This window comes from Pleurodeles waltl, chromosome 3_1 (assembly GCF_031143425.1).
Source record: "Pleurodeles waltl isolate 20211129_DDA chromosome 3_1, aPleWal1.hap1.20221129, whole genome shotgun sequence".
NCBI classification, from domain to species: domain Eukaryota; kingdom Metazoa; phylum Chordata; class Amphibia; order Caudata; family Salamandridae; genus Pleurodeles; species Pleurodeles waltl.
In genome coordinates this window covers 1,668,652,375-1,668,940,732 of record NC_090440.1, presented here as the reverse complement: position 1 = coordinate 1,668,940,732, position 288,358 = coordinate 1,668,652,375, and positions in this window count along the sequence as shown.

Below are 288,358 nucleotides of genomic sequence, written 5' to 3'. Positions count from 1 at the left end.
AAATAGCATAATAGAATCTCTAGTGCAAAATTAAGCACATAAAAGATCTGTTAGATACTTGTTGCAAAAATATATTTTTTAATGTGTTTTTATACAAGTCTTTAAAAAAACCATAAAGGAAAAATATACAGAAATATTCTAACATGGCTGTAGTCTACCTTAGGAGTGTCAAAAATGAACTAGAAAACAGAGCAGAAGAAAGAAATGCAACTGTTGCTGTTTAAACAGCTGATTTGACCTCAGCTGCTGGCTCTGGTGATTGCTTTAAAGTCACTGACTGAGTGTGTCACAAGTCACCGATTATAAAGAAATAAGAGACAGGCTTGTAAGACAGAGATTACAAAATACCTAGATTATCTTGCTATCACAAGTAGGCAGTTAACCTAAGTTCTGGTAGTATTGTCAAAGTAAGGAAACTCAAGAACAATATTTGGCTGCAAAAGCTAAGAAACAACTACTAATATTACTGGCCATAGCAAGTAAGTGTGAAATATGTAAAAAAAAAGGGCAGCATGAAATCTGTCCAATTAAATATGCCTGTTGATACAATAGCTGTGGCACTATTAATCCTTGCTGTGTCCACTACAGTATTTTTAAGCTACATATAACAGCATCCTAATAAAGATGGCTTCCTCGCCTACCCCCCTTACACCAGGTTTCTTGCTCACTGATATATAACAAGAACATGGATCCTGAGGTTTGAGGCCACATCTCATTTGCAATGCTTATGTGGATACCAAGGTCTTGGCAGTAGCAAAGGCATATCAATATGAAGAGGGATGCAAAACCTAAGTAGATATCTAGGCCGAAAATGCTGGACAGACATTTTCTTGAGCATAAGAGCAGTGAAGGATGAAAGAAGCCACTTGTGTATCTCTAGATACCTCTCAGAAAGATAATCCTCGAGCGAATCCCCTTTGAGAAAGGCTGTGATGAATCTTTGGAAAGTAGAACCAATCCATGCATTTAATGACTGAAAAGACTCTTTGCAAATTTAGGCTGTACAGTGTGTAGTGAAATGATGCGCTCCACACCGGTGAAATTCAGTAAGTAATTATTTATTCAGCTCCACAACAGGGTCATCGGAAACACAGCCACTCTCCAGAAGATCCATAGAAAACGGACTCTACTACTAACATGTTTAAACCCCGCATTAACTCGCACAACAGTTAAGATTACTTTCAAAATATAATACAACAAAGTTACAATGGTATATCTATATATATATATATATATATATATATATATAAACTCTTCAAATCCAGCAAACACAGGGGGCAACTGACATGGCGGTCCATACCAGGGTGCCGGCTACCCTATAAATCACAAGCAAAGGTCCTCTTATGGAAACAAGAAGAATGGTGCGAACACCAGAGTCCAGGAAATAGATGTGATTTAGTTTAGATTAGCTTCACCAATGCGTTTCGGCCGGTGCTTGGATATGAAGCACAGAGGATTTACATTGATAGACATAAGAAATATTGATGGACATGAGAGATATTGATGGACATGAGAGATATTCCATGATGGCACCTGTTATTCTATACATGTGTTGTGTTAGCCCTGTATTGATGTTCAGTGAGGTAACCTTTAAAATGTTTGTTCAGTGACCACTAATCGTGATCAAGGTTCCGGCCAAAACGTGTTGGTGAAGATAATGTAAATTAATTTGCATCTATTTTCTGGACTCTGGTGTTCGTACCATTCTTCTTGTTTCCATAAGAGGACTTTTGCTTGTGATACATGTGTATATACGTATATATATATATATATATATATATATATATTTATATGTTTATATATATATATATATGTGTATATATATATATATATATATATATATATATATATATATATATTTATATATATATACGTATATACACATGTATCACAAGCAAAAGTCCTCTTATGGAAACAAGAAGAATGGTATATATATATATATATATATATATATATATATAAATATATATATAATGTTCTTTTTAAAAGAAAATAACTTCAGAAAATTCGAATATTAATTAATTTCAATACTGAAATGATCATCCAAAACAATTAAATTAACAGATCAATGAATGATAAAACTGCCATATGGCTGCACAGCCTACTCCTGTGTTAATCAAATTTCTAAACTCATCATGCAGTGTCATTCATTGGTCAACAGTGTAACACCTCTTTATCAATAATTGAGATAACAATAAACAAAAAGAATAACCCAGTTTCTACTTAGCACTTCGCTCCACTTTGTTACACCTTTCGAATAATCATAAGGGTTTAACTATAATAGCTCTCCTGCTTTCACTTATTCGAACCTGACCAAATCTTCACCCTAAGATGAAAGACAAACATAAATGAAAATTAAAAAAATCAACATTGATGTCATATTTCTGCTCATAGTACGTACTTAAAGAAGCAAAGAAGTCTAATTTATTACAACTAATAAGTTTTTTTTCTTTATGTATATAAACACTGAGAAGGGCACAACAGGATACGCCTGTGAGCAAGGTCGGAATGACCGAAACGCGTCAGGCGTTTTCGTAATCTTTGTGAATTAAATTGAGCTCAGCATTAAAGCTTTGGGGAAATTTCCAGCTCTGGAGTGTGCTTTTCCTTCTTTGAAGCTAAGGAAATCGTTGAAAAAAAAAAAACAAATATATATATATATATATATATATATATATATAATTTTTATATTACATATAAAACAATCAATATTACCTTACACTCAAATAATAATATTAAATAAATAAATCAATATTATTTCACACACTAATAATTCTATATACTGTAGCCAATCCCCCTTTATAATAAATAAATAAATGAAAGGTACAAAATATTAATATATAATTAATGATGAAATACATTTCACGTTCATGTCATGTAATCATTCAGATATGCCGATTTCTTTATAATACATCCACTTTTGCTTCGTTCCACATTGTTTCTGATATACATCCTTTCTCCATTCTCCTGCTCATCTCTACCTCCATCGTCCTCTCACTCCTTCTAATTTCTTTCTTCCCCATTACTATCGAAACTGCAGTCTTCTTCATCCAATCATTCAAATTTCCTTTTCTTAATTTCTAGTTCATCTCCTGCTTTGTTGGTCCTTGCTATTCTACTCATGTGTCGCCCATGCCATATCACTCAGTCTGGCACTGTGAACCCTTGACACTTGATCACTATTATTGGGTGAGATTGACTGACATTGAACGTCTTATATTGTTTTTTAAGAACTCTGACAGCATCGTTATGGAAATGCAGACTTAACAGGCCAAACATCTCTAGTACCCAAAGCTTTACATTATATACGTATTGTTTAGAGGCAGCAACAGCTGGTCTTAGCACTACCAGATATATGTGTTGCAAACCTTCACAATAGCACCTCTATAACTGTTCTTAGCAGTACCTATAGAACCACTGTTAATTTGGAAAGAATTTTTAAAATATATAGACACAATAGAGGACAAGGAATTCACTCTAGAGAAGGGGGAAAAGCATTCTGCTGCATTTCCTAGGTCCACATGTATAACAGCACAGAAAAGAAACCTAGACTTCCTGATGAAGGAGACATTTTTGTAAATGCATTTTCTGGCTTTGATAGTTATTTTTCGCCAGTGGAATGTGTTGCCATAAAGAGGTTTACATTTGTTCAAATGAGACAAGCTAAATAAGAATCTGTTGAAGACTATGTACCAGCATTGAAGCAGTCAGCAATTAATTGTAGATTTGGTTCCTTACATGACAAACTCATAAGGAATCAGGTAATAATGTATGTTAATAACGAGCATGTTCAAGAAAGGTTGTGGGCATATGGGAGTTCTAAACTAGATGAAGTAATTACACTAGTGAAAAAAACAGCAGTGTCTAACAGATTTGTAAATGTTGTGTGAAAATTCAGCGCCTAAGAATTCTAGGGAGTTGGTAGTGCAAGTTAAACTAGGCAAAGGAAAAGTGTACAGGGAAAAGAAAATAAATTGTCAAACGAGGAAAGCATTGCTAAAGAAAAGACAGGACAATATCAATCTAAAAATTATAATCCAATTAAGAAGTGTTTTAAATATGGTAGTGTTGAACACCTAGCATATAGTAAACTGTGTCCAGCAGTTAATGAGAAATGTTTCATTTATGGGCTTAGAGAACACTTTGCTAAGGTGTGCAGAAGAAAGCCTAAGGATGGGAATTTGAGGATCGTTAATGATAGCCGTAGTTTAGAATGTGAATGCACTACAGCAGAGGAATTAGAAAGCTATTGAAAAGCTAGTGTGTTGAGTATAGACAGAAAAGGAAGGAATTCTTCTGGTGTTATAAGAAGCTTATTTAAGATATGTAGAAACAAACCCGTATGTGAGATCATGTTGGGGGGGTTCAAATCCTCATATCGCAAATTTAGGATCTTCCTACAACACATTGGTTAAGGAGCTGTGGAAGAATATATTTGAAAATGTATTGGGTTCACATCTTCTCAAAGCCGATATTACCCCTGAGAGTTTCAACCTATGGTTGGATATAGACTTGTACGTTTTGAATTTAAGAAGAGAAAGGTAATGGGAAAGTGGTACATAGCAGAAGATGGTCATAGGGTGGATAGATCAGTGAGCTGTGGACAGCATCTTAGATACTAATAGTCATGAGCAAATATTAGTGATGGATGAGGATAAGAGATGAGTAATAGCTTAGGGAAGGAGTTTCCAGAGGTGTTCCTGGGAAGGTGGGATTATTGAAGGGAGACTCCCATATGATAATACCGAAAAAAGATGCCAAACTGAAAGTACACAGGATGATCAACTTACCTTGTAGAGTAAGGGAAGGAGGGACTGCAGAACTGCAAAGGTTATTAAATGCTGGCATTATTGAAAGAGTAGGAGCATCAGAGTGAATTGCTCCCATTGTGGTAGTGAGGAAGTTCAATGGGAAAATGTGTTTATGTGTGGATCTGAAACACCTCAATGAGAATATTGTAGTAGAAAGGTTCCCCGTACCAAAAATTAACAAGGCGTTGTACATGACTATGGGATTGAGATGGTTTTCCGCAGTTGATTTATCATCCGCATATCATCAAATTATTTTACACCAGGATTGTAAGATTCTGACTGCGTTTATGACACCTTCTGGGTGCTCTAGGTTTATAAGGATGCAGCTGGTTTAGATTCGGAGGCAGCATTATTCCAACTTATGTATGAGCTATTCAAAGGTGATGTGGGGTTATTCTTATTCCAAGATGATATCCTTGTGATGGGGAAAGCCCAGCATAATAGCTGCTTGAAGAAAGTATTTTCTATGTTTCAAAAGAATGGGGTGTCTGCAGAGTTTAATAAATGCAAATTCAAGGTGCAAACACTGAATTATTTGGGTCAGGAGGTGAGCAAAGATGGTATAAAACCTAAGCAAGATCATTTGAAGGCAATTCAGAAAGCTCCTGTGCCGCCAGTGAACACAGAGGAACTGATAGCCTTCCTGGGCATAATAGAATTGTATGCAAAGTTTATGAGCTATTTGTGAAGAGAAACATATGGAATGAGACAACTTTTGAAAAATAGAGTCAAATTAGATTGGTTAGAAAGCTTATAGTAGGAATTTGAATCTATTAAGGAAAAGTTGTATAAAGCAAATCCTTTGCATGGATTGGACCAAAGTATCACTTGCATCATTTTTACGGATGCAAGCTCCAAAGGAATTGGAGTGGTGCTGTCTCAAAAAGATAAGGATGGCAAAGAAACAACTGTTGCCTTTGCATTGTGTGCACTTTCACCCACAGTAGAACGATATTAAGTGGTTGAAAGGGAAGCATTGGCTGTGGTGCAGGGGATGGAACATTTTAGGAATTTTATATGGGGCTTGAGGCAGCTTGTGAGGTGTGATCATATACCACTGACTACATTACTAAGTACAGAGGGGCTATTTACCACCACACCTTAGGATTTCCAGGGTGTCTATAACGTAGATGGATTATAGCTACAGAGTACCTTAGAACAAGGTGGCAGGCTGTCTAAGAAGACTTCCTTTGCCTTTGTGTGAAGTAAGTAAAAGTGGTTGGGAGGAGTTAAAAGTGGCTTTGGTAGATGAGGAGGAAAAATGCCCTAACTACAGAGAATTGGGAGGATGCGATGAATAACAATGTCACGCTGCAAAGACTAAAGAGTTATGTTATCAGAGGTTGGAAACTGAGGGAGTTTTTGGGGGAAGATTGTCGCAAATTTATCTGTATGGAATGACAAATTACTGAGAGGGACAAAATCATACCACCTCAAAATCTAAGGAACTAAATAGAATTGTGCCATGAAGGTCACTTGGGTATTGTTAAGAGCAGGAAAATATTGAAGGAAAAATATTGGTGACCTGGGATGAATGAAGAGGTAGAGCGTGTAGTGAGGGAATGTGTGGAATATGAGTGTGCAAACAAATCCAATGTAACATTGAGACCACCCCTGGTTCCTGTGGAGTGTCTCAATATAGCAGGGAGACCATTGAGGTAGACATTATGGGTCCTGTGGCGAATGAAAGGGACAACTGCAGTTATATATCTTGGCTGCTATAGACTACTTCTCTAAATGGCCTGAGGTGACCTTTATGGATACAGCCAGTGCAGAAAAGGTTCTTGCATTTGTAGATTAATTATTTCAGAGGGAAGGTTTACCCAGGAAAGTAATTACTGGTAATGATACACAGTACCAAGCTGCAGAAGTGGAGTCATTTTTCCAAAGTAATGGTGTGGAACAGAAGTGTATGTCAGTATATCATCCATAAGGCAATGGTGAAGTTGAGATATTCAGCCACGTACTTAACGGTGCCCTTCAGATGGCCGGTAACCAAAAGAAGAATTGGGTGTTGAAGGTAAAGAAAAGAATATGGATGTATCGCATCAACCCAGGAGTAACAGGGTGACTTAACTACAAATGTGTCTCTGAATATGAAAATGGGGAGAGGATGTTACCTAATGCCCAGAGCTACTGACTTTGCAACTGGGAAACCAGGTTTGAGTCTTGGTGTAGGTTCAACATCTTGTGATTCTCGGCACATTACGTAATCTTTCCTGTGTAGTGAAACTAGTGCTCAAGTAAAGCTCTCTAATCACTTTGGGTCATATTTGTGCTATATAAAACTGCAGAAACAATATGACAACCCAATATTATGTTATTAAATCAGTTACCCAGAATGGTGTCTTTGGCTGACCAGGTTAATGCCAAATCAAGGGCCAGATGTAGGAAACTGTTTGCGACTCGCAAACGGCAAAATTTGCCGTTTGCGAGTCGCAAAATGCAGTTTCCTATGCAGAAATGCATTTTGCGAGTCGGAACCGACTCGCAAAATGCATTTCCGACTCGCAAATAGGAAGGGGTGTTCCCTTCCTATTTGCGACTCGCAGTGAGATGCAATACCATTTGCGACCGCGTACGCGGTCGCAAATGGCATCGCAGTTACCATCCACTTCAAGTGGATGGTAACCCACTCGCAAATTGGAAGGGGTCCCCATGGGACCCCTTCCAGTTTGTGACTGGACCCACAAATATTTTTTCAGGGCAGGGAGTGGTCCAAGGGACCACTCCCTGCCCTGAAAAAATTCTGAAACTAAAGGTTTCGTTTTTTTTTTAAGTGCAGCTTGTTTTCCTGTATTGTTCAAGCAGTCACGAACATGGAGGTCTGCTGACGACAGCAGGCCTCCATGTTAGCGAGTGCCTATACTCGCTATGGGGCCGCAATTTGCAACCCACCTCATGAATATTCATGAGGTGGGTCATTGCGACCCCATAGCGAGTCGCAGTCGGTGTCTGAGACACCGTACTGCATAGCAATTTGCGACTTGCAAATTGCGAGTCGCAGGGACTCGCAATTTGCAAGTCGCAAATTGCCGTTTTGCTACATCTGGCCCCAAGTTCTATAAGCACAGGTTTACTAAATAACTGAGTTGTTAGCACTTTTCTAAACCAAAGGTGATTAGTGTTATCTTACTGGAATGGCCTTTCCTGCTCCCTAAATAACTAGGAAGCAGGAAAGGTTATTCCAGTGTTTAAAGGATTAAAAAGCAGGGAACATTATTCCAGTGTTTACCTGTAAGATACTGAAAAGCACAGCCATCCCTTATCGCTGTTCTGAGTTGTAACCAGATTGTTATGTATTGCCAGTTGAAGGGGTAAGTAAGAAGTGTAGTTTAGAAACGTGCCTTGTAGATTAGAAGCTTCCGATTTGAAAACCATGTGGTGAGTAAGACATAGAACCTGATTTAGAGTTTGGCGGAGCGGTTACTTCATCACAACAGTGACGGATATCCCATTTGCCGAAACATGAATCCCATTATTTCGTATGGGATTTATATTTCAGTGGACAGGCTATCTGTCACCGTTGTGACAGAGTAATTCGTCTGCCAAACTCTAATTCAGCCAATAAAGGTTTAAATTGAATCCTTTATTCTACAGGAAGCGAATGTGATCAGTGTCTGTGATCAGAGACAAGTGCCTGACTCCCTACCCCGAAAATCATGCGAACCGCAGTGTTTTCAATCAATTGAAGTTTCATAATCAATTTTCTTGGTGCTTCAATTTACAAACTACTTGAATATTCAAGTATCAAGCTCATAACTACATAAAGCATCAATTTACGCCATTCTAATAGAAGAAAATGGGAAATTTTCTTCAACGATTTTAGAACAAGAAAGCAGATAGAGGTTTTTGCATTGGTTTGAGGTAAACAAGTAAGAGATTCATTGATAAGGAAACTTAGGTTACTAATAGCAGTGCTTGCCATAGGAGACTCACCGGGATCCAGATACTACCAGTTGTCAGCTCAAACAGTCCTGCAATATCCCAAAACAGCACTTGAGTTTTGTTTTTATGAAGTTTAAAGGTGCTGACATTTTCTCACTTTCGAGGCACACTTTAAGATAACTTGTTTAATTGAGCTGGCCCGTGTAGGTGTATAATAAGTTGAGTGTCACCTGCATACATCACGAAAAAGTACAATGTTACTGATTAGCTTGGTGAGAGGATCTACATAGATGTTGAACAATGTTGTGCTCAAAGAAGAGCACTGTTGCACTCCACGTTTTGTAACAGACAAAAAAAACAAGACTGTTTGTGTCCCATTACTTAGGTAGCTGGTTATACTGTTTAAAGCTGAACCTCTTACACAAATCCCAGGAAGCTAATGAATGAACAATTCATGAGGAAAGAAATCAAAGGCAGAAGACAAGGCCAAACAAATCAATGCTGCATAAGAGCCATGGTCAAAAACCCATTGTAGTTTGTCAACTACTGCTACCACTGCAGTCTCAGTATGTTACAACGATCTGAATCCTCACTGAGTAATATCCAAAATGGGGTAGCATTAAAGAACTCAGATGTACAGAAGGATGGCTCACAAAACTATGAGGTACTTGTGACAATTATGTACAAGAGTAACATTAAAAATAAGATGACAAATGCATTCATTCATTGCATGTGTAACATTAGTTTCCCTGACAGGGGTAGACTTTCCACATAACAGGAAAAATACAACTTAGAACATGAATGACATTCCACTTTCCAAGACTATTCCATGTTCAGCTTTATTTATATAAATTAGTAAAACTACCACTGACAAAGAATTGCAAGAATTAGGCATTGCATGCCCCATAGTCATGGAGTAGAAGCAAGTATCACTCTCCTATAGTATATTTACTTTAAATACCGTAAAAACAATATTGTATGCTACCACTGAGATGAAGTGTTATACGAAAATGTATTTACTATAAACATAGAGAGTGAATGTGAAGGGGTCTCTGAGAAATAGGGGTGAGAAATGAGAAATAGTGTATGTGAATCAATAGCATCGCTGACGCGATATTAAATTAAATATTATGTTTTTCCATAAATTTTAAGTTTAAGCTCACTTTGCTTCACTTTACGTATTTTACTGTAAAGTTACATTTGAAAATTTGGAAAAAGTTTGGAGGGTTTGCAAGAGGTGTCCAAACAAAAAATTATTAGAAAATAGAACATCCCTTTATCTCCAGAATTTTTTGCATTCCTTTTTTTATTTCTGAGTATTTTAGTGAGCACTTTGAAGAAGGAAAACAAAAACAAAAATATGGCTTGTGCCAATGGTACATAGTGCACATTAGAAAATAAGTACAAGATTCTTGACTTTCTGTACAGTGATATATGATACAATAATGAAAAACAGGAAAGAAAGAGTAACATAAAGTAGAATTAAAAGAAGACTAAGTAGAGGAAGCATATGGTCTATGAAAACCTAAAGGTCTGTTGGAAGTCTAGTGTTATGAGGAAGTTAAAGTGCTATACCAGTATTGAGGGCAGACTCATTGCGAGAGAGGTAGAGTCACACCTGGTATATGGATAAAGTACACATTGAGTCACATGGATAACAAGGGGAGGAGTGGAACTTAGTACATTTAGTTGTCTGATGGGGAGGTTTAAGGTGGTTTGGTGGTGGCATAATAATTATCCAATGTTTTCCAGACCAACCTGGTTTGCGATCTAAATGGGTAATTATGAAGGGATATGTTATCAGTACTATGTAAGAAGGAGATCCAGTTCAGCCATGAGTTGAAGGAGGTGGCCTTTGTGTTTTTCCAATTATTGAGAACACATTTGTGGGCTGCTGTTAGTAAGATGTTCAGAAGAAGTCTGTCATTATGTGATTTAATCTGTGGATCTAGAAATCCATAAATGAGTGACAGGATATCTCTTTTCAAGTAAAGTCCAGATAAAGTATGAATGAAATAAAAAACACAATTCCAGAAATGGGAAACAGATTTACAGCAAAAAAGTAGATGTCAGAGGTCACCTGGCTCTCCATTGCAGTTTCAGCATCTTGGGTTTGATCTTAGGGACATTTCATGTAAACGAGATGGGGTCCAAAATTAACTATGTAGGAGCAAGAATTTCTTTGAGATAGGGAGGGGGATATTTTGTGAGACACTACCGATTTCCAGATCAGGTTCCAGTTACTAGGGAGATAGTTTTATGAGTGTCCCATTTCCTTATTAATTTATATGTTAGGCATGTTGATTTGGGTTTTAGAAGATGATCAAATTTGGAGGATTGGTTGCCATATTTGATAAAAGAGGAGATGATCATGAAGAGAGTAGGGTCTCTGTTACAGCAGTTCGATCTAGAGCTGTAGGCTTTAAGCTTGAGGAAATTGTAAAACTCTAAGGGCCTGATTACGACCTTGGTGGATGGGTTACACCATCACAAAAGTGATGGATATCCCACCCACCATTTCACAGGTTCCATAGGATATAATGGAACTTGCAATACGGCAGATGGGATATCTGTCACTTTTGTGATGCAGTAGCCCATCCACCAAGGTCATAATCAGGCCCTTAGTCTAACAGATTGTAATGATGTAATTCCCTGAAAGATAAGGGAATCTTTTCGGTGCCCTGTTGTCTAAGAAAGTGTACGCCTCTAGAAGCCCATGACTGCAAGTGTACTGGTTTGCCTTGGATTTTAACTTTAGGGTATAACCATATCTGGGATAGATTGGAGTGAAAGAGCAGGATTTCTAGGAGACTATCGATCTAAAGAAGAGCACTTTTAGTATCATTAATAATGTATTTGGCTGGAACAGACATTTTTGTTTTGGCCATTTAAAGTATAATACGATGTATATTTCCCAGAAATTCTTTCTCGACTGTTAGCCAAGTGGGGGTATATTTCATGGGAGTTGAGATCTATAAGAATTCTTGTCTGGCTAGGAATGCAATTTGGTGTTTTTTGAAGTTGACTAAGTCAACCTCTCCCGGCGAAGTAGGAAGGCGAGGTTTTTAATAGAAATTCTGGGATGTTAAATTTCGATATCAATTTGTCTAGTTTTCGATCAGCTAGTACAAGAGTCAACATGTAAATAAGGTAGTAAGCTATTGGGGTCACCATTATCTTGATGATTTCAATGCGGCCCCACCAGGTTTTACATTTTGGGTTCCAGCATTCCAGTAATTTTTTATTTTAAGTGCAGAGGTTATTTAGGCCCATAATTTCTGATTTATCTTTGTTTAGTTTATATCCTGGGAATGAGGCGTATTCATCTTTTGCCTGAAGTAGATGGGGGACTGATTTGCAGCTTTCTCAGTCATGATCAGAATCTCATCAGCATAGGCATCTACCTTCACTGAGGATTTGTTGAAGATGACACCAGAAATGGGGGGCTTGTTTTGGATGCTGTAGAGTAAAGGTTCTACCGACAAAATAAATAAACTGGGGGACAAAGGGCTGTCTGTTCTTGTCCCTCTTTCTAATTTGAAGGAGGAGAATAGGAGGCCTCCAGTTCACACCGTGGTGGAGGGACCACTGTAGAAGGCCATGATCATCTTGGTGAAAGTTTTGCCTAAGTTAAACTTAAGGAGGGATTCACAAAGACACATCCACAAGACTCTATCAAATGCTTTTAGAGCATCCAAGGTTAGTGCTACTGTATCTGAGTTTGTGGGTTTAGCTTTGGCAATAACGTGGCATAGTAGGCAAGTGTTATCATTAGTTAGTCAGTTCTTCATGAAGCCCACCTGGGTCTTACCTACCACACGAGGTAAGAAGGGTTCAGGTCTTTTAGAGCAGATTTTGGCATACATTTTTTGTGTCCAGATTTATTACTGAGAATGGCCTAAAGTTCTTAGTGAGCGTCACATCTTTGCCCTCTTTCGGGATAACTACAATGGTGGCCTCATTCGTCGTGCCAGTGATGGTACCACAGTCTGAGAAGTGATGGAAGAGGTTGACGAGAGTGGGAGTTAGGGAGGAGGCAAAAGTTTTGTAGAAGTTGGCCAAGAAGCCATCGGGACCAGGGGCTTTGTGTGACTGTAGAGATTTGATAGCCAAATTAATTTCTTCCAAGTTTACTGGAGAGCCTAAAGGCTGTTTTTTTTAGATTGTTATAGTAGGGAGCTGAAGTTTATTTAAATATGCTTTACAGTTCTCTTTAGTAGGGTTAGAATCGTCTTCATATAGGGTTTTATAGAAGTCCATAAAGAACTCAACGATTATCTGGGTTCATATGGATAACGTTCTGGTTATCTTTTAGTGTGTTAATAAATTTGACATATTGTTAATGTTTTAATTATGATGCCAACATTTTGCTGGCTTTATTAGTCTTGCAAAATTTTAAGCTTTTGTATTTATTGATCCATATCCCTGCTTCTTCGCTTAACCCCTTCTGTGCCCAGGACGTAATGGTTACGTCCTGAGGCACAGTGCTCATGTGCCCAGGACGTAACCATTACTTCCTGGGCACAGAGCCCAGAAGGAGCGCTAGCGCTCCCTCTGTGGGGCTACCCCCACCGCCCCCAAGGCAGGGATGGAAGGGGAAGGAGAGGCCTCCTCCCACCGCGCTAGAAGCTCAGCAAGCTTGGGCAAGGGTCGCTCCCAGGGGGGGGCATTTTTTTTAAGGCCTTTTCTGCCCCCCTGGGAACAGATCGGCCTATTATTAGGCCGATCTCTAGGCACCAGGGATCTGTTTTTTTTTTTTTTTTTTTTTAGAGGTGGGGAGCGACCCCTTAGGCAAGGGTCGCTCCCCTAGGGGGCAAATTATATTTAGGCCATTTCTGTCCCACTTGGGGGCAGATTGGCCATATTTTATGAGGCCAATCTGGCCCCAAGGGGGACAGAAACCACTAGACACCAGGGAGTTTTTTATTTTCGTGAATTTCACGCAAGGGGAGCGACCCCTTAGACAAGGGTCGTTCCCCTGGGGGGCAAATTTATTTTAGGGCATTTCTGCCCCCCCGGGGGCACATCGGCCTATTGTTATTAGGCCGATCTGCCCCCGGGGGGGGACAGAAACCTCTAGGTGACAGGGCAATTTTTTGGTGTTTTTTTTTGGTGTGTTTGTTTTTTTAGAGATGGGGTGCGACCCATTAGGCAAGGGTCACTCCCCTGGGGGGCAAATTGTATTTAGACCATTTCTGCCCCGGCTTTTTTTAGGTCAATCTGCCCCCAAGGGGGCAGAAACAACTAGGCACCGGGGATCTTTTTTTTTGCGCCAATGTCACGCAGGAGTAGCGACCACGTAGGCAAGGGTCGTTCCCCAGGGGTGTTGGGGGGGCAAGGGGCAAATTTATTTTAGGCCATTTCTGCCCCCGGGGGGGGCAGAAACCTCTAGCCCCGAGGGGTTTGGGGGGGCAAATTTATTTTAGGCCATTTCTGCCCCTCCCTGGGGCCGGCTGAGCTAGAGGCCAAAATCCACAGGTAGGCACTTTGTAAAAAACACCTCTGTTTTTTGTGAAAAAATGTGATGTGTCCACGTGTTTTGGGCCATTTCCTTTCGTGGGCGCTAGGCCTACCCACAATAGTGAGGTACCATTTTTATCGGGAGACTTGGGGGAATGCTGGGTGGAAGGGAATTTGTGGCACCTCTTAGATTCCAGAACTTTCTGTCACCGAAATGAGAGGAAAAACTGTTTTTTTGGTCACATTTTGAGGTTTGCAAAGGATTCTGGGTAACAGAACCTGCTCAGAGCCCCACAAGTTACCCCATCTTGGATTCCCCTAGGTGTCTAGTTTTAAAAAATGTGCTGGTTTGCTAGGTTTCCCACTTTGTAAAAAACACCTCTGTTTTCTGTGAAAAAATTTGATGTGTCCACGTTATGTTTTGAGCCATTTCCTTTCGTGGGCGCTAGGCCTACCCACACAAGTGAGGTACCATTTTTATCGGGAGACTTGGGGGAACACAGAATAGCAAAACAAGTGTTATTGCCCCTTGTCTTTCTCTACATTTTTTCCTTCCAAATGTAAGGCAGTGATTCAAAAAGACGTCTATTTGAGAAATGGCCTGTAATTCACATGCTAGTATGGTCACCCTGGAATTCAGAGATGTGCAAATAACCACTGCTCCTCAACACCTTATCTTGTGCCCATTTTGGAAATACAAAGGTTTTCTTGATAGCTATTTTTCACTTTTTATATTTCAGCAAATGAATTGCTGTATACCCGACATAGAATAAAAACCCATTGCAAGGTGCAGCTCATTTATTGGCTCTGGGTACCTAGAGTTCTTGATGAACCTACAAGCCCTATATATCCCTGCAACCAGAAGAGTCCAGCTGACGTAACGGTATATTGCTTTCAAAAATCTGACATCGCAGGAAAAAGTTACAGAGTAAAACGTGGAGAAAAATGGCTGTTTTTTTGCCTCAATTTCAATATTTTTTTTATTTCAGCTGTTATTTTCTGTAGGAAACACTTGTAGGATGTACACAAATGACCCCTTGCTGAATTCAGAATGTTGTCTACTTTTCAGAAATGTTTAGCTTTCTGGGATCCAGCATTGGTTTCTCACCCATTGTGGTCACTAACTGGAAGGAGGCTGAAAGCACAAAAAATAGTTAAAATGGGGTATGTCCCAGTAAAATGTCAAAACTGTATTGAAAAATTGGGTTTTCCAATTCAAGTCTGCCTGTTCCTGAACTCTGGGAGATGGTGATCTTGCCACCACAAACCCTTTGTTTATGCCATTTTCAGGGGAAAAACACAAGCTGCCTTGTGCAGCCCTTTTTCCCATTTAAAAAAAAAAAAAAAAAAAATTTCACTGTATTTTGGCTAATTTCTTGGTCTCCTTCAGGGGAACCCACAAAGTCTGGGTACCTCTAGAATCCCTAGGATGTTGGAAAAAAAGTATGCAAATTTGGCGTGGGTAGCTTATGTGAACATAAATTTATGAGGGCCTAAGCAAAAACTGCCCCAAACAGCCAAAGGAGGGGGAAAAGGCCTGGCAGCGAAGGGGTTATAGTTCTATCATATTCATAGTTTTTATTTTTGAGGGTGGAAAGAGTCTGTACATTGGGGCTGGAAAAATGAGAGGATTCTAAGGTTTGTATCTCAGATTCAAGATGCTAAGGGCATTTATTGTGTTTTTTGTTCAATTTGGTGTGGAATTCAATTAATGTGCTTCTTATTGTAGCTTTGAGTGCGTCCCATAAAAATACATTTGGAGAAATATCAGTGTATTAATTCTCTTTGATATAGTTCAGAATAGAATTTTCAATAATTTGTTTGTGGGCTACGTCTTTGATTGACTTGCTGTTGAATCCCCATATTTTGCAAGACGGTCTGGAATTGGTTCCCATGAGAGAAAGAGAAATGGCAGAATGATAATAAATTAGTCTTGGGAGGATGACTCTTTGGGCTACAAGATATGTGTCTGATTTAGAAAGAAGGATGTAGTCTATTCCTGAATATGTATGGTGTGGGCTGGAAAAAGGGTGTAATCTCTGGTATCAGGCTGCTGCAACCTCCAAGCGTCCTGGAGATTGAGACATGAGCACAGTTTGTGAAAAGCTTAGTGGGCTTTGGAGGGTTGCATTATCTTGATTGTCTGTCCATAGTGAGATCCATCAGAAGAATAAAGTCCCCACCTACGATTGTCATCTCGTCGGTGAGAATGTTACTTAGAGGTACAGACAGGGATTTCCAGAAATCCAAACCATCAGAGTTAGGACCGTAAATGTTTAGGACATGGAATGAATTATTTTTGGAGTGATTTGTTAGGATCCACCGTCCATTGTTGTCAGTTGAGTGTAGGTCAACTAACAGGCCTGATTTCCTATTGATCAGGGCCATCACTCCTCTCTTATTGATAGCCGGGGAACAAAGAGCTGCACTATTCCAGTTCTTTCCAAATGATGCTGACTCCTTGTTGGTAATTTTTCTTTCTTATAGTAAGATTACATCAGCTTTAAGTTTGTATACATAGGTTTCTATTTTTTTTTGTTTCACCGGATGGTATAGCCCCTTGATGTTTCGAGAATTTTTTTTTTTTCACACAGGAAGGAAGTGTATCAGAGACTCCAACTTCCTGTTCCTGTCCCAGCAGGCTCCTCCCAGTGCTCTGTCCATCCACCAATAACTTTTTAATTGGATTTCCAGGTGGAAGGATCACTCTCTTTGACTCCTGGATATACCTTTAGATTTAAGGACTTTGTTTTTGGGAAATCACACAAGTAAGTTCTAAAGCTATTGAATAAGGTTGTTGTTTATTTGCTTGGGCATACACCAGTATTTCTTTGTACTTTAATTTGATTTTGAAAATGTATAGTGGTACGTGGCCTGGAGTTTAAGTATGGGCCTAGTTAGTATTTATTTTGCATTTCATTTATTTTTCACCTTTTTTAAAGGAAAATTGTTGCACAGCTCTTTACCTTTTTTTTTAGGTTTGTAACATTTGCAATATTATTTTAGTATGTAGCATAGATTTCTAAAGTGTGATTTGGCTAGTCGGCCCAAGCCAGTACTAGTAGTCATCAGTGCAGGAAAGAAATGTTTAATTGGTATTTGTTTTTAAAACATCATTTAGGGCAGGAATAGCATTGGATTAAATTTAAAATGTTGGCTATTGTTTGCATTTATTTTTTTTGCAAAAAGTGTATATATTGTGGGGTGATAATATGTGATGGCATGGGAGGATGTTTTTTACCATAAGGCTGGCAGCTATTTTGTGCATGCAGCCAGTATCCCTTTGACATGGTCTTGCATGTGTTTGTCTTTGTTCTCGTTGATCCTTGTTGTTGTTGTTTGACCATGTGGCTGGTAGCCATTTTGTGCACGCAGCTAGTGTCCCTTGCCATAGGCTTTCATGTGTTCTTTGTTTGTCATGCCGCCTTGCTCCTTGTTGTTGTTGTTTGACCAAGTAGCTGGCTAGCAGCCATTTTGTCCATCCAGCCAGTGTCCCTTGCCATAAGCTTGCATGCGTTCTTTGTTCTTCATGCTTCCTCCTTGCTCCTTGTTGTTTGACCATGTGGCCGGCTGGCAGCCATTTTGTGCATACACGGTGTAGCCAGTGTGTCTTTGATATAAGCTTACATAAAAATATTGTTAATTATTGATCATTTGATTTTAAAAGTTTCTATTTTTATTTTTCTATTTAAATTTTCACACTTTTATTTTCAATTTTAATTTTCATACCATTATTTATTTCATTTTTTGCATTTCTTTTCTTTTTTCTTGTAATTTGTATATTTTATATTGAATTTTTATATTTATTTGTAATTTTTTTTATTTTATTTATTTATTTATTTTTTTATTTAAATTTTTATATTTATTTTTTTATTTTTCAATGTTTTAATTTTATTTTCATTTTGATTTTGATTTTGAATTTTATTTTTTTATTTTAATTTAATTTAAATTTTTATATTTTAATTAAATTCTTTTAATATTTTTTTAGTTTTACTTTTTTATTTTAATTTTGGAATTTTAGTTGTTTAATTTCTTTCAATGTTGATAAATAATTTTTTGGGATTTATTTTAATTTTCATTTTTATTTAATCCTGAATTTTGCCTTAATTCATCCATCCACATCAATCCGATCCATTCCATTCCTCCATCCATCTATACACCAAAGATGCAGAGCTGCACTACAGCATTAATTTTCTTAGGTGTAATAAAATTCAATTTCCTCCACAACACCCTGGCTGTGGAGGAGGGCAGACAAATCAACAACATAATTCAATTTGTTAATAATTATTCAATTTCCCCTGGACCACCCTGCCACCATAGGTTATTTAAAGGATTATTTAATTTACCCATGCAACTCTTTCTGACTACCCCAGCTGTCTCCTTTAAAAAAGATGGAAATAAAGCAAAGAGCTAGGCCTGCCTGTTCTGCTGTCTGATTAGAAATGTATTTTTTTTATGGTGTGGTGTTGTTGTTTGCCTTTACAATGTTTTATTAAATAAGCATATTACATAAGTAACCACCCTCACTAAGATTGCCTTTCTGCAACAGTGCCACATTTCACTAACTACATGTTTTTCTTGCTTGGTTGTTTTAGGTGCACAAAAGAAGAGCCCCACACATCACCCGCAGTACTGCCAAAGAGAAGGCCTTACAGTTACTTCAGTCCACAGACACCAAACTCTTTTGTTTGTGCATCTTAGTGCCACTGCCACCCTAGAGCTTAAGATGGCCCCAAAGAGAGTTGCTCACAAGACAGTGGCCAGTGAGAAGAAGAAGCTTTCCACCAGTGGCGTGCCAACTGCAACCTTTTTCTGGAGTTTCCCACAACAACAGCACCACTCCAACACAAGCCCAAGACCATGTCTGTCATTGAGGCAGCCATTGCAGTCATGGCGACGCCGCCGAGCAGTGATGTTGAATTGGATTTCTCACTTACACAATGTAGCACCCAATCGTTTCAGGAAACAGAGCAAAATGGACAGCAGCTGTAGCCAGATCTTCCCAAAGTTGGAGCAGAACAGGAGGTTGACCTTTCAGTCGAGCAAGAACCTGCTCTTTTAGAATCAAGGGCTCCCAGATCTCCAGCAAGAAAAAGGAAGGGTGCTATTCCACCATCTTCTCCAAGCACTACTTCTGATGATGATGATGATAAGGACATGAAGTGGATCGCGACAGAGTCTGGGAGATGCCAGGAAAGGCAAGGGAAAACAAAAGTTCCAGAAAGCCTTAAGGTCATGGAAGGGGATGATGAGGAGGATGACAATGAGACAATTATTGTGGATGCTGGCACAGAGGAGTCTTATATTACTATCCAACCTGCTCTGAGGGATGTGCCACAGGCAGCACCACCAGCTCCCATATTTGTAAGGCCCTAGCAGAGACCTGCACCAACCCGTACCTCAGTAGAAGTATGCACTGAAGAGAGGAAATCGACACACCAATGACCACCTACTTCTAGTTCGTCTTCAGGCATTGGCCCAATAAGAAAGCACTCCATGCTCCATTTGCCATGGGAGTGTTCGTCGAGGTAAGCCTGGTTCACATTATGGTACTGGAGGCCAGACAACCGATATGAAACAACATCATGCAATCCTGTGGGAGCAGCACTTTAAACAAACGGCTCAACATGGTTCATTGGTGAAGGTGAGGAGAGCCAGGGAACATCAGCTACAACTGGTCAAACCATGGTGGAAGGTAAGGAAGAAGAGGGTGACATCCTCAAGCATAGCAGCCCTATCCCCAACAGCGCACCAGAATCACCTGCCTCAGAGACCTCACAATGGCACAGGAAGACTCAGAGTCAGATGGAGACACCACAGCATACGGTGACTGCATCACAACACGCATTGAGTCTACCATGACCTACAATGCAAAAGTTCCCTGTGTCAGTGGCCCCACTAAAGAAGAAAATACAGGCTACAACAACGGGCATGTTTAGGCAGGAGGGGCCTTACGGCTGCAACCACCCAATAGTACATTTGTACAATGTGAAGCTGCCGAAAATGTTTTGTGGAAGGAGGGGGATTCTTAGTTTGTGGCAGCCCTCTGCTTGAATTGGAAGGTTTCAAGCTAGACCTATTTTGCCAGAGTTGCTATTCCAGCGCTGCATCACGATGTGCTGCAATTGGTTGGGCACATTTTGCACCAAAGTGTTGCCCACAGTATGCACCTGATGACAGACAAGTGGACCAGTTGTCAGGCAACTGATTACATGTGCATCACTGCACACTGGATCTCTTTTCTGGGGTTAAAGCAAAAGATTTCTACAGGTATTGGCTCTGAAGAAATGTTTAAGATTGTTCAGTGGCTTGTTCACCATGGAGAATTCACACATAGCTGCAAACATCTTGGAGGAATTTAATAGCAAGGTGTCTGAATGGCTGCGTCCCAGAGGTCTTCGAGGTGGATTTGTTGCTATGGACAATGGCAGTAACAGAGTCAAGGCCATGGCCTATGGTGGCTAATTTGTGGTCCTGTGTTTGGCACACTGCATCAACCTTGTTGTGCAAGAATATATTATAAAGGAAGTCATAGTCAGCAACATACTGACCACCTGCAGATGCATCTGCACTCATTTCAGCCATTCTTTTAAAGCCCAGAAACAGTTGTTGATTATTCAGTATGAAAACAGAGTACCAGTTAAATCCCTGCTACAGGAGGTGCCAACATGTTGGAACTCAACCTATTATATGGTGCAACGTCTGTTTGAGCAATACAAACAGATCAATGACTGTCATTCAAAGAGGAGCTGATGCAAGTGGGAAAGTTATGACCATGGATGCGGACAAATGGGGCCTAGTCAAATGCCTCACACAGATGCTGCTCCCTTTTGAGGTTTTCACATGGGAAGTTAGCAATGAGGACAGAATAATGGGTCAAGCTATGCCGTTATTGCATCTGCTACAGCAGCAGCTAAAGAAGCTGTCTGAAAGATTGACATTTTGGGGAGTGAATGAAAAGCCAGAAGTGCATGTCTTGGTTAATAGCCTAAGCTATTGCTTGACTTGTAAGGCATGGCTGCAAAATGCCATCATCTTGTCCAAAGAGTACATCTGTACAAGCCTACTTGATCCACGCTACAAAAAATTCCTTCTGCTATCATTCCTTTTTCTGAAGGGGATGTTTCACAATACAAGAGGTGAATTCTTGAGCAAGCAGGAAAACTGGATAAAGAAATGCTGGAACTTAGAGTCCCACTCTGCAGTTCTGGGGTGCCGCCTTCAAGTTCCAGAGAGGACAGTCTTGTCTAACATCTGCCAATCCAAAGAATACTGGTGAAAACAGCAACAGAAGAATCAGACCCAACCTCTGCATTGTCTTGGTTTCAAGTGGCAGGTTTTAAGTCCTGTACAGAGGCAAAGGAAAGGAAAAAGTGATAAAGCAGGTGGCAGCACCAATGACCATTCAGAGGATGTTCTAGGAGTGTTAGGGTGACCCAAAAGAGGTGTATGTGGATCAAAACCCATTGGTGTATTGGTATGGGAAGATGTACCAATGGCCAGAGCTCAGCAGGATGGCAGTAAAGTTTCTGACTTGTCCTGTAGCCAGTGTGTCTGCTGAACTTGTGTTCAGTGCAGCTGGTGCAGTTGTTACAGTGAGAAGGACTAGTCTCTTACCTCAAAACATGGAGAGATTGACCATAATTAAAATGAACCAGCATTTTACACCACCTGATTACACCGTTCCTAAAACACCACAGGAGAAGGAAGTGGATAATTGGTCAAAATCAAGAGTGTTAGCTGACCAGCTTCTGGGAGAACGACCAGAGTTTTAGGACAAACTCTACTTTACAGATTTAATATGCCAGTGACACCATAGAACATTTTCATTATTTCTCATTCAGCTTCTTTTTTATTTTATTTGTTTGCAAAAAGAAAATATATATATGCTAGTGCAACATTATGTTTGTGTTGGAATTATGCTGCCCTTCCACTGATTTTATAGTTACATACTATCCGGATTGGAGTTGAACCTGAGTGCAGTGAAGAAGCACCTGCGTACCCGTCAGGACATTGGAGATGATGTCTGCCTGCTTCATATACCATTGCCGATGCTATTTTTTATCACCTAGCAGAGCTGCCCTGGAAGATCATTCATCAAAATACTGCCAGTGCCAATGCCTAATTCCAATGTGTAGATACCACATCAAAGAGGAAGTATTTTTTTTCAACCACCATACTTGAATTGTAAGAGGTAATTAAGAAACTATTGCACCAATGAGTGGTGGTATATTGATTGATTGTGAATTTGTGAGTGATGATTGACGTATGTGGTGGCTGACAATAAGGGAGGGAGTTCAACAAATTTGTAAACTTGTTGTCAATAACTTGCAATGTTTGGGGACTGATGGGTGATCATTTTTTCTTGAAAGTGAATGGCCTTTCAAAAGTAGTAAAATTTCCCTGCAGGGCCTACTCCTTTTTTCTGGTTCATCATAACAAATCAGCCACTTTAGTTACCAAAAAACAAATCTACAGAAAAAATACTACAGTTTTGTTTCTCTATTTGTTCTTCAACAGCAGTGTATTTCACAGTTCTTCCTTGCTCGACTTGGGACTGAGATGGAGTTACTCTGAATCTGGAGGAGGAAGATGGAAGGACTCAGGGTGGTATTACCTCAAAAGCTAGAAAGGAGAAAGTTATTGACTTCAAGGAGAACCTATGATGATGGTGAAAACTCTGAGGCCTAATATTTACTCAGTGAACTGGAGAGAGGTGCGTTGATTTGAAAATGCTGCTTAGTATGTGTTTGCTGCATTGCTAGCTCAAACGTAAAACTCCTCTTATGTTCTTGCTCTGCCTCTGTGTCTTCTTGGTACACTCCTGACTCCTCATGAAGCTTACCTGCTTTCTTTTGTCCCTTTCCTTTACTCTATAATGTAGCTACCATTTTGTTCAATTTTCACTACGTAGGCCTTCTTCTAGTCCTCTCCTGCACTAAAAAAACCTTGGAAATCTCAAGACTCCAGCTTACCTGCTGGACAGCTTCAGAGTTAGACAGGCACCAGAGTGACAGACATTCAAAGAAGAATGGAGATGCATCACCCAATTTGGCAATACAGTACTATTTTCCTTTTATGTTTACAATGCACTTAACTGAACTGTGTCATATGTATCCCTTCCTCTCCTTCTACAACAGATTGATGATGGTGTGCTGCTCAGCTCCCAAATGAATATTGCTGCTGTTTCTTTTGTGTGGTGCTTGTCTTCGTCACACCTTTCCCCAAATCCCCTTTTCCATCCATTCATCGAGCCCCTAACTCTTTTTCCCCGGGCTGTGTGATTAAATGAAGTGTGACTTAATTTTACACCATGGATGAAACACACACTTGCCGGGGCAGATGTGATGAAAGCAACACCAACTCACTGCATGACCTTCTAACCTTCTACTACCTGAGCAGTATTCCACAACGGCCCAATCAAATCATCATTCATGTCTTGTGTGTGTGTTCAGTAAATTCTTAATCTGGTCCAACCACTCAAGTCTGAGCCCACTTCTCCTGACTCCATGATTTAATTTCTTAAGTTTAGTTTTATAGCTCCTCCCCATAGCTCAGAAGAAATCGATATTCCTAGATTTTATTATCATCATATTAGGTCTTCTTCGCTGTGTGTCAAATGCTGTCATTTTGGTAGCCCGGTCTCAGTCTTCCTAAAGTTATGATAATATGCTGACCCACTAACTCTGTTTTACTTTTCTTTCAATCGAGTTGACAGTGATAGATAACCTTTTGATTAATCCTGTAGTTGGAGTTCGCACAGGTGGGAGTGGTACCTTCTGTAAAGTTTTTCTTCCCTGTTAGCGTGCTAGCCTGCTGCTATTACTACTACGACCCCTAAAGATGCCATCTTAGGAAAAACCCTGCAGTAAGAAGAAGAAAAATCCCTGGCTTCATCTATTCTGGTAAGAGAAGAATTATGGATTGAAGTTAACTTGTTTAGTTAGTAAAATTAACTCCTACTAAAAAAGATGCTGGATTACTTGTCTGAGTATCTAGGTGTTTGTAGGCAAATTAGGCAATGGCAATCATCCACTAGTAGTCAATATAGTTCAGTGAGAGGGCAAGAGAGCAAGGGTAACATACACTTTTTTAGCAGCTTTGAAAAAACAGGCTACACTAAAGGACAGCAGTACAAACTAAAGCACCAAAATATACATTTAAGGCATGAATCAAGTAAAATAAATGACCCCCTTTTATTTTTGCAAATAGAAAAATCACCCTTTCTGCTTAAAACAGGCCTACCCCTCTCGCCAAACAAATAGCCCTGACCCCAAAATGTCCAACGAAAATTCCAAGCAGTGTTCAAACCACATCCCAACTCCTTCCCCACCCTCACTACCCACAGCAAGGGTCCCTCCCACCAAAACAAAAATGGAAAAAAGAGTTCAAAGAGGGTGCACCGTTCACAATCAGGTCCAGATATCATTGAGTGCCGACCTCAATACGTGCCACCCAGTGGTCCAGTCGCACAAGGTGTTGCAGGACGCAGCATTGAAATATGCGGTCCTGGCATGAAGGGGAGGCAGCTGTGTTGGAACTGGGACGGGGTGATGCCCACTGCTGGCTGCAATGGTGGTGCCACTGGGAGGTTGGATGCACTGGTGGTTGGCTAGAGGAGCTAGGGCCGGCAGCCATGAGGGCTGCCTCGGCCTCCTCCTCCTCCTAGAGGGCTACCAGCCACCAATATTCAGTTCAGATGCCCTCCAGCCTCTGCTCCGGGAGCTGGGCTGCTACCTCCTGGCGAGTTGGATGATGTCTAGCAGGAAAGAAACAGGAAAATGAGAAATTATAAACTGTGCTCTGTTCAAACAATCTTTTTAAAAATACAGTGGCACAGTAGCAGTAAATTGCTGGTGCTTTGTGGCCACTGGAATTTGATATGGCTGATTACAATGAATCACATGGCTTTTTGTGCCTCACTGTGGTTGACAAATGTCAAAAGGGCAAAATTTGAAATGGCATGAATCCATTTTGAAGCCATGAAAAACTAAATTATACATAAATTTTTTTTTGGGGTGGCTGGGACAAAGCTTTGGAAAGTATAAATGACTGAAGTAAAAAGAGGTGACAGAGTGGGCACTGTGGTGGAAGGGAAGTACCTTTTTAAATTTACAATGCATCACCAACTTTGTAAATGCTGCATTAACTGAAGCCGATGCACACATTGCACAGAAAACACTATTGTACACTGCCACACTGCAGTTATGTCATAGTAGCATTGGTGACTAATGGGGAGCGAGGTAAGGTGATGTGTGGGATTACACATATCTGCCTTGCTTCAGCTACAGGGAGTTAAGGAAGAAGACAGAACATACCCCCACCTTGAACCAAAAGCTTTGATAACCATGTAAACCAAGCTAATTAGGTGAACAGCAGACGCATCCCTCTCCACAACAACTCCCTTATTTCTTCTTGATCCAATCAATTATACATTCATCTTTTCCTTCATCTGTTCTATTCACCCTTTGATATCTACCATTTGGTTTAAGCTTACACTCTCTCATCCAGCCTTACACTATTCCAATCCAGCCGTCCATATTTATCCACCCGTCCATCCAAAGACTCACCTATCCAGTATCCCCCCTTTTCAAACACCCTCCTTTCAACTTTCCGTCCATTTACCCATGTATTGTTTGTTAACATCCACCCATTCCACCAAAGAACAATAGCTTTCACCCATCCATACTTCATCCACTGAGGCATCCTTTCACCCCTTTCATCTATCTTTTCACCCACCCATGCATCTCCTATCACTCACCTACACATTGTTTCCTTTCATCCACGCATCGTTTCACTCATATACCATTTCACCCATTAGCCATCATTCCTTTGTTTGCTTTTCCATCAAACCATCATTTGTAGTGTCCATTCAATCATTATGAGCTTTTGTCTGCTGATTTGCACAGAGTAGATGCAATTAAGATTAACAACTCAATTCCCACAGCAGCTGCTAAACCAGGGGCTTCACAAGCAAAGCCTTTGCAGTGAGTATATTAGTTAGTAATTGTCAATGAGCAAGAGCAATATGACTTACCAGCACCTGTCCCTGCTGCCTCCGGTTCTCCCTTATCGACATCTGCAGCGTCCAGCGCATTGGTGCTGCGACTGGTACGGTCATTGGTAGTCCGTGCAACTGGAAAAAACGTTACACAATTTAGTTTCAACAAAATAAATATAACCACAAGTGAGCATTACAGTTCTATCTTCTTCTATTATTCACTTTAGGAATTTTGTCAGTTGTTAGAAAAGCAAGGTAGACAAATCGGCCGCAAACATTTCCCAATGGAGGGTCAGAGCTCAGATAAATCACTGAAGCACAAAAGGGGTGGAATACTTTGGTCAATCCAGACGAACCTATGGTAAGGTCTTGGGGCATGAGCAAGGCAAATAAAACCTTCACAAACATGTAGAAAAGCTGACTTGGGCATGCAATCTTGTCTGTAGAGTACTTGTCCTAAAAATCTGTCCTCTTAGTATTAAGTACCAGTCCACAAGACATATAACGGGAGAAGGCAAAGCTAAGCTTACTAACAAAGCAGAAGAAAGCTAGCACAGACAGGAGGAAGTCAGGTATACAAAAAATATGTAAACAGATAACTGCAGGGATAACAAGAATTCAACAAAGCTTACAAAGTCCAAACAAGGGTAAATAGGCACAGTAAAACTAAAAGAAAAATCAATTGAAATGAGTAGAGGTGAAAAATAAAAATAATATAACAGGAAGATTTGCTGGGGTCAGCAGATCCACCAGCATCTGCACTGGTGGTGGCACTAGTACTGGCACCCTCTCCTCCGGGACTCACCGACGATGCTGCCCTATTCTTCCCCTTGGGTGATGAGGTAGGAAATAAAAAAGAAGATAAAAAAGAAGATTAGTGATACAGTTAATCTATGAAAAAAATGTTTTGACAAGTAGAGGCAAACACAGTAATGTTGTACTTTTCTAAATCAGATTGCCTAGTATGATGGTCTCAGCTCGAGTTGACCTATTACTTTTACTTTCCTAATTCCTACACTTAAGCCCTACTCCAAATTCCTTAAACTTTGGCCATATTTACAAACTTTTTTTGATGCAGGGCAGAGTCGCAACCCTTCTTGCAGCGCTGCTATGCATCAATAGGAGAGGGCAGGAAAGTGCTGTATCTCAAACAGACATGGTGCATTCCTGTCCTTTTCCCCTGTACTGGCGCACAATGGTCTGCAATGAGCCAATACAGGCACCCCTGCACCATGTTACAAGGCTGCTTGCATTGAGGAGATGATTATTTTTGCGCAGGAAGGGACACCTTCCTGAAAAAAAACAATCACAAGAGGAATTTTCCTTTCATATGTGTGCTGCAGAAAGATGAAAAAACAAGGAGAAATAGAGGTATTTCTCCTTGTTGTGTCACCCCTGCGCATTCAGGCAACACATTCCCAGGTTTAAAAAACCTTGCAAATCTGTGAATCTGTCAAATGCCAAGGGTGTTACGTGGGAGCACCCACCGTAACACCCATGGCACGCCTCCCGACACCGAGATGCCTAGCAGGTCAAGCAGGTCCTTTTCACGGTCGATGATATCTGCCCAACAGTGCATCAACTGCTACTGGGGGTGGTGGCTCCCAGTGTGCTGATGAACCAGCCGACGCACCCTCCTCCACAGCAGTTGACGCTCCCGAAAGGTGTAACCACTCCCAGACCTGCCACCTGCTGCCGGCATGGAGGGGAAGTGGTGGTGCACAAAAAAACTAGTGCTGCCACCTCCTCCTCTCTGAAGATGGGTCAAGACTGTACCCCTTGGTGGCGCCGCTGCCCACGAGGTACGGCAGCTGCTGCTTTCCTGATCTGCCATGGTACTGGATGGGGTGGGGTGAAGATGAAGAAGAGAAAATAAAGAGAATGAAGGAAGGACGAAATACAGGGAAAAAAGCAAAATTATAAAAAGTCACAAAAAAAGGAAAACATTTTTAAAAAATGTATAAATAAAGTTTCATTATTAGAGCTGCTGATAATAAAAAAATTGAAATGTAGATTCATTGGAGGGTGGAGGATTACAAGGATAAAAAGAGGATGGAAAAAACAGGCCAGGTACCATAAACAGAGTAGAGGTAGTGAGAGAATTAGTGTGAGTAGATTCTTAAGGTTCAATAGAATCTGTATCGACTCATTAGAGTGGTAAAAGTAGAAAGTGGGAAGTACAACACCTATGGGTGATTATCAATGTGTCAGTAGAAAAACCTGCCATTGTAGATCATATAACAAAAAGCAAGAATACATATATTCCAAAAGCACAAAGGAAATTCATCTTTAACAGAAATAAACCCTAACTGCAAAAACCCACACAACTCTCAAGGGCACCCACTCTCCCAATCCTCCCAAAATACTGAATGTGGGACAGACAACAGTGGGGAGAGAGCCTGTCCACTGAATGTATGCAGAGACCTGTAGAATAAAGAAAAGAAAATAATACTCTAGGTCTGCATGTTTGAGTAATGTCTAACATACTCTATAGGTGTAATTGATGAACTAGGTAGGCCCAGTAGAGGTTTGTACTTGGAATCAGAAAATGGGGAGTATAACAATCGTACTGTAGGTACTGGAAACAAATCAAGCAGGTGCAAAAAACTTATGGCAAAAAGATAGCTCGGTGAGGAAATCACATATTGTGCATATCACGCATTTAAGCAAGAAAACATTTAGGCCCTCATTACGAGTCTGGCGGTTGCAGGACTGCCAGATTCATGGTGGCGGTCCCACCACCAACAGGCTGGTGCTGGGACCGCTACATTATGACCATGGCAGAGCCGCCACGGTTGCGCTACTTACACTGCCAGGCTGCCACAAGCCGGCAGCCTGGCGGTCCCGGTGGTTTTCATCCTCCACGGCAGCGCCGCCCTGGGGCTTACGGGTCCCCGTACTACCAGCCTTTCCATGGCGGTTTACACCGCCATGGAAAGGCTGGCAGAATGGGGGCGTCGGGGGGCCCCATGCACAGACCAGGCGCACATTCCACTGCCTGAATTACGGGCAGTGGAATGCGCGACGGATGCTGTTGCACCCGCCACACTGCCACATTGGCTCCGGCTCCATTAGGAGACACCGTCAATATTAAGGCCCTGTTCACCGCAGGGCTGGTGTTTCCGCCCATCGGACCTGCGGTGAACTCCTAAAAGGGCCAGAGTGGTTCAGGCCATGGCGGTAGGCGGGGACATTGTACTGTGGGCCGCCTAGTGACGGCCGCCGGGCTGGAGACTGTAGTCTTCAGCCCGGCGGTCGTTACCACCCTGGCGGTCGGTGTATTACATTGTCCGTTTGGCTTTTGCCAAATTGCCAGTGACATAATATGGCAGTATGTACCGCCAACCTGTTGGTGGTACTACTGCCACTATTGCACCATCCACCAAGGTTGTAATGAGGGCCTAAGTTTTTTGAGGCTCATCTCCATGGTTCTGTTGAAGTCAGGTTTCTCTTTGATGGGGGAGTCAGCAAGTGGTGGTTCAGCCTTAGTGCATTTGTTGCTTGTCTTAGTTTCTTTTTGAGCCATGTTATTGGTTGAGTAGGAGTGAAGTGGAGGTAAAATCAAGATGTCACAGATGTTACTTATGTTTATTAGTCAGCAGTCAAACTCTGGTAAATGCGAGGACGATATGGGGAAGTCCAAATTTTTTATCAGTGATGATTTGGACACTAAATGGACACAGACACTCACAGTAGTTCTTATCAATGATGGATTTTATTTACTCCTTAGATGTGAGTCCTGTAGATGTATTACTCCTTCTTTGGAAATTCACTGGGGAACCTTGTGGCACTATGGCGTTCTGCCATGTTAGGGTCAGACAGTTCCTGGAATGTGCAGATCTCAAATTCAGTGAATTCACCACCTAAAATAGAAGAGAACTGCTGGTAAAATCATTCAACAGTGCCTTCATGAGTGATTTTCAGCAAAATTTAAAGGAAAAACATATGGAACTTGGTTTCACTGATTTTGATATAATCGGATCTTTCCTCGTGTCTGCCATTTTAAAGTCAGACAGGTCAAGAAAGGGGTAGAAAAATCAGCCAAGTTGCACCCATCAGGTTGGCATTAATTAAGGAATCAGTACAGAGGCACTGGAAGAGTTATTTAGGGACAGATTTGCGAAACAGTTGATCTTACTTGCAGGTAGGAGCGTGAGTGAGACTCAGATCTTTAGGTGCTCTCACAAGGAGCCATCAGCCATTTTCTATTCTTCTGTTTGGCTGTTGAGAGAGGCAGAATTTCAATTGGGAGAAGTAGATGAAAGTTGCATCAAAAACTTTGCAAAAGAGTTCAATAGAACCTTTCTGGGATCCCATCGTTGGACCAGCCCATCGATCTCAGCAAGGTGTCATACAGACCACAACCAGTCCACTTAGGCAGTGGGAGCAACAGCATCAAGCTGCCATTCCCCTCACGGTCCAAGCCACACCGCCAAAATGTTTTGCATTTCTGAACAATAAGTTATATGTAAGATGATTTATAAGGCAGTGGCTAAATTCCAATAGCTTAGAAACTCCCATCTGGGTACACATATAATCAAGCGATGTTGGCGGATTGCCTTTTACATTTTTTATTAACAAGATACATTGAAACTGAACTCTTGCCTGTTGGAATCAGTAAAAATTTTCAATTTTTGTCCTGAATCAGACAAGCCTAAAGTGGGACTGTCATTCTTATGTTATTGTGTTACTGAAATTTTAAGAGCTAAGGTTTGTTTTGGTTAACAGATAGTGGGATTTATATGATTAGTGAATCAATTCAATGTAATACATCTGGTGAATACTCAATTCATTTATCATCTACCTAAAGAAGAAACATGAAATTACCTGAAGATTTAGAAAATATTCTAGCATTTTCTGGAAGTGTTCATGGCCAACAACCACTAAGTAAAACAACTTTTGTTCCGTCTAACTGCTCCAGCACAAGGCATGTACTCTACACCTGGAATAAAAATTTTAAAAAACATAAAGTTAATAAAGTACTATGCTTTAGTAAAAGAAAAAAATACTTAGAGATAATTGACAAAATCTTGGAGAATCATGTCAAGAAAATGTAAGAAGTAAGCCCATCTCTGGAAACAGTGTCCACAATAATAGATAAGCTTTAGATGGTACTGCACTCCAATTATAATGTGTAAATAGAGATTTTCAGCAAGTTTTACATATCATAGATGTACTTCTGACAATGTGACTCTATCTCATAAGTTGATTGCCATTGAGTAGGAGTTCTGCAATTAGGTTTTCCTTAGCTGTTTCTGCATAGTAGAAATGGATCTTATAAAATTTCTTCTAATTATTGTCAGAGAGGTTTTGTCTCCAAAAGTGTTAAACTCTTTTGGAAAAGGTTTGGCTAGTAAAAGCTCTGATGATATCTACAGATTTCTCAGCTAACAAAAGATGCCCATGCCCATGCCTATGTCTTACATTGTTACTCCCTGATTTATTTATATTTGAATACTCCCCATTAGTTTGTGTAATTTTGGTGTTCTTTTTTGTGAAAAAGTCAGTTTTTGCTTTTTGTTTTCTGATCCTTTGCTGATGCTTTACTCTCCTATTGAGCAAAGGTTCAATTTGTAATTAAATTTAGATGAACCTGAAAAAAATGCCCGCTAAGTAAGGATAAACGGGCTCACTATTCAGTGGGTCCCTCCACCAAATAGCTTAGTCTTATTATTGTTTGTAACCCTCACAGCTGTTTTTTTTTTTAAAGGTCCCATGGACCAGTTGAAGAGAATAAAAATGGCCCAGGAATATTGTGCTTGGTAGCTGACTATCAAATACCAGCAATGGTCTACAGATGATCTTTGCAAACTCCAATGCCAAACCATCCTTTCAAATTTAGATTTGGTCTTTTTCCTGCACAATTACAATTTACAAATAATATTCAATTTATCATTACCTAGGCAAGGAATGTAACACAGTAGAACAGATATTGCACCAACTTCTACCAGCAAAGATGCCCTTGCTTTAGCAGTCACAAATTCGACCTGTTCAGGCTCTCATTACCAGTTTACCTTTAATTCCAGTTGGTAATACAAGAACTGATTTCACTGATACCAAGGTATCTTTTATGCTAGATCTAAGTAGCACTGGGCGATTATTACTTATTCCTCTATGCGTCCAATATGATAATGGAAACAACAAGAGGAAATTGGAATTATCTGACCAACTTCTGTTTGTTTCTAAATGTCTGGTCATTTTCTGACTATGTATACATCTGCTTTTAGCTGGTGGATATTTGGATGGGAATATCACAAAACATGTAAACTTGTGATAAAAGACTCAAAGGAGGTGAAATTTGTGATATGGAAAAAAGCACAGTATTTGAGAATAATATGTGGTAAATAATCAAGTAAAACATGTCCTTTGCAATATTGTCTATTCTTAGCCTTGTAGTAGTAATTGCTGATAAACAGAGGGAGAGTGTATTGTTCGAAATTCAGGCGATGGAAATGCGACTAGTAGAGAGGTCCTCTATGCAAAAACAACAAGGTGATATGAGAAATGCTTGAATTAACCTCAGCTACTGGCAATCACTTGGGCCACATCCAAATCCATTATTTTTCGACCACCATGACACCTCAGTTTGGGCCCAGACATATGCATTCAGTCTTGACCCTGCTCCTCCTGGGAACAGTCCAGCCCAAACTGCCAGGTCAGGTCCTCCCCGAACTGGAACACATGCAACCTAGGACTGAGTTATCCTAGTTAGGGCTCTTCAGCCAGGTATAGCTTGGTTCTAGTGGCACAGTAAGCACGGGACACATGACGAGGCATACAGAGTGCACTTAGGGTGTCAGATGCAGAAACAACAAGGTATTGGGTGGAATGCTTGAATTAATCTCAACTACTGCAAATCGCTCGAGGCTGCATCACAATCCATCTTTTTTCACCCATCATGCCACCTCAGCTTTTACCAGCCATATGCAAATCAGTCTTGATCCTGCTCCTCATGGGAACAGCCCAGCCTGAACTGCCAGGCTAGGTCTTCCCTTAGGAACCTAGGACCTTTTTCAAACTAGGTAAGGTTCTTCAGCCAGCTATAGGTTGGTTCCAGTGGCACAGTGAGCCTGTGACTCATGTCTGGGCATAACAGACACACTTAGGTCATCAAATGCAAAAACAACAAGATGATGCATGGAATGCTTGACTTAATGTCAATCACTGGCAATCACTCTGGGCTGCATCAATATCCATTGTTTTTCATCTGCCATGTACCTCACTTTGGACCCAGTCATATACAAATCAGTCTTGACACTGCTCCTCATGGGAACAGTACAGCCAGAACTGCCAGGCCAAGCCCTCCCTGAACCGAAACACAAGGAACCTAGGACTGGTTTTGCCCTTGGAATGGCTCTTCAGCCAGGTACAGTGTGGATCCAGTGGCACAGTGAGCTGGGGACCCATGTCTAGGCATACCTGTTGCACTTAGGGTATCAAATGCAATAACATCAAGGTGATGGATGGAATGCTTGAATGCATCTCAATGACTGGCAATCACTGGAGCCACATTACAATCCATTGCTTTTTAAGCACTATACCAGCCAACTCAGTCTGGACCCAGCCATAGGCACATCAGGTTTGATACTGCTCCTTATGGAAACAGTCCAGCCTGAACTGCCAGGCCAGGTCCTCTCTGAACCAGAACACAAGCAACATAGGATTGGTTTTGCCCTAGTTAAGACTCTTCAGCCAGGTATGGATTGGTTCCAGTGGCATGGAGATCCCAGGACTCATGTCTGGGCATACCAGGCACACTTAGTGTATCAAATGCAAAAACAACAAGATGTTGAATGGAATGCTTGAACTAATCTCAAACACTGGCAATCGCTCGAGCCGTATCACAATCCTTTGTTTTTCACCCACTGTGCAATCTCAGTTTAGACCCAGCCATAAGGAAAGCAGTCTTGACCCTGCTCCTAATGGGAACTGTCCAGCCGGAACCGCCCAGTACTCTATGCCATATTATGTGGGGCTGCCAAATCATCGCCACCTACTGGACTGAATTTTGAGGCACACAATCAATCTATAGCTACATACTTTTCTGACAACCATTAAAGTATTATTACATGACCTCATTCACATCCCAGAGATTCCTTCTCCATAGCACAGATGGATGGCCTCACCATTAGCAGTGGCAAAGGTCTGTATCCTTTACCATTGGATATCCAGACCTCTACCAATTTATGAGAAATGGTTGACAGATTCTTTTTTGGCTGGTCTCATCTAAGAGATTTATAGAAAGTACATGACTCTATGGAAATATTTGAAAGGATCTTGGCTCCTGTATTGGATAGCAGATCAACTATGATATATAGCATACTAATGACTTGGGATTTTAAGTTAGAAATGCTACCCATCAATACCATCATTCTGAAATAAACAGGCAAGCTAACCAGGGTTGTTTTCACTTATTTCACCCTCACAAATTATATACAAATGTAGCCATCCACCAGTAGGCTCCACCTCAACCCATTCCTCCCTGTTCCATGTACCTTACTGCAGTGGTTCCAAATATGTGGTCTGGGGCCCCTGAGTGTCAGCAAAACATCCTCAGGCAGGGGCTCAGTGACTGCTTAGAAAATTAAATAATATTAACAGATTAATAAAGTGCAAATAAATAAAGCAGCTAACTATAAAATTAAACAATTTAAAACATATTGTAAATGTCAAGGATTTTGAAATTGGAGGCTAAAAATTAAATTAGTATCCTTAGATTGATTCGTGGGAGCAGTGCAGGTGCATCAAACAAAACACAGTTTTGACAATGTGTGGCTTCAGTTCAATTTAGAAAAGCTCCAACTTTCCTATTAAGATTTTATTTGTAATTTATTTGATTTATGATTGTTTGCAAATTAAATAAAATGTGTTATCATTAGTGTATGTGGTTGATGGAATGCTTGTTTCTGTGATTCTTGTGCATTATTTTGAGGTTCAAATCATCAACAATGTTTAGGCGGAGGTCACTTGCTTCCAGTAATGGCTCAATAAGTGGACCCCAGATTCCAATATTGATTCAGTGGGGGCCCCTGGCATCCACAGAAGTCAAAAAGTTGAGAACCACTGCCTTACTCCATCGTACTCAAGGTCAGACTGTATCTGTTTCTCTTTTTTTATGGTATAATAATATTTAATGATGGCTGTGATTCGATAGGAATACAATTATAACACACTTGAATCACATATTACAATTGTTCAACCACGGTACTGTGTGAATACCATTGTGTGAGTATTGCCACATATAGTAGTGGTAAAAAAATCTTTGCATATTGAAAACCCACTAAAGAATTTATTACCACCCAAATTTACCAGCCAAAAAATAATGGGGCCCTGAACTATTATTTTGTTCAATCAAATCAAATCAAATCATTAATATTTATAAAGCGCGCTACTCACCCGTGCAGGTCTCAAGGCGCTAGGGGAAAAAAGGGGGGGGTTACTGCTGCTCGAAGAGCCAGGTTTTTAGGAGTCTCCGGAATGCGGAGTGGTCCTGGGTGGTCCTGAGGCTGGTGGGGAGGGAGTTCCAGGTCTTGGCTGCCAGGAAGGAGAAGGACCTCCCAGAAGCTGAGGCGACGGTTGAGGTAATCCGGTCCCTTGTTGTGGAGGGCTTTGTGTGCGTGGGTGAGAAGTCGGAAGGTGATCCTTTTGCTGACTGGGAGCCAATGCAGGTGTCTCAGGTGTGCGGAGATGTGGCTGTTGCGGGGTACGTCGAGGATGAGGCGGGCCGAGGCGTTTCGAATACGTTGCAGGTGTTTTTGGAGCTTGGCGGTGGTCCCAGCATAGAGGGTGTTGCCGTAGTCCAGGCGGCTCGTGACGAGGGCGTGGGTCACGGTTTTTCTAGTGTCGGAGGGGATCCAGCGGAAGATCTTGCGGAGCATGCAGAGGGTGAGGAAGCAGGCGGAGGACACTGCGTTGACTTGCTTGGTCATGGTGAGAAGAGGGTCCAAGATGAAGCCGAGGCTGCGGGCGTGGTTTGCGGGGGTCAGTGCGGTGCCGAGGGCCGTGGGCCACCAGGAGTCGTCCCAAGCGGACGGGGTGTTGCCGAGGATGAGGACTTCCGTTTTGTCAGAGTTTTGGGATCGGTTTGAGAGGAAGGAGGCAATCCAGTCCAGTTTGATGCAATGCTAAGATCCACCATGGGATCATTTTAGTGGCTTCACTTATTTTTTTCAAATGCAAACTTCTGATTGGGGAACATAGACTGTTTCGATGTGAATACTTACATATAACTATTGCGTAAGATGGTGTGCCCCTGAATATCGCATGAACAATATTGATGGGACAGCAGATCGAAAAAATATTGACAGGTAAGATAGTCTATAGTTCATTCATCTAACTCCACATCTATGTACCAACGTGGTGCATATATCTTAACCCCACGGGTGCCTGGGGCGAGCTGGTCTTGTCCAGGCACACGGTTCCCATGTGCCTTCGACAAGACCAGCTCGTCTTGCACCCGGCCCACACACCCCAATTGGGGATGGAAGGGCCGGGCGCTTCCCCTTCCACCCCGACCCCCCCCTCGGCAATCTGATGACATCAGCACAATCACAGTGCGCCAACATCATCAGAAGCTGCTGAGGACATGCTGGAAGCCATTTGCTTCCAGCGCGTCTGGAGAAAGGACGCATTTTTGGTAAGTCCTTCTCATTCTGGGGGTTTTGGGGAGAAAACAGACACAGGGGGAAAGGAAAGAGTTTTCCTTTCATCCTGAGCCTGTTTTCAATGGATTCCTGTTTCACAAGCACAGGTGGGGCCCGCAATCATGAAACAAGAATCCCCACTAGGCACCAGGGATTTACGCTGGCATTTATTTTGGGGAGCGACCCCTTGGGCAAGGGGTACTCCCCTTGCGGGCAATAATAAATCCTGTTTCGGCCCCCCGGGGGCAGATCGGCCGTTTTTTTGGCTGATCTGCCCCCGGGGGGGGGGGGGGGTCGAAATCCACTAGACACCAGGGAATATGTCTATCACAGAGCTTTGCGGCAGCGACCCCTTATGCAAGGGTCGCTGCCCTGTGGGAAATATTTTTTGGTATGTTTCAGCCCCCCCGGGACTAGATCGGCCATGTTTTTGGCCGATCTCGCCCCTGGGGGGTTTGAAACCCACTAGGCCCCAGGGATTGTGTGTTGTGTGTCTGTTTCATGTGTCTTGGGGGCACCCCTTGGGCAAGGGTCACCCCCCCAAAGGGGGGAAATTAGTGTTGGCCGTTTCTGCCCCACTTGGGGGCAGATGGGCTTATTTCTCTTCGGCCCATCTGCCCCCAAGAGGGCAGAAACCACCAATACGCCAGGGATTTTTTTTTTGGTTCCCCCCCCTTTTTTTTTTTTTCACCCCTATTAGCAAGGGACCTGTTGGCCATTTCTGCCTATTTTGTTATTCCCATCTGCCCCCAAGGGGGACAGAATCCACTTAGGCACCAGGGATCCTATGTGTATTGTGTTGGGGGGACGGCACCTTTGGCAAGGGTCAACCCCCCCAAAGGGGGCAGGTTAGTGATGGCCATTTCTGCCCCCCTTGGGGGCAGATCGGCCTATTTGTTTTAGGCCCATCTGTCCCCAAGGGGAGCAGAAGCCACCAAGATGTCAGAGATTATTATGTTTTTGTGTGCTTTGGCTCCTCCTTTGACAAAGGTCAACCCCCCTAAGGGGGCACAGAGCTGTTTGCCATTTCTGCCCCCCTTGGGGGCAGATCGGCCTATTTTTTTCAGGCCTATCTGCCCCCAAGGGGGCAGAAGCCACCAAGACGTGAGGGATTTTTTTTTATTCCCCTTAGTATTTTTGTGCTGGAGTGCCCCTTTTGCCCCTTTTGGCAAGGGTCGCCCCCCCCAAACTGGTTCCAGAGCATTTGGCCATTTCTGGGCCATTTGGGGGCAGATCGGCCTATTTTTTTTAGGCCCATCTGCCCCCAAGGGGGGGACCAGAATCTACTTAGGCACCAGGGATCTTGTGTGTGTGTGTGTTTTGTGGGGGGCGGCCCTTTTGGCAAGGCCCACATTACTGATGGCCATTTCTGCTTCCCTTGGGGGCAGATCGGCCTATTTTTTTTTAGGCCCATCTGCCCCGGCACCAGGGACAATTTATAAGTTCTTGGTGGCGGGGTGTTTGTCAACTGGTAAAGTATTTGTATTTGTGATTATAACAGTTTATTTCTTCTCTTTCTTCTAGTTCACAGCTTTTGCTTCCTTTGCTGTGGATCCTTGCTGTTTTGTCAGTGGTTGTCCTGCGGTTTGCATAGTTGCATGTTTTAGGTAAGTAAAAGCAATTTACTCCAAAGGAGTATTGCTGCCATGCATGAATGACATGTTTGTAGGTGGTGTACTAAATGCAGGATTGTGTGTGAAATTGTCCTTAGATTTGAGCACAATGATATTTGTGTTGTCATACGTCTAATTTGCTTTTTTCTTTTGTTCTTTTTAGTGGGATATCATTGGTGATTGCTGTGTCTGTGCAGAGTAGTTGCTGGTGAGTAGCTTTTTCAGGCAAGTGAGTGGTATAGTTTTTCAGCACAAAACTCTTTGTGATAAAGCTACACTTTGTTTATTACTTATTTTAGTGCTGGTTAATGTTGGCAATCCATTTGTTGTTAGAAAGAATCATGGCTAGGCGCAGAATGACCACTCAGCAGGATGCTGGCATGCTTTTTGAGTCATCTTCTGACCATGATTATGAGACTGACTCTGCATCGGAGGCAGAGGAGGAAGTGAGAGATTCTGGCAGTGAGTTTTCTGTCAGAGAGGATTCCCTTGATGAGGAAGCCACTCTCAGTGCAGATGAAGGGCCTGTTTTAGAGGGCGACATTGATGTGCCAAGAGTGCAGCAGCCTGGGGCTGAAGGGTTTCCCATTAGAAGACCTGACACCTGGATTGCCACAAACATGGAGCAGCCACAGTTACCTGCATTTACTAGTCTCCCAGGGTGTAGAGTCAATACAGAAAACTTTTTGCCTGTCAATTTCTTTCACTTGTTTATGGATGATGTATTTTTGGAAGAGATTGTTGAGCAGACTAATTTGTATGTGGATCAGTATTTGAGGGACAACGCTGCCAGACTTAGGCCTCAGTCTCGAGCTACTTAGTGAGTTCCCACATATCTGGAAGAGATTAAAAGGTTTTTAGGTCTGACTTTTTTGATGGGGTTGATAAGGAAGCCGTCACTGGCTTCTTATTGGTCTACTAGTCCCTTGATGGCAACAGCTATATTTCCTGCAACTATGACTCAAAATCGCTATTTGTTCTTCTTCGTATGCTGCATTTTGTAGACAATGCTTTAGCCTTGTGACCGTCTTTTTAAGATTAGGCCTGTCCTTGATCATTTTGTAAATCGGTTTTCAGAGGTCTATGTTTCAGACAAAGAGATAAGTGTGGAAGAGTCTTTGGTCCTGTTCAAGGGGCGTTTAGTTTTTAAGCAGTACGTTCCTAGTAAGAGGGCACGGTATGGAATTAAATTGTATATGCTGTCAGAAAGTAGTACAGGATCTGTGTATAATTTCCGGATCTACACTGGTAGGGATTCCTGTATTGACCCCCCGGTCGTCCGCCCACTTTTGGAGTTAGCGAGAAAATTGTGTGGGAACTTGGTAGATGACTGTTTAACAAAGGTCACCATTTGTACGTAGATAATTTCTACACTGGAGTACAGTTCTTCAAGGAGTTGTTTAGAGTGGACACTGTTGCTTGTGGCACAATCCGTTCTAACTGGAAAGGCTATCCAAGGGAGCTTGTCTGTAAAAAACTTGAGAGGGGACAGTGCAGTGCCTTGCAGAATAATGAGCTGCTAGCTCTGAAATTTTCAGACACGAGGGATGTGTACATGCTTTCTACCATCCATGATGAGAGTACTTCCCCTGTGACTGTTTGGGGCCAGGTTGCTGCAGTGCGCAAACCTGCGTGCATTTTGGACTACAATAGGCACATGGGTCGTGTTGATAGAGTAGATCAGAGGTTGGAACCATACACTGCTCTTCGTAAGTCTTATGTGTGGTATAAAAAGTTGGCCCTACATTTATTTAATTTGGCAACTTTTAATGCTTTTATTGTGCTCAAGGACTGTTCACCTGAGTCAAGGATGAAATTTGTTGAATTTCAGAAGTCAGTGATAGAGAGCCTTAATGTGGTGGAACAAGCAAGAGTTCCTAGAGTAGCAATGGTGGAGGATGTAACTAGATTGAAAGATCGCCACTTTCCAGACCTCATTCCTCCCACTCAGAAAAAAGACTTGCCCACAAAGAAATGTTGAGTATGTGCCCGAAGCGTTATCTGGAGGGAGAGACGGATGTACTGCCCCAATTTCCCTTCAAAGCCTAGGCTGTGTGTGGCGGGCTGTTTCAGGAGTTACCACACAAAAAAAGGTTTTTGGGAAATACCGTGAGCGTAAACTGCCTATTTTATATTTTCATATGTTCAGTTTCACGGTTGGCATTATTGTCATGTATTTAGTTAGAGCTTTTGTGTTTGTAGTTTTGTACTTATTTTTTAATTAGTTAGTGGTTTCTTTGTTGTTTATAAACAAAAAAAAACTGACGGCGGTGTGCGTGGGGTGGGGCTTGGCTGGCGGTGTGCGTGAGGTGGTGCTTGGCTGGCAGTGTGGGTGGGGTGATGCTTGGCTGGCAGTGTGCTTGGGGTGGCACTTGGCTGGCGGTGTGCGTGGGGTGGCGCTTGGCTGGCAGTGCCAACCAAACGTCAGTCCACACGCTCCCATCAGCTAGTGTGATTGCTGTATCAGACACGTGGGCATATGTAAGTGATAGGCCCTTGAGTGGCGCTGTCTGTCAATGCGAGTGGGCCCGTGGCTGGTGGCGTGAATGGTCTTGTGCATGTCATGTATGAAAGGTGTGTGAATGGACTGTAAAACGGTTGGTACCTTAACGCGGCTTTACAGCTCACGAGCTGAGTCATTGGTTCAGTTTTTTGGCCTTTCAGTTATTAACAGTGCATTTCACTTTTGTGACATCTCTTGTTAATAAAATTTGATCTACTGAACCATCACTCACCTTTGTGCCAAATCCAACCAGTACGTGTGGTAAAAAGGACAAAACCTGCTCCGCTGTAATGAGGCGTCGCAGCACACTTGTGACACGCTAGGTGTCTCAGGTGGGACCCCGATGATAAAGCATGCCACCAACTTGGTTGCTGGGTGAGGGGTCTTTTTCACATAACCTTAGTGTATTTCTTTTCACAATTTTAGTGTTTGGCACATCACAGCCTAAGTGGGCACATCAAAATGATATATTACAAAACTACCTGTGTTTGGGGGGCAGGGGGCACCTTTGTTTTTGGTCCTGGGTGCAGCCTTCATTTAGGGAAACCTACCAAACCCAGACATTTTTTTAAACTAGACACCCCAAGGAGTCCAAGGAGGTGTGGCTTGCATGGATCCCCCAAAATGTTCTTACCCAGACTCCTCAGAAAACCTCATAATTTGCTTAAAAAACATATTTTCCTGACTTTTCTTTGTAGGATCACCGCTCCAGCACAAAATTCCTACTCCCCAGCATTCTCCTCAGTCTCCCAAGTAAAATGACACCTCACTTGTGTGGGTCCCCAAAGCAGAGTCAGCCTAAAGATGTATAAAAGAAAAATATGTGCTTATCAACTCGCTGTGCTATCCCCTGAATCTCTACAGGTTTTTGGCCTTTTTCTGTTGCAGGCACCTGGCCCACCCACATGAGTGAGGCATCAATTTTATTGGGAGACTTGGGGAAACATTACGTGGAAGGAAATGTGTGGCTTCTCTCAGATTCCAGAACTTTCTGTCACCGAAATGTGAGGAAAAACTGTTTTTGTAGCCAAATTTTGAGGTTTGCAAAGGATTCTGGTTAACAGAACCTGGTGAGAGCCCCACAAGTCACCCCATCTTGGATTCCCCTAGGTCTCTAGTTTTCAAAAATGCACAGGTTTTGTAGGTTTCCCTAGGTGCTGGCTGAGCTGGAGGCCAAAATACACAGGTAGGCACTTTGCAAAAAACACCACTGTATTCTGTGGAACAAATGTGATGTGTCCATGTTGTGTTTTGGGGCATTTCCTGTCTCTGGCACTAGGCCTACCCACACAAGTGAGGTATCATGTTTATCTGGATACTTGGGGGAACGCTGGGTGGAAGGAACTTTTTGGTTCCTCTCAAATTCCAGAACTTTCTGTCACCGAAATGTGAGGAAAACATGTTTTTTTAAGCCAAATTGTGAGGTTTCCAAAGGATTCTGGGTAACAGAACCTAGTGAGAGCCCCACAAGTCACCCCATCTTGTCTCTAGTTTTAAAAAATGCACAGGTTTGGTAAGTTTCCATAGGTGTCAGCTGAGTTAGTGGCTAAAATCTACAGGTAGGCACTTTGCACAAAACATCTCTGTTTTCTTTGGGAAAATGTGATGTGTCCACATTGTGTTTTGGGGCATTTCCTGTTGAAGGCACTAGGCGTACCCACACAAGTGAGGTACCATTTTTATCGGGAGACTTGGGGGAACATAGAATAGCAAAACAAGTGTTATTGCCCCTTGTCTTTCTCTACATTTTTTCCTTCCAAATATAAGACAGTGTGCAAACAAGACGTCTATTTGAGAAATGCCCTGTTATTCACAAACTAGTATGGGCACCCCGGAATTCAGAGATGTGCAAATAACCACTGCTCCTCAACACCTTATTTTGTGCCCATTTTGGAAATACAAAGGTTTTCTTGATACCTATTTTTCACTCTATATTTCAGCAAATGAATTGCTGCATACCCGGTATCGAATGAAAACCCACTGCAAGGTGCAGCTCATTTATTGGCTCTGGGTACCTAGGCTTCTAGATGAACCTACAAGCCCTATATATCTCCGCAACCAGAGGAGTCCAGCAACCGTAATTGTAGATTGCTTTCAAAAGTTTGACATCGCAGGAAAAAGTTACAGAGTAAAACATAGAGAAAAATGGCTGTTTTTTTCACCTCAATTTCAATATTGTTTTATTTCAGTTGTTATTTTCTGTAGGAAAGCCTTGTAGGATCTACACAATATACCCATTGCTGAATTCAGAATTGTGTCTACTTTTCAGAAATGTTTAGGTTTCTGGGATCCAGCACTGGTTTCACATCCATTTCAGTCACTGACTGGAAGAAGGCTGAAAGCACAAAAAATAGTAAAAATGGGGTATGTCCCAGTAAAATGCCAAAATTGTGTTGAAAAATTGGGTTTTCTAATTCAAGTCTGACTGTTCCTGGAAGCAGGTGATTTTAGCACTGCAAACCCTTTGTTTATGCCATTTTCAAGGAAAAAACCACAAGCCTTCTTCTGCAGCCCTTTTTTCCCTTTTTTTAAAAAAAAACAACAACATTTTTGCTGTATTTTGGCTAATTTCTTGGTCTTCTTCAGGGGAACCCACAAATTCTGGGTACCTCTAGAATCCCTAGGATATTGAAAAAAAAGGATGCAAATTTGGTGTGGGTAACTTATGTGGGTACAAAGTTATGAGGGTCTAAGTGTGAACTGCTCCAAATAGCCAAAAAAGGCCTGACACCTGAGGGGGAAAAGGCCGGGCAGCGAAGGGGTTAATGGTACATAGATGTGGAGATAGTAATAGTAAAGTTATACTTCCCTGTATGCAATTACCTTTTGATATTTTGTCCTAGAATTTAGTATGCCATAATATTGTTGGGGAAAGTGTCCATATTCAGGGGTATAAACCATTAGGTCATATCAACACATGGAATTGTCAAGGTTTAGAAAAGGCAGAAGTATTGTTGAAAGCGTGGAATAGAAAACATTCTTTCATTATAAAAAACATGTAACCTACCTTTGTAGCATGCTCCTCTGGCATTCAGTTCTGATTCAACACAGTCACATCTTTTTGGAACATCTACATTTTTTACGAGCAGAAACACAGCTGTCTCGATAATCAATAAGTGTGAGTAAATAGCTGTATATCAGGCAATTATTTCATAGATAAACGAGCCCGCCAAATAATTTCTTCCTACATTTGACGGATTCGTATTCACTATTTCTATGGCCATTTTATCATAATGTGTATCCCTAATAACCTTTTATATCATGGGGTTCATTATTTATTTATCTGAATGGTTATGGCTATAATTTACAATGCATACTAGCTATATGAATCTATATACATAGCTTATTAAGGAAAGCGGATGCAATATTAGTGTTCACATTTGTTTTCAATGGCATAGAATTAGATGTACATTATGTATTTTTGTCTTGAAAATGTATATCAACAGAATACGTTTTGTATGGAAATATGAATTATTCATTAGGTCCATAAAAATCCAGCTAAACATTTACACGACTCGATAGCTATCAAATACATGTAAATATTTTTTAAATAGGAGAAGAAGCAATGTTTAACTCTGTTAACTCATGCTGAGACGCTTTGTAATACAGTACACTTAAAATAAAAAGTCATTCAATTATGTACAATCTTATTATCCAATAGTATTTAAATTTCACTTAAATGAAAAGTGACTCTATTAAATGAATGTTATTATAGCTCAGTGTGGGCTATGAATGGAATTTAAAATTACACATTACAATTTAGTACTGATCTCGTGGTCACATTGAGATATGTCATGGTGGCTGTGTGCACATTGTTTGGTACTTACATTTCTAGTACATCCCTTTCAGTGCTGCTCCTATATTCTCCAGTCACATCACTGTTCAAGCTCATTATGAACTGTGCAAAGTGGATCTCTGAACGTAGGGGTAGATTTATAGAAAGTGGCGATGCACGGAGTGCAGCACCACTTTATCTGCGCCTCTTAGCACCTCCCATGCCACCATGGGTGCTCCGTTTTTAAAATATTGAGCACCATGGCGCAGGGTAGGAGGCAACAGCATAATTTCTCAAGACACTATTGATGTACTCTGCAAGAGTAGCGTCAAAATATTTGAACTACTCATTCAGAATACATAGGGCCCCATTCTAAAGAATGGAAGCCCCCTTTTAACGCCTGCTCTCGGGCAGGTGTTAAAAGTGCCATAAAAAATGGCGCAAGGAAATCTCATAGATTTCCTTATGCCATTTTTCCGGCTCCCCAGACAGAGGAACGCCCCCTGTGCATACATTATGCCTGGTGCAGGCATAATGTAGCGCAAAGGGTTACAGGGTGGCGCAATGTATGCATTGCACCACCCTGTAAATACGGTGCGGGGATTTCGGCCTTGTTGGGCCACATTAACGTAAAAAATAATGACATTAATGTGGCGCAAGGTGGTGCAAGGGCATTATAAATATGCCCCATAGTGCTTAATTTGAGCTGGTGGTTACACGGGGAGCTCACTAGAACACATTTTTTAGGACTGCCATTGTTTTTTGGATTTTGCATTGGATTGGATTGCAACATTTATATAACACTTACCATTCCTATATTGGTCTTTGAAATGTTTGCCTATATGGCTAGCACGCTGCACTTTGTTGGTGGCGCATGTGGGGAAAACACCTATATTTGTATAATCACCCCAGTTTTTATGGACTGATGATGCTGTTTTTTTTAACTCTGCTAGCCAGGCCCTATTGCATGTGCTGTGACCCCTAAAACACTTCATAATTGGCCACACTCATAATTGGCAATTTAACTTACCTATAAGTCCTTAGAATAATGTACAAAGTGTACCCAGGACCTGTAAGTTAAATTTCAATAGAGGATTATAACACAGGGCAAACATCCCTGATGGCCTACCATTGTAGCCTGGCTGTGTAGGTTTAAAATTGCAAATTAGACCTGTCAGCAACCCTTTTGTCCAGCCTAAAACTTCCATTTAAATATTAATAGGTCACATCTAAATAGGCCTTACTGTCCATAAGGAAGAGTGCATGGTATTTAGGTTTGAATCTGTTTATTGGTACACAGTGAAGTGCCACCTACATCCAAAGGCCAGTGGACTCAGGAGATATGGAATTACACATACAAGAATAAAAAACACAAAGTATAGGAAGAAAACAGTTGCCCTTTTGCCATCTAAGGCCCATTCCTCCCCCTATCAATTAAACCACCCCTCCCACACCACCCTCCTTGGTTTTGATGCCCACAATTGTCCATGTCCACCTCAGTGTAGTTCATCGAGGAGTGTCATGTGTTTCACCTGCATCTGATATAACTCACTGGGGCGAAGGGTTTAGCTATGTAGTGGTACTCACAGTCGTGAGTCGGAGCACCCTTAGATACTTGATGCATTTGAATTCTCTATATTCCTGTTGGAGGAAGGCTATGCAGGATCCCTACGTTTTCGCAATAGCAGCTTCTGTTGCCTCAAGTGTCACTAACATCTTTTTCATCCCCAGCAGATAACAGAGGCCCATGCCCCCTTAGTCTGGAACTTTATCTTTGCCCCAAAGCACCACTGTGGCCTCCCTAGCTTCTGCCAAAGACAAAGCTATTTCTCTTCCCTGGTGTGCGCCTAGTGGGAATATGATTGCATTCGTCTGTCCTGCTAAGGTATAGGCTGGCAGTGGAGGGATGTCTTTATGAAATATAATATTAATGCAATGAGGATCTGCTGTCCAATATGTCCATAGCTTCTGGAAGTTCCACAAGAGGTGTGTGAGAGTGCCAGTTGAGTCACAACCTCTCCAACACCCATGAGGCTTAACCGGATGACATTGGTGGATCTGCTCAAGAGTGTATTACCAGTAATGCGTAACATTAATCATATCTCCCCGCCTGACAGCACAGGTCGCTTTTGTTTGAGTGCGGTGGAATATATTCTTCACCTCCCTAACTGTGCATTCCAGTTCATTTTCCCATCATTTCTGGGCAGCTGTTCCTTGCTGTGAGGTCACTCCTAGGAGTAGTTTATAGAGATCTGAGATCAGGTGTTTGCCTTCAGTTTTGTTGAGGAGCCATTTCTCAAAGTGGGCCAGTGGGTGGACCACGGGCCTTCTTATCTTGGGTCCTATTACCTCTTGGGGTATTTGGATGTAGTGTGTGTATTCACCCTGCCCTCCCACCACTCCCCCGGGATATCATAGCTTCCCTGTAACTCTTTGAAGGATTGAAAACCACCTCAATCACAAAAGTCCCCAATGTGTTTACTGTTTGCTGGTAGCCAAAACAGGAACACATTACCATCTCTGGCTGGTGGGAATTTGGAATTCTCTATTATAGGAATCATCGGGGAAGGCATAGACATCATGCCCAATTGGACAGCAGAGTCATCACAGTCCATGAGAAGCTATGTACTCCCCATGGTTTATGTGTTTTTGGCAACCAAGGGATTTTCCAGTGTGGGGGACTGATTGGCCCATAAAGCATCAGGGTTTCTCAGAGGTCCTATGTGCCATTTGACAATATAGCACAACTCACTGGCCATGTAGTAACACCTGAAGTTAGGCACTCCCAGTTCACCATCTGACGGTGGGCATATTGTTGTCTCCTTGGCTTTAGAGCTTTCTTCCCTTCCCAGATAAACCTCTATAGTAAGTGTTGCATTGCAAGCAACATGCCCCAGAGTGTTTGCAGAGGGAACCCTTGCATGCCATACAGTATTTTCAGCAGAAAGGTCATCCCAATCACTGCCAGGTGGCACGAAATATGAGGGGCCTTCAATATGCCAGCTTTATAGGTCTTTTCTAATCTTATGAAGACAATCACCATAATTCAGGTCCACTGTGCATTCAGCCATTGAACTCAATTTAGTGCCTAAGTAAGTGAGGTGGCTTTGCAACCAGGAGAATGGGCTCAGCCTGTGGAAGGTGGCGTGTTTCTCCTTAGAAGTGTTGAGCGCCAGCACCTGTGACTTTTGTGCATTTACCTTAAACCCAGAGACCCATCCAAAAGAGTACAGCTCTCGGTTGAGGGCCAGGAAAGTAGTTAGTGGATTGGTCAATGTCAGGAAGACATCATCTGCATAAAGTGCTATTTTGTGTTACATTTGTCCAAATCTGACCTCAGTGATGTGTAGGTTTCTATTGATTACCGCTGACTAGGGGTTCCATATAAAGGGTGAAGAGAAGTGGAGACAGGGGGCAACCCTGGCTGGTGACACTTTGTATCACAAGGGGGCCCAATGTTGTTCCATTGACCCTGACCCAGGCACTGGGTTGATTATAGCCACTAAACATGCATTCCTGAAATGTAGGACCCTTTCCACTTCTGATTAGGACCTCTTTAACCTTTCAGTGCCTTGGACGAGGTCACCTCGTCCAAGACACGGGAACTGGGGGGAGCGCTAGCGCTCCCCCCCTGTGCTCCCCACCCACCCTCCCAAGGCAGGGATGGAAGGGGAAGCCCTTCCCCTTCCACCCCTGACCCCCCAGACCGCGAGCGCGCGCTGATTTGTCACAGGGCCTCCCCCATCGCGCTGGAAGCTCAGCTTTCAGCGCGATCGAAAGAGAAATGCTCAGCATTTCTCTTTCGATCACGTGGGGGAGGCCCGGAGAGGCTTCAAAGGGAAGGAAATGTATTTCCTTCCCTTTGAAGTCTCTCCGAGCGTTTCAAAAGCCGGATTGCTTGCAATCCGGCTTTTGAAACGCCCAATAGACACCAAGGATTTTTTTTTTTTAAACTGGCCTAAGGGAGCGACTCATTGGGCAAGGGTCGCTCCCAATGGGGGGCATTTTTTTGGAAGGCCTTTTCTGCCCCCCCCTGGGGGCAGATCGGCCTATTATTACACCAGGGATCTTTTTTTTTTTTTTTTTTAGGTGGGGAGCGACCCCTTAGGCAAGGGTCGCTCCCCTAGGGGGCAAATTATATTTAGGCCATTTCTGCCCCCCTTGGGGGCAGATTGGCCTATTTTGATGAGGCCAATCTGCCCCCAAGGGGGGCAGAAACCACTAGACACCAGGGAGTTTTTTTTGTTTTCGTGAATTTCACGCAAGGGGAGCGACCCCTTAGGCAAGGGTCGCTCCCCTGGGGGGGGGGATTATTTTAGGCCATTTCTGCCCCCCTGGGGGGTAGATCAGCCTATTTTGATTAGGCCGATCTGCCCCCAAGGGGGGCAGAAACCACTACGCAAGGGTCGCTCCCGGGGGGGGGGTTGGGGGGGGCAAATTTATTTTAGGCCATTTCTGTATTTAGACCATTTCTGCCCCCCTTGGGGGCAGATTGGCCGATTTTAGGTCAATGTCACGCGGGGAAGCGATCCCGTAGGCAAAGGTCGCTCCCGGGGGTGGGGTTGGGGGGGTGGGGGGGCAAATTTATTGTAGGCCATGTCTGACCCCCCTGGGGGCAGATCGGCCTATTGTTATTAGGCCGATCTGCCCCCTGGGGGGGCAGAAACCTCTAGGCGCCAGGGCAAAAAAAAATGTGTGTTTTTTTTTTGTTTGTTTGTTTTTTTAGAGAAGGGGAGCGTCCCAATATGCAAGGGTCGCTCCCCTTGGGGGGCAAATTGTATTTAGACCATTTCTGCCCCCCGTGGGGCAGATTGGCCGATTTTAGGTCAATTTGCCCCCAAGGGGGCACAAACCACTAGGCACCGAGGATTTTTTTTTTGGTGCCAATGTCACGCAGGGGCAGCGATCCCGTATGCAAAGGTCGCTCCCGGTGGGGGGTTTGAGGGGGTGGGGGTGCAAATTTATTTTAGGCCATTTCTGCCGCCCCTGGAGGCAGATCGGCGTATTGTTATTAGGCCGATCTGCCCCCAGGGGGGGCAAAAACCTCTAGGCTGCAGGGCAATTTTTTCGTGTGTGTTTTTTTTTTGGTTTGTTTGTTTTTTTAGAGATGGGGAGCGACCCATTAGGCAAGGGTCGCTCCCCTGGGGGGCAAATTGTATTTAGACCATTTCTGCCCCCCTTGGGGGCAGATTGGCCGATTTGAGGTCAATCTGCCCCAAAGGGGGCAGAAACCACTGGCCACCCGGGATTTTTTTTTGGGCGCCAATGTCACGCAGGGGGAGCGACCCCGTAGGCAAGGGTCGCTCCCGGGGGGGTTGGGGGAGCAAATTTATTTTAGGCCATTTCTGCCCCCCCCCTGGGGCCGGCTGAGCTAGAGGCCAAAATCCACAGGTAGGCACTTAGCAAAAAACACCTCTGTTTTCTGTGAAAAAATGTGATGTGTCCACATTGTGTTTTGGACCATTTCCTTTCGTGGGCGCTAGGCCTACCCACACAAGTGAAGTACCATTTTTATCGAGAGACTTGTGGGAACTCTGGGTGGAAGGAAATTTGTGCCTCCTCTCAGATTCCAGAACTTTCTGTCACCTAAATGAGAGGAAAAAGTGTTTTTTTGGCCAAATTTTGATGTTTGCAAAGGATACTGGGTAACAGAACCTGGTCAGAGCCCCACAAGTCACCCCATCTTAGATTCCCCTGGGTTTCTAGTTTTCAAAAATGCGCTGGTTTGCTAGGTTTCCCCAGGTGCCGGCTGAGCTAGAGGGCAAAATCCACAGGTAGGCACTGTTTTCCATGAAAAAATGTGATGTGTCCACGTTGTGTTTTGGTCCATTTCCTTTCGTGGGCGCTAGGCCTACCCACACAAGTGAGGTACCATTTTTATCGGGAGACTTGGGGGAACGATGGGTGGAAGGAAATTTGAGGCTCCTCTCAGATTCCACAACTTTCTGTCACCGAAATGAGTGGAAAACGTGTTTTTTTAGACAAATTTTGAGGTTTGCAAAGGATTCTGGGTAACAGAACCTGGTCAGAGCCCTACAAGTCACCCCATCTTGGATTCCCCTAGGTCTCTAGTTTTCAAAAATGCACAAGTTTGGTAGGTTTCCCTAGGTGCCGTCTGAGCTAGAGGCCAAAATCTACAGGTAGGCACTTTGCAAAAAACACCTCTGTTTTCTGTCAAAAATTGTGATGTGTCCACGTTGCGCTTTGGGGCGTTTCCTGTCGCGGGCGCTGGGGGGAACATAGATTAGCAAAACAAGTGTTATTGTCCCTTGTCTTTCTCTACATTTTTTCCTTCCAAATATAAGAGAGTGTGTAAAAAAGACATCTATTTGAGAAATGGCCTGTAATTCACATGCTAGTATGGTCACCCCGGAATTCAGAGATGTGCAAATAACCACTGCTCCTCAACACCTTATCTTGTGCCCATTTTGGAAATACAAAGTTTTTCTTGATAGCTATTTTTCACTCTTTATATTTCAGCAAATTAATTGCTGTATACCCGGTATAGAAGGATAACGCACTGCAGGGTGCAGCTCATTTATTGGCTCTGGGTACCTAGGGTTCTGATGAACCTACAAGCCCTATATATCCCCGCAACCAGAGGAGTCCAGCAGATGTAACGGTATATTGCTTTTGAAAATCTGACATTGCAGTAAAAAGTTACAGAGAAAAATTTCTGTTTTTTTACCTCAATTTCAATATGTTTCTTTTTCAGTTGTTATTTTCTGTAGGAAACCCTTATAGGATCTACACAAATGACCCCTTTCTGAATTCAGAATTGTGTCTACTTTTCAGAAATGTTTAGGTTTCTGGGATCCAGCATTGGTTTTATGCCCATTTCTGTCACTGACTGGAAGGAGGCTGAAGGCACAAAAAATTGTAAAAATGGGGTATGTCCCAGTAAAATGACAAATTTGTGTTGAAAAATTGGGTTTTCTGATTCAAGTCTGCCTGTTCCTGAAAGCTGGGAAGCTGGTGATTTTAGCACCGCAAACCCTTTGTTGATGCCATTTTCAGGGAAAAAACCACAAGCCTTCTTCTGCAGCCACTTTTTCCCATTTCTTTGAAAAAAACGAAATTTTCTCTGTATTTTGGCTAATTTCTTGGCCTCCTTCAGGGGAACCCACAAAGTCTGGGTACCTCTAGAATCCCTGGGATGTTGGAAAAAAAGGATGCAAATTTGGCTTGGCTAGCTTATGTGGACAAAAAGTTATGAGGGCCTAAGCGCGAACTGCCCCAAATAGCCAAAAAAAGGCCTGGCACAGGAGGGGGAAAAAGGCCTGGCAGCGAAGGGGTTAAGGAAGGGCCACTGTCCTCTGTCAAACTCATTCTCTTTGTTGATAGATAAAAGAAAGGTTGCCAATTTTCCTCAATTGGTTTTGTCTATATTGTGCAGGATGTATTTTGTGTTATCCGAACATCCCCTTTCAATCCCATCTGATCTGGACTTGCATATAAGAGGCTAGCCGCTGAGCCAATATGCCCAAGAAGATCATTGGTGGGCAAGCTATGGTGGTATGATGAGCCTGGCTTGGGGATCACCATGATTATGACTGCCTGCATTGCTGGGGTGGGCATTGCCACGTCTGCAAAGGAGTTTTACAGCTTAGTCAGTATGGGCACCAATTGTGTGCTAAACATATTTGTAAAATGCTCCTGTGTGTGCTTCGGGTCCCGAGGCATTCCCGGTGCATAGTTTGGAAATGATAGTCATGACTTCTTCCAGCTTTCTGCCACCGTTCAGAGCCTCCTTTTGTGGTGTTTTGAGTGATGGCAGTGGAATCGTGCCTAGGTATGTCTGGGAGTCCCCTGTGGGAGAGGGATCTGTGGAGTAAAGAGTGGAATAGTATATGCAGAATGCCTATGCTATTCCCCCCGGGATAATATTTATGCTTGGTGCGCTTCAGTGTGCATTCTGTGATGTCCCAATCTAAGACCTTTAGCTTTTGCCTTGCTACTATAAGCTGATAAAGAGAACAATGGTCTCTAAGGGAGAGGTGTCATCCACAACCCCCTTGTTAACCATGTATAACCATTGTTTTAGCTAAAAGGGTCAGTTTCATTCAATTACTTTTCTCCAAAAATGAAAAAACAAATAAACTTGAAATTCTCAATAAAAAAAACAAATAGATAATGAGGTGCTCCCAACAATCCAAAGGTGGAGTGAGAGTGAGATAAGTGAGTTTTAACTGTGCAAGTGCGGTACAACAAATATATGTACAAGAATAGTGACTGATATATATACACCTATAGTTAAATGACACTCTGAAACAGAGTAACTTGTTCCAAATCAAATTAAAAACAGTCCACTGTTATCATTTCGATGTTTTGACCCCCATCAAATTACTTATAAAGGGTCATCATCAGGACGAAGAGAGATAATTGGAAGCACAAGAGAATGACAAAACCACATTTCAGTAGGATGAAGAAAGGAATCCATGTTTTTAGTAGAAAACCCATTAAACAAATATCAGAGATCATCTAATCTATAGTTAAAGAAAGGAGTAGGTATGTGACAATCTTAAAGGATCAATTAAGGATGCATTGCTGGCAAGCTGTGAACTGGGATGTAGAATGCAAGTGAACTTACCTAAAAAACAGTGAGAACCACGTCTGTATTAGACAACAATCAATGGAGTGAATGGCTTCTCTTTAAGAGGGTAAAAATCATCAAAGGATCAGTATTCTTGTGACAAAGGGCAAAAGAGTATTACAAAATGACTTCCTATATATTTGCAAACTGGCCCTCTCATGACATAAACAAAATTGGGCAGAAAACTCACCCATATCGCTCTGTAATTAGTGACTGGTGTGTCTCTAGAACTGGAATCAATGGTTTTTCAGAAATGAGAGAAGAAAAACTGTCTGTCGAAAAGGGTATAAAAGTTTCAACAAATTAACACCCCGTTATTGTGCAAAAGAGTTCACAAAATGGTATAAATAATATGGCGGAAAACTCACCCGAACTCCCTACAGATCACTGTCAGCAACCTGTGTATATACAGGGAAAATTGCCACATTATAATCAAACAATGCGTGTCAGTCCGCCATCATGAGAATGGCTGCAAAAGACTGATGGTGGGTCAACAAGAAGGTGTCTCCTTCGAGGATGCCAGCATGCATATATGCTTTTGCTGCTACTCCTAGGAAACACCATCATCGATTGGGGGCATTGTGATCAGGAATTAAAACAAACACAGTGGCAGTCCACCATCATGAGGAAAATGTCTGGAAAACACTTACGGAGCACCATGAGGGCGGTGTCTCCTTAGATGCTGCGAGCAGGCACACAGCGCTAAGCCACCTTTTGTATTATCAGAAGAAAAAATTATTTAAAAACCATGTTGTAGTCTTGGTTAGTAACAGTGCTACAAAAGACATGGAAAACATACTCCCACATTAGTTTCAGTGTCAAACTCAAAATAAAGTTTCAAAAAGAAAGAAAAAAGGAATGAATATGCAGGGGCTGCTCCTCCATTAGGGCGGAGGAGCATTGCCAGCAGCGACAGCTGCAAGACCTTTTGAAGAAAATGATAATAAACTGCGTTTATTATCGTTTTCTTTTCAAAAGGGCATTGGGGGTGATGAGCACTTGATGGGAGTGCACACAGCACTCCCCTCAGAGTGCATGTGTGTTTGGCCAGCCGTCTCGGGCCGGCCAAACACACATGAGTAGTAGGCTCTCTCCAGCCCAGCAACACAGTTGCTGGACTAGAGAGAGCCTGCACAGGCTCCCAGTCTGCCTGGGAGCACCCTAGCTGGGCGCTCCCAGCCAATCCTGACGCTGCCTTGAGCAGTGTCAGGATTGGCTGCAGGGCGGGCTGGGAGCCTGTGCCTGCAGCCAGGAGCTACATGGAACGGAGGAGTGGCACAGCAGAGGAGGTAAGTGTTTTTGTTTTTATTATTTATGTATTTAATTTTTATTTACTCCCCTTCGTGCCGCCCCACCCCTTCTGGTTGTTGCGAGCCACGACTGGAATCATGTCATGGACAAAGTTAATAAATGGACTACAAAGAACATGAAAAATATACTACTTTTGTAGTTTCAATAACAAACTCAAAATAAAGCATTATGGGTGAAATAGCCTTAGAAGGATTCCCCCACCCCAAAAAAAAGGGGCAAGCTAACTATGGTCTAGGGTGCTGACTACTCCATAGTGCAGACAAAAAACGCAATATGGAAATGGTAGGTTTCCCTGAACACTGGCCTGTAGGGGTCAAGGAAAGTATGATGTGATGAGAATGTGTATGATCCAGACTGTCTGCCTATGTTTTGAGACTGTGCACAAGACCAATATGTAGTAAATGGTGAGGCGTGAACAACAGGGAATGGTGATGGACTCAAAAAGAGCAAACTGCCACACATAGTAGTAATGTCCCTAATAAAACCTGTGTATAAGTCAAAGTCTAGGCTGGGAGTCTGGTATGGTCATATTTTGGATCATGTGTACATGAATAAATTGAAAAACAAAATAAAAAATGTATTACACAAAGGCCGCTTGTTTCCAGTCCTCTGCAGTGTTAAAGCCATATGCAATAAAGTACACTTTCTTCATCCAGTGCCATTCCTTGCGCAATGGTAAGTTTGACTTGTAGCAGCCGCATGGATCCAAAGTTACATGCTCAATCACTTGCCAGTGAATGTCTTCTTCTGTTTTCCTAAGAGCTGGAAATGTTCGACCAGGGGTGCTCCTGCTACTTCACATTTTGCCCAGCTGCGGTGTTGGAAGATCTGACATTTGGGTTTCTGTGTAGTCTGCCCAATATATATTAAGTCACATGGGCACATAACAGCATAAATTACATCTTGAGTATTACAGTTGGGAAAAGAGTTTGGCATAGGCCCTTGCTACCTTCATGGGTAGCCCGGCCAGACTGAAAGACTAAAGTTGGACTGGTGCAAGCTGCTGCACTTGTTTCCGTCACTGTACCATGCACTCGCGCGCACTCTCCTCCTTGGAAGTCTGCACATGGGTGCCCAAGGAACGGTTCCCCGCAATCCTCCATTGTGTGCGTGCCCCCAAACCCTCTCCTTACCTTGGGCAGTGCCCGGTGGGCCTTGCTTAGGGGGTGCTTGAGAAGCTGTGGCATCATGGGGTAAACCTCGACAGAGGCCCCGATCACCACAAGAACTCACTGCATTCAAAGAAACTCGGTGGATGGTTGACAGAGTTACCGTAAACCAACGAGTAGGCACGCATGTGCTCCTGTGGCCTACACTTTGATGATAATTATATTCCTTCCAGCAGGATGCTTAAAATCTTCCATATTTGATCTGTTAGGAGAGCATATGTCCTTGCGCCCTATAATTGTATATGGTGATTTGTGTGCTTTCACAGCCAAGATACATTGCGTACACCAATGTTGTGATTTATGTCACTTTTTTCCCATAACCTGATGCATTTCATGACCAAAGTTTTCCCCGATTTTATGATGCTTATTGTGTGTTGATTCTTGCATTATCAGAATACTGAGTCCTATTACAGTAATTGCTTCATATACATAGTACTTACGTCACTATTGTTTTGGTTATATATATATATATATATATATATATGTATATATATATATATATAGATATTATTCTCCACCGTTAATCCCAAGATACGTCAGCTCTACACAGCGGTCCCGGTCGGGCGCAGGGGACGCCCAAATATTAATCACACAATTCTTTGTTGCTTCCAAAGAGGGCCAGGACACCTCTATATACTGTTAGAATATTTATTCACAGCAAACAAATTAAATCCAAATCTATATATATGTATATCTTTACTGTGTGGAATTCCTTTTGTGGTGTAATCATTGTGTCACTGGTGTGAGTGTGTTGCACAATGCTTTACACATTCCCTGTGTGTAGGATGCTGGCCCTCTATGTGGTGTGGAAAGCAAATCACACTGTGCAAGGGGTCCAGACAACCACATGTTGGTTCACAGAGGTAAAAACTAGACCACCTAATTTAATTTTTATGGTAGCTTGGTCGAGCAGTTAGGCTAATCTTGGAGAACTGCAAAGCATTTGTTGTACTCACATTGTCAATGAATTGAGGCACACTCTCAAAAGATTAACTTTAGACCAAGTTACAAAAATACTTCAGGTTTTTGCACAATTTTTAAGACCAAGATCGTCGAAATTGGGTAAGTACTTTGTAAGCTATGAATCTTTAACGTTTTAATAAAGTTAGTCATTCTGTGCGTAATTACGCACTATAGGAATCAATCGAAGAATACTTTGAAAATTTACGGTAAATCAAGCAATGTGTTTTCCAATGTCTCCTTTTGCAGGTAGCTTGAGGTCATCGTTGGGTACCATTGACCAGCTGGAGAAGTTCGGACAAATCCCGGTTCAGGCAGGAGCAGCTGCAGAATGTCGATGGAGCTGGTGCCAGGCCACTGATGGGGACCACTTGGAAAAGCACTGCCCGGGTGGACTAAAAGGTAAGACCAGTGGGTCCCCTTGGTGTGACAAGGTAGCAAGGGATAGGGGACCCTTAGGGCATAGCTGGTTCTTCGGTGCAGGGCACAGGATAGCTGTGTGCAGAGCGAATCGGTGAGCTAGCAATTGTGTGCAAAGGTGCTCTTGGAAACAGGAGGTAGGTTACTTTAAGGGTCACTTGCAGGTCAGCAGTGGCACTTGGTGGGAGGTCCAGGTGGTTCCTAAGGTCCCTCAACTGGAGCTTCCTCCTGGTCCTTTTTTCAGTCTGGAATGGACTGTCCTTCTGTGTGTCTGATGTGAGATGACCAGTACCTGGGGCTATTGCATGGTCTGGCAACTGGAGGTCACAGTGCCACCAAACTTGGAACATGGTAGGTTTTCTCCTCACAGCCTGACGGGTGAAGTTTGGTCTGGCTGTGGTGCCCAGTTCATTGGTCAGTAGCCGGTCAGTGAAGTGGCATTCACTGGGCCTTTGGTTCCTTGGGGTTGCAGAGTGATACCTTCACTCTGGAGGGAGATCTTTGGCAATTTTTGAAGAGTGGAGGACCTCCGGGGATTTGTAGAGTCTGTCTAATATCCAAGCAAGCCCTCTGTAGTTGAATCCTAGGTACAGCAGGCAGGGTTTGGCACCTTATCTTAGTGCAGCAGGCCTTCAGTTCTCAAACCTTTGGTCTTCTTTGTAGCTGAGCTTCTTTTGTCTTTGGAATCTGATTTCTTGGTCTAGGCATGCCCACTAAATATTGTATTTAGTGGATGTTTTACGGGGGAACCTAGTAGTGACCAATGTGTCATCCACCTTAGGGTGGCTTCACCCACTAAGTGACCACTTCCTGTGGGTGGAGGTCACTTCCCTTCACCTGATTGTCTATTTTACTTCCATGCAAGATGGAGGAAAATGAAATGGAGGGGTCACCTCACGTACAACACTTTAGACAAGGAGAAAGCCATGACTGACCACTCCTCCTGTCCTTTGACTGGTTTCCCGCCGTTGCTCCCACCAAAAGTTTGGGTTTGCATGGGGGCTGACATCTGCTGCTAGCAGAAGACCTGGGGGTTGAGTTTCAAGGGTGGTAAGCACTTTGAAGCTCGCTAGTAGGGCAGTGCACATTCCTGAGGGAGAGTATGTTAGCACCTCCACCCAGGAAGGGCCTTGTTCTAAATGCCAGAGAGCAGGATCTCTCACCCCAGTGATTCAGACTCTTATCTGGTGGTGGCCGGCTGGTTGTGACCGCCCATCAACCATGCCAGGGAAGTTAGCTTTAGCAGGGGGCACCTCTAATGTGACCCCGGGTACATTTTGCAACCAATCCAATGCTGGTACCAGCTTGGATTTCTCATTCTGAGTTGTTTGACACCAAACAACCTAGGGTTCAGAGTGACCATCATGTAGCTGTGAAACTCATTTTGACCAGTGTCCAGCACATGTGCTTAAAATGGCTGTCTGTTCACTCACCATGTCCCAGGTTTTGCAGGGACACAGTGGGGGCATATTGCTCAGGCAACTATGCCCTCACATACAGTGTAGTGCACCGTGCCTTAGGGCTGGAAGGCCTGCCAGAGGGGTATCTACCCTATACTGCATGCAGTGTGTCATGTCGAGTTTGTCTTTTGGGATTGCATCAAGGCACTCAGCCTGTAATGGCAGTGCTGAGTGCATCTGAATGCATGGCTCTAGAGGGTGGCACAGTCAGTGTTGCTACCCTTAGGGGCCTTCTCCTTAGTACCCCATGCCCTGGGTACCTATGTACCATTTACTAGGGACTTATAGTGGCAGCTAAAGGTGTCTCTAATTGTGCCAATACATCACAACAGTTTTGGGGAAATACATCTGGCCCAGGGAACCTGGTTACCAGGGCCCCTAGGCACTAATAACTTTTAGGCTACATCAATAACCAGGCAAACCGTGGGGCGATAACCATGTCAAAATAGGCCTTTTCCCACACTCTGTTGATAAGCCTGTCTGCTCTGTGCCAAGCTGCCAGAGGGTGAACATAGGTTATCTTTCTTGTGTAACTGACTTGCCCTTACTAGTGTGGTGGGTTCTGACTGCCTTAGGTCTATACCCTAGCCAACCAGAAACCCCATTTCTAACATTGATGACAGTGGTGGGATAGGACTAGCTTTTGCGTGATACCATCGTGACTCACTGATGCACTACAAACACTGCACCTAGACCATTACGTTTGGTGTTCTGTGATTCTCCTGTTCTCTCACATTGGTCATTTTGATTGTCTACCCTTGCACTTGGGACTTTTGTTTTTATAACAGTGTTTTTACCTTGCCAAAATAGAATCTGCCTTTGCCATAGATGACCTGTTCTTGTACAGTGTGGAGGAGTTAAATGGATTCTGCAGGGAGAGGGAAATTAGCTATGGACAGGGAAACCTCTAAGCGGGACCTCCAGGAAATCCTGTATAACTTTAAAATGGCACAATGGGAAACAACTGTGACAGAGGACTAGGAGGGGGGTGGTTCTCAGGGTGACCCTCAGGAGGACCCTAAGGTTAGTATGGACTCTGAGGGGTTCCCAGTTCACACCCCAGGAGGGCAGTGACCCTGACGAGTTTGAAGTAGAGGGAGAAAATGACTGAGCATGGATGCCACAAACAGCTGAGTTTCATGCAAGGACCAGTGTTACCTCCCATACCCTGTACCCTAAGAAGCTCAGGGATAGACAGTCTTAGAGGGCCCTTAGGCTGCAGCTGGTGCAGGTAGATGTAGCAGAGAGAAGGGCAGAGGGTGAAATAGCTTTAGCTGAGGATAGGATGGTGGAGGCTGAGAGAGCCTTCGCCATAGAAAAATTAGCTTTTGAGTAAAAGAAAGTGACCCATCAGCATAGTTTCAAAGTTCTGGACTCATCAGTGCTGCAGGTGGCAGCAATTTTCAACCTAGTGTGTTTCTAACAACCCTATTTTTCCTTAGATAAACCAATCACTGATGGTGTTCCCTAGAAGGAGCAGCAGAGGCACATATGTGCACTGGTAGTCTCGAAGGAGACACTTTCCCTTCGGCACTTCATAAGTGTTTTGCAATCGTTCCTCACATAATGGCAAACTGCCACTGTACTCACTCAATTTTTTAATTGTGATGGGGTTCTTATCCCTGAAGATACACCAATCTGACAGTAATTTCTAGGTGGTTTGGGTGAGTTTTTTTATACCATTTAGTGGACCTTTTAGTACAATAATGGGGTATTAACTCCACTACGCTCGCAGAGTTTGCAGACTTTTCCCACTTCGCGCTCTGCGTAGAGTGCAGAGTTCCGAAAAACTAAGCGAAGCAGAGTTTTTTCCTCGCTTGTGCTCACCAATGTTATGTTTGCAAGTGCGAGAAAAATCTTACTTCAGACCACCTCCCGGTGACATTTCTCAATGTGGGCAGTCATGGATGATCGAATTTACTCACTTCGAGAAACCTTCCGTTTGCATTGAAGAAGGAAGCTGCTGCTGGAGTAGAAACTCTACTTGATCGGCAGAAAAGAAGCAGCACCCTTTTGCGCTGTGCATGGTGCCATTGGCACTGATTTTACAGCATGGGACAAACGGCGCAAAAAATCAGTGCAAACGGCGCCACCTAACAAACTCCGTTGCTTCACGGAACACCGTTCCGTGCGGCAGAGATTTTTGGACATTTTGTGAATTAACTGCGCCCAGGCCTATTTTTATGTCCTTTTCCACAGACAGTGTTTCTTCTCTCATTTCTGAAGAACCAGTGATTCCAGTTCCGGAGACACGCCAATCACTAACGGCGATTACAGAGCGATTTGGGTGAGCTTCCTGCCAAACTTTGTTTATACTATTAGAAAGCCAGTTTGCACATATATGGGGAGTCATTCTGCAGTACTCTTTTGCCCTTTGTCACAAGAACACTGATCCTTTGATGATGTTTTCCCTCCTAATGAGGAACTATTGACTCCATTGATTCTTACCTGAATACATAAGTGGTTCTCACAGCATTTTTTGTTGATTTCCTCGCATGGCACTTCCCAATTCACAGTTTGACAGCAATGCATCATGATCCTTTAATACTGTAACACACGTACTACTTTCTTTAACTATAGATTACATAATCTCTGAATTCATTCCACACCCCTGGCCTACCTTTACCAGTGGGCATGTCCCTCATTTGTTTAATGGGTTTTTTACTAAAAAACATGGGTTTGTTTCTTCAGCCTGCTGAAATGTGGTTTTATCATTCCCAGATGTTTCCAATTATCTCTCTCTGTCCTGATGATGACCCTTTATAAGAAATTTGATGGGTTCAAACCGTCAACATGATAACGTGACAAATTGATTTGGAATATGTTACTCTGTTTCAGAGTGTAATTTAACAATCATTGCATCCATATCAGTCACTGTTGTGTACATGTTTGTTGTATAGCACTTGCACATTATAACTCACTTCTCTCTCTCTCTCACTGTGCCGTTATGTTGTTGGGAGCACCTCATTATTAGAAAATGTTTTTTTAAATGACTTTAATTTTTTTTTCCTTTTTGAAGAAAGGTAATTGAATAAAACTGACCCTTTTTTGGTACAACCAATCTCTCCGATTGTTATATATGGTTATCAATGAAGTCAAGGCTGATACTTCCCCTCTAGTAACCATTGTTCTCTTTATCAATTGCATTCCCCAGGTCACCAGGGGTTACTGGGTTGCCCCATTTTTCTTTGCTACCATGACCTGGTACCAACTATTCCTGTAACATGATCTTTTGTGTTGGGTCTCAATGTCGCTCACCAACTTCTCCATCTCCTTGCATTTTGCTCTTGCATCCGAGTTGAGTTTGATCACAATGTCTACAGGTTCTTCCTCACGACTTTCTTAACGATGCCCCATAAGGTCGCTAATTGTGAGACTGACCCCTCATTTTCTGCCATATATGATGTAATATGGGTGTGGATAGATTCCATCTCTGCCCGCCCCAACAGGGTATTATTCAGACTCCAGTGCCACTGCTGGGGGGGGTTGATCCAGATTGCAAAGTATACAAAATACCCAAGAGTGATTAAAAAGGGAGATCACCCCATATCAGCTTGCTGAACTCTCAGCATGATTTATGTTATGCCCAGATAATAGTCCAGTTTAGTGTACATCTATGTGTCACACTGAGAAGAACGTATAGTCCCTGGTTGTGGGATGGTTTGTTTGCCAGATATCCACCAACCCATGGTCTTTGAGCAACTCACAGGTAGCCTCTGTAAAAGCTGCCTTTTGCCCTGTTCTGCCTGTCAAGCAACCAAAGTCTGTGTCCATTACCATGTTGAAATCTCCCTCTACAAGCATCTCTGCACCCGAGTTTGCTATAGTTTTAGACAGTGCCTTACAGAGAAAGCCTTCTTGATTATCTTTAAGGGCAAATACATTGCAACGTTTGAGTGTTTTGGTATGGTGCAAAATGTGTACCACTAGAAGTCTGCATGGAATCTCAGCCTTAGTTGCAGAACTGTTGCCTGTGAATGTGTTGGCTAGTTCCCATGTGTTAGCTGGTCCAGAAGACATGGCCTTTTGGCAAGCCAGTGTGAATACAGCCGGATCCAGTCCTTCTTTAGCAACAGACATATGTCACATCCTGAGTCTTTAAGTATACAGAGCACTGAGCCATGCTTCTCTGGGACATTAAGGCCTCTAGTATTTAGGAGTATGACCCAAAGCATTAGGTAAGAGTGGGAATGCCAGACCTCCCCATCTGTAAGTGGGGGTAATGTCACGTGTTGCTAGGGTTGTTGGTTTATAAGCAAATATGTTGCAGGAGTCTTGTTGTGGTATTGTGGTGTGGTTCCATGATCCCCTTGGTAGCATAAAAACAAACATTAAAAAACTTTCACTCCTCCCACTGGAGCAATCCATATGGATTGTAGGTCAGTAGCATAACCATATAGTCCATCTTACCAGCTGTTAGGTTGTCACCTGGCCTCCCTCCAGCTCAGCCCCATTAGGCTGGCTATAATGTAACATCTATGTTCAGTGCCCTGCCCCCCCCCCCCTGGCAAGGAGTGATGAAGCTCATGATTATATACTCATAGTTCAGCCTCCTAGTCGTTGGCCTGCAGCTTATTTAGGGAAGCTTGTTGTTCTCTCTGGATCTCGTCCTCTGCGGGTTTTGCCATTGCTGTCTTCCGTGGCTTTCTGCTCCCCCGCCCTGTTCACCACAGCATATACTCCATCCTTGGCGATGTGCCTGGTTGTGCCATTGGGTTGGTCAGTTCTTGTAGGTCGATAATTGAAGCTGCCTCTGTGAGGGAGCAGATGGCATGTGTCTCTCTATTCCAGGTGAAGAGCAGTCAGAAGGTATGTGCCTAGCATTTCTTTAAGGATTTACTCTGAAGGAAATTAGTGAGTGGTGTGAGTTGCTTTCAATGCAGTAGGGTCCCCAGAGCTAGGTCTTGGTGGAGATGCACTGTAGCATTGCTGAATGGGGCAGCAGCCATATGATGAGAACCTTCCATTATAGCTGACTTCTAATGGTAGAAGTGCAGGCAGGTCAAGCTGTTCATGGGGGCCCTGCCGGCAAAGAAGCTCTTTTGACCATGTGTGTCCTGTCAAGTTGGATGTCAGTGATTGCAAGATTGGGGAGGACTAGGTGAAATAGACATTTTACATACATTTCAGTATCAACTTTCTAACGCCCCTTGAGGACTCTTCAGATGTGGATGTTGGATCTTCTAAATGTGTTCTCCAAGTCCTTTAGGTGTGTCTGCAGCATAAGCTTTTGTTCTTGCAAGTCTACTAGTTCCCATCTATAGGCATCTAGTTCTTCCTCCCGTGAGTCACTTGTTTCCTCCAAGGTGAAAATCCTTTGTCCCAAGTCTCCCATATTATTCTGCCTATCCGTTGTGTCTTTGGAGACTTCTGCGTGGAGGAGGGTAATGTCTTGGTGAAGTTTATCAAAGAGTTCCTCTATGAAGGCTCTAGTTACTGGGGATCTCCATTCATGTCAGAGAGGTCCCACCAGGGGATGGTTCTCCGGTTCCCCCTTTTCAGAGCTCTGCTCACGTTGAGTGTCAACTTTCCCTTAGGGCTGCCTTTCAAGTAACTCTTCTATATTAGAGTCTTTGCCTGACCTGTTTGCCACCATGTCCTCAGGGAGTCAGACCCAGGATGAGTCAATGTGTATGTCCCTTGGAGCGATGGTGGCTTGTATCTTCCCCACACCTCAGACTTCAAGATTTGCATATGCTGCTTCAGAGGATCATTGATTACGGCAGCACTTTTGGTTGTGGGGCTGGCCCGGAGGTGGTAAGGCTGTAAACTCATCCGTAGGCAGGAAGTCATCTGCCTGGTGCCTGTGTCAGGCCCACTGCTTGGAGGAGGGGGCTCCAGTACCACCACAGAGATCACAACCTCCCAAAGTGTTAGGCAGCAACTGGTTCTTGACTTCCCCGTCTCTACGGGAGAGGGGGTTCCAATGTCAGCCCAATGCAATCTCCCTCTGGCATGGGCCCCAACAGATCCAGGTGGAATCCCAGGTGCTGCTGCATGATTCAGGTCGTGTTCCTATCTAGTGCCACACTCCGGGATTGGTGAAAGCCACAGGTTGATCTAGGGAAGCACAGGTGGGGAAAAGTGGTTGTAGTTTCACTTCCCCAGGACCAGCTCTTCAAGGTGGGGGCTCTGCAGACCAGCCGGTAATTAAAGCAGGCCTTGCCTTTTCACCTCCTGGTTGTATCACATCAAATCGGCCACCCAGTCACAGAATTGCTGCTTCGGGGCACCCCTGAGCCTCAGGTGAGGGGAGAGGTACTGTCCTGACTCAATGATGAGAGGATCTATCGCTCTGTGCTGTTCGCATCCCCCAGACAGGAACCAGGCCGCTCCAAGCAGGAGATGTACTGCAATGATGTGGGGATCACTCCGAGGCACCACTTCCACCTAGCAGCAGAATGATCCATCCTGCAGTGTTGTTTGCACTTCCCAGTCACAAACCAACCACGTGATCCAGCTGCTGCATCTCTGTGAGAGATGTGCTGTGGTGGTGTGTTGACCACTCCAGTGGCCAATTAAAGGATATCAGCCTTGCCAGGATGGCTCACTCTACTTCTGTGAGGGTTCCAACAGCCAGGCAGAGGCCCCTGAGGCTATAAACTGGGTGGCCAGGCAAAGAGCTGAGGAGAAATGTTCCTAATCAGTCTCCATCTTGGCCATGCCCTGCCATGTATAATATTTAAAAGTAGGACATGTACAGGTGTAATTTTAAACCTTTCCTTACAGTGAAAAGTCCCCAAAATGTATTTTCACTGTAGCAGAGTGGGCTGTTTCATAGGACAGCATTGGGATCCAATTTTTAAAATTACTACTGTTTTCTTCGGTTAGAAAACACCTACAAATTTCATTCTTGGACTTTTTAAAATATTTATTACAAGCCCCACTCACTGGTGAAATTTAATTTATTATGATTATTTTGAGGTAGATACTTTTAGAAAGTTACTTTTTACCTGCCTAAAGCATCTGGAGGCCCATTTGCAAGATCTTAAACTGTCACCAGGCAGCTGAATAGCGCCCTTGATGAGGCGTGAAAACTGCTCACAGTGTAAGCCAAAAGGTTTGGGTATGGGGAGGTGTTCCCCTGATTGAATGACCATCTGGGCTGTGCCCAGGAACTTGTTAAACTTTAAAGAATCCTACTCTGTGACAGGGAACTGTTAGCTGACATCTGGGCAGGGTCCTTGTTTGTTCCCCAAGTCAGACAGACATATATCCCAGAAGGAGAGGAGCTGCCTTTACATCTGGCTTGAAGTGACCACAAAGGAGGGGTTGCTGACTTCCCTGGCCACATCTCTAGGGTGGGCACACAGGCTTTGAACACCTTGGAATTGAGCAGGAAGGTAAACTGTGGCACTGCACCTGCGGCTTTGACATGCTCCCACTTGTTCCAAGCACACAGAAGTGGGTTTCAAGGGTCAGCTGGCTGACCTTCAGCTAAGATACAGGAATACAAGTAGCTGCGTAAAGCCCCTTTTCCTGAAGACCCCAGTTTACCAGTTCCAACTGCACCTATCCTGGACCTTGTAATTGGCTTCTGCTGTCGTAAGTCCTAACACGCAAGTGCTGTTCCTGAGGTCCCGGGACCCTTGTCTGCATCAAAGTGTACTCATCCTAACACCCTGAAAAACTCGGGACTTTTTTGTTCCACAGACCTCTTGACTACTAGGACTAACCTGCCAAATCAATGAAGGTGTGATGCTGCTGGGCCAAAGATTCTGGTTGCTCTTGCTCTTAGCTTTTCTACTGCAGCAATCTGTTACTACAGGACGTTGCAAGAGGCTATGCAGCCTTGCCCTGCTGGAGGAATCTGAATTCATAAAAGTGACTAAGGGCCTGATTTAGAATTTGACCGATGGGTTACTCTGTCACAAACGGGACAGATATCCCATCCACCGTAATAAGACCTCAACAAGCTATTATGGGATTGCAATGCAGCAAATGGAATATCTGTCATGTTTGTGACAGAGTAACCCCCACCATAAAACTCTAAATCAGGACCTAAGTCGAAATGTACGAATCTTCACCTGGTGAAGGTGTCAAAAGTATCCGGCCAGCAAGGGACCTTTCTTTGGTGTGATTCTTGAATTTCTCCTGCTGTGAACTTTCCCGTCAAAGGTCAATGGCTTCACCAGGACCCCATCCAATGGATATTTAGCATCGTGAAGTCCTTCTCTGCCATAGCCTGCTGCCTTGCCATGCTGAAGATTTTTTACTTCCACTTCAGAGACTTTGGACCAGGTCAAACCTCATTTCTGTATCTGACCAGTGCTCTATCTCAGCTAGCTTTAAACTGCACCTAGATACCAGTCAAGCAGAACCAGATGACCACAGTTGGAGCTTACATTTTTTTGGCCCTATCTATATTTAAAGCGTTAAAAATTCATATCTCTGGTTCCCCTTATTGACTTTTTGTCATTTTGGTGTCATTTTGTCCATTAAATTATTCCCTATTTTTATAAATTGGAGTGGGATTCTTATAGGGTTGTGTTGTCAGATTTTTACTGGTTTGGCACTTTTTAATGTATTACACATTTTCTTAAGTTAATCCTGCCTGCTCTGCGCATAACTACCAAGAGATGATCTCAGGTTTAAATTATTGAAACCTTTACTGGCTCTAACAAGAATTGAGCCCTGAAATAAACTACCATCCACCCCAAATTAAAATCCATTTTCTCACAATATGTGATTGGAAATGCACTGTCTTTGTTTTCATCATTTGTGAAAGTATTTCCATATCGTGCATTATGACCACTGAGGTGTTATTATCATGTTATGGGGCATGGGGCTTAGTAGTGTGATGAATAAAATAGTGTGAGAGAGGCAAGCAGTTTATGGTTTCAGTACGGTGGCAGTTTTGAATAGCTTTTCAAGTCTCTTTAAGGTATTTCTCATGATCATTGTCCAGTTATCTGGTTACTGCACTGGGATGCCCATTCTTGGATATTGTGTTTGAGGGGCAGAGTGAGCCTGGCAGTGAATTAAAGAGGCATGAGGTGGAATCCAGAATAACCAGCCATGATATTCGGCATAGCAACACTCAACAGTACTGGCTGTGAGCATCTGTGCAAAACTTTGCACCCAGCACTTATTGTTTTAAATATTAAGCACTGTCTGTATTGATATTACAACCTATAGGTAAACGTAGAAAGATAGAGTTGGGTTACCACTGGTAGTTCAACTCCTAAGGTGTTTATAATGGATTTCTTGAAAACCCTGGCTCGGCTAGTAACTGTTGTTACAGGCGATTTGAGATTACAACATGTGTTATGAAACCTCCTCCTTTGGGTTTCCTCCTGGGATATTTCACCTACTAAAAGTAGGAGCAATAAATCCAGGAAAATGCACAAAACATGGGGAACACCTTCAGAAATTGTTGAGCAAATACCAATTCTCACAGTTATTTGGCATTCCACGGGTCAAGCCTTGTAATGAAGCTGGGATACCGCAACTTGAAATTATCATACCCTTTGCTATCAGCAGTACCGTATGTATTATTACTGCACAAATTCACCATACACCCTTTGGTATGGGTAGTGCTAGGGAGAACGATAAGCCACTATTTGCACTGTGATTCTCGAAGTGAGTGCAAACATGTTCTCGAAATGATATTCTGCTACTTTAGAAGTAGGAGCGCAGATATGTATATTCACATTCCACTCCTGTTACCGTACAAAACAAGTGCTGATTGTATGCAAATTCCCCAGTCGCACAAGCCCTTCTTAGAGACAAAGTAGAACATAAGTTTCAAATGCATTCCATTTGATTACTAGCAAAAATCAACTGCAATTTAAGACATCCATCTACAAATCAGTAGCAAATCCTTACCGCTGAATTTCATTGTTTCCATTCTGTTGAAATTCGTCCATTTCAAATGTATTCAAATAAGTGAGTACATTATAATAAGGCCGATAAAAACTAATTCTGGGTATTACGTTTTCGGTTATGCGGTAAAATGACTGCAACATAGGAACACAGGTTTTAATGGCACAAGCAACAGATGTCCTTGCTTGTCGATTTGTTTTCTACACTGTGTTGACCAAGAACGGTACCTATGAGCCTGAAAGCTCTTTGCTGACGTTCTGATAAATTACCTATAAAACGGTTTCTTGCTGTGTTTTGGGAGCTTCTACCTAAGCTCAAATGAACAACCTGAAGAGAAATGCAGCTATGGCTGTTATAGGGAACAGAAATGACAGTTGTAGGATGCAACCAACTATCAGGAGGTTGTACTACTCTGCTTCGTCGAGAAGTATTCAGAGCCACAGCAGAGAATGGATTGCAAACTAGCAGTTCTTTGCCTGCTAGGACCTCCCACCAGTATAACCATCTAAGTTGGAAGTGTGGATCTGAGAACTAAGAAAACACATTTTGAGCGTTGGAAAATGGTGTGCAGAGAGAAAGGCTACCTGTGATGTTGCTCCGCTTCTCAACACACTCATGATCAGTCACTGCAGGTAGAGACAGCTCACGTCTATGACTGCGAAGACCTTTCTTGTTTTTCTGAAAATAACTGTTCTGATATTTCCAGCAACACCAATATGATTTCTTTAGACTGTAGTATGGAGATTGTTGGTGAAGAGACGTCCATTGCATTTAATGTACCAGCTACCTTTCAGCCTTTGCATCAGTGGCTGTCACTGTATGACGGAGGTTAGAGTACTGAAGAAAACTAGAAATCAGTGTTGGATAGCGTCATATTTGGAAAGTGATGATAGTGAACTCGCCTTTGCTGAAGCAGACGTATCCCATTACAGGTGTTTTCTAAATCCGTGGAATAAAGCTTAATTTACCACTTGGGTAATGTCACTGATATCTTCTTGACATGCTAGTCTTTCTTTACAGGATAACACATACAAATGTTGTATCAGTAGCACCGTCGGTCAAATAATTTTCTACAAAACATAAAACGATATAGATGAAAATGAGATTTCATCTTCTCATTGATCACCATGTCAAAATATTCCTGACAAAAAAGGAAGTGGTTGAAAATACACATGGAAGAAAATGCGATGTAAACGCCCTTTCTCCAAGGAGAGGCACGAAATATGTGGTGAAACGTTTTTTGAATTGGTAAAAACAAAAAAGACAGTATTGCAATTTGACATCACCTTTTAAAGTGCAGCTACATCCTTAACAGAGGCAGAACATTTGGACTGCCTACAGAATCAATGAACTTAAGAAGATGGCAAAGCTATCACAGTGTAAAGAGTGGTGTAAGCAATCATATTTCCAAAACCTTGCAGAAGATTGTGGGCAACATCACTGGCACACAGGCTAAAAAGATTAATTTTGGTAAGGCAGAAAACATCCTACTCGAAAGCCAAATGGCTGGAAGGTGACACCATGGCACCACAGTTAGCTTAAAATGTGCAGGTAAATACTGTCACATTGGGTCTTGTCTCTTTTAAACAAGCAGTGTACTGAGAGGCACAAGGAATCCATTTTACACAGCCCTATCTATGGACTTGTCAGGAGGCTTCAGACCTCAGCAGAGGAACCAAAAAAATATACCAGTGGAAAAGCGTGAGCAGTTGGCTTCTGTCAAGATCGAAGTCTAAAAGTGCTTTTGAAGACACATGGGGCCAGATTTACAAGGTACTGATGCAGGGCCGCCTTGCGCCAAAATTGGTAGCACCTCACTGCGTCAGTTCTGAAACACAGAGATAATCTGTATTTACAAAATACGACACACCCCTGTGTTTTCCCTCGTGCAGGCACTAAATTTAGCTGCCAGCATCAACGCAGGCATCCTTGCACCGCAGTGCATAGTGCATTGTGTCTGCATTGAAGGGAATGATTGTTTATGTGCAGTAAGGTGTCCCTTCCGGCATATAAACAATCTACAATGCCGATTTGGCACTTCTATGTGTGCTGCATAATCGTCATTATTGAATGATTGTTTATGTGCAGGAAGGGGCACCTTCCTGCACATTAACAATCATTCATGGTGTTTTGCTCTTCCTGTAGAATGCAGCACACATAGGAAAAGCAAAAACGAGGAGAAATAAATGTATTTATCCTCACTGCGCCATGCTAACACCACCACTGGGGTGGTGTTACTTTTTGGCTATGTTCAGATTTACAAATACTTGTAAATCTGTGGAGGCATCAAAAGCAATGGGTGTCGCAATGGAATGCCCACAGCAACACCCGTTGCAAGCCTCTCTGCCACAGAAAACTGCATCGGATGAGCCCATATTTACAAGACGGCGTTAAGCCACAAAAAGTGTCTTAGCTCGGCATAGTATATATGGCGCAGTGCACAGCGCCACTGGTGCATCAAAAAAATGGATGCTCCGGTGTCGCTAGGGGCTTGTAAATGTGCCCCGTGATCTCTTCTGGAAAGTGGAAAGTGGCAGATGCAGGTTAAGTGTGAAAAACGTCATCTTCCCATATCATCCACCCATTTAGAAGAGGGTAAACTGTAGGAGTATTGCCTGGAGAGTCTCAACTGGCGGTGCTGCCAAAAACCTTGACCTGGCAGTTTGTTCGTTAACGGATCATCAAGACCATCACCGGCCTGTCCAATTGAAGACGCTAGTCACTACTGGATTTCCATGCCTTGGAACACTATGCATGGCATGGTAAACTCGGACAGGTATGGTAAACAATGGTCCTGATGTGCAGGTAGAGAGCTCCCTGTACACCAGAACCATTGAATTTTTTTGCCTTACTTAAACTCCTGCTCCTGGAGTTTGTTCTAGTAAAAAGTGAATGCCAAGTAGGCCTGGGCAGAGCCTTTGGAGTTACACTCCAGGGAATTCTGTGCAGTTGATCTAAAACTAGGGGTAGGCGGTGAGCTCTGCTTCTCTGGTGGAGCTAGCAAAGTTTTTGGTACTCTGCGCTCCTCTTGGGGCATGGAGTTGAACCAAAAACTCTGCTAGGCCTGCAGGGGAGCGGAGCTCATCACATGCGCACTGCAGCCCAGTAATGGGCCACACAGCGCAAGTGCAGACAGTCTGCGCTTGCGCTGTGTGGCCCGTAATTGGGCTGCAGTGCATACTCAGCCCAGCATCATGGGGTTGCTCGCCGGCGCCAGCCCAGCTGCTCCGGATCTAGGCATCCCTCCAACTGCCCGGGCCGGGAGCAGGCTAGGGGGCAGAGGAAGGTTGAGAGCCAGGCCGCTGGCAACGGCGAGGACCCCTTGGGAGGACCACAATAAGTCCTTGTTTTTTTTCCTATGTGCACACTGGTGCACAAGAGGCCTGGAATGGCAGCTTTTGCTGCCTACGGCCCTAACCTGAATTCAGGACAGGGCAATAGGCAACGAAAGCTCGTGTTTCAGGTCTCTTGTATACTGGGCTGTCCACGCCTCTTGTGCACTGGCCTGCCCCGTGTGCAGTCCACTCGGGGCAGGCCGGTGCACAAGAGGGCTGAAACAGTAGCCTTCATTGCCTACGGCCCTCTCTGGAATGCACCCAATCTTGGAAGCGCTAAGCAGGGTCAGGCCTGGCTAACGAGGCCCGACCCTTCTTATCACTTCTCAGATTGGATACATTCAGGACAGGGTGCCAGTCCGTCACTCACGGAACTCTGCTTACGCAGAATTCCACAGAGTTTTAAATCAACTCTGTGGGATGAAATGGAGTGGAACTCTGTGAGCTCCAACCAGGCCTATTTAAAACTTCGTGAAATCATTTTAAATTGATTCTATACGTGTCTTTTTGTAGTTGGTAATACATAATAAGTAAAAATAAACACTTTAGCATTTAGATATGTTTTAATAAATCTTAAGAAATATTGTTCATTCAATTTATTATATTGCAATCAATTAAGTATTGAATTCCAAATGTTGTTACTAGTACTGTAGTGTTTCTTTATTTTTTTCTATGTAATATATATATATATATATATATATATATATATATATATATATATATATATATATATGTATATATATATATATATATAAATATATATATATAGATATATATATATCACACAAAACATTAATTTACTTGAACATTTAACATAAAAATGTTTTTACTATTATTTCCCATTTTAATAAACTTTGTTTACTTTTTCCTATAAGTTACTATAGGAGATCTCTGTGCTGATGGCATTTTGGGCCCTTTTTGGATGTAGTAACTTGTGCAGTTTGTGAATAGCAGTTTGTGAATAGCAATAGGCTTCCTCTTTTGTGGATTGGTACATGTCCCTTCATAACACTTCTTATATCCCTTCTATTTAGCAGTATGTTCCTTTTTCCAACCACTCCCCGTCCCACACAGGTTTACTATTAAGTAGTAAACTTTCATGTGTGAGAATCTCCTCATAAAAAAGATAGGAGACGTTGAGGTGGAGATTTATACTTGTATATTTGTGAATTGCACTTTGTAGTGAGTAAGCATTACGACTATAGTACTACTTTACCTACTACAAAATGGAATTTGTGAATCAGGCCTTTTGGCTCCTTAAGATAAATTCAGAAAACAAAATCAGAAATTGGGAAGATGAATATGTAAGAAGTAAACCCAAAGTACTCTTTAGCTTGTTCAAGATTTTTAAATGATTTGATATGTGGCAGAAATGTGATCCTACTGCTAGAGAGCTTTCTTCTGTAACCAAGTCACCGAAACAAAGCCATATTCCTAATATTGGAATCGTGGAATTTGGCCTGGCTAGTTTAAGGATCCCATTAAACATAGTATAGAGTATACCACACTCCCATTGTTTTTTTATGTGTCATTATACTATGAATGGGATTGCAGCATGTCATTTGGCCCCAGCCCTAATGTACTCCACTTCAAAAGACTAATGCCTACACACTACTATAGACACTCTAGTAACAAGCGTGGATATAGTAGACAGGCTTGGTATTCTGTAATTCTTGATGTCATTTTGTGAAATTTTGCTCCTTAGAAAGTGTTTTTGTTTTTGTAGGCAAATGTGTCTGCAGCCTACTATGTCACTTGTACATTCAACCTGGAAAAAATATTTCAGATTTCAACTTTGGTGGAGCCTTCAAATGTGTTTTTACTTAAATCAAAACAACTTGTGACCATAAAGTTCAATATTAAAGTTATATATATACCCTGTAAGGGTTTCGTTTTGACTTATACTGGTTGCTCCCTTGTGTTTGGGCAAAGCTAAACCTCTCTGAAGAGCTGTAATGACAGCAGAACACGTGTTGGCTTGGATGGTATTTTACCAATCCAAAGCTGCAATACTGTGCCTAGAGCGGTGAAAGGTTTTTGCCATTTTACAGCTCGGCAGGGATGGCATTCGGCCAATCCTATGCTTAAAGATTTTGCTGTATAAATCTCAGAAGACTTTGCCCATTTCTAGCTCAGTGCAGATGGCATTGTGCCAATCCTATGCTTAAAAACTTTACCAGAAAAACGGACATTGGATGTGAGCAAATATAGAGGGTCCCTGGTGTTGCAGGTAGCTCCTTTTTGGAGCTGCTCTCCACCTAAACTTGGGAACTACCCAGAGTTCTCTTTTCCATTTTGCATAATTCATGCAACACTCTAACCCTGAAAGTTTTTTTTTTTTTTTACTTATAAAGGTGCTCCCCTGTGTCTGAACAAAGTTAAACCTCTCTGAAGAGCTGTAATTACAGCAAATCATGTGTCTTGGGTAGCTTTTACTCATTCCAGGTTGGCTTATATGGTATGTTATTAATCCGAAGCTTAGGGTGTGGTTCTGGGTGCTGACAGCTGTCAGTAGCCTCTGCTGGGTGCTGGCCTTCATGGCAGCCCTGCAATTGGCCTAGGAGGCAGACCGCAGGGCCAAAAGTAAAGTAGGCCCCTTACCCTGTTGGTCATGGTGTGGTTAGTCAAGTGTTATGTGACCCCTCTGGGTAAGCTAGGTGTTGCCCTAGCAAAGTTAGAGATAGGAGAGGTGGGAACCTCACTACCCAAATTGTCAGAGAGAGAAGGGGAAGACCCCCCCCAGAGGGAAGTTTCAGTTTAAGATGGGCCCTTTCACTGTTGGGATGGGTTCACTACCCAGAGGGAGTGCCCGTGACAGGAGAATGTAAGGCAGAGTAGGCCCTGCAAAGGGACAGCCAGTTTTACTCACTGTCTTCCTCGCCTGACAAGCCAGGAAGACTCTCCCAGGGTTGGGGTGATTCTCCTAGACGTGTGGGAGGGGGGGGGGAGCTTGTATGAAAAAACTGGGCTGATTGCAGGGGCCCCTAACTTTTTTCCCACATTTTTCACTTTTTGTTGGTGTTTTCCTGACTCTAATGGTGTCCTGGGTACTGCTAACCACTCCCAGGTCATGTGCTCCGTTTAAAATGAGTATGCAAATTAGGCTAATTAGGCTAATTAAAATTGGCTATGCCAACCTACCTATAAGTCCCTAGTATATGGTAGTGCATGTAGGTTTAGGAACCCCACCATAGGTGGTGCATCCATGGGTGCACTGCTGAGGTGCCCAGGGTCATTTTAAAGGCAGGCCTAACTTGCTGGCTGCTTTTAAATCAAAGATACATGCAAATTCGACTTTGGGGTTAAAAGTACTATCAAAGTTTTAAAATACCTTATTGTGCTGTATGTGCCCCTAGGGTTGGGGTGGCATTTAACTATAAGCAGGAACCTTATAAGATATGTTTTATAAGCCCTGATGTGGTAAAATAGCCACATTTGTTTTTCCTGCACTGTAGTGAATGACCTCATAGGCTAAAATGGGGAAACTTTATTTTAATTAACAAAGTCCCCATAAGAGACAGATCCCTTGAGTTTGGTATCAAATCAATTGTTATAATAAATCCCACAACTTGCCATTGTTGGATTTGATATAACTAGTTCAGGTAAAGAGTTTTAAAACTCTACCTGAAAAGCTGCCAACTTCAGCTCTGCAGTGCCCTTCTCTGATTGGCCAGCCTCAGGCAGCCTGGCAAGTCTGCCTTAATGAGGTGTGAAGTGGCCTGGGCTGAACACAAAAGATGTGCCTCGGGGAGGAGATCTGCCTCAGCAGATGGTAAAATAGGATGGGGGGAGAGCAGCCAAATGTCTTTAAAGGTAGAGAAGGACATTTTGAGCAGTTCAAGACCTCCCTCACTTCCTGCAAACTCAGAAAATTAGGTGCTCTCTTTATTAGATTTGGAAAGGGCCGGAGAGGGGTGTGTTTAAGATTTTTAGCCACATCATTGGGTGGACTCAGCCAGATCTAACCTTCAAAAATCATCAGTTTCAACCATGTTGGATTTTTGAAGAATGTTGCTCCCTGGGATTGATTTTTGCCACACTTCCCAGAAAGTGGTCATCAAAGGGGGAGGGGCCTGCCTGTGATTGGACAGTCAGCCCCATCCGCTTTCCTCCCCAGGAGGAAGGATAAATATGTCAGAGCTGCACCCACACCTCAGATCCCTACAAGGAAGAAATCAAAGAAGAAGGACTGCACTGCTGGACGCCTGACCTGCATCTGGACACTGTACTCTGCAGGACTGCATCAGCTGCACACTTGAGCTTCACCACTAAAAGGACTTTACCTGTCTTCTACTACTTCAAGAATGGAGTCCTTGTTTGCTACAGGTACAAAGGAGCTACCCAGAGTCCCCTGCATGAAGTCCTGAAAGCAGAGCCCAGTTGACCAGCGTCCAGTGGCCATTTGAGGATTCTAACCAGGCATTCTGGGAATTGTAGTCCCAACTCCCAAGGAGCAACTCAGAGCTTCTGGAACCTTGGATCAAGTTGTGGACACTTCAAAGACACAAAAAGGACCTCTGGAAGAAGATCCAGAAGTCTGGAGAGGTTTGGAGCACCTCCATAAGTTAAAGAGGTGCATTGTGGGAGTTGTAGCCCCAGATCCCAAGAGGCAAACCAGAGCCTCTGAACCCTTGGCGGGTGCTGTGGAGCAGTTACCAGAATCAAGAAACACTTCTGAAAGTAAGTGTAACAGTGTTACCTCATGGGTGGCCTGAACTCTGGAGTTTGTCCCTGTCCAGTGTGACCTTTTTTTAACCCTTTGAGTGCTAGTTGCTTCCATGCGCTAGAATACATTATTTCTTTCAAAAATCATATCTCTGGTTCCCCTTATCTGATTTTAATCATTTTGGTGGGATTTGTAAAATAAAAATATAATATATATTTTTTAAATTGGTGTTGTATTTTTATTGTGTTTTGTGTTAACTTATTTACTGTTTTGTGATTTTTAAATGCTTTACACACTTGTCTCCTAAGTTAAGCCTTGTTGCTCATTCCCAAGCTACCAAGGGTTGAGTTGGGTTTAATTTATTGAGACCTAACTGGACCTAAGTGGGGGTTATTGACATATAGCTAGGTGTAGGTACTTACCTTTCCTTACCAATAATCCACTTTCCAACACACACACACACACACATATATATATATATATATATATATATATATATATATATATATATACAGATATATATATACATATATCCCTACTGCAGCTTGTTGGCGATGCTGTGTTGTGCCTAAACTCCGATGGTGCTGTCACACCAACTTGCCACTACTTCACTTATTTCCCCACTTTCTCCTTGTTATGTAGCAAAGAGGACAGAGCTCTCTGAATGCTAGAAAACCCTAATCCTTTATTGAGCATACTCCTCGGAATGTGTTTCAGCACCCTTGTGCCTTTCTCAACCTAGAGGCACCATATTGCCTCTCCCCTTTTAAACTCACATGTAATGTACCAGCATCAATCATGTCATAGGTTACAGCATCTTTGGTGATTAGAAATGTAACATGAATTCATCTATTACATTAAGCATATATAAACGAAAAATACTACGATCATATTGCTGGATATGCGAAGAGCACATTTCAAATTAAAACTTCCCTCCTTCGAAGGGTGTTTCCAATACCGAGCAGAAGCAACTCCGTAACAATACAATAACAGTTGTAAACATTATTGCTCCTATAAACCTTTCTAATTACATATTATGTTTCTCACATATGAAACAAAAATTATTTAATCTGTTTAGCCTCCATGGGCAAAATCTGTAGAAGAATACTGCCTTAGTCGGTGAATGCTACATGCTTCCAATTCTCTTTAATTCTGTAAAAAAACAAAGACAAAATTAAAACATGGAAGTGTTTAAAGATTACATTGAAAACTACTCTGGGTCACTCACCAAAATCTAACTTACCTAACTCCACACTAAAACACCCAAGTCTAGTCTAATCATAGCCAATTTACACATGGACATGCTTCTCTTCTCCTACATTCATATACCTCCCTAATAATGTATCTTGAGTCCATCATTCTCAGGTACTTCTTTCTGTTTCCACCTCTTATATCCTTTTTGATTTCATCAATTGCTAAATATTTTAGCTCTTCTAGTCCTCCATCATGTATTTCATTCATGTGTTTCGCCATCGGGTATGAAATATCCCTGTTTTTTATTGCACAAAGATGTTGTATCACTCGTTTATGGACCTGCAGGGTTGTGCTCCCCACATATAATTTGGGACAGGTGTATCTTAAAACACACACCACATGATCACTCTTGCAGTTAAAAGTCCTCTGTACCCTATGTACAATTTTGCCATTGATCACTACTTGTTTCACACTCTCCATTTTTGCAGGCTTTTCATTTGATAAACTTCTGAAACCCATTTCCTTGCGTCAAGCATATATCACTCGTAGTCATTCTCACATCACTTCTGACCAACTTGTCTCTGGTGGACACTCTTCTCCTTTACGTTATCATTGGTCTCCGAGGTATTTCAGTCCCTTTTATAGGATCATTAGTGAGGACCTGCCAATGTTTGTTTAGAATGGCTCGTATTCTTAGCTGCGCTGGATTATATGTGGTAATAAACCTGTGCTTTGTCGCCTCATTGGCCTTCTTCAGAGGTTTGCTGAAAATTAAATCCTCCCTCTTTATAGTCTTGCCTTTTTTACATGCTTTGTTATGTACCTCTTCTTTGTACCCTCTGTCTTTTAGTCTTTCTACAACCTTTGTCTCCTCAATGACATAATGTTTGTGTGTACTAAATATTCTTTCTGTCCTTAAAAGTTCCCCATAGGGAATACTGTTAATCAGAGGGGTGGGATGGTAACTAGATGCATATAAAATTATGTTCCCCACTGTATGTTTTCTAAATATACATGTCTACGATCACTGGTCCACCACTACCACCTTAACATCTAGGAACTCAATTCCATGATATCTCACAGTATTGGTAAATTCCAAATTCAATTCATTCTGATTCAAATTTGTTACAAATTCTTTCACACTGTTCTTATCACCCCTCCAGATTATAAAAACATGCCAAAGAATTATGTAACCAGTCACAGAATTATGCGTGGCTGCCATACATCCAGGGGATGGCTGTTGAGGACCTGCTCCTCCCATCAACTCATATGCAAATTTGTAAAACTAGGGGTAAAACAGGTCCCCATAGCTGTCCCTTGTATCTGTTCATAGATACGGTTGTCAAAAGGGAAAATGTTGTGCTCCAACCACCACTTCATCTTGGTCACTAACATCCCACTTTACTTGAACAATCTGATAGGTCTTGCTTTCAAGTAATGTTCAGAAGCCCTAAGTTCATCTTTGTGTCTGATGCTTTTGTACAAGGGCCACTTGGGTGGCATTTTTCTACAGATTTTGGACATGGAGGCTAAACAGATGATAACATTTTTGTTTTGTATGTGAGAAATATAATATGTAATTAGAAAGGTTTATAGAAGCAACAATGTTCACAACTGTTATTGTATTGTTTCAGACTTGGTTCCGCTCAGTATTGGAAACACCCGTCAAAGGAGGGAAGTTTTAGTTTGAAATGTGCTTTTTGCATAACCAGCAATATAATCACAGTATTTTTCATTTATATTTGTTTTGTGTAATTGATGAAGTCATGTTACATTTCTGGTAACCAAGTACGCTGTAACCTATGAGATGATTGGTGGGGGTACATCATGTGTGAATTTGCAAGGAGAGAGGCAATAAGGCGCTTCTGAGGTTGAGAAAGGCACAAGGGTGCCAAAACGTGTTCTGTGGAGTATGCTCAGTAAAGGATTAAGGTTTTTTTTGGCATTTGGAGTGCTGTTCACTTTGCTACATAACGAAGAGAATGTGTGGAATCTGCCCACCTGGGCCAGCTCAGAAAAAAAGGATTATAGTGATAGTTAGTCTAAGCAAGAGGTCTATTTTTCTGACCGGTTACAATACTGATTGCTTGCTCCAACGTCAGCACTGAAGAATGTGCCTGTGCTCTGATTGAGCAGAGATGACCTCTCCTCTGAAGTAGAAAGGAAGGGTCATAAAGAAATAAGAGAGGTATTACAAGGAAGATTATATAGATATATATTTATGTAGGAACTGGGCTACTCTAAAACACATCCATGAAGCCTCATTCTAACTACTGAACAATTAGAATTGGTGCCTTCTTGAAATGAAATCTGTAACAATTATAAAATGCCAAGCTGACTATGAGTCAGGATTAATTGTTTCCTGATTTAGAAAATCATTGTATCATACAATCCTATAAAGAGCATGGCTAACTTAATTTTCCCCATGTGCCATTTCCACTGGAGAATTCTTTCCCACCACTTCCCTGTCATTCATTTTCAGGAAATTTCTATCAATTCTATAATTGGAACGTCACACTTCCATGTTATACATTCTTAGTGATGACCTCCGTTGGGTGCTGTGTCATCATCAAACCTCGCCGTTGGGTCCTGCGTCGTCGAATCAGCTATGCGTCAGAGGTCACTGTGTTGGTTCCTAGCAGTGCAAAGGCCTTGATGCGTCACCTTTTGTAGAAAACAGCTGCAGAACCCACTTCTGAGACCCAGGACTGGATTTGACACCTCGGCAAGGGAGGACTCACAGAGTCCAGCAGCTGGAGCAAAGTTGAAGGAAGTATTTCATGGCCCTGAGACATCATGAACAGGGGGTAAGTCAGGAAGCCTTTGCAGAAACTTGGGTTCAAGGATGTAGAGAGCAGGTCCAGTCCTTCTCACTCCCAGGCAAGAATCAGCAGGCAGCAGGCCAACACAGTAAAGGAGGTAGCAAAGTGGCAGTTCCTCCTACAGCACAGAAATCAGCAGGCAGCAGGCCACAGGCCAACACAGCAAAGCATTTAGAAAGTAACAGACCCTCCTGCAGCCCAGCAGCTCTTCTTCCAGTCAGAATGTCCTTGGTTCCAGAAAAGCTCTAATTTGGTGGGGTTTGGGGTCCAGTACCTATACTAAGTTAAGCCTGGCACATGGTGTCTGCCCTTCCTTTCCTGGCGAAATACACTCTACATGGGGTTATTCAGCCCTTTGTGTTGGGAGAGGCACAGCCCTATTCTGGTGTGTCAGTTTCTCCCTCCCATCTAGCCCAGGGAGACTCATCAGCCTAGTTATGGGCCATCAAGATGCAAATGTCACACCCCAGCTCCTTTTGTGTGTGACTGTCTAGAGACAATGCACAAAGCCCAACTGTCACCCACCCAAGACATATATTTAGTGACAGGCAAAGGCACCAAATGGTTAAAGTAAGAAAATTCCAACTTTCTCAAAGTGGCATTTTCATATTTACAAATTAAAATCCAACTTCACCATAAATTGTGAGTCCAGGGACACCAAACTCCAAATGTGTATCTTTTCCCAGTTGGAAGTTTCACTAAAGTTTGCCTCAAGGTAAACTCAATGTTAACCTCTGGGACAGATAGGTCTTGCAGTAGTGAAAAACAAATGTAATCGTTTTTCACTGCCAGGACATGTTAAATTTAAAAGTATGTCCCTACATTTTAATTACACTGCACCCTGCCCTTGGGTCTAAGTAGGGCCTACCTTAGGGGTGACTTATTTGTACTAAAAAGGAAGGTTTCAGCCTGGCAAATGGAAATACTTGCCAGGTCAAAATGGCAAAACTGCACATACAGGCTCTGCAGTGGCAGTCCAGAGCAGGCCTGAGACATGTTTAGGGTGCTATTGAAGTGGGTGGCAGAATCTATGCGCAAGCCATCTAGTAGCATTCAATTTACAGGCCCTGATGAGATGTTCTTACCAAAGATTACTACTTCGGTCTTGTCGGTGTTGAGCTTCAGACAGCTGGCTTGTTTGAACTTTTTTCTTGTGGTAGGGGTCTTGTCTGCGAGGGAGAATATGAGTGCCATATCACTGGCATAGGAGAAAATATTGATTTTGTATGCCCAGATGAAGTTGCCATAGGGATCATAGTTGCATTGAACAGGGTGTGGCTGGGTGATGAACCTTGAATCACTCTTCAGATGAGTTTGCTGTCTTCCGAAGAGTTAGGTGCCATGCTGACAGCTTCCATTCTAGCTGTTGAGTAGGAGCAGATCCCGCAAAGAGGTTGTTGGATACCAATCTCATGCACGTGTCTGATAAGGATGGGTTATGAGACAGCGTCTAACACTGCAGAGGGGAACACAAGAATGAGGGCTGTTGTGTCTTCAAGGTCAAGGATCATGCTGATCTCGTCTGTGACAGTGATGAGTGTTGTTTTGTACTGTGGTAGGGCTTGAATCCAAACTGTGTCAGTGAGGAGCTGGTGGTTGTTGAGGTGGTCAGTGAGGCATTGGTTGATCAATTGTTTTTGAACATTCACCAGATACAACAGGAAGGAGATGGGTCTGTAGATGGAAAGCATGGCTGGACCAGCAGGTGGCTTTTTCAGCAGGGGCATGATGGTGGTGTGTTTCCAGGTGTCCAGGAATGTGGTTGAGTTAATGGAAGAATTGAGGATGGGTGTTAGTGATTCACAGATCAGTAGAATTCCTTTGGTGAAGAGTGATGGGTACAAGTGTCAGAGAGGACCCCTGAGTGGATGGTCTTCATGGTAGCAACAGTTCTGACTGTGCCCATGGTGGGTCATACAGTCAAGGTTCTCTCTTCGGGAACAGTGATGGGGTCTGTTGAAGGTTGAAATTGCCATATATGGTGGTGATTTTGTTACAGAAGGAATCTGATTTGCAAGGGGGTGAAGTTACTTGAGGCAGAAGGCCACATGGTGAAATCTTTGATAAAGTTGAAGATTTCCTTCCTGCCATCTGGTTTTGTTTCAGCATTAATGCTTTCTTCAAAAGCTATGTGTTTGGATTTTTGATTTGTTGGTGGTAAGGATTAGGGTGGATTTGAAGATGTCTTTATTCATAGTATCTAGACTTGTTCTCCATTTGCACTCCAGTGGCTTGCAGTGGCATTTCTCCAGAGTGAGTCTTCTGTGTACCAGCGGGAGTGTGGTGGGTATCTAACCTTTGGGTTGTCCATGAGGGTACTTTGGCGTGTGCTTGAGAGGACCCAAGGTGTTGATGCATACAGTGATCCAGCTGTTGAGGTTCTTAATGGCTTTCTGCAAGTTGTTGGTGTGCACAGGCTGGTGTGTGGAAAAGGCAGAAGCCTAGTATTCTTTTGTGGTACTTTACACTTTTCCACTTGTTGCAGGTGATTCCAGTGGTGTTAGGTGGTGCTGGATGGGTATGCTGAAACTGATGAGGGCATCAAAAATTCTGTCCAGCAACTGGACTAAATTTGAGACGTATCTAGGAAGAATACCTTTCTAGAGTTTTAGAACTAGTTTTTTCCCAGAGCCGCTCTTTCTGTAAACGTCTTCAGGCCCATAGTTATTTTGATAACAATAACTAACTTTAAAGGGTAAATACTAAATTCATGAGGTGAATAACCAACTTAGCTGTGGAATACATGCATCTCTTTTTTAGTCCAACTACTGATTGCATGTGCAAGCCTATGGCAGCTTCAAACCATATGGAAGAATTTGAGGGGCATGTGAATTGGAATGAACAGATTTTCAACTTGGGCCAAGAAACTGAAGGCATTGGCACCCTGATTCCCCAGTGTGCAGTAAATATGGCCAGAGGAGTTTCACCATAGTAGGCACTGGTGCCTTAATGGTGCTGTGTAGTCTGGGGGAGGGAATCCTGGCCCAGTTGCAAGATAAAAGAGAGGTTTCTTCTCCCAGTCTTCAAAATCTCAAGATACACAATGTGAAAAAGTACCACTAGGTTATCCATCTACATCCTGCAAAGAAAGTGCTCAATGGACGGTAGCAAGGTATCAAGGAAACCTCTCTTGGGAGGAGCCAAGATGGCGGCCGTGTCGGACGCCTAAGCCGTGAGCTCCGACTCGGGCCCACAATAACAATCCTGTAGGGCGTGACCGACGGGGAGATTGGAGCCCTGAACTCTACAACCGGCCCCAGGGTCAGTCGCAGAGCCGAGGAGCCGAGGAGCAGAGCGGAGCAACGGAGGAGCTGGGGACGTGCGGGCACCGAGGCGTGAGTGAGGCCGTGGTGTGGCGGCGCCTCGGAGGCCCGAGCTTCCGAAGACGTGGATCGGAGTGCCCCGGTGTCCGAGGGGTGGAGGTAAGAGGCGGGGGCTTTGGTGAAGGGGAGGCTCTGAGGAGTGGGGTCCGCGCATCGGAGCGGCTTCTCCCCTCGTCGTTGCGCCCCCCCCCTCCGGCAGCCGCTAGCAGAGCGCACTGACGGGCCCGGCTGGATCGGCTCTCCTCTGCTGCGCGGGTCGCTCCCGCGGAATGTGAGGGGGAGCGCAGCATGGAGGTGCCGCGGCTGAGCGCTGGGGACGGCCCAGCTGCGTTGTGCAAACAGAGCGGCATGAAAAAGGAAAAAAATTAGACAGCTGCAGGGGCCGCATTGACCCAGCGGCCCAGAAGCCGCATTGGACTTGCGGGCACTCATCCGACCCAGGGGTGCAGCGTCCAACCACTTGGGGGACAGCCCCCCACCGCTCTGTTAAGAAACTAACGCCTTCCCCCCCCCAGCAAACGAGGAGGCAGTAAAAAGGGGGCAGCAATAAGGGCAGTGAAAAATAGGCAAAGGGGCGGATTGGCCAGGAGGCTTCCCCCGCCCGCACCATCGCCTTTGACAAAGCCGACCTCCTCTTTAGGCCTCCCTGCATTACGTTGGCAGGTACCCACGGACACGCGCAGGAGCGGTGTCTGAGGCGGACCACGGTGGGTACCTGGGCCACCCAGAACCCTAATGGCTCTATGCAGGGCAGGCACCCCGTGGGAGCACCCATATGCACCCCTGGACTGGAGCATCCAACCACTAGCAGCAGGGCCCCCCCCAACTGATCCAGCTTAATGTGCCATAGACCGGCCTGACAGACAGGGTCCACAGGCAGGCTGAAGGGACCTCAGTAGGGCAATATACGCCGAAGGAAGAACCAGTGCTATTAGGGCGCCCGGCAGCTCAAGAAACACACAATAAAACTGCCCCTTTGCTGTGAGAGTTACCCAAAAGATATAAAAATGGCCGGGAAGTCCAAGTCCGCCAAAAACCAAGAACAAAATGCACGTGGCCCGGCGTCTAGCGACCAACAGCAAATCCCAACCTTGCAGTCACTGGAGAGCACACTCCAATCCCACTCTATACAATTCGAAAAAGTGCTACAGGCAATCATGGACACTAAATCCTCGTTAGAACTCAGAATAGACACAGATCGCAAGATCTGAACTTACTCAGAGTGGACCATCGGAGCTTAACAGAGAGAGTGAAAACGACGGAAGATGCTCTAAGCAAGACGAGTCCTATAGTTTCGGATAACCAGAAACAAATTCAGCATCTGGATGCAGAGGTGAAGATCCTATGGAGGCATGCCGAAGAAGCAGAAAGCAGATCCCGGCGTAACAATGTTCGCTTCGTAGGGTTTCCTGAGAATTCCCCAGAACAGAGCTCAGAATTATTCATAGAGCAATGGCTAATTAAAGAAGTGCTGAGTGGGTCCCCTTCGAAGTTCTTCTCTGTGGAAAGGGCGCACATAGTCCCAGGGAAACCGTCATCGCCGGGTCAACCACCCAGACCATTAATAGCGAGATTCTTAAATTATAGGGACCGAGACCTGATACTGCAGCAATTTCACAGCAAAGGCCTATTCTGACACGAGGGCTCAGTGGTCCATGCTTACCCAGACTTCACACAGGAGGTACAGAAACAACGGAACTCCTTTGTAAAAATTAAACAACGACTTTGGAAGCACAATATTAAATATGCTCTCCTTTTCCCTGCCAAACTGAGAGTAATTTCTGAAGAACGCACCCACATGTTCACCTCCCCCGAAGACGCCTGGACCTGGATGCACTCTAAAGGCATATTGCAAACTAACGAAGGTACGAATGAAGAGGAGGAATGGCTGACCTCCTCATCGAGGAAGCGCAACAGGAGACGCCCCAAGGGTCAACCCACGGAGAGACAGGCAGCAGAGGAAAGGGCAAAAGTGTTGAAAGAAACCCCGCTGCTCCTGCAGAACTCTTTTGAGGCATTCCGGATGGGCCCCATGGGGGGCTCGGACTCGGATTCGGCTAGCTCGGACTCCACGATTACAGAAGCGCTCAGGGGCCCGAATGTCACCCCTAGAACTGCAGATGAACTGTGAACGGTAATAACGAGACAGCCTCCACTGCCCAGTTGGGGTGACAAGCGGTCAGGGAACAGGGGTGACTGCAGCAGGAACCGAACTGCCAGCCATGGTGGCTACCCACGAGTATCTTTCGAACAATTAATTCCTCCCTGTTGTGAACGCTGGTTAACATTCAAGTGCACACGGAATGGGGGGAGCTAACATTTAGAGAGTGCCCACACTCACACATATACATACACGCAGACTAGGGCTGAGGAAGGATGTGAGCTCCGTATAAAAGACACATCTGGCAATCAGAATGGCTCCCCCACAGGTATTCGTACGGATGCAGGTTTCACCAAGTAGTAGTGTGTGGTGTGGTTCACTGCAAGATAGCAGTTGTTTAAGGGAAATAGATAGAACGGGGGGAGGGGAAGGGGGAGTTAAGTTGTATGTTATAGGTCAACTCAGAGGACAGGTATACTACTGCGGATATCAGTCTTAAGCACACACCCGGCGAGATCCAGAGTGGGTATTGCAGAGGTACACCACACAATAATACATGTCCTAACATGTAAATATACATACACACCAATATGAAATAGTCACGTGGAATGTGAGGGGCATGGGCACGTCAGGCAAAAGAGCGTGAGTGTACGCACGTCTCAGACGCCAGAGAGTTCACATAGCTATTCTACAAGAAACACACTTGCTGGAGCCTGAGCTACAGGAGATGCGTGGGAAATTGGGTGGGCAGATAATAGGCACAGCCTATTCAGCATTTGCTAGAGGAGTACTGATATGGATAACAGGTGACGTCCCATTTGTCCGAACCTCGTATAAGTTAGACCAAGGGGGCAGATACGTAATAGTAGAGGGACAACTAGATGGGAGACATTTATTGATTATAGGGATTTATGCCCCCAACAACGCCCTGGCGGGGTTCTTGGGTACACTCACCCCGGCACTACTAGTAAACCCCGCAGCCCGGCAATATGGGGGGGCGATTTCAACAGCTTACCAAATGCAGTGCTGGACAGATCAAACCCCCCCAATAAAGGAATAACAAATAGAAGTGCTAAGTGCCCTTTGCAGACATGGGCGGAAGATATGAGACTACATGACTTATGGCGTATGCAACACCCCCAACAGAGAGAATACTCATTCTACTCAATACCCCACAAAGTGCACACTAGAATAGATATAATCTGGGCACTGCGTACATATGCACATTGACTAACGGGACAGAAGACCTGGCTAAGACATTATCGGACCACTCACCGCTCAGAATGACATTAAATTGGGGGAGGAGACGCTCAGTGATCCCTACATGGCGATTACAGGCGGAAGCGCTCCAGGACCAGGCATACGCAGATGGACTGGACACGGCATTGAGGCAGTACTGCGAAATTAACACAGATTCCGCAGGCTCAAGAGCGGCAGAGTGGGAGGCGCATAAGGTGGTAGTCAGAGGGCACTGTATATCGTCCACTTGGGGGTGAGACGTACCCTACACGCAGAGATTAGTAATTTAAAAAAGGAATTGAGAGCACTTGAAACAGCGGTGGCAAGGAAGGAGACACCCTACACCACGCTAAAAGAGGCGCGCATAAAATACTATGAAGTAGACTCTCGCCTTCGCAGACACGACCACAAATATCATTTAATGCGCCTACAGTCGGAGGGAGACAGATCAGGCAGGCTGCTGGTGTGGCTCCTACAGGGGGACCGACAGCAGTCTCCAATAGGGACTATAAAACTAGATGACGGCAAGACAGCCACCACGCAAGAAGAGATAAATGGGGCGTTCAGGGAATACTATACGAACCTCTATGCCAAACGCTCGGCCTGTACTCCCGCACAGCTTGCATCCTTTTTTGCAGGATCTCAATTGGCACAACTATCTCAGGCAGATGGTGAGAAACTAGAGGCCCCTCTGAGCGCAGAGGAATTGGACGTAGCACTAGCACAGATGCCCAGGAATAAAGCGCCAGGAATAGACGGCCTCCCAATAGAATACTATGCGAAGTACTCAAAGCATTTAAAGCCTCATCTGTTGAAAGTATTTGAGGAGGCATGGAACCACAAGGCACTGCCCCCCACGCAGAGAGAGGCTATGATAGTGGTCCTACCCAAGCAGGGACGGGACCCTACAGATGTTAAATCCTATAGACCACTTTCACTTCTAAACACTGACTGCAAAATCCTGGGTAAAATATTGGCTAATAGGTTAGCACCCGTCATACACACTCTGATACACGACGACCAAAATGGCTTCATCCCCAAATGCAACACCTTTTTAAATATCCGCAGACTATTGGATGTGCTGGGGGGCACTCCACCGGAGGCGTATGAGGAAATGGTGCTTTCACTAGACATTGAGAAGGCATTCGACACACTAGGGTGGGACTTTTTATTTGCCACTATGCGGAAAATGGGAATCGGCCCTAATTATATACAATGGGTACAGACATTGTACACTAACCCACAAGCTCGTGTGAAAACGGGAGGAGTTGTATCTGATAGCATCCCGATTGCTAGAGGCACCAGACAGGGATGCCCCCTGGCCCCCTTGCTGTTCGCAATAGCAATGGAACCATTGGCGACCCGCCTGCAGATTATGGAGGACAGCTGGGGTATATTCAGGAATGGGGCGCACCATATAATATCTTTATATGCAGACGACGCCCTAATATACGTGCGGAAGGGAAGCAAGACGATTCCATTAGTAATTTCTCTCCTGATCGAATTCGGAGAGATATCAGGACTGGTGGTGAATTGGTAAAAATTGCGCGTGTTCCCATTGACCGTATGGCCCCTGTTAAGCAGAGAAACAACCCCGACTGGGCACCTGAAATGGTGCTTTGACTCGTTCAAATACCTGGGGGTGTAAATATATCACAGACCAGATGATCTCAGAGATGGAAATTTGGGGAGAGCATTGGCTTCCATAAAGGGGTCGTTACGATTTTGGAGTAAATTACCATTGTCACTGATGGGCAGAGTGGCAATAGCAAACATGCTGATATTACCCAGGCTTCTATATTACTTTGTGGCATTGCCGCTCTTGATCCCCAGGAGTTTCTTCCGATATTTGAACGGAACCTTGCTGCAGCTCATATGGGGAGGGGGTAGAGCGCGTGTCGCACTCACTACACTGCAGCGCCCAGTGAATGCGGGCGGCCTGGGTGCCTCCAATTTTGAACTCTACTACGCGGCTGCACAGTTACAGTGGATACTGAGTTGGATGCATAGACCCACACAGGCGGAGTCTGCCTGGGTACTGACGAGTTTGCCCGGTGAACCCTTGGTCACTTGGCTGGCAACCAGGTCTCCGAAGGGGGCATCTGATAAACCGCTTATGCTAGTGGCGCATACATGCTGGGAAAGATATATTCAAAATGGCCGCAGCGTGCTCCCCTACTCCCTGCTCATCCAGTTAGGACTAGTCCCTGGATGGGACAGAGGGGATAGAAAGCACTCGTTAATGGCCTGGACAGAGGCGGGCATAGTGACGGTAGGAGACTGCTTTGAGGAAGGAACATTTATGTCTTTTGAAACAATACGGGCCCTCACATCAGTAAATCCTGGGCAATTTATGGCATACTACGCCATATGCCATTCAATCAGGAAGACATGGTCGGCAGGAAACCAAGAACCAACGATCTCCCCCACACTGCACCACATGCTGCAATATGACAATCAGACAAAGGTTGTGTCGAATCTATATAAATACCCTGTACCCAACCTGGAGAATGTACGGGGAAGGTGGAACGCTGTTCTTCCAAACCCAATTTCACAAGAGGAGTGGCCGAACGCTTTACATCACACACAGGGGGTATCGAGAAACCCCAGATTCCGCTATATGCAATTCAACTACACACATCAAACGTACCTCTCACCAGCCAGGATCAAACACATGCTCCCCAGCTCGGACCCAACCTGCCCGAGGTGCAAGGCCCCACTGGCACACTTCTACCATATGGTTTGGGAATGCGCCCAGGTGTACAGGGAGTGGAGCGGAGTGGTGGAGAGGGTATCGGAATTGACGGGGCTGGCGCTCACAGTGGACCCTAAATCCTGCCTGCTGGGCCTGAGACAGAGAGATAAGAAACATAAGCACCTACACAGGTTCACAGACCTAGCATAAGTGATGTACAAAAGACTGATAGCGATGAACTGGAAAGCGGCCACAGCTCCAGATCTGAAAACCTGGCATAGCATGACACTGCGGTGGGCTAGTGCAGAATCACTGGTACTGCAAAAATCAGCAAGGGAGGGCCAACAACATACAGGAAGCGAGGTCTGGGAAACTTTAATAAGCAGATTAGAGGCCAAGAGCGATGAGAAACCGCCATGAATTGGAACATATGGTGGCCCGAGACAATCACACTTTTACCTAACTAATCTTAATACCCCAAGTAAGCTGGACGGGACAAATTATAAAATTAGAGAACGCTCACACGCCCACCTTTTCCACCTGATGCAACCCATAGTGATTAATAAGAGCGGATCTAGTGCCCAGTGCAGGAATATTAAGTCATGGGGAGCCATGCACCACAAACTGTCACTAGACTGGGCCTCTCCCACCAACATAAATAACTGCATAGCCCAGGGAAAGAGCATTACTAAGCCGGGGCACACAAGTCCACTAAAGCCGCATGGTTAATTTGATTATCCAGAAACCGCACCTGAACACCTTCTGAGTATAATGACAAGACCTAAGTTAAGTTTTATTGTTTATTTGTATGATAATTGCATAACAGATCTACCATCTCCTGAAACTGTAAATGTTAAATGTTGGAAACAGATCTAAACTGAAAATTCAATAAAAACATTTAAATAAAAAAATCAAGGAAACCTCTTGGTAGGGTGGGCACTGTGATTTCCCCAGTTTATGGTCATTATTATTATAGAGGCTGCAGGATGCTGGCAGGGCCTCTTTATTTGGAGGAACTTTACATTAAGTTATCCTCAGTATTGGATTCTGGTGGATACAGACTACAGATCTGTGTACATACTTTATATCACAAATGGAACAAAAATACAACGGTGTAAAAGCCAACCATGACTGTTTCATTCAAGAGGAGGAACCTGGAAAGGCTTGTATAGCATACAGAGAGGTACTGCTGGATGAGGACCACTCCCTTAAGCCACAGATTACTAAGGTGGTATCCCCCTAGGTTCACATTTTGCACATGTTGGGCAAAGTTCTTGCATTTATTTTAAAGACCTTTAATGCCAAAGTGGTAATATCATGCACTCTATCTCAGTAAGATTACTATTCCAGTCTTTCTTAAAGTCTTTTTATGTCTTCCAGACAGTCTTCATTTAAGTCAAAATGCATATACGACTCTACATTCATAAATGTGAATACTGAGAGAAGTTTCAGCTTGTGACAAAACCAAGACACACTTCACTGGCTAGTGAGGTAAAGGGTAAAGGGTCAACTTTACAGTAGTATGTTTTTTTACAATTCTTTATTGTTTTAACAAACAAAACAAAACAACAATCATAGGTCTCAAATACCCCACTTGGTCCATATTAGACCTGGCAGCCTTTTGGCGTGTCTGCCCTGTCTTTTTGCCCTCGGACCTCCTTTTTTCATGGTGTACTGGACTCTGTTTTTGCTGGTTTATTGCATCGACTCTGTTTTTGCTAGTTTATTGTCTCTTCACACTTTACCACTGCTAATTAGTGCTAAAGTGCAAGTGTTCCCCACCTAAATTGTACTGTGTATTGGTTTATCCATGAATGGCATATTTGATTTACTGGTAAGTCCCTAGTAAAGTGCACTAGGGCCTGTAGATCAAATGCTACTAGTGGGCCTGCAGCACTGATTGTGCCACCCACATAAGCTGCAGTATCTGGGTGTGCAGTTTTAAACTGCCAATTCAATTTGACAAGTGTACCCACTTGCCAGGCCTAAACCTTCCCTTTTACTACATGCAAGGCACCCCTAAGGTCGGCCCTAGGTAGTCCCATGGGCAGGGCGCAGTGTATGTTAAAGGTGGGACATGTACTGATGTGTATTACATGTCCTAACAGTGAAATACTGCAAAAGTCAGCCTTCACTGTGCAAGGCCTATTTATTTCATAGGTTAACATGGGGCCTGACTTTAAATATTATTATAGTGCAGATTTCCTTTGAGAGCAGATAAAACATTTGGAGTTTGGGGTCTCTGAACTTACAATTTAAAAATACATCTTTTAGTGAAGTTGGTTTTTCGATTGGTAGTTTGAAAATGCCACTTTTGCAAGTAGGCATGTTCTTGCTTAAACCGTTCTGTGACCCTGCCTGTTTGTGGACTGCCTGTCTGGGTCAGTTTGACAGTTGGGATGTTTACTCATCTCCTCTAGACAGTGAGACAAAGGGAGCTGGGGTGTAGCCTGCATATCCTGATGACCCATCTGAGCTAGAGTGGAGGGAGGAGTGGTCACTTACACCTGAAAGGACTGGGCCTGCCCTCGCACAATGCCGTCTTCAGCCCCCTGGTGTGTGTCTGGGGCCTGGCCTGGACAAGGAAGAATCTTACAAACACTTGAGACTTTGCCTTGAAGTTTGCATATAAGTATTGGACCTAAAATCTTTCTAGAATCTTTCTGGAATCAAGAGGAATCTCTGCCAAGGATAAGAGCTGAAGAGCTGGAGGAGGAGTACTGTCCTTTTGCTTTGTTGCTTTGCTGGATTGGCCTGTAGTTGCTGCTTCTACCTTAAAAGAGACCAAAGGGTGAACTTTGCTGCGTATCCGGCTTGAGAAAGTTCTCCAAGGGCTTCCTCTTGGCATTCTCAGGGATATCATCTTCCTACAGCACTGTTTCAGTTTCATCTTCCTACAGCATTAGAAGCTGTGTGTTTTGAGCTGTTCAAGGAGAAAAACCACTTCAGTGCCTTCAACGATGCCACTTGCCTGCACCGTGTCCTGCCAACGCCGCACGGAGCCGCACTGCTCTGCTTCGCACCGCGACCATGGTCCCACCAACGCTGTCATCAGACGACTTCAATGAGCTGCTGCTCGCACCACGACCTGTGGGCCCCGCACTCTGGCATCGCCTGCTCACACTACAGCTTGTGCATCCCCGACAATGCCTCTCCTGCTGACACCAGCGCTGCTGCCTGGACCATGGCCTGTAGACACCACTTGTGAGGAACACGAAGCACCATCCCGTCCTGCACCGCAGTCCTGGTCCACCAAATCAGTACCATTGACTCCAGTGTCATCAACAGACGTCCCTGTCTGCACTGTGACTAGTAGACGCTGCCCGGAGCTGTTCCACGCCGCACCACTGACTGGGCCTACTGAAGATGACGCTGCCTGCAAGTGACCTGGTGACACTGCACATCGCACCGCCCTGCCCCTCCTCACACTGCAGCCCTGGTCTCACCGATGCCACTGGACAACCATCACTGAGCCGCTGCCTGCACCGTGACCTGTGGCCACAGCACATCTCACCGTCCTGCTTAGCACCGCAGCCCTGACTCCATCCATGCCACCGCTCCTGATTTCATCAGCCCAGAGCTCGATCTGCAACACGTGTGACTTCAAGGGCCCGAAGAACCCTGCACCAACTCCGGAACCAACACCATGACACCAGCGACACCACTCTCTGGAGCTCACTGCGAGGATCACGATGCCCTGCAAATTCCAAGGTACTGTTTGCAGGTCTTTCCGTAGCTGGCCCACGATGCCACGGCCAGCCTGAACTGTTTTTTTTTATCATGACTCAGTGATAGCCCCAGATGGACCTATCGACTTCAAGGAACTGTGTTTTTAAGTTAAATCTTACAAAATTCATATTTTTAGCACTGTATGTTGGATTTTTCTCATTTTGGTCTTGTTTTACAGATATATACTGGCTTTTTTTCTAAAAGTGGTGTGGTGTCCTTTTGTAGTGTTTTCACAGTGTTATTGTGTGCTATGTGCAAATGCTTTACACATTGCTTCTGAGATAAGCCTGACTGCTCTTGCCAAGCTACCAGGGGGGTGAGCAGGGGTTATCTGAGTGGGTAACTCCTTTATCCTGACTAGAGTGACGGTCCTGACTTGGACAGGGTACAAACCGACTGCCAACTAGAGATCCCATTTCTAACATTTGTTGTCAGTGGTGAGGATAGGACTTGCACTTGGACTTGACCTACCGTGATTGGTGTACACTACTACCATATCGCAGACCACTACATGCCATATACCGATTTTTATTTTTTATTTTTCTCTTTGACCTATTCTTGAGTTCAAGTGAACCCAGACGATATCATGTGTCAGTTAAGAGAATCATCAGTTGAATCCCTGTATTGCTACATGCACTACGTGCATGTGGCAGCACTACGTGCAAGGTAAACAGTGGTGCAGAGTGTGGACCATTGGCCTCTGCTTTCATTGGCCTTCGCTTCCATTTTGGTTCACGACTCCATTTTGTCGAGTCTGGTTCGGTGCATAAGGCACTGTTCTGTGTTTTTCCACAAGCTTCGGCAAGCTGAAGGGTGGGGTGTTTTTCTGCTCAATTTCGCTCCATCTGCCTGGTACAAAGGGCGCTATTTACATTCCACGAGCTATCAGTTAGAACAACAGGGGAGATGCGCCTGTTCAAAAGGAGGAATGCAAGCTGCCTGTACACAAGGAGGAATGCAAGCTTCACCTTGGAGTCCTCTCCTGGGAACTTGGCCCGTTGTGAGGAGACGTCTCGAAGGGTGAACAAGGTACCGCCGATTGCACAATTTGTAAAGGAGGGGGTCTTTTTCTAGAAAAGACTCCTGGGCGTTAGCAAATACTATAAAAGTTGGGGGCCTGGATGGGCTGGTGTAGGAACTCTCTTCTGGGTTGGACGCAACGCCAGGAGGACTGATTGTCCCGAACAGAGGCTCCCTGTGCTAGCTGATTTGGGTTCCCCAGCTTTGTGTACGGCGGAGGGATGCAGACGCTCTTTTCGGTGAAGCTTTTCAATTTATTAAGTGTATTGTGTGTGCGCGCGTAATATGTACTTATTCTTGCAGTCATTTTCATGCTATTGAGCATTGAAGTATATTGTGTGTGCGCGCGTAATATGCACTTATTCTTGCAGTCATTTTCATGCTATTGAGCATTGAGGTATATTGTGTGCGCTTGTATTATATGCACTTACTCTTGCAATTATTCACAGAGTGCTTATATCTTTATCATTATTCTCATGTTATTCTCCTGATGTATATATATATATATATTAGTGTGGTTTAGTTTTGCTAGCTGAGAACTTGCCCCTTAAATAAACTTGATTATTCTACTTACGAAGGTGTTTGAGAGTGATTGCTTTACATTGTGCCTTAAAATATCCTGAAGTGCATAGTTTTGATATTCTGAAGAGTAAAGCAGCACAATCCCAGGATTAGGTTTTTGATGAGGATAGGGTAGAAACCTATACTGTGAAGGAACTAAAGGCAGTTTGCAAAAACCTCAAAGTCCAGGTCAGAGGCCTCACCAAGAAGGAGGAGCTACAAAAGGCACTGAAGGCCTGGGTAGCAAGCAGAGCTGCCAGTGGGCACTCCTGAGGAGCCAGTTGGGGAGGCTGTGGAGCCAAATCCTAGGGAGGATGTGCTGGGGGTGCAGGAGCTGCCGGGGGGGGAGGTACCCCTTGGATCAGGCGGCAGTGGTGGTTCTAAGGACCTGACTCCAGACGAGCTGGAGAACAGGAGAGAAGCCAGGAGGCTCCAGATTGAGTTGGAGAGGTTGAAAGTGGAGGAGTAGAAAATGCTCTTGGATCATGATCTGTGTGGACTACCGGGGGCTCAATGCCATCACCAAAACTGACGCCCTCCCCAGAGCAGATGAGCTCATTGATCGGTTGGGGGCAGCCATGTTCCTCAGCACATTTGATTTAATCTCTGGGAAATGGCAGATTGCATTAACTGATGAGGCCAAGGAGAGGTCAGCGTTCTCAACACCAGAGGGACATTTGCAGTTCTGGGTCATGCCCTGCGGGTTAAAGAATGCCCCTGCCACCTTCCAGGGGTTGGTCAATCAGGTCCTGGCTGGGCTTGAAAACTTCAGTGCCGCCTACCTTGATGACATTGCTGTGTTCAGCTCCAGTTGGAAGGATCACTTGCAATACCTCTGGGAAGTGTTGAAGGTGCTGCAAGCAGCAGGCCTCACTATGACTACGACATTGCTGCATTCAGCTCCAGTTGGAAGGACCACTTGCAATACCTCTGGGAAGTGCTGAAGGCACTGCAAGCTGCAGGCCTCACTATCAAAGCCAGTAATTGCCAGATAGGGCAGGTGTCAGTGGTGTACTTGGGACACCAGGTAGGAAGCAGCCAGGTGGCGCCCCTACAATCCAAGATTGATGCCATTTGGGCTTGTGCACCCAACAAGACCCAGACAGAGGTGAGAGCCTCCCTGGGCCTCACCGGGTACTGCAGGAGATTTGTCAAGGGGTATGGCACCATTGTTGCCCCCTTGACAGAGCTGACGTCTAAGAAGCAGCCTAGACAGGTGATCTGGACTGAGGTGTGCCAGACTGCGTTTGACACCCTGAAGGAGGCCATGTGCACGGCACCCATGCTGCTGGCCCCTGACTTCTCCAAGGAGTTTGTGGTACAGACAGATGCTTCAGAGAATTGTGTGGGAGAAGTACTTTCACAGCTGAATGTCGAGGGCCTAGACCAGCCTGTAGTCTTCCTTAACAGGAGACTACCCCCCTAGGAACAGAGGTGGAGTGCAATTGAAAGGGAAGCTTTTGCTGTGAAGCAAGACCCTACTTATTTGGGTCTCACTTCCGGGTTCAGATCGAACACAGACCCCTCAGATGATTAATACAGATGAGGGGTGAGATCCCACATCTGTTGAGGTGGTCCATTTCCCTACAGGGGATGGACTTTACGGTGGAGCACCTTCCTGGCACAGAACACGGCAATGCTGATGGTCTGTCCAGGTTCTTCTACCTTAGTGAGGAGGACTCCCCAGGGGTTGGGTAGTTCCCCCTACTCTCAGCTGGAGGGGACATATATTAGACCTGGCAGCTTTTTGCCGTGTCTCCCCTAGCTTTTTGCCCTCTGACCTCATGTTTTTATGGTGTACTGGACTCTTTTTTTGCTGGTTTATTGTCTCTGTGCACTTTACCACTGCTAATTAGTGCTAAAGTGCAAGTGCTCCCTACCTAAATTGTACTGTTGATTGGTTTATCCACGATTTGCATATTTGATTTACTTATAAGTCCCTAGTAAAGAGCACTAGAGGTGCCCAGGGCCTGTAAATCAAATTCTACTATTGGGCCTGTAGCTCTGATTGTGCCACCAACATGAGTGGGGAGGAGTGGTCCCTTACACCTGAAAGGACGGGGCCTGCTCTCACACAATGCTGTCTCCAACCCCCTGGTGTGTGTCTGGGGCCTGGCCTCGACAAGGAAGGATCTTACAAACACTTGAGACTTTACTTTGAAGTTTGCCAACTTCAAAGGCAGAAAGGGGTATAAGTATTGGACCTAAGCCCCCAGACTTTTAGAATCTGGAGTCAAGAGGAATCTCTGCCAGGAAGAAGAGCTGAAGAGCTGGGCGAGGAGTACTGTCCCTTTGCTGTGTTGTTTTGCTGGATTGGCCTGCAGTTGCTGCTTCCACCTTAAAAGAGACCAAAGGATGAACTTTGTATGTGTCCTGCTTGAGAAAGTTCACGAAGGGATTGAAGTAAAGCTTGCCTTCTGTTGGAAGTCTCAGGGATATCAAAGACTTCAGTTTAATATTCCTGCAGCACTGGGAACTGTGTGTTTTGTGCTGTTCAAGGAGAAAAAACACTGTAATGCCTTCAACGATGCCGCTGGCCTGCACCGTGACCTGCTGACCCCACACAGAGTCACACTGCCCTGCTTCGCACTGTGACCCTGGTCTCACTGACGCCGTTATCAGAAGACTTCACTGAGCTGCTGCTCGCACCACGACCTGTGGGCCCCACACTCTTGCATTGCCTGCTCACACTGCAGCCTGGGCATCCCTGACGACGACGCTCCTGCTGACACTGGTGCCGCTGTCCTGTGGACATCTCCTCTGAGGAACACGAAGCACCGTCCCGTCCCGCACTGCAGCCCCGATCCACCAACGCCAGCACCATTGACTCCATTGTCAACAATAGATATCCCTGTCTGCATCTCGAACCATAGACACCGCCCGGATGCGTCCCACGCAGCACCAATGACGTGGACCTGCCGATGACAGCGCTTCAGCAATGATGATGCCACTGCTTACACTGTGACCTGGTGACACCACACGTCGCACTGCCCTGCTTCACACCACAGCCATGGTCTCACCACGCCTCTGGATGACCGGCACAGAGTCGCTGCCTGCACCGTGACCTGTGGATACCTCAGGTCGCACTGTCCCGCTTCGCACCACAGCCCTGACGACATCCACACCAGCACCCCTGATTTCATCAGCCCAGAGCTTGATCTGCAGTGCGTGTGACTTCGAGGGCCCGACAACCCCCGCACTGACTCCGTAACCGACACCGCGTATTGATATTTAGTAATGCAGGATTCCGTTCCTAATAGCATCCAATTAACAATTATATACCGAGTAGTGTGCATCGTCAACTTAAGGTGAATATTGATAGCCTAGTATATATACGTGAGACATTAGGGAACACATTGCAATATAACATTTTAAAAGAGATAGCATAACCAATGGTATGAAGGGCAGCCAGGGGGGGCAAGGGGTGGGAGAACTGGCCAAGTCCCCACAACATACATGAATTCAAGCAGAGTGAGTGCCAGCGGCAATCCATGGGGGTGTAATGAGGTCACCAGAATCATATTCAGGGGTGCTTGGCATTGCATTCTCCGAAGAGGAGGTATATCAAGGATTATGTGAGTGCAACTGTTGGTCAGGGAGACCTAGTGGTGGTCTATGGTGGCCAGGTATTCGACTTGGCTTCCACCTTCTCCAATTATTGGTGCCAGCCTGGCAGTGTGGTTAGCATCGATTGGCCCAGTCCACCTTTACACAGTGCATGTTTTTCCATAAGAATGCCAGTGCGCAAGTCTCAGACTCACAATCAAAGAAGGGGACGTACAGGTGACTTCCAGCACATGGCTTTTCTTCTTTTTACCACCACTCAAGCAAGATCTTTACATTTGTTAACCATCTTGTGCATGGCTGTGCAAGAGGTGATGCCTAACAGGGAATGTATGCCTTCTCTCCGTAGGGGAGCTGAGGCTTCTGAAATTATTTCCACAGTAGGGAATAAAATCTGGGCAGTACCACATCATATGTGTAAAGTCCGCAGGAGCAGTGTGGCACCAAGGACAAGCATCAGTGATACCTGAGTACATTTGCATCAGTGTAAGCTATGAATGATGCAAATAATTGAACTGTGTATTCGGCAGAATTCGTAGAGTTAAATTTCGGTGCCTCTAGGCACTCAGGGGCATATTTATACTCCGTTTGCGCCGAATTTGCGTCGTTTTTTTCGACGCAAATTCGGCGCAAAACTAACGCCATATTTATACTTTGGCGTTAGACGCGTCTAGCGCCAAAGTATGAGGAATGAGCGTCATTTTTTTGCGTGAACGCCTTCCTTTCGTTAATGAGATGCAAGGTAGGCGTTCCCGTCTAAAAAAATGACTGCGACGCAAATGCGTCGTATTTATACTCCCGGGCAAAAATCACGCCCGGGAGTGGGCGGGGCAAAAAACCCCGCATTTGCGCCTCTTTTTAACGCCTGGGTCAGGGCAGGCGTTAAGGGACCTGTGGGCTCAAAATGAGCCCACAGCTGCCCTCCCATGCCCCCAGGGACCCCCCCCTGCCACCCTTGCCCACCCCAGGAGGACACCCAAGGATGGAGGGACCCATCCCAGGGACATTCAGGTAAGTTCAGGTAAGTATAATTTTTTTTTTTTATTAATTTTTTTTTGGCATAGGGGGGCCTGATTTGTGCCCCCCTACATGCCACAATGCCCAATGACCATGCCCAGGGGACATAAGTCCCCTGGGCATGGCCATTGGGCAAGGGGGCATGACTCCTGTCTTTACTAAGACAGGAGTCATGTAAATGGCGTCTGGGCGTCGTTAAAAATGGCGCAAATCGGGTGGAGGCGATTTTTTTGGCCTCAACCTGACTTGCCCCATTTTAAGACGCCCTAACGCCATTTTCCCCAACGCCGGCGCTGCCTGGTGTACGTGGTTTTTTTCCACGCACACCAGGCAGCACCGGTCTGCTAGCGCCGGTTAACGTCATTGAATAAATACGGCGCCCGCATGGTGCTTCAGAATGGCGTTAGCCGGCGCTAATCTTTTTGGCGCAAAACTGCGATAGCGCAGTTTTGCGTCAAAAAGTATAAATATGGCCCTCAGTCCTTTGTTTCTCTGTCAGCGTGACATTAAGAGCGGTGTCCCAATAAGCTCAGAGAGATTGAAGGGGAAATTTGCTAGCAATGCGTATAGGGCTATAGAGGTGTGAAGCGACTTTGCGTGCTCCTCCATGGGTCAGTAATGTTTGTAAGAGAAGGGAAGTGTCAGGTTCATCATATGTTTTCTGCCAGGACATCTGCAGGTAATGTGTGAGAGTGTCATAGGTGAGGAATGAGCCCTGTGGAATACCATAATCGTCTGCCAGATTCTCAAATATACAAAGGATCTGATCTGTGAACACGTTGCCCCAGTCTGTCAGCCCTGCTTCGAGCCAGACAGTTGCGTCCAGCCGCATTTGTTATACATTTCAGCCCGGCAGTGCCCACAGGGACAATCCAGGTGTGTATGGGAGCCAAGCATGCTTTTTTGTCACACATGTAGACCAGAAAGTCTGGGCTACATGCATGAGTGCATTGCCCTCTCTACCTGGTACCACTTCATAAGAGCACAGCAGCTAACATAATACTTAAAGTGGTGATGTTCCCTTGAACCAGTGTTCTAACTTTAACTTATTTATTCTTCCAAGCCAACACATGGGCCAATGCAATTGGGCTGCAGCATAATAGTGTTCACAGTTTGGGGCACCTAACCCACCCCAATCTAAGGGCATGTATAATTTGGTTAGTACCACTCGTTGAGTGCCTTTGCCCTAAACTGATGCTCCTAGGATTGCTAGCATGTCTGCAAATATCCTAGCGGCAGAAGAAGGGCGGGAAAAAAAAAGAACAATCTGGAGAGGATTAACACCTTGGAAATAGCCACCCTGTCTGTCAGTGACAGTGGTAGTTAGATCCAGAATGATAGAGAACACTTTGATCTTTTAAGGGTCCTGCCTATATTGCCCTCAATCAGATCACTGTCCAAGTGTAATATTCTGACTCCCGAGTACTTGATAGAATTGTAGGACCAGGTGAGCTGGCTGAGAACAATTGTGATTTGTCCCAGCTTCCTTTCAGACTAGAGGCCATGCCGAAATGTTTCAGTAATGCCATGAAGAGGGGGAGTATTGTGGCATCATCTCACAAATAAACTAATGCATCATCTGCGTACAATGAAATAATGTGCCAGCTTTTCCCAGTTAAGATCCCCCATTCAGAAGCACGTGTCTGGAGCACACAGGCAAGTGGCTCCATTGCTAGCGCAAAGATTATTGAGGAAAAGGGGCATCCTTGCCAGGTACCGCAACCTGTAGTGAATGGATCTGAGATAAAATGTCCAGTCTTCACTCAAGCTAGACGCATAATGTACAGCAGGACAATCCATTGAAGGAACTTGGGTCCCATTCCAAGTCTCAAAAGATCGTCCTTCAGGTATTCCTAACTCAGGGTGTCAAAACCCTTTTCTGTGTTCAGTGATGCAACCCAGGGGCTGATGCCCGATGACTAGGCCCGATCCATCAGAATGAATAGGCCGCACATGCTTAGGAATGTATTTCATCCTGGTATAAAGCTGTTTTAATCTGGTGTACTATGGATTGGGCTATGGAGACCAGTCGATTAGCTAATATCTTTCACAGGATCTTGTAATCCGTATTTAAGAATGAAAGGGGACGCTAAGACCCCATAAGTAGGATGTCTCTTTCTGGTTTTGGCAATATTATTGATACTGCCACGCGAAGGCAGGTTGGGAACACACCTGTGGTGAAGGCTGAATTATACACCTTTAGTATGTGCAGGGTGAGTTTGGACTGAAAGGTGGCGTACAAGTCCACCAGCCATCCATCTGCTACTTGGGTTCTGCCATGAGTCATTTGTTCAATTGCTTCTGTAATTTCTATTACTGGCAAGGGGCATTGGAGGTCAGCCTGCAGGGATGCCTGAAGCTGTGGTAAGTGTAGTGTGTCTAGAAATGTGGAGCTCTGAGCCTCACCACGTGGGAAGTGGGGATGTGTAAAGTTTGGCGTAATAGGAGAGAAATGCAGTATTAATAGCCTCTTGGGTGTTGAGTACCGAGCCTCCCTCATCGCAGATGACAATGATGTGTACCCTAGGGAGTCCAAGCTCAGCAACCAGGCTAATTGCCTTCCCACCTTATCACCCTCAATGTGTTTCCTGGCCTGATATTCCTGTAAATTAATTCCAGCCACTTATTCCAATGTATTTGTGCATGCGAGTCAGCTTGCACCGGGGGGGGGCAGCTACTGTCTGGTCACTCGAGACTAAGCATTCAAGTCTGTGGACCTCTAATTCCAAAGTGTGTACTTCCCTGTACAGTGTCATATGGGAGCTTTATACTGTTTTAATTGTGTGTCCTCTCAGTGCCATTTTAAACATGTCCCACTCAATACCTAGTCTGGATGCCGTACCCTCTTTGTCAGTGAAGTATGAGGTGATTAGGTTAGATTGGGTATTGCAAAAGGGTTCTTTATGCAAAGTGTCTGTAGAAAGGTACTAGGACGTCTTTGTAAGGGCTTCTGAGCTGCAGTAAACAAGATCGATCCTTGTTTGGCGATCGTGCAGTCCAGAGTAGAATGAATAATCTTGAAGTGAGGGGTTTGGGCTACACCATGCATATACCACTCAAGTATGGAAGGCCCAGTGTGTGAGATGTTGGGTAAGTGCCACTGAGTGTGCCCTCAGCACCGGCAGACAGGAATGGTCGCTGACAAGGTTTGGGACATAATTAAACCCCCGCAGTAGCAGAGTGTCAATACATTATGGATCAATGCTGGGATAAGAGATTGGATGAAAAATGCCAGATTGATGTTGGGGCACCTAAGGAAACAATGGTTACAGGGAGACCATCTAGGATCTCTTCCAGGACTGCATAGCGACCTTCTGGACCTACCCTGGTGTGTACTACCTCTAATGGTGTTCCCATTGCCACACAAATCAGTATGCCTTTAGCATAGCGGGAGTATGTGGTCCTCAAAAGAGTGCCGTGCCAACACCTATTCATGCCTCCCATGTCTGGAGCCATCAAATATGTCTCCTGCAGGAGCACAATATGAATCTTGTGTCTATGCAGGTACTGATGTACATGACACCGTTTCATATAACTGGCCAACCCCGTTACATTCCAGGTCAGTAACATACATTCTAATATGAGTGGGACCATGTAGCGTCATGTAAATGACATAACATTGTGACCAGCCACCCACCCCATCCCATGCCCCAAACCCCACCCTCCTCCCCATCCAATAGTCCTCATACCATTCCTGTAACATGTTACACACATAAACAGGGACAGAAAAGAGAATAACCCAGGCAATGAGCTCTTGTCCAACTTTGAACACCCCAGGCCAGCACACTGATGGAGGTTTGGCCAACAACAGTTAAATGCAACAATGTAGAACATTTAACCAGTGAAAACTGTGACACTAAGTCCTGTATTTATACTTTTTTAGTGCCGCATTTGCATCATTGTTTGACGCAAAAGCGGCGCAAAATTACAAAATACAATTATATTTTGTAAGTTTGCACCGCTTTTGCATCAAAAAATGACGCAAATGTGGTGCTGAAAAAGTAAAAATATGGGCCTAAGTTTGGGAGGGGCAGTGTCTACAGGGTAGGGTCAGCACTAGTAGCTGGTACTTTCGCAGCCGCAGGCCACATCAACAGCACTCCAGGCCCTGATCCTATCACACCCTGTGCCCCGACTGAAATCAAAGAAGAATAACAAGTGAAAAAGACCCATGTGATCATATCACCTCTTCCACCATCTTAGGGATGACCAGCGGGCCCCACTAAGTAGAGCATCCATCAAAGTCTGATGGATGTCTAGTGCCTCCTCGCCAGGACTACCTGCCTCTGATCCAGGAGGGGTAGGGGTAGACACACTTAGTTCCACCTCAGCAACCACCCGTGCTTTCTCCTTGGCTGCCTGTTCCTTTGAGGGGCCCATTGGAGGGCGCAGCCGGCAAGGGTGTCATCTATGCACCTTCCATTGGGAAGAGTCCTCTGATGTCTTCTGAACTGAAGTGGTGTTGCCTCTTTCTTTCAGCCAAGCCCATGCCACTTCTGGTGTCGCACAGAAGGTGGCAGTTTTATCCTGCATATTCCAAAATGTGTCCAGAAATCGTAGGGCATATTTGATGATATATTCACGAAGGCACCACATTACTTGAAGAAAAGAACAGCTCCTCCGCTGTACTTCCATGGTGTAGTCAGGGTAATTATTAACTTGGGCATTTTCCACTGTTCATGGGCTCCTCGCCTAAGTGACTTGTAGAATGTGATCTCTTTCTCCATAATTGAATAGGCGAATGACTACTAGTCACGGAGGGGCACCCGGGGATGTGGTCTGCCCAGAACTCTGTGTGCACGCTTCACAGCAAAGAAGGTGGAATGTTTGCGCTGCAAGATTGTCTTTGCGAACCACTCCTCGAGGTATAGTTCCATGCTGGGGCCCTCATTTCCCTCCAGGAGGTCCACTATTCAAAAATTATTGTGTTGCAATCTAACCTCTTGTTCGTCTGCACGTTTTCTGACATAATCCACCTCTTCTTGTAGGGCCCTGATGCCAACAGTGATATTGGAGACTGTCAGTCTGATGAAGGGCAAGCTGGATTCAGCATTCTCAACTTAATCTTTCAGCTTTTTGTGGTCTTCTCTTAGTAGACCCATGTCTAGCCTAAGGGCATCAATTTTCGGTTTCAGCATGGTTTCGATGTCCAGAATGACCGTCAGTTTTTCTTCAAACCTGTGCAAGTGTGCAGCTAATGTACTCTCAAGTGACCTTTCGTCTTAGTGTTGCAAATCCCTGCCAGCTAAACTGCATGAGGCGCCGGGCGCCATGGGCTGGGCACTGTCTTGTTTTGTGCGGACCATGAGAGCGACTGTTGTGCTTACACAGAGCGAGACAGGAGCACAATTACTAGATCACCAAATGTCTGCTGAGCGGGACCGTTGGAGAAATGAAGCACCCAGTCCTTTCTAGAGGCCGCGGTGCCATATGTGTAGAAGAGGAGCAGACAAAAGTATCAGTGTTAGTTGCACCAGGCATGATCATCACAACTAGAGCTCCTGCATACAATCAGTTCATAATAGACTCATTCTGTGCAAGTAGGGTGTGCTCCAGGCAAAGTGAGGAGCTGGTATTGTCAAGCACAGCAGTCTGGGAAAAGGCTTCCACCAATGAGAGTAGAGCTGGTGCTGTATGATGGGTAAGATGGTCCCAGGACCTCCCGTCCCAGTCTAAATGTTGGGGAAACCACACAACAATGTGCATCTGTGTCATGTGCCTACCATATTACATGCCTGCGCCTACCAGGCTTCACGTCTGTGAAGGGTCCACTATGAGGCATGGGTTAATGAGTCACTTTAGTCTGAGTGCCAAGAAGGAGGACCCCCACCTCATCGCAGTTGCTCCCTCAGGGTAATGTGCTGGACGGGTCCAGATCAAAGTTGGGGGGGAGGCCAGGCCCCACGGTCTTTCCACAGAATTCCAATGTTGCCAGAGGGAGGGGCGCGAGTTGCAGCCTTGCCACTGCGAGAAACTCCATGTCTCTCCAGTTGCGCTCCAATCACCCAGTTCAATCTGGCATATGCTGGAGTTAAGAGGGGGTGAAAGTCCTCCAAGGAGTGCAGTCCGCTGCAGCGCTCACAACCCTCAGGTCAGGCCTCTGCAGCAAGGTGAGCTCACTGCCGGGTGCGTTGGTGAGCCTGCCTCATCTTCACAGCTTATACCGCCAATATCTCTTGGTGCCACCACATGGATCCCCAATGTACCTTTGTGGGCTGAGGTGTCTCTGCCCTGTAGGCCACCCCCAGTGTGCTCCTGTCCAGTATGGTGAGTTGAAGCAGCCGCCGTGCACGTGTACAAATTAGCAGGACCGCACCAGCTGCCTCATCCAAGCCGCATGAAGGGCCACCATGCTCAGTTGTCAGAAGCCGCCCTCCTGTGGCATCAGTGATTCCTCCAGGAAGGGAGAGGATTCCCCATCTCAGACTTTTCCAGAGCCTCAGAGGGCAGCAGCAGTTATTATTGCAGCAGCTAGATAGCATCATAAGGTCAGAATATTTGCAAGCAGGGCTGAGGGCCGCAGAGCTCGAAACAGTGAAACTTACATGATCACCATCTTGGCTACTCCCTACAGTAGTATTGTTGATACAGAAAGATTTCTATGGGATGGACTGTTCTGTCCCCAATTACAGAATTCTAAGATGTTGCACTTGTGAGAAAATCCCTTGTTTATGTGATCCCTCCCACTTTTCTGATGAATGGTTGTTTTCAAACTATGTACACTGTTTCACTGCTATCCAGTCCTCAGTGTAGATGCTTTGAGTCCTAAAACATGATACAACTGGCTAACCCCCAATTTGCATATTTACCTTTCCAGTGATATCATAGTATATTGTGAAGGAAAATATACCAATAGCATGGAATGTTAAATATCACCTGTGGACTGGGGGCATATTGTGCTATTCCCTAGTCTGACAAACAACGTGGTTTCAGGCCTAAATATGTAGCCTAACTGCTGCAGCTTTTAAACGTGCAGGCAAACCTGTCTGAACAACCCTTTGGACATGAAAGAAACCTACTTTGAAATATCAGATTTCACCCCTTATTTGGCCTTTTACCCTACAAAGTAAGGTATCTAATATTTACAATTGGTACAGGCAAGAATATACTGTTGGAATGTTTCTACAGTGACTAACCCACACAGGCTATTCTTACCTCACATGGCTGTTGCTGATCCCATTAGGGAAAACTAAAGTGCAGTTTAAATACTATTTTGCGAACTCCCATTTGAGATAGTCTACAGAAATGATTCAACCACTGTTTTTGATATTCATCAAAAATCCAATTCAATTGTGAAGTTGGATTTTTGAAACATATTTAAGTAAAGTAGCTGTTTAAAAAAGTTGGACATTGTCTGCTTGAAGCTCCAGTGGCTAATTAGCATTAGCTTGCCAGCCCATAATGAGGCTTGAGATTTTCCCCCAGATTAGAAACAATGGCTTAGGTTTTTTTAGCAGGAAGATCAGAACATGAGATATGTGACACCTCTCAGCTCAGGAAGGGCATTTGGAAAGGCCCTTCATTAATTTGAAAGGGGCCAAGGCATGGTCTGCCCATTCATAATTAAGTGTAAATGAAGTTCTGGGGAAGAAAAGCCATTTGATCCCAGGATACAGTGTAGCCAACTTGGCAATAAACCAGTGGGATGAGGAGCTGATCCTAGTACCAGTTTGGGGTGATTGAGGAGGAGGGGGCTGCTCATTTCCTTAGGCACGCCAATGGATTGGATACCATCCACCTCCAAGGGCAGAAGGGTTATGTCACTATCCCAGAGTAGTGTGCTGTAGGATAGTGTGCAGTAAGGCACACAGGATGTTCTTCAAAAGATGGAGAGTCAGACTGTGTATGCTTTGTGTCCTATGGTCAAGGGGTGTCCAGAAGTCACCTTCGCTCACTGGCTAGTGAATGTTAGATTAATAGCACCTCAGTACACTTGCATTACCAGTCCTCAGCAACTTCAGTTGTCACTGGTGGTGGTTCTCAGTATCAAGATGCTCTTTCACATAATAGAGTGTTTTGGGATGAGGCTGTCCTCTGCATGACTGTGAGAGCATGCAATCCTGCCCTGAATTACCTAAAGAGTTCGCCACTGGTGACCTTTTATTCATCACTCCATCAGGGAGAGATCTCTGTGATCTAGGACTAGTGTCTCTGACAGCTGTTTTTTCAGTCATTACTTGGGATCGAAAGATTCCTGCTGGAAGTGCTAATGATTTGGCCCAACGAGCCTGCCTTTGCTACTAATTTAGTAGTAGTTAAAATGTCTCTGCAGAAGAAACTGCCAAAGAGAGAGCCTAGTCCTGCTGCCTGGAAGAAGAGGAGCTGAGAGAGGAAGGACTGAACTTCTTTAAAAAAACAAGAAGTTCACGGTGAGATCCTGGGGTAGACTGGTGATTTAAAGACTCATTACAAATCCCCATGTTCCACGACAGTGCCATAGATTATCTTAGCCCACATCCTTGACCAGGGAGAGTTTAGCAGGATTGCTAGTTCTCTATCAGGGAGCCCTATTGGGATGGACTTTCACATTAGCTAACAGGTTTTATGTAGCTCTGCGAAGCTCAACATGTTGGAAAGACTGAAAGATTGACCCACTGTTCATGCTCTGTTGCTAAGACTGTACTTGACGTTGTGAAATTATGTGTCGTGATCTTTGACTCCTTTAACATTACTGCTACCTTAGTACCCTGGAACATGGGCTTCAGGGACAACTCTATTCTCACATTGGACTCACACATAGGTATTCCACTTCAGCAGTTTATGAGGCTTCATCCATTTCAGGTTACACCTGAGGTGGACTCCACTCTTGTTTGAGCCATGGGAGTTTACTGGAATCTTTGAATGTTGATACTGGCACAGCAACAGTTCCATGCCCAACCATGACTATTCTGTGAGGCCACAGAAACATCAAAAATGGGAGCAAGGCAGGTGAAGGATCTGCGGCCGGGTGACCACATCCCTCATGCAGTGATCAAGGCAAAGTTCTCCCTGAGGCACAAAGTTGTTTATGACTTTTGATTTGCACATACTGATCTTCCATTTGGCATACCTAGTAGCAATAAAGACACTTTAGGCCTAAGAGAACTGAAGAGTAGACCCCAGGGTAACAACCACAGAAAAAAGCTGAACCATTGGAAATTATCTGAAATATTATCTATTACCCTTAGTTGTTAGCAGGCTGTATCAGCAAATTTATTTGTGCAGTATTTTGTTGTGAGCAGAATAAATATGTCTTCTTATCCAAGAAAAAGAAGTTACTGAGCAACTGATTTGTTGAAAGATTTTGAATTGCAATCTCTTAACAAAAATCATTCATTGAACCTTTCATATATTGTCAGATAAACTTAAGTATTTTAAAGTTTTTTTCAGGACAGAAAGGATTTCAGCTCAATTTCATCCCTGAAAATGGTATAGTTTACTTGTACAAAACAATATTGGTGCCATCCAGGAGCTATGCCCAGCATTCTTTTTTCAGAATAGTAGTTTTATTTAAATGGGGCATGTCCCTCACCCTGTTTCCAGACATCTGTTCCATTACCTGCTTTTGTTACTGAATTCACCCGATGTGACCTCAGGGCATTGCTTAATCAAACAATCATTTCAAATGAAGTGCAAGTGTAAGCCCATTAGTCATGCTTAGTGATTTATCAGTTTAATAAATAAAGTCAGCCCTAAAGCCCAAATACTTGCCCTTTTCAACCTTCTTCAGGGAAGTACTCTTCAGATAGAACTTGCACCATGTGTAATTACTTATGACATTTGATTTAATAATGTGTAGAAATATGTCTCATAGGGGACCTGGTCCACACAACGGAAATGCAGATGCCTCAGTTGAAAGCGCACACCCGGCTTTACACCCAGTGACCGAGTTCTACTTGGACGATAGCCCATATTCACAGAAATGATTTGGCGAGAACTGCTCTACTGCATGGCGAATCAAGGCATGGTAAGGTACCACCAGGGTGGTGTTTGGACCTATAGCGCTAGCTGAGCCAGAGGCCAAACTGGCCTTAAGAAACTTCCCGTAGAGAATACTAGGCATACGCCTTGCATTGTATTGGCTACTTACACTGGAGGTGGAGGGCACCGACAGAGATGCAATCAGACCAGGAAGCAGTGATGAAGCTGTTCAGGGTTGGCTGTACAACTCGCAGTGAAAAGAGAAGATAGCAGTGGCTTGATGAAATTACTCCCCACACTTTTGTTAAGATGCTGTAGGTGTTCTGGCCATTCCCAGAGAACCAATCATTTCACTAAGGCACATAAATAATAGTATTTCACAAAAGCGCACAGGCAGATAGATGGAACTACGCATATTACAAGGGGATGCCACATTATCGTGCTCCTATACTGGGATGCATAAGTGCACGGAGGTGACAGGCACATCGAGGAAGCTTTGGGGGCTACTCTGTGCCCCAACATCCCGGATGACAATACCCACCTGGACTCACCACCCCTTTCTAGGTAGCTGTTCTACAGGAATTGTAATAAACTTCACCAATGGGGATGGGGCTTTGTATATGGTACTTGCGATCACTCTTCTCTTCAAGATCATGGAGGGTTGAATATATGCCTGTGGGGCCAAGCCATTCCTCCACAAGGAGGGCAGACATTAAGAGGCTCCAACACAGTTTATAGTTGGAAATGAGAACAGGACAAAGGGAGTGCTCTACAAGGATAGAATGAAGGAAACCTACTTGACAGCCTATCAGAGAAATTCAGGAAGACTTTCTCAGCTCTGTTATCAGCTATGAAAACTGAGATGTCCAACAATATGACTGAAATGTCCATAGGCTGCTGGCCTGTGCTAATTAGAAAGCCATCACCACAGTCACCTTAACAATGGATTTTACCCCAACAATCGATAGTCTAAAGCATATCGGAAAAATTGAGAGACTTAAAGGTCAAATGAGGTGACCTGGAGGATAAGTCATGCCAAAACAACACAAGGATTGGGAACATGAGGTAAAATGAGGAAGTCAGAGATCTAAAACAATTCTGAAACCTCTCTTTAGGCATGTGCTGAACTAAGAGAGACTGTGAGATACAGCTTGTAGGCGCTCATAGAAATAGTGCGCAGGGCCTAGCACCCAGAACCCACCAAAGTGATACCTTTGCAGATATTTCCTTGTCAGCTATGCGGGCCAGAATCTTGAGGAAAGCTTGATGTATTGACAGCATACAATTTGACAATTGCATATTACAACTTTACCAGGAGTGGAACTCCCTACAAGCAATCACGAGGATATTATGGTAGATAGGAATGTGGTGGTCTAACCACTCCTTAAAATCGCAGTAAATGACTATGGGAAATATCACTCAGAGGTCTATAAAGCAGATACATTTTTGTAAATACACTATGGCCCTCATTACAACCCTGGCGGTAAATGCCACCTACCACTGTACTGACAGCTGCCAACATACCGTGACCGCTGTGGTAATCCGCTACGGGTATTATGACCCACACAGAGAAATCAACCACTATTTAGACACCCACACAAGTCCGCCACACCAAAGGTCAGTGATAAACTGGTGGTACCAAATCCCACACCATTACGCCAACAGGAACATGCCCACAGTATCACGACCCACGAATCACCGCGTAAACCATTCGCGGTACACACCGCCGCACGCAAAATACACACACACACTTACAAAACACCACCACATTGGACAATTCAAACTACACACATCTGACACACATACACACACCACACCCACACCAATATAAAACAAACACCCACTTTAGCCACAACCCCTTACAACCCAAAGGATTTGACAACTGGGAGAGAGACAAGGTAGGAGCACCCACTCAATCAGAGGCACAGAACACCATCACCCATACACCATCCACGCACCTCACACCACACACCACAACACATCACCCCACACATCACCCCACACATCCTCACACCTACCACTCACACCACATCCCTGGCACCCCAAAGACACCCCAGGTTTTCTGAGGAGGAGCTAAGGGTCATGGTGGAGGAAATCATCCGGGTAGAGCTACAGCTATTCGGATCACAGGTTCAGCAGACGTCCATTGCAAGGAAGATGGAGCTATGGAGGAGAATCGTGGACAGGGTCAATGCCGTGGGACAAAGGGGAAGGTGCGTTCTGTGGTTGCAAGACACCAGGTATCAGTACAGAGGACTGGCGGTGGAACCCAACCTCCTTCCTCACAACTAACTACATGGTAGGAGCAAGTCTTGGCAATAATGCATCCTGAGGGCCTCGCAGCAGTAGCAGGAGAATTGTACTCTGGTAAGTCAAATCTTTACTACTAAATCCCCTACCCTACCTGCATGCCCTCACAAACTCCTACCCTCACCCCCATCACTCCACCACTTCACATATACCCCACCATCACAACCCAACCATCCCAATACCAAGCCCTGCATGCAATGCCAATGCATGGACACCCACCACAGACCTGCATGGACACCCATCACCACAGCATGTCCACCACAGAGATTCACCCAGCCCACAAAACCACCATGAACACAAGGCCAAGCTGATAGGGAAATCACAATCATAAAGGGAAACATACCCAGGCACAAGATGGCACACGCAGACACATTAACACTGCATTTGCATCGCCACAGGACCCCTACTCAACGTCACCAGAGAGAAGGTGCCAGCTACAACCAGTCCACCCCCTGAAGAGGCCCACAGTGATGACAGCAGCTCTGCACGCCTGGATCAGGATGACCAACCTGGCCCATCAGGGACCTCTGGACTGTCAGTTCCCCTGCCACAGTCCCAAACCACCACAGAGCCTCCCCCCTCAGGAAACACCAGCACAGCACCCACCCAGCGGGCCCATGCCACTGTCCCCAGGACACATCAATGTCCACCATTACAGGGACCCCAGGCAACCCCACAAACACAGGACGATGAGGGGCCTGGGACCAGTGGCTGTGGGCACTCAATTGAGGGGACAGAGGAACAGGACAACAGGGAAGCTGAGAGGACTGCTGTGCGACAGGGGGAGGACAGGCCGAGGGAACCCACTCTCCACGAGGCTCTCTCCAACATCCTGGGAGCATACCACCATTCCCAGGAGACCGTGGGCCAGATACTGGCCAAGCTGCAGGAGACCCAGCGGCTGCAGGAGGGACAGTACCTAGGGATCAGGGATGACCTAACAAACATCTACACCATCCTGGTCACCATTGCAGGGGTGCTGGGTGACATGGCCAAGACCATGAGGGAGGCAGTGGCACAACAACGGGCACCTGACACTAGCCACACAGATGAACAGCCCTCCAACTCCGCCAGCGCTAGTGGACAGGAGACACCGCCACAGGACCAACAGGCCACCAGCACCCCACCCCCTGCAGAAGAAGAACCACCCTGCAAACGGTCCCTGCGATCCAGGCAAAAGACAGAGAACATTGCCAAGACCCCCGCCAGGAAATAAGACTCTCCTGATTGTCACAGTTCTGTCCCACTATGTCACCCTGTCCACCTTGAACTGCCATTACTCCCCTTCCTATGGCCCCTTGGACAATGAAGCTGTGATACCAAGAGACTGGACTCTAACTGGACCTTCCTCCACCATCACCCCTGTCCACTGCACATCCCCCTCTACTTATGCACACTGAAATAAACACCCTTGGATCAAATACAAGTATGGAATCTGTCAATTGATTGCAAAATGTATTAGGTGAACAAGCTGTAAACATTTCAATCCATATGTCCAGTTATAAATACATTGGTATGACCTGTAGTGGGCAGCAGTACAGATAGCAGGAACCAGAGTGGGGCACAGGGATCTGAAAATAGAGATGGCAAAGGGTAAAGTCAGTGGCCAGAAACATAGGGTAAGAGGCTGTCTTGTACAATGTCCAACAGTTAACTGAAATTTAATATGGACGTACAGGCCCGTATTTATACTCCGTTTGCGCCGAATTAGCGTAGTTTTTTTCGACGCAAATTCAGCGCAAAACTAACGCCATATTTATACTTTGGCGTTAGACGCGTCTAGAGCCAAAGTATTGGCAAATAGCGTCATTTTTTTGCGTGAACGCCTTCCTTGCGTTAATGAGATGCAAGGAAGGCGTTCCCGTCTAAAAAAATGACGGCGACGCAAATGCGTCGTATTTATACTCCCGGGCAAAAATCACGCCCGGGAGTTGGCGGGTCAAAAAACCCCGCATTTGCGCCACTATTTAACGCCTGGGTCAGGGTAGGCGTTAAGGGGCCTGTGGGCTCAAAATGAGCCCACAGGTGCCCTCCCCTGCCCCCAGGGACCCCCCCTGCCACCCCTGCCCTCCCCAGGAGGACACCCAAGGATGGAGGGACCCACCCCAGGGACATTCAGGTAAGTTCAGGTAAGTATAATTTTTTATATTTTTTTATTTTTTTGGGGTGGCATAGGGGGGCCTTATTTGTGCCCCCCTACATGCCACAATGCCCAATGACCATGCCCAGGGGACATAAGTCCCCTGGGCATGGCCATTGGGCAAGGGGGCATGACTCCTGTCTTTACTAAGACAGGAGTCATGAAATGGCGTCTGGGCGTCGTAAAAAAATGGCGCAAATCGGGTTGAGGCGATTTTTTTGCCTCAACCTGACTTGCCCCATTTTAAGACGCCCTAACGTCATTTTTTCCCAACGCCGGCGCTGCCTGGTCTACGTGGTTTTTTTCCACGCACACCAGGCAGCGCCGGTCTGCTTGCGCCGGCTAACGCCATTCCATAAATACGGCGCCCGCATGGCGCTTCAGAATGGCGTTAGACGGCGCTAAATTTTTTGACGCTAAACTGCGTTAGCGCAGTTTAGCGTCAAAAAGTATAAATATGGGCCACAATGTCTTACCTGTATGTCACTGGAAGTATTGCAGAATAATGTTGCTCTTCTTGTTAGCATCTTCTTCCTCTGCCTTCTCTTCCTCACTGTCCACAGGCTCTACCGCTGCCACAACACCATCTCCAGGCTCATCCTCCTGCAGAAAAGGCACCTGGTGTCTCAAGGCCAGGTTGTGCAACAGGCAACAATGATCTGGCACACCTTCTTGAGTGAGTAGTACAGGGATCCACCAGTCAGATGGAGGCATCAGAATCTGGCCTTCAGGAGGCCAAATGTCTGTTCTATAATCCTCCTTGTACGCCCATGTGCCTCATTGTAATGTTCCTCTGCCCTTGTCCTGGCATTCATCACTGGGGTCAGTAGCCATGAGAGGTTGAGGTAACTAGAGTCACCTGCAAATATCGAGGGATACCTGTTAGACACACACTAACCCTTAGGGACAACCCCATACCCAGACACCTACTCATACTGGGTGGGGACCTTGGGCTCACCTATTATCCTCACCCGGTGCCTCTGGAGTTGGCCCCTCACATGTGGGATGCTGCTATTCCTCAAGATAAAGGCGTCATGCACAGAGCCAGGATATTTGGCATTCACATGGGAGATGTACTGGTCCGCCAAACACACCATCTGCACATTCATAGAGTGATATCTTTTTCTATTCCTGAAAACTTGCTCATTTCTCGGGGGGACAAATGCCACATGTGTACCATCAATGGCACCTATGATGTAGGGGATATGTCCCAGGGCATGAAAGTCAGCTTTCACTGTGGGCAAATCCTCCACCTGGGGGAACACGATGTAGCTCCGCATGTGATTCAGCAGGGCTGACAACACTCTGGTCAACACGTTAGAGAACATTGGTGTGCTGCTTTACTCTTCAGAATATCAAAACTATGCACTTCAGGATATTTTAAGGCACAATGTAAAGCAATCACTCTCAAACACCTTCGTAAGTAGAATAATCAAGTTTATTTAAGGGGCAAGTTCTCAGCTAGCAAAACTAAACCACACTAATATATATATATATACATCAGGAGAATAACATGAGAATAATGATAAAGATATAAGCACTCTGTGAATAATTGCAAGAGTAAGTGCATATAATACAAGCACACACAATATACCTCAATGCTCAATAGCATGAAAATGACTGCAAGAATAAGTGCATATTACGCGCGCACACACAATATACTTCAATGCTCAATAGCATGAAAATGACTGCAAGAATAAGTACATATTACGCGCGCACACACAATACACTTAATAAATTGAAAAGCTTCACCGAAAAGAGCGTCTGCATCCCTCCGCCGTACACAAAGCTGGGGAACCCAAATCAGCTGGCACAGGGAGCCTCTGTTCGGGACAATCAGTCCTCCTGGCGTTGCGTCCAACCCAGAAGAGAGTTCCTAAACCAGCCCATCCAGGCCCCCAACTTTTATAGTATTTACTAACGCCCAGGAGTCTTTTCTAGAAAAAGACCCCCTCCTTTACAAATTGTGCAATCGGCGGTACCTTGTTCACCCTTCGAGACGTCTCCTCAGAACGGGCCAAGTTCCCAGGAGAGGACTCCAAGGTGAAGCTTGCATTCCTCCTTGTGTACAGGCGCATCCCCCTGTTGTTCTAACTGATAGCTCGTGGAATGTAAATAGCGCCCTTCGTACCAGGCAGATGGAGCGAAGTTGAGCAGAAAACACCCCACCCTTCAGCTTGCCGAAGCTTGTGGAAAAACACAGAACAGTGCCTTACGCACCGAACCAGACTCGACAAAATGGAGTCGTGAACCAAAATGGAAGCGAAGGCCAATGAAAGCAGAGGCCAATGGTCCACACTCTGCACCACTGTTTACCTTGCACGTAGTGCTGCCACATGCACGTAGTGTATGTAGCAATACATTTCCACCCTTGGACCATTTGGCCAACTTACAACTAAGTATATCCTATAAGCTGAAATGGCAATGCTCTTGGGCGAAACTGAGATAGAAGGTTAGGCACACACTGAATACAACAACATAATGAAATTAAAATAACTGTTATGATAATGATTACACCAAAGATATAACGCAGTTGGCCTAAATTAGGCAGCCATCCAAAAGCCCAATCCCACCACCCCTTGTCAACATCCTGCTGCACCCCCTTCACCAACTTATGCAGGGCCTCTATGTGGGAGTTGATTGATATGGAGTGGTCGGATAAATTGAAGCAACATAATCCTTCAAAATCACTGCAGCCATGGTTGTGTTTAAGCAGTAAATAATCAATAGCAGCGCGATTCTGCAAAGCAGCTCTTCTAATTCCCTGTACATCTAATAACAGCTCAGCTAAGGCAGCTGATGTATAGTTAATATTCTTGACTACTAAACATGCAAGTTTATTAATAACTCTGGTATTATATACTGCAAGTCCTGGCACCCCTACGATAGAACCAGCTAAACTAACATATTCTGTTTTGGACAGCAATGAAATTTCAGAATCACAGTCCGTAGGTAATTGAATAGTGTCTCTGGTATAGCGAGGGTGTAGAGCAGTATCCATAGGAAACATGAGAAAGCCTAAGCGTGACCAGGCACAAGGCCCTCCGGTTAGATTGGCTGGAATATAAGTAAAAGAAAGATTACCACAAGAAAAGAGCCAACCTTTAGGCAACTTAACATTTTGAATGTGGCTGGCAGCAGGCACCACATGTTGGCAAAACATCGAATTATTTACATTCAAACAGGTTAGGTCAGTCCGTGAGTGGCACAACGTCCGTTGTGCAGCAGTTAAGTTTTTGTCTCTTTTCTCCAATTTGAGCTGAGCACATTTACCTATTTTCATAGGATCACAGGTCAATGAATAGCACACATCCCCATTTGAGATATTAAACGTGAGTATAGATGTCATGTTCCTCCACAACCGCCTGCCCACCTCCGGGCAATGACGGCAGTACTCATAGAGTGACAGATTGGAGCGAACGTCACTCACATCCACCATTCCATCCTGGTTTGTATTGTTAAAGATGTGTAATAATACAGCAGCAGGAGTGGGCACTGCCACTAGACAAGTGGTAATCAAATCTTGAACGCTTTGCATGTTACTCATACAGAAGTGAGATATATTCAGCACTTCCTGCGCTAGATAAATCCAAACATTGTTCGGTTGATGCAGCAGCGTTGGCATCTGCGGCTGACGGTTGAATTTTTGGGCTATGAGCCCCTCCCGCTCCCCGGTGGAGTCTCCCGAACGGGCTCCATACACCACACTCATGGCACAGGCACTCCACAGGATGATCTGAAAAGAACAAAGGACAAAACACGTATTATCATTCTCGCAGATAGCATTTGTCAGCGGGAACATGTTCCCATTTGTCCTGACCAGGTCGCATAACTACCAGGACATTGTCTGGTCCAGTGGCGATGACATCAGCGGGTTGAGGAGGGTTATTTGGGGATTCAATCCACACTTTGGCCCCTGGGTTCTTGTCAGTAGATCCGAACCCTCCTTTGCCTCTCACAGTGAGAAGAGCTGGGGCGCTCCCCTTCTTAACAACACCTCCATAAACCGGCATGATGACAATTTGGGCAACGCGATCACCAGGTTGCACCACTAGGTCTGTGTCACCACTGTTCAAAAGAATGACTTTCAACTCGCCTTGGTAGTCTGCATCTATCACGCCTCCTAAAACTTGGATGCCCCTCAAGGCAAGCCCAGATCGAGGGGCGATCAGACCGTAATGCTCAGGGGGAATCTGAATTCCCACCCCAGTTTCAATCAGAGTGATGTCTCTAGGTTTCAATCGATGCATGTGTAAAGCATGTAAGTCAAGTCCTGCAGATTCTGGTGTAGCTCGATATGGGGCCAAAGCTCCTGGAGCTGTTTCCCAATACATAAAGGTATTACTCGTTGTAAACGGATTAATCTGTAAAGCAGGTGTGAGCATTCTCATGAGAGGTGTCTCAGCATTTGTAAGGGGTCGGTTGTTCAAAATTTGCAAAGCATCATACAAATTATCCCTCCACCCCTTCAGTGTCCCATCATTCAGTTTACGCAATTGTTCTTTCAGCAACCCATTCATTCTCTCAATCAGTCCCGCTGCTTGTGGGTAGTAAGGTATGTGAAAAATCCACTCAATATTGCGTTGTGCACAATAGTCCTGCACTAGTCTGCCCTTGAAGTGGCTGGCGTTATCACTTTGAATCTGGAGTGGCACCCCATAGTACAGAATCAACAGATCTAGTGTTTTCAGGGTGCTCTGCTGAGTTGCGCGCTTGCAGGGAAAGGCTATGAGATAACCAGAGTAAGTGTCTACCACAGTGCAGGCATACTGACACCCTCTGCTCACTGGCATTGGTCCAATGTAATCAATCTGCCAAATCTGTCCTGGCAATTTACCTCTACCTAGCTGGCCTCTCACCACCTGTGGGACCGGTCTTTGCTGTGCATGCTGAGAAATGGGACATTCAATGATCGCTGTTTTAATCAAATCTAGGGGAAGATGCATCCCTCTAATCTCAGCCCACCTGTGAGTAGCCTTTTCTCCAAGATGTCCGCATTTCTGGTGTGCCCATTTAGCCATTCCCACCAAATCAGAACTCTGCGCCTCCACTTCAGCCTCTTGAATCTTGGCTTGATCGTCTGCAAGACAATTGAACCATCGGTCTAATGAATCAGTTGGACAGTGAGCGTCCACATGATAGACAGTCACGGTGCTTTGAGGTAACATTTCCCAGATCTCCTGCCATAACTCCTTCCCCCATACCTCTTTGTTATGGATTTTGTACTGATGTGCATGCCACGTGGGAAGCCAAGTAGCTAACCCATTGGCGGTAGACCAGGAATCTGTATAAATGTGACATTTTCCGGGTAGCTCCTGTTTTAAAGCCTGATACACGGCATAAAGCTCTGCATACTGGCTACTTTTTCCCTGTCCTGTAGTTGTCAAAAGCTTCTTGGTAACAGGATTATAGGACACTGCCTTCCAGTGCCTTTTCGCTCCAACATATTTTCCTGAACCATCTGTGAACCACACATGTTTTTTGTCATCTGCAGACAAGTCTGCGAACGGCTGGCCCCACCCTACTGGGGATTCACACACTGAAGGTACATCATGCAACATTTCGGAATTCTCTACTGGAGCCTGCGCTACCTGCTCATGCAAAACGGCGGTCCCTTTTGGACCCGCTCGTGCCCTGTCCTGGACATACCATTTCCATTTTATAATGCTGGCTTCTTGCGCATGTCCAATTCTATGAGTTTTTGGGGAACTCATCACCCACTGCATGATGGGAATTTCAGGCCTTAAAATCACATTGTGTCCCAGTGTAATTTGCTCAGTATCAACCAGGGCCCAATAGCAGGCCAGCAGCTGCTTCTCAAAGGGAGTATACCGCTCTCCTGCCTCAGGTAACTTCTTTGTCCAAAATCCCAGGGGCACCCTCTTTCTTCCTTGTTTTTGCCATAAACTCCAATTGGCATACTGCCCCTGGACTGTCACATTCAACTCAATGTCTCCCTCTCGAATCGGCCACAAATCCAAAGCATGCTGAATGGCGTCTTTCGCCAATTCAAACGCGCGCTGCTCCTGCTCTCCCCATTCAAACGCATTTTTCTTTCGTGTAACTTTGTACAATGGGGCCAAAATCTGAGACAAATGGGGTATATGTTGTCTCCAATACCCGAATAGTCCAATAAAACTCTGGGCTTCCTTCCGATTTCGCGGTACTGCGAATTCCTTATTCTTTTGTTTCACTTTTGGCAACACTTCTCTGTGTCCCTGATTCCACTGAATGCCCAAAAATTTCACGCTCGGAGACGGTCCCTGCACTTTCTCGGGGTTAATCTCCCACCCTTGATTCTGCAAATGTTCCACCACCCTGTCTAGCTGAATTTGCACCTGTTCTTGCATCTCTCCCTGCATCATCACGTCATCTATATAGTGAGAAATTTGCACTCCAGGAACCACTGGTACTTCATCCAAATGCTCTGCCACCAGCCGGTGGCAGATAGTGGGGCTATGTAAATACCCCATGGGTAATCTACAGAAGGTGTACTGACGCCCCGCCCATTGGAATGCCAGCTGAGGCTGGCTCTCAGTAGCTATTGGTATCGTAAAGAAGGCATTGGCAATGTCAATGGTTGCATACCAAGTCCCACTGTGTTTCTGTATGTTCTCAATCAAGGTAATGGTGTCTGGGACCGCTGCAGTCAGAGGAGGTGTATGTTTATTCAATTGGCGATAATCAACGCAAATCCTCCAACTGTTATCACTTTTACGAACAGGCCAGAGGGCATTATTCCACGCAGTGGTGATGGGAACTATTACCCCGGCCTCTAGTAAATCATGTATAGTCTGGCTAATCTCCTCATGTCCTCCCGGTATTCTGTACTGTTTCATTTGAATCACCTTAGTAGCTTGGGGAAGTGTTACCGGAGGAATCTTCAACAGCCCCACCCTTGCGGCGGCTATTGATATAAATCTTTTGGAACCAAATTGATAACATCCATCTTCCAAATGTAGGGTCATCCCTTTCAAAATGTCAATTCCAATAATGTATTCGGGAATGGGCACAATCAGGACAGTGTATTCTCTCTTTGGAAGTGCCCCTATTTTCATGGGAACCACTATCTGCACTGCCGGGGTTTCTTTTCCGCCCAATCCCGTAATGGTGAAGTACTGTCCCCTGAATTTTCTTGGATTGCCATGAATCAAAGTGGCCTCCGCTCCGGTGTCAACGAGGGCTCGAACTTTTTGAACATTTCCACGTTTCCAATAAATTTCTACTTTGACATGAGGTCTGTTATCTTTGCGAGCCCATCCCTGCACCGGAGTTTGGCCTGTTTCCTAATCTATTTTCACTCTGCGCACATCAGAGTCTGCCCAAGTCAAATCTGGATACAGTTTGCGGTAATTCTCAGGGAACTCCTCCTCCCTGTCTCTGCTTCGCAACCTCTCTGAGCTTACCAGCTCCCTCTCCCACTCTCTTCCTCGAGTTTTCCCAGAACCTGTCAGTTCCCGGTCTCTCTCCCTGCTCCGGGTTCCCTCTGCGCTTCGGTGCTCTTCCTCCCAATTTCCGTCCTCTGGGGATCTCTCTCTACGGTGGGGTTCTCTCCCTCTCTCTCCCTTTTCACCCTCACGCTCCTCCCCTCCTGCCTTTCTCTGGTTCACCACTTTGTTATCCTTCTTGTTCCCTTTCCTGCTCCCCTCCTTTTTATCCAAACCGCGTTTGCGGTACATTTCCCACATGTCCTTGGTGCTTATCCCATCAATTTCATTCCTGGTCACCCCATCTCGCAGCAAGGCCTGAAACATGTCTCGCCTTGTCACCCTGTTGTTATCAGTACGATTCTCAGACCGTGAATTCCTCTCTGGCTTAGCCCATTCTCCTAAATCACTTAACTCACGCACCGCTTCTACCACCTGAGACAATGGGTTACCCGTCTGATTAATTAACAAAGTCATGATGACATGCTTATATGCAGGAGGAGCGGCCCTAATCAGCCGGTTTCGCACAGACACACTTAAAATTCCATTCATCAAATCATGGGCATTACCCATAAAGATAGCTGTTTTCATCCCTTCTTCCTTCAATCTCTGTACTGCATCTCTCAAAGTATACCAAGGTTTATCATTAGGCGGCCAGTCTGACTCTGTCGGATACTTCTGAGCACACCCTTGCGCAGCTAGCTCTAACAAATTGGTCATGGGACCATTCCCTGGATAGGTTCTAAACTCATTTTGAATAACCGGGTCTATGCTTAACATACAAAGCCTCGGGGCGTCGCCGTGATCCAATTGGACCCCCTGGCCCCCCATATCGTGCACCCGCACCAACCACGTAAGCAATGTTTCCCCAGACCTCTGTCGAAATCTGTCTATCACATCACTTAGTTCTTGCTGTGTATAATCCTCCAGGGCATCCAACATCACCCCTCCAGGATTAGCTGGGCTATGCTGTAACTTTCGCCGATATATGGGCTGCGCACGGACAACATTCCTGCGCTCTGTCTTCTCCTGTCTAACATCTTGGCAGTCATCGCCCCCGGACCCATCTGAAAAATCAGATGTATCCCAGATGTTTCCATCCCAAAATTCAGGGTCAAAGGCTAATCCTGCCTGAGAGATAGCTAAATGCACCTTCTTTTTATTAACTTTCCCTCTTCGTTTCTTGTGTTTATATTTAGCTACGCTAACAGCCGTTCTCTCTGCAACCAGTTGGTACATTTCCAACTTATCACTTAATAATTTATTTTGACAAGCTAGCATGGTAGAGGAATTTCGGGCTTCTACTAACTCCTTCCCCAGCTGCTCGTGGTCTTTTTGTAACTGTAAACATTTTTCATACAACTTTCGGTACGCAGAAAGCAAGATCCAGCCTCGCCTCCCCAACGCACAAACCTCCCTTCCCTTGTCAATTGAAACTTTCCGTAAACATATAAGAAGATCTTCAGGTTCCACATTCAACATACACGCATTCCAATTTTCACACAAACCAGCACAACGTGACCATTCCTGAGCTAAAAGTTTATACGGGGCAGTTTCCCATCCCGGTATTTCTATGTCTGGATTTGCTACCTGAGAACCTGCTTTTGAGCTCGCTTTGATCTTATTAAGCATTTTCCCTTTTTTTTTTTTTTTCGAATCCTGCAAATGACTACGCCAATTTGTGCTGCTTTACTCTTCAGAATATCAAAACTATGCACTTCAGGATATTTTAAGGCACAATGTAAAGCAATCACTCTCAAACACCTTCGTAAGTAGAATAATCAAGTTTATTTAAGGGGCAAGTTCTCAGCTAGCAAAACTAAACCACACTAATATATATATATATACATCAGGAGAATAACATGAGAATAATGATAAAGATATAAGCACTCTGTGAATAATTGCAAGAGTAAGTGCATATAATACAAGCACACACAATATACCTCAATGCTCAATAGCATGAAAATGACTGCAAGAATAAGTGCATATTACGCGCGCACACACAATATACTTCAATGCTCAATAGCATGAAAATGACTGCAAGAATAAGTACATATTACGCGCGCACACACAATACACTTAATAAATTGAAAAGCTTCACCGAAAAGAGCGTCTGCATCCCTCCGCCGTACACAAAGCTGGGGAACCCAAATCAGCTGGCACAGGGAGCCTCTGTTCGGGACAATCAGTCCTCCTGGCGTTGCGTCCAACCCAGAAGAGAGTTCCTAAACCAGCCCATCCAGGCCCCCAACTTTTATAGTATTTACTAACGCCCAGGAGTCTTTTCTAGAAAAAGACCCCCTCCTTTACAAATTGTGCAATCGGCGGTACCTTGTTCACCCTTCGAGACGTCTCCTCAGAACGGGCCAAGTTCCCAGGAGAGGACTCCAAGGTGAAGCTTGCATTCCTCCTTGTGTACAGGCGCATCCCCCTGTTGTTCTAACTGATAGCTCGTGGAATGTAAATAGCGCCCTTCGTACCAGGCAGATGGAGCGAAGTTGAGCAGAAAACACCCCACCCTTCAGCTTGCCGAAGCTTGTGGAAAAACACAGAACAGTGCCTTACGCACCGAACCAGACTCGACAAAATGGAGTCGTGAACCAAAATGGAAGCGAAGGCCAATGAAAGCAGAGGCCAATGGTCCACACTCTGCACCACTGTTTACCTTGCACGTAGTGCTGCCACATGCACGTAGCGTATGTAGCAATACAATTGGTTGAGACATCCCTGATGCCATGGCCACTGTTATTTGGAAGGAACCACTTTCCAGGAAATGGAGCACTGACAGGACTTGCACTAGAGGGGGGATATCAGTGGGCTGCCGGATAGCTGACATCAGGTCTGGCTCCAATTGGGCACACAGTTCCTGGATTGTGGCACGATCAAGTCTGTAGGTAATGATAATGTGTCTGTCCTCCAGTGTTGCAAGGTCCACCAGGGGTCTGTACACCAGAGGATGCCGCCATCTCGTATGCAGCCTCAGCGGTTGGAGCCTATGGAAGAGAACGGTGAGCAGAGGGTCACATTCCCACATCTATTGCACTAATGCTGTTTTTTTAACTTTACAGAAACAAAATGTGAATCCTAAAATCATTTGCCGCGCCAATGTCTGCTGTGACGCAGTTATGTGCCATGCCCTGTGGACCCCTGAAATGGCGGATGCCTGACCTGTGAGGAGGGACAAGTGTAAATGAGGTAATTGTGCAACTTTGCTTTAGCTATCATTGGGCCCTATGGGTTCCAGGAGCCAATGGCGATGTACGCCGGTGGTGACGGGACGCACCGCCGCGGACGTCACCGCCATTTTCTATCTGTCCACTCACTTGCTACCTGGACATCAACAGGAGAAGACCTACACTGCAAGTGCTGCTGTGACCTGTGTCTGGAAGCGACAATCGCTCGAGTGTCTGGGGAAAGGGCCCCTGCCTTAACTGAGGAGGAGTTGGAGAAACTGGTGGATGGGGTCCCATCCCAGTACACGCTACTCTACGGTCCTACAAACAAACAAGTGAGTACACTGTGAGCATGATGCGTGGGCCATGAATGTCTGGAGTGCTGTGTGTGTAAGCCACATGTTGTGGGGGGCTGAGGGGTCCTGGCCAGAGTGCAGCATCTGAGGTGGTCAATGTATGTGTGTCAGGGGGTGGGTAGCATCTTGTGGGCAATGAGTGTGACGGTCCGGACGGGTAACTATTTCCCTTTTCTGCTGTCTTTTCTCTGCAGGTCAGCGCCCACCAGAAAAAGGGTATTTAGCATGCCATCGACAAGGAGTTGTGAACCCTAGGGGTCTTTGACAGGCAGAGCACCCACTGCCGCAAAAGGTGGGAGGACCTGAGCCGCTGGGCAAAGAAGTTGGCGGAGGCCCACTGGGGGCTGGCCTCCCAATGAGGAAGGGGTGCCCGTCGCACCATAACCCCGCTGATGTTCCGCATCATGGTGGTGGCCTATCCGGAGTTGGATGGGCGCTTGAAGGCATCACAGCAGCCACAAGGGGGTGAGTATTGAATCTGACTCCTGCTGTGCGTGCATTAAGAGTTACCTGGGTGGGGGGTGGGGGCTATGGGTGCCCTTAGGCCAGGGTGAAGATGGCAGGGTAGATCCCTTGTTGGGCAGGCTCTGAGGCACACCTACACCAATAGTGTTAGTGGGCATCTACTACTGGGCAGGGTCCTTTGGGTTTCTGGGGTGCACCTGATGGCGTTAGGCATTGTACCCCATGGGCTGGTGGCTATCTTAGGAACTGGTTGGGCATGTCCTAGTGCATAGGGCTGCTCCCTGTGGGTTGTGTCCGCCAACAGTAGTGGTGTTGCTGGCATGGACCAAGTGTATCTTCTGTCTCTCTCTCCCCCCCTTTTTGTTTTGTCACCCTGTCCTTATGTGCATTAGCATCATCTGCCGGAGGATCAGAGGCACCAGCGACAGAGGGAGATGCATCACACATGGGCCTTGAGGCTGAATCCACCAAGGGTGAGGGCACCAGTGGGACAGAGGGCGAGGAGAGCACCTCGACAGGGACAGGAGGGGACACCACAGACAGCGACTCCTCCGATGAAAGCTCCCTGGTACCCACTCGGTACCCACCCCAACAACAGGTACAGCCGCCACCCCCCTACCAGCACCGCCCTCCCAGCAGCCGCTCAGCGTGTTTCCTGTGCCCGCTCACCCAGGAAGGTGGGCATCTCCTTCGCCCCAGGCACCTCAGGCCCTGCCCCAGTCAGCCCTGCTGCCCTCAGTGAGGAGGCTATTGACCTCCTGATATCCCTCACTGTTGGACAGTCAACCATTCTGAATGCCATCCAGGGTGTTGAGAGGCAAGCACCGCCACCTGCACCGCTGACAGGAGCACCACTACCAGCAGCAGCAGCCCCAGTGGGCAGCCAACCGAGGCTGCAGGGGATGGGCTGGAGTCTCCCCCCACCACTGCCAGCACCGACACCAGCACCACCACTGCCACCACTGAGCAGCCATCATCACCAGTGGACAGTGAGTAGTCCTGCCTTCATGGGCTGTTGTGCGTCTTGGCCCCTGCAAAGCATGTGGGGGTGACACCCAGGTGAGAGACTGTAACCTTGCACTCCCCAAGATCTGCATCACAGGGCACAATGCCCCCTCCAGGACCAGTGGAAGAAGCCATCCACTCACCCTATCCTTGGCAGGATGAAGCAGACTGGGCACAAAGCCCCCTCCAGGACCAGTGAAGAAGCCATCCACTCACCCTATCCTTGGCAGGAGGAAGCAGACTGGGCACAAATCCCCCTCCAAAACCAATGGAGAAAGGCATCCACTCACCCAATCCTTGGCAGGATGAAGCAGACTGGTCACAAAGCCCCCTCCAGAACCAGTGGAGAAAGGCATCCACTCAGCCAATCCTTCGCAGGATGAAGCAGACTGGGCACAAAGCCCACTCCAGAACCATTGGAGAAAGGCATCCATTCACCCAATCCTTCGCAGGATGAAGCAGACTGGGCACAAAGCCCCCCTCCAGAACCAGTGAAGAAAGGCATCCACTCACCCAATCCTTGGCAGGATGAAGCAGACTGGGCACAAAGCCCCCTCCAGAACCAGTGGAGAAAGGTATTCACTCACCCAATCCTTGGCAGGATGAAGCAGACTGGGCACAAAGCCCCCTCCAGAACCAGTGGAAGAAGCCATCCACTCACCCTATCCTTGGCAGGATGAAGCAGACTGTGCACAAAGCCCCCTCCAGAACCAGTGGAGAAGCCACCCACTTGAGAGACTGTGGCCTTGTGCTCCCCAGGACCAAGCAGTGGGCAAACCACCCACTTGAGAGACTTGAGAGACTGTGGCTTTGCACTCCCCAGGACATCGCTGTGGGCATGTAGCCCCCTCCAGGAGCAGTGGCGTTGTCCCATCTTCGGGCTGAGGTGCCTCTCCCTTCCCTATCCCCCTGAGGTGCCATTGTGTTTGCGACCTGATGCCCCAGCAGTGTTCTCTCCGTATTGAGACAGAAGTCAAGTGTGGGCTTGGCCCATGATTTTTGGCCCAGTGGCCCACGGACATTTGTGAATGGACAATGTAGGGCCTTCTGTACATATTGTATATTTGTGTTAATACTGTTTTTCAAACTCCATAGTACATCTGCCTATTTCTAATGTATCACTAATTTGACTCAATTCTTTTTGTCCTTGCATTCTTCCAGGGGGTTACGGGGTGTATATGTAATGTTGTTGCATGTGTTTGTGTGTATGGTGTTGTGGGTGGGGATGGGGGTGTTGCGTGTGTGTGTCACTCTCTTTTTCCTTCCCCCTCCCCTGTGTACTATGTGCAGTACTCACCGTCGTAGTCGCCACTGTCTTTGATGTTCCTGGTAGATGAGGAGGTAGACCAGCATCAGCAGGAACTGTAACTCGGGCTCCATGGCGTCCTGGTTCTTCGTTGAGTGTCGAGAGGTGAGTGGTTTCCCTTCCAATTCCTGTTTCCGCTGTGCTTTTGATGTCGTTGGTACCACCCCGGAAAAGCTGACGGACTGGCGGGTTGTGATGTGGTGGGCAGTACATTGTCTTCTGCCTGTCTGTTGGCGGTGACCGCCGTGGAGTTTGTTGCTACCCCATGGCGGTCGGAGTGTTAAAGTGGCTATCTGTGTTGGCGGTCTCCGCCGTGGTCGTGATCCCATTTTTTTTACTGCCGGCCTGTTGGCGGTTTTACCGCCACTTTAACACCGACCGCCAGGGTTGTAATGAGGGCCAATGTGTTGTGAAAAAGGTGTCCGGAGTACCCAAGCCCTAGGCTCAAATATTACTCTAACAAACTCAGAGCACGTGAAAAGACAGTAATTCACTCTTTTCCTCTGGGGGTGATACTAGGGATGACCCACAAATAAAAGTGATTGAAAACATGCTGATAAACAGGGCCCCCAGCGATGCCAGATTTGATAAGATATTCTGCTTCATCGCTATACCACACCTGGTGAAATTCTATAGCTATTTCAGAGAATCATGAGTGGTTACACCTTCTGTGAAGGAAGTTTACATATCCTTAATATGATATCATAAGGAGTGTTGCACATCCTACAGTTAACTGCATTGCATTGCTAAACTTGTAACTTAAGATCTGCAGGAGAATTCTAGTGAACAGATTGGAGAACCTAATGCCCTCTTGGGAAGGGCTTAATCAGTGAAGCTTTATGGTGCACTGGCAAACCTTCAATACTTTTTATGGAGAGGTGAAATTGATGTAAGATTTCAATGGTCATCCTAGCACTAGACACTGAGAAGGTGTTTGACTGAGTTGACTGGATTTTTCTGGGAAGCAATTTAGTGGAGCTAATCAAGGATGTCCCTTGCCACTACTCCTGTTTGCTTTATCAATGAAACTATAGGTTCAGGTTATCACAGGGGTGGAGGGGATATCTTTTGGTGTCAAGATTCACAAGTTCCACTGGTTCATGTGAAACATATTATAGATAATCTGTAACCCAGAAAGGTGCATGCTAAGGTTATTAGAAATCCTGTATCACTGGGTAATCTCAAGGCTCAAGGTGAACCTTATCAAATCTGAAATGCGAGGCATGGGGCTTTCACACAGAACCAGTGAGAGACTGGAAAGGATATCCTCTGTCATTAAAATATTTAAAATATTAATGGGAAAAAGTCCTAACATTTTCTTCACCTACTTGTCTTTCATAAAACATCTTTATACTTGATCATCACGAAGATGACATTTGCAGTACATCGTTCTGAAACACCTCAATCATGGTAAGGAGCATGAAGACCTGCAAGTGCTTAATCCCCGTAGTCTAACCATTGACTCACTGCTCTCTCGATTCTTCCCCACTGCCATTGCTGTGGATTTCTGGCAGTAGACCTTAGTTCCTGCTGCTGAGCAGAAGCGCTCAAGTTTGGTCAGGAGTGCAGGGACAGAACAAGGGGAATTGGTCAAGAAATAGAGAAAATTGTTAGTAAAAAGGGCCAATTTTACCTGTGTCCCCTTGATATCCAAACCTGTAATCAGAGGATTCACCATCACTTGATGGAGAAAAGATTCAATTGTGAGGGAAATAAGTCAAGAGGGAGAGGGGACAGCCTTGCCATGTGCCAGAGTGACTAGAATAGGTTCAGATAGATGAGAGTGTATCCACAGTTTTCCAGAAGGTCTTACATAATTTGCTAATATGAATTATTTCAGTTAGGGGCCTAGAGATATCTTGTCTAGTGCTAGAAATGACCAATCCTAACAGTCAAAAGCCGCCTCCACTTGTGTGTCACCGGAGAGCGTCTTATCCATGACCCTGAGGGTCAGTCGTTGTTGTCTCCTGTATGTCTATTCCTGAGAAAGCCTGATTGATACGGTGACACTGGCCATGGCCAGACCCCTCTCAAACGATAGGCCAAGCCTTTGCAGAAAATCTTCACATCACTACTGAGGAGTACAATCAGATGATAAAATTCACACTTCTGAGGATCTTCTCCAGTTTAACTATTAGTGCAAGAAGGGATTCTATCACCTCCTGAGACTCTAGGAACAAATTATACATGTCATCAAGTTGGGGGCTAGCAGTCTGGCAAAGGCCTTGTAAAAGGGATTTGGGAACCAACCTGGGCCTGGGGCCTTATTATTATGGTGCATTTTGATGGCCTGCAGTATTTCTTCCATTGTTGTATGCTGTTCCAATTCACCCTTACCTCAGGATGAAGCTCTGAAGAAAATATATTCATTCCGCAAGTCAGGGGGGAAATGTACTCATCCATTAAGAACAGTATAGTATTGAGTAAAGGTCTCTAGGATCCCACAGTCTGTTTCAAATTCTCCCTGGTTGTCTACAACTGATATTTGTGGTTCTAATAGTCTATGCACTTGCATCTTATGGGCCATAAACCAATCAGTTTTATCCTCTCCAATATAGTGGTTTCATCTCAAGCAAGTTGTGGCCAGCATCATTGGTCAGTACTTTTACCAGGTCTCACCTGGCCCTTCACAGGGCACTCTGAGATGTGAAACAGGGTCTGTTCTTTAAGTCTACCTGCAGTCTTGCTCCTTCTGTCTCTACTTTTTGGTGCTTAGTCTGAGCTGACCTTAGGAAAGTGTTTTATTTTAATGAATTTGCCCTTGATTACTGCTTTCATGGCATCCCATATAGTTGCCCACTGCAGCTCGTCAGTCTCTCATTCTCTTTAAAGTAATTGTCTACCACTTCTCTTATGTTGTCCCTAAATACTGAGTCACAAAACACTATCTCATTTATCCTCCAGGCCCTGTATGGTGGATCGTCTGTGGACTGACACTGTCATTGGTATAGTCTGGCAGAACTCGGGCACCAGTTGCTTTGGACCCAACCCAAGGGTAGACAGATGGGGAGACAAAGAAGTAAATGATTCTAGAGCAAAGATCTTCAATAGTGGAGTGCGACGCCTAGGGGTCCGTGGAGTCCTGGGAAGGTGGATGCGCATTCCCCCAGCCGATCTTTAAAATGCTTCAGCTGAACTTTCATTCATTGAGTCTCCTGTGCTGTGAAACAAAACCGCAGAGAAATCTAAAGAAGCCTTCGTCCCAGGGTGTCTGCTTTCTGATAGAAATGCAAATGTGAGTGACCAGTTGATCTGCAAATGCAAAGGGTAAAATATGTAAATGTAAACGAAGCCAGGGAGCTGGTTTTGGCTTTAATTGATCAAATTACGCAAAGCTTTTTGCTGACAAAAATGTTTTCTTTTTTTCTTTTAGCAACTGAACTGTAGAGTGTGTGCTTTCAATTGATTGTAATTGTATATACACAGCACATACTACCCCTGAGGAGGTGTTGAAGGGGCAGCTATTAAAAAAATTGTATCACGTATGGTCTGGTATTACTTAAATCTACATTTTGGAAGCACCATTTTATCTTAAACATTTATGTGCGTTTTGTAGTGGCCTATCTTATTCTGTGTGTAATTCAAATATAAAATAATGACTTACATAGTCACAGTGCTTTCTGTCACAGGCTGTGACCTCGTGGCACTAAAAATACACGTCATTATTCTTCACTGCACCAAATAAGATTTAATTCTGTAGCTCTCTGGTTATATACGGACCTCTGCAGTGCATTAACTAATAGAAGTTTCATAATGCACTACAGTGCATTTCCCAATGAGTAACAACTTTCTTTTATTTATGTTTCATTTAAGCTGGCTGTTATTTATATGTAGCTATCTGATGGTGAAAGACCTAAAAAACTTGCTGAATATTTTGGGGCATATTTATGAGAGGCTTGGACCACTGGAGCGTCACTTTTTTTGATGCTCCTGTAGCACAAGCCTCTCAATCATACCTATGAGGTGACGCAAAGTCACCCTGCGTGGCTTTGCAGGGCCTCATACATATGAAGTCAAAGCAGTGCAAGCCACTGCGTTGCCTTAATCTGCATCAAGGAGGCGTTATATTGGCATTGCGGTGGGTGTTCTCACGCAACACCCATGGATTTGGATGCTCGAGATTTACAAAATCACATAAACTGGAGTAGTGCCAAAACCTTACGCCTCCCAGAGGAGGTGTAATGAGAAGAAATATTTTCATTTCTTCTCATTTTTTCCTCTTTCCATGTGTGTTGCATTCTGCAGCACACATAGAAAAAGGAAAATGTCTCTTGTGATTGTTTTTGTGCAGGATGGGGTCCCTTCATGCACAAAAAAAATCCTGCCTACGTTGGCTCTAGGCAGCAATTTGTGTGCCAGCGCAGGGGAAAAGGACAGGAATTAACGATATTTCATAAATATGGGACATTCCTTCCCTTTTATATTGGTGTGGGGCAGTGTAGCAGGAAGACTTGTGGCGCTGCCCGACGCCAACTCCTCATAAATGAGGACCTTTGTTTTTAGCCGCACCTCTGACCATGCCCCCACACTGACCTTTGGTTTGCTAAACACTGTTTAATATTATTTCCTCACTGTAAAAATGATTTGTCGTGGGAATTGGAGATGTTTTTGATTGTCGATGATGAGGAGTACCAGGTTCTAGAAATTTTTGTCAGGAGGGAGTACTTACTTCAAAAAAAAATTGAGATGGGACTTCAGCATCAAAACATTTACAGACCTCTGTTCTAGAGTGTGATTGATGAACATTAGATAGAAAGTGTAGTCCTTTTCCACTGCATGTCATGTGCACCAGGCATCGATCAGTTTCAAGTCGTCGAGACCCAGAGTCAGGGAGGAAGGAAGATTTAGTGTGCGGCAAGTGGGTGTGATCTATCTATACTGGTCTCCAATGCCATGCTGAAGTCTCCCCCTCCCTTGTGATTGCCAACTGAGTGTTGAGTCATGTAGGGGAATAGCTAGGAAAAAAACTGTTCTTTATTTTCATTTGGACCGTAAACCAATGTTATTGTCATCCTCTCCTCCCCAACGGTCCCCTATTTCATGATCATCCTCCCATCCTGGTCCCTGGGTGTTGACTCTATTTGAAAGAGGCTGCTGCTTCCACCACAATTGCCACTCTCTTTGTTTTGATTGTGGTAGTATGATTATTGTGGGAAATGACATGAGGAGCATTGTATAACGTCGTCAGCAAGAGATGAGTCTCTTGTAAGAGTGTAACATCCATCCTCTTTAACTGAAGCCAAATAAGCAATAAAGCAAAGAACACACACAAACAGAAAGTCCCCCTAATTAAGGTTTGGCACATACCCCCTTGGGCTTTCGGTTGAAATAGAGTGTGAGGGGAAAATGAAGCAAAATGAGAGGCATGCATCCTACTGTTCTCTACAGTAGTGCTAGTTTTTCTAGGCTGAAAGAGGTATTATTCCTCTGGACCAACCTGCAGGTTACCTACAGTTATATTGCCCATCAATATACCCAAGAGGGGAAGTACTAATATCACATAACACATCCAAGGATGTAGGGAGTTTATGTCAGGCCCTGAGTCAAAGTCTGTATTCCTCTTTTGGTAGAAGATCAGACATTCTGGGGATGTGAGCTGCCCTTAGCAGGAGATTTGAGCTCGCACCAGGTAATGTGGGCGAGTCTGATGGCCTGGCCGCTTTCATTATCTTGTCTTTGTGCTAAAATTATTTGACTCTAGCTAGGACATCGAATGTCAGGTTGTTCCTGCTTTGATGCATATTAAAGACCAAATGTGTTGGATCTAGATCAATTTATTATCCTCAGGGCTTTTTAATATAGATTTGAACAGATCTTGAGCGTATTGTAGGAAGTTGCATTCAGGAATGGTGTCTGGGATGCCTTTGTTTCTTCTGGAATGGTTTTCCCCAGCCTCAACTATGTCAGTGTACCATTGGCATCTCTTTTGAAGCTTCTTCATGTGCACTCCCAATTCGTCCCTTTCATGAGCTCCATCTGCTACCACCTCCTACTGTGATCCATTTTTCTGTCCAACTTTTAAACAATGTGGTCTAATCTGCAAATGAATTCACAAAATCTTGCTGTACCATGCCCATCTCTACCTTGAATTCTCCTGTTATCTGCTGGATATCTTCTCTCATAGCAGGGGCACCATGTCTGGGCCCCAGCAGTGGATTGAATGTTTTGAGACAGCCCATTCCCTCCGGTGTCTGGCATGGTCATCATCAGCTGTGGTTTCTGTGCCTGTAAAAGATCTTTAATGGATCTCCTGTGCAGGGTTTCACCAACAGGTAGCTGGGCAGCAAAGAATTGGGGGGTTTGGAGGCTATCCAGTTGGTGGAAAGAGACAACAGACAGGGTACTCGCAGTACAATGTGCACAGGAGGGCCCTCCTGAAACCCCATACAGGAACAATATCCCAATGCTTCTACCTTTCTGGCCTGTTGTTAGGGCTTCATTTAATTTTAAACAACAAACTATTGAGGAATAATTCTAGAGGAACAACACAAGACTGACCCACTCCTGATTTTTATGCCTGTAGTTTTAGAGGAAAGATAGGCTGTATGGATGAGCCAGACAGATACCCCAGCCCAGAGTTCAAGGTTCTCCAGCAACATTGAATAGTTAGCACTATTGTTATCTGCGGAGCGCAAAGAGTGTAAGGGACGGTTTCTTATCTTGATCAATAGACAACAGTAGCTCCTTCATATATTGGCTGGAGCTGATTTATTGTTATTCAGACCCTGTTTAAAGGTCCACAGGGTAAGTAGAGGCTACTGGACCACAGCCAAGGGGACTGGGGTCATTTCAATATACTGTCCTTGTGTCCATCCTATCATGGCTATGGAACAAGTTCAACCCCTACAGCATTTGACTCTTAATGGTAGCAATGGTGAGCAGTCATAGGCTTCTAGAAGAGGTTAGTGTGAGGGTACAACAGGCCCAGAGCTCAGTGAACACCCAGCAGTAACATAAACATCCAGACAAGCATGTTTCTTTACTTAATGAAAGTGTTTTACTTACAATTTAAAACTCTACTCTGCACAAAGCCAAAGTACCAGATACCCAATAACTGGGTGTTAGAGAGACACAGCTGGGAAGGCTGTCATCCTATTACTTCCCCCACCACTTTTGTTACACCGCTCATAATTATTGGTGAAGGTTCAGTGCTTCCTATTCTTGAGCTTTAAGTCTATTTTGGCAGTATTTGTGCACAGTTTTCCTCTATTCTTTGAGTCATGGGAGGCTGCAATTTGTACCACCACTTACAGTTTATGCTCACTCAAAGGACGGCAACTGTGGTCTAGTTATACGGCACCTCAGCTCAAGTCTTGGTTAAGGACTCTGGCATTCCCTGGGTTGAGGGGATGATGCAGTCCTCCTTCCAAAAGCAGTCCCAAAACAGCTATTTATCAGCCTCCAAGTGCTTTGATCAATGATGGCCTAATCCAAACAGGTGGTGTGCAGAAAGTCAGTGGCAAGAGCTGATAGTTAGAGCCAGATGTGTCAAACATTTTTGTGATCGCAAACATGCATTTCGGGATGTAACAAGTTCAATTTGCGATTCAGTAACTTGTTATCGAATCGCAAATTGGATTTGCGACTACATACTGATTCGGTATTAGGAAGGGGCGTGTCCCTTCCTAACACCAAATCGCAGAGGTATGTATGATTGTTTTGTGAGCACGAATGCGGTCGCAAAATAATCACAGTTACCACCAATTTCAAATTGGTGGTTACCCATTCGCAAAGGGTAAGGGGTCCCCAGGGACCCCTTCCACTTTGTGAATGCATGCAAAAACATTTTTTATGAGCAGGCAGTGGACTCTTAAAAAATGAAAAGAAAACTTTTCATTTTTCTTTTTTAAACACATCCTGTTTTCCTTTAAGGAAAACAGGCTGCATTTAAAGCAGAAAGATTGCTTTATTTAAAAGCAATCACAGACATGTGGTCTGCTGAGCCCAGCAGGCCACCATTCCTTTGATTGTAGCCATTCACAATGGGTCGCAGACTGCGACCTTCCTCATGAATACTAATGAGGTAGGTCCATTAGCGAGCTCTTACAAATCACTATATGAAACTCCTGGAGTTTCATACATTCCAATAGCTATTACCTAATTGCTATTCGCAAAAAATTTAAATTTGTTAATCGCTATTGGAAAGATTGATGCATCTGGCCCTTAGTGCTTCAGTGCAGAGACAAAGCATCTCAATGCAGCAGCTTCTTTTTCCAGGTTGTGTCATCCCATGGCATACACTTGACAAGTTCTGGAGCTTGCTGCTTGATGCGTTTGTTAAGGTACCATGGGGTGGGTGCCACAGTTTTACAGAGTTCTTTTTCAGGCACTCGGCTGCTCGGGTACAGGTCAACCAGTGCCACAACCTCATGTACAACATGCACTTTGCGGGTGCGCTGGCATTTATTTAGCTTTCTTCTAGGGCTGCATGTTGTGCGCCCCTCATCTACGAATCATTTTCTCCTGCCTAGTTCTGTGTTCACCTCCGTTTCTATTGGCTTTCTCCTATCTACAGTGTGTGACTACAATTGGACACTCCCCCTCCCCTAGACCAGGGGCTATTTGGCCTATATTGACAGAGTAAGAGACCACTCTTTCTTTTTTCCCCGCAACCTGTGGGTCGAAGTCCCACTTTACAGTTTTACCCAGTGTGACTGATTGTAATTGTACTGCATGGTCAATTGCCTGTCTCAGCATGCATTTTCACTTTTTCATGTGCAGTGGTTTGCCATGTCTTTCACATACATGCAGCTTGTATGTCATATTTGAATATCTGTTCTTTTCCATCTACAGGCCCTCGTGTTTAAGTGATCCCCAGGTAGTAACTTTGTATTACACTAATTTTGTCACCTCCTACTGATGTAGGCCCTTCCTTCTTTCAGCACCCGACTCATTAGTGCATGAATCTAGGGATCCTAGGCCCTGACGAATGCCCCCAGACCTCCTTTGGCTTTAGTTAGCGGGCAGAAACATGTTGGCCAGTGAACTGTAGGTGACTTTTTGAGTCATTATCCTCTAGAAGCGTCCCACTGTGTTTTTTAATCACTCCAACAATCACCGCGCATAAAGGTGCAAGACGACACAGGTGACTGATTAGGTGATTTTAGATTTTCTGTAGTACATCTGGATCCCACTGTTATCCAGATATTCTTTATCTCTGCACTCCCTCCAAGTTCTTTTAACGACAAGGTTGAGGTACTATCCTACCTGGATGGGGTTAGGTGGTCATATGATGAAGCATGACACTATATAGTGTGTGAGACCACCTAGTCCATAAGGAGACATTCCCCTCCTGATAACCACATTCAGCACACAAATAAGTCCTGAAGTCTGAGATAAACAGAGGGTCCAAGCTAATTTAACTCTACTTCGTACCCACGTAAACACCCCATACTCCTTGTGTAATTGGTTGTGTACTTTGGGGAGGCAGTATTGGGTCCATATCCTTTCCCTCCCCTCCTCTCTGATTGTGTTAAGATGATTTGAACAGCAGTGGGAGTATTTTCCAGGAGTAACCCGGGAACCCCGATCTCACTGTTATAAATTAGGAGCCAGCACCAGTAACTAGAAGACACAATCATAACCATGGCAGAAGGCCTCACATTTGACGATGAAGAGGTGATGGCTATTTTATCAGCACCTTCACAGCTAGGAGACACTGCACTGTCCAAAACCCTGTCCCAACTGGGTGACTGGGACACATTGGTAGAACTAAATTGGACACACGTCAAAACTATCCTCCACGGGGCAGTTTTGACAGAATATCTGCGGAGCAATGCACCACCAAGTGGTCTCATTGTAAATAATGAACCACGTATTTTTCTTGAGGCCCTAAAATTTTGAAAAGACTGGTCTCGAATTGCATGGAAATGCACCTGAAACTGGCTGATCCTCATAATAAAAACAGCCACCAGATTATCAGAAGCCTTACTAGTGCAGATTAAGGCCAGTGAGAATAACCTGAAGAAGGGTCTTACCACCCTCTCATTTAAAAAGAAGCTAGAGGAAACAAATAAAAATATTAATGAGTACAAGAAGTATTTGACCCAACAGAAAATCTCCAAATTCCAAAAAGATCTGAATAAATTCTCACATGAGAGAATTTACCCTTATACGAAAGCCGAATATGTCCCCAAATCCAACAACTCCTCCGATGCATCATCAGGCAGGAGCACCCTCTCTGACTCTGATAGTGATTCCTCCCTGACAACTCGACATCCACGAGGACATTGAGGGCCCCACCGAGGCATATGGAATCATCCACCCATGATGTCTCCATTCCCCCAATGAATAACCAACAATGGGGTTGGCCCACACACTATGGCCCCACCGCCCTGTTACAAGCTCCCATGTATCCACCGCATCCTGCACCATGGAATTTCCCCAGCTCCCCTTTTGTAGACAGAGGCCAGGGGAGGGGAAAAGGGAAAAAGAAGGGGGTCAGTTGGAGACCAAGAGAAGAACTTCCAGAGACCGAGTCATGGCAAGACAATGCCCCCTGCACCACAAAGACGTAACAGCTAGAGATGTAACAACCAGAGACAGCACTATCATTAATCTCAGCAATAGAGCCATTGACACAGACGAGCCAAGAGCTCTATATAAGGGACTAGGATTTGTCCCTACTCCAAAAATAGACCTTTTCAAAGTCAGAACCGAACTTTTGGAGTTCACTCACAAAATTCGTCTGAAGGCCTTCTTTTGGGAAAATCCCACCCTAGACCTAGAAACAGATAAGAACACAGGCTTATGACCTAAATCCACCTTCTGCCCCTCTATGAATCAAATGCTACCAGAGGTACTGGCACTTGAAAAATCTGTAACTCTGAAGATTGATAATTTACAACAATTACCTAACAATACCTTTCACAACACAAGTTCTCAAGAGTTAGCAGCTCTTGAACGCCTCACATCAGACCCCACAATAGTGATAAAACTAGCAGATAAGGGCAGAGCCACTGTAATAATACCGCAGCAGATGTACAGGGATGAATGCTAGCATTTATTGGGGAATACACAGCACTACAAGAGTTTATCAAAGGATCCCACATCAGAGATCCAGGAGGAGCCTTCCTTGTATCCAGAGGATCCGATAATGATTTGTTGACAAAGCATGAAGCGGCCTTCTGGGTCCAAACAAACCCAAAAGTGCCATATTTCTATATTCTTCTGAAAATGCCCAAGAAGACGAATCCACCTCCTGGCAGACCTATCGTATCTGGGATTGGATCAGTCCTGGAACCCCTTTCACAATTTTGTGACATCTTTTTATAACCACTGGTCAAGAAGGTCCTGACATACTTGAAAGAAACAACAGATGTCTTAAACTTATTAAATGCAATGCCATTTTACATAAGTACTGAACTTCTAATTACGCTGGATGTGGAATCACTCTACACTAAAATATCCCAGGAGGCAACCCTTGAGGTCATCCGGGACCTACTGGAGGGGACTAGAGGCGAATTAAAAACACCCCCAGAACGTATACTGGACTTAGCCCATATGGCTGTGACAAGGAACTATTTTGAATTTGAGAGTACTTTTTTTCTACAAATACAGGGGAAATCAATGGGTAGTACCTTTGCTCCCAGTCTAGACTGTCTTTATGTAGACCACTCCGAAAGACAAATGGTGTTCCAAGATGATAATTCTTTTCTTAGACAGACCAAACAATGGAAACACTATATTGATGATGTCCTATTGATCTGGACAGGTACCGCCAATGAGGCTTTAACTTTTGCAAATTGGCTGAATGCATTGAACCCTTAGCTTAAATTTGCTATGAGGATAGGCGGCAATGAGCTACCCTTTCTTGATCTGCTTATTTACGAAAAGAATGGAACACTAGCCACAGAGGTCTATTACAAACCAACAGACCGTGACAATCTTCTCCAGTTTCAGAGTTTCCACCCCAGGTCCCTACGAGACAACCTACCAGTGGGAGAGTTCCTGCGTCTTAGACGTAATTGCGTGGATATAATTAATTACACCAAACATGCAGAAAGGTTGTCAAAGAAACTCATTGAGAGAAACTACCCGGCTTGTCTCATCAGGAGAGCCGACAAGAGGGCACGCAGTAACAATAGAGACCAGCTCTTGGAACCTTCATGAGTGAGGCAAAAGAAGGAGCAGGTAATCTGCGTCACCACTTTCAATCCCCTATCAAATAAAATCCAGAAAATAATAAGAGAAGACTGGAAGATTCTTACAATAGGTGGGCTCCCCTTTGATCAACCTTTACAAGCCTACAAGAGAGCAACCAACATACGAGACATGGTGGTCTACACACGACCCCAGATGAGGATACTACCTAACAAACAAACGACTTTATGGCAAATCCCACCCCATCAGGCCTCCACCCATGAGGGAAATGTAGTGTTTGTCAGTTTCACGAAAAACAAATACCTAGGTCTGAAAACCCCTTGGGAATTGAAATCCCTCACAAATTGCAACAGCAAAAACATGATTTACATGATCCAATGTCCCTCTCTATTAAAGTACATTGAGATGACAACGAGGAGCGTCGAAAGCCGCATATGCGAACACAGAAGCACCATCTGCTGCAAACGCGATGCTACGAAACTTACCAGCCACTTCATCAGGAGCAACCACTCCCCCGATGACATGGAATGGGTAGTACTGGACAAACTAAATTCAATTACAAACAACATGAAGCAAAAGCTCCTATGCTATGAACAAAGATGGGTCTGGAGATTGCATATAGATACCACAGGACTTAATGATAAAATACCATGGTCTTCATTAAATAAATAGGAGGGTTCTACAACACTCTCCTTCATTTCTTCTTCTAACATTCGCCCCTCGTCTCTCTCCCGGTGCCTTTTCTCTTGTCCCTCTCTTCCCATTCTCTCCTTCCTCACCTTTCCTTTTCCCTTTTTTTCCTTTTTTCATTTCTTCTCACTCCTCCCTTTTTCTTTCCCCATTTCTCCTTTACTTTTCCCTCTTTTGGTCCACTTCTCCCCTCCCCTACCTCTAACCAAAACTAACCCTATACCACTTGTATCCTTTCTTTCCCATCTTACCCCGTTTCTTTTTCCCCCCACCTAAACATCTCCCCTTTCTTTTTCTCGATTCCCCCCTTTTTTTCCCCTTTCTCGAACCCACCCCACCCACGTTTTCTTCTTTTTTCTCTTTCCAATTTCATCCCCTTTCTTTTCTTGAAACTGCCTCCCTCCCACCCCTTTTCCCTCCTCCCCCGTCCTTCCCCTTCTTTCTCCTTTCTTCTTCTTTTCACCCCCATCTTCTTCCCACCTAAAACCTCTTACCTTTCACTATGTTTTCCGCCCAGTGCGGATTCTACAGAAAATGATGGGAGACGTGGAACTACATGTCCCATGCTCCACTGGGCTGGGCGTTGCCACGCCCCAGGCTCTCCTGCACGTCAGCAAAGATGCTGGACGGCAGGTTATTTACATTATGAGCCTTCGCGGCCAGCTTCATTGACGGTCGGGGAGGGAGTCGGACTAGGTGCGCCATTGAGCATCATCCTTTGATGCAGTAAGTCGATGCAGGCCTTTCCCCGTGCCCCGCACCCGGTGCTCTGCGGCACCCCCGGGCAGCATCCTCGGACAGATAAGACCTTAACTTTTGACTTTTACTGTATTTCGGTTATTCTCTATGTTTTATGTATTGTCTTCAAAGCTCTGATTTATTTGTCACTTACCTCATTGCTATTTACATCTTGCACTGTGAGGCCCATTTAAGAGGGGGATTCACAGAAATTTGCCTCACTTTACGGGCGCACTGGCATTTATTTAGCTTTCTTCCGGGCCCACATGTTGCGCGCCCCTCATCTGCGAATAATTTTCTCCTGCCTCCTAGTTCTGTGTTCACTTCCATTTCTGTTTACTTTCTCCTATATACAGTGTGTGACTACAAGGGGACAATCTCCCTCCCCTAGACCAGGGGCTATTTGCTGTATATTGACAGGGTAAGAGATCACTCTTTCTTTTTCTTCCCTCAACCTTTGGGTCGAAGTCCCACTTTACAGTTTTACCCAGTGTGACTGATTATAATTGTACTGCATGGTTAATTGCCTGTTTCAGCATGCATTTTCACTTTTTCGTGTGCAGTGGTTTGCCGTGTCCAGTTTCACGTACATGCAGTTTGTATGTCATATTTGAATATCCATTCTTTTCCATGTACAGGCCCTCATGGTTAAGTGATCCACAGGTAGGCCCTTTTTATTACACTAATTTAGCCACCTCCTACTGAGTTAGGCCCTTCCTTTTTTCAGCACACGACTCGTTGAATGAATCTAGGGATCCTAGGCCCTGACGAATGCCCCCATACCTTATTTGGCTTTAGTTAGCGGGCAGAAACATGTTGGCCAGTGAACTGTAGGTGACTCTTCGAGTCATTATCCTCTAGAAGCGTCCCACTGTGTTTTTTAATCTCACCAACAATCACCATGAATAAAGGTGCAATAATACACAGGTGACTGATTAGGTGATTTTAGATTTTCTGTAGTACAACTGGATCCCACCATTATCCAGATAATCTTTATCTCTGCACTCCCTCCAAGTTCTTTTAACAATGAGGTTGAGTCCGTCCAGGTGGTACTATCCTACCTGGATGGGGTTGGCTGTTTTTTTGATAAAGCATGACACTTTGTAGTGTGTGAGACCACCTAGTTCATAAGGAGAAATTCCCCTCCTGATAACCACATTAAGGGCACGAATAAGTCCTGAAGTCCGGGATAGACAGGGAGACCAGGGCAATTTAACTGTACTTGGTACCCACGTAAACACCCCATGCTCCTTGTGTAATTGGTTATAATCATTACAAAACATGGATTACTGCCACCACTGTGCTAGTAAGGTTCTGGCCCTCCCTGGGGGGTATTATAACAAAAGGTAGGCTGCAATTTTTTATCCAGGTTGGCTGCGGGGCCTGGTCTGCAGCCAGGCCATGCGCCCAACCCCCTATAGTCGGGAAAGAGCCTCAAGGTCCCTGCGGTCCCAGTCGGCTCCCCCTCCTCCTGCAGGACCAGGCATTGCGTCTGCATGCAGGGAGCTGCTGAAAATGCAGCTCCTTGTGTGCAGGAGTAATCTTTTCATCTCTTTCTCTGCTCGCATGACAGCTGACAGCAAAAGAGTATGCTGCTTATACTTCAGAGGCATTTTGTTACAAATATTTTGTGATCCAATTTAAGTGAGCCACGTGTTCGGTGCTACCTAGTTCTGCACATAACAGTAAGAGCTTGCTTGGGCTGATTATTTAAGAAGTCATGCAGATGCTGCTGACCTCCTGTCACTAAGACAGTGGTACTGAGGTAGTCGTAGGAATATTAGTGAGTTAGCATTCTCTGTGCCTTTCTTTTATGTACCTTGTAAACTCAAAAGCAATCTCCCAGTGATGTGTAGTATGCACCTATGCAATGGAAAGGGAAACCAACTGAGTTGGCCATCAAAGGGGATTAGCGAAGCAAAGCTCATTTTTTGCAATGCATAAGTATTTCAGAATGTAGTTGATGAAATTTGGGATAGGGCTTAGTTAAGGTTTTCAGAAATTAGAAATAGGTCAGTACAATAATATAGGCAATCTGATTTAGAAAAACACAATGTCAATATATTACTGAGTTTGCCTTTGCATGTCAAAATATTTTCTAGGAGATTAACTGTATCACTAGTCTAAATTTGTTATCTTTTTTATTTCTTACATCAGCACCCAAAGCTAAAAAGAGGGCCTCAGAAGGTTGGGCAGAGGAGGCTGCCACCACGAGTGTCGCTGCAGGTGGAAGTACCACCAACAGCACTACAACCCTGGCTGACGGCACTGGTGGTTCCAGTAAGTTATTGTTAATACTATTTATTTCTCTAACTTTTACCTATCCCAATTAGAATATTTTTTCCTTCTTTCTCTTATACTGCGACGTTTGTTTTCAAATCCTCTTCATTCTATTTAATGTTTGTTAATTATTGCTATCCTTCCCCGTTATCCTTTTTTATATTTCTTGCTTCTGCAGCTACCTTTCTCCTGTCTGCAATAATCTGTAGCTTTCTTCTGCTTGTTTTTTGAGCTTCCCCTCTCCCTCTCCCTCTCCCCAAGATTATATACTAGATTATATAACCTGGTGACTGGTACTGTAAGACTAAGTCAATAGATTACGTACTCTACTGTGAAGATTGCAGGTTTTGCTCAGATTTCTTGATCATGCTCAAATGAGGAGAGAGTGGTCATGGTTACGGTGATTTCCACAATGTTGTGCTGTATGTATTATTCAGTATCCCAGAAGTTTTGATGACAGTGCAGAATTGCAAGAAAGTAGTATGATGATAGTCCCATTGCATTTTCCAACAAAAAACATATGTCCTTCAGAGACCCATTTATTCCATCCCTTCATTGCATCTCAGATGACTCACAGTCATCATCATTATCATCATCATATCTCTGCTCCTCGATTACAGTTGACTTGACTGCTGGCTTTTCTAACATTGTCAATCAGCAAAATGCCGAAAGTGATATTTTAGATGGAAGAGAAGATCCTGTGAACTGAACTGCAGTCATGTATTATGGTTGTAGTTTGTTAAAAAAATAAAAAGGTATATCTGGCATCTAAAATGTTTACTCTATACCTGACTGCAGGATGGTTCAATTCGGCATTGCATTGTTGGCTGTGCAAAGTGTGTCTGCTTCTGTTAATGCTACATTTACAAACCTTTCAATGGATTGCAAACCAAAATAAAAATTTCCCTTCCCTCTCCGTGCCCACTCAGTTACCTCCAAGTACCACATTACTTTATTTTCCAAAGTATTGTCTCAGCCTACCAAAAACATTTGAAAAAAACACTTTTGATATGTGCCACATGTTACAGGATGAGTGGTTCATATGGCTTCCATAATGGATGTACCCTGTTCAAATGTTTCCACTTTGACATTCATCAACTTTCAGTTTCAACTACAATGACTAACTAAACCTAAGCTTAGCCACATCATCAGTAACCACCCCACTATTCTATACAAAACCTCTACCATACCTACCTGGCCTTTTCCCTGTATCTTACCCTGCTGCAGCAGACTATGGGCCTGATTTAGATATTGGCAGAGGGGTACTCCACCACAACGGTGACTGATATCCCAGCCGCCGAAATCTAAATGCCATTGTATCCAGTGGGATTTAGATTTCAGTGGCAGAGAGAGAACTATCACAATGTTGACAGAGTAACCCCTCTGCCAATATTTAAATCAGGGCCTTAGTCAAGTTTCCTTCCTTTCCTGCCAAGCGAATATGTTTGATTGAATACATTTGTGTGGATGGTGAGGCCAGGAAGTAAAGTGGGATTAATTGTCAGTGATTTCATGTTTTGCAGATGGGATACTTTGTGACAAACATGTCCAATAAAATTTAAATATCCTGTTGCTTTCTCTGTACTACAGTGCAATGTTTTTCCCTCTATCTACTTACAGCAAACATGATATCTATTATCCGCATATTTTATATGACGTGTGTGCCATATTATTCATTTGCCTCTTTGTAGTCAGGGTAGAATTGAAATGCATTAGGAGAAGTGCAGGACCATTTGAATCAAAGATAATTTTTTGTCCTTAGCAGCTGCTCCAGCTACAGACTCCAGATAGTAGCAAATTTGCACCTGATGTGCTAGCTAGTATGCTTCAAGTTATAGCACAACAAGAAAATAATACTTCTGCTCAATAGTGGATGAGGTCTTACTCGTTAATTAAAATTATTTTTCTTTTCTCCACATAAAGTGTCTGTGTGTTTACTTTTTTAGGAAGTCCTTTATAAGAAAATCACTTTGTTTTTTGTTAATCTTACGCTGCTTCCTCTCAGCCAGTCAGTGTGTGAGGCATGTGTTAGTAATATCCTGAGTCTCTGTGACTTTCTTAATCACATCAAAAATTCCCATAGCCCTACAGGATCAGCAATATATTTATACTGTGCCACTATATAATTTTAAACAAGTGTGCACAGAGCATGTTTTACGATTTGTCTTTTGTATTTTTTTCTTTCTTGATATTGCTACTCCACTGGTCCACCACCACTGACAGGACAGGAGATAGCAGCCCAGCTCCAGCAGCAGAGGATGGAGGCCACCAGGGTCCAGTACCAACGGCTGGTGAATGAGGAGGGTAAAGCACATACCCCTGCTCAAGGCCCCAGTTCTGCCCTCCAAATATCAGTGCCTCCAAGCCACCCCTGCATCAGCACCACCAGCAGCTTGGAGTTGCCCGTCCCTGTGCCACCATTGCCGCCCCATCTTCAGACCGGCTACCCCATTGTTGAGTACAGCGTAAGCTGGCACACCTGGGCCATCAGATGGCACACCTCGACGCCCAGATGGAACACCTGTGGACCCTCATTGAGGGTGCCCTCTTCTAGCCCTTTTTAAAACCTTTTGTTTTGATGGGAGGGAGTTTTCTTGTGGGTGGAGACTGTGGGAATTTGGGCACTTTTTTTTCAGACTTCTGGATATTAGATTTATTTTGGACAATGATTGGGCATGGGGAGAGTTATTGTGGTGGGAGAGGGGTGGGCCTGTTGTGGGTGGGTTTAGTTTTTGATGTTAATTAAATGGAAAAACTTTCTAATCTACTTTATGTCTGAAGCTTTTTTTTGTGTTTTACTTTGACTTTGCACTGATGCCTTTTCATGTATCCCATCTTTTTAATCCACTTCTAAAAGTGTATGCCAGTTAGTTATAGTTAGTTATACCCTTGCCCCACTACCCTTTGTAATGATATTCACCATTAGGAGGGTATGCTAGAATTCCCTATGGTGCCTACAGAAACCTAGATAAACAATTACTTATCTCATCTGCAGTAGAAGTTGCTTACGTGCTAACTAAACTTGTTAACTTCACCCCATAGTTCCCTTACCTGAATAGATGAAGTGATGTCTACTCCCTCAATTTTCCAACATGTTACTGGAGGGTTTCCCAAGGTGCCTTCTCTATGGTAGTGGTAGTGCACTAACAAGGAAGGCGTCACTAGCGAGGTCCCACTCCCACCTAGATCTCCCACTGCAAGATTAATCAAAAGGATTATCCATCACAGGCAAATACATTGAAAGAAAAACACAGACATAGTGGGTTATACATCAACATTTGTATTATAGCTTTGAAAAGGTTAAGGACAGACTACTACCACCATTACACATTAAAGAATGTGACATATTACAGCAAACACTAACAATAGTACATTATTATGAGCAATGGTGAGCATGAAATTTAATGAAAACCAAAGTTACAAAATCCTCAAGTCAGGAAAAATGTACTTAAAGTCAGTACTCTGGAGTCAACAAGGTTACGTGTTCACGCGCAACAAAGGCCTGAATGATAATGCTGACATTGAGGAATGCGTGGTTAGGTAAGTGGAGCTGGTGTGGGTTACTGCTCAGATAATAGAAGATCCCACAGTGAATTGGTGTTGTATTTAACCACATCTTCCTCACCAAGTGTGTTAACTATTTGGTGTAAATTATACAGCCTGGAGGAAGAGGGTTAGGGTTTTGATGAATGGATGGAAAGGGGATTTGAAGAAAGGTGTGACAAAGACAAACACAACACAAGAACAATATTCATAAAGGTGATGAGCAGCACATCATAATCAATCTGTTGTGGAACAAAATGAAGGAATGAGTATGAGACAGTTCAGTTAAATGCAAACAGTCCTTCTTGTTCCAGAAACCTAGGATATTATATATCAAAATGTTCTGTCATCTAGGATTGAAGAAAAATCTAATTATGGAGGAGTGAATTGAACCCACCCAGTTCTAAAAAATATGATTGTTAAAAGAAAAATGATACTGTATTGCCAAAGTGGGCAGTACATCTGCATTCTTCTCGGAAATGTCCATCATTCGGGTGTTTGTATGAGCTGGTGCAGTAGGTAAGCAGGAGTGTTGAGCTCAGCTTTCGCCGATCAGGAGAGGAGAAAGCCTGCGGATTGCAAAACTGAAACTAGATTGTAGATTCAAGGAGAAGGTCAGAAGGAAGGTAAGCTTCATGACGAGAGAAAAAACAAGAGGTGTTTCACGTTTGCCAGCAGTGCAGCACACACATTCAGCAATAATTCTCAAATCAAGGAACCGCTCTCCATTCCACATAGCTGAGTACTAGGCCTCAGAGTCCTCATCATCATAGTTTCCCTTTGAAGTCAATAATTTCTTTCTTCTAACTGTTGAGGTAGTCCCGCCTTGAGTCCTTCCATCTTTCTCCTGACTCCAGGGGTGGCTCCTCCGCTATCGCTGAAGAGAAACGTTCACGTCAACAGCAGCCGCTGCATACCTTTTACTACAAAAGGATAAGAAACGTTATTATCCTTTTGTTTTGAAAGGGGCAGGGCCATGGGGGATGATGGAGATGAGGGTGTGCGCACGTATGTTTTGCCGGCCGTCTTGGGCCGGCCAAACACACATGCACACTTTGGTCTCTCCAGCCTGTCACTGTATCAAGGCTCCCAGTCTGCCTCGGAGTGCCCTGGCTGGGTGTTCCCAGCCAATCCTAATGCTGCTCCGAGCAGCGTTAGGATTGGCTGATGGCAGGCTGGTAGCCTGTGCCTGGAGTAACAAGGGAGCGGAGGGAGCAGCGGCAACGGAATAGGTACGTTTTTATTTTTTTATTTTTTTGTTAAATGTTCCCCCCCCATGCGCTGCACTCACCCCACCCCTTCAAAGCACAGTGAGCCACGACTGCCTGACACTGAGTAACTCTGCCCTAGTCCTGACCTGAGGGAGATAGGTCTGTTGTGCACTTTTAACGATCAAGTAGAGAAATAAAATTGTAGTATTTTGTGTAGATTTGTGTTTGTTAGCTAAAGTGACTGGTATGGTCTCTGCAGAACCATGCAGGTAAATGTTGCTATGTTTGAAAGGTCCATTCACCTTCAGCAAAAATGATCAACCATCAGTCATCAAACATTGCAATTCATTGAAATCAAGTTATCAGTTGAATACACTCCCTCAATGTCTGGCACCACATAAATCATTAATAATCACACACCAATACTTTATGATATGATATCATTCATTGGTGCAATAGCTGTAGTTTCCTTTTCCAATACAATCCAAGGAGAGTGGTAGGTACACTACTGTATCTTTGATGCAAGCAATACATTGGAATTGTGCATTGGTGGTTTTGTAATCAACAATCTTCTGGGGTACCCCTGCTAAGTGATGCAAAAAAGGATGGCCATGTGAGAGAGGCAGGCATTGTCTACAATGTCCTGAAGGAATTGGGGAGGCTTCTTCACTGCACACTAGTCCAACTCCAATCCATCCATACATGTGACTAAAAATGATGACGCAGCATAAATCAGACACAACAATAATCTTCCACTAGCTACTTTTTTTGTGCAAAGAAAGAAGTTCAATTACAAATTAACTATATTGTTCTATGGTGGCACTGGTATACGCAGTCAGTGAAGTAGAGTTTGTCCTGAAACTCAGGTGCTTCACCCAGAGGTTGGTCATCTAACACAATTTATTCTGACCACTCACCCTCCTTCCCCTGTGCTGTTTCAGTAACGGTGTAATCGTGTGGTATGAAATGTTGGTTCATTTCTATGAAGCACTGAATGCATGCTCAGCAGACACACTGGCTACAGGACAAGCCAGATACTTTAGTGCCAGCCTGTTGAGCTATGGCCATTGGTGCATATTCCCATACCAACACATCAATCGTTTTTGGTCAACTCAGACCTCTTTTGGGCCACTAAGATACTCCTGGAACATCCTCTGAATGGTCATTGGTGCTGCCACTTGCCAGACCTCTTCTGCCTTCACCTCTGCAAGGGACTTAAGACCTGTCACTTGAAACCAAACCAATGCAGAGATTGGGTCCAATTCTTATGTTACTGTTGTTGCTGGTCTTCTTGTTGCTGGTATTGGCTGTTGTCAGACAAGACTTCTCTCTCTGGAAGTTGAAGGTGACGCCCCAGAACTGTAGAGTGGGACTCTAATTTTCATCCATTCTTCTTCCAGGTCTCCGGCTTGCTCAACAACCCACCTTTTGCATTTTGAAGTATCCCCAGCAGAAAAAGAAATGAAAGTGGACAGAATTGTTTGTCGCATGAACCATGTAGTGTTTCACAGATGTACTCTTTGGACAACATGATGTCATTTTGCAGCCTTGTAGTACAAGCTGAGCGAAGGATTAAGTTCACAACTAAGGCATCCACTTCTGGGTTTTTGTTCACACCTGTGACTGCTAAGCTTTCCAATACCTTCTTTAGCTTGTCCTGCAGTAGATGCAACAATGGGATAGCTAGGCCCATCATATTGTCCTCCTTGCTAACTTCCTGTGTGAAAACATCAAAAGGGAATAGCATCTGTGTCAGGCATTGGACTAGGCCCCATTTGTCCACATCCATGATCATAGCATTCCTAATTGCATCCCTTCCTATTTGAATTAAATAGTCATTGATCTGTCTGTAGTGCTCAAACAGACTTTGCAACATGTAATAGGCCAAGTTCCAACGTGTTGCCACCTCCTGTATTACGGCTTTAACTGGCACTCTTTTAGCACGCTGAATAATCTGCAACTGCTTCCGGGCATTGGAAGAATGACTGAAACGTGTGCAGATTCTTCTGCAAGTGTCAGTATATTGCTGACTATGGCCCTCATTACAACCCTGGCTGTCAGTGATAAAGCGGCGGTAATACTGCCAAAAGGCTGGCGGTAACAAAAATGGAATCATGACCACGGCAGAAACCGCTCAGACAGACAGCCACTTTAACACACCGACCGCAAGGGCGGAATCAACAAGCACCACGGCGGTAACCGCCAACAGCCAGATGGAAGACAATGTACCGCCCACTCTATTATGACCAGCCTATCCGCTACTTTTTCCGGGGCGGTACCAACGACATCAAAAGCCTGGTGGAAACAGATCTCAGAAGCCAAAGGACTCACCTGTGGAGGCTCAGGGAACAACCATGACGCCATGGAGCACGAGCTGCAAGTTTTCCCCATGCTCGTCTACCTTCTGCTTCATTATAAACACCAACGCCGGCAAAGATGACCACTGTGTGTACCTCCGCCTAGCACTCAAGTGAGGGGGAAGGAAAAAGAGTGTGACACATACATGCAACACACAAAGCCCCACCCCCAACACCTTACACACAACCAGATGCAGCAACATAACATATCTACCCCGTACCCCTCAGGAATAATGCAAGGACAAAATGATTTGAAGAAAGTGAGTGTAATACGATAAAATACTATGAATAAGTGCATCAATATCCAAATGTATATACATATTTATAAATGTAGGGACATTGCCCAGTCCTCAATGTCTGTGGGTGACAGGGCCACAAAACATAGGCCAAGGCCCCACCTGACTCCTACAACAACACGGAGACAACACTGCAGGAGCATCAGGTCAAAAATAGACAGGCACCTCAAGGGGACGAGGGTCAAGTTGGAAGTGAGTGAAAAGATGGAAAATGGCGGTCACGTCTGTGGCGGTGCGTACTGTCACCGCCGGCGTACATCACCCTTGACCACTGTAACCCATAGGGTCCAATGATAACCAATGAGGAGTTGCACGGCGGATCTCGACCACCTCCCGCAACAGCACACAACGTCAGCGGAATTACCTCATTTCCACATGTCCCTCCATACAGGACAGGCGGACACCATTTCAGGGGAGGAGAGCAGGCTATGGCACATAACTGCGTCACTGTACACATAAGCACCATTTGGACCTATCCAACAATATACTGTTACAATCACAACATGCAATGAAGTGTAGTGTTTGGAAATATGAGATACTGACCAGCTGCTCATCATTTTGCCCCATAGATTGCAACTGCTGCGGATGAATAGGAGATGGAGACATCCCCCGTGTACTGACCCCTGGTGGACTTGGCAACAATGGAGGACAGGCACATTATCCTCCCCTCTAGACTGGACAGGGGCACAGTCACAGAGCTGGGTGCCCAATTGGAGCCTGACTTGCTATCCGTCACCCCACCGGGATCCCCCCTCTTGTGCAAGTCCTATCTGTGCTCCATTTCCTGACAACTGGCTCCTACCAAGTAATAGTGGGCTTGGCAGCAGGAATGTCACAGCCAATGTTCTCAATAGTGCTGACCAGAGTGTTGTCTGCCCTGATTATGTTTTCCCCCAGGTGGAGGCTTTGGCCACAGTGAAAGTTGATATCTATGCAATGGGCCATATCCCCAAAATTATTGGGGAAATTGATGGTACACATATTGCATTTGTCCCCCCCCCTGGAGAAATGAACAGGTGTTCAGAAATCGTAAGAGCTTTCACTCAATGAATGTGCAGATAGTGTGCCTGGCTGACCAGTACATCTCCCATGTCAATGAAAAGTATCCTTGGTCTGTGCATGATGCCTTTATCCTGAGGAATAGCAGCATCCCATATGTAATGGCTCAACTCCAGAGGCACCGGGTGTGGCTAATACGTGAGCCATGGTTCCCACTCAGTGGATGTTGGTGTATGTGTATGGTGTGGGCCCTAAGGGTTAGTGTGTCTAACAGGCGTCCCTCGATATTTGCAGGTGACTCTGGTTACCCCAACCTCTCATGGCTACTGACCCCTGTGAGGAATCCCAGGACAAGGGCAGAGGAACGTTACAATGAGGCACATGGGCAAACAAGAAGATTTACAGAGAGGACATTCGGCATCCTGAAGGCTAGGTTTCGTTACCTCCATCTCACAGGTGGTTCCTTGTGCTACTCACCCAAGAAGGTCTGCCAGATCATCGTGGCATGCTGTGTGTTGCACAGCCTTGCCTTGCATGGCCAGGTGCCTTTTCTGCAGGAGGATGAGGCTGGAGATGGGCGTGTGGCAGCAGTGGACCCTGTGGACAGTGAAGATGGGGAGGCAGAGGATGAGGATGAGGACAACAGAAGTGCAATAATTTGTCATCACTTCCAATGACACACAGGTAAGACAGAGTAACTTCACTTTTAAATGACAGTTTTGTGTTTGACATTGTCACTGGCAGGCTGATTTTCCAACTTCTATGGCCACTCACTGTACCCTTTGGCATCTCTATTTGAAGATATTTGTGCCCCACTATCGCTCCTGGTGTAGCCAACTACAGCTCATTCCTATATATGCATTACTGTACAGTTGTATTCCAGTGTTTAAACCTCTTAAACAAATACATAGTTAAATCATTTGACATACTCTATACTTGTATTTTTTCAAATGGTGTTTATTTAAGTGCTAATAAGTAGAAGGGGATGTACAATGGGCTGGGGTGATGGTGGAGGAAAGTCCAGGATAGAGTCCAGTCTATGTGGATCACAGGTACATTGTCCAATGGGGGCATAGAAAGGGGTGCAAAGGCAGTTCAAGTTGGACAGGGTGACAGGGTGGGATACAAGGGTGACATTCAGGAGAGTCTTATTTCCTGGTGGGGGTCTTGGCAATAGTCTCTGGCTTCTGCCTGGGTCGCAGGGAACGTTTGTGGGGTAGTTCTCCTTCTGCAGGGGGAGGGGTGCTGGTGGCCTGTTGGTCCTGTGGCAGGGCCTCCTGTCCACTAGTGGCAGCAGAGGTGGAGGGCTGTTCATCGGTTTGGCTAGTGGTAGGGGTCCGGTGGTGTGCCACTGCCTCCCTCATAGTGTTGGCCATGTCTGCCAGCACCCCTGCAATGGTGACCAGGGTGGTGTTGATGTCCTTCAAGTCCTCCCTGATCCCCAGGTACTGTCCCTCCTGCAGCCCCTGGTTCTCCTGCATCTTGTCCAGTATCTGGCCCATCGTCTCCTGGGAATGTTTCTATGCTCCCAGGATCGTGGTGAGTGCCTCCTGGAGAGTTGGTTCCCTGGGCCTGTCCTCCCCCTGGCGCACAGCAGTCCTCCTAGCTTCCCTGTTGTCCTGTGCCTCTGTCCCCTGAACCGTGTACCCACTGCCACTGAGCCCAAGTCCCTGATTGTCCTGTGTATGTGGGGTGGCCTGGGGTCCCTGTAGTGGTGGAAACACTGCTGATTGACGTGTCCTGGGGACAGAGGTATGGGCCCGCTAGGTGGGTACTGTGCTGGTATTTCCTGATGGGGAGGCTCTGTGGTGGTATGGAACTGTGCCTGGGTAACCACCTGTCCGGAGATCCCTGATGGGCCAGGTTGGTCATCCAGATCCAGGCGTCCAGAGCTGTTGTCATCACTCTGGGCCTCTTCTGGGGGGGGACTGGATGTTGCTGGCACCTCCTCTCCGGTGACAATGGCTGGGGGACCTGTGGGGATGTAAATGCAGTGTTGTTGTTTCTGCGTGTGACATCTTGTGCATGGGTGTGTTGCCTTCTATGGTTGTTTTTGCCCTGCAAGCTTTGCCTTGTGTGAGTTGTTGTTTGGTGGGCTAGCTGTTTCCCTCTGGTGTGCATGCTTTAGTGATAGGTGTCCATGCAGGTCTGTGATGGGTGTCCATGCATTGGTGTTGCGTGCAGGGATTGGTATTGGGATGGGCGGGTTGTAATGGTGGGATGTGTGGGAGGTGGTAGATTGATGGGAGTGAGGGTAAGAGTGGGGATATGTGATGGCATGCAGGTAGGGGGGTGAAAGTATTAAAGAGTGGACCTACCAGAGTCTAGTCTTCCTCCTACTCCTGCCAGGCCCTCAGGATGCATGATTGCCAAGACATGCTCCTCCCATGTTGTTAGTTGTGTGGAAGGAGATGGGGGTCTACCGCCAGTCCTCTGTACAGCTATTTGGTGTCTTGCTGCCACGGAACACACTTTCCCCTCTAGGTCATTCCACCTCTTCCTGATTTCATCCCTTGTTCTGGGGTGCTGTCCCACGGCGTTGACCCTGTCCACGATTCTCCGCCATAGTTCCATCTTCCTAGCAATGGATTTCTGCTTCACCTGTGATCCTAATAGCTATGGCTACACCCGGATGATTTCCTCCACCATGACCCTTAGCTCCTCCTCTTAGAACCTGGGGTGTCATTGTGGTACCCTGGGTGTAGTGTGAGTGGTGTGGGTGAGGGTGTATAGAGTGATGTGTTGGTTTGTGTGATATAAGGTACGTGGATGCTGTATAGGTGATGGTGGTGTGTGGCTGTGGTCTTGTCTGTGGTCTTGCTATCTCTCTTGTGGCACTTGTTTGTAGCCGTAAAGGGTTGTGGGTAATGTGGGTGTGTGTTTTATAATGGTGTGGGTGTGTTGGTGTAGTGTGTGAATAGGTGTCAGGTGTGTGTAGTTTGAATTGTCCAATGTGGTGTTCTTTTGTATTTGTGTGTGTATTTTGCGCGCGGCGGTATGTACTGCCAATGGTTTACTGCCATTGAATGTCTGCTGTGGTGATTCGTGGGTCATAATGTTGTGGATGTAGTTCTGTTGGTGTAACTGTGTTGGTTTGGATACTGCCAGTTTATCACCGACCTTTGGGCTGGTAGACTTGCGTGTGTGGCTGTATAGTGACGGATTGCTATGTGTGTGTCATAATATGGGTAGCGGTAATCCACAGCGGTATGTTGGCGGCAGTCAGCATGGCGGTAAGCAGTACTTACCGCCAATGTCATAATGAGGGTCTATGCCTTCTTTTTTAGAAAGTTTTGCACAACCAGGTTTATGCAATGTGCTAAACACAGGACCCTGAAATAGTCACCATCTGCCATGGCCTTGCCTATATTACTGCCATTGTCCGTGGCAACAAATCCAATTCAGAGTTCTCTGGTTCGCAGCCATTCAGACACATTGCTGTTATGTTTGTCTCAAATGTTTGTAGCTGTGTGTGATTTCTCCATGGCGAACATGGCTACTGTTGCCTGCCTCCAAATGCTCTTAAAACGTTCTTCAGGACTAAGAGATGTAGATAGCTGTTGCCTTACCTCCCCAGAAAAAATCCAGTGTGCAGTGATGTACAAGTCGACTGACAACTGTTCCACATGTCTGTCATCAAGTGGGTAGTGTGAACAGTACTTTGCTGTAAAGCTTGCCTAACCAATTGCAGCACATTGTGATACAGCTCTGGAAGAGCAACTCTGGCAAAATAGGTCAGACTTGGAAGTTTCAATTTCAGCCAGAAGCTCTAAAAATCACGCTCCTTCCACAAAAGATAAAGGGAGGCAGCCCAGCTCTAACATTTTTGCCAGCTTCCCATTCTACAAACATGCCATTGGGTGGTTGCTGTCGTAGGGCCCCTCCTGCCTAAACTTGCCCGTAATAGTAGCATCGGCCTTCTTCTTTTCTGGTGCCACTGACACAGGCGACTTTCGAGAAGTAGGTGGTGGAGGACTCAATATGCATCTTGGTAAAGTCAATGTATGCAGTGGTGTCTCCATCTAACTCTGCATCTTGTGCCACTTTGAGGTCACTGATGCCGGTGATTCTAGCTGAGTGCTGGGAACATGGCTGCTCTGGATGAAGATGTCAACCTCTTCTTCCTCATGACCTCCCACCGTGATTGGACTTGTAGCTGACGTTTCCCGGCTCTCCTTACCTTCACCACAACCACATTCAGTATTTTTTAGGTGCTCCTCCCATCAGATTGCATGATTTGTTTTCATATGGGCCTTTTAGCCTCGAGCACCAGAATGTAAACCAGGCTCACCTCAACAAACACTCATGTGCAAATGGAACAATGTTCTCCTCCTGTTTGCTAAGTGTAAAAAAGTCCCAAACTGGGGAGAAGTACTTTATTAGTGGGCCAATAACGATGCCTGAACAAGAACTGGAGGTAAGGAAGTTGGGGCTTCACAATATGGGAGCTGGTGGTGCTACCTGTGCCATGTCCACTGGAGCAGGTTGAGTAGAAGGAGTACTGTCGGACTCTTATATGCCAGCTTCCACAATGACTGGCTCATCATCATCATCCTCCTCATCATCACCTTTCATAATTCTAGGGCCTTGAGGAACTTTTCTCTTCCCTCGCCTCTCCTGGAGTCTCCCGGACACTGCCAGTGCCCACTCCATATCTAAATCGTCATTATCTGAAGTGGTGCTTGAAGAAGATGTTGGAGTACCCTTCCTTTTTCTTGTTGGAGATATAGGAGCAATGATTCTAAAAGAGGAGGTTCTTGCTCGTCAGGAAGCTCAACATCCTGATCTGCTCCAACTTTAAAAAGATCTACTATTTCAGACTGCAGCTGCTGTCCACTTTGCTCTATTTACTGAAATGATCGGTGCTATTTTGTGAAAAGGGCAAATCCACTTAAAGGTCACTGCTCAATGGCGTCACTATGATTGCAGTGGCTGCCTCGCTGACTGATATGGGCATGGGCTTGGGCTTAGGTTGAGGTGGTGCTATTATTGAGGTAGTGCTGCTACTACAATCCTCCCCGGAGGCTGGTGCAGCAGGCACCCGTCTCCTGAAAAAGGTTGTGGTTGGCACGCCAGTGGTGGAAAGCTGCTTCTTCCCACTGATTACTTTCTTGGCAGCATCTTTCTTTAAGGCCATCTTAAAGCTCCCAGTTGGCAGTAGCAGTAAACTGCAGAAGCAGAAGAGATTGGAGGACTGACATCACATGTTTTTGTAAAGGCCTTCTGTTTGGCAGTGCTGTGGATGGTGTCTCTTTGTCTCTTGTACACCCAGAAGCAAACAAACAAGAAAAACTTTAGTAAAATGTGGCATTGTTGCAGTTTGACTTAGTACAGATAAAGGCAATATAATTTAGTGTGGTTGGCTACTTAGGTAATAAATAACTGCAATTTACCTAACCATTTAAACCACACCACCATACAATTCAATTTAATTTCCAAACCGGATAACACAGCATACAAATGTTACTCTTTGTTACATGTGCATCTATTCTAAAGGAGAAACCTGTGGCAGTAAGTGAGGTGCATGGGTAAATGAAATAATCCTTAAAACAATGAAGGTTAGAGTGTGCTGGTGGTCCTGGGGAAATGGAAAAAGAAAATGACTGATGATGATATTACTGTAATGCACCTACTCTATGGCATGCAGGATGTCCAGGAGGAAACTGAACTGTTGTGTAGCTGTGCACCTACGTGGATGGATCAAGGCATAATTAAAAAAAAAACAATAGAAAAAAACTATTAAAATAAAAAAATTAAATTACAAAATAAAAATAAAAATAAAAAAATACAATCACAACATTTAAAATAAAACAATTAAAATGAAAAAATAAAATAATAATTTATAATACAAAATTAAAATATAAAAAAAACGTTAATGAATTGCTGATGTTTGGGAATATAAGAAACCTAAAAATGCAAAAAAATGCATGTAATATAAAGCACTCTTCATCTACACATTCATAATATACATATATTAATGTTCTAGGATGATGCCCCAGAATATTATTAAACTGATGATATAACATCCATTCAAGTCTATGGCAAAAGCACACTCCCTGGATGCACATAATGGCCTCTGAACACATGAACAAACAGCGAGCAAGGAAGCAGGGTGAAAAAAGAACACACGCAAGCATATGGCAAAAGCACACTAGCTGGATGTACAAAATGACTGACAGCCACATGGTTAAATGACAGCAGCATGCAAGGAGGCATGGAGAACAAACACACATGCAAGCCTGTGGCAAAAGCACACTGGCTAGATGCACAAAATGGCCTCCAGCCACATGGTCAAACAACAACAGTGACCAAGGAGGCATGGAGAACAAAAACACAGGCAGCCTATGGCAAAGGCACACTGGCTGAGTACACAAAATTGCTTCCGACTACATGGTCAGACTACAACAGTGAGCAAGGAAGCATGGAGAACAAAGACACATGCAGGCCTATGGCAGAAGCACACTAGCTGGATGCACAAAGTGGACACCAGCCACATGGTCAAACAATAACGAGCAAGGAGGCATGGAGAACAAAGACACATGCAAGCCTGTGGCAAAAGCACACTGGCTGGGTACACTAAATAGCCTCTGACCACATGGTCAAGCAACAACAGTGAGCAGGGAGGCATAGAAAACAAAGAGCACATGGAAGCATACGGCTAAAAGCCCCCTGACTGCCTGCACAAATATCCCACCAGCCACATGATCAAACAACAACAATGAGAAAGGAGGCATGGAGAACAGAGATCACATTCAGGCCTATAGACACAGACTATGAAAAATGGCCTCTGGCCATATGGCATGGAGAACAAATACAAATGGTGGCCAATGGCAAACACACTCACACACACATTGGCCAGACAAAGGAGGCATGGTAACAGAGAAGAAAACACTACCATTAAATTAGCAATATAAAGCACAGAAATTAACTGAGATTTAAAGATTTACAACAGGTGTCTCCAACCAGTCGATCGAGAGCTACCAGTAGCTCCCACACCCCTTCAGAGTAGCTCACAGCCTAGAGTTCATTTTTAAACAAGCACAGTCACATTTTTCCTTTTAAAGTTAAGGGAAGAATGTGTTTAATTTATATTATTATCACCAGACTGCAGATACCTGGACCTGATAAGGAACAGTGCTGGAGTTGGATTTATGAATCAGGGCACAGGGGTGAGGAATTGAAGCACTAAAGTATTTAACTCCTAAATGAAAGTCCTTGTCAACTCAGTATTGGAAGTGAGAACAAAATGCTGTGAGAAAATGAAAAGTTATCTTTTAATTAAGTCAACTTTTAATTTTCTCAAATTATTTTTCAAAGTGTTGCATTTACAAACAGCAGACCTCTTGCTCCCAGTGGCCAGTAGAACACTGTGCAAACTGAAAAATGCAATCATTGTTTAAATGGCAGATATTAAAAATGTCAAAAAAAGTTCCACATTATGAACATTTTTGCACTATAAATTTCTGCTATACTTGTAACAGTGCTACATATGGCAAAAGGTATGCTCTGTGCCACAACTACATATGACACCTGCTCTCAATTACCTATACACCTATATCCCATTCATATGTACACATATTCATACAACCCCAAATACCACACTCTTACTGGCACAAATGGCAACATTTTCATATTGCCCCAAGTCAAAGTATTTTGTTCAAACCATAGTATATGGCTCTATGAAAATGAGGCTTAAAGCCAAGGAAGTTTGGCGTCGGGTTGGTAATAATGCACAAGTAGTTTAGCCTTCAGTAGCTCACAATGATTTTCACTAATCAAAAGTAGCTCTCACTACAGAAAAGTTCAGAGACCCATGATTTACAACAACACATATCCTTCTATGGCATCAAATATTACCGGACATATACACTTTTTGCGGAAAATAAACATGAAATACAAACAATAGCCAACATTTTAGTTTTAATCCAATGCCATCCTTGTCCTAAGTGATGTTTTAAAAAACATATACCACAGCAACACTTCTTCCATGCACTGATGACTAGTACTCAGCCTACTGGCTGGATGGTCCGTGGAGAAAAGGTACTGAACTGTGCAAAATTTTTCCTTTACAAAAGGTGGAAAAATTACGAGGCCCCTCCTGAAACTCAAAGCCACCCACCACAATAAAATTTAAAAGTCAAATAAAAGTACAAAGAAATGCTGGTGCATATCCTATCAAACAAACAACACCCATACACAATAGTTTTTGAATGTACTTGTGTAATATCACAAAAACAAAGGGCCTGATTTGGAACTCGACTGAACGGTTACTCCATCACAAAGGGAACAGATATCCCGTCCACTGAAATTCAAATGCCATTGTTTTCTATGGTACTTAGATTTCAGGAGACGGGCTATACATCACGGTTGCAACAAATTAACCCCTCTGCTGAGATCTACATCAGGCCCAAAGTCCTTAAATCCAAAGCTATATATCCAGCAGACAAAGAGAATGATCGTTACCCCTCGAAATCCAAATGAAAAGTGACCAGGAGATGGACAAAGCACTGGGAGGAGATTGCTGGACAGGAACAGGAAGTTGGAGTCTCTGTGGCACTTCCTTTCTGTTGGAAAACATGTCTTCTAGCACTAAAAAACTAATTGGACAGTCCATTGAAAAAGAAAATCCACTTGAAAATGTCTATTTGAGTAGATTTAGCTGCTTATACTCGAGGGGTGTGCCCGAGTGCCACTATAATGGCTATGTCGTGGCCGGAAGCCGTGCAAGCAGGCGTGAAATCTCACAAGCGCATGCTAGCAGCCTCAGAATATTGTGGCACTTGCAAGCATGAGCCAAAAACAAATCTTGCACACACAGTCTGAAAAAAGAATACTGCTTTCCGCTGGATGGCAGAATTTGTGAACTCCGTGCTAGTCCACGTAGTGCAGTGTGCCCATATTCCAAAAACTATGTGAGTGGAGTGGAATTCACCACTTGGGCCTGTTCATGTAAGTCAGCCATCCAAGGAGTCCCGGGTCCGGCAATTTTTTCAGATGAGGCCTGGTGGGAAGAAAATATCTGCAAAATACGTAATTTGTAAGATATGCAAAGAAAAGTTCAGTAGGGGAAGCTGGAACAAGCAACATTCTATGAGTAGAACTGGGATGTGTGGGACAGCTGAGAACTATGCTCCCTGCATGCCTTTCTTGGGCTGAGTTAGCTAGTGCTGTAGAGCTTGATAACTCATCTAGGGCATCCACATTTTAACAACCTGGTGACACTGTGCCTGCCTAGTTAATCACTGCTCAAGCAGATAACAACCCTGCCTATCTGAACAAATCCCTTTTTTGCTGTTTATACAAGGAGAATATTTATTCTTTTGAGACAAGCAGGGGTGCACAGAAAAGGCTTGTCCAGGATCATAAATGCCCACCTAGGCGGTGGTTATTTTTTTTAAACAAATTCTACATTTTTCTCCTTTTGTGTTGAAGGAGATGTTGTTTTCTTTCCTCTTAGTTTCTTGTTTTTGTTCTATCCATTTAAAAAAATACAAAAAAGTTAGAAATGTAAAAAAAACACAAAAAAATAGAGTTGTTCAAAATGTTGCTTGAAAAAGATCTTTTGTGAGCTATCCTATACTTTCATTATGTATGTTGATTGTACTACGTACCCCTTTTTTCCTTCTTGATGACTCTAGTGAGACACTCGAGAGAGCCATGATGATCCCGTACATAGCATAGGTGATTCTCGAGCACCTCTCACAAGAGTCAGCCATGCAGTCTTCCACTGCGAGTGGTCAGTGTTTGCATTCATGAGCACCTCACAAGGTCGTACTTTTATATTCAAATCTGTATTTTCACTAAACATAACCTGCTGTCATAGGAATAATTTATATACACCAGATTTTTGGTACGCCTCTACTTCCTTTTCCTGTGATTCTGTAAGACTCTTCCAAGATAAAAAAAAACACTTTAGAGGAAAATTTCACATTTATCTTGATTAAAACAGTTATCCCTTAAAAGCCCCATTACTAGACTTTGGAGAGAGACTGGCCTCGCTACTGAGACCTTGCATGAAGATAACAAGTGTGTAGAGTAGGGTATATTGAAACATTGTTTCTCCATTCACACCTTCCACAGGCTCAGCAGTATGCATAGTAGGGCAAGGATGGTATTCACCTGAAATGGATATCAAGTACTAGCCTTCCCACTGACACTTCTCCCCAGGGAAATGATCATATTCATTTGTGTGTGGGAATGGATTGTCCTGTCCACTCACAGATCTCCCCACCATGACAGATATATACAGTTGTATGTAGGGAAATGGGGGGACCGATTCACAAATGTAAACTTAGACTTTTGGTCTAAGTTTAGACCAAAAGTCTAGGTTTTGTAAGTGCAGTTGTTCTAAAGCATTTTTCAAAGTATCTGAACTTTCAGCAGTTTCTTATATGCAGCTGAAGACACTAGTCTGTCTCAGTTTCAAAGTAAAAAACTTTCGTTGAGCACAACTCCATTAGACTTCCTGCCTTTGGCCCTTTTTTTTTTTTACTCCTTCTCATACGATCTTGCAAGACTCTCGTAGGATTGTAAAACACCTGCTGGTAGGCCCAGTCATTTTCCATGTGAGTATTGTGAGGTGCTCGCAAGATTAAAGGACCCCCTGAAAAAGTAACCATCTACTCATCTCTCACACACTTTCTCTCTCAAACCAGCACCACAATATGCATTAAAACGTTTGGGGGCCAATTCACAAAGGTGAACTTAGACTTTTAGTCTACGTTTAGTCCAAAAGTCTAAGTTTACAACCTTTTGGTGTTCACAAACGTAAGTTACGAGGAGTATCTTTACATCCTCACTCTGGGAGGATCATCCGCACTCAGGGCAGCTCATCTGCACTCGGAGCGGATCATCCGCACTTGGGCCCTTCATACTGGCACACCAGTGTCACTGCCTACTGTCCACCCACCCAATCCAGCTGAAACTCCTTAGCCCACATCCAATCCCAGCCTTGCTACACACACAAAAGCAGAGCTGCAACAAACAAACCTTTTCAGACCGTTTAACATGTCACTGAATGTGTTTGTTGATTTGGGCCTTGCCATGCAACAGCAGGATTTGAGGAGAAGGAGGAGGAAAATAGAGAGGATGTTCAGACAAAGGATCAACCTCTTTGGGATGTCCAGCCAAAATGCCATTGCCAGATACTGATTTCCCCCTGATATCATCTTGGAGTTGGTTTGTGAGTGGGAGCAGGATCTTGACTCTCTGACCTGCAGCTCCTATGCCTTCCCAGCCTATGTCAAGATCCTAGCAGCTCTCCATTTTTTTGCTATAGGGTAACAGACACAGTATGCATTGTTTCATAAATCATGTACTGTACTGATGCAATAGGAACATTTACAAATATCACTCCATTTCCATCTTCAGGTGATGCTGCATAGGCACTCTACTCTCATCTCCTCACACCATACAGACATGCAACCACTGTACATCAGCAGAGGTACAAAAGGGCACACAGATGTACACAAGGCATCATTGAGCACACTTTTGGTCTCCCGAAGTCAATATTCAGATGTTTCGACCATACAGGGGGTGTGCTACTGTACTCACCTTAAGTAGTGTGTATGATTATAGTAGCCTGTTGTGTTTTGCACAACATAGCATTAAATCATTGCTTACACATACCTCTGGCCCCTCATCTAGGTCTGAATCCAGCCAACCAGGCCATTGTACAATACAGAAGGCAGGGTATAAAGGTGTGTTACCAGTTGGTTGACACTTTCTTCACCTGAGCAACATGTTGTGTCATAGCCTTCATGTGGTTTGCAGTTTGTTGTCAATGCTGATAGTTGGACTTTTGACATTCTGTCCATATATTCCATCCTGAGACTACTTTTTAAGCCATACATGATGTCTATGAACAACAGCCGTTCACAAGAGTCAAAAGATTGTCTATGCAATACAAATCAGGGATTAGAGTGGAATATATCTCTTAGGGCTTCATTGACTCTGGGGAGTAAATGTTTGCATGTGTCAGACCTCCTGGACAGTGTAACTAGAGGGGTCTGCTTCACAAAGGGACTCTCCCCTCAGGGAGAAGGTGCCACATCAGAAGGTGTGTCATTGTACACAATGGGGAATTGTTGCTATGAGTGTTCACAGTGTAGTGATTCTGCCCCAAGTGTGGTGACTCACACACAACTCTGTAGCCTCTGCCACAAGGGCTGAGGCCCTTTGTGACTCAGGCCCCTATGTGTATGTGTGGAAAATCATGTGGCAGCGTGGCCATATGTCTAACATTTGTACACCATGGAAAAAGTTGACCAGTGTAGGGACATGGATAGTCTATGCTAATAGCTGACATGTTTGGCAGTTGCTCATGGGATCTGCCACTCCAGGCCTGTGGTTAATCATGGTGGAGACTGGGACTTTTGTGCTTGTTTCACTATGGAATGACAGAGACTACAAAACCCAGACTACATCATGATCATGTGGCCTGAATCAGCATATCAAGAATGGACCTGGGAAATTTGGAAGGGCTGGCTCCTTGATTACAATTGGTCTTCCTCATGAATTATACTAATACTTACTGGTCACATTTATAATGTTTAGCAATTTAGTATTGTGTGTAATGGAGAATTCATCACACATGCAGCTATCATGTACCCCGGTGATGACATGTCACTGTCTCTTGTCCATCCTACAGGTATCTTGCGAGACATATGATATGCAGTGGTTCCCACTATCTGGGCAGATAATGTTATCCTAACACACACCCTGTTCTAAAGGTACATCTAGGCCTATTGCAGGTATAAAAACACACTGCCCTGCAGCACGCAGTGAATTAACTCCATTGACCGTTCTCTAAAAAGAACCCCAGGTATGCAATGTTATTGTACACCCCCTCTGTGCACTCCCAAGGTTCTTCTGTAGTACAGAAAGGGCAGCAGACACTCATGCTGCCATTCCTGCAATATGGTTATTGCTGGTGTACATATAGTGCCTGCACTAGCTCCAGCAAAGAAGCTGCCAGAAGGTGCCCTTACAGTGTGCCACTTAAAAGATGGGGCACACCTAGGTAGGGGAGGCAGGTGGTCCTATGGACCCCACATACATACCTTTACAGGTGGGTGTAGTCCCTCACTGCACTTGTCGCAAGGGCATCACTAAGATGTATAGAGTATGCCCCCCCAGGGACCTACTAGGCAGATTGTTAAGTGCTCTCTGGACTCCATACAGATGTGTAAGCCAACTACGACCCATGCCTTATACTCTGACTATTAAGGATTGCTTTAAATTTCAATTTCGTCACTCCACAATACTATTTCCCTCTGGATGAAATGGAGATGAGTAATGTAGTTGAACCCCTAATGAAGCCATGGCATCCCTGAAAGCCCTTGAGGCAAAAGCAGGGCCCTGGTCTGAGTGGAAAGCCGCAACAGCATATGTGCCGATAAAGACTTGCAAATCTTTTATACCAGTTCGAGCATCAGCCGAGCGCTGTGGCCAAACCCATAGAAATCTGAATCATCAGTGTACAAAATTACCAGATATTGTTCAATAGGCAATGTGTTTGCTGGAACTGGATATTCAAGTTCATATTGCAAAAATTCCTGGGTTTGTAATTTTGAGTCAAAAATATAATCAACATCTGTAGCCATCAGAGACGTTGCCCATTGGATCCAACATGGATGTAATGCTTCAGCATTAGGGACGCTAGCTTTGGTAACAGCTTCAAGGGTTAGAATGGCAGATACAACAATGATACGCTTCCCATGAGTCAGATGACTCGCTCTAATGACAGCCATCTGATAAGCAGTGAGAATTTTCTCACTGGGAGCAAAGGGTTGTTCAGCTGTGGAATACAAATGTGATTTGCATGCAATCGGGACGGTCTCATCCTCATTGAATGTCACGTAGGTGAAAACAATGGCACCAGCAATTACTCTGATGACCAGATGTTTTTTGTTGTCCCTTGTATGTAGGTGTTTTGCTTCAAGCATGTCTTTTTGTAATGCTCTGTGAATGCGTGTGTTCGCTGGTAAAGTCAGGATTTATTAACTCATACAATGGTTTAATGCATTTTGCATAATCTGGAATGTATGTTTTGCCAAAATGTAAAAAAGGCAATAAGGACTGGAGTTTTTTATTGTATTTGGTGGTTGTAATTGTGCGAATGTTCCTAAAAATTGGTGTGCAAGGCTCTTGCCTTCATCCGACAGTTCGTGTCCCAAAAACAGAACACTAAGGAAGGCTATTTTTGTTTTTTTAAATTGAATTTGTAACCAAAATTGGCAAATTCTACAACAATGCGGGCCACCCGTCTTATATTTTGCATGAGATCCTCGTCTGTGAGATAGATGTCATCCACGTATGACAACGCCTTAGGGTCAATGTCCTGTAAGATAGATGGAACACGAGCTGAGAACAGTCCTGGACTGTTCTTGTACCCTTGTTGGAGTTGGAAATATCAAGGGTCGTTTTGTATTTTTTGCATACTATATTGTTAGTATAAGTGCGGTGCTGTCAGCATTTTGTATAGCAAATGTGCGTATGTGACTGTTTAAATGTCTGTAGTCTAAAACTATTATATATGAATGGTCAGGTTCAGTGACAGGAAACAAAGGACTGTTCATTGGCGAAACACAGGGTTCAATTAAACCTGGTACTCTAATTGTTTGAGGATTTCCCTCACGGGTGCTTTAGCTTCATGTTTCATTGGATATTGGTGTTGAGGTTGGGATTTAATTAGTATTACGTGATAGGGGGAATCTTTATCCCACCCTACATGAATGCAGTATAACGCAGGTGCCTGTGCCACTACCCAATCAATGGCATGTATTTCAACAAGGTTTCTGGGAACAAGGGGCGAGAAGGAGTTTTCAATAACCTCTTCTCCATAAGGGAGATCACGGACAAATTCTGGTGGCCAATCTATTTCAGCCAATAAAATATCATAAATAGTGACGACGCTGTCTCAAAAGATAGCATTTATTGTGCATTCAATGTCTCCCTCTAACTGTACAGTTACTTTATACACCCTATCGGGCATGGAGACACGCATGTCTGCAGTCTCAACTTGTAAGAAATCATTAGTTGCTTTCACCTCCAGATGCTCTTGAAGATCCCTGCAAGCTATTGTGACCTCTGCTGCACTGTCTAGCAGTTCCAGTTTCCACTTGGTTCTATCACATCTATTGGCGTCTTTTTCTTTTTAAACTGGGGTTTTTGTTAGGGAAGTTTCTCTTCTTTCTTAACAGAAACTTCAGACGATTAATGTGAGTCCTTTCTCGGTTTCGCTGCTCTGACCGCCCACCTCTCTCACTACCTTTTTCCGGTGAGTCCTGAAAGGAACGAGATTGGCGTGTATCACTATATTGATATCTGTCAGGTGTTTTTATATTAGCTCTATTTCTAAGAATATACCTGTTCTGAGTGGTTTGCGAATGCAGAGACTCTCCTCTTCTTTTTTTAGGTGTTTGTTGTTTTTATCCCAGTGCTTTTTAGAACCTTTTGGTGCTTGCTTAGTAGAATATTTATTAGATCTACCTTCAAATTGTGGTTTAATTGGTCTGGCCCCAGACTCTCTCGACCAATACTAGAGGAGATCTCAGCGATAACCTTGGCCAGCTCACGTTCTTGGTCCTGTACAGGAATGTCCCGGAGCCATATCCGCACTGCTAGTGCAACTGCTTCCCCTTTAAGGTAACTTAATATGATTGAAGAGACAGTGGCAAAGTTGCCTATTAATTGCATCCCCAAATCCAGGACCGGGGCAGCCCTGTATTCATCTTGAATTTGTTTTAACACCTCCAGAAGATTAGCAAGTGTTGGTGTACCGCGTGCAGTAATACAGAGCGTGGAATATACCGTGCCCCCTGTGTTGCAGTTATCTACTGTGGGAACCATCCCAAAAGACAAGCACATAGTGAGTATTCTATGTTTGCCCCGAGGACCCATATGGGGAAAGACTGCTTCTAGCGCGTTTATTTTTTTAGCTAACCAAAACAGAATTTCTTCCAGCTTGGCGGGTGCTTTACCCATGATCGAATGCACTTTGCTGGGTTAATACCTGGCATGGCTGTTTGTTGTTGTGCTGAGGCAGCACGTGCTGGGTTAGTATTTAGTGTTTGCATTACAAATTGTACTAACAGTCTGAATATTCCAGTGAGCCCTACATATGTAAGCGGCAGACCTCAGCAGCTGCTAAGGTTGCTGCATCAGGGTGTGGTGTATATGTGGCCAATAAAGGCCAGGTCGGGCCATCATTGCTCAGAGGCCCTAACCTAACTTGTAATATTGTATGTGGTAGGGCGTTATCATGCCAATTATTGTGGTCTTGATAAGATAAAGGTATTTCTAAATATGCATAAGCTCTGTATTGTGCAGGTATGTTTGCAGGTGTATAATGATGAAATGTGTTTGTGTTTCCATCTACTGCTGGAAAGGTAACCTAAGAATAAAAAAAATCTGTTCTGTATGCTGGATGAGCCTCGACAACAAATGTGACTGGACCCCTGAACTGTTAGGCCATTTGCCAGTAAGTGTACAGTAAGGGCGGTTGCTTATTTAATAATGCAATTACCACCTATCAATGGTGGATGTGTGTTCAGAGATTAGGACACCAACTAGGGATTGATCCTTTTAAGGATCAAGCTTGAACAACCTATAGCTTCAGAAAGGTACTAAGTACAATTCCACATCATGTGATCCCTGTCGGCCTAATTCGGGTTTTCCGGCTAACTAGCAGTGCCTCATCTCCACTCAAGAGCAGGGATGATTGTGGCAACCGGGCTCATGACAAGGAAGACTCCTCAGGGGAATCGTGGTCGATCAGATCTCATCCCTTTCTCTCAATTACATTAGTTTCACACAGGCAAAGACAACAGAGGCAGAATATAGTTCAATAAGGGTTCATTGAAGTAACTGCATCTTAGATAAAATGGCATGTATTGCAATAACTAGGATGATAAAACACAATAAAAGCAAGAGGGTGACAGGGAGGGTGAAACACAAAAACAGTCCCACCATACAGTCAATAGGAGTGATATATAGTTCTCCTACCTACGCTATGTTCGAGCACAGCATAATTAGCCTAATCCGCCTTTCAGGTTTCCCTGGGAGAGCATCATCCCTCATACCTGAGTATGGAAGCCTGTAGTCTGGAAAGACACCATCCCCATGTAGGTCAGGGGTTCAGCAGTCTAAGCAAGCAGCTGTAGCAAGGCAAACAGCAATCAGCATGCAGTTGTGGTCATCTGGCTGGAATCTCCCTCTAACGTGTATGGGACAAAAGAGTGTTTTTATAATAAAACAGTTGACAGTCTAAGAAATGGTCCCCATGTATGAGTGTGTGTGTTTCTGTGAATGTTGGAGACACAGCGTACCACTTTTGCAGACAACACTATTTGACTGTAGCCTTGAAGAAAGTACAAAGTGAAATGAATGTCCTACTGAGAACGTATTGCTTTCCTAGACAAAAGAACAATTAGATAGAGAGAAATAAAACAACACAGCAAATGTGTCTAATGATAGAAAAATAAAGCAATGCTGAATAAAATGTAACTGGGCTTAAGTGCACAAGTTTGCTAAAATAACATGTCTAAAATATGGATAAAACAGCTATACAACAGGATGAGGTGGGTTCAACAGTCAAGCAGCATGGCAGACGATACTGCTTAGAGGTGGGGCTGACTCTGAATGACCATTAAATGGATGTCAGTCCCTCCAAATGTTGAAGGGGGTTTGGAGTGCTGACTAGTGCTGTTGTTCTACGTAATTCCAGACCACATATATGAGGTGGGGTCACAATGGACCCCGCACTTGGAAGTCTCATTGTGGACATTCTGCCCCAAGTGCAATGACTGAGGGGCCTCTGTTACTAGTGTGTAGGCTGTTTGCACAGCCAGACTGGTCAAGGGGGGGATTTAGCATTTGCCTGGTGGCCTAAAGGATGGGGCCTGGTTTTGTCAGTGTGTATTGGGTCTGAACTGGTATCGCGGTATGGTCCCCAGTACAAAGCAGCACTCCTGTATGATCCACACACTTGCATTTCCTGGCTCTGTGTGGGGGCTGGTATGACATACTTAATCATGTTGCTATGAGTTCCCAGTCCTGCTTTGTCACTCTGGTCCTGTGTGAATCGGACCCTATGTGTGCAGGGATGAACAACACTACCTGCACCTACTTTGGTGATACACTACAGCCTACTCTGATATAAGTGCCATACGCTGACCACGAGCATCATAATGCGAAGGCGCAAACTGTGCTGGCCATTAATGTAGTGTAGCGTGTATCTATATACTCTTCCATTCCTCCATTAAACTCCCTGCTCTTTTTATACCTGTTCTATATGTTACATTTGTTTGACATTGTCTACTGCCCTGAGTATGGATTCTATGCTCTGAATGCGGAGTCTAAGCTTCAAGTACATAGAGTGCGCTCCACAATCAGGGTGTAGAATCTGAAGACGGGCCAGAACCCAATGAATTTCTACAGGAAATCACACAAAGGAAATGCAAGGCAGGACGTTCATGACAGGAAGCTGCAGGCAGCCAGTTTATTGTCATTCTGAGTCATCCCCACCTCCAGATAGCATCCTCTGCCATCTTGGTGCTTTGTGTATCCTAACTGCCCCCAACATGGCTGAGGGAACTGATGAGAGGCACCCCCCTTCAGTGAATGGGAATTGGACATTTTAGCTAGGAGGGGGGTGCTGGACAATTACCCTTAGATTTATTGGGGCCCCGAGGACCAGCTGAGCAATGCAGCACATGCCCAACGCTGGGGTGATACTGCACTGTGCTGCAGTGCAGTGGCCGTGTACCCCAGACGGGCCAGGACATACTTCAAGCACTGGGAGGACCTGAAATGCTGGGCCCAAAAGAGGGCCCAGGAACTATTGGGCCAGTACTCCCAGCCCCATGTCCACAGGCCCGCCTTACACCACTGTACAGGAGTGTACTGAGGACAGACTGGCTGACCCTCCTTGCCCAGCTGGAGGATTTGGAGCAGCAGAGCCCTGGTAAGTGCATGGGCTGCACCATGTGTTTGTCAGTGTGATGTAAGTGGTGACTGAGCTGTGCCATCATGTGTCTCATGTCATTGTGCACACAATCTGAGCAATTGCTGCAGAAATCATAAGGCCAATGTCTTATTGGAGCCCATTGGATGCACAAACCAGGGTTCATCCTGGTACATGTAGTGTTCTGTACACTACTGGGGAAATGGGGCTCACTTATACATTTGGAGGAAGAAATGCAATGCCTACACCATGACTGGTAAACCAAGGGCCTTATCACTGCCTGGTGCAAGTACAAAGGGATGGGCCAGACAATGTCCATTGTGGGGTCATGATATTTTTGGGTGTAGGATGCGGTATCATGCATGCTTTTTGTGTGTCTTTCATGTCTCCTTCCATGTAATCACAGCAATTGCTGCAATAATCATACGACAAATTTCCCATTGGATGCGCAAACCTGGGTGCATCCTGGGACTTGTAGTGTACTGAACACTGCTATGGAAATGGGGCTCACTTGTGCATTTGGAGGAAGAACTGCAATGCCAACACCATGATTGGTGATCCAAGGGCCTTATCACTGCTGTTTGCAAGGGCAAAGGCATGGCACAGACAATGTCCAGTGAGGGGTCAAGATGTTATTTTGGTGTTGGATGTGATATCATGCATGATTTTTGTGTGTTATTTGTCAGTGTAAAGTTCACTTCAGGTATCTTGGAGTAAAGGCTGACTTTGTGATACTTGTCTCACACAAAATGGTACCAACATTTACAAGGGAAACCAAATGCACTCATCTCCACAACAATGGCTCGTATGTCACATGTAATGTCTGGCTAGCTGTACCAACCATGCACATGTGTCAACTGTTTCGCAACACCAGCAGGCAGTCTTGGTATGCTAAATGTGACACCTACCATGTAGATTGGCTGACGTGGTCAGAGAACCTCCAATACATAGACCCACAGCTTAGCAAAGGTCATAACCAATGCCAGGTTTGTATATGTACACCCATTCAAGCATATGTGTGGCATAAAACCATGCCACACATCAGCTGATATGCAATAGGCAGTGTAAGACTATCCAGTCTGCACATTACAGGATGATCATAGATACATGCTTATGCATGGACAGATTCATCCACACTATGTCCCATCTCCACTTGTAGACTAACTTTGGAAGATGACTAGGTAGCAAGGACGGGAGACACTGGGCCCAAGTTACAAAGGTAAACTCAGACATTTGAGCTATGTTTATCACAAACGTCTAACCTTTGTGAATTGGGCATCAGAATTGCAATAATGCGGAAGGTGTGGCTTTGTCATTACAGGAGTCTATACACCACACAATTGTGTCAGATATCAATGTGCAAGTAATGTCAGGACATTACAGTGATACTCCACATACATTTGGGAGCAAAGTCACCTATAATGGGTTAATGAGATCAAAGGAAAACAAAGTCAGCACTTGCTTCATGTAATTTTGTGTTGTGCCTTGATTTGTACACAAGCTACATAATGTTCTCACTTCTATTTCAGTGGACCTGGCTGGCCAAGAAGACCAGGGAGATTTCCATGGGCAGGGAAAGGTATCCTAGGGATGCCTGTGGGCACGGCCTCTGTCATCTACAGAAGAGGAAGAGGAGGAGGAAGGACCTGGAACATTTCAGGTAGGGGGAGTGCGCCCAACTGGGTGGATATAACAACAGCCACAGACCAGATGCAGGCTGTGGACACTGTCGAGGGGCTATGATCTGGATACCTTTGGCCAGTGGGGGAGGATTTGTACCCTCCCCCTGAGACTGAAGAACTTGAGCTGCCGGAAGTGTTCCCAGGGCGGGCTGAATCTATACTTAGGCCTGACTCCTCCCAACATGTAGAGGCCCCAAGACCATTGGTTCCTGGATAGGGGGTGCATCCAGGACAGGGGGTTCTGGTTCTCTTCTGGGGGGCATCCTGGACAGTGGGTGGTGGTTCCTGGATGGGTGATGCATCCTGGACAGGGGGTGGTGGTTCCTGTCTGGGAGGGCTGCATCTTGGACAGGGGGTGGTGGTTCCTGGTTGGGGGGGCATCCTAGACAGGGGTTGGTGGTTCCTGGACAGGGGGGTGGTGCATGTACAGGGGGAGGATGTGGCTGTGCAGTGGGTGGCTTGTGCAAGAGGAGTGTTTTAATCACAGATTGATGGGAGCCCTGTGCAGATGTCCTTAGAGGGGAGGGGGGTGAGGTGGTGCAGGTAGATGTGTTTGCTCCCCTCCATGCATTAACTGTGAAGGCTGATTTGGTATCATTTTGAGTATCCCCTCCATCATCTTCATAGCCAATACATTGTGACTTGCACTCTTCTCCCTCTCTATGGCAATGATGCCATTCAGCCTCTTACCCATGTCTTTCCAGGATGTATTCGTCCTCTCCAACACCTGGGTCATTCTGTGCACCAACTGTGGAAGTTGGTGCATGTCCTGTAGTGAGGCTGACATGTGAGATAGTGTAGCCCCTATGTCACAAATGTCCTGCCTCACATATGACTGCTGTCCACAATGAATATCTGCCTGCCCTCTCTGCTTGGTATAGCCTCGATTGCGACAATGCCATGAGTAATGTAATATGTGGGGTCATAAGCAGTGCATTACGAGGGCACAAGTTATAGTTAGTTATTATACGGTAAATCCAACCACTGCCGTGCATGACCTGTGGCCATGCCCTGCGGCCAACACCTTTAACCTCCCAAACCAGCTCTGTCCACAGCCTGTGGATGAGCACGGCAGAGGTTGCCTGCTGGGCCTGGCCTGTGACCTGGCCCTGTGGTCAACCCTATAACTACCCAAGCCATGCGCAGTGGGAGTTGTTCACAGGGCCTGGCCTGTGGCAGGCCCTGTAGCCAACTCCTTTAACCACCCAACCCTGGCCGTGCGCAGCGGGGGTTAGCTGCAAGGCCAGCATCCATTTCCTGTGACCAACACCCCTAACCATCCAACCTTATGCTGCACACAGCCTTTGCTATGCACAGCGATAGTTGGCCACAGATTTGCATGCTCTCCTCTAATAGCTGATTTCACTCCTGGTGACCACATACTCTGGGGTCCAGCCTTCTAAAAGGTACTTTTCTGGGGAGGAGGGTCACACAGCCCTACTCCCTAGGCTGATCTAAACCTGGGAGACCCCATCGCCAAGTGGTATGGCGTAAATATTTTTTTTTCGGTGGGGGGGGCAGGCTGACCTCGGTCACAGGAACACCATCCCTCAGGGTCAGGCCCAAATATTTAATTTTGTTTTGGGGAGCCCCCCTCCCCAGGCCGATTTTGGCCCTGGGGACCCCATGCCCTGGGGCCCACCCTAATTATTTAAATTGTTTGGGAGAGGGGCCACATGGCCCCCACTGTCAGGGCTGATCTTGGCCCCAGGGCCCCATCCCCAGGGCCCAGCAATGTGACCTGGGTGCCTCCCAGCACACCCAGTAACAATGCTGGGGACCACGGGGGAGCCTGAATTTCCAGCTCGCTCCCAACCTCCTGTGGGAACTGTCACAAAGATGGAGCTTCTAAAGCAGCTTCCTCTCTGTTTCCTTGCCTGCATCTCTCCACAGACAGAGAAAGAGGGGAAATGAGAGCTACATATATATAAATAAATGTATCTGTATATATATATATATATATATATATATATGTAATTCATTATATATATATATATATATATATATTTAATCCAAATAACTGTTCGTTGCGCGCACTCTACTGCCGGTGACGAGGGAGACCATCCTTGGTTTACATAAATATATATAAATATCTTGTTTCCAACCTTTCTCCTTATTCTTTTCTTTTTTCTTGTTTTCTTGTTGAATTTATATTTATGATTGCATAAAAATGGAGAGAAAATGAGGAAAGTAAAATTTGGGAAAATTGAAAAAACATGTTGAAATTAATTGATGTAATAATATAGTCACCTATATTATATAAAGCAATTGAGAATTGGAAAATTGTTTATTAAATAAATATGGCAATTAGCCATTAGGATCTGAAAATTGTTTCAATATTATACGCTGATTATGTAATGGCACATTAATATTGATTTATATTATGCAATATTAGTGAATACCATTTTGATTTTCAAAATATATTACAGGAGTTGATTTTCAAAATACCTCATAGGGATTGGAATTATCATTAGTTAACATAAGTTGCCACAAATGTTTTATTTTTAATGATTATTTTTAGTATTTGTGAAAAGAAACTACTAGGTCAAGAATGCCACATAATGTGCATTACAGACCTACACTAGTTAAGGTAAAAGGGAAGAAGGACTCACTAGCCGTGAGCAAGACTTGTTAAAAGTCGAAACGCGTTGGTGGTTGCTGGAACAATAAAATAGAGTGTTTAAAAACCTCCTGGAGTGCAGTGAATATTTTCGATATATATATATAATGGTAAATGGCTTTTGTCATTTTACAGCTCGGCGAGGATGACACTGTGTCAATCCTATGCTTAAAGATTTTGCTGTACAAATGGCAAAAGACTTTGTCATTATCTAGATCGGCGTGGATAGCACTGTGCTGATCCTATGCTTAAAAACTTTACTGCATAAGCAGACATTTGAGGTGAGCAAATCTAGAGTGTCGCTGGTGTTGCAGGGTGCTCCTTACTAGAGCTGCTCTCCACCTAAATTTGGGAACTTCCCAGAGTTCTCCTTTGTTTTTTGAATAATTTATGCATCACTCTAACCCTGAAAGGGCCTTGTTTTGACTAATACTGGGTGCTCCCTTGTGTCTGGACAAAGCTAAACCTCTCTGAAGAGCTCTAATGAGAGCGAAACACATGTCAGGGGTTGCTTTACTCATTCCAGGTTGGCTTGGACGGTATTTGACCAGTCCAAAGCTGTAATACTGTGCCTGGAGTGGTAAATGGCTTTTGTCATTTTACAGCTCGGCGAGGATGACACTGTGTCAATCCTATGCTTAAAGATTTTGCTGTACAAATGGCAAAAGACTGTGTCATTATCTAGCTCGGCGTGGTTAGCACTGTGCTGAACCTATGCTTAAAAACTTTGCTAGATAAGCAGACATTTGAGGTGAGTAAATCTAGAGAGTCACTGGTGTTGCAGGGTGCTCCTTACTAGAGCGGCTCTCCACCTAAATTTGGGAACTTCCCAGAGTTCTCCTTTGTTTTTGAATATATATATATATATATATATATATATATATATATAAATATATATATATATATATATATATATATATATATATATATATGAAAGATGGACTCACCAAAGAACAAAAACATATTTCCACTGAAACATTTTGGCTTCTGCCTTCCTCAGGTACTAAAAGATGGTTTGCTCAGTGGCTGCACAGCTGATAGTGGTGGATTTTCAAAAACCATCATGAGTGAAGATTCCATTTGGATGTGCAGTAATCAGGTGGTATTGTCAGTGATGTTCAGTCCTTCTGGATGCAATGATTTTAAAAAATACATCCAGAAGTTTTCTCTGACGTCCAGTAGTTCTTCATTTAAGACATGTTCCACAGGGAAATCTTCAAATCTGATAGTAAATGGTCCCCAAGGTTAAAATGATTGGCTACAGGATGGTCAAGTTTCTTATTAATTATTGCTGGTTTGTGGTTCCTGAATTGTGTACTGAGATAATTCACTCAGTACACAGGGCCATCCGTGGCTCCAAGAGGGACCCACATGGTGCCTCTCCAACAAGGACTTAGCCCTGGTTAGGCAGTGGTCCCCAGGGCATGGGGGTCCCGTAGGGACTCCCTTTTTTAAAAAGATTTGTTGGTCACTGGGGCAGCAGGGGGGTAGTGCTGCCACCGCTAAGAGTAAAGTGTTGCCCCGTGGGGTGGTCCCCAGGGCAGGGGGGCCATGCAGCACCTGTAAATAAAATACATTTTGCCCCAGGGTGGTGGTCCCCAGGCATGGGGGGGTCACAGGCCCTCCCTGCATTATATTACATAAACGCCCCAGAAAGGTGGTAGTCCTTGGGTAGCGGAAGAGGGCTGAAGAGGTCAAAAGGGGCCAGAGGAGGAAGTCTATGTGCCCCCCCACCCCAATTGTCCCCATAGCCAAATGAAGCCTGGGAAGGGGTCATCATGCCATCTCCCCTTAATAAATATGCTGGGCCCCATGGAATGGGGTCCCTGGGGACATAATTGGCCCAAGGAGGGGTATGCATACCTGCTTCCCCTTAAATATGTTGGTAGGCCTCTGAGGATAGGGTGCCAGTGACCAAAAGTGGCTTGGTAGGGGATGCTAGTGCTCTCCTCCTCCCTAAATATGAAGCCATGCCCTGGAAAATGGAGTCCCCGAGGCTGAAATTAGCCTGGGAAGGGAGTGGAGCTGCATGTCATCCTCCCCGATATATGTGGCCCAGGTTGGAGGATGGGTGTATTAGACAAAAATCGACATGGGAAGGGGGACTGTTACTGCCTCCTTCTAAAAAGTATGCAGGGCCCCGGGGATGCAATCCCGGGGCTGAAATTGTTCTAGGGAGGGACGCCATGTGCACACTCCTCTTCTTTCTTTGTATGTTCTTTGTTGACTTTCACAGGGTACAGATAGAGTGCCAAAGACCATTATAGTCAGAGTACTCCCATGAACTGTAATTAACAGATCCAAAAAAGGCAAAGATAATCCCAACTCCCCTCTCCTTCCCATTCAGCTTGTGTGCCCATTTTAGTATTCTGGGTATTATACATACACCATGTCCTGAAGGCAGGTAGTCTAATCCATCGAACTCTCCCAGGTTCTCTATTTGTCCCTTGCAACTAGCATTACAATGGTGCCATAGTCTGAGCCTATCGCTCCAATCATCTCTGCCTTCCTAGGGAGAATGCATGCCCCCAGGTTGGTACCATTATCTCCAGATCTCATGTCAGTCCCACCCAGCAGGTGTGCACACCATCCCCATCAGTGGACAGACCCCGCACCCTCTCCTTAATTTTAATTAGTGGCCCTGGGAGATGGTGCTCCTAGGGTCTAACAAGGCTTGGGGAGGGGACTCTTTGGTCCCCCTTCTCTTTAAAGAAAAGGACCCAGGGGTGGGTCCCTAGGGGCTGATGAGGCCTTGGAAGTGGATTGTGTGGCCTCCTTCATTTAAAACAAAAAGATTAGTCCTGGGGATGGGCTTTGGAGAGTGTAAATAGTCTTAGGGTTGGGGTCACACATCCCCAATGTCCTTCATAATAATAATGGTACTGGTGGAGGGGGTCCCAGATCCTGTGGACAACTACCCCTTGCATACAATAGTATCACACACTTACACAAACTTCCATTGCTTCCTAAAACACAGACCCACCTACAGACAAATAGTAACAGGAGGTCTTTCAGTTGTATAGATAAAGTGACACACACAGCATATACTAACTTACAGACATGGTCAGACAATTGTGTTGATTAATGTTCTCATTCAAACTAAGACACCCAGTCACCCAAGTACACAGTGACTCAACCACAGACAGAGATACATGGTCAGACAATTGTGTTGATTAATGCCCCCATAAAAACTAAAACACCCAGTCACCCAAGCACACAGTGACTCAACCACAGACGGAGATACATAACAGTTGCCGATTAATATATAGAAGTGTACACATATACATGTAGACTTGTACATACAGACCACTGCAGACTAAGTGACACTCCTAAAGAAACACAAACATACTACAGTGTGAGACACATTAGTGTAGTCATGTAGGCTTTCATATTTATTGATAGTGAGCAAGTTTTTTACAACTACAACACCTATTGTCTTGCACAAATAGACACTGTCGTACACAGTACTACAGACACAGCTTAGAAACACATTTTTTTCACAGTTTACTTGGATTTGAGGATTGACCGTAAGTCTTCATTTATCAGGAATAGTGTTATAGCACCAGGCTTTCTGGTGAATCCATGGATCTAAGTTATACATAAAAATATTGTTGGAGATATTAAAATCAAATCAATTGTTAATTGGGTGGATCTGAAATGAGCCTCTGTGTTTATAGTGTACTCTGCACAGTTACAGATGGAACTGGATACAATCTGTTAATAAGTGCTCAAACACTTATTCAATTAAGACCTTTATTGCATCCACCGCAAGCCAGCACTGTACAGAGCCTCCAGATCAAAATCTTTTATTTCTCTAACTGCCTCATCAATAATCTCTGAACTTCAGGATTCTATCTGACGATACCTTGCAGTTAAAGGGACAGTAGGTTACACACCTATGTTACAACACATCTTCCCCTTCAATAATGAGAATATATTTACATTATATTAAATAAGAACATATTTCCATTATATTAGACAGGTAACTGAATATAACAACATACAAAAATGGCCTGGGAAATTACAATAAAAGAAGAATACATATGGTATTCGAATCTTAACAATAACAATATAATATGAGTAAAGAAAATATAACTATGACGGATATCTTGAAGGTAAATTTAAAACACAGGATCAGGATGATGGAAATGGTGAAAACCCAGGATATTTACTCTTAGGTAAACCCTGGGCACATACATAAATTCAAGTCTCACCAAATAAAGACTCAGTCAAATAATCCTTGAGGTGAACAAGTGGTCTTCTTGCACGTGCACTTCTCTGGGGACCACAATCATGACTACTTGACTAAATAGATTCACTTCGTGATGACTTTGCAAGAGAAAACCTTGTAAATTTATCACTTGAAGACTGTGCTAAATGTTACATACTTCAGACCTCACCTCCTTCCAATACTACCTAATTTTTTGTTACTTCAATAAACCTTCTGGGTCCCACAAATTTAGACTTCCCCTTCGGACACCAAACAGGCCTTTCTACAAAAACAAAATTGCCCACCTTCCATACAGGCTGGCGCACACAATGTTTGTTATCTAAGGGTTTTTCATACTTGTCTTGATTGGCTCCTACTTTCTCAACCAAATCTGGTACTCCACCCTTCTTTGGACACAACCACAAGGGATTCAATTTGGATCCTGTCATTGTTTCCTTTTATGACTGAAAAGAAGAGATCCCCGTTACACTTTTAAGCATATTTCTCTGCACCGACAATTTATCACACAGGGCAACACTGTGTGGCCATTTCTTGCCTTTTTTAAAAAGAAATGTTATAATATTGCTTGGGATACAGTGTGGATCAATTGTCTCGGCATTCACCATATCTACATTAACATGCCATAAATACCATACATATAAAAAATAATAAAAACAGTGTGACAATCCACAAATCAACCAATAAGGTGACAGTGCAATACAATTTTCAACAAATTTCCGCATCTGACCAACAGTTAATACAGTGCAATATAACCCATAAAGTAACAGTACAGTGACACTTTCAACACTATTCCGCCTCTAGCTGGTAGTTCAAGAGATAGCCTGTACCTAGCGGAGCACTCCCATTTCAAAATATATAACCCAGTAAAGTGGCTATACCACCCATGCTACATTTTGCAACAATCCAAGAGCCCACACGTAAATGCAGGCTAAACCCTAAGGATGGGTGTCCCCCCCAATTCACTGGTAATATAAAGTGATGAAATGGATATAGTGATAGTGCCAACCTAAGCGTTTAGCATAATACCGAAAGCTATCAGGAAGAATAGGCATCCCCCAAATAACAAGTCTTAGAAGGTGACAATACAAATAAAGTGACAGTGCCAACCCATGTGTATAGCATATACCTAGTGCTGACAAGATGACTTAAGGTTAATAATGGACAATGCCCAAAATAGCCATGGGCTATTGATGTAAAGTGCCTGTATAGTAATGAGATGGGTTCCATTATTCACTTTTACAGCTAGGTGAAAACAGGATAGCAATACAAAACGCTGAGTCTGCTGGTTCAGCTACCAATCACAGAATAAAGTATGAGTGTGACCTGAAAATATGAAAATGATTTTTTGGGGAAGGTAGCAGGGGCATTATCGGAATGAAACTCTTTATACCAGAAACTCAGAGTGTCATTTCCATTCTCTGGCCTTTCTTGTCTAAAGCATTCTGCACACTGGCCCTGACTTTCTAATTTCTTGGAAGGTAAACTGAACCCCATTGTCTGTCACAATGATCTTAGGAATCCCCTAAAGTGCAAGCACATCTTTTAGAAATTCTAAAACACTCAGGCCCTGATTCTGACCTTGGCGGACGGCGGAGGCCGTCCGCCAAGGTACCGCCGCCAAATGACCGCACCACGGTCAGAAGACTGCGGCGGCCATTCAAACATTTCCTCTGGGCCGGCGGGCGCTCTCCAAAAGAGCGCCCGCCGGCCCAGAGGAAATGCCCCTGCAACGAGGACGGCGGCTCAGAATTGAGCCGGCGTAGTTGCAGGGGTGCGACGGGTGCAGTTGCACCCGCCGCGTATTTCAGTGTCTGCAAAGCAGACACTGAAATACTTTGCGGGGCCCTCTTACGGGGGCCCCTGCAGTGCCCATGCCATTGGCATGGGCACTGCAGGGGCCCCCAGGGGCCCCGCGGCACCCCCTACCGCCATCCTGTTCATGGCGGGTTTCCCGCCATGAACAGGATGGCGGTAGGGGGGGGTCAGAATCCCCATGGCGGCGGAGCGCGCTCCGCCGCCATGGAGGATTCCCCCGAGCAGCGGAAAGTCGGCGGGGGACCGCCGACTTTCCGCTTCTGACCGCGGCTGAACCGCCGCGGTCAGAATGCTCGTGGGAGCACCGCCAGCCTGCTGGCGGTGCTCCCGTGGTCGGTGGCCCTGGCGGCCACCGGCCGCCAGGGTCAGAATGACCCCCTCAGTGTAGTAACTGAGTGCACACGCCAAGCCATGACCCACTTAGATGTGTAATCCACTAAAACAAGAACATAGCTCTCATTGGGTGGCAACAAATCAAAAGATCCCACCAGATCCAACCCCAATTTACACCAAGACTCACCATAACATGGATCAGAGAAAGGGGGGCACTTTTAACTGCTTTGGTCTTATTATTACTAGCACATGGCAGACAATCTCTTACAAAGGCATCCACCTGCCTATCAAGACGGGGCCACTAATTACACTCCCTTACCCTTGCCTCAGACTGGTTCCTCCCGAAATGTACTTCATTGGGCCAGGTTGACAATCTTTTCAAACAATCCAGCTAGAAGATTCAGTCTATCTCCTCCGTATAACTCAGCATTAACTGTGCTAATTTCTTCTTTCACACTCCAGAATGCTCTTTCATCATCCGCAACAGAATTTAAATTAGGCCAACCACCAATGACATACTCTTCCACTTGTTTACAAACTGTATCCTTGTTGGCCTCTGCCTCTAGGTCCATCCTGTTTAAGGCTGACTCCTTGATCCACAACAGAGGAGCATCTGTCTCTAAAGTGTAACTACCTCTCAGAGATAACTTGGAAAGGCAGTCTGCTGGAACATGTCTTTTACTTGGCAAATACAACACCTGAAAATTCAATTCCATTAGACTTTCAACCCACCTTTTTTATTCGGGGAGTGGTGTTCTCAACATTTCTCCATGTAAACATCTATTCCAGGGGCCTTTGATCACTACTCAAAACAAATGACAGGTCCCACCAATAAAATTTAAAATGATTCATGGCCTAAACACAGGCGAGGGGCTCACATTTCACAACTGATTATCACTCCTCAGCACCTTTCAGGGAACTTGAGGCAAAAGCTGCAACAGGGTCCTCAGCTTCACCCTGAAATATCCCAATGTAGGCAGATTTCCACTCCTGCCCCTCACTTTCACAAAAGCCCTTTCACATTCTCCTCCATAGACTAAAACTTTTGCCTATACCGACATGGTCAAAGTTTCATTGATGTTTGGTAGGAATTGCTGGTCAACCCAAATACATTGGGTGAGCCTTTTTACATCCACACACATTATGTTTTTAACACCGTTATCCTTAGTTGCTAAAACTATGGGAGCTAGCCATTTAGAGGCTTCTACCTCAATCATACCTAACGGCAATTGCTTGTCCAGTTCTATTTGTAGTAGTTTAAAGCAGAAGGAGTAGTACCTTTCTGACTTTATGTACATCCGGCTTGGCACCAGATTTTAAACAAATTTTATGTTTGAAATTTTATTCACAAGCCAAGCTTTTCTTCAAACACTTCAGGGAACTCACTCACAACACTTGCATCACCACTGACATGTGACACTAATAACACTTGATCAAGTGAGTTCAGATTCAAAATGATCCCTAGGTTCTTTTAATGGTGCCAGCCTAAAAGAGTATTGCCTTGTTTGGCTACATAAACCTTGCCCACAGTCTCACATCCCATGAATCTGATTGTCATTAAAACATAACCAAACAAATCAATCTTCTTGCCACCATAACATTCTGGGTTGACATCCGGTGAGAGAAGTTTAACGTCTTCCTTGCAAAAGACCTTCTCCCAGCTCGGATCCCCAATCAGCATGAAAAAAGAACCAGAGTCAGAAAGAACTGGAACAAATGTTCATCTTATCTCAGAGTCACACTTTGGCATGCTCAGGGTTCCACGATCCACAACATCACCCACTCCTGCACCTGGGCAATTGACTTTTAATTCCATCTGCTGGTTTGTTGATGGTTACCCGCACATTACTTACACTGGGGTGCTCCTCCAGACCTTTGCAAAATTACCCTTCTTGCCACGGTTCCTGCAAGTGGCATTACCAGTAAAACAGTTTGAGTTGTTAAATAAATGATTGGGACTGCCACACTTGAAGCGTTTAGTTATGAATGATCTTTGTGTGTCACCCCGAACTTTGAGATGTCCCATCACCTTTTCCACTAGTTATAATTTTTCCTTGTTATCTAATGTAGTTACTCTGGTTACAGTGGATTGTGTGGCATCTCACATTTCTTTAACTCAATCTGTTGCATGTTTTATGCTTTCAACAACGCCCATCGTATCAGAGTGGGGTTTTTCGCTAAAAACTTCTCTTGCGCTCTTGGGTTATTAGTGCAACACACCTGTTGATCCCTACTTAAAGGTTCTGTAATCTCTCTGAATTCACATGTTTGTGCTAAGGTCTTCGAAGAAGCAATACAGTTCCCAACTTTCATCCTTAGCTTGTGTCTTCATAAAATATGTATGTCTCTCGATGAAGACGTTTATTTGGGGCCCAAAATCCTTCTTTAACATCATCACTGACATTTCATATACATTTCTTGGTTCCCTTTCACCATTACCAACTGCAACTGGGTCAAGCCTGTTGTAAGTGTTCTGACCTTCAATGCCCAGATTATGAAGAAAATTAATTGCTTCCTAGCAGGAGAATACTTTTCACCTCCTATGGCAATTAGGTAGGAATCAAGTAATCGTATCCATTTTTTCCAAGTGAGCATAGGTTCCCCACGCTCAGACAGAAACTGTGGAGTTTGTGACATGCTGAGTGGTAAATGATGTGATATGTTGGAGACCTTTAAAGCAACCTAAAATAACAATCTACCAAAACAAATTAACACAATGGATTAAAATAACAAGCTACCACAAAAAGCTTAAACAATAATGTTGTGTTTCAGTAAAGAAATAGAAAAAGAAGAAAAAAACTCAAAATATCTTATTTGATTTTAATCAACAATGCAAATGAAGGTTTTTGGTATAAGCAGTTCAGTCATTTAAGCAGGAACGGAACATTAAGAGTAAAAGTCTACTTTGGTAATGGTGCTACTGTTTCCAAGTTGAAGGCTTTTTAACCAGTAAGCTTGCCACTTGAAAATTCACTTCATGTTTATATATGCATAGACTTCCTGTTATAGAAATGTTCCTGTCTTTCCACAAGAGGTAGTTTCCACCTCTCTTCCACCAGAACAAAGTTTAATGCAGAAACAAGTAAGGCATGTATTTTCCTTTTTTGCTTTCCTTATTAATTAAACAATGCTTAGTAACATAGTAACACTCATTTCTTCCAGAGGTACTGTTTATCTGAGATTGCATGTTTCCAGAAAGACTGCTCTTGTTGCTAAAGCAACAAGTGCTCTCCCTGAGCTTCACAAGACATTAATTTCCACAGCAATATCTTTTCAGCATGGGCTCCTTTTCTCTGCACACGTCAGTGCCCTCCATAGCAATGCCCTTCCTTGGTAATGCTGAGAGACAGATGCTTAAGCCAAGGTAAAGGCAACTCCGTCACACAAGGAGGGTCCATAAAATAAATACAATATTGAAAATAACAAAAAATTGAAAGGAAGACTACACACAGCTTTTGCACAGTACCTTTTTTCCAGTAGACTCCAAATGGGTTTAAAGTGCGTAGTAAACTGAAGAACATCAGGTGGTGTCCCTCAATGGTTTAAATGCATGCTGGGTCTCCAAAATTGACTTGTCGCCATTTGTCAAGAAGTGCATTAAATTAAGTCCTTCATTGCAGCACTGTAAACAGCCTCAAGATCAAAATCTTCTCTATCTCTAACTGCCTCATCAGGAATCTTTGAACTTCAGAATTCTATCTCATGACACCTTGCAGTTAAAGGAACAGTAACGTAGGTTACACACAATCCTTGATGGTGTTAAAGAAGATCTGGTTCCCTTCCGCTGTGAAGTCGATCCCATTCTTTTTGGAATACACCAGGCATATCAAAGCGGATGTTATTGTGATAACTGGAGCCCATGTTATGGTCATGGAGAAATGGTGAAATTGTTTTATTGACATGTTTATTGTCTTGCCCCACAGCTCTTGCTGATTTTTGCCTGTCAAGCACTTCCAATTGTGCCATTAATAATACCACGTCCCCCACTGGTCTTCCCTGAGCGGGTCCTAGAAGAGCTAATAAGGCACATTTCATATGTGGAGGGGCATTCCTAATCAATCATGCTCTGATCCCTGCCATCACAGGTTTGACATCAGGCCCTGCAAATTGTTGGGAATACACTGCGTTCTGCATCCCCATTTCTCATAATTGTTCATTTGCCTCTGAAATTGTGTGCCAAGGGCCCCAACTCTCTTCCACATCTATAGCAGTTGGATACAATTGCTTTACTCCTCCCATCAGCCAACCCATCAGAGAAAAAGCTTGTTGCCCCTGTGCACCTCGCAACCATTGCCCTAGCATGGCATGTGTAGTTACTGACCCCATTTTCAAAAGTTCAGTTGGTGATAAAAATGTACCGTCTACTCCAGTGTCCCACAATCTCACTAACCATTTAAACAAGGGCTCCGCAGTCATTTGTCTAAACATGTGGGTTATTTCCAACAGCTCACTTTGTGTGTAATCTCTTACTAAATGAGAATTCTGTATTTGCCCACCATTTACTTCCTTTGATTTGTTTTGCACAAGTGGACGAGCCTCCACTACACTTTCCTTCTCACCTTCATCTTCACCTAGTTCTGCTACACGTACTTCCACCTCATCCTCCCAATTCCAATCATCATCATCAGAGACTGTCCCATCCCAAGTAAAGGGATCCCAGTTTTCCTTACGTACCAATGCCCTCACTTGCACAGCCGAGGGCATTTTAGGCTTCTGCCTTGCTACTCGTACTGCTAATGCAGTGCACCTTGCCTCCATTTGATTGCCACGAGTCACTGCACTTTGTATAGTCTCTTTCGTAAGTAACTGCTTTTCCTGCAAGGCTGCAACCTCATCCCGCAGTTTCCTTATTTCTGCATCCTGGGTTAATGTTTTCCTGTACACCGTACGGAGTGCAGATAGGAAAAGCTATCCCACTTGCCCTGCTGCTTTCAGCTCCACCTTTGCCCCTCTTAGTTTCACACTCTCAACCGCATCTTCCACTGAAAGGGGAGTCACTCTCTCATCTAGTGCTTCCCATAAAACCGGTGCTGCCCACTGGTTCAGGAGTCCTGCTACGCCAAAAAACGGGTCAGTTGCTAACCACCCGGGAGTGGACCTGGCTTATGCCCCGTGCTGCCTTCCGCTCTGTGCCCTACTCTTCTTGCTTCCTCAAAGAGGCATTATTGACTAATACCCCACTTCTGGTACCAAAATGTCTTATTCAGGTGATTGATTGACACCTGATCTGATTGATATAAGTCAATAAGGACGCTCAATGAAAGACCACACACCAATAATGCACCCAACTTAGCATTAAATAGATATTTTGCAGTGAAACATATATATACGTTTGGCACATCAACAAAGTAGAATGAAAAATAGCAACAAAGAGTATCTATCTATATATGAGCAAAAAGTTCACCAATATGAATACTGCATTAATTAACTGCCTACGAAATGCACATTTCAGCTGCTGCATCATATTCACATTAAGACGTTCAAAGAAAAGTCAAATAGAAATGAGCAGAATAGATCAGATTATAAACATAGCGCTAGTATGTCAATCAATCATAAATAAGGCAGAGAAAACAAAGAACTTTCATCCCTGGGTGGAACTTAACTTTATCCACAATGCTGGGAAGCCCTCTCCCACTTGCTCAAACCTCTCTCCCCCTCGAGCGTCACGGTATAAGAACAGCACAGCCAGGGAGGCAGCGATGCGGGTGATGGCAGCTTGCACAACTCCATCTACGAGCTTCCATCCCCTCATCCACGCTTCGGTGCTTAAATAACCTGAAGCTTGGACTCTATTCCTTTTGCGCATTTTCTAGCTATGTTATCAGTACACGTCTCTTGGCTGCCCTGTTGTTCACTAGCCATTATTTTCCTGGACTCCCTTTCTCAGGGTTAGAGCGACCTTCGCGTCCCTCTCCCACACTTCCTGCTTCTTGCACATGCAGGCTGCGGATAATTTTATCTATGGAATGTTGGAAAACAAGCTTGAAAATTACATTGTGGACTTTTCCTCGCACTGTTCGGGTTTCTGCCTGCATCTCGCTCATCTACACTGCTCAGACTAATTAACCCTTCGCATCACAATGTCTTCCGCACCTTTCCCTACACTGATCAATATTGAACCTCTTGGAATACAGTAGAGCAAGAAGCAGAGGAACAATTAGCAGTTTTAGTCAATGGTTTTCTGTACAAATCCCACAGCACGTAGGTAGAAATAATCCTTTATTTTTAGTATTATTCAGGAATAAGTAGTAACACAATAAGACCTCCAGCATAAGCTCCTCATCCTCCAGCTTCCAACTCTTTCTCCACCATTATTCCAGAATCCCCCCCTCCATAGATTCTGAATCTAAACCCAAGAATCATTACATCATTACTACACCATCTTCCCCCATACATCACAATGACTATAAACATAAGTAAATTCAACAAAATGAAATTCCAATTTCTAAACATGTACTATGACAGATAAAATTTTCCTATCTTCTAAATTTATTTTCCCTACTTCCAATAACGTAGGAAAACTCCAGTTACACACGTGAAAGCTCATTCAATTTTGCACAAATTTCCCATACTCCCTTCTCTTCCGTCATCCAACCTAGCTACAGATTTAAATATTTTCACAACTTTTTGCGGTCCACCAAACTTACTCTCCCCCTTCTTTATCATACCATACTTCTTTACTCTTACCCAATCACCTACCTCAATTCCAACATCCTTCACATTTTTTCTCATATCATAATTGAACTTATTGCGTTCTTGATGACCCTTCACTCTCATTCTCATTCCTTCACGATCCACCCACACCTGTTTCTTTTCATGCAACCACCAAGGAGATTCCTTCGTCGCCGGCTCTCTCCCTTTGAGAGCAACAAATGGTGCTACTCCAGTCACAGAATGCGGTGTCACCCTATGCGCCCACACCATCTTGTTTAGCTCTTCCCTCCATTCTAGTCCATTAGCCAAGGACAATTGAATATTATCCATGACAATTCGATTAATCCTTTCTACTAGGCCATTAGCCTGTGGTCTAAATAAGGCAATCTTTTCATGTCTAATTCCCAATCCCGTAAGAAACTCCGACATTTTCTCTGAAACTAACTGCACCCCATTGTCAGTAACTAAGACCTTGGGTGTGCCTTCCTCCAAAAACGTATATTTAAGAAATTCAATAACATTGCAAGTTGTTATGTGTTCCATGCTCCTGACTACAAACCATTTGCTGTGGTAATCCACCAAAACTACTAAGAACCTATTTCTCCTTCCAAGTTTATCTACCGGGCCAATGAAATCTAGAGCAACTTGAAGGGAATCGTACACACTCCATAGGTGGCTGTCTAACTATCATAGATTTGTCACTATTGGCACACGCTGCACATTCACTTACAACTTGTTCCACATCCCTATCCATTCCAGGCCACCAGTACGATTGTCTTAACCTCCTCTTTGTCATACTTCTTCCTAAATGACCCTCATGTACAATTCTTATTAACTTCATCCTAAGTTTCGTTGGTGGTACCACTCTTCCACGTCTAAATATCCTTTGATCATGTACACTCAGTTCATCTTTTACCATTAAATATTGCTTCAAATCTTGCAAACCATCACCAACCTTACCAGAACCACTTATAAATGTCTTTAGTTCATTATACTCTCTATCATTAAGTACAGCGTTCTCCCACTCTTCTTTGTTTAATGTAAGTTCATTATGTATCAAAAATATTTCTGCCTCCGTCTTATCTAACACTGAAGTTTCATCAGGATGTTCATCGATCGGCATGCGTGACAAACAGTCCGCTACAACATTTTTCTTACCTCTCACGTATTCCACTACAAAGTTAAAATCAATGTTATTAACCAACCACCTCGAAATTCTGGCCGTCATACTACCTTCCAAACCCCGACCACTTTTGAAAATTTGAAGTAATGGTTTATGATCTGTACGAAGTACAAAGGGTAGACCCCATAAATAATATCTATAAGGGTTAATACCCCAATAACAAGCCAACGCCTCCTTCTCAATTGCAGAATACGAACATTCTGCACCACGCAGCCTACGAGATGCAAACCCAATTACTCTTTCTTCCTTATCCACCTCTTGTATGAGAACTGCACCTAACCCTACATTGCTGGCATCCGTCATTAAGATAGTCTTCTTTTTCACATCAAAATGTCCGAGTGTAGGCGCACACGCAATAGAATTTTTAATTTTCTCAAAAGCCAACTCACATTCTGTTGTCCACATAAACATTGCTCCTTTTTTAAACAACAATCTCATGGGTTCTACCACTCCAGTAAAATCATGCACAAACTTCGAACAGTACTCTGCTAACCCCAAAAATGATTTGAGCTGATCTTTGTTAGATGGTTTTGGAGCTTCACTAATCGCCTTTACAATACTTTTTTGGGGTTTAATACCATCCTCAGATACCTCATGCCCTAAATAGTTCACACAGTTCTTTCTCAATTGGCATTTCTCAATCTTAACTGTCAGCCCATGATTCTCAATTCTCTGCAACACTTTCACAATCAAATCATCATGCTCTTCAACAGACTTTCCAACTATTATAATATCGTCCTGGAAGCACAATACGTTCTTTAAACCATCAAAAATATTATGCATAATACGCAGAAAAACAGCAGATGCTGATGCTAATCCAAATGGCATTCTACAGTAACGATAAGCACCTAAAGGCGTTACAAAAGAAGTCAACGGACGCTAGTCTGGATGTAGGTTAACTTGATGGTAAGCTGCCAACATGTCCAGAACACTAAATACTTTGCCTCCTCCCATCATGCTTAGCATCTCCGTGATGTTTGGTAAGGGCTGCCTGTCGACCCAAATATTCTTATTCAGGTCTCTCAAGTCTATGCACAAACAAATTTTGTTTCCCTCCTTGGGCGCAACAACAATCGGTGCCAACCACTCTGATGACTCGATAGGTTCAATTATTTTGTTTTGCAATAATTTATCAATTTCTTTTTGAAGGGGTTCCCTCATCATATACGGTATAGATCTTACTTTGTGAACGATTGAAATGGCATTCTTCTTTAAAATTATTCGATGTGTGAATTTCTTCAACTTCCCAAGTTTCTCAGTAAAAACTCTTGAAAACCTCCTCATTAACTTCTCCTTCCATTCCTCAGTAGTACATTGGATTTTCAGATATTCTACCTTTGAGTCCTCCATAACTATGACTGGATTAGTTGCATTGGGATTGAGAACAATATTTAAGTCTTTCTGATGTCTCCATCCTAATAAGTTTGATCTTTGATGGGTCACATATACTTTTCCATGCACACCATTCCCTTTAAATATGATGTCCATCCATCTCATTCCTACAATGTCAATTCTTTTACCACCATACCCCACTCCTTCCACATCCGTGGTTTGTAGATCTTCAATTTTTTCCAACAGAATTCCTTCATAAACATCTTTAGATATCAAAGTATATAAACTCCCAGAATCAATTAGCATTTTCACAACCTCAGTCTTAAGTATTACATCACAATGGGGCTTCAATAGCTCCCCTTGGCTCTCACATTTTAGATATACACCGTCTTCAGATCTACCATCACAAAAGTTATTCACCAGTGTGCTGTTAACAGTTAAAACAATTTCTTCTTCATGTTCACTTCGTACATTATCTATTGATTTAACACTTTTGTTCCACACCTTACCTTTCACTCCACATACATTGGCCAAATGACCGCGCCTCCCACATGTTCTACACGTCATGGTACGTGCAGAACATATAGGATTAGAAGCAATGTGTCCTGGACAACCACACCTAAAACATAGTATGTGAAAATGTTTCTTCTCTCCCACATTACCAGTAGTACTTTTTTCATGTTTTATCATTTTAAGTTGTTCCACCTCTATTGCACTTTCTTTAGCTGATTCTCTCATATGTGCTTTAGATTCAATACCTTTCATCCAAGTTTCGGTATGCTCCATACTCCTCACTATTTGTACTGACTCCTCCAATGAAGGGTCAATAGATAACAGTCTCTCTTTCACCTTTTTGTTATTAGTACATCTAACAATTTGGTCGCGGATGAGAGAATCAGTTAAATCCTGGAAGTTGCATGTTACTGCTAAACCTCTTAATGCAGCCACATAAGTCATTACATCTTCATCCAACCCTTGAACACGTGAAAAGAATTGATGACGTTCAAATACGACACAGATTTTTGGTGTAAAATGTTTTTCCAACATCTGTAAGGACATATCGTAAAGATTTATAGGTTGTCCCTCACCAATACCCAAGGATACTTCTGGCAAATCGTCGTAAATTCTTCTGCCTTCAGTTCCCAAATGATGCAGTAAGATTGCTTGTTTCCTAAGAGGACTATATTTATCCCCCCCAATTGCCAATAAGTAAGTGGTAAAAATGTTCTTCCATCTCTTCCATGGAATGGATGGTTCACCTGGTACTGGTAAAAAACAGGGTGGAGCAGAAATACTTGGTTCAGCCATACCTGCAAAAATACAAAACAACAAACTACCAAAATTTACTAAAATAATAATTTAGAATAAATATATAAAATAACAATCTAAAATAATTAATTGCCGATTTCCATTTCCTCCTCTTTTTCTATTTTTTTATTTTTTTTTTAGTCTTTCCTTCAGTCTCTGTGACTAAATCTTTCCCTGTAGTCTCTTTTCTCTTCTTCCTAAATCAGATTTAATAGTCCTTCCTTTATTTTTTATGTCATGTGTCAGCTCATAGATCGAAGAATCAGAAGAAAAGCAACATAAGTTAGAGTGAAAACGCTTTAACGTTTTAAATGTATTTAATTGCTCTCCTCGCGCTGTCCTTGCGCTGTCCCTTCCATTACACACGCTCCAGCGAAGGATTTGTTATATTGGATAAAGACGCGCATTCACTTCTTCGTACACATTTGTTTATTTTGAAAACTAGCGCAAGGAGTGGTGCGCGCTGTGTTCGTTTCACTTGAGTTTATCTTCAAATGGGCGCGAGAAGCAACACGCGCTTGCACTCCCAACCGACTCCCGACTTCAATCAGAACGGAAATTAACTCATTCTCTCTATAAGTTATTGTATTAATAACACAAGGCGATCCTTCCTTGCTGCAAATGGGAAACAATAAAAAACACAATTATGTTGTATACTCCAGTGATATCCTCGATGTTTTTTCCAAGCTGGAATGAAGCCTCTGTAAATCCGGTAGCTCCCAGGGGTTGGAGGTACTTGATTCTTCTCACACTCTGTCCCCTGCCCAGAGTTCCTCATCACCAAAATATGTACAAATCCCACAGCACGTAGGTAGAAATAATCCTTTTTTTTTAGTATTATTCAGGAATAAGTAGTAACACGATAAGACCTCCAGCATAAGCTCCTCATCCTCCAGCTTCCAACTCCTTCTCCACCATCATTCCAGAATCCTCCCTCTCCATAGATTCTGAATCTAAACCCAAGAATCATTACATCATTACTACATTTTCCAACAAAGAATAAAAAGATTTGGCAGGAATTGGTTAGTATTGGCAGAGTAAAAAAGCCGTTGCATATTTGAATAAAGATGTTTTTTCATAAATATGTAAATATTGATGAGCATGTGACTTTGTTGGGGATACCTACTTCACATTTTACAGAAAATGGTCAATTTGAAAGAGTACATTTTGCAAAAGCTGAAGACCTAAAAGACCGAAAATGCACTACGGTATTCACCCTCTTCATTTTAGGGATGCAATGGGTGATGTATTGGAACTATCAAATGGAGCAAGCTAAAGGTGAACTCATTGATGTGTCGGAAAATACCTTAGAAGCTCAGTGCTTTCCACATCTGTTTCAAACTGGAGAAGGAGGCTGTTATGATGATTGACCAGTTTAGATACCGGCTTCAGAATACAGATCAACTAGACTGTATTCAGAGGATCCCAGTTTAGACAAAGTATTCCCTATCTCTTTCACTTTCTGTTTGAAAGTGAACTGTCAGTTTTATGCTATGCTTTGCACATATTGTGAAAACAGGAGCATATTTTCAAAATATTAGTACAAGAGAGTTTGTTGAGAAGGTTCATGGAAAAGATGAGAACCTTGAGTGTAACCTAATAAATCTCATTGAATGGCAGCACAGTACTAATGAGTACTGGTTTCATCTGCATGGTGAAGTAAGGTTCATGCTGTAAAACGTGGGTACAGCCACCTGGTGTGTAACTTTTATTTATTCAGAGTATGCATGGGCTGGTTTGGTTGGTTTTCTTAGAGAAGAAAGCTTCAACATTCCAGGCATTTACTTTAAAATACCAGATGAATTACACTCAATGGATCCTGCAAATGTCTGCAGGTACTTTAATCATAGATTTTAAGCCATACTTCACTACAATAAAAGAAATACTCCTCTTGGTGAGGTAACAGACTACTTTTAGAAGAAGGAATAAAGTCAGTTAAAGGTGCATCGGAATTTGGAGAGCATACTGATGACTCTGTACTAACATTCACTTAGTAGTATATAACGTGATGTTCCTAGTAAGAGTATTAACAAAACTCAAGCAGCAAGTTTTGTGATTTCAGTCGCACAGATGTGGTCAATATTGTAGTTGGAAATATAGCATCAAAAGTAAATATTACACCAAATGTTGCTTTGGTTTTCCATGACCTGTTATCTAAAAAAGAAGATGAAACAGGTTCATGCCTACAGTCAGACATACAGCAACTACCAAATCCCCTAAACATACAATATAAAAAGAAGTGAGGCTTCAAAACTTATATATGACTACAACCCTGTTTTATTGTGTCTATGTGGAATGCAAATATGGACATTCAGATTGTGGCAAACAACTCCATTGCTGTTTCATGCTATATTCCTTCTTATGTTACAAAGTATAAAAAGACAGAAATGAAAGAGTTGTGGGGAGAGATTTCTGCAGAAAGGTCTTTACCAAAGAAGATGCATTCCTTTAGTTTAAAGATGCCTTTACACAAAGGGGCTAGTTCCTATGAGGCATGTGATAGATTCAGTTCTTATGGTTTATATGGTAAATGGAAAACAATTGTCTGGATTTATCTGGGCCTTCCTTCTACTCATAACAGAGTATTGAAATCTTTTGATGAGATTGAATCCATTGCACACTCAGATCCTGATAGTACAGAATATGGTACAGAAATTGTGAAGACAAACATGCTAGACACTTACTACCCAAATCAAAGTGTATTTTTAGAAAATGTTTGTTTGTATGAAGTAGATCACTTCAACACATACAGAAACAATCGTGAAGAAATAATTAAAAGTGGTTGTTTTTTTATAACAGGGTTTGATGGTTGTTTAGTTAGACACAATAAAGCAAGTCTAATAAACTATTGCAAATTTTCTTGCTAAACATCTGATAAGATAGAGCTCTTTTATGTGGCTCTTCTCCAACTCTTTAACCCTTGGCACCATAAACAAGAACTGTTAGGTGATTATGACTGCTGTAAGGATGACTTTATTGTGGTGACAGATCAGACTGAATGTTTTGTATTTCCTACTTATTTGAAAATGTTAAATGATGAGATACAACAAGAGGAAACTGTAGCATCTGAGATTGCACAGGATAGCTCATAAGGAAGCCAAAGTTCAGGATCTCAGAGTCAAGATACACTTGGCCAGCCCATTATTGAAAATGAGGCAGCCATTGCATTGAATGAGATACAGAATGTTATGGAGCAGGTGAATGTTCAAACTATAGACTTGGATGAGGAGCAACTTCAGATATAGCAGGAGAAAACTGCATCAGTAGATCATGGAACTTGTCATGATAATTGTCAATGTTCATGCACCACATTCAAGCCCACACTTCTGTTCGGCAGTGGACAAGCAGGTACTGGAGAAAGGTTCCCCATAAAAGTGCTTCCTGCATATGTCCACAAAAACAACAAAAACAATCTTTCTTGTGTTGTAACATCACTCACTGGACCTGATGCATACAAAATAAAAGGTATGACTTTGCATAGACTTCTAATGTTACCAGTTTAGCAGGATAACACCCTGGAATACCACAAGTTATCTGGTGATACTTATCATGAAGTTTCAAGAGTTCTTAAAAAACCTAAGGTGTTGATTACAGATGAAGTAAGCATGGTGTCAAACATAATGCTTACTTTTGTTCACCTGAGTATGAAAGCAGTTCTCAGGAGGGACTATGATATTTGGTTGGTGATAAACATGTTATAGTCTTTAGGGATCTACTCCAGCTGACTCCTATGAAATGTCAGCCAGTGGTTAATAAAGTTCTCCCTGAGCAAACTAGAAATTCTTTAGGCAGTGTCGACATAAAACGTACAAGTAAATTGTGTGTCTCGTGCCAACTTTGCAGGAATGTGTACAGTTTAATACAGAAATGCTTCAATTAAAGAATGAGGAAATTGTTAGTGTTACATGCAAAGACAAGATGAAACATCAAGGTATGAATTTACTATTGTGTCAACCAGTGGTTAAAACATTTGAGGGTCTGGAAAACTCAGTGTCTATTACAGCAGGTTTAGAGAAAAATCTTAGCCTCTGTAGAAAATGTGGAATTATTTTGCATTGAAATGTAAACTTTGAGGGGGTTTTAGTGAATGATGCTATAGGAAATGGTGTAGACTTTATCACTTATCCCAATAAAACTGAGTTTGAGTACATATTGGTACAATTTGACCCCATAGGCAATTCAACACAAATAGGTAGGTGTTGTGCTAGGTTTTTCTAAGTGAAAGACTGGTATGTACGTAGAGAGCAATTTCCGCTATGTTGGGCATATGTGGTTGTTATCCATAAATCTTGCATGGGTGAGGCTGCCGTCATACCGGAAGCCTCACCCCTAGTCATATTATGATGTTTCCACTGGGCTGGCCAGTCCTGAAGGAAGTCGAGGCCAATGCCATTGCATACCAGCACCCTCGGAATGTGCACTTCCAAGGGTGTTGGCAGGGGGGGCCCTGCACTTCCCATGCTATAGGCCATAGGCATGGGCAGTGCAGGGGCCCCTCTGTGGCCCCGTCACTGGCTGTTTGCCAGCCTCCACCATGGAAAGGCTGGTAGAACGTGGACTCATGGTCAGGATGGCGGTACTGCCATGAGCACCATCATGGCTGACCATGACTCCGACCGCCTCCACCCCATCACGATCTGTGATCCTGGTGTTGATCAGACCACCAAGGTTGTAATCTGGTGGTCAGACCACCAGGAGTGCGGTGATCCGACTACCACAATGAGTTTGGCAGTCATAAGAGGCCCTAAGTCTAGATGATGCACTTATAAATGTAGGCCAAACATATTCAAGGAAGGAATGTGTTATGCTGTATTGTCACTGGTCTCTGGATTATACATAGTAGATTAATGACAGCAAAATAAGTGCAGATACATCATGCATCAGGGAGTATAATGATTTTAGAAGTGTATTTTCTCCTCATCTGGATCAATACTCAATTCTTGAAAATCAGTCCCTACGTGTTAAACAAAAATGAGAGAGATGAGCAAAAATGGAGCAGTTTGACAAAACAAATCTAAAAAAAATTAAAATGTAATATTGTATCTGAAATGATTGGATATCAAATCTCCAATGTATCTGGAGTTAAGTGCTATTGCAATGTCGTTCGGAATATCCTTTTACTTCTCACATCAGTAATAGAAGGAAATCTGTCAAACCAAGATAAGACATTAGGTAGAGCACTTTTAACTTTACTAAGAACTGTGCAAAAACAGAAAGATGCTTACCAGTTCACAACAAGTAAGTGTGATTGAGTAGCTATATGTACTAGTGCCATTCAATTTGTTTTCAGTACTCAAGAACTTCTAATTTTTAATTTAGAAATTCTAGAAAATGAGTGTTTAGTAATAAATTACATTGTTGGGATAAGCTACTCATAGTGACATGAATGTCAAAAGTGTTGATATACTACAACTGCTCACCTACAGGAAGAGCAATTTGTGTATGTGCACATCCCAGATTGCAAAGTAGCAAATTTTGAAAAGTGTTCAAAATAATGAATGCCCACACTCCAAAGCAAAAATATTGTCATCTATAAATGTTCAAAGTACCAATAGATATGTAATATCTACACTACAGTCCCCATCATTTCCCATCAGGGACACTGTATTAAGTCAGGTCCCTACATAGTATATTTGAAAACAGTAGCTGGATGGACAGAGTGTAATGACACTTTTCTTACTTACAAAGCCAAATTACCTTGGGAATTGCCAAACTCATATGTCATTTTCCTTCAACCAAAGTTCTATAATAAGCAGTAAACATTACATTTAACTTAATTTAGAAGAAAGCATTTGTTGTATCTACAAAATTAGTTGTTATGCGGCCTAGCAAGGGTGACCACCATTTTAGGCCTTGCATTCCTCAATAGAATTATTTTTGTGTTGTGGATTTATACTTTGTAATATATTGTTCTAATGATTATAGAGTGAAAATGATGTCATTTTTATTAAAATGTACCAGTGTTACGCATATTTTGGTTCTTCTATTTCCAAGAAGAATTAAATTAGTGTTGAAACACTGACTGAGAACTTTAAACAGAAACTTGGTGTTGGTCTGTAAATTGCTTTTCCAATATATTTTCATATGCATTGAAATACGTGACTAAGTAGTACAAACAAACTGTGGACCATAATTATTAATATGGAATGCAATCCATCTCTGTCAGTCACCTGTGTTTAATGTATTGTGTAAATGGTAAAGTGGACAAAAGTTCTCTGTTTCTAATTTTAGAACCCATTCTAGCTCTATTTCAACGCGATCATTCCAACATAAAAGCAACAGAAGTATCCTTTGAGCATGGTGAAGAGTTTCTGTGTTACTTACAGGATTATTTGTATGCAGCAAGGAAGACCATAATGAACACAAACAACCATCACAGAGTTTTTTGTCTTTGTATGTGTGCTGCACAATATAGCACCCAGCAACCATAAAAAAATAAAGAAAAACAGAGCAGTGCCATGCATCCCCCCATGGATTTGATGCCATCTCAGATTTACAAAGGTTTGTAAAAATGGGACTCCATGAAATTGTTACACCTCCCATAGGATGGCTGAAGGAGAAGAAAAATATTTTCTTCACCTCGTTAGTTGCTGTTTCTATGTGTGCTGCAATGTGCAGCACACATAGAAACAGGAAAATGCTTCGAGAGAGTGTAGCACCGTGGTGCAAGGATGCCTGCATTGGCACTAGGCTGTCTGAAGTGGACTAGCGCTATGAGACAGCAGAACTGCCCCATATCTTATGGCACATTTGTGCTGTCTTACTTTAATACAATTCACTATAGCAAGTTTCCTTGCTACACTGCGTTGCATGAAAGAGTAGTAAATATGTGCCAATATTTATGATGAGTTTGTGTTGCCATTGCAGTTTCTAATAGGGTACATCAGCAATGCAAAACCTAAAGTAATATTTACAAAGCTATGGTTGACCACTTCATGTGGCCCAGTGTAGCTTGGTAAATTTAGAGTAAAGTATGGCAAACAAGTTGTTTTCTTGTATTGTTTTGGCCCAGTGAGCCATTAAATATGTGGAACGTGAGTGTATTATAGTTACTACTGTGTCGTTTCTCACATTTTCAAAGTTACCATTACTGGTACACTTGCAAATGCATAAAAATGCTATGTTACCCAAGGGGAGGTTAAAAAGGAGAAACATATATATCTTCCCAAGGCTCTTACCTGATATATAAGAGATCGGCACTCCAGCAGCAGTCAGGTAAAGAGCATTTATTCTATAAGGAACCCACAACACATTTTAGCCCAAGCTTTGATCGTGTCAGTAGTGCTGTTAAAATTTTACCCTATTAAATATGCTACTCCCATAATGTGAAAACATTCTTGGTAAAACAAAGAAAGGACAATGGCATAAAAAGAAGAAGGTTTTGCCATCTAGGAATCGAATGTTCTGATCTCTTATTTATCATTTAAGAGCCTTTGGAAGATGTGACACACCCCGCGGTGCATTTGTGAGCACCACCGACTTTTGGGAGCACGCCGGTACGGCAGATGAGTATTGGATATCTATATAGCTGCTGTATTGAAAGTTTTGGGGTGATCTGGCGCTCAGCACAGAGAAAAAAAGAGGGAGCCCCAATACACACTTTTTACCATTTATTTTTCCATAGAACTTTTAGACACGCCTACAGTCCAAACCACTGAATGGAAATTACACCAAATTTGGAAAGGAGCTAGATCCTGTTGCGCTTTGTCAGAAATCCATTTAGCAGTTTTGGAGAAACTTAAGGTAAAAAATATAGATTCTTGGAGACGCAGATCCTCTGCGGATCTAACTGTCCCTGGGCTGATATGTGATCTACAAAGAAGTGTTGGCAGCCATCTGGGGTCTTGGCTTCAGCCGAGTCCCAGAGAAAAAAGGGAAAAAAAGGAAAGGTTGCCAGGGTAGAGTCATCCTGACCCCTTAGCTCTGGTGTTGGTGTTCCTGATGGACCCTGCCAGGTCTTAAAAGGATTTAATAAAAAATGGAAAAATCCACAGATCTGGATCCGCTGATTTTTCTGATATTTTGTTTTAATAAAAGGTGGTCTCCCACCCTTTTTCTTTTTATTAGCCTCTAGGTGGGCCAGGTCCCTGGGGCATTGGGGTCTTTAATGAGGAGGGGGTACATGGGGCCCGCCTCCTAGGGTTTCCTTTAACCCCGGGGAGTGTTATGTTAAATATATTTGGGGGGGGTGTGGTCCCCCTCGCCCCAGAGACTGCCACCTCCCTGGTACTTATTAAAATGATGTGGGGGGGCATGCAGCCCCCAGGCAGCCATGGGGACCACCACCTCCCCAGGGTATTTCTGAAAAGATGTGTGGGGTGCTGTGCAGCCCCCCCCCCCCACCCCTACCCCTGCAGCCCTGGGGACCACCACCTCCACAAAGCAGATAAAAAAAAGAGATACATGGACCACCACTTCCCTGGAGCTATATATGGTGGAGGGGGGTGCACAGCCCCCTCAAAGAGCCAATGATGGCTCTGGGGACCACCAGCCTCCAGGGCCAGCTCCCGCTATGTCCCAGGGTACCCAGCCCTGGGACATAGCTGTTTGCTGTGACTTGGCTGCAGCTTTGAAGCTGCCACCAAGTCATAGCAAACACAGTGCTCTGATGAAGGGAGAGCTCAGGTTTCCTCTGTTTGCCCGCCTGTGGAGATGCAGGCAGGCAGACAAAGGAAACTGCTCTCACAGAGAGGGAGCATTTTTAGCAAATCCCTCTTGCTGTGACAGCAATGCTGGCGCCCACAAGAGGTGGCGAGCCAGCTGGGACCATGGAGCCCTCAGGCTCCCTCCATGGTCCCCATGGCTGGGCCCTGGGGGATGGGATCCCCGGGGCCGAGATTGGTCCTGTGGAGGGGGGCTATGTGGTCCCCCTCCCCCCAAAAAACAAAATTAGGCTCCGCCCCGGGGGTGGGGTTCCCGGGGTTTGAGATCGGCCCTGTGGAGCAAGGCCATGCAGCACTTCCCTACCCACAAGAAATGAATAATTTGGCTGACCCCCGGGGTCATGATTGGCCTGGGGAGGGGTGCTGCGCAGCCCCGTCCCCTAAAAAAATGAAATATTTAGGTTGGGCCCCGGTGGTAAGGGGTCCCTGGGACCGAGATCGGCCTGGGGGAGGGGTGTGCGGAGTTGGGGTATTATAGGGGTTGGCTGCAGGGTCTGGTACCAGGCGAGACTCTGCGGCCAACCGCTGAAGCGCATGGCCAAAATTTGCTGAAAAAAACAAAGGTTACATGGACGTTATAGTTTGGAAATAGAACTTAAAAAAACATAGAAGTTCACTGAAAAAAACAAAGGTTACAGGGACGTTATAGTTAGGAACTGAATTTACTCACGCTCTTACCATGTTCTGCTAATTACCCCGATATTAGAACACTCATGACAACTTCTAAAACATCATTAAAAATATAAATGAAATATTACCACTCAAATTATTGAAGAAAAAATTAGCAATGCAAGAGCGCGAGTTATAGTTACCTTAGGGCATGAGTTATAGTTACTTGAAATGACTCTAACTGCCGAATTGCTGCTGCTGACTTGCTGAATTTCTACAGTTTTTTTCTGAGTAAATTCAGATCCTAACTATAAAGTCCAGGTAACCTTTGGCTTTTTCAGTTATTATATATATATATATTTTCTTTTTTTAGACCAAAAAAGGCAGTTCTGAAAAAAAATACATTTTGGGGTGGGGGCTTGGAACTGGTTTGGGGTCTTTTTTGGGTGTTTTTTTATTTTCTATACAGCATAAACCATAACTAGAAAAAATAAAGGAGAAAAATGCCCAGGACTTGTGCAACCAGTGCTTAGAAAAAACAAACATTTAACATTGGTGATTTATGACAGTCTGAACAAAAGATAGCATGGCCTGACCACCCACTATTACTATTTTATTGCATACAGTGCAATACGATGCAATTTTGAGCATCCGGGGAACCACCGAAGGAAAACTGTCTGTTACTGCAGCAGAAAAAGGGTCTCCAGGAACAAGCTGAGGTTGACCATTTGATGTTGAGGCACGTGGTGCAACTCTCTGAATCTCTGCTTGCTCTAATTGTCGGGGATGAATGGTACAGAGATGCTTCAACATGCTGCTCATCCCGTAAGAGTCCTTCTTTGATGTTGCTCTCGAAAATCCCTTCTTACAAAGTTAGCATTTGACAGCCTTTTCTATTACTTTTTTCAACATACGCTATAGAGAAAAACTGCAATACAATGGATGTCTTTTTCTGCCATGTTCCTCTTCATCAGCTTAATGCTGCTCTTCCTCCTGCTCCCTTTGTTCTGCTGAAGCCATTTTCTATGGAGGTTATTAAAAAAAGAAAAGAATAACACTTCCAGCTCAGCTGCAGAGGTGTCAAGAGTAAGGCGATACACCCACAGTGGAAGAAATGGAAAGGGACTTCCTCTACAAGAGGTTGGCCGGTGATCCAACCAGTCCAACGTATTTGTTGCAGTGTCGCATGGCTTTCGCGGATCCATGGCAGCAGTCGTCACCACAAATCCGGAAATATGTATTAAAGCAATCTTGTAAGCTAGATTTACTTATTGAAATATAAGTTTATATGTTACTGTACTAATATAACCTCAAACATCAACATAATAGTGTCTAGTTATGTTTTTTTTAATGTTGTTAAAAATCACACAGGATCTGTGGTTTCCCCAAGGAGCCCAGAACAGAAAATATGACTGGGAAAGGAGAGAGATGGATCTGCAAATCCAAAAAAACAAAAATAAAAAATAAAAATCTTTGTTTTCTAAAAGGCATTTATGAATTGAAATATTTTTTTAACGTTTTTTTAACAGTACTGTATATTCATTGATTTTTTTTCTGCACAAATGACACATACCATAACAATAATAATGACCATGAAGGGAAAAAACATACACCACCAACCCCACCATACGTAACTCTTATAACATACATCATCTGCTCATCCCCAACAGTATCTTTACACGCTCACAACCTCTCAGTGTACCACTTCACTCCTCTCTCTCCTACCTTGTTTGGCTCGCTATAGTCGTGTCCTCGGGATGAGGTAGAGGTCTCAGTTGCAACCATCTGGAGACCAGCCCTGCGAAAGAGATCAGGAGGACAACATTTATGTTTCTTTTGTTTAAAAAAACATAGAAATTCACTGGAAAAAAACAAAGGTGAAAGTACTGCTATATTTAGGTACGGTTAAAAAATATATTTTTATGTGTGACGCTACTGATGTACTGTAGAAATTCAATGAAAAAAACAAAGAATAAAGTAATGTTATAGTTAGGTATGGTTAACAAAATATATGTTTCTGTGTAAAAAAAGCCCAAAAATTCACTGAAAAAAAAGAGTTTAAAGTAACGGTAAAGATAGGTGTGATAAAATGATGTATTTTTCTTTGCAAAACAAAAACCTTGGAAATTCACAGAAAAACTAAAGGTTAAAGTCATTTTATAGTTAGATGACTATGTTAGTGAGAACAATAAGGTTTACATTCAAAAAAGAAAAAAACAGAAATGTAGCTAACTGTACCTTGCGCCCCCTCCATGCAATGCTTATGACTTCACATATTACATCACTCATGACATGTTCTATGACATCATTTATGAGAATCCTGATGACATCTCAAATGACATAATTGATGGCAACACTGATGAAATCACTGATTACATCATCAAAACTTTGTTTTCCTGCATATACGTGTATGAAAGTGACCCTTTTTGACATCGTCACCCCCATTTTTTGCCTGGTAATTGATGCAAGTTTGACGGGGTTCCTGCTGTCCAGGTTTCCTGTGCTTGTTCTCTTCACCTAAAACTGTAAAATTGTTCCCCAATTGGCAACACCTTTGGCACTCCTCTAAGACCCTAGTAAATAGTACCCCTGGTACTTAGGGCATGGGACCCAAAGAGGGTCCACAAGGGCTGCAGCATGTATTGTGCCACCATCAGGGACCCCTCCCCTAGCAAATGCAGACTGCCTTTGCAGTCTGTGTGTCTTGGTGCAGATAAAAGTGAAAACAATACATGGCACACAGCCTTTGTACCATGTCCCCTAACACTGTTTGCAATAGGGGGGCGGAGCTTGCCGAGTGAAAGATGGCCGCGCTGTACTGGAGCTCCGCAGGCTACCCAAAGATCCTTCAAAATCCTGTGGGCCACGCCCGATGTCTCGCACTCCCTGGGGGAGCGGCCGATGCCCAGACTGCAGGGGCGAGGATTCGTCCGTTGGGGGGCTCCGGTGTGATCCGGAGTGAGCTCCGGGCCACGAGGAAACTCTGGGCGCGCGGGCCGGACGACCGGGGCCTAGAGATGCATGACGGCGCTGACACCCGCTTGCAGACACGTAGCGGGAAAGTTCCTGCGGCGCGTTGGTGTGGGCCCGGATGCGCCCGGAGCAGGAGTGGGGGCGGCCCTGGTCGGCGCATCGGAACTGCGGAGGTCCCCGCACAGAGCTGGTGGTGCGCGTCAGCGCTCCTCTTTCGGGTCAACGGCGCAGTGGAGCGGACGAACAGCGTACCGGCAGGAGGTGAGACTAAGCGGCAAAGCGGAGAGTAGCGTGGAAACCTAACGCTCTCTCGGTCAACAGGGCCAGACTGGACTGCCCGGTGCGAGCATGGCTGCAATAAGACCAAGGTGACACCATAGAGCTTACCAGCACAACTTAGTGCGTGTACACAAATTTAATGAAGGAGGGCCCCTGGGTGTGCTGATTCCGGCGCGTTGGCTGTTGCCGGACTGTAGGCGGGTCGCTGTGACTTTGGTGACCAGCAGGGGGGCACCGGCTGCGACGTGTAGCGTCTTGGGTGTGCTGACCTGGTACTGGACCTCAGATTGGTGGTGCTAACCTGGTGGAGGGGCCCTCAGCGGTGCGAGATCACGGGGCCTCTAATACCGGAAAATACAGCAAGTAAATTAGCTGGGAACGAGAGGTAGACAGCGTGGAAAGCACACTAATTCTTGCCACCATGGGAAAACATGTCAAAGCCCATCCTAAACTACATTTCGAGCGACGCAAAACTATGAGTCAGACAGAGGAAGGCGCAGAGGCTGGATCGGAGAGGTCCCCAGGGGTCCCAGCTCATGAAGAGCAAGACCTACAACACATTCTAACGACTATGCAACAAAGTCTAACCCAAATAGACGGCAAAATCGACTCTCTATCACATCGTGTAGAAAGAATGTCGGAAAGACTAGATAAGCAGACGGAGCGTTTGGATCAGGTGGAGAGGCGGGTATCGGCAGTGGAGGATGGACAAACTGCATTAGCATCCAGACAACTAAAAGTGAACACGGAGCTGGATACCCTTAAACATAAAATGGACGATCTGGAGTCCCGCTCTCGAAGAAACAACCTTCGTATCGTGGGATTAGCGGAGTCTACATCGATCGCAAACATGGAGAACTTTGTTGAGAGTCTGCTGATACAACTGCTGGGGCAGGACACCTTCTCAGCGTTCTTCGTGGTGGAACGAGCACATAGGTCACTGGCGGTCCGGCCTCCACCTGGGGCTCCACCTCTCCCGGTGATAGCGAGACTGTTGAACTATAGGGACCGTGATGCTGCATTGAAGCGGGCACGTGAGTTGAAAACATTGCGATACGAGGGTATGACTCTCTCATTGTGCCCCGACTTCACATTGCAGGTGCAGGAAGCGTGGAAGCAATTCCTGCCGGGGAAGAAACAGCTAAGAGCACTGCAACTAGATTACAGAATGTTATACCCAGCCAAACTGAGAGTGGATGTAGATGGAAACACAATATTTTTTACTGATCATAAAAAATTTGAACAATTTGTGAACCGTAAGCTAGCAGATAAAAGAAACGCTCCGGGGGCCGAGCCGGCGAACGATTACCCAAAGTGCAGATTTTAGTCGTAAAAGTTCTCCTGTAGAAATTTGTTCAGAACATTAACTATGCAAAAGATGTGTATATTATAGATGTAAATCAGTGTCATGTGGTTATCACCCATAATGAGAAGTCTTGAGGTCTTCTGGGCTGGAGGTAAACCATATGTGTATTGCACGCTAGACGAGACATGCCCGAGATTCAGGGATGGTCCGTCGAAAATATATATTGGTAGCCAATATAACAAAACTATTGTTAAGGCGAAACAACATCTGCCTTCATGTGGGTTCCACTTATAGCAATGTTGGGGTTAGTATGTAGTGGGGTAGTTCGCGGGAGGATTTTGAAAGTTACAAATAGATGGGCAGGTTGGGGTTTGGCCTATTGTGGGAGGGGGTGGGTGGGAGGGAAGAAGTTGCAGTAACAGTATGGTTGAAATGTTGCGTAAGACGAAGCAGACATAATGCAGACGCGTACTATGCACAATCGGATTTAGAAAATCAATCTAGAAAAATAGATGACTCCTGTGCGTACAACTACTGACACACAAAAGGGTCACCACAGACTTAGGTTAGTCACCTGGAATGTGAGGGGACTTAATGATACACGCAAAACCCAGGGTGTGGTGGCATACTTACTCGGACATAAGGTTGATATTGCAGTATTGCAGGAGACACATTTGGCACCAGATAGTCCTATGCTCACCCCTCGCAGAATGAAGGGGCAGTTCTTGGCTGCAGGTTACACAACTCACTCTAGGGGCGTCTTGCTGTGGGCCTCCCAGACATCTGCCATTGAGTTTAAGAACGCGGAGATTGACTCCGGAGGACGATATGTGGTGGCAAAATGTAAGGGCAGTGCTTTCACCTTCATACTAATAGAAATATATGGGCCGAATTACAACGACCCCCAGTTTTACAGAGATCTAGCGGCGCGGACAATGAAATGGAGAGATCTTCCACAACTTTGGTGTGGAGACTTTAATTGCACGCTGTCTCCTGCATTAGATAGATCGGGGGATAGGACCAGTGGCCCGGCTGCTGCAGCACGCGCAATACTAGACATAATGGTAGTTTTGGGTCTGGTGGATATCTGGGGAGATAGGCACCCAGAAAAGGGTGTTTACACGCATTACTCATCAACACATGACTTGTATACACGCATAGATCTCTGGCTAGTCTCCCACAGTTTATCACATAGGGTGACGCCCGAAGCGCCTTGGCCCCGAACTTATTCGGATCACTCACCGGTCCCGATATTGCTAACAGTGGGTCATGTTCCACAACCACCATTCTCCTGGAGATTCCCACCATACTAGCTGACAGACACCGTGTTTAGGGAGGAACTGGCCAAAGCAATCAAGGAATTTTTCTAACTAAACAAAGGATCAGTTGCCCGAGTAGGTACAGTCTGGGAGACATTCATGGTGTACATAAGAGGGATTACCATGTCCAAACATGCGGGGGTACTCCGATCGATACGAGGGCGACTACAATTACTTGAAGGGGAACTATCCCAGTTAGAACAAGAACACCGTGACACTACAGATACACGTACATTAGGTCATATTCGTGCCAAGATGCACGAATTTCAAGAGACAGCCTTGTCGGAAGTTCGCCATATGGGGAAGTATGCTGTGGCCCGAGCGTAGGGGGAGGGGGACAGGCCTGGCAAAGTCTTAGCAAATTTAATCCGCCCCAGTCGAAACACCAATCTAATTAACAAAACAATAGCGGCAGATGGTAGCAGACTCAATGACCCCGAGGATATATAGTTGCTAGATTTCAAGAATATTACCAAACATTATACACTACAAGAGGATACCCTGAACCTAACGCTATAAAAGAATATCTCACTCACCTAGAATTACCGAAACTTTCGGAGAGCGACAGAGAGGCTCTGGGGGCACCATTTACGCTGGGCGAGATAGCAAAAGCGCTGGGAAGCATGGCTGAAGGTAAAGCCCCAGGCCCTGATGGCCTGACTGTGTATTTCTACAAAGCATACCAAACACTAATACTCCCGCACCTAAAAGAGGTGTTTGAGGAGATGGTTGCGGACGGTTACATGCCCCCATCGATGCAGGAAGCCATGATAATCACACTACTTAAACCAGGGAAACCACAAGAACAATGCTCCTCCTACAGGCCGCTATCGTTGTTGAATGTACATGTCAAAATATATGCCAAAATCTTAGCAGAACGACTAGCCAAAGTGCTACCCCTACTAGTAAAACCTGAACAGGCAGGATTTGTCCCCAGCCGTTATCTAACCATGAACCTACGCACATTATTCGGCACTATGCAGAACATTAATCCCAATATACAAGCAGTGGCGGTCTTTTTAGACGTGGAAAAAGCATTTGACTCAGTGGAGTGGGACTTCTTATGGGCAGCACTGCGACGGTTCGGAGTAGGAGACACTTTTTTACACCTGATAACCACATTGTACATGGAACCCCTGGCCACGGTTCGGGTCAATGGTGCGGTGACGGAGGCATTGGACATCACCAGAGGCACTAGACAGGGATGCCCGCTTTCCCCCCTATTGTATGTGTTGGCGGCGGAGCCTCTGGGTTGCGCCCTGAGGGAATATCATGGTCATCGTGGTCTTAATTTCAAGCATTACAAAGTAGTAATCTCGGCATATGCAGACAATACTTTGCTGTATATCAAAGATCCAAAATGTAATGCTGCGCCGATGCTCCAAGAAAGATTGCGATATGGGGCATTGTCCGGCCTTAAAGTCAATTGGGGTAAATCGTTGATGTTTCCGCTGACTTCCTCCACGATACAGACAGAGGTGGCCTTCCCACTAAAATGGGAGATTGGGTCAGTTAGGTATCTGGGTATTAAGGTTCACTCTGATCCCAACATTATTGTGAGGGATAAATATGACACAGCGATAACTAAATTGGCAACAGATGTTGAGAAATGGATACGACTCCCACTGTCCTTCCTTGGTCAGGTAGCGTTGATGAAAATGGTGGTGTTGCCGTGCTTTCTCTTCCTGTTCCAGAATATTCCGATGGTGCTGCCTAAGAAATATTTCGCCACATTAAGATCACTCCTAATAAAACTAGCCTGGGCAGGCAAACAGCCCTGTGTGCAGTGGCGTGTGCTAACCTTACCATATGAACTTGGCGGACTGGGAGCCCCAGATTTGGAGGCCTATAACGTGGCAGCCCGAGCTGCTGTGGCGCAGGCTTGGCTCCATGGACCAGAAAATACCCCATTTCTTAGGATAGAAAGAGAGCTGGCGTCGCCGGCTCCTTTGCAGGGAAGACTATACCAGACCCGAGCAGGCAATATAAAAAATTGGCCTCTCTGGACTCAGTGGCAAAAGCATGGCAAGAGATTATGGACAAACAAAAATTGGCTTTGCTATACTCCCCACATGTACCAGTATACTGCTGTGCTTGGTTTCCACTCTGGCGCGACATTAAACTGATATAAGCCCTAAGCGAACTAGGTATTAACACATTAGGGGACTTATTTGAAAACAACAGAATGAAAAGTTGGGAAAAAGTGAGGAATAAGACTGTTGAGACTACTCCCTTACACCGGTTCCAGTATCACAGGGCACGACATGCACTGGCTCAGTTACTGGGCGATGACATGCAAGAACCCCCCGAATTTGCATCGCTGTCTGTGATCCTGCAGGGGAGTTGTACAAGACGCTTGGTGTCCCACCTATACGCATCGATACAGGAATCAAGAGCTCACGAGCTCTCAAAGGCCCGTGTGGAGTGGCAAAGAGATTTGGGTGTACAGATCACAGACGCACAATGGCGTTACGGCTGCGCTAAAACAAGCTCTGTCTCTCTAAATGGCATACAAATTGACTCATCCACTTCAAGTTCCTCAACAGAATATATTACACCCCACTCCGACTACACAAATATGGCTTGCGTGAAAATTCGAACTGCCCTAGATGTGGAATGGAGCAAGCCGATTTCCTACATTTGGCATGGGCGTGTGAGAAAATAGAAACCTTTTGGAGAGCAGTATTTAAAGAACTAGAGGCTATAATTGGGGAACCAATAGACGCTGGACCATTCTTAGCACTAGTGGGGTGGAATGACCATTTACCAAAATCTATTCGCAATTTGGTGGCTATGGGTTGCTAGCTAAGCGTAGGATCGCCATGAGATGGGACCGTGGTCCGATTCCTAAAGTGGATGAATGGCATAGAGATATGACTTATTGCAACACGCAAACAGACACTTACAGTGAATTACTCCCTCCTATAAATAAACCAGCGAAATTCTGGAAAATATACAAACAATACTTTATAGGGAAAGAAACGGGAGAACCAGAGGGTGAGATAACAAAGCTTGAGCACTGTTATGGGTAAAAGGCAAGACTACCAATTGTTTATATACATAATTGAAAGACTCTGTACTGATAAAATCTGGAAGGTGAAAATGCCCGCTAGAAATGGTGCAATATGTCATTTGAATTGTATGAGTCTGCAAATGCATGTTCTTATTGTACTGCTTCACTTGTTTGTATAAAAGCATAAATAAAAAGTACAAAAAAAATAAAAATAAACACTGTTTGCAATATATGTAAGTCACCCCTACAGCAGGCCTCACAGCCCTAAGGCAGAGTGCATTATATTACATGTGTGGACACATCTGCAAGAGCAGATATGCCCCTGCTATGTCTTTGTCCATTCTTAGACACAGTGAATGAACTGGGAAGCCAGTTTAAGTACATGTGGGGGACACTGGTTAAAACAAGTTCCCCAGCTACATGATGGCTTCACTGAAAATAATGATGTTTGCTATCAAACATCTCATATTGATAAACCCTCACTGATCCCAGTGATGGATTTATCAGTACATGCCCTCGGAGGGCACCTTAGAGGTGCTGCCTTAAAACCTACCATCTAGCCATGTGTTGGCTGACTAGTTTCAACTAGCCACTAGCAGACAGGTTTCTGACTCCTAAGGATGAGGGCCCTTGTTCTCGGGGGGTCAGGAACAAGGCCTGCTCTGGTATGGGTGTTAGCACACTTCTCCCAACAAGATGACCTGCAAATCTGCACTTTAAGGCACCTCCTTTGGTATGCAGAGCTGGCTTCCCTCACAAGGGAGTTGCTGACCCCCTGCGTGAGGGTCTATTTGACACCTGGTCCGGTGGGAAAATTAGTAGTCAGGAAGGCGTGTCCACTCTAAGGTCAGTTCCACTCCCCAAGGTGGGCTGCCTGATGTGGACACAAATTTTGAAGGTCTGCCATCTTGGTGGTGGCAGAACTAGGAATTCTGGGACGGGATTATGCCCACTTCCCACAGAAAGTGGTCATATGGGGGTATAATGACCCCAGGAGTAAGTAGCCCAATGGCTACTACCCTACAGTCCCCTAAATGCCCCTAGATTCAATATTTAGGAGAGCCTCTTGCACCAGGAAATCAGATCCTGCTGACCTGAAGAAGGACATTCCAGACACAAAAGGCAAAAACTGAAGACTAGTGACTGACTCAGCACAGACATTGCCAGTCTGCCTGCTGACTTCAACAACTGCAAGAAAGATGCCTTGTCCTCCAGTTGCTGAAACCTCCAAAAGCCTGGGAAGACTGCCAGCCTTCACCCTAGCACAAGGAACTCCTGTGGAGTAGCAGAGCTACTTCCCTGCATCCTGCAGGCACCTACAGGAAGACCTGAGAGGATGCCAGAGTGCCAAAAACCAGATACCAGAAAGCACCACTGCACCTGTTCCCCCTAATCTGTGTCGAAGTGGGTAAACTGTGCCAGCCTGTTACCCAGACGCGACAGAGGTCACCTTGGTATCACAACCTGTGGACTCCTGGCAAAGCCTCAGGAGACCTCTGCACCTGTCCAAACCAGACCAAGGAGAAGTGAACAAAGGATGTCCCCCATCTCCCAGCCTCGTGAAGCCTGAGCCCACTTGTGGACTTGGTCAGACTGGACCCCAGTCCACACCTGCAGCCTCTTTCTGAAGGCCCCCTCTACCATGACTGCTCCGGTGACAGAAACACAATGCCTAAGGCTATCCCTGCACCCGGCTCTCCTGGCTGCAAGAGAAGAGGACAGAAGGTGTCCCAACATACCCGAGCATCTCAAGATTTAAACCCTCTTGTTGGTTCAAATGGACTGGACACCCATTCTCTGACTATAGTGCCTTTCTGGCCAGACCAATTCTCATTGACTTCAAAGGGGCACCCATCGCTGAACTACACCTCTGCACCTGGCCACCCCAATGTCACCCGAGCTGACCTGTTGGTGCAGCCTATGACACTACCCCATGCTCCCCTTGAGCCTGGAGATTGGTCTTGTAAGTCACTGTTGAGTACTGTTTGCCATACTTGTTTTTCCTCCATAGGATAACATTGCAGCTTCAGAAAATTGAAGTGTGTCAACGTTTCAAAACTGTGATAATTTCTATTGCAAAATGTACTTACCTGAACGTATTGAGTCTGGTGCCTAAACATATATAAAGATATTTGTTGTTTTTGTGAATGGGTATGGATCTCCTTATTGAGTCGTGTGTCTCATTTATTGACTGTGTGCTTATAATAATGTCTAACACTCCTCTCTGATAAGCCTAGAGCTGCTCGGTCACACTAACCCCCTAAAAGAGTACCTTGGGATTGCTAGAGCAAGCCTGTCCACTAGTAAGGCAACGCATGGACTATTTTGCATGGTATACTTCATTTTGATATACCATAGGGCCAGCTTCCTACAATACGTGCATAAATTACTATGGCATCAGAGGTCCGACAGTGAGTGAAAAATAGCTCAATAGAAGATCAGGCATCATTTCTACCAACACAGAAAGTACTTCCTTAGCTGTTGAAAACAAACATTATGTGCAACATTGAACGTATACCAAGCAGTTTACACAAATAATTTTTCACATTAACAAACATCCACAAATAAATGAGAAACCCTCATTGCACAAAGTGTTCTATATCTATTTAACTGTTCAGAGAAACCTAAAATGGCGAATGACAATTTCAAAACAAATGTCCTACTAGGGACAGCTTTTATCTGTTTCTAACCTCATACACACACCAAACCTACATTAAGAAATAAAGTTGATAACAGTAGAAAACTGAGTACTGTAAACAATCTTTCTATACCACACTGTTTGTAAACAGAGAGAGTCTTATTAGAAATACACCACCCAGTATTCACAAGAATATACTAAGAAAAGTGTACATTCTACACAACAGTTGTCAAACAGGACAATATGTATTAAAAATAAGATCTGAATGTGCTAAAGATCATACTACCTGCACCCTTCATACTATGGAGAACAAATTAGACTTAGAGCATCTTCTAAACCATAAGAAGCAAACGTAAGTAGATTAGTATCTGCTGCTCATACTCTTCTGTGTTAGGTACAAATGGTCATGCTGACACATTTCTCTCTAAGAACTCAGGATATATATAAAAGTTAGTACCTACTACTGCATAGAGTCTTGTCTCCTGTTGCAGGTTTTTCAGCAGAACCGAAATGTTGTGTGGACCATATTCGATAAAAAATAGCTATGGTCGGTCTGCACACAAAGTTACCCTCAATGCAAACATTTACAACATGTTCAATATCTCTACACACCCAGATGCATTATCAGCAAATGTGTTTTGTAAGCATTTATACTGATTAGCTGGACACAGGTTGTACAAAGGTATGTAGAAAAGTTATATGTTTGTTACCCACCACTATGTAATCTATAAAAGAAAGTAAGACACTCATTAGATGATGTATTCAGGGATGTCATCAATGAAATAATTTGAGATGTCATCAATGATCTTACTTGAGATGTCATGAATGATGTCATAAATAATGCCATAGAACATGTCATGAGTGATGTAACATAGGAGGTCATAAGCAGTGCATGGTGGAGGCACTGGTTATAGTTAGCTATATTAAATATAATTTCAGAATTTCTGTGTTTTTTAAGTTGAAAACTTTATTGTTCTAAATAATATATTTGTCTAATTAGAACATAAATTTTACCTTTGGTTGTTTTCAGTGAATTTCTAAGGTTTTTTTTAAACAAAGAAAAATACATCTTTTTATCACACCCAAATGTAACATTACTTAAACCTTTGTTTTTTTCACTGAATACAATGTAAATGCACACACACATACATATATTCATTTATATTTCAGTTTTATGTAGCATAAACCCGTCCCAAGGCCATTGGAGGGCTTTACATGAGCACCAGACTACTTTACACAAGGTCAGGTTCATTTTTAATGTATTTTCTTTTGTCATAATGGTAGTCCAACATGTACAGAGGGATTCCGAGTTTAATTATTGGTTTTCACTGTAGCATATGCTTACTCAAAGTCTTCTGTCTTGATTGTTTCTGAAATGTCTGAAAGAGTTAGTAGGGTTGTATGGGTATAGGGCACTTTCAGATAGTGATAGATCGTGTCAAAAGTGAGTAGTGGTTGAATTATTGTACATTTACAAAAAGCAAGTTGTCTGGAGGTGCCACTAAGGCCACATGTTATTGGCATCACTTCATTGCACAGGTATAGATGCTGATAGAATGATGCAGTTGTGAGGGTGAAAACTGGCAATAGTACACAAATTAGCAAGAGAAGCTTGGGAGCTAACTAATTACTTGTAGATCATATAACAAATTAATTTAAAAAGTGCACTTTGGAACAAAAAAGAACAAATAAGAGCATTATTGTGACCGATTACTTGACATTGTTCATGCACTATGACCATTTTTGCAATGTCCAGTAGGTGCCAATTTGGTGCAAAACTATAATTCACCACTGGACTATTCCTGTTGATTCTTCATAAAAGGATGCCAACGTGCATAACTACAGATGAATCCAACAATAGCCATTTAACAAATCAAATATGGGCAGGTAGATATGTTAAACAACTTTTTACCTTGAATCTGTAACCTGCTTGAAGAGAATTCCATGCTAGACAATAAACACAAGGAGAAAAGATGTTAAAGATGCCTGCACATGATTTACTAAATTCCGTTATACGATTATGGCCAATGAGTAATATTACTTATTTCTTTAGCCATAATAGAAGCGGTCAAAGTTTAAAACGTTGCCATCAAAGTTAGTGGTAGTAGGCAAACTTCACCTTTCCGAATGAGCCTACCCACTTTATCCAACTTAATCTATGCTAAAAGTGAGTTGTGTGTGTTTTTTTTTTAATGGCATATCTACTTTAAGAGGATACTTTTGAGGATATTTTCACTTTTTCAATCGCCATGTTTCTTAAAAATGTGGGAAGTTCACATAAATGAGTTATTTAAAAAATAATTGAGGGAAAAACATCAGACATTCCCACCTCCTGGTACAATTCAGGAAATAACCGTGTGTAGGTCCACCAGACTTTCCAGACCAGAAGACAAAAAAAAATCCACGTAGCCTCTGTCCTGACACAATTGGAATAGGTTTAAGTTTAAGTAAGGAGCAATGGTGGTGAAACAATTTTCAGAGTGGTAATGCTGCGATCAATGTCAGGTAACTGAAGTCATATAGAGAGTGGAAAATCCAAGCGTCACAATGAACACAAATTTATCAATGTCCATTCACCAGGATAATGGAAGGGGAGCACTACACGTTCTGTGGTGAATTGTGGAGCACATGATCCCAAATATATGTTTAAAAAATGTGTGGTAGGTTACTGCCATTTACACACAAAAAAATGCACTGAAATGGCTCCTAAAAATGACCACTAACATTTCACCTGATCTGCACTCTTACTGCTAAACCTGAATGGTGCACAAACAATAAAATGTGGAAACCCGTTTCCAACTCACATGTATCATGTGCACATTATACAAGTAAAGTGTCTTGGTTTAGTTTGATCCTATTAAAACTTTGTGTCTCATTTAAAAGGCCCGTGGCAGAGGGCAGAGCAGCAAGTCAGCTTGCTGCGCCGCCCTGCACCACGGAAAAAGGGCAGAAATGGACCGTATCTGCAAAGATACAGCGCATTTCTGTCCTCTCCTGCTGCAGCACACATAGGAAGAGGAAAAAACAGGGAGAACTAAAGATATTTCTCCCCACTGCATCACTCTTACGCCACCCCTCAGACAGCATAGGAATCTGATGCATCCTCAGGCTTGTAAATCTGAGAATGCATCAGATTCCTTCAGGTTGCATGGGTGTTGTGTGAAAGCACCCCAAGCAACACCCATGGAATGCCCCTTTCACGCAGTGTTACGCGTGAAAGATGTTTATATTTACAAGGCCATGAAAAGCCAGGAGAGGTTGCTTTGCGTGGCCTTGTAAATGTGGGCTAGCACACTGGCTACCAGAGCGTAAAAACAAAAAATTACTCTCTGGTGGCACCATGTGCCACTAGGGCCTCGTAAATTAGGCCTCTTGTTTCCAGCACACTTCAGAATTGCAATAAAAACATGACTCGTTCCTACTTTGTAAGTTGCTGATGTTTTGCTGCAGATGTATTTTTGAATATTTGCATAGTTCATTTACAACTATTTAAAATTTTTAATTGTGTTAGAAAACATTTGACATCCTACACTCTTTCCTTTCACAGCTATGAATACCTCAGTAAAATTGTCGATCGAAATAACAAATTCCCCTTACCTTGCCGTTAGAGAAGGGAAAAACGAGCAACAATGTCCACGTTGAACTAATAAGCAGCGATTTGTCACAGTACATAGCCGGACATTTGTCTTTAAATGAACCGAAAACGCAACATAATAAAAACAAAATTTAAAGGCCTTTTAATTGCTAATTTTCATCCAGCATAAGCATTATGGGGTGCTGCAGCATCTCCTGCACCCCTACTTCTCGCTTTCACTCGCCTGCGTCTAGTAAATACATTGGTTGTATCCAGGAAATACATTTGGCAATGTAGGTTCTAAGGGAAATTACACTTCTAAATAAAGTGATTTAATGATGTGTGCTGCATGTGCATGGATTAAATTGCAATGCTCTGAGACAGCCCTAAATAACCTTTGCCCGGTGCGTAGTAGAGCGCAGCAAGAAATGCTGTACCTTCGTAGAACACGGCAATAGAAGACAGACAACAAACGAAAGTAGCTTGGCGTTTATTAAAGCCATGTCTCGCAAGGCAATGTCTATGTGCACTATATAATTGGGAGGAAAGCGGAAAATACGACTCAGGAAGAGGTAAAGGTCTGCTGTTAATTTGCACATCTGTGGCGGGGTGATTGAAATGAGCCAAACAGGACCCGGCTTTGTGCTTGTTCTAGGGATGTTGTGGGGTCCTCGCAGATCGACCATAAAAACACAGCGATTCGTGGCAAGTTACAAATTGAGTGATAGAGAAAACTGGCAGAACTAGTCAAATAGGCCGTGCTGTTGGTCAGATTAAGTGATTTCTCGCTGGGTGGTATTTTCTTTGACTACCGTGACAGTTTCCTTTCTTTCAAGATTCAGTTCTCAGGCTATATTGATAAATTTAGTAAGAAAGAGACGTTGCAGCAAGTCCTTTTGTAACCATTCTCTAGGCAGCTTGTCTGTTTTCATTTAACCAGAGGAGTATGAACAGCAAAACTTCAATTAATATGACTAGGAGTAGGAAAAAAACTGCAAAATAAAGCTGTCTTAAATTTTGAGCTCTACTTTTTCTCATTACCTCCCAGTAGCATCTTATCCGTAATATGAGTAAAACAGATGCAACCTGAGCAATATGAGGAGTGCCTTGCAAATAGGGATTTTTGTCAACATAAACCACCTCTCGGCCACAGACAAAAGGCCTATTGACATTAGTGGGTTATTTTGTGTATGTGTGTATGTGTGTGTCTGTACGTGTTTGCATGTGCACATGTGTGCTTGTATGTGTTAGTTTTCCTATGGAGATTTAAAATGACGTATTATTCTATTTATTACCTTTGCATAATAAAGGAAGGGAACGTGGTCATCGAGTGTGTCAGGATGATGCTTCACTCTCAAGAAATGTAATAAAGAGTGCATTTCACTCTGTGGATCTGCATACATGGTATATGCCATGCTGGTATGTCATGTGTAGAAACAAGGGTGATTATCACAACCAAGAAAGAAAGGGCTAGTTAGAGCTTGTCAGAAATGGGGTCTCTAGGTGGCAGTGGTTTGCACCCTGTCCAAGTAGGGACCCTCACTTCAGTCAGGGAAAAGGAGCCACACAGCTAAGATTAACCCTTGCTCACCCCCCTTGGTAGCTTGGCTCAAGCAGTCAGGCTTATCTCAGAGGCAATGTGTAAAGCATTTGTACACACACACAGTAACACAGTGCAAATATAGCACTTAGAAACACAATAACACCAACTGGGCTATCACGATGTCATGACAGAGTCATTCTCAACAGTCCAATGTCACTCGCGAGGGAGTGCAGGCCAGTCATGGTGTCACACGGACCCTAGGTACAGTACCTTTGATAAACGATGAAACAAAGATGTTGCATGGAGTTTGGGAGGAGAGGTTTCGCTGGAGCCGGTGTGGCATGGGTCCCTTACTTCTACCGGGGAGGTGATGCATCAGTTCCTTACTGCTAGGAAGGAGAGGTCATGTTTCAGTTTCTTACGGTTACAGGGGAGGAGAGGCGCATCGATGGCAAGCCATCAGTTCCTTACGATCCAGCGGGGTCGATGAATCCAGCAGGTCAAGACGTGATGTGTCATCTTTGCTGTGCTGCATTCACACCACATGCCACAGATGTTGTGGCGGAGTTGGATGCCCTGGACATCAGGGACACGGCACTCAGGACTCACGCTAGGGTGGGAATTCAGAGGTACTGCAGCAAAGCTGGGCCTGCAGCTTCGGTCACGGTGTGGCACTCAGTGGGGACCACAGTTCTGGTGCAGGCAATGGTATGGAGTCGGTCAGTGGCGCTGGTTCCAAAGTTGCTCTGGGGTGGATGCACTTGGTTTCACCAGATCTCACTTCCAAGGGCCCAGGGATTGGATTTGGCACCACTTGGCAAGTCAGGACTGTCAGCAAAAAAGCCCAGATGCTGGCAGATGACGTCTTTGATGTCCCTGAGACTTCTAACAAGAGGCAAGCTCACTCCAAGCCCTTGGAAAACATTTGGAAGTAGGATGTAGAAAGCAAGGTCCAATTCTTTCACTACCAGGAACAGAAACTTCCCAGCACAGCAAAGCAACAGGCAGATTGGCAGTTCCACTTACAGCATCCAGCTCTTCTTCCTGGCAAAATATCCTCAGTCCAGAAGGATTCTGAAGTTGTGATCTCAAAGGCCCAATACTTATACTAATTTCTGTCTTTGAAATAAGAAAACCTAAAAGGACAGCCTTTGTAATGCAAACACCCTGCCTTTCCTGCCCTGTCCCCAGACACACTCCAGCTTTGTGCAAGGAAGGCACAGCCCTATTCAGGTGCATGTGTCAGCTCCTTCCTCCACTCTAGCCCAGGAAGACCCATCAAGAAATGTAGGGCACACCTAAGCTCCCTTTGTGTTACTGTTTAGAGTGAATTCCCAAACAGCCCAACTGCCATCCTGACCAAGACATGTATTCCACAGGCAGACAGAGGCACAGATTGGTTAAGCAAGAAAATGGCCACTTTCTAAAAGTGCCATTTTGAAACTTGCAATCTAAAAACCAACTTCACCAAAAAGATGAATTTTTAAATTGTGAGTTCGGAGACCTCAACCTCCACATCTCTATCTGTTCCCAATGGGAATTTGCACTTAAAAGATATTTCAAGGCAATCCCCATGTTAACCTGTGGGAGAGATATGCCTTGCAATAATGAAAACCAAATGTAGTAGTACTTCACTATCAGGACATGTAAAACACACCAGTACATGTCCTACCTTTTAAATACAGTACACCCTGCCCATGGGACTGCCTTGGGCCTACCTTAGGGGTGACTTACATGTAGGAAAATGGAAGATTTGGGCCTGTGAATTGGGTACACTTGTCAGGTCGAACTTGCAGTTCCACACTGCCGACACAGATAATACAGTGGCAGGTCTGAGACATGTTTACAGGCTATTCATGTGGGTGGTACAATCAGTGCTGCAGGCCCACTAGTAGCATTTGATTTACAGGCCCTGGGCACCTCTGGTGCACCTTACTAGGGACTTACTAGAAAATCAAATATGCCAATAATGAATAAACCAATCACAAATACAATTTAGACAGAGAGCACTTGCACTTTAGCACTGGTCAGCAGTGGTAAAGTGCCCAGAGTCCTAAAGCCTGAAAAAATAGGATTAAGGAGGCAAAAAGCTTGGGGATGACCCTGCAAAAAGGGCCAGGTCTAACATTAATGTACTGTGATAAAATAACCTGGAAATTTTTCAGACTTCTGAAACAGAGCACCACTGGTTCAGCTAGTTAAGGCAAGCCTGCAAACATCTAGGCGATGCATCCGCTTCTCCACTAGAGATAAAAGGGAGAGAAGAAAGACTGGAAGAACATCTACAGAGCTAAACTGGGGTGGCATGGTGGGCATAAAAATTATGGATTAAGCCCAGATTTTGTGAGTGTGGGTGAATGTTTACATTGTTCAGCATTTCGTCCATCATTTGTTCTTTTTGCTTTTGTCACCCTAAGGGAGAAGGGTATGCCCAGATGTGGGTCCTATGCTCTCTGTGCTACTGGATTCAAGATAGCCTGACTGATGAGTGGGATACTCTGTCCCAGGATGCTGGTTTCCGGTACAGGGTGGAACTCAATCAATCAATCAATCAAAGTTTGAAAATCACAACTACTCACCCATAAGTGTCTCAAGGCGCTAAAGGGGTTTGTCCTCTGAGCTTCAGTTGAAGAGCCAGGTTTTAAGGTACTTCCTAAACTGGGGTAGCGATGGTGACTGCCTGAGGTTCAGGGGCAGGGTGTTCCAGATCTTTGCTGCAAGGTAGGCGAAGGATCTCTCACCAGCCGAGATCTTCCGTATGAGGGATACAGTGGCTAGTGCTTGTTGAGCGGACTGGAGAGATCTGGTGGGGGAGTAGAAGGTGATGTGTGGTTGAGCTAGGTGTGGCCTAGGTCATGGAGGGCCTTGTAAGCCTGGACAAGGAGCTTGAAGTTTATTCTCTTCTCAATAAGGAGCCAGTGGAGGTCTCTTAGGTGATTGGAGATATGTTCGTGGAGGGGAGTGTCCAGGACGAGCCTGGTGGAGGGGTTTTGGATGTACTGTAATTTTGTGAGGGTTCTTCTGGGCGGTAGCGGCGTAGAGGGTGTTGCCATAGTCGAGTCTGAAGGCAACCAGGGCATGGTTAACGGTTTTGCGTCAGTCCTTTGGTATCCATTTGTAGATCTTCCAGAGAAGTCAGAGTGTGTGAAAGAAGGATGCAACTGAGTTGACTTGGCGGGCCATAGTGAGCGATGAATCCAGGATGACTCCGAGGTTGTGTGTGTGGTTTGTTGAGGTGGAAGGGTGTCGAGGGTCGAGGACCAAGAGGAATTGTCCCAGGCTGGTGTGGATGGTCACAGGATGAGGACCTCGGTCTTGTTGGAGTTGAGCTTAAGGCAGCTGTCCTTCATCCAGTCAGCAACGGCTTCCATCCCGTTGTGGAAGTTCTTCTCGGCAGTAGTGTGGTTTTCAGTCAGAGAGATGATTAGCTGGGTATCGTCGGCGTGGGAGACGATGTTCAGTCTGTGGCCCCTGGTGGTGAATGCAAGTGGAGCCATGTGGATGTTGAAGAATGTTGGTGTGACAGGGCGCGAGGATCGGAGCTGGACCTGACACACCCCGGGGGGACTGCTCAGGGTGCCGGAGTAGAGGTCAAACCCCTATGTCACGATGGCTCCAAGACGCAGGGGACGGGACCTAGAATACCCGGAAGATGCTGGGAGGAGCAGACGGATGAAAAGTCGAGACAGGAAGAGCAGGAGGAGTTAGGAGAAAGTGAGAGGAACAAAACGGAGGAAGAGACATGGGACGAGGAATCACGGGAGACGGGACACGGAAGCGGACGGCAGGGAGCACCCACGAGGACATCGCCTCAAGAAGACTGAGAGGGAGATCGACACATGAGGAAGCCGGCCACGTTCCACGAGGAGCGTGGCCCCACCAGGTACGTGCAACAAGCTGGGGAAACAGAGGGGGGGGAAGAAAGCCACGGAAGCGGGGAGCACTTTTTGTTTTTGTTTTCCTTATATAAGCAAATACCTATTGAATCACTGAAACAAAGGAAAAGGCACTTGGTGAAGGGAAAACAGGGTGCTGCACAAAGGAAACAGTGAAAAGACTAATTAAAGAGACATTATACTATAAAAGAAGAAAAATAAGAGGCCAGAACAAAATAGAGTGATAGGACTAAAGTAAAAAAAAAGTAAATTAGGTATTAACCAAGGCACTAACTCACTAAAATGAAGAGACACAGAGAAGAGCAAAAGAAACAAGTAAAAAATAGAGAAAAGAATAGCCAGAGAGAAAAGAAAGAGCAAAACCTGATACCTCAAATGCACTACATAAAAAGGGATTCTTCTTTTTCTCTCCCTCTCATGGTGTGGATGATCTTCTGGACCCCTGAGACGTCAACCTGAAATAGAAAAAGAAGATATAAGGAACTGGGAATACTGAAAGGAAGGATACATCCTACAGGCATACAGCCAAAGTAGAAACAGACTAAGAGAGACATTCATTAGAAAAGACAAATAAAAAGAAAAACCGTAAAAATAGTCTGCCTACTTGTGTATCCATTTGTACCCGTCACAAGTGGTGTCAGAAGTGGGATAAAACCTTCCAGCAGACAGGAAAAGTAAAATGGAGGAGAAACCAAGCTTGGCAGACATGATAGCCTAATTAGCAGAAGGCCAGAGACATTTACAACTTGTGTGGGAAGAACAGATTAAAGAAGCTAGGGAAGATCTTGATTCTTTCCAAACTGCCTTGAAAAGCCAAGCTACGATCATAGCCAATAATCAACTAGTACACGAAACCGCAATAGGGACGCTCACAAAGACAATAGCTACAACCAGAGTGCACCCGAACGTCCCTAGCACCGTATTACAGAAGTATCAGGAAAATGATGACCCGACGCATTTTTCACAAACTTTGAAAGAGTAGCAAGTTCGGTCTAACTGGCCACCAGAGCGCTGGGGCCAGTATATTGCTCCTTTACTTACGGGACCACTACAGGCTGCCTATCAAGCAGTGAACCCGGGTGGAATAATCCCTAAAAAGGCTGTCCTGGAACGTGTGGGGTTAGACCAAGAAAGTTATAGGATACGCTTTTGACGTACTAAATGGATAAGTCCTGAGAATCCATGTACTCTTTATTATCAGGTTCATCATGAAGCTGGTAAATGGCTATCCCCTACAGACACTGCCAAAGAAGAAATGTTCCAAACCATCTCTTAGAAGCTCTACCTATGTCCACTCGGAATTGGATCAGACAACATCCCAGCTTGGACAACTCCTCTGCGGTTGAACTAGCCTGCACTTATAATAGGGCTCCAGACTTCTGGGGCACGGTTACAAGAACAAATTCTCCGCACCCTAAACCATCTCCCCAGTCTTTCCCTATAAACCCTTTAACCGGGTTAAATTTGGAGAAACCCTTTCCTTATCGAGTTCCCCTAAACGAACCCATGACGAACCCACAATGTTATAACTGCGGAATGGGGCCATATTGCACAATATTGTCCTCAAAAACGGAACCAGAGAGAACCAATAGAGATAGGGATGGCCAGAGGAGGAGTATTTTGGTTGGGTAATACCACTCTTCGATATTCTACATCCCTACTTGTAAATCAAGAAATCAGAAGAACCTTAGTAGACTCGAGTTGTAGTCAAAGTGTCATCAATCACAAACACATACTCCCAGAACAGTGGGTAAAGGGAGAACAGTGGGTAAAGGGAGAACATGAACTTATCACTTGTGTACACAGTGATAGTAAAACGTACCCAGTCGCTGTCATACAGGTGAAATGGCAGGAAAAAGAAGAACCAGTTGTTAAAAGAGCCATCCCGGGCCTGGTGGAAGAACTCATTATGGGAATTGATTATATAGCATTTCCAGAACTCTAAGATAGCCTAAAGCATACTAATCAGACAGAGTCGTGGTGAGCCGAAGCACCGTTTTCCACAACAGAAATAGAAAAGACTATACAGAGAGAAAGACTTTCTAAGATACAAAAACGAAACCAAAAGAAAACATATTACAGGGAGAATAATGATAATAATGGACCTAACCCTAATTCCATGAAGCTTATATTTTCGGTCGCAGGACATTTTCGACAGTCTCAATGAGATGACCCTACTCTAAAGAAGGCCTGGCATGCTGCACTCACCAAAAACAATCCCGCAGTAGGTCCTTATTTCCACATTAAAAATGATTTACTTTATCGAGTGTTCACCCAATAATGGAACCTGAAACCACAATTGCTAGTTTCAAAAGATTACCTAGCCCAGGTACTACACTGAGCACATGGGGAAATGGGGGAAGGACATCTAGGGAGATAAAAGACTGAAGAGTACATAACAAGGAGGTTTTATTGGCCAGGTATATATGTGTATATAAGAAAACATTGCCAACAATGTCCCAAATGTCAATTGATTAATCCCTCTGTGGATCCCTAGGGTCCCCTCCGTCCTTTACCTATTATAGAGACCCCACTCATGCTGGTGGATATGGACTTGGTAGGCCCATTGGTGCCATCATCTAAAGGTCACCAATATATCTTGTTTCTAGTGGACTACGCAACTAGGTATCCCGAAGCCATACCTTTGTTGAGTATGACGACGAAAAGCGTGGCTCATGCCATGATAGAATTTTCTTCACGGGTCAGATTTCCTAAGGAACTCCAGACCGACCAGGGAACACCTTTCATGTCTTGGTTAATGTCCGAAATATGTCAGACTCTGTGCGTCCAACAAATAAGGACGTCGGTTTCCCATCCAAAAACAGATGACCTTGTGGAACGTTATAACAAAACCATCAAGAGTCTCCTATGAAAAACCATAAACGATTCTGGTAGGAACTGGGATAAAAAACTACCTTTAGTGTTGTATGCCATACGTACGCATATACAGTCTTCCACTGGACATAGTCCTTTTTAACCTCTATTCGGAAGACAACCTAGGACGATATTAGATATGATGGCTGAGCAGTGGGAGGAAACAGAGGAAGAGATAAAAGACATTCTCACCTATACTAGAGTTAAAAGAAACATTACATGCAGTTTGGGAGGATGAACACGCCCAACTAGAAGAGACCCAGATGAGACAGAAGGCTCAGTATGACACTAGAAGTAAGAACCAGGAACTAACCATCGGACAAAAAGTATTAACACTCCTACCTACAACCGAAAACAAATTGTTGGCCCATTGGCAGGGACCTTATACCGTCCTTGAGAAGGTAACTTCGGTAACATATAGGATCGAAATACCCATAGGGTCAGATAAAAGTCAAATTTACCACATTAACTTGTTGAAGACGTGGTATGAGAAGGATGGCAATGATGTAAATCTATATATTACTACAAGTCCAGAGTCAGAGATACCAGTATTCCCTACCCCTCCTGAATCCGACGCAGAAACCAAGCCACATTTTGGTACTGACCTCACATCATCACAACCCCACCAACTAGAAGAGATAGTACATAACCATGATAGGGTATTTTCAATAAAACCTGGTAGAACCCACCTCATAAAACATCGCATACGCACCATAGATGATATTGTAATATACAGTAAAACCTGAGAGGAACATTTAAAACACTTGCCAGACATACTAAAAGCCCTCCAACAGGCCGGATTGACTGCTAACCCAGAGAAATGTAAAATAGCTCAGAATTCAATCAGCTATTTGGATTATGTAATAGCAAATGGAACAATCAAACCACAGATAGAGAAAGTGGAAGCCATCACACAAATACCAATCCCAAAGAATTACAAAGATATTAGGGCCTTCCTAAGTATGATTGGTTATTATAGGCGATTCATTCCACATTTTTCTGATATAGCTGCTCCTCTTATGGCTCTATTGGAGAAGAGGCGACCGCACCACATATCCCAGTTGACTGAACTAGAAAGGCAACGGTTTCTCCATTTAAAGTCCCTAATAACCACTGAACCTATCTTACATTGTCAGGATTTTCAAAAACCTTTTCAACTACAAAACAATGCTTCCGATCAGGGATTGGGAGCAGTGCTATCCCAGGAAAGGGAAGATGCCCAGTACCATCCAATTGTATACATCAGTAGAAAGCTTCTACCTAGAGAAAAGCATTACCCTACTGTGGAGAAGGAATGTCTTGCGATAAAATGGGCAATTGAATTGCTTCAATATTACCTCTTAGGGAGGTCATTTACACTCCTTAGGGATTACGCCCCACTGACTTGGCTATCTAAACATAAGGACACTAATTCCCAAGTATTCAGATGGTTCTTATCATCACAACCTTTTCTATTTGAGGTAAAACATTCACCAGGATTCCTGCTCTCCAATGCTGACTTTCTGTCTCGATATCCTGCCAACTTGTGGCTCCTACAGCCACTCGCATAGGGGAGTGAATGTGACAGAGCGCAAGGATCAGCGCCGGACCTGATACACCCCGGGGGCACTGCTCAGGGTGCCAGAGTGGAGGTCAAACCGCTACGTCACGTCAGCTCCGCGATGCAGGGAGCGGGGCCTAGAATACCCGGAAGATGCTGGGAGGAGCAGACGGATAAAAAGCTGAGACGGGAAGAGCAGGAGGAGTTCGGAGAAAGCGAGAGGAACAAAACTGAGGAAGAGACATGGGACGAGGACTCGAGGGAGACAGGACCCAGAAACGGACGGCAGGGAGCACCCACGAGGACATCGCCTCAAGAAGACTGAGACGGAGATCGACACATGAAGAAGCCGGCCACGTTCCAGGAGGGGCTTGGCCCCACCAGGTACGTGCAATGAGGTGGGAAAATGGAGGGGGGGAGACGAAAGCCACGGAAGCGGGGAGCACTGTTTGTTTTTGTTTTCCTTATATAAGCAAATACCTATTAAATCACTGAAACAAAGGAAAAGGCACTTGGTGAAGGAAAAACTGGGTGCTGCACAAAGGAAACAGTGACAAGACTAACTAAAGAGACAGTATACTATAAAAGAAGGAAAATAAGAGGCCAGAACAAAATAGAGTGATAGGACTAAAGTAAAAGAAAGTAAATTAGGTATTAACCAAGGCACTAAGGGACAGATGTAGGAAGCAAAAAAATTGCGAGTCGGAAATTGCGAGTCATTGCAACTCGCAATTTCCGACTCGCAAAATGGGATCCAACAAAAAAAAGTGACCTCATTTTGCGACTTGCAAATGAAGTCGCACCGCAGATTGCGAGTCTGCTGTTAGCGAGATCTCTTTTTGCGACCTCGCTAAAAACGAACTCGCAAATTGCGAGTGGGTATCGCAAATTGCGACTGTGCCGCAAATTGCATGCAGGTGCAGCATAACCGTTGGAAAAACACTTCCTGGCTCTTGCTGATGACATCAGAGCCAGGAAGACATCAAATACACCTGGGAGGAGGGAGGACCACATCCTTTTCTAACTGCTGAGCAACCACCTGAAGGAACAGCAATAACAATGGAAGACTCAGGCAGTGCAGGCAGGAAGAGAAAATAGAAATTCTCTGAAAAGGAACTTGAGGTGCTGACAGAGGAATGCTGCCAGCACCATGACCAGGAAAGGCTGCCCTGAGTGTCCCAGACACTAAAAAGAGGAGAATCTGGCAAGACATCCAGGAGAGGGTCAATGCCATAGGGGTGAGCCACAGAAGCATAGAGGAAATCAAAAAACGCTGGTATGACCTGCGCTCCAGGACAAAGGAGAGGGTGGCAGAGCGCCTCAGGGAGATGAGGGGCACAGGAGGAGGCCCATCCACCATTCCACCACCCACAGTCATGGAGGAACTGGTGGAGCAGACACTGGAGCCTGAGGCAGTGTCAGGAATGGGAGTACTGGACACGTCAGGGACATCAAAAAGTGAGTACCATGAAACATGCATGTACACCTATAACTGCTATACCCCAACCCACCCAGTACACAGTAGAATGCACAACCAAACTAGCTCCATTCCAGACTAGCAACCACCAGAATGGTGCATTATGGGCAATGTAGTACAGTAGTCAGGTTATAGGCAACTGTTTATTGGGAGGCATACAACAGATGTTACTTACTGACAGTGTGTTCCCTATGTCCCACAGGTCTCCCACAAGACACCCCCACCAGCCACACCGTCCAGGGTGAAGAATCAGGCCACAGGCAGGGCAGGAGGCTGCAGCAGCCACTACAGGGTCCAGCACCACACCACCCCAGTTCCCTCCAGCTGAAGAAGTGGTCATGGAGGAAAGAGACACAGCACCTGGTCCCAGCCACAGTGTGAGACAGCAAGACCCCGAAGCACCACCGCGTCACAGACGCAGACTCCATGTCCAAGCAGTGTCCCAGGAGGATATAGGTGATGCATCCATATCTGCAGCTGAGGCATCCCTCATATCTGGTCAGCGCCTGCAAACAAGGCAGTTGAGAATCACTTCTGGGGCAATGCAAAGGATGGAGCACAATTTCACAAATGGCCTGGCAGAAGTGAACACACAGTTCACACGTTTGAATGACAATGTCAGTGACCTTGCACTATCCATACGGCAACTGGTGACGAAACTGGTGTCAGAGAGACAGAGTGCAAGGCTCTGTGAGCGCCAACTGGTACAGAGATTGGACCGCATGGCTGCATCCATCGTCCGTCTCGCAGTGAACACCACAGGGCCGTCACGACGTACTGTGAGCTTGCAGGTGGACTTGGGCCACTTTACAGGGGATGTGGCTCGGGGACTGGGTCGCATTAGCCACGCTGTGGACATGCTGGAGGCCAGACAGGTGGCTAGGGGCACGGCTGAGACACCTCAGGACAGTGAGGAGGGGTCCACCATCAGCAGCGCATCTGCCACAGACACACGTGTCTTTCGGAGTGGCAGTGCACGTCAGGGGTCTGCTGACCCACCTAGCACAAGCCATGCTGGGTGTACCAGGAGGATGTGTTAGGCCCAAGCACTGCAGGACACATGAGGCACATGGAGTGAATGTGTCCTCATTGAGGGTGGACATTTACAGCCCCTTAACAACAGTTCAGTTAATTCGTTATTATGTTCACTTATTAAAAATTATTGTTTGATCCACTTCACAACTGGGCTCTTTGTGTGTGACATTAGTGTGTGTGGTGACAGTTACCATATACCTTCCAAAGTATTGGTTTGCAATGTGGTCCCGTCTCTGTCTGCCTTGATTTGCAATGCTTCTATCCCCAGGCTGGCGATGTGGTAGCTCTTGCTCGTCATCCTCCAAATCTGGGTCTTCAGGGGTGAGATGTAGCTCACGTCTGGTGGTATGTTGTGTAGGATTGCGCATGCGCCAACTATCTTGAAAGCTGTTATTCGGGCATACTGGAGCGCACCTTCAATTCTGTGGAGGCATCGGAATCTTGCCTTTAACAGTCCAAAGGTCCTCTCTATGTCATTTCTGGTTCGCCTATGTGCACTGTTATATCGCCTCTCATTCTCATTGCTGGGTGTTAGGTACGGGGTAAGTATCCATGGTCGTAGCGCATATGCACTGTCACCTGTGTGGCAAAAATTAACAATGTTAGCAGGGCATGGATGGTTTCTACAGTGACCTGTGTGTATGGCTTCAGGGTGTATTTAGCAATACCTAATAGATATCCGTCTCCAAACTCCCCACGTTCTATGCGTTGGTGTATCCCACTGTGCCTGAAAATGTAAGAGCCATGTGTACTCCCTGGAAATTTGGCTACCATGTCAGTGATGACATAATTGGCGTCACATACCATCTGGATGTTCAGTGAGTGGGTACACTTCCGGTTGCGGAACAGATAATCCAGATTTGCAGCAGGGCATATTTGTATATGTGTCCCGTCTACACATCCTATTACATGTGGGAAGTTGGCACTTCTGTAGAATTCCAACTTGGTGCTGTTGATTTCTGCCTCATTCCTGGGAAGGTATATGTATCTGGACATGTGTGTGAGTTTGGCATCTCGGAAACATCTGAAGAACCCTGAGAGTGCACTTTGGGATACCCCACCTGCCACTGCAATCACCCCCTGATAGCTACCCGAGGCCAAGAGGTGCAGTGAGCATAGCACTTGCACATGTGTGGGGATGGCGCTGCCGTGCACAGTCTGGTGTTGAAGCTGCGGATTGAGTAGATCAATTAATTCTAATATTGCTGCACTGCTGAGTCTGTATTTATCATATATCTCCTCCTCAGTTTGCTGGAAAAGTGTCTGCCTGGTTCTGTATATCCTCTCCTGTCTCTGGCTCCTCCTCCTCCTCTGCTGTGCGGCGTGGACTCTCCTCCTCCTTGCTATCACATATATTTCAGCCATTTTGAGAAACCCAGATGCCTTCTGGGTCTCCTTTTATACTTTGGTTATGGTTACCACCTGCTCTGAGTTCGTGGTAATTTGGGTGTGCAAAATGGGCTTTTTGCGACTTGTCGCAATTTGCGAGTGGCTTTTTCATCTGGTTTGCGACTCGCAAATTGCGTCTCCCTATTTGCGGGTCGCACAAGTTTCGAGTCGGTAATGGCTCACGTCGCAATTTGCGATTCGGAAATGGGATTTTTGCATCCCATTTCCGATTTTGCGGGGTCACAAATTGTGATTAAGCCCATTTGCGACTCGCAACTTTTTGCTACATATGGCCCTAAGTCACTAAGACGAAGGGACACAGAGAAGAGCAACAGAAACAAGTTTGAAATAGAGAAAAGAATAGCCAGAGAGAAAAGAAAGAGCAAAACCTGATAACTCAAACAGACCACTTAAAAAGGGCTTCTTCTTTTTCTCTCCCTCTCATGGTGTGGAAGAACTTCTGGACCCCTGAGACGTCAACCTGAAACACAAAAAGAAGATATAAGGAACTGGGAATACTGAGAGGAAGGATACATCCTACAGGCATACAGCCAAAGTAGAAACAGACTGAGAGAGACATTCATTGGGAAAGACAAATAAAAAGAAAAAATGTAAAAATAGATTGCCTACTTGCATATCCATTTGTACTTACCTGTCACAGTTGGGTTCAGGAAGGAGCACTGTGGAACTTTGCAGCTGATCTCTGTAGGTTCTGAAATGTAAGGCAGGAGTCTAACTCTCTGTGTTCAGCCAGACAGGAAGAAGCATATCGATTGTAGGGCCTTTCTGTTGATGCCGGCTGCGAGGAGCAGAAGGTGTGGTGTGAGACCATGACAAAGGCGGCCGACAGGTCCAGTAGGATGTGGGCTGTGGTATGGCCGCGGTCTTGGAGCGAGTGGCTGTCATCTGTGGCGGCGAGGAGGGCGGTCTCCATGCTGTCATTGCTCCTGAAACATAATTGGGAGGTGCCCATGATGTTGTTGTCCTCAATGTGCTTACAGAGAAAGCGTTGATGTCCTTTTTAATGACCTTGGCTGCCAAAGGCAGTAGAGAGATGGGGCGGTAATTCTTGGGGTCCAGTGGGTCGGTTTCTTCAAGAGCGGGCAGATCTCGGCGTGCTTACAGTCCTCTGGGAAAGTGGCAGATGAGGGTGTGCAGGAGCTCGGGTGAGATGGATGTGTTGGCCTTGTTGAAAATGTAGTGAGGACAGGGTCTGAAGGGGATCCAGAGAGGATGCTGTTCATGATGGTTCGGGTTGTGTCTGTAGTGAGGGTGGTCCAGTGGTGTAGAGACTGTGGTGGTTCGATTGGATGGATCTGGGGGGGTGTTTGAGGGCTCAGACGGTCTTGGGATCTGAAGCTGTCGTGTATGTCTTTGGTTTTCTGGTGGAAGAAGTTGGCTAGCCCATCGCAGAGGTCTTGAGATTGAGGTGTCAAAGCTTTTCAGATCCAGGAAAAATCCAAAGACCATCAGCTCAGTAAGAATAAAATAATTGATGGAACCACTGGCTTCAGAGGCCAAGTCCAAACAGCTCAAATTAAGGAAGTCATAAATGATCTTTTATTTCTCCAAACCACAAGGCAAGCTTACGCATCTCATTAATTATTCAAACTAATGTGATTAATTCTCGAACATTACAGAAGGCATTACTTTTATTCTTTCCTAATAAGGCTAATTGAAATACAGTAAAGAAAGTTATAAAACATGGCCTACATGCCTCAGATTGTGAAACTGAATCTTCCACCCTCCATGAGCAGCACATATACAGGATAGTACATTTCTTAATACATACTGCTTCAGCTAGCGTGCAATGATATTTCATGAGTGCTGTTCTGGTAGTAAGCCTTGCATCATAATGCATGCTGAGCACAAAGAAAAGAACAGTAAACACAGTTCACCAAGGTCACGAGCTGTTCAACAGACAGGCCTTGGCATCATTGAGTATCACAAGGCCTAGCAGGCCAAAATGGATTCCAGAAAAAAATGCAATTCCACATTCCACCCTCTGATACTCAATGATATCCTACTCATATTCTTGCAGCAAGGCCATTTCCTGGGCACTACCAGCTTGTGGCTACCTCTTTTGGGAGGTGTTGGTGATAAGTACTATACTCACTACAACACCTTTCTAACACTATACTTAGGCAAGGCGGGCATGCTTGTACCAGCACACACAATGGTATTAATGCCACTGTTCCTATTACCAGTGCTTCTATAAACCAAGATCCCCAATAGCAGAACCATGAGCCTAGCGTTCCCCAAATTCTACTGAGGTCTGTTGAGACATGCACATCCTTGGCTTCTTTCTGGACCTTTCTGATGTTGCATATAGCTTTATTTATTTTGTTGCTGTTGTCCGGAATATACGCACAGCAGCTCTGATGGATCACGTGACAGAACCCGCGCTCTTTAGCCAAGATGAGGTCTAATGCAACCTTTTTCTGAATCACTACAGCCCTCATGTCGGTCAACTCCTCCATTATATTCCCCAGGGTTGCTACTGTGTAGTCTGCCAAGTCCTCTATTAACCCCGCCAGTTGATGTATTCTAGGTGTTGAGTATATCATTCCAACTGGAGGTACCATAATGCCTTTAACTGATAAGTATCTATCTATTCAGGTGGCAGCTCTTGGCTGGCGGGGCCTATGGTGGGCCAAACCCTCTAGCTGAGACATGTTGGTGATGTGGGAAATTCGTGGTAGCACTAGCGCAGAGTGGCAGGTGCCATACAATCCGGCTGGAAGGTAAAAGTATGCTGAGTCACCAAATACAAAGAAAACCCCTTATGGCCCTATCACACTGCTTGACAACCCTTTGCTAATTTGACGATGGTACGGCATTTACTGGTGCCTACATATATGTTAGTCCCCCTGACATTCTGGTCAGGTCCATCACAAGCTTTAGAAAGGCCAAGTTTTCTCAGCACAGAGCATAAGTCGCTGTCAAGAGAATAGTTGACTGGGCCGCTACCCTTGCTGTCTTTTATGCACCATGGTGCATTCTTGGTGCCCATGACTTGTAGGTGTGGTATGCCTAAACTCTTTGCAGTCCTATTGCCTGGTTCTTGCCAATTATTTTGGTTCTCCCTTTCTATGTTTACCCGTTGTCCCAACGCCACTAGCTAACTCAAGAGCTGTTCCTTCTGTTCTTGGGAACCCTCCTTTTTGCATGGTGTTGTTTCGTTGTGTGGTATACTGCTGTTATTGGTCTTTGTCCTATACCATATTTGTGCCTTGAAATTTGGCTGCATCACTTGCTACCCTATATCCTGTGTAGTTGCTTAATGTTGTTTGTTTGTATTTCATTACATCCTGGGTGTTTGTTGGCAGATAGGTGCACACATAACAACCTGATATGTTTGTTGATTCTACATACCTATCTACAATTTGTACAAAGGTGTTTGCGGCATAGGTCTCCATGTAATCACTCTAGGTCACTTGACCCCTATCTTTCCCTTCTCCTAACTCCCTCGCTCCCATCACTCTTGGGATATCAACTGGCCATTCCCCGTCTAACACTTCTGTCTTGTTTCTGACATGGTGCTCATCCAGAAAAGGTATGTATATCTTGTCTGCAAACAATATCAATACAACGGTCACTACTATTCCTGGGACAGGGGTACATATGTCTGTCAGCACTGCAGGCCATTTCCTTTCCTATTTCCTTGCCTTTGGCATTGTCCTTGTCGCAAGTGAGATAATGTCGGAGACAAGGAAATGTCCCCACATGGATATTATATTCTACATGTCCATTAGATGTTCTCAATCTCAAGTTAGAATTTATTTCAGCAACTCCAAATCAAAGTAGTTGGCGGACATGTGGTGATCAATTATTTCTCCATCGGTGGTACCTCAAAACATGGCATCAGAGGTTACCTAACACATAATGCCCGTCCAGGTACACCGGTAGAGAATTCCGTATAGGATCAGCTTGCACCCTATGGGGGTCATTACAACCCTGGCGGTCGGTGTTAAAGCGGCGGTAAGACTGCCAACAGGCCGGCGGTAAAACAATTGCAATTACGACTGTGGTGGAAACCGCCAAGAAAGACAGCCACTTTAACACTCCGACTGCCACGGCAGTACAAACAGCTTGGCGGTCACAGCTAACAGACAGGCGGAGGACAATGTACCGCCCACAGTATCACAACCTACCAATCTGCCACCTTTTCCGGGGCGGATTCACCGTGAACAAAAACACAGCGGAAACAGGACTTCGAAGAGAAAACGCTCACCTCCACACACCCCACGAGGAATCCGGACGCCATGGAACCCGAGCTCCAGATCCTGCCAGCCCTCATCTTCTTGCGCCTCTACCAGGAGCACGAATGCCAGCGGCGAAGACAACGGTGAGTACTGCACCTATGACACAGGGGAGGGGGGAGGGAAAAAACAGGGACACACACACGCAACACCGCCACCCCCACCCTCACCCACTACAACACACACACTAATACAGCATGATACATTCCAGTTACACACCCCCCAAACCCCCTGGAAGAATGCAAAGACAAAAGCAAATGAGTGTAACCATTGTAATCTATTGAAATCCAGGACACAAAAATATATATACATATAAACAAATATATACACCAAGAATAGTAGTCCAGGTAGTGCTCCATTGAAGTCCGTGGAACACTGGGCCCACGCAGCATGGGCGAGGCCCACACTCAATCTCCGAACATGATGGAGAGAACACTGCAGGGGCATCAGATAGCAATAAAACAGGCACCTCAGGGGGAAGGGAAAGGGGGGGCACCTCAGCCGGTTGAGTGCGCGATGCCAAATCCACGAGGGGGCCACATGCCCACTGTTCAATCCTGGGGAGTGCAAAGCCTCAGTCCCTCAAGGCTCTACAGTGGGTGGGTTGCCCACTGCTTTATCCTGGGTAGTGCAAAGCCACAGTCTCTCCAGTGGGTGGGTTGCCCACTGCATTATCCTGGGGAGTGCAAAGCCACAGTCTCTCAAGTCTGCCCAGTGGGTGGGTTGCCCACTGCTTTATCCTGGGGAGTCCAAAGCCACAGTCTCTCAAGTCTCTCCAGTGGGTGGGTTGCCCACTGTTTTATCCTGGGGAGTGCAAAGCCTCAGTCTCTCAAGTCTCTCCATTGGGTGGGTTGCCCACTGCATTATCCTGGGGAGTGCAAAGCCACAGTCTCTCAAGTCTCTCCAGTGGGTGGGTTGCCCACTGCATTATCCTGGGGAGTGCAAAGCCACAGTCTCTCAAGTCTCTACAGTGGGTGGGTTGCCCACTCCTTCATCCTGGGGAGTGCAAAGCCACGGTCTCTCAGGTGGATGCCTTTCTCCACTGGTTCTGGAGGGGGCCTTGTGCCCAGAGTGGTTCATCATGCCAAGGACAGAGGTAGTGGATGTATCTCTCCACTGGTTCTGGAGGTGGCCTTGTGCCCAGAGTGCTTCTTCCTGCCAAGGACAGAGGTAGTGGATGTATCTCTCCACTGGTTCTGGATGGGGCCTTGTGCCCAGAGTTCTTCATCCTGCTCGTGATGGACTTGGTAGCGTCAGTGCCCTTGGTGCTCATAGGCCAGCGTTGCTTGTTGCGGCGGTATCCTTGGCAGCAGTGCTTGTGGCAGTGGTGTCCTTGGCAGCGGTGCTTGTTGCGGCGGTGTCCTTGGCAGCAGTGCTCGTGGTGGCAGTGTCCTGTTCAGCGGTGCTTGTGGCGGCAGTGTCCTGTTCAGCGGTGCTTGTGGTGGCAGTGTCCTGTTCAGCGGTGCTTGTGGTGGCAGTGTCCTTGGCAGCGGTGCTTGTTGCGCCGGTGTCCTTGGCATCGGTGCTTGTGACGGCAGTGTCCTGTTCAGTGGTGCTTTTGGTGGCGGTGTCCTTGGCAGCGGTGCTTGTTGCGGCGGTGTCCTTGGCAGCGGTGCTTGTGGTGGCAGTGTCCTGTTCAGCAGTGCTTGTGGTGGCAGTGTCCTGTTCAGCGGTGCTTGTGGCTGTTCAGCAGTGCTTGTGACGGCAGTGTCCTGTTCAGCGGTGCTTGTGGCGGCGGTGTCCTTGGGAGTGGTGCTTGTTACGGCAGTGTCCTTGGCAGCGGTGCTTGTGGCGGCGGTGTCCTGTTCAGCGGTGCTTGTGGCGGCGGTGTCCTGTTCAGCGGTGCTTGTGGCGGCGGGGTCCTGTTCAGCGGTGCTTGTGGCGGCGGAGTCCTTGGCAGCGGTGCTTGTGGCGGCAGTGTCCTGTTCAGCGGTGCTTGTGGCGGCAGTGTCCTGTTCAGCGGTGCTTGTGGCGGCAGTGTCCTGTTCAGCGGTGCTTGTGGTGGCGGGGTCCTTGGCAGTGACTCAGCTGCTGGCTGTCCTGTGTGGCTCAGCGGGGCTGGTGCTGGCGGTCCTGTCTGGCCCAGCGGGGCTGGTGCTGGCGGTCCTGTCAGGCCCAGCGGGGCTGCTGCTGGCGGTCCTGTCCTGGTAGACTGCCCAACAGTGAGGGACCTGAGGAGGTCAATGGCCTCCTCACTGAGGGCAGCAGGCGTGACTGGGGCAGGGGCTGAGGTGCCTGGGGCGAAGGTGATGCCCACCCTCCTGGGTGAGCGGGCACGGGCAAAGGCTGAGGGGCTGCTGGGAGGGCGGTGCTGGTGTGGGGGGTGGCGGCTGTACCTGTAGATGTGGGGGGCACAGATGTGGCTGCCACCACAAGGGAGCTCCCATCAGAGGACGAGTCCGTATCACTGGTCTCAGCTCCTGTCCCCGCCGTGGAGCTCCCCTCGCCCTCCGTCCCACTGGTGAACTCCGAGTCCATTGTCTCGCCCTCCAGGGCAATGTGGGATGCATCTCCCTCCTGCTCCTGTGCCACTGCTCCTCCGCCTGTTGATGCTAATGTACACAAAAACAGGGAGACCACAAGAAGGGGGGGGACGACAGAAGAAAGACATGTTGAGTGCATGCATTACCGCTACCGTTGGCGGACACGACAGACACAGCAGCTCCCTGCAATACGCCGCGCACTTGGGGTCCACTGTTCAATCCCTGGAACATGGCCTACAAGACTATGGCCGACATCTGCACACATGGATGACAACGGAGCCTGACTAGGTGTACTTGGCACTGAACACAGGTGGGGTGGGGTGCCACAGGGTCTGCCAGAACAAGGGGACCTAACTAGCACACTCACCCTGGCCTAGGGAAACCCACAACCCTCCTCCCCCACCCAGACACCTCCACTGCACGCAAAATCAGCAGAATGAGAGTGTACTCATCCCCTTGTGGCTGCTGTGATGCCCTCAAGTGCCCATCCAACTCCAGGTACGCCACTGCCAGGATCCTGAACATCAGGGGGGTCATGGTGCGACGGGCACCCCTCCCACGTTGGGAGGCCATCCCCAGCTGGGCCTCCGCCGTCTTCTTGCTCCAGCGGCGAATGTCCTCCCACCCCTTACGGCAGTTGGTGCTCCGTCTGTGGTAGACCCCCAGGGTCCAGACGTCCTTGGCGATGGCACGCCAAATATCCTTTTTCTGGTGGGCGCTGACCTACATGAATTGTACAGGGGTAAAAGAAAAGTTATTACCAACTGCACTGTCACAGTCTTTGGCTCCCATCCCTACCCTTGCCATGTGGCACATGCACTCACCGTTGTTTCATGCACGCATCAATCTCCCCCCGCATCTTTCATCCACCCCACTCCACACAGGCATTGCCCGTACAGCATGTTCCCAGTGTACTTACCTGTTTGTCTGGAGGACAGTGGGGTAGCGTGCACTGGGGGAGGACCCCATCCACAAGTTTCTCCAACTCCTCCGATGTGAAGGCAGGGGCCCTTTCCCCAGACGCACAAGCCATTGTCTCTTCCAGACCGAGGTCACAGCAGCACTTGCAGTGTAGGTCCTCTCCTGTCAAAGATCAGCTATCGAGTGATTGAACAGATAGAAAATGTCGGTCACGTCCGTGCGGTGCGTACCGTCACCGCCGGCGTACATCGTCATTGACTCCTGGGACCCATTGAGTCCAATGTTAACCAATGCAGAATTGCGCCACGGTCTTCGACCGCCTACCGCGACAGTGTACAACGCCAGCGCAGTTACCTCACATCCCATTGTCCCACTTCACAGGTCAGGCAGCCGCCATTTCAGGGGCCCAAATGGCTTAATTTTTAACTGCGTCACACATACCTATGCCTTGCCTCAACACTCATACAGGCCAAATTTCGGATTATGATTTGTGTTCTGTGTAAGCTGTGGGTACGTACCTCTGAGTTGGTTGAGTCTGTGCTCGCTGTTGTCCTTCATAGGCACCGTCCGCTGGCACATGTGAGGAGATGGCGGCATCCTCCGGTGTACACACCGCTGGTGGACCTGTCGACAATGGAAGAAAGACATGTGATCATCACCTACAGGCTTGATTGTGCCACAATCCTGGAACTGTGTGCCCAGCTGGAGCCAGACCTGATGTCAGCTATCCGCCATCCCACAGGAATCCCCCCTCAAGTGCAGGTGCTGTCAGTACTCCATTTCCTTGCAAGTGGGTAATTTCAAACAACAGTGGCCATAGCATCAGGGATGTCCCAGCCTATGTTTTCCAACGTGTTGTCCAGAGTGTTGTCTGCCCTGCTGAAACACATGCAGAGCTACATCGTTTTCCCTCAGGTGGAGGATTTGCCTACAGTGAAAAGTGACTTCTATGCCCTGGGACATATCCCCAACATCATAGGTGCCATTGATGGGACACATGTGGCTTTGGCCCCCCCCCCGCAGGAGTGAACAGGTGTACAGAAACCGGAAGAGTTATCATTCCATGAATGGGCAGATGGTGTGTTTGGCCGACCAGTACATCTCCCGTGTTAATGCCAAATTCCCTGGCTCAGTGCATGACGCTTACATCCTGCGGAATAGCAGCATCCCTTATGTGATGGGGCAACTCCAGAGGCACTGTGTGTGGCTATTAGGTGAGCACCTGGAAGCAAGTCAGTGGGAATGGTTGTCTGGGTCTGGGGATATCCCTGCAGGTTAGTGTGTGTCTAACAGTTGTCCCTCGCCATTTGAGGTGACTCTGGTTACCCCAACCTGTCATGGCTACTGACCCCAGTGAGGAATCCCAGGACAAGGGCAGAGGAAAGCTACAATGAGGCCCATGGGCGAACTCGGCATATTATAGAGCGGACCTTCGGTCTCCTGAAGGCCAGGTTCAGGTGCCTCCATATGACAGTTGGATCCCCTTTCTACACACCAAAGGTGTGCCAGATCATCGTGGCCTGCTGTATGCTTCACAACTTAGCTTTGCGACGACAGGTGCATTTTCTGCTGGAGGATGGTCCAGAAGGCGGTGTTGTTGCAGCTGTGGAGCCTGTGGACAGTGAAGACGAGGAAGCAGAAGAAGAGGACATCGACAACAGGAACTCGGTGATCCTGCAATATTTCCAGTGAGAAACAGGGAAGAATACAAACCTGCTTACTGCATGTACTTTAACACTACTAACTCTCAACTGTCTGTCGTTTTCACCCAGTGTATGGTCACTGAGTTGTCACTTTCCCTTACGATTTCACAGATGTGGGTCCCACTGTGTGACATCTGCTTTGTTTCCTCATGGACTAGAGCTGTGTGACATAGGTATGTTGACATTGCATTTGAAAGAGCATTTTGACACTGTAATTGCTAATACACTATTTCGAAATCACTGACTGACTCCAGATTGTTTTGTGCTTCAAGGGTGTTTATTTACGTGCTCAATAGTGGAGGGGGTTGTAAAATGGTGAGGGGTGATGGTGGAGGAATGTCCATGGCAGAGTCCATTCTATTAGTCTCACAGGTGCATTGCCCAAATGGGCATAGGAAGTGGAGCTGGGGCAGTTTGAGGATGGACAGGGTGATAAAGTGGGACAGAAGGATGACATTCAGGGTGGTCTCATTTCTTGGCGGGGTCTTGGCATCGTTCTCTGTCTTTGTCCTGGATCTCAGCGACCGTTTGCGGAGTGGTTCACCCTCTGCAGGGGGTGGGATGCTGGTGTGGTGGTCCTGTGGCAGTGCCTCCTGTCCACTCACACCGGCGGAGGTGGTGGGCAGTTCATCATCCAGGCTAGTGTCAGGGGCCCCTTGTTGTGCCACAGTGTCCCTCCTGGTGTTGAGGACTTCCTTCAGCACCCCTACGATGGTGCCCAGGGTGGAATTGATGGATCCGAGTTCCTCTCTGAACCCCAAATACTGTTCCTCCTGCAGGCGCTGGGTCTCCTGAATCTTGGCCAGTACCTTTGCCATCGTCTCCTGGAAATGGTGGTAGGCTCCCATGATTTTGGAGAGGGCCTCGTGGAGAGTGGGTTCCCTTGGCCTGTCCTCCCCCTGTTGCACAGCAGCCCTCCCAGTTCCCCTGTGTTCCTGGGCCTCCGTCCCCTGGACTGTGTGCCCACTGCCTCTGCCCCCAGGTCCCTGTTGTTGGGGTGTTGGGTTAGCCTGGGTTACCTGTAGTGGTGGACACACTGCTTATTGACGTGTCCTGGGGACAGAGGTATGGGCCCGCTGGGTGGGTGCTGTGCTGGTGTTTCCAGAGGGGGGAAGCTCTGTGGTGGCCTGTGACTGTGTCAGGGGAACCGACTGTCCAGAGGTCCCCGATGGGCCGGGCTGGTGATCTAGATCCAGTTGGACAGAGCTGCTGTCATCACTGTGGGCCTCTTCTGTTGGTGGTGTGGACATGTGTGAGCCCTCCTGTCCGGTGACGCTGGGTAGGGGTCCTGCAGGGGTATAAAAGGATGTTTATTGCATCTGTGTGTGGCATGGTGTGTAATGGGTGGGTGACCGTGTACCCCAGTGCTTGCATTCCTGTGTGGGTCCTTGTGCGATGGTGGTTTAGGGGGGTGTATGGGTATGTGCAGTGGCCATGCTTTGGTGATGGGTGTCCATGCTTTGTTGTTGCATGCAGGGCTTGGTGTTAGGATGTGTGGTTTGTGATGTTGGGACATTTGTGAGGAGTTGGAGTGATGGGGGTGAGGGTGAGGGTGGGGGTATGTGATAGTATGCAAGTAGGGTGGGAGGGGGTGTAATAGTTAAGATTTGACTTACCAGAGTCCATTCCTCCTTCTACTCCTGCGAGGCCCTCAGGATGCAGAATCGCCAAGACCTGCTCCTCCCATGTTGTTAGTTGTGGGGGAGGAGGTGGGGGTCCGCCGCCAGTCCGCTGAACTGCAAGGTGGCGTCTTGAGACCACGGAACGCACCTTCCCCCGTAGGTCGTTCCACCTCTTCCTGATGTCGTCCCGTGTTCTTGGGTGCTGTCCCACTGCGTTGACCCTGTCCACTATTCTTCGCCATAGCTCCATCTTCCTAGCTATGGAGGTGTGCTGCACCTGTGATCCGAATATCTGTGGCTCTACCCAGACGATTTCCTCCACCATGAGCCTGAGCTCCTCCTCAGAGAACCTGGGGTGTCTTTGCCGTGCCATGGGGTGGTGTGGGTGATGTGTGGGGTGGTGTGTGTAGTGATAAGTGGGGTGATATTTAGTGGTGTGTTGTGTGAGGTGCGTGGAAGTTATGTGTGTGATGGTATTGTGTGCCTGTGGATGCTTGGTAGTTGTTTGTAGTGTCTCTCTCTGGCCTTCTCTCTGTAATTTTGTCGTAGGGGTTTGTGGATGATGTGGGTGTGTGTTTTATATTGTAATGGTTGTGTGGGAGTGGTGTGTGTATGTGTATCAGGTGTGTGTATTTCGAACTGTCCAATGTGGTAGTGTTTTGTAAATGTGTGTGTATTTTGAGCGCGGCGGTGTGTACCGCCAATGGAATACCGCGGTTGAAAGACCGCCGCGTGGATTCGTGTGACGTGATAGTGTGGGCGTATTTCTGTTGGCTTGACGGTGGAGGTTTTGTTTTCGCCAGTTTATCACTGACCTTTGGTGTGGCGGACTTCTGTGGGTGTCTGAATTTTGGCGGATTCCGAGCAGTGGGTCATAATGACCGTGGCTGCGGCGGTGTGTTTGTGGTCTTCTGCACGGCGGTAAGTGGCTTTTACCGCCAATGTTGTAATGAGGGCCTATGTTTCTTAGAGGTGTGCAGCACAAGCAGACCTATGAAGAGTTACTGCAGGATCCTCTTCGGCCCCTGACTTCCACTAAGGTGCAGCACGAGCAGTCCTGTCGTTGTCCACTTGTAGGTTTCATGGAGCGGAGGTTGTAGCTTGGCGGTGGTTGCAGAGCTTTTGGTGGCACCACAGATGGCTGTTGGAAACCTGCTGGTCCCATTGCCTTTTTGGTGTGGGAGCTGTGGGTCCAGGAACTCAGCCCCTCACACTTCTCAGCTGTAGCAGCTGTCAGAAGGACTTGGTAGGGCCCCTTCCACTGGGGCTGAAGACAATGTCGTCTGATGTGGGCCTTTACCCACACCCAGTCGCCATGCAGTCCGTGTTCTGGTGGTGTTTCTGCTTCTGATAAGGCCTGCACTACCTGGCGATGGAGATAACATAACGTCTCTGTTATTTTCTTGTAATATTATAGGTCTCCCGCTGCTGCTAGTGGCCCCACAGACATGTGGTCAGGGATGTGCCTAGAGCGGCCAAACAATATCTCATGGGGGCTCAGCTTTGTCACTCTGTCAGGGGTGCTTCTCATGGCTAGCAGCACCAATGGCAGTGCATCAATTAAGGATAGTTCAGTGGATGCACAGATCTTCCTTATCAATGGGGCTCCTTCTGAGCCCGGCGGGCGGCGGGAGCCGCCCGCCTGGAGGGAGCCGCCAAATGACCGCACCGCGGTCAAAAGACCGCGGCGGCCATTCAGACATTTCCTCTGGGCTGGCGGGCGCTCTCCAAAAGAGCGCCCGCCGGCCCAGAGGAAATGCCCCTGCAACGAGGACGCCGGCTCAGAATTGAGCCGGCGTAGTTGCAGGGGTGCGACGGGTGCAGTTTGCACCCGTCGCGTATTTCAGTGTCTGCATTGCAGACACTGAAATACACAGTGGGGCCCTCTTACGGGGGCCCCTGCAGTGCCCATGCCATTGGCATGGGCACTGCAGGGGCCCCCAGGGGCCCCGCGGCACCCCCTACCCGCCAGGAACAGGATGGCGGTAGGGGGTGTCAGAATCCCCATGGCGGCGGAGCGTGCTCCGCCGCCATGGAGGATTCCCCCGAGCAGCGGGAAGTTGGCGGGAGACCGCCGACTTTCCGCTTCTGACCACGGCTGAACCGCCGCGGTCAGAATGCTCGTGGGAGCACCGCCAGCCTGTTGGCGGTGCTCCCGTGGTCGGTGGCCCTGGCGGCCACCGGCCTCCAGGGTCAGAATGACCCCCTTAGTCTTAAGTACCCCGATCTTCCTCTCAACAGCTCCACCCCATATGGGTGGCTTGCACAGTGCAGTTTCTGTGTGACTCCCAGCCTCTTGCAGAGTCCCTGAATTACATGGAAGATAAATTCTGGTCCGTTGGCAGAGCTCAGGAGGGCTGGGATCCCAAAGCGTTGGACAAGTTCCTTTTAACAAACATTTGGCAACTGTCTCCGCATCACAGTTCTTTCTGGGATAGGCTTCTGTCCATCTGCTGAACATGCACACAATGACCAAAAAATATCTGAATTTGTGTGTAGGGGGCATTTCGATGAAGTCCATTTGCAGTCTCTCAAAGGGTCCATGTGGCGGTTGAAAGTGCCTAGTTCTGTGGGTTTCCCCTTGCCTGTGTTATACTGAGTGCTAATGTTACATTGCTTACATAAATGTTCAGTGTATTGGCAACATTTTGTGCTTTGCCAACATTGGGAAAACAAACGGATCATCCCATCCCGCCCCACATGCGAAGGACTGTGGAAAAGATGGACCATGGAAGGGACAACATTGATGGCAGGCATATCCTACCATTCAGGGCTGCCTAAAACCCCTCCTTTTTCTGTGTAGAACCTCCCCTCTTCCATTCCTCTAGCTCCTGTATCCCGGCCTGTTGTTGAACACATTTGGGATCAAAGTATGTACATTCATCTTTAGCAGGTGGCTACCTGCACTTTTGTATATTTGTACCCACTCAGGGCTATTCTCCTGGCTTCCTCATCAATGCACACATTTCCTGTGGAAACATCATATTTGGCAGAGGTATGAACTGCACACTTGACAATAGCAGCCTTCTTCAGCATAAGCAATGCATGCAACAAATCGGCAATCAATGATGCATGCTGTTGGCCAGCTGAGGTTAGGAGTCCCATCATTGCCCACAACTGACCAAAATCATGGGTGACTCCAAATGCGTACTGGCTACTAGTGTAAATATTCACTAATTTCCTTTCTGCCAACCTGCAAGCCCTAGTCAGTGCCACTGGTTCTACTGCCTGTACACTCTTTACAGTTGTCAGCTTTCCCCCTTCCAGCAACCTTTTGGCTGTGCCCACAGCATACGTGGCCTGCAGCGTTCTAGTGTTGTCCCTAATGCATGACCCATCAACAAACAAGTTTCTTTCTGCATCTGGGAATGGGGTGTCTCTGATGTTTGATCTCACTTTGGTGTGCCTATCAACCAACAAGACTCAATCATGGAAGTAGTTGTCCATTGAGGCGTCATCATGGTCACATCTGTTGGCAGCAGGCAGGCAGGGTTCAGTGTAGCGCATCTTTCAATAATGATGTGTGGTGCTAACAATGTTAATTCATATCATGAGAGACAAGCATTTGTGAGGTGATGGATCTTTGTTGTGGTCAATAATGTGTCCACGGTGTGTTGAACATGCAAGATCAAAGTGTGTGCCAGCACCACATATTCGGATTGCTCTACCGCCAGGGCCACAGAGGCCACTGCCCTCAGACATGGTGGAAGTGCCACCGCAGGGGGGTCTAAAATGGAAAAGTAATAAGCCACTGGGCACTAAAAGGAGCTGTGCTTCTGGGCTGACGCTCCCAAGGAACAGCCCCCTTGCTCATGGCAGAAGAAGTAAAAACCCTTATAATCTGGGAGGTCTAATGCAAGTGCTGCTCACAGTTCTCTTTTCAGTGTTTGGAAAGTTTTCACACAGTCTGGGGAACAGGGGACCTTATCTGTCACCTCTTTGTGGGTGAGGTTCTGGAGTGGGTGTGCTATGAGGGAAAAATTTGGGATCCAGTGTCTGCAATAGCCGGCTACTCCAAGAGAGAGAGTTCATGGCCTAAGTATTGCACCCTTTGTTGGCAAAACTGTAATTTCTTGGGGGACACTTTGTGGCCCTTCCTTGGTAGGTGACATAACAGTGCTATGGTCTTGGATGCAAGCTATCCACGATGGTGAGGTCAACAGCAGGTCATCAATGTACTCAATCAAGGTAGACCCTCCAGCCCCCCTTGTAGCTGCAGGGATGCCAGATCTGTCCCCAGGGCACTGGAAAAGATGGAAGGCAAGTCGCAAAATCCTTGTGGCATTCTTTCCCATGTTATTCTCCTTCTGTGAAATGTGAAGGAAAAAAGGTACTGAGAATTTTTATGGAGGGGCACGGAGAAGAAGGTATTGCTCAAATCTAGGACTGAGAAATGGAAAGCTGTTATTGGAATACTAGACAAGATGGTGGGCGGTTTCCTTCTTTAGTTTATGGAGATCTTGTGTAAATCTGTATACCGGGGTCCCATCTGGCCCCTTGGAGGCCTTCTTCACCTGAAGGATATGAGTGTTGCAGGAGCTGTACCGTATTTCCCTCAGTACCCCTTGCTTCAGGAGGTCTTGTATTATTGGGGCTATGCCCTCCTCTTCCGACTTTGAAATTTTGTATTGTGGGACTCTCAGCAGTGATGCATCTGGTGGTAATGTTATCTGTACCGGGGAATAATCTAGTACCTGTCCCACAACATTCGCTCCCTTTGACCAGACCTCGCTAGGGCTGGAGTCCTGCAGTTCTGGGGGAATCCTTGTGCTTTCCCCTGGGGACCACACCTCATGAATGCCTGTAACAGTAGTCCATTTGCCCTGTTTTATAGGAATACCCCATAGGTGAGCAGAGGATGGTGCACTGCAACTTGCATAGAAAGTCCCTCCCCATCAAAGTAACAGGTCAGTACCTACTGAAAACAAATTGGTGGTCAACAGAGATGGGGGGGCCAACTACTAGCTTCAGGGGCTGTGTCAAATATTCATCTACAGGTTGTCCTGTCATAGCCACTGCTGTTATTTGTGTTCCCGATAGTGGTGCCTCTGGTATGCCAGATGCCCTCATCATCAAACTTGTTTCACCTGTGTCAGCCAGCAACAGTCTTGCTCAGCACAGTCCCCTCCACAAATGGGCCTTCTTGGTCCATGGGTATTACTGGAGCCAACAGGTGTCCTTTCTTTGTGATGCGTTGCCAGAATTATGTTTCTGGTGGTGGCGGGGTTAAGGTGGGTAACCCCCACTGCCATCATCATCACATGACCTGTATCCGCCACCATTCCTTGGTGGTGGTGGATGCTTGGCAATCTGTGTTGGACCCTGACAGGGCTGTGTGGCAATAGCAGCAGCATCAAATACATTTTTAGTGTAAGGCATGGTGCACTTTGTGGTTGCCTCTGCCGGCTTCTGCTCCTAGGTTCCATACCTAACGGGGCACTCAGCTTTCCAGTATCCTTGTTGGTTACAGTGGAAGCATGTCATGCTGGGAGGGGGCTGGGAGGATGCCCTATTATTCGATCCCCGCCCCCATCCTCTACCCCTGCCTCTGCCCTGTCCCCGCTACAAAACTTCCCCTGTGCCATCATCAACTTTACTTTTTCTCTTTTTGTCTTTTCTTCTTCGATCGCATGTAAATGTGCTTGATAGTTTGCGCAATATCTGGCAGTGGCCAGTCCGTTGTCTATGGGCACCTGCTGCCAGCAAACAAAAGAGGTCTGTTGGTGTGTCTAGATAGGTTACAGCAGCCCATATACAAATGTAGTAACAAACACCAACATGATCTCGCCCAGTGGGTTTTCCATTCCACTGCTCTGCAGGTAGATCTGTAAAATAAGGTCATAATAGGAATTCACACTTTCATGCTTCTCCTGGCTTGTGTGTATCATTTTTGACCAGTCCATCTTGTCTTCTGGCACCCTTCCCTTTACATACTCTTTCACCCCTTTTCTTGCCTTCTCTACCTCTTCTTCTGGCACTCTTGAATTTCTCCTCAGTGGCTCATCTGTGGGCCAATTCGTCACCTTCTTGCAATCCTCCCACAAATCTTTTGGCATAATTATTCTGAGTAATGTGTCCAGGACCTTCCACAGTAGCCCTCCCATCGATAATTTACTATTTAGTTCTATGTACCACCTGTGTGGCTCTTCTTTCAATTTGTGAAAGTCTTTAGTAAATTACATTGTCCAAGGTACATGGACATAAGACGGAGTGGTTGAATCGTCCCTGATGAGACAGTTGTATCTCTCTCAGGGGCATAGCCAATGCAGCATTTGTTAGCACTGGGTAGGAAGTGGTGCTAATGCCGTTAATAACCTAGGCTGTTGTGATACTCTCTAACAATACCCTCTAACAATTCTTTCCACTTTTGCAACCTCTGTATGGCATATTGCAACTATACTGTTAGTTTATCATCGTCCTAGGACTGCAAATCACTGTCCGTGCAGCTGAGCTAGGATATGTCCCAAGGGTAGGGTTGTGGTAGAGGGGATGTGCCTTTGGTATGCTGTACATAACTGAGGTACACTTGGGAGTATCTGTCCATTAGGTCAGCACTTGCTAATGTTAGCATTTCGTGCTTATGTGGTATGCACCATCAGTTTGTCAACCGGATCTGTGAGTAAGGTAAGACACTTGGGCCTGTCTGTCCTGAGAATAATTTTTTTCTGCGTCACAGGGGAGTTGCGTGGTGTATTGAGAAGGATGGACTGATTAGAGGTAGGTTGCGAGAGACTATCTCTCCTTTTTCCTAGCATGGTATTTGTGTCCTGTAGAGCCTGAGTCAGTGTGTTTACGTTGTGTGGGTGTGATGTGCATAAATGCATAATCTCATATCAGTTGGCGCATCCCCTCGACCTCCATAGTATGATCCTCAGAGTTAATTTGCAAAATTCTGTGGCCAGTGGGTCTTGAGCAGACAAGGTATCTTACCCCCCTTCTCCTCACATTCTTCTACAACTCGGCACTAATGTTGCTGAGTTTCCCTGCAGTATGAGCCACTTCCTCTTTTACTTCTTTCAGTGAGGGTGTGTCTAACACAGTGTTGAGCACTGCTCTCTGTGCTTCCTCCTTTACCAGGCGTTGTGCCAGCTCACGGCAGCCAGTCTTCTGAGCTGACGTCAGCTGAGAAGGTTGAGTCCCTGACACACAGTCGTTGAAAGTATGCTGTTTAGTAGGTGCAGTGGCTTGAGGTGTATTTCCCATTCTACCCATAAGTATATCTTCTATTAAAGGTTCTTCTCCCTCATTCCCTTGTTCCTGCAATTGTGCCACCATCGCGGGAAGAGATGGAAAGGTCCCAACTACTTCTAACGTATTTTCTCTCCAATTTTCCATTTTTTCTTTCCCTTTTTTCTCACTCCAGGATCCCTTTTTCAGTTCCAACAATTCTTTATGCAACTTTTCCTTCACATCACTAGGCGCACGCAAATCACATAAAACAGCCACATCCAAAGGCTTCCCATTCCAGATGGACCAAAATCTGGCGCAAATAGGCCAATTTTGCCATGTCATAGGTGCCAGTCAGTGTAAATTGTAAATCTGGTCTTTTGGCCACCAACGCGTGCCCTTTATCAAGGCAGAGCAGTGCATTGTAGCTGTATCTTAAAGCAATCTGATGCGCAGGTGAATCTTTCGGGGGTTCAGGCTGGCTGGTAAAGTCCCTTTTGTTAGAGTGGTCACCCATGGTGGGAGGATAACTTTTCCTAGTTGAACAACACAGTGGTACTTAGCGTGGGAAACAAGAGGATGTTGACAGGCTATTTCTTTCGCACATTCCCCGTGGAACATTAGGGATGCAGACATTTAGTAGTAGAGCCAGTAAAGCACTCAACAGCTTATATTGTTAGTAAAAGAGAAGGAGGTATCTCAATTTGGCGACATTACACTTGGTACTAGTTCACCATAGGCATTCACAAGTTGGGAGTAAGAAGTGGCCAAAGGTGCTGTTTTACTGGCATCCTTACGTGACCAGAAAGAAGGATGACAGAAAAGTAGGGAAAGAGGTCAGTCTTTCCACTCCCTTGTGCTCCTTCCCATTGGATGGATGCGGCTGAATGGAATTGAAGCCAGCTGAATCCACAGCCAGCAGTACACAGATTAGGCAGAAGAAGGTGAACTCTGCATGCACTGACGTTCATACACATACAATATAGAAAGTGAGGAACTGTCCCGCAAGTATATCAGTGGGTCCTGTCCTTCACACTAGGCGTGACTACTATCTCAATAAGTTAATTAGGAGGCATGCTATGAGTAAGGTGATAAGACAGTAGGCCAATTAATCAAATAGGAGGCACGCTATCAGTAAGGTGAGAAAGCAGTTGACACACATGATGGCAGTAACGCAGAATAGCACAACTGAAGGTGGCTTGTCCAAATAATAGTGGGCAGAATTGGGTGGCATTTCTGGTCAGTATGTGTGTCCCAAAGTCATAGAAAAAAAAAAAACACTGTCCTGTTAAAGATAGCTGCATAATACTGTTGCTTTCCCTACAGTGTCAGTATATCTCTAGAATTAAAAGAAAGCCCTTACCAGAACCAAATAGACATCCAATCGCCTGGCATCATAATTCAGCAGACATGTAATCTCACACACATTTTACTGGTTACATTTAGTGGTCGCATTCAAAGAAACATGTAATCTATATACAGCTAACAGACTTCAAAGTATCATGAAATGTATGATGTAACAAAAAGTATGCAAAATATCCACCCACCACCCCACCCCTTGTTGCCGGGGCCCAAATGGGTCACTGGCAACAAAGCAGAGGCCCCCTGGGCAGCAGGCATCTGGAAGACTGGCGCAGAAAAGAACCAGCCTGATGCAGCGGCAGGCAAACCAGCAGAGCACCACCTGCCCGCTGAACCAGGGAAGACCAGTATCAACCTGTCTGGCCAGACCACACCCCCAACCCCACCGGCTGGGAATACGAGCGTCACAGCCCCACTGGCTGTAACCAGGGACAGTCCCTCCAGTTGTCCAGAAAACACAGCCCCATCAGCAGCAAGCATCAACAAAAAGTGCCACCCACCCCTAAACAAGCATGAACCAGCCCCGCCGGCTGGAACACAAAAAGGAGCGCCACCCGCACACAACACCAAATGAAAGGAAAATATAGCATCTAACCAAGAAAGAAAGGAAAGGAAATGATGATGGAGGAGGAAGGAGACGAACACATCAGCACAGGATCCAAGAATCCAACGAGTGGTGGAAGGCCACCAGTGCAAAATCAGGAGCAACTACCTCAACAGGGGAGGCACGGCGAGCAGGCAAGTGAATGCCGGAAAGAATTCCATCCACCCGTGCCAGTGAATTCCACAGAGGGGTGCTTGCTGTTTCTGATTGGGGGTTAGCAAACTCTTTGACCACTGTGAAGAGCTCTTTGATGTTGTGAGCAGTGGCGCTGATGTGGTCCTGTAAGGTGGCTTTCCTGTTGACTCTGATGAGGTGGTGGTGGGATCTGGTGGCTGTTTTGAAAGCCTCAAAATCTTCCGGGGACTTGCTGTTCCTCCATCTTTTCTCTAGCCATCTGCAGGTGCGCTTAGAGTCCTGGAGTGCAGAAGAGAACCAGCAGGCCTTCTTGCAGTGGTGTTTGGCTGAGCTCTTATGGAGAGGTTCTAGGGTATTTGCGCATTAGGAGATCTGTTAGTGGAAGTTCCATGCCGAAATGTTAGCGTCTGAGGTGAGGGGTGGGGGAAACTTGCTGAAGGTGTTGGAGAGCTATTCTTCTGTGAACCGGTTCAATTTTCTGCTTGGGGCTCGGAGTGTGTGGAGGTGGATGGTCAGTGAGGTGGATGCAATGGTGGTTGGTCCAATGAACTGTGAAGGTATTGTTGACAGTGATGTTGTTGTTGGTGGAAAAGATAGCATTGAGCGTGTCCTGCTATGTGTGTTGATGAGGTGACCAGTTGCCTTAGTACTATTGTAGAAAGTTTGTCGAACAGGGAAGCAGTGTTGGTGTCATTGCTGTTGCCAAAGTGGTAGTTGAGGTCGCTGAGGAGGAAGTAGGTTGAGGAGGTGAGAGCGTGAGGAGAAATGATGATGGAGTCTGTGAAGGCAGGATGGGGACCGGGTGACCTGTAGATGAGGGTGTTACGAAAGGTTGACTTGGGTGTGGGATGTATCTGAAAGTGGAGGTGCTCCATGAGGGTGGAGTGTTCTTCTGCATTGGTTGTCAAGCAGAGGGATGATTTGTGTATGATGGCCAGGCCAGTTTTGGGGAGAAGTTTGTAGTCACTGGGAATGCCGATGTCCGGTGCAGATGCTGAGTTTGTCAAAGTTTCAGTGAGGAAGGTGATGTCCGGGTGGTTGGAGTCCAGTAGGTCCCAGAGACCTGGCCTGGCAGTTCAGGCTGGACTGTTCCCATGGGTAGCAGAGTCAAAGATGATTTCCATATGGCTGGGTCGAAACTGGGGTGGCGTGGTGGGCAAAAAAAGCAATGGATTACCCCCAGATCTTTGTGACTGGGAATGAATGTTTGCATTGTTCAGCATTTCATCTATCATCAGTTCTTTTTGCTTTTGTAACCCTAAGTGGGAAGGGTATGCCCAAATGTGTGTCCCGTGCTCACCGCACTACTGGATTCAAGCTAGCCTGGCTGATGAGGCGGTGATATCGCGAAACCAGTCCCAGGATGCTTGTTTCTGGTCCAGGGAGGAACTGGCCTGGCAATTCGAGCTGGACTGTTCCCGTGGAGAGCATGGTAAAGACTGATTTGCATATGGCTGGTTTCAAACTGGGGTGGCATGGTGGGCAAAAAAATGATGACTTAAATCCAGATCTTTGTGACTGGGGGTGAATGTTTCCATTGTTGAACATTCCTTTAATCATCTGTTCTTTTTGCTTTTATCACCCTAAGTGGGAAGGGTATGCCCAGATGTGGGTCCCATGCTCACTGCAACACTGGATTCAAGCTAGCCTGGCTGATGGGGTGACACCCTGAAACTGGTCCCAAGATGCTTGTTTCTGGTCCAGGCAGGACCTGCCCTGGCAGTTCGGGCTGGACGGTTCCCATGGTGAGCAGGATCAGGACTGATTTGCATATGGCTAGGTCCAAACAGGATTTGCGTGGTAGGCAAAAAAAGGAAGGATACACCCAGGTCTTTGTGACTGGGGGATGAATGTTTGCATTGTTCAGCATTCTGGGGGTCATTCCAACCCTGGCGGTTGGTGTTAAAGCGGCGGCAAAACCGCCAACAGGCTGGTGTTAAAAAAAATGCAATTCCGACCCTGGCGGAAACCGCCAACAGAGACCGCCACTTTAACACACCGCCCGACACGGCGGGACAAACGAACAGTGCAGCGGTCACCGCCAACAGACAGGCGGGAGACAATGTCCCGCCCATCCTATCACAACCCACCAATCCGCCACCTTTTCCGGGGCGGTAGCCCCGCCGACAAAAACACGGCGGAAACAGCCATTTCAAACGGAAAACGCTCACCTCCATACACCCCACGAGGAATCTGAACAGCATGGAACCCGAACTCCACATCCTCCCAGCCATTGTCTTCCTGCTCCTCTACCAGGAGCACGAACGCCGGCGCAGAAGACAACGGTGAGTACTGCACCTACGACACAGGGGAGGGGGGAGGCAAAAAATTACGGGGACACACATATGCGACACACCCACCCTCACCCACTACAACACACACATCAATGCATAGCAACACATCACAGTTACCCCCCCAAACCCCATGGAAGAATGCAAAGACAAAAGGAAATGAATATAAAATTAGAATTATATTGTAAGACTGAGTATAAAATATATCACACATCTATAACTTTATATACATAAATTGTCCAGTCCGATATGTGTATCAGCCATTGTTCGTGGGCCACTGGGCCAAAACACATGGGCAAAGCCCACACAGGATACCTGCCTCCAACGGAGAGAACACTGCAGGGGCATCAGATAGGAAAACTACATGCACCTCAGGGGGAAGGGAAGGGGGGGCACCTCAGCCAGATGAGTCCACGACGCCAGATCCACCAGGGGCCTCCATGGCCACTGTGCCATCCTGGGGAGTGCAAAGCCACAGTCTCTCAAGTCTCTACAGTGTGTGGCTTGCCCACTGTGCCATTCTGGGGAGTGCAAAGCCACAGTCTCTCAAGTGGATGACAGTCTCCACTGGTACTGGAGGGGGACTAGTGCCCAGAGTGCTTCGTGCAGCCCTGCCCGACACGATGCTTGAGATGAAGGGCCCTGTTCAGCGGTTCTTGAGACGGCGGTGCCCAGCGGAGCGGTGCTTGAGATGAAGGGCCCAGCGCAGCGGTTCTTGAGACGGCGGTGCCCAGCGCAGCGGTTCTTGAGACGGCGGTGCCCAGCGGAGCGGTGCTTGAGATGAAGGGCCCAGCGCAGTGGTTCTTGAGACGGCGGTGCCCAGCGGAGCAGTGATTGAGATGAAGGGCCCAGTTCAGCGGTGCTTGAGATGAAGGGCCCTGTTCAGCGGTTCTTGAGACGGCGGTGCCCAGCAGAGCTGTGCTTGAGATGAAGGGCCCAGCGCAGCGGTTCTTGAGACGGCGGTGCCCAGCGGAGCGGTGCTTGAGATGAAGGGCCCAGTTCAGCGGTGCTTGAGATGAAGGGCCCTGTTCAGTGGTTCTTGAGACGGCGGTGCCCAGCGGAGCGGTGCTTGAGATGAAGGGCCCAGCGCAGCGGTTCTTGAAACGGCGGTGCCCAGCGGAGCGGTGCTTGAGATGAAGTGCCCAGCACAGTGGTTCTTGAGACGGCGGTGCCCAGCGGAGCAGTGCTTGAGATGAAGGGCCCAGCGCAGCGGTTCTTGAGACGGATGTGCCCAGCGGAGCGGTGCTTGAGATGAAGTGCCCAGTTCAGCGGTGCTTGAGATGAAGGGTCCAGTTCAGCGGTGCTTGAGATGAAGTGCCCAGTTCAGCGGTGCTTGAGATGAAGGGCCCTGTTCAGCGGTTCTTGAAACTGCGGTGCCCAGCGGAGCGGTGCTTGAGATGAAGGGCCCAGTTCAGCGGTGCTTGAGATGAAGGGCCCAGTTCAGCGGTGCTTGAGATGAAGGGCCCTGTTCAGCGGTTCTTGAGATGGCGGTGCCCAGTTCAGCGGTGCTTGAGATGAAGGGCCCTGTTCAGCGGTTCTTGAGACTGCGGTGCCCAGCGGAGCGGTGCTTGAGATGAAGGGCCCAGTTCAGCGGTGCTTGAGATGAAGGGCCCAGTTCAGCGGTGCTTGAGATGAAGGGCCCTGTTCAGCGGTTCTTGAGATGAAGGGCCCAGTTCAGCGGTTCTTGAGATGAAGGGCCCAGTTCAGCGGTGCTTGAGATGAAGGGCCCAGTTCAGCGGTGCTTGAGATGAAGGGCCCTGTTCAGCGGTTCTTGAGACGGCGGTGCCCAGCAGAGCGGTGCTTGAGATGAAGGGCCCAGCGCAGCGGTTCTTGAGACGGCGGTGCCCAGCGGAGCGGTGCTTGAGATGAAGGGCCCAGTTCAGCGGTGCTTGAGATGAAGGGACTAGTTCAGCTGTGCTTGAGATGAAGGGCCCTGTTCAGCGGTTCTTGAGACGTCGGTGCCCAGCGGAGCGGTGCTTGAGATGAAGGGCCCAGCGCAGCGGTTCTTGAGACGGCGGTGCCCAGCGGAGCGGTGCTTGAGATGAAGGGCCCAGTTCAGTGGTGCTTGAGATGAAGGGCCCAGTTCAGCGGTGCTTGAGATGACGGGCCCTGTTCAGCGGTTCTTGAGACGGCGGTGCCCAGCGGAGCGTTGCTTGAGATGAGTGTCCAGGTCAGCGGATCCGGCCATGGCATGGATGTCACTCACCACCTGACATGTGGCTGGCGGGGCCTTCCTGCCCATCTGTCTGGTTGTTTGCGGGGCCCTCCTGGGCTGCAGTACCGGGCCTGTGGGTGTCCTTCTGCCCACCTGGGACGTGGCTTGCGCGGCCCTCCTGGGCTGCAGTACCGGGCCTGTGGGTGTCCTCCTGCACACCAGGGATAGGGCTGGTGGGGCCCTGCTGGCCAGCTGGCCTGCTGCCGGACTTGTTGGGCGTGCTGCCCTTCCCACCCTTCCCTGTTCACCTGTGGCCCTTTCCCACCTTTGGCGGTGTGCCAGGTGGCACCTGACTTCCTGCCGGAGCCAATGTAGGGATTTTTGTCCCTGGTGTCTTTGGTCTTTCACGCCGGGCACTGGCAATCTTCGGATGCTTTTCCGGGGGTGGGCTGGCTGTGCCTTGGCTCCTAGCTGAACTGGCTGCCCTTGAGGGTGGGGGACTCCACAGTCCATGGCAAACAGTCTTTACAGGTCCCGGTTTTGTGGTGGCTGAGGTGCTGATTGGAGTCTTATGAGATGGACGGGGTGGGGGAGTTGTTGGAAAGAGGTCAAGTTTGGAAAAGAAAAGCAATTTGGCAAGAGAGGGCCGGGTAGGTGTAGTGGGTATGGGAGTGGAGGAAGAGGATGTGGTTGTAGGAGTGTGAAGTCTGGTGTCTTTGGGTGCAGGTGCTTGGGCTGGAGGCTGTCGTGAGGTGGATGGCTGTTGGGTGGGTGGCTGCCTGCGTTTTTGTAGTTTGGAAGAGGGGGTGACAGACACACTGGGAGAGGACACAGGGGACGTGTAAATGGTAGTGGGGGTGGTGACTGCACGTGTGCGGAGTGTTCTGGTGGTTGTGCTGGTGATGGACGTAGTGGCTGAAGATGTTGTGCATGCAAGTGTGAGTGGAGACGTCACAGGGAGGGAGGAGGGAGACGAGGAGGAGGGGGACACAGTGGAGGCAGTGGGTGTTGGTATGTCTGCATGTGGATGTTGCTTGTGTGAATGCTTGTGGGATGTGTGGTGCTTATGTCTGGATGAGCTTCCCTTGGGTGTTGAGGTGTGTGCAGGCTGGTCTGATGGTGTGTCTGGGCTAGGCAGAGGTACAGGGGATTGGGTCTGGGTGGAGGAAGTTGGAGGGGGAGGCTAGAGACAGGGACAATGGCTGCCGTCAGTGCTGAGGCCAGAGCGTTGAACGATCGCTGATGGGCAGCCTGACCAGAATGAATGCCCTCCAGGTATGCATTACTCTGGTGCACCTCCCTTTGCACACCCTGGATGGCATTCAAAAGGGTCGTCTGCCCAACAATGAGCGTCCTTACCAGGTCAATGAGCTCCGCACTGAGGGCAGCAGGGGCAACAGGGGCAGGGGCTGAGGTGCCTGGGGCGAAGGAGACGCGCGCCTTCCTGGGCGAACCGGCACGGAGCGAAGACTGAGGGGCTGCTGGGAGGGTGGGGCTGGTGCGCTGGGTGGCGGCTGTACCTGTAGAGGCGGGGGGCACGGATGTTGCCGCCACCCCTAGGGAGCTCCCATCCGAGGACGTGTCGCTTTCGCTGCTCTCACCAGCGGTCCCCGTCGTGGTGCTCCCCTCGCCCTCCGGATCACTGGTGCCCTCGGTGTCTGTTCCTGGGCCCACCGGGGCCTTGTGTCCTGCAGCTCCCTCGTGCTCCGATGCCATATCTCCTCCGCCTGATGATGCTAATGCACACATGCACAAGAAGATGAAGAGAAAGGGTGGGGGGAGAAAAAAGAAGACCAGGTTGAGTGCATGCAATGTCAACACCGTTGGCGGAGAGGACAGACACAGGTGCCTAATGCACTAAGCCGCGCATTCGGGGTACACTACTCAGTACTACTGACTAAGACAACAGGCCAAGAGACGTCAAACGCGCACATGGGAGATGCTGGACCTTCAATGGCTGTACTTGTCACCCTACAGAGGTGGGGGCCGGGGGCACAGGGCCATGCCTAAGGGAGAGGACTACACTACAGAAAGCGCCCTGGCCTAATGTCACCCACAGCCCTCCTCCCCCACCCAGACGCCTCCACTGCGCAGAAAGATAGGAGAATGTGCTGATACTCACCCCCTTGTGTCTGCTGTGATGTCTTAAAGCGCCCATCCAATTCAGGGTAGGCCACCGCCAGGATCCGGGACATCAGGGGGGTCATGGTGCGACTGGCACCCCTCCTAGGTTGGGAGGCCATCCCCAGCAGTGTTTCTGCGGTCTTCCTTGTTCCGCGGCGGATGTCCTCCCACCTCTTGCGGCAGTGGGTGCCCCGTCTGTTGTGGACCCCCAAGGTCCGGACTTCCTTGGCGATGGCACGCCAGATCTCGATCTTCTGATGGGCGCTGACCTATTAGACATGTACAGGGTGGAAAGGAGGAAATCATCAATGACCTGCATGTTAGATGTAATTGCCCCCCCCACCCACTTTGCCATATGGCACATGCTCTCATCTGTCGGGCGTTGCACTCCTCATTCGCCCCCCACCCCACCAACTTACATCCACCCCAGGAGGACCGTAGAGTAGCGCATACTGGGGGAGGACCCCATCCACGAGCTTCTCCAACTCTTCAGACGTGAAGGCAGGGGCCCTTTCCCCAGTCGCAGCAGCCATTGTATCTTCCAGACCGAGGTCACAGCAGCACTTGCAGTATAGGTCCTCTCCTGTGGATGATCAGGTCTCGAGTGATTAAGCAGATAGAAAATGGTGGTCACGCCCGCGGCGGTGCGTACCGCAGCGGTGCGCACCGCGACCGCCGGCGCACTTCGTTATTGGCTCCTGAAACCCATAGGCTTCAATGTTAACCAATGCGGCTTTGCACCGCGGTCTTCGACCGCCTACCGCCACGGTGTGCCCCGCCAGCGCATTGACCTCACATCCCATTGTCCCACTTCACAGGTCAGGCAGCCGCCATTTCAAGGGCCTACATGGCTTAATTTTGACTGCGACACACAGGCCTAGGCCTTGCATTGCCACACATACACGCCTTTCAACCCATTGCCATTCTTTAACTGTGCAAGCTGTCTATACGTACCTGTGGTTTGGCTGACTCTGTGCTCCATGTTGTCCTTCCTAGGCACCGTCCGCTGGGACTTGCGATGAGAAGGAGGAATCCTCGCGTGTACCGACCGCTGTTGGACCTGTCGACAATGGAAGAACGCCATATGATACTTCGATACAGACTTGACCGTGCCACTATCCATGAACTGTGTGCCCAGCTGGAGCCAGCCCTGATGTCCCCCATCCGCCAACCCACAGGGATTCCCCCTCTGGTGCAGGTTTTGTCAGTCCTCCATTTTTTGGCCAGTGGGTCATTCCAGACCACAGTGGCCATGTCATCAGGGATGTCTCAGCCTATGTTTTCTAAGATTTTGAGCAGAGTGTTGTCTGCCCTGATGAAACTCATGCGGAGCTACATCATTTTCCCCGAGGAGGGTGACTTGCCTACAGTGAAGGGTGATTTCTATGCCCTTGGACATATCCCCAACATCATTGGTGCCATTGATGGGACCCATGTGGCTTTGGTACCCCCAAAAGACGATGAGCAGGTGTACCGAAACAGAAAAAATTATCATTCGATGAATGTCCAGGTGGTCTGTTTGGCTGACCAGTACATCTCCCATGTAAATGCCAAGTTCCCTGGGTCAGTGCATGACGCGTATGTGATGCGAAATAGCAGCATCCCCTATGTGATGGAGCAGCTACAGAGACAACGTGTGTGGCTAATAGGTGACTCTGGTTACCCCAACCTGCCGTGGCTACTGACCCCAGTAAGGAATCCCCGGACAAGGGCAGAGGAACGCTACAATGAGGCCCATGGGCGTACTAGGAGGGTGATTGAGCGAACCTTTGGCCTCCTGAAGGCCAGGTTTAGGTGCCTGCATATGACAGGTGGATCCCTAATGTACTCACCAAAGAAGGTGTGCCATATCATCGTGGCGTGCTGTATGCTTCACAACCTGGCTTTGCGACGCCAGGTGCCTTTCCTGCAGGAGGATGGTCCAGATGGTGGTGTTGTAGAAGCCGTGGAGCCTGTGGAGAGTGAAGAGGAGGAAGACTCAGCGGACGACACAGACAATAGGGACAGAGTGATACAACAGTATTTCCAGTAACACCCAGGTAAGAATCACCCACGCCATTTCCCAATTGCTTCTAGCCTCCTGCATCTGTACTTTCTGTAGTTCCCACCAGATATTTTTGGGTAATTTTTTATTTTCCCTTCCCTTCTCAGTGCTGTATGACGCAGTGCCTGACTTCTGCTTGGTTTGCCCATGAACTACAGCGTATTGACATTGGTATGTTGTCATCACTAATTGACAGAACAGATATTGAACAGTAATATGTAATACATTTGCTAATAATACAGCATGACTCCAAACTGATTTGTGTGCAATATGTGATTTATTTACAGGGCTAGATATTGGTACATGTGATTATAAGGGTGATGGGTGGGGGTGGAGTAATGTCCATGGCAGAGTCCAGTTCTCAGTCTCACAGGTGCATTGTCCTTTTGCCTGTGGAAGGATGGAGCAGAGGCAGTTCATGGTTGGACAGGGTGGCAATGTGGGACAGTGGGAAGAGTTCAGGGGGTATGTCCTGCTGGCGGGGGTCTTGACATCCTACTCTGTCTTTTTTTTGGATCTCAGGCTCCTCTTACGGGGTGGTTGTTCTTCAGCAGGAGGTTGGGTTCTGGTGGCCTGCCGTGGTGTTGGGGCCTCCTGTCCACTAGCGCCGGCGGAGGTGGTAGGCTGTTCCTGGTCCGGGCTAGTGACAGGGGCCCTGTGTGGTGCCACATGGTCCCGCAACGCCTCTTCTATCCTGTTGAGGGCCAGGACGATGGTCCCCATTGCGGTCCCGATGATTCTCAGCTCCTCCCTGAACCCCATGTAGCGTTCCTCCTGCTGTGCCTGGATCTCCGTGAACCTGGCCAGTACCGTCGCCATTGTCTCTTGGGAGTGGTGGTATGCCCCCATGATGGTGGTGAGGGCCTCTTGGAGAGTGGGTTCCCTGGGCCTCTCCTCCCCCCCCCTGTCGCACAGCAGCCCTCCGAGCTGCCCGGTTTCCCCCGGCCTCTGTCCCCTGGACGGTGTGCCTGCTACCACTGCCCCCAGGTCCCTGTTGTTGTTGGGGTGTTGGGTTAGCCTGGGTGCCCTGTAGTGGCAGACACACCGCTGATTGAGCTGTCCTAGAGACAGAGGCATGGGCCCGCTGGGTGGGAGCTGTGCTGGTGTCGGCAGAGGGGGTCGGGTCTGGTGTGGCCTGTGGCTGCCTGAGGGGAACCGACTGCCCAGAGGTCCACGATGGTCCGGGCTGGTCATCAGGTTCACTGTCGACAGAGCTGCTATCCTCAGTGTGGGCCTGTTCCGGTGGTGGGATGGACACTTCTGGACCCTCCTGGCTGGTGTGTTGTCGTTCGGGTCCTGCATGGGGTAAGAGAGTTTGGTTATTGTTTCTGTGTGTGCAATAGCATGCGTGTTATGGGTTCCCTTGTCCCCCAGTGCAGGCATTCCCTGGAGGGAGGTGTTGTGAGGGTATTTAGTGGGGGGGAGGGGTTAGTGCAGTGGTCATGCTTAGGTGATGGGTGCCCATGATTTGTGTTGGCATGCAGGAGTTGGTGTTGGCATGGGTGGGTTGTGCTGGTGAGACATTGTCAGGGAGGATGTGTGCTGGGGGGTTGGGGGTGAGGGTGGGGGTGTGGGTTGGCATGCTGGTGGGGTGGGGGGGATATAGTAGTTGAGATGGGACTTACCAGAGTCCATTCCTCCGGCTACTCCAGCGAGGCCCTGAGGATGCAGGATGGTCAAGACCTCTTGCTCCCACGATGTAAATTCGGGAGGGGTGGGTGGGGGTCCGCCGCCAGTCTTCTGGACCGCGATGTTGTGCCTGGAGACCATCGATCGGACCTTCCCCCGTAGGTCGTTCCATCTTTTGCGGATGTCCTCCCTATTCCTGGGATGCTGTCCCACCGCGTTGACCCTGTCCACGATCCGCTGCCATAGCTCCGCCTTCCTGGCTATACTGGTGTGCTGCACCTGCGAGCCAAAGAGCTGGGGTTCCACTCTTAGGATTTCCTCCACCATGACCCGGAGTTCTTGGTCCGAAAAGCGTGGGTGCCTTTGGGGTGCCATGGGGTGGTGTGGGTGAGGTGTGGGGTGGTGTATGTGATGAGGAGTGTGTTGGTGAGTGGTGCTTTGTGCTACTATGTGGTGTGTGTGATGGTGTAGTGTGCCTCAGTGTGTCTTGCTATGGATTGTCTGCTGTGTCTCTCTCTCCTTCTCTCAGTAATTATGGTCGCAGGGGTTTGTGGGTGATGTGGGTGTGTGTTTTATAGTTGGTTGATTGTGTGGGAGTGGTGTGTGTATGTGTATCAGGTGTGTGTATTTCAAATTGTCCAATGTGGCTGTGTTTTGGTGATGTGTGTGTATTCTGACCGCGGCGGCGGTGTGTACCGCCAATGGAATGACCGCCGTGTGGATTCGTGGGTCGTAATGGCATGGGCGTATTTCTGTTGGCGTGACGGTGGAGGTTTGGTCATCTCCAGTTTATCGCTGCCCGCCGATGTGGCGGGCTGCAGTGGAGGACGGATTTTTGGAGGTTTGGCCGTTGTGGGTCAGAATGACCGTGGCGGTTGACCGCGGCCGCGGCGGTGTTATGGCGGTCTTATGACCGGCGGTAAGGGCATTTTACCGCCGAGGTCAGAATGACCCCCACAGTAACTTGCAGCATTTCTGTACTTGCTGTAAATAACTGGCACTACATCTTTACACCCTTACAAATACACTTAATTAAGAAAAGCATACACCCTAACCTACTAAACTATTATTGAATATATTATTAACCAGTACATTTTCATCAGCTTTTTGTCAGAAGCTAATCTAAGTAAGTCAGTCATGCTTTAAACGATTCAGATTCAGATGTTGTGTTTCATATTAGTAGGCAAGAAACTATTTAAGTCCTTTATCTCACTAGCAGATGTTCAACCCCTTAAGGTTCCAGCTAATTTATTGTATTGTTTTAACTACTGAATTGCAGAATGTAGAAGAACAAACACATCACAGATATAAACAATGCAAACCTTTTGTTGTTAAAAAAATCACGATGTTTGTATCCATTATGTTTGAGTGATTATAAATGAAAAGGCTCAGAAGACAATGAGAACAGGGAAAGGTAATTGATTTCGAGACAAATGGTGTACCGCATACCAAAGCCCTTAGATGTGGTATTGCACAGGGGAATTGGGAATGTAATGCACACCAATGAGAGACATAGGTCTTATATCAAGATTAAGGGAGGGGTGGTAACTCTGCTCCTCCTGCAGAGTTTACAGAGTTTTGCCCACTCTGTGCTCTGCATGACCACTTCCCAGTGAAATTTCTCAACACGGGTGGTCGAGGAAGAGAAAGCTGCTGCTCAAGTAGAAAACCTACTGGAGCAGCAGAAAGAATTAGGTCCTCATTATGACACTGGCGGTGTTGCACCGCCAGGGCCAACGGGGGCGGGAGCACCGCCGACAGGCCGGCGGTGCTCCCTTGGGCATTCTGACCGCAGCGCTTTGGCCGCGGTCAGAAATGGAAAACCGGCGGTCTCCCGCCGGTTTTCCGTTGCCCATTTGAATCCCCCATAGCGGCGCAGCTCGCTGCGCCGCCATGGGGGATTCTGACACCCCCTACCGCCATCCTGTTCCTGGCGGTTCACCCGCCAGGAACAGGATGGCGGTAGGGGGTGTCGCGGGGCCCCTGGGGGCCCCTGCAGTGCCCATGCCAATGGCATGGGCACTGCAGGGGCCCCCGTAAGAGGGGCCCGCTAGTATTTCACTGTCTGCATAGCAGACAGTGAAATACGCGACGGGTGCAGTAGCACCCGTCGCACCTTCCCACTCCGCCGGCTCGATTACGAGCCGGCTTCATGGTGGGAAGGTCGTTTTCCCCTGGGCTGGCGGGCGGCCTTTCGGCGGCCGCCCGCCAGCCCAGGGGAAAAGTCAAAATACCCGCCGCGGTCTTGCGACCGCGGTACGGTATTTTGACGGCGGAACTTTGGCGGGCGGCCTCCGCCGCCCGCCAAGGTCCGAATGAGGGCCTTAGTGCCCTGTGGTGCACCATATGTTGCCACCATTCGTGCTGATTTTATAGTGAGGGGCTAGCTCTCAGTGCTAAAAATCAGTGAGAACAGCGTGATGTACCGCAATTCCTCCACTTGCAGAACTCAGTGGAATCTTCCTGAGTTTTTAGGTAACTTCCTGGAATTCTGCAGGTAGTGCAGGAGCCCCCCTGTCTGCTGTGGCAGACAGTGTGCATTCTGAGTGTGCTGCCGGCACACACAGTGTGGTGGCATTGGTCTTGGTTCTCCCTGAGAGCCGAAGCCAATGCCACTGCACTGTGTCTGCTGGCCAAGCATGGAAATCATAATACAGCAGTGGGCAGGCCGCCGGCTTGGCGGCCACCTCCCCACAATCATATTGGCAGTCCAGCGGTCGGACAGCCAAATTTGTAATCAGGGCCTTAGTCTTTACTGACGCTAATAAAAAGGAACACATTGGTCTTTCTTTTGGTCTGCTTGCCATGTTGATCATCAATCATAGTGGATATTCCATAAGCTGCATGACAAGTGCATTAGAGTCAAAGCCCTGCACATAACGGTGGATGGAGATATTCCATGTTGTAACAGAGTACCCTATGCCCCAAATTCTAAAGCTCTTGGTAATTTTGGAAGTGTTCTTTTGGGAACTTAGGAACTGTCTTCCCCAGCATCTTTATCTTAGTTTTAAAGGATCATATGTTCACACAGTCCAAGGAACCTGTCCCATAAGACATACTTGGACATCCCCAACTTACATTCCCACACTAGAAAGAGCTGGATTTAGTACAATGAGTGCACTAAAAATGCATAAAAAACACATCTTCCTCATCCTCAGTTAGCTGCCATATGTAGCTGTTAATAAATGTTAACTTGGAACATTTACAGTATTAGTCAGGACTTCAAGGGAGACAAGTAGTTAAATCTTAGTCTAGTTTTCTTTTCATTGGGATGTAACGAATGTGAGGGGACCTTGAATGAAGGCTGTATGTCGATGTAAATGGTGTGTTGTGCTAATGGCTAGGGCTGTGAAGGGAACTGAGTAGCGGATGGACTCCAAGGAAACCTACCAAACCCAGGTATTTCTTAAAACTAGACATCCAGGGAAGCCCTGGGTGATCTGGCTGGTATGGCTCCCACTATCTTTTCATGCCCACAATGCCCTTCCAAACTGAAACAATTATTTTACTCTGTAGTGCTAGGCCCAGTCACACAAGTTGGGTATCATTTTATTGGGAGAACCGTGGGAACACTGGGTGGTAGGACTTTTGTTGACACCAATAGCTTCTGGAACTTTCTTTTACAGAAATGTAGAGACAATTAACGTTTTAGTCAATGTTTGAGGTTTGCAAGACCTTCTGGGTGAAAAAATGTCAAAAGGTCCTCCCTAGTCCCACCCCTCTGGACTTATCTAGATATCTAGTTTTCAGAAATGTCTGGGTTTGGCATATTGTGTTGGGTGGCGACTAAGCTAGGAGCCAAATCCTACAGCTACTCATAATGAAAGAGAAAGTGTTGATTTTGCGGGTGAAAATTGAGTTTTCCAGGTCGTGTCACAAGTAGTAGGCCCAGCCACAGAAGTGGGATACTATTTTTATAGGGAGACATACGGGAATTAGATTTCACTCCATTTTTATCATTCAAATGTGAAACAGTGCGCAAGAAAGAAGACATTTTGAAAAATGCCCACTAAATCACATGATAGTATAAGTAACCCCAAATTCAGAGATGCACAAATAACATCTGTTTCTAAACTCAGTTTCTTGTGTGCATTTCAGAAATATAAAGGTTTCATGTATTATAATTTACCTTGTAAATTGCTATATGATCTGTACATAAAAAAAGACATTATAAGCTGCAGCTCAGTTGCTGGCTCCGGGCATCATGTGTTTTTAAGAACCTAAAAACCCTATATGGATCCTCAACAAGAATGGTCTATCAGATATAACAGGTTTTTTAAATCAGCTACCATGACAAAAAATTGCAGATGAAAACTTTACCCTTCTCTCCTACTCTGACCATTAGAGCTTCAACATTCTGAGCTTCTGAGAACACTGGGGGAAGGGGAATTGGGAAGGGAAATGCTAGCTGAGATGGCAAACCTCTGCCTCGACAAATGAGGCTTTCATCTGCTGCTTAATGTTATCGACCTCTGATTCCAAAAGATAAATCAGCTTTTTAATAACCACTATTTCATTAGGAATAGTTCTAGGTAACACATGATCACAATTGCACCTTTATCTAGCGCTGCCTTTCTTCAATTCCTGTTCCATCAATTGTAATGCACATAATAATCTGTAAATGAATAATAATAAGTGAGGTCTTAGTTTCCTACTAATACACGCTCATAAACTAAATACTCATACATAGTTGACCTTTTGGTGTTCAGAGTCTAGGAATTCTGTTCAATCACAGTTCCCTAATCAAACCTGTTAACTAGAAGAGCATCTGTAATTTCCTCTTATAATTCTCAATAGTACACAGACAACAAACTCTACATAGCTTTAAGATCCTTGCCTTCAAACGTTTAATGATTCCAAAACAGCAATACCAGTATAGCAATCCACCGGAGCCTCCCAGTAAGAATACCAAAAGACCTGCCACCTCACACATTGCCACCATGTGACACACGGTCACCTGGTGAGGAGCCAATGTCACACAGTGGCAGGGAAAACAAGCTGAAAACCACTGTAGATAGTGGTTTTCAGCAAATTTTTTAGGCTTTTAGTTGCTGATGTCTATTAGAAACAGCTAAATCTACTCAAACAGTGGTTTTCGTGTGGAAGACGTTTTCAAGTGGATTTTCTTTTCCAAAGGACAGTTCAAGTTCTTTTTAGCGTGAGAAGTCTTTTTTTTACTTTACTCCCAAAACAAATAAAATGCCCAGGAGACTCCAACTTCCCGTTTCTGTCCAGCAGGTTCCTCTCAGTGCTTTTTCGATCTAATTGTCAATTGTCACTTGGATTTCAAGGTGGAGGGATCACTCTCCTTGTCTGCTAGATATATACTTTTGTATTTAGGACTTTGTTTTTGTGATATCACACAAGTAAGTTCAAAAACCATCGTATTAGGGTGTTATTTGTTTGATAGGGCATGCACCAGTATTTCTTTGTACGTTTATTTTATTTGTTTATTTAGGGGCCTAGTTATTTTTTTGCATTCCAATTTTCATCTTTTGTTAAGGAAAACTGTTGCACAGTTCAGTACCTTTTATCCATATTTGTTACATTTGCAATATTCATTTATTTTACTCTGTGGTTTAGACTTCCAAAGGGCCATCTAGCCAGTAAGCCGAGTACCAGTCATCAGTGCATGAAAGAATACTTTTTGTGGTTTAAGTTTTAAAAACTTCATTTGGGGCAGAGAAGGCATTTGATTAAATTAAAAATGTTGGCTATTGTTTGTATTTCATTTTTTTCCTGAAACAAGGTGTATTTGTGGGATAATATTTGATGCCATAGGAGGATGTGTGTTGTAAACCTTTTTAGAGCTCAGTTGATTTTCGTGTTTTGCTTTTGCATTGCTGAATTAATGGTACTGTTTTCTTCATCGTTACTACCATGATTCCTTTTTCTGGCTAGTGTGTGTGTGCGTGTGTGTTACTCATTGGCAAGCATTTGTCTTTGTTCTCCATGCCATGTGGCCATCTGAAATTTTGTATAGTCTGTGTCCATAGGCCTGAATGTGTTCTTTGTCCCTCAATTCCTCTTTTCTCACTGTTGTTGTTTGGCCACGTGGCTGGCAGCAATTTTGTGCATCCAGCCAGTGTGCCTTTGTAAGAGGCTTGCAAGTGTTCTTTGTTCCCCACGCCTCCTTGCTCACTGTTGTTGATTTGACCATGTGGCTGGAGGCCATTTTGTGCATCCAACCAGTGGGCCTTTGCCTTATGCTACCATATGTTCTTTGTTCCCCAAGCCTCCTTGCTCGCTATTGTTGTTTGACCATGTAGCTGGAGGCCATTTTATGCATCTAGCGAGTGGGACTTTGTCATAAGCTTGCATGTGTTCTTTGCTCCCTATGCCTCCTTGCCTCCTGCTGTTGTTTGACCATGTGGCTGGTGCCCATTTTGTGCATTGAGCCAGTGTGCCTTTGCCTTAGACTTACATGTGTTCTTTGTTCTCCAAGCCTCATTGCTCTCTGTTGTTGTTTGACTGGGTGGCCGACAGCCAATTTGTGCATCCAGTCATTGTGCCATTGTCATAGGCTTTCAAGGATGTAGGTGATATCAATTAAATAATATGCTTGAGAATCATTGTAGTATGTGTATATTAAGAATATGATTTTGATGAATAGTGCTTATAATACATGCATTTGTTTGCATTTTTTTATTTACACCTCCTTGCCTTACAATAGGTTTCTTCTCATCCTTCTATAAAAACATTGGCAATTACTGATCTTTTTTTTAAATGTAATTTATTTTTGTTTTAATTATTTTAATTTTATATTTATATTTGATGTTAATTTTATGTTTTATTTTAAAAAATATATAAATTCATGTAATTTATTTGCATGTTTGCCTCAATCCATCTATCCATGCACCAGTGGTACACAGCCGTGCTACATCATTCTGTGTTCATTTTGTATTTTTTAAGTACAAATTAAATTTCCCTAGACACTCTGGCTGTGGTGCACGGCAGACACATCAGCATCATTATTTTTTTTAGTGATTATTCCATTTACCCCTGGATTACACTGCCTGCATAGGCGCAGATTAATGTTCATTTTTTTAAAGATTATTCAATTCACCTATGCATTTCCCTGGTGCCCCAGGTCTCTCCTTTAGAAAAGATGGACATAAAGCAAAAAGCTATATTTGTATATTGTGTAATCCTGACTGGAAATAAAATTTTATGGTATGATAGTGTGGTTTGACTTCAAAGTGGTTGATTTATTATTATCTAAGTAACCAACCACACTAATACTGACGTTATCTGTACTAATTCAAACTGCATCACTGCCATGTTTCACTAAATCTTGTTTCACTTTCTTGTTTGTTTGCTTTTAGGTGCACTATAAAAGAAGAGACATCACCAATAGTACTGCCAAACAGAAGGCCTATACAATGATGTCCGTCCCCCAATCTCTTCCGCTTGTGCCATTGCCAACTTAGAGCTTTAAGATGGCCCCAAAGAAAATTGCTCCTAAGAAAGTGGTCAGTTAGAAGAAGCAGCTTTCCACCAGTGGCGTCCCAACCACAACATTTTTCAGGAGACATTTGCCTGCCGGATCAGCCTCTGGGGAGGAATCTGGTGCAGAACTCCTGCATCAACAGCACCACCTCAACCTAAGCCCAAGACTGTGTCACCAATAAGCAGTTACCCTAATTTAGATTTTCTCCCTTTCGCAAAGCAGCACCCAATCATTTCAGGAAACAGAGAAAAGTGGACAGCAACTGCAGTCAACAATAGTAGCTATTCCTGAAGTTGGAGCAGAACAGGAGGTTGAGCTTCCTGCCAAGCAAGAACCTCCTCTTTTAGAATCATTGGCTCTCAGATCTCCAGCAAGGAAAAGGAAGAGTATTACTCCACCATCTTATCCAAGCACCACTTCTGATGATGACGATAGGGACAGAGAATGGACCCCGGCAGAGTTTGGGAGATGCCAGAAAATGCAAGGGAAAAAAAGTTCCTGAAAGCCTTAAAATTATGTAAGGGAATGATGAAGAGGATGATGATGATGAGCCAGTCATTATGAAAGCTGGCACAAAGGAGACCGGCATAACTACTCAACCTGCTCCAAGGGATGTGGCACAGGTAGCACCACCAGCTCCCAAAATTGTAAAGACCCAGCTGAGACCTGCACAAACCCCTACCTCAGTATAAATATGCATTGTAGCGAGACAATCAATGACAACCCACCTACCTCTAATTTTTCAAGCATTGGCAGTGGCCCACTAAGAAAGTACTTCTCCCCAGTTTGGGAATTTGTATGCTTCTCAAACAGAAGGATAATATTGTAGTGTGCTCCATTTGCAATGCTAGTGTTCGTTGAGATTAGCCTAGCTCACATCATGGTACTTGAGGCCAAACAACCCATATGAAAAAACATCACTCAATCCGGTGGGAGGAACACCTTAAAAATATTGCTCAATGTGGTTGTAGTGGTGAAGGTGAGGAGAGTCAGGAAACATCAGCTAGAAGTCCAATCACAATGGGAGGCGATGAGAAAGAAGAGGGTGACATCCTCGGGCAAGGCAGCCCTGTCCTCAGCAGTGCACAAGATTCACCTGCCTCAGCGACCTCACAATGGCACAAGAAGACTCAGACTCAGATGGAGACGCCACTGCATACAGTGACTACCCTATACCTCACATTGAGTCTACTACCACCTACTTCTCGAAAACTGCCTGCGTCAGTGGCCATAGAAAAGAAGAAAATCCAGGCTACTATGAAAGGCATGTTTGGGCAGGAGGGGCCCTACAACCGCAACCACCCAATGGCACATTTGTACAATGGGAAGCTGGCATAAATGTTAATGTTGGTCCTACTCCATTTTGCTTTTGTAGAAGATTCTTAGAATGTCTGGCACCTATCTGCCTGACATGCAGCATTCCAAGTTGGACCTATTATCCCAGAGTTGCTGTTCTAGTACTGCATCACAATGTGCTGCAATTCGTTGGAAAAGCTTTGCAGCAATGTGTTGTTCATACTTTCCACCTGATGACAGACATGTGGACCAGTTGTCAGTCAACTGATTGCATGTGCATCACTGCACACTGGATCTCTTTTACGGGGGTAAAGCAAAAGCTATCCACAGGTCTTGGCCCTGAAGAAAGTTTTGAAGGAGTTTGGCGGCACTCAACAGTAGCCATGTTTTCCATGGAGAAATCACATATAGCTACAAACATCCTGGGTGAATTTAACAGCAAGGTTTCTGAATGGCTGAGACCCAGGAGTCTCAGAATGGGATTTATTGCCACTGACAATGGCAGTAACATAGTCAAGTCCATGGGAGATGGTGACTATTTTAGGGTCCTGTGTTTGGCACATTGCATTAACCTGGTTGTGCAAGACTTTCTAAAAAAAGAACACATAGGCCCTCATTACAACATTGGCGGAAAAAGCCACTTACTGCCGTGCAGAAGACCGCCAATACACCGCCGCGGCAGTGGAATTCCGCCACGGTCATTATGACCCACTACTCGGAATCCGTCAAAATTTAGACACCCACACAAGTCCGCGACACCAAAGGGCAGTGATAAACTGGCGAAATCAAAACCTCCACCGTCACGCCAACAGAAATATGCCCACACTATCACAACCAACGAATCCACGCAGCGGTCTTTCAATCGCGGTATTCCATTGGCGGTACACACCGCCGCACTCAAAATACACACACTCTTACAAAACACAGCCACAGTGAACAAATCAAAATACACACACCTGATACACATACACACACCACTCCCACACACCCATTACAATATAAAACACACACCCACATAACCCACAAACCCCTACGACCACAATTGAGAAAGAAGCACAGAGAGAGACACTACAAACTACTACCAAGCATCCACAGGCACCCAATACCATCACCCACATAACTGCCACACACCTCACACAACACGCCACTTAATATCACCCCACTTATCACTACACACACCACCCCACACATCACCCACACCACCCCATGGCACGGCAAAGACACCCCAGGTTCTCTGAGGAGGAGTTCATGGTCATGGTGGAGGAAATAGTCCGGGTAGAGCCACAGCTATTCGGATCACAGGTGCAGCACACCTCCATAGCTAGGAAGATGGAGCTATGGCGAAGAATCGTGGACAGGGTCAACGCAGTGGGACAGCACCCAAGAAATAGGGATGACATCAGGAAGAGGTGGAACGACCTATGGGGGAAGGTGCGTTCCGTGGTCTCAAGACACCACCTTGCGGTTCAGCGGACTGGCGGCGAACCCCCACCTACTCCCCCACAACTAATAACATGGGAGGAGCAAGTCTTGGCGATTCTAAATCCTGAGGGCCTCACAGGAGTAGATGGAGGAATGGACTCTGGTAAGGCAATGCGTTACTACTATATCCCCCACCCTACCTGCATGCCATCACATACCCCCACCCTCGCCCTCACCCCATCACTCCAACTCCTCACAAATGTCCCAATATCACAAACCACACATCCCAACACCAAGCCCTGCATGCAACAACAAAGCATGGACACCCATTACCAAAGCATGGCCACTGCACATATCCACACACCCCCATAAACCACCATCACAAAAGGTCCCACACAGGAATGCAAGCACTGGGGTACACGGTCACCCACCCATTGCACACCATGCCACACACAGATGCAATAAACATCCTTTTATACCCCTGCCTGACCTCTACCCAACGTCACCGGCCAGGAGGGCCCACACATGTCCACACCACCAACAGAAGAGGCCCACAGTGATGACAGCAGCTCTGTCCAACTGGATCTAGTTGACCAGCCCAGCCCATCTGGGACCTCGGGACAGTCGGTTCCCCTGACACAGTCACAGGCCACCACAGAGCTTCCCCCTTCTGGAAACACCAGCACAGCACCCACCCAGCGGGCCCATACCTCTGTCCCCAGGACATGTCAATCAGCAGTGTGTCCACCACTACAGGGAACCCAGGCTAACCCACCACCCCAACAACAACAGGGACCTGGGGGCAGTGGGCACACGGTCCAGGGGACAGAGGCCAGGAACACAGGGGAACTGGGAGGGCTGCTGTGCGACAGGGGGAGGACAGGCCCAGGGAACCCACTCTCCACGAGGCTCTCTCCAACATCATGGGAGCCTACCATCATTCCCAGGAGACGATGGCAACGGTACTGGCCAAGTTTCAGGAGACCCAGCGGCTGCAGGAGGAACAGTTTTGGGCTTCAGGGAGGAACTCAGATCCATCAATTCCACCCTGGGCACCATCATAGGGGTGCTGAAGGAAGTCCTCAACACCAGGAGGGACACTGTGGCACTACAAGGGACCCCTGACACTAGCCTGGACGATGAACTGCCCACCACCTCCGTTTGGTGCTAGTGGACAGGAGGCACCGCCACAGGACCACCACACCAGCACCCCACCCCCTGCAGAGGGAGAACCACCCCGCAAACGGTCACTGAGATCCAGGACAAAGACAGAGAACGATGCCAAGACCCCCGCCAAGAAATGAGACCACCCTGATTGTCATCCCTTTGTCCCACCTTGTCACCCTGTCCATCCTCAAACTGCCCCAGCTCCACTTCCTATGCCCATTTGGGCAATGCACCTGTGAGACTAATAGACTGGACTCTGCCATGGACATTCCTCCACCATCACCCCTCACCATTTTACAGCACCCTCCAATATTGAGCACTTAAATAAACACACTTAAAGCACAAAACAATCTGGAGTCTGTCTGTGATTTCGAAATAGTGTATTAACAACTACAGTGGCAAAATGATCTTTCAATTGTAATGTCAACATACCTATGTCACACACCTCTAGTCCATGAGGAAACAAAGCAGATGTCACACAGTGGGACCCACATCTGTGAAATTGTAAGGGAAAGTGACAACTCAGTGACCATAAACTGGGTAAAAACGACAGACAGTAGAGAGGTAGTACTGTTAAAGTACATGTAGTAGGCAGGTTTGTATTCTTACCTGTGTCTCACTGGAAGTATTGCAGGATCACCGAGGTCCTGAGGTCGATGTCCTCTTCTTCTGCTTCCTCGTCTTCACTCTCCACAGGCTCCACAGCTGCCACAACACCTCCATCTGGACCATCCTCCTGCAGAACAGGCACCTGTCGTCTCAAAGCTAAGTTGTGAAGCATACAGCAGGCCACGATGCTCTGGCTCACCTTCTTTGGTGAGTAGAATAGGGATCCACCTGTCATATGGAGGCACCTGAACCTGGCCTTCAGGAGGCCGAAGGTCCGCTCTATAATCCTCTGAGTTCGCCCGTGGGCTTCATTGTAGCGTTCCTCTGCCCTTGTCCTGGGATTCCTCACTGGGGTCAGTAGCCATGATAGGTTGAGGTAACCAGAGTCACCTGCAAATGGCGAGGGACAACTGTTAGACACACACTAACCTGTAGGGATATCCCCAGACCCAGACAACCATTCCCACTGACTTGCTTCCAGGTGCTCACCTAATAGCCACACACGGTGCTACTGGAGTTGTCCCATCACATAAGGGATGCTGCTATTCCACAGGATGTAAGCGTCATGCACTGAGTCAGGGAATTTGGCATTCACATGGGAGATGTACTGGTCTGCCAAACACACCATATGCACATTCATCGAATGATAACTCTTCCGGCTTCTGTACACCTGTTCACTCCTGTGGGGGGGTACCAAAGCCACATGTGTCCCATCAATGGCACCTATGATGTTGGGGATATGTCCCATGGCATAGAAGTCACCTTTCACTGTAGGCAAATCCTCCACCTGAGGGAAAACGATGTAGCTCTGCATGTGTTTCAGCAGGGCAGACAACACTCTGGACAACATGTTGAAAAACATAGGCTGGGACATCCCTGATGCTATGGCCACTGTTGTTTGAAATGACCCACTTGCAAGGAAATGGAGTACTGACAGCACCTGCACTAGAGGGGGGATTCCTGTGGGATGGCGGATAGCTGATATCAGGTCTGGCTCCAACTGGGCACACAGTTCATGGATTGTGGCACGATCAAGCCTGTAGATGATGACCACATGTCTTTCCTCCATTGTCGACAGGTCCACCAGCGGTCTGTACACCGGAGGATGCCACCATCTCCTCACATGTCCCAGCGGACAGTGCCTATGAAGGACAACAGCGAGCACAGAGTCAACCAACTCAGAGGTACGTACCCACAGCTTACATAGAACACGATTCATAATCCGAAATTTGCATGTATGAGTGTTGAGGCAAGGCCTAGGTATGTGTGACACAGTTAAAAATTAAGCCATGAGGGCCCCTGAAATGGCGGCTGCTTGACCTGTAAAGTGGGACAATGGGATGTGAGGTAACTGCGCTGGTGTTGTACACTGTCGCGGTAGGCGGTCGAAGACCACAGCGCAATCCTGCATTGGTTAACATTGGACCCTATGGGTCCCAGGAGCCAATGACGATGTACGCCGGCGGTGACGGTACGCACCGCCGTGGACACGACTGCCATTTTCTATCTGTTCAATCACTCAATACCTGATCTTCGACAGGAGAGGACCTACACTGCAAGTGCTGCTGTGACCTCGGTCTGGAAGAGACAATGGCTTGTGCGTCTGGGGAAAGGGCCCTTGCCTTATCTTCGGAGGAGTTGGAGAAACTTGTGGACCGGGTCCTCCCCCAGTGCACGCTACCCCACTGTCCTCCAGACAAACAGGTAAGTACACTGGGAGCATGCTGTACGGGCAATGCCTGTGTGGAGTGGGGTGGATGAAAGATGCGGGGGGAGATTGAGGCGTGCATGAAACGACGGTGAGTGCATGTGCCACATGGCAAGGGTAGGGATGGGGGCCAAAGACTGTGACAGTGCAGTTGGTAATAACTTTTCTTTTACCCCTGTACAATTCATGTAGGTCAGCGCCCACCAGAAAAAGGATATTTGTCGTGCCATCGCCAAGGACGTCCGGACCCTGGGGGTCTACCACAGATGGAGCACCAACTGCCGTAAGGGGTGGGAGGACATTCGCCGCTGGAGCAAGAAGACGGCGGAGGCCCAGCTGGGGATGGCCTCCCAAAGTGGGAGGGGTGCCCATCGCACCATGACCCCCCTGATGTTCAGGATCCTGACGGTGGCGTACGTGGAGTAGGATGTGTGCTTGAGGGCATCACAGCAGCCACAAGGGGGTGAGTACACTCTCATTCAGCTGATTCAGCACGCAGTGGAGGTGTCTGGGTGGGGGAGGTGGGCTGTGGGTTTTCCTAGGCCAGGGCGAGTGTGCTAGTTAGGTCCCCTTCTTCTGGCAGACCCTGTGGCACCCCACCCCACCTGTGTACAGTGCCAACTACACCTAGTCAGGCTCCTGTGACATCCATGTGTGCAGATGTCGGCCATAGCCTTGTAGGCCATGTCCCAGGTATTGAACAGTGGACCCCAAGTGCGCTGCGTAGTGCAGGGGGCTTTTGTGTCTGTCGTGTCCGCCAACGGTAGCGGTAATGCATGCACTCAACATGTCTTTCTTCTGTCGTCCCCCCCACTTTGTGTGGTCTCCCTGTTCTTGTGTGCATTAGCCTCATCAGGTGGAGGAGCAGTGGCACCGGAGCAGGAGGGAGCTGCATCCCACATGGCCCTGGAGGGCGAGACTACGGACTCGGAATTCACCAGTGGGACAGAGGGTGAGGGGAGATCCACAGCAGGGACAGGAGCTGACACCAGTGATGCGGACTCGTCCTCTGGTGGGAGCTCCCTTGTGGTGGCGGCCCCTCTGTGCCCCCTGCATCTACAGGTACAGCCGCCACCCCCCCTACCAGCACCGCCCTCCCAGCAGCCCCTCAGCCTTTGCCCTGTGCCCACTCACCCAGAAGGGTGGGCATCACCTTCGCCCCAGGCACCTCATCCCCTGCCCCAGTCACCCCTGCTGCCCTCACTGAGGAGACCATTGACCTCCTCAGGTCCCTCACTGTTGGGCAGTCTACCATTTGGAATGCCATCCAGGGTGTAGAGAGGCAGTTGCAACAAACAAATGCATTCCTGGAGGGCATTCATTCTGGTCAGGCAGCCCTTCAGCAAGCTTTTCAGACTCTGGCCTCAGCACTGATGGCAGCTATTGTTCCTGTCTCTAGCCTCCCCCCTCCAACTTCCTCCACCCAGACCCACACCCCTGTACCTCAGCCTACCCCAAGCACACCATCAGACCAGCATGCACACACCTCAACACACAAGGGAAGCTCTAGCAAACATAAGCACCACACATCCCACAGGCACTCACGCAAGCATCACACACATGCAGACACACCAACATCCACTACTTCAACTGTGTCCCCCTCCTCCTCATCTCCCTCCTCCCTCCCAGTCTCGTCTCCACTCACACCTGCATGCACTACATCTACTGCCACTACTTCCATCACCAGCACACACACCACCACACCCCGCTCATGTGCAGTCACCACCCCCACTACCATTCACACGTCCCCTGTGTCCTCTCCCAGTGTTTCTGTGACGCCACCTCCCAAGATAAACAAACCCAGGCACACACCCACCCAACAGCCATCCACCTCACGACAGCCTCCAGCGCATGCACCTTCAGCCAAAGTCACCAAATGTACACCTCCTACAACCACAACCATTTCCTCCACTCCCAAACCCCCTCCAGCTACCCGTCCCAGTGTTCCCAAGAAACTTTTCCTGTCCACCTTTGACCTCTTTCCCTCACCTCCCCCACCCCGTCAGTCTCCTAGGGCCCGACTCTCCAGGTCCCAACCTAGCACCTCAGCCACAACATCTCCGGGACCAGTGGTGCCAGTAGTCACCGGATTCTGGAGTGCACCAGGCAGCAGGGCAGCCAGTGTGGCAAGGAGCAACAGCACGGACAGTCCCCCACCTGTCAAGCATCAAAAGTTGGGCAGTGCCCGGCGGGAGAGGGGGAAGACTCCAGCCACCAAAGCTGCTCCCAGGGGAGCAGTTGGGAGTGTGTAGTCAGCTGTAACACCTTCCAAGGTAGGGAAGGGGCACAAGAAACCCGGCAAGTCTGGGAAGGGTAGCACGGAGGAGAAGACCGCCATCATCCCCGCTGCCCAGGAGACGACCGCCATCATCCCCGCTGCCCAGGAGGCCACCGCCATCAGCCCCGCTGGCCAGGAGGCGACCGCCATCAGCCTCGCTGGGCCAGACAGGACCGGCTAGCACCAGCCCCGCTGGCCAGGAGGCCACCGCCATCAGCCCCGCTGGCCAGGAGGCCACCGCCATCAGCCACGCTGGCCAGGAGGCCACCGCCATCAGCCCCGCTGGGCCAGACAGGACTGCCAGCACCAGCACCGCTGGGCCAGACAGGACCGCCAGCACCAGCCCCGCTGGGCCAGACAGGACCGCCAGCAGCTGAGTCGCTGCCAAGGACCCCGCCGCAACAAGCACTGCTGAACAGGACACCGCCACCACAAGCACCGATGAACAAGACACCTCCGCCACAGGCACCGCTGCCAAGGACACCTCTGCCACAAGCACCCCTGGCCCATGAGCACCAAGGGCACTGACGCTACTGAGTCCGCCACGAGCAGGAGGAAGCACTCTGGGCACAAAGCCGCCTCCAGAACCAGTGGAGTATCACATCCACTACCTCAGTCCTTGGCAGGATGAAGCACTCTGGGCACAAATCCCCCTCCAGAACCAGTGGAGAAAGGCATCCACTCACACAGTCCTTGGCAGGATGAAGCATTCTGGGCACAAATCCCCCTCCAGAACCAGTGGAGTACCACATCCACTCACTCAGTCCTTGGCAGGATGAAGCACTCTGGGCACAAAGCCCCCTCCAGAACCAGTGGAGAAAGGCATCCACTCACCCAGTCCTTGGCAGGATGAAGCACTCTGGGAACAAAGCCCCCTCCAGAACCAGTGGAGAAAGGCATCCACTCTCACAGTCCTTGGCAGGATGAAGCACTCTGGGCACAAAGCCCCCTCCGGAACCAGTGGAGAAAGGCATCCACTCACACAGTCCTTGGCAGGATGAAGCACTCTGGGCACAAAGCCCCCTCCAGAACCAGTGTAGTATCACATCCACTCACACAGCCCTTGGCAGGATGAAGCACTCTGGGCACAAAGCCCCCTCCAGAACCAGTGGAGAAAGGCATCCACTCATACAGTCCTTGGCAGGATGAAGCACTCTGGGCACAAAGCCCCCTCCAGAACCAGTGGAGACTGTTATCCACTTGTGAGACTGTGGCTTTGCACTCCACAGGATTGAACAGTGGGCAACCCACCCACTGTAGAGACTTGTGAGACTGTGGCTTTGCACTCCCCAGGATTGAACAGTGGGCAAACCACCCACAGTAGAGACTTGAGAGACTGTGGCTTTGCACTCCCCAGATTGAACAGTGAGCAAACCACCCACTGAAGAGACTTGAGAGTCTGTGGCTTTGCACTCCCCAGGATTGAACAGTGGGCATGTGGCCCCCTTGTGAATTTGGCATTGTGCACTCAAACTGCTGAGGTGCCCCCCCTTTCCCTTCCCCCTGAGGTGCCTGTTTTATTGCTATCTGATGCCCCTGCAGTGTTCTCTCCGACATGTTCGGGTATTGAGTGTGGGCCTCGCCCACGCAGTGTGGGCCCAGTGTTCCACGGACTTCAATGGAGCAATACCTGGACTACTATTCTTGGTGTATATGTTTGTTAATAGTGTATATATATTTTTGTGTACTGGATTTTAATATATTACAATGGTTACACTCATTTCCTTTTGTCTTTGCATTCTTCCAGGAAGTTTGGGGGGTGTAACTGTAATGTATCATGCTGTATTAGTGTGTGTGTTGTCGTGGGTGAGGGTGGGGTTGTGGGTGTTGCGTGTTGCGTATTGCGTGTGTTTGTCCATGTTTTTTCCCTCCCCCTCCCTAGGTGCAGTACTCACCGTGGTCTTCGCCACCGGCGTTCGTGCTCCTGGTAGAGGAGCAAGAAGATAAGGGCAGGGAAAATGTGAAGCTCTGGTTCCATGGCGTCCTGGTTCCTCGTGGGGTACGTAGAGGTGAGCGTTTTCCCTTCGAAGTCCTGTTTCCACCATGTTTTTGTTTGCGGTGAATCTGCCCCGGAAAAGGTGGCAGATTAGTAGGTTGTGACAGGGTGGGCGGTACATTGTCCTCCGCCTGTCTATTGGCGGTGACAGCCACTCTGTTTGTTTGTACCGCCTTGGCGGTCAGAGTGTTAAAGTGGCTCTCTTTGTTGGCAGTTTCCGCCACAGGCGTGATTCCATTTTTTTTTCCACTGGCCTGGTGGCAGTCTTACCGCCGCTTTAACACCGACCGCCAGGGTTGTAATGACCACCATAGTCAGCAAATATACTAGAAGAATCTGTACTCGTTTCAGCCATTCTTTTAAAGCCTGTAGGTCATTCTGGATTATGCAGCATACTAATAGAGTACCAGTTAAAGTCCTGACACAGGAGGTGCAACACTCTGCAACTCAACCTATCACATGTTGCAGTGTCTGAGCAGTAGAGACAGATGAATGATGATGTCATTCAGAGAGGAGGTGATGCACTTGGGAAAGCTATGACAATGGATGTGGACAAATGGGGTCTAGTCAATGGCCTTACACAGATGCTACTGCCTTTTGAGGTTTTCACACAGGAAGTTAGCCAGAAGGACAGTACAATGGACCAAGCTGTTGTTGCATCTGCTACAGGCTTAGCTAAAGAAGGTGTCTGAAAGGTTCACACTCACAGTTGTGAATGAAAACGCAGAAGCACATGCCTTGGATGTGAACCTAATCTTTCACTTGGCTTGTAGTGCAAGGCTGCAAAATGGCATCATCTTGTCCAAAGGGAACATCTGTGCCACATTACTTTAGCTATGGTTCAAACAATTCTGCCCACTTTCATTCCTTTTTCTAACGGGGATGTTTCAAATTGCAAGAGGTAGATTGTTGAGGAAGTGAGCAAGCAGGAGAAAGGGCAGAAGAATGTCTGGAACTTAGAGTCCCACTACGCAGTTCTGGGGTGCCACCTTCACCTTCCAGAGAGGGCAGTCCTGTATCACAGCAACCAATATCAGCAACAAGAACACTGGCAACAACAGCAACAGAAGAATCGGACCCAACCTCTGCCTTGGCCACACACATAGCAGGACACATGCTCGACCCTATCTTCTCCGCCAGCAAACACATCTTCTTCAGCCACACCTCCGCTCTACACTGGACCGACCACAGCTGTGTCCACTTCACATTCCGATGCGAGACCCGCCACCTCCGCACTCAACCCATCCCTCGTCGACAGTGGAACAAGATCCCCGAAGAGCAACTCTTCTCCGCACTCGCCGCCAACCAACCCACCCTCACCACCGACCCCAACGACGCAGCCCTCAGCCTCACAAACTGGATCTCCAACTGCGCAGACAACCTTGCTCCCCTCAAACGCACGCATCGACAGACCAACACCAAAAAATCTCTCTGGTTCTCTGACACCCTCAAAGAATCAAAGAAAACCTGTCGCGCCCTCGAGAAGGCCTGGCGCAAGGACCACACCGCTGACAACATGACCGCCCTCAAGAACGCTACCCGCGAACACCACCACCTGATCCGCGCAGCTAAAAGGAACTTTTTCACCGACAGACTGGACAAAAACAGCCACAACAGCAGAGAACTCTTCAGCATCGTCAAGGAGTTCTCCAACCCCAACGCCAACGCCGTCACGCCCTCACAGGATTTGTGCGAATCCCTCGCCACCTTCTTCCATCGCAAGATCAGCGACCTCCACGACAGCTTCGGACACCAGACCCAACCTAACACCACCGAACCCGCACCCCCGGCCATCACCCTCAACAACTGGACCCACATCAACACTGAAGAAACCAAATCCACCATGAACTCTATCCACTCCGGCGCCCATTCGGAACCCTGCCACCACTTCATCTTTAACAAAGCCGACGACATCATCGCCTCGCACCTCCAGGCCGTCATCAACTCTTCTTTTTCTTCTGCTACATTCCCCGAGTGCTGGAAACACGCCAAAGTCAACGCCCTACTAAAGAAACCTACGGCTGACCCGAGCGACCTGAAAAACTTCCGCCCCATCTCTCTCCTGCCTTTCCCAGCCAAGGTAATAGAGAAGACCGTCAACAAACAGCTGACCACCTTCCTGGAAAACAACAACCTGCTCGACCCTTCACAAACCGGATTCCGAACCAACCACAGCACGGAAACCGCCCTCATCTCAGTCACAGACGACATCAGATCCCTGATGGACAACGGTGAAACAGTCGCCCTCATTCTCCTCGACCTCTCGGCTGCCTTCGACACCGTCTGTCACCGCACCCTAATCACCCGCCTCCGCTCCATCGGGATCCAAGGCCAGGCCCTGGACTGGATCGCCTCCTTCCTCTCAAACCGTTCCCAAAGAGTTTACCTTCCTCCGTTTCGCTCAGAACCCACCGAGATCATCTGCGGCGTACCTCAAGGCTCATCACTCAGCCCGACACTCTTCAATGTCTACATGAGCCCCCCCACCAACATCGTACGCAAGCACGACATCATCATCACCTCCTACGCCGACGACACCCAACTTATACTGTCCCTCACCAAGGACCCCGCCAGCGCCAAGACCGACCTACAAGAGGGTGTGAAGGACGTCGCAGATTGGATGAGGCTCAGCCGCCTAAAGCTGAACTCTGAAAAAACGGAAGTCCTCATCCTCTGCAACACCCCATCCGCCTGGGACGACTCCTGGTGGCCCACGGCCCTCGGCACCGCACCGACCCCCACAGACCACGCCCGCAACCTCGGCTTCATCTTGGACCCTCTTCTCACCATGACCAAGCAAGTCAACTCCGTGTCCTCCGCCTGCTTCCTCACCCTCCGCATGCTCTGCAAGATCTTCCGCTGGATCCCCGCCGACACTAGAAAAACCGTGACCCACGCCCTCGTCACGAGCCGCCTGGACTACGGCAACACCCTCTACGCTGGGACCACAGCCAAACTCCAAAATCGCCTGCAACGCATTCAAAACGCCTCGGCCCGCCTCATCCTCGACGTACCCCGCAACAGCCACATCTCCGCACACCTGAGACACCTGCATTGGCTCCCAGTCAGCAAAAGGATCACCTTTCGACTTCTCACCCACGCACACAAAGCCCTCCACAACAAGGGACCAGAATACCTCAACCGACGCCTCAGCTTCTACGTCCCCACCCGCCTCCTCCGTTTCTGTGGCCTCGCTCTCGCTGCCGTCCCTCGCATCCGCCGCTCCACAGCAGGTGGGAGATCTTTCTCCTTCCTGGCGGCCAAGACCTGGAACTCCCTCCCCACCAGCCTCAGGACCACCCAGGACCACTCCGCTTTCCGGAGACTCCTAAAGACCTGGCTTTTCAAGCAGCAGTAACCCCCTCTTTCCCCTAGCGCCTTGAGACCCGCACGGGTGAGTAGCGCGCTTTATAAAATGTTAATGATTTGGCTTTAAGTGGCAGGTCTTAAGTCCAGTGCAGAGGTGAAAGCAAAAGAGGTAAAGCAAGTGGCAGCACCAGTGACCATTCAGAGGATGTTCCAGGAGAATCTGGATGACTCAAAAGAGCTCTTTGTGGAACATAACCCATTGATGTATTGGTATGGGACGATCCGACAATGGCCAGAGCTCAGCAGGCTGGTAATAAAGTATCTGGTTTGTCCTGTAGACAGTGTGTCTGCTGAATGTGTGTTCAGTGCAGCTGGCACAGTTGCTACAGTGAGAGAGACCTTTCTCTTATAATCAATTCTCTTTGAACTTATTTCTTTGCAAAAAAAAGTAGCTAGTGGAATATTATGTTTGTGTCGACCTTATGCTGCCACATCGTTTTTAGTCACATATATAACCGGTTTGGAGTTAGTCCAGTGTGCAGTGAAAAAGCCTTCACAATCCCTTCATGACATTAGATACAATCCCTACGTCTCTCGCATGCCTATACTTTTTTTGCATCACTAGCAGGGCTGCCCTAAAAGATCATTGATTTACAAGAGTGCCAATACCAAATTGCAATGTGTTACCTGTATCAAAGATACAATTGAGTGTCTAACCTACCCATAGTTGGATTGGAAGAGGTAATTAATTACAACTATTGCAACAATGAGTGAGTGATTGTGAGTGATGCTTGATGATTTATGTGGTGGCGGACAGTGTTCAATTAATACTAAACTTGATTTTGATGCCTGATGGGTGATCATTTTTCCTGAAGGTGATTGGCCTTTACAAACGTACTTAGCCAAAATTTACCTGTACGGTCCACTCCTTTTTTCAGGTTCTTCAGAGACCAAACCAGTCACTGTAGTTAACAAACACATATCTATACAAAATAGTGCAATTCTGTTTCTCTACTTGTTCGTCAACAGAGTCTTCATGGTACACTCCTCTGGAAGTTTACCTTCCTTCTGTCCTTGTCCTTGAATCTACAATACAGTTTCTGTTTTACAATCCTGCACAAACAAAAGGTGAAAGCTGAGCTCAACACTCCTGCTTACCTACCGGACCGGTTCAGACAGGAACCTAAGAGTGATGAACATTCCAAAGGAGAATGCAGATGCACCACCCAATTTGCCAATACAGTATCATTTTTCTTCTAACGATCATATGTTTAGAACTGGTTGGGTTATATCCACTCCTCCATAATTTGATTTTCAAACCTAGAAGACAGAACATTTAGATATCTAATAACTCTGGGCTCTGGGGCAGAAGGACAGTTTGCAATGCATTTAATTGAGCTCTGTCATACTCATTCCTTTGTTTCCTTCCACAACAGATTGATGATGATGTGCTGCTCATTGCCCTGATGAAAATAGTTCTTGTGTTGTTTTTGTCTTTGTCACACATTTCCCCAAATCCCCTTTCCAATTTATTCATCAAACCCCTAACTCTCTGCCCCCGGACTGTGTGATTTTTTGTAGGTGTATCTTCATTTATTTATACCAAATAGGTTACACACTTGTTGGGGCAGATGTGGTTAAATGTGACACCAACTCAATGAGGGGTCATCTATTACTTGAGCAATAACCAACACCAGCCCCCATTACCCAACTACGCATTGTTCCTCAATATCCACATCATCATTCTGGCCTTCGTTATGTGTAGATAAAACACTTAACATTGTCGACTACAGAGTACAGACTTTGAGAACATTTTCCCTAACTTGATGTTGTCATAACTTTGGTCTTCAAATTCCATGACCACTATTGCTCAGTATAATTTACTATTGTTAGTTTTTGTTATAATGTGTGGTATTCTTTGATATGTCATGGTAGTCTGTCCTCAGTCTTTCTAAAGGTTTAATATAAATGTATATGGATAACTTACTAACTCTTGGTTTTTCTTTCAATTAGGGCCTGATTTAGGTCTTGGCAGAATACTCTGTCACAAACATGACAGATATCCTGTCTGCCTTATTATGTTCCCATAATATCCTATAGAGATCATAATAAGTCAGACAGGATATCAGTCACATTTGTAATGGAGTATTTCCTCTCCACCAAGACCTAAATAAGGCCCTTAGTTTCCTATGATCCTTTTGATTAATCCTATAGTTGGAGATCACCTAGGTGAGAGTGGGACTTCACTATGATGCCTTTGCTGTTAGCGCACTACCATTACCATAAAGAAGGTGCTCCAGTAAGGTGTTGAAAGATTGACAGAGGGTACAGCCGCTAGCAATCACTTCATCTTTTCAGGTAAGAGAACTATGGAGTGAAGTGAACTACTTTACTTAGTACATAACTACATTCTAGTGCAGATGAGATACATACTTGTTTATCTATGTTTCTGTAGGCAATAAAGGGAATGTAAGCATACCCTCCCAACTGGCATACACTTTTAGAAATAGCTTAAAAAGACAGGCTGTGTGAAAAGGCATCTCTGCAAAGTGAAAGTAAAACACACAAAAAAACTTCATAAATAAATTGGATTATAAAGATTTCCCCTTCACTAACATAGAAATAATACACTAGAAAAGCCTACCCTCTCCACTCACAACAGGCCCACCCCTCTCCCACATCTTACCCCATTCCCTAATGTCCATGTCCAAATTGTCCATAAATAAGAAAAATGCCCTGCCCAAATTCCCACCCTCTCCGCCCACAAGTACCTCCCACCAAAAGAATAAATAAAAAAAGGCAGCTTCGTAGAGGGCATTCTTCATAAGGGTCTCCAGGTGTTGAATCCGGGGCTTTGAGGCGTGCCATTCAATGGCTCAAGTGTGCCATCTCGCGCAGCATGTGGCGATGGTGGAGCCGGTCTGAAAGGATGGCTCCATGGGAACAAGCAGCTTCAAGCATGGTGGCAGTGCTGATGTGGCCTCGAGGCTGGAGGCACAGGCAGTTGGCTGGTGGAACTGGGTCCAGGAGCAGGGGCATGTGCCGGGCCATCCTTGTCCACCAACCGCTGGTAGTATTCCCTGGTGGCCTCCAGTCTCTGCCTCTGGAGACAGACTGCAATCTCCTACAGGGTCCGTGGTGGTGGTCGACCAGCAGGAGTAGCTAGATAAAGAAAGGAAAAAGATGAGAAAGGAACATTTTAAAGAATGCTGTGTGCAAACACTTGTGTTTTTTTAAATTACAAAGTGGCACAGTAAAAGTATATTGCTGGTCCCCTAGAGCCACTGGAATTTTTGATGTGATAAGGAAAGTCAGTCACAGGGGGGGTTATAATTTTAACAACTTATGCCTCACTTAAAACTACTTACTGGCTGGCAGGAGGCAGCATAAGATTTTTTAAAACATAGTGATTTTTTCTGGTAAATGTTTTCCTAAAACAATTAAAACACACAGACACTTTTTGTGGAAAAAAAGAAAATTAACTCAGTTTAATGAGTGAGGCATCATTTACTATGGAGCACAAGTATTCTATTCTTGTGCTAAATGACTGGAAGCGTGCTAGCTAGCGCATCGGGTGCAAATTTGCTACTCTCTGCAGTCTGCAGCTGGGGCAGCTGCAATGGACAAAAAATTACCTTTGATTCCAATGGCCCTGCTCTTCTCCAAAGGCCTTTCAATTGCACCCTGATTCCAAAGACGCAGATGATGATTAATATATCACACAAGTCATGTATTACTGGCTTAAGTAGACATTGGGAAAAATTATCCATTACAGTACAGGGAAAGGAGCAGGATATATAGATTTTATTGTGCACATTCATCTCAGAGTATCCCATCTACCAAACACTTATTCCCACTTTACTCCCTGGCCTCACCCTCAAACACAAATTATTTAAATCAAATACATTTGCTTGGCAGTAAGGGAAGGAAACAACTTAGGGACTGATTTAGAGTAGAGTTTGACAAAGTGGTTTACTCATCTGCTGTTTTATTCTGTCCACCATATTGGTGGACAGAATATCTGTCACATTTGTGATGGAGTAACCTCTTCTGCCAAACTCTAAATCGGGCCCTTAGTCTGCTACAGCAGGGTAAGGTACAGGGAAAAGGCTAGGTAGGTACGGTAGAGGTTTTGCTATAGAATGGGGGATCACTAATGATGTAGCTTAAGCTATAGTTGAAACTGAAAGTTGATGAATGTCAAATTTGAATGGACATAAATCCATTATGGAAGCCATAGGAACTACTTATATGGGCGGTAACATGCCAAACATACTTTTTTTTTCAATGTGGACAGAACTTAAGAGCAAATGAAGGCATGCAGTACTAGGAGGTGACTGAGTGGGCACTGGGAGGGAAGAGAAAGGCACCTTGTTTTCATTTTGGTTTGCAATCCATGGCTCCATTGAAAGCTTTGTAAATGCTATGTTAGCAGGAGCAGATGCCCATTTCACAGCCAACACTGTAGTGCCGGATTGAACCATGCTGCAGTTGGGTGGGGTCATGACCCATGAGTCGCAACTTTCGAAGTGCCATGGGCAGGGAGGTCATGGATGATGATGGGTGGGATCTGCCTCACTTAACAAATAAGGTGGGTATATTAGTAATTGTCAATAACCAAGCAATATGAGTTATCATTGCCCATCCCTGCCGCTGCAGAGGCTTCCCTTTCAGCTGCTGTGCTATCTGACGCACTAGTGCTGGCCCCAGCACTGGTGGTCTGTGTGACTACAAAAAAAATAACACATTTTAGATGGCAGATACACCTCCTCCTTTGTTTTTTAACAAAATTCAACAGCAACACATGACTACAGTTCCATTTGCAATATCTCCTTTCCCATCTAAAATATCAGTTTGGGCATTTTGGTGGTTGACAATTTTAGAAAAGCCAGTAGTAGGTAAGCCAACTGTAATGGAAGGGCAGACATATGATGATGATTGTGAGTCATTTGAAGTGCAATGTAGGGGTATTATAAATTAGCCAAGGACATATGGTTTTGGTTGGCAAATGCAAAGGGACTGTCCTCATACTACTTTCCTGCCATGCGACACTGTCATAAAAACTGCTGGAATACTGAATAATAATACATATAACACAGCATTGGGGGACGGGGTCACCATAACCATGTCTACTTTCTTGTCATTTAAGCATGAGCAAGAAATAGAAAGTGTTTTCAACAAGCAAGCGTAGAAGAGCTTGCTTGGGTCTGAAAACTCATGGGGGGACGCCATCACCATGGCAGTGATGTTCCAGCTGAGCATATTTCAATGCTTCAGCCAGGCATATCTGTGTGAACATTGTAATACGCATTGCCGCCGGGCTGCATGTCGGGAACAGTGTTAGGATATTGGCCTTGGCTCCCTTAACGTAGCCGAGGCCAATATCTTAACACTACAGCGCCCTTAGAATGCACACTTTCTACAAAGCATACAGTGCGTATCCCAATGGTGCTTGGCAGGAGGGTCTATGCACTGCCCATGACATGGGCAGTGCAGGGTCCCCCTGTGGACCCTAGAACTGGCTTTCAAGCAGCTTTTTGATGGCGGGCTCTCAACCATGAAAACAATGATGGAAAGAGGGGTTGTAATCAACCAGGTGGCACTGAGTTCAGCGCTGCCATGGCTGGTTATAAGCCTGACTGCCATCACCCCATCTGGATCTTTGATCCTGGCTGGGTCGGGGTTTTTTCAGCAGGCCCTCTCACCAATCCTGTAAGGTGGTGGTCGGACCACAACCTTACAGTACCACTCCACAGTCTTTTCAACAAACAAGTGAGGAAGAGCTCGCTTGGGTCTGCAAACTTATGGGGGTGATGCTACCGCCATGGCAGTGATGTTCCCCCCGGCCATATTACAATGTTCCTGCCAGGCTGATCGGTGGGAACATTGCAATACGCATTGCCGGCGGACTGCCCAGCGAGAACAGTGTTAGGATATTTGCCACGGCTCCCTTAACGTAGCCAAGGTCAATTTCTTAACACTCCAGCACCCTTGGACTGCGCACTGTGTACAGAGCAGACAGTGCTTATCCAGATGGTGCTGGGCAGGGGGGGGCCTGTGGACCCCATCACTGGCTTTCCTGCCTGCCATGAAAGGAATGACAGAAAGAGGGGTTGTAATCAGCCAGGTGGCACTGAGTTCAGCGCTGCCATGGCTGGTTAAAGCCTGACTGCCATCACCCTATCGGAATCTTTGATCCTGGCTGAAAAGGCGGTCTTCTGGCAGATCCTCCCGCCAATCTTGTAATGTGGCAGTCAGACCACCACAGCTCATAATGAGGCTAATAGTTTTACAGTACCAGTCCACAGGGTTTAAAAGTAGGGAAGAGCGACAGTGTAACCAAGTAGAAGAAGGCTTAAGCTTTGTAAGATT